Here is a 272,237-nt window from a genome sequence, read left to right as displayed (position 1 = left end):
TTTTTCAGTTCTTTGCGGTATATAACTACGAGTGGAATTGGTGTGTCACATGGAATCCAATGTTCAACTTATAGATGAACTGCCAAACTTTTTTCCATGAAAGGACACCATTTTACATTCCTACCAGCAATGTATGAAGATTTCAGTTTCTCCACATCCTCACCCAAACTTGTTATTTTCCCTTGTTTTGTTGTTGTCGTCATTGTTGTTTTTAAGTGTTCTGAGTGGTCTGAAGTCATATCTCAATGTGGTTGTGGTTTGCATTTTCCTAATGACATCGAGAATCTTTTCATGTACTTATTAGCCACTTGTATATTTTCTTTGGAGAAATGTCTATTCAAGAACTTGCTCAGTTTTAAGTTAAGCTGTTTGTCTTTCGTTTTGGAGTAGTAAGCAGTCTTTACATACTCTGGATACAAGTCTTTATAAGGTACAGGATTTGAAAATATTTTCTCCCCTTTTCTGGGTTCTCTTTTCACTCTTCAATAGTATCCTTTGATACACAAATGTTTCCAATTTTGATGAAGTCCAATGTATCTATTTCTTTTCTTTTGTTGCATGTGTTTTTAGTGTCAAATCTAAGAAGCCATTGCCAAATTCATGGTCATGAAGATGTATTCCTATGTTTTTTCTAAAAAGTTTTGTAGTTTTAGCTTGTATATTTAGGTCTTTGATCCATTTTGAGTTAATTTTTGTCTATGGTGTGAGGTAAAGGGTCCAACTTCATTCTTTTGCACGTGCTCATACAGTTGTCCCAAGAAATACAGAGCAATGTTTTGTTTATATATTTATTCATTGTTTTCTTATTCATTCATTCATGTTATTAAGTGAAGAATTTATGGTAACTTCATATCAGAAACATATTAAATAACAGTAATAATCTATACAATAGAAATAGAGCCTCAGGACCAAAAAAAAATGAACATGAACATTTTGATTTAGCCAGTATCAAATCAGATTTACACATTTGTAGTAACCAGTATCCCTGAAAATAAAATTTGACTTCAAACTTTTTGGCAGTCAAGGAGACAAGAAAAGGTGGTCTTTTTACTGTCAGTAGTTCACTTAAACTACATTTTAACCCATCTGCTTGTTAAAATAACATTCAGAGCCTGAAATATCTTTTGGCTATGGTTTTTTAGAAAAAAAGAATTAAGAGAGAAAGATGCATTTTTCCATTCATTCAAATTCCTTATAGGGAAAAAAAAATCAACCCAAGCTTCAAATACTGTTGCATTGCAAGGAAGATCATCTGCAGTACTAATTTTTTAAAATAAAGCTTACAGGGGCGCCTGGGTGGCTCAGTGGGTTAAAGCCTCTGCCTTGGACTCAGGTCATGATCCCAGGGTTCTGGGATCGAGCCCCACATCGGGCTCTCTGCTCAGCGGGGAGCCTGCTTCCTCCTCTCTCTCTCTGCCTGCCTCTCTGCCTACTTGTGATCTCTGTCTGAAAATTAATAAATAAATAAATAATCTTTAAAAAATAAATAAATAAAATAATATAAAATAAACCTTACACAGTGCCTTTTCCTCCCTCAGCAATGGATCCTCCCGTAAACCAAACCGTGAAATAGATGTGATTTGTCTGTCATTATCTCCTCCCAACCCAAAGGTCTGTCATTTTCCTAACTTAGCACTTCAGAGATATTTGTCTTGTAAATTGGTCTGATAAACTAATCCTTGTTAATGTTTTAACAGTCTGGATTTATCAATATGTTCTCTAGGAGAATTACACTCTGGGAACTTTTTGAAGCCTATCTTATCCAAAGTCAGGATTCTACCGGAAGTGATTCCAAGAACATCAGCAAATCTATGATCAGGATGTCTTGGAGCAAGCAGCTCTCAAAGAAATCTCACCACATAGACCCTTACTTAATTGCCTCTACAAAAGGTTTTCCCCATAATTATAAAAGTAAATGAGAATTCTCCTTTCTGAGAGCATATCACCTTTTTACAGGTCAAGAATGAGAAAGTATAGGGCCACCTGGGTGGCTCAGTGGGTTAAAGCCTTTGCCTTCAGCTCGGGTCATGATCCCAGGGTCCTGGGATTGAGCCCCGCGTTGGGCTCCCTGCTCAACGGGGAGCCTGCTTCTCCTTCTCCCTCTGCCTGCTACTCTCCCTGTTTGTGCTCTCTCTCTCTCTCTGTCAAATAAATAAATAAAATCTTTAAAAAAAAAAAGATACAGTAAGAATAAGAAAATATACTCATGCACATTTGGAACTATGTAACACAGTGTGTTTGGCCCATGGTAAGTACTCGGTAAATATTTGTTCATTTACCAAATGATTATATTTGAAGATATTCTGGTAGAAATATCTGCCGGTTATTTAAAAAGGAAAACCCCACAGATTTCAACATGCTATGGTCTGGCTCTCACACTGAAGGGATTTATTCTATACTTTCTCTATACCCAGTGTGGGACTTGAACTTATCAACCTGAGACCAAATTTGCATCCTCTTCCAAATCTCCTTTTTATTTTTTTTAAGATTTTATTTATTTGACAGACAGAGATCGCAAGTAGGCAGAGAGGCAGGCAGAGAGAGAGGAGGAAGCAGGCTCCCCACTGAGCAGAGAGCCCAATGTGGGGCTTGATCCCAGGACTCTGGGATCATGACCTGAGCTGAAGGCAAAGACTTTAACCCACTGAGCCACCCAGGCGGCCCCAAATTTGCATCCTCCTCCAACTGAGCCATCCAGATGCCCCATCTTTTTGAATAATTCTTTTTTTTTTTTAAAGATTTTTATTTTTTTATTTGACAGACAGAGATCATAAGTAGGCAGAGACGTAGGCAGAGAAGCAGGCAGAGAGAGAGGAAGGGAAGCAGGCTCCTTGCCAAGCAGAGAGCCCGATGCAGGACTCAATCCCAGGACGCTGGGATCATGACCTGAGCTGAAGGCAGAGGCTTTAAGCCACTGAGCCACCCAGGCGCCCCTTTTTGAATAGTTCTTAAAGAAATTATGGAATGGTTTATTGAACAGATCATTGTGATTAGTACTTCGTAAGTGTATCTCCTGATAGGATCAGTGTTTCAAGTCACCAGGGCAAAGAGGATTATTAGGTGAACTTGACTTCCCTAACAGACCTTTGTACATAATAGGCACTCAATAAACATTTAATTAAATGAAAAATTTTAAAAAGCATTGCAAGGGATGCAAACTTATGTATGACAAAGTTTAATTAAAGTATATGTAACCAGGGGCACCTGATGGCTCAGTAGGTTAAGCATCTGACTCTTGGTTTCAGCTCAGGTTATGATCTCAGGGTCACAGGATTGGGCCCAGGAGCCCCTTGTCTAGCTCCACACTCAGTGGGGAATCTGCTGGAGATTCTCTCCCTCCTCCCCCACCTAAAAATAAATAAATCTTAAAACAACAACAGTGTATGTAATCAGAGACTCCATTCTCCTAGTCTGCAAGACTAGGGTTTACTCAAGCCCTAGCTTCCCCATAGTGTGCATCCTGGGTCCCTGTAATCTAGGACTCTTGGAGAATCCAGATTAATCAGTACACAGACTTTCTTGTGCTATCATAAAGTAGAATACTGACAATAAAAAGGCAGCAGGCCTATGCAGAGCGCTGGGCTTTGTGCTGGCTTCTGCTGAGGCGCTGGTACCATGCCTGTTTATAAAAATCTCCTCCATTCTTATGCACTACTGCCTTATAGACAATAAACTGGCCCTGGACCCAGAATCGGGATCTATTTTGGTACCTGCCACTTCATGAACCCAAGGCTCTGGCTAATTGTTCTCTTTTCCTCTTTGGGAACCTGGCACATCACTTTCAAATTCAGCTCTAAACAGAAAGATACATTTTCTAGCCTGACTATACAGCCAAGCCTTCTTTATCCTCAGAGTTATGACCACCCCCTAAGTCTGTGGACCCCACAGAAGGGCAGATACAGATCCTTCTTTATATTAATGGGCACTCTTTCCCAGACTTTTCTTGGTTCCTGCCAATGGGATTCAAAGAATGGATAGTAACTACCATTTAGGCAGCAAAATAAGAGGGGATCTAGCTTGGATGTGGCCAGCTCCCATATTTTCTATTATTTTATGAACATTCGAGCTTCTGCCTTCTCTCTGTTTTGGATCCTTTGCTACCTATGGAGGGAGGAAAAGCTGGTATCAGCTTTGGGATCCTCCTTTCTCTTCACCCTTGTTTTCTGAAAACTCTAAAACATGGCTTATCTTTTATGGTTCTCCTTTGTGCAGTCCTCTATAAATACCCATCATGGGGTGCCTGGGTGGCTCAGTTGGTGAAGCATCTGCCTTTGGCTCAGGTCATGATCCCAGGGTCCTGGGATGGAGCCCCACTTTGGGCTCCCTGCTCAGTGGGGAGTCTGCTTTTCCCTCCCCCTGGTTCTTGCGCTGTCATGCTCTCTCTCTCTCAAATAAATAAACAAAATCTTTAAAAATAAATAAATAAATGTCTGATGATTCTTTATATTCTAAGAAAAAAAATTTTTTAAGTTTTAATACCTGCAACAACAGGAATGAATCTCAAAAGTGTTCTCTTCAGTGAAACAAGTCAGACTCACAAGGTTACATACTATATGATTCCATTGACGTGCATCCTGAAAAAGGCGAAACCAGAGTGTGGGAAAAGAGATCAGTGGATGCCACAGACTGGGGCTTGGGGGAGAGGGTGATTACAAAGGGCAGTGATTTGGGGAGATGGAAATGTTACTTACATATCTTGATTCTGGTGGATGTTAAATGACTCAAAACTCACAGAACTATGGCTCATGTAAAGTTTTGGTAAAGAGTGAGTTTTACTGTACATAAAAATCATGCTTTTTATAAAAATGGAAAAAACTATTTTGCCCAAATATTTTTAAGGGCCTCCAAATACTTTGCACAGCCATAAAGGTATTTTCTATCAAAGGGTCATCAGTACCTTTCAGGGCACCCCCACTGAAGCACTGTGTTGATATCTGTCTCTTTTGCAGGACTTCTGCAATTTGTCCTAACTTTTTTTTTTAAGATTTTTTATTTTATTTATTTATTCATATTTTATTTATTTTTATTTTTTACATTTTATATTGATATATTATATATATTTCTATTTTATTTATATATTTATGTAATATATATTTATTTATATTTATATATTTTATTTATTTATTTATATTTTATTTATTTGACAGAGATCACAAGGCAGAGAGGCAGGCAGAGAGAGAGGAGGAAGCAGCCTCCCCACTGAGCAGAGAGCCCTATGCAGGGCTCAATCCCAAGACCCTGGGATCATGATCTGAGCCAAAGGCAGAGGTTTTAACCTGACTGAGCCACCAGGCGCCCCTGTCCTAACTTCTAATATCTTCTATTATCTGCCTCTTTTATAGGCCTTCAACAATATGTCCTAATTAAAAATTTTGTTTCTTTTCTGGAGATGTAAAGGTCATTCCAGATCAGACCCTCAGATTCTGGGAAACATTATTTCTATCAGAGGCTGAATGGCTCCCGCCTGCCCCCACTACTGCAGTAGAACATGTTGGGCATGTCTTTGACTTGTTCAGGCAGGCTTGAGGTAATAAGGGTTTTCTTGTACACCAAGACTTGCCACAGTCCCTGCTTTAAGGAAGAGTGCTGGTATTTTTAGAACTTTGTAGAATCTGAGTTAGGAGTTCTGGAAACTACCTTCTATATCTACCTTACACAAAATTCTCTAGGGATAGGGATTACAAACAAAAAATTAATATCAGGGGCACCTGGGTGGCTCAGTGGATTAAAGCCTCTGCCTTCAGCTCAGGTCATGATCTCAGGGTCCTGGGATCGAGCCCCCACATGGGGCTCTCTGCTCAGCAGGGAGCCTACTTCCTCCTCTCTCTCTGCCTGCCTCTCTGCCTACTTGTGGTCTCTCTCTCTCTGTCAAATAAATAAATAAAATCTTAAAAAAAATTAATATCATCAGGTCTTCTCTCCTGCATTGTCTGCCAACTGATGAGGGAGCAAAAGGCAAGTTGAGGGCAAAGCACAAACTGTACCCCACAGTCCCTGCTTCCAGGTGGGAAATATGGGACATTCCTCAGGCACTCCTAGCTGCCCTGAAGCTAAGGGAAGGAAAAACAAAGGGTTAACTTATAGACAACACAGTCCTGCAGAACAGGGGCCTCTGGCAGTTTACAACTGTCAGTGATTTACAAGAAAAAAACATTCTTATCAATAGTCTAACTTTCAGAAGGAAACTCCCAACTATCTTAATGTATTGCCAGAGGGAAAAACAACCTTAACTTGACAATAACAAGGCCTCCAATATCTTATAGGTCCTCTTTACCGTGTGAAAGTTCTTTTGAAAACCTCCCTTTTTCCCTACCCTCAACTGCCAAGCATATCATCAGCCACTTTTCACCCCAGTCCAACAACTGTTTCTGCCCATGGGTTCTGTCCCTGTGCTTCAGTAAAACCACCTTTTCACCCCAAAGACGTGTTGAGAATTTTTTCTTGGCTGTCAACTCCGGACCTCACCTACAGTCAAAAAACCAAATCACTCTAACCTGCCTGGTTTGAAAGCGTAGTGCAGAATCCCGGTTCACCACAGACCACTAGTGTCTGTCCCCTACATTGGCAGAGACTTTTAAGTATCTACAACCACCCATGTGTTCTAGCCTGTCCGCAGCATCATAGCCACTGTCTAAAATACCAAATACTTCCCATTTGGGGAGTTTCCACAGTCCTTTTTTTTTTTTTTTTAAAGATTTTATTTATTTATTTGACAAAGAGAGATCACAAATAGACGGGGGGGGGGGGGGGGGGGCAGGCTCCCCGCTGAGCAGAGAGCCCCATGCATGCAAGGCTCTATCCCAGGACCTGAGACCATGACCTGAGCTGAAGGCAGAGGCTTAATCCACTGAGCCACCCAGGCGCCCTGAGTTTCCATAGTCCGTAAAAGAAGTATGTACAGGATGGAAATTTCATAAATATCCTAGGATAAGACCCATGGTAATGTAACTTATTCCCTTTGTGAATACATGATACAAATATTGTCCCATCTCTTTATCTCCCCGAGTAAATTGCATTAGTCTCAATCCCACGAATCGGGAAGTCTAGAATCTCCCCATACAGACTTCCTTCTCTCCCTGAATTTGCAATTGACTTAGGGCCTTAAACAGTTCAACAGTCTTACTTCCCCCAGCTCCCAAGTATATCATCAGCCATTCCTCCCAACCCCAGTGCAGCTGCTCTTTCTGCCCACAGGTCCTGTCCCCAGGCTTTAGTAACATCATTTTTTTTTTTTTTTTTTTTTTTTTTTTTGCACCAAAGATGTCTCAAGAACTCTTTCCCGACTGTCGGATCCGGACCTCACCAACATTCCAAAACCACATCAGGGCCATCGGGCTGAGATAGAAGGACACCATCAGCTCTCTGAGGTCCTCAGTTTGCTAGCCACAGATCTTGGGACTAACACGGTTTCAAAGTAGTGATGAGCGATGAGTGTAAACGATATCTTGAGAGATGTCGCAACATGCGTGCGACTAAGATGATGACACCACCTGTGACTTACAGCTCGCAGAACAGCTACTACTACTGTGATTTGTTGCCTTCATTCAAAACTGAGTGAAGTAAATGCTACATTTCAGTTGGGGGTTGGTGAAAACAAAGAAGTAATTTATCCCCCATACTGGTGAACACTGTTGGTAGTCTGCCTGATCCCCTCAGATCCTTTTTAGGGGCTCCAGGTGCTAATCCTACAGCTTCCATTACCTTTTTTTTTTTTTTCTTAATCAGCTCTCACCTGAGACTTACTTCAGAGGCCTACCCTCGGGCTACTGCAAACCTTTGATCAGGAAGTTGTAAGTGCATGGGTGTTTACTTGGCAAAGGGCAACCCGTAGCCAATGACTGACTGACTGGTGAGCATATATGAAAACCCAGCTTCCTACATTGGGATGAGGGTGGTGAGCTTGGGAATTTGCCTAAAATTGCATCCTATCATTATTCTGCTTTTCCCTCATTCCTGGTCGGTCCTTAGTAAACCACTAGCAAACGAAGCCTCATTTCAGGGTCTGCTTCCAGAAAACTTGACTTAATACACCATCCAAGTTATACAACCCTTTCTTCAAGAATCCCTGTTCTAGGAGAAGTGGTTGGAAAGAATTGGAGTGCTGGCATGCTTGAGGTTTAACTTTCTGCTCTTCAGCATGTTACTATCGAAGAGGGAGAAACACAGGCTACCACAGAGCTAGACTCAATTTAATCAGAGATTGGAGAGGATGAAGAAAACCCAGAGATCCGGAGCTTCAGAGGGCTGGAAAATCCTACTGCTTCTAGAATCCAAAATTAAGGAATTAGATAGTAAAAGCCTTGAGTGACAAAGGCTCAAGGTAAGATTACTAAGTAAACAAAATAACAGCTATGTGGCAATCAGATTAAGGATTTTCCCTTGTCTGCCAAGCCTTCAGGTAATGAACCATCTTTCAGGTGAAAGAGTAAATCATGGGGTAAAGAAGCAAAGAAATAAGACAGCCTTTAGAACCGGACCTTGATATAATTGTCAGATTTAGCCAATAAGGGATCCTTGGGCGGCTCAGTTCGTTACATGACTGCCTTCAGCTTGGGTTATGATCTCGGGGTCCTGGGATGGAATCCCACATTAGGCTCTTTGCTCAGCGAGAAGCCTGCTTCTCCCTCTGCCTGCCCTCTCTCTTCCTGACAATAAATAAAATCTTTTTTAAAAAATGTAGCCAATATGGGGCACCTGGGGTGGCCTCTACCTTCCACTCGGGTCATGATCTCAGGGTCCTGGGATTGAGCCCCACATCGGGCTCTCTGCTCAGCAGGGAGCCTGCTTCCTCCTCTCTCTCTGCCTGCCTCTCTGCCTCGTTGTGATCTCTGTCTGTCAAATAAATAAACAAAATCTTTTTAAAAATGTAGCCAATAAAAATACGGAATGCCCAATAATTTTTCTGGTTAATCCTACATCTAGAAAATAACTTCGGGAGTAGTTACTAGCACTTGAGTCTTTCTGAAAGCAAATAGGTCAGAAACATCCAAGGTTTTTTTTTTTGTTTTGTTTTAAAGATTTTATTTATTTATTTGTCAGAGAGAGAGAGAGAGCACACGAGCAAGCACAGGCAGACAGAGTGGCAGGCAGAGACAGAGAGAGAAGCAGGCTCCCCGCTGAGCATGGAGCCCGATGTGGGACTCGATCCCAGAACGCTGGGATCATGACCTGAGCCGAAGGCAGCCACTTAACCAACTGAGCCACCCAGGCGTCCCCCAAGTTTTTTTTTTTAAGATATCATTTATTTATTTGTCAGAGAGAGGGGGAGAGAGAGCACAAACAGGGCAAGAGGGAGAAGCAGGCTCTCCACTGAGCAAAGAGCCTGATGTGGGACTCCGTTCCGGGACCCTGGGATCATGACCTGATCCAAAGGCGGACGCTTCACTGATTGAACCACCCAGGCATTGCAGAAACATCCAAGTTTTTTTTTTTTTTTTTTTTTTTTTTTTTTTTTTTTTTTTTTGAGGGAGTGGCATTGGCAAAGAAACCAGGAACCTAGTCTATAATAACTTTGGCATATCCAGGGAACTTTCAAAAACAACCATCAGGGCACCTGGGTGGCTCAGTTGGTTGAGCGACTGCCTTCGGCTCAGGTCATGATCCCAGACTTCCAGGATCGATCAGGCCCCTAGCTCCTTGGGGAGACTGCTTCTCCCTCTGACCTTCTCCTCTCTCGTGCTCTCTCTCACTCATTCTCTCTCAAATAAATAAATAAAATCTTAAAAAAAAAAGCTATCAAGCTATAATGAGCACCAGGTGTTATATGGAAGTGTTGAATCACTATATTGTACCCCTGAAACTAACATTGCACTGTATCTTAACTAACTGGAATTTAAATAAAAACTTTTTTAAAAAAATGAATAAAATCAAGCCTCCAAATTTGCATGGGCAGGAAGCACACTATGAAAAGTCCTCAAAGTTGATATGCTCTGCAATGCCAGTTTCACGTGTGGCCATGAAGGATAATGAAAAAGGAAGAGCCTCTGAGAAGATGGAGCCAGGGGCTCCCGAGGAAAATGGTAGCAAGAACTCTTCCCAAAAGGCAGGACATGATCTAATGAAGGAGATTCTCCCATCCCAAGACACAGGTCTTCGCAAAGACTGCCCAGACATTTTTCAAAACTGCTAAGGACTAGCAACTGTGTCTATCTCCTGTTCTTCCTTTTCCTAACTGGGAGTTTTTGTTTGTTTCATTGTGGACAATATGTCCTTGTTCTACCATCGCATCTACAAGGGGGAGGGGGCAATTTAGAGAAAACATTTTCCTAATTCAAGAGTGATTAGATCATGAGGAGCTAGATCCAAACATAATGGGGAAGATGGTGTCTCCCAGAGATCCTTAGTTTCCAGCTTGGTGTGATGACTAAAAAAGACCAGATTGTTTCTCTTGGTGGAGAAAGAGGATTATACTCTATGCATAGTGAAAAGGATGAAATGGATATTTGATGACCAGAAAAGTGGACTATGGCAGAGATCTAATCTATATTCTCTTCTTCCTGGGCACATGGCTGGACAACATTTCCCAGTCTTCTTTGCAGTTAGGTGTGGCCATATGTCTCAGCAATATAGTGACTTCTAGGCCTGGTCCATAAAGACTTCCCAGGAGTGACCCTGAGAGGTCCGTGATCAAAGGAGCGAGACTGATACAAAGCAAAGGTCAAGCAAAGCTTTATTTCGCACCAAGCATCGAGAATCAAACCGACCGTTCAGGGCCGCCTCTTACAGAGAGGGTGACCGCCCCCAGCCTCACAGACTAACTTTTATAGAGCAAAGGCCATGTGGTTGAGCCTGGCCACACACAGGTGGCCAATGAGATTGCAACACACAGAGAAAGCTGCACAGTCATGCTAGGTCACACACGGGTGGCCAATTGAATTACAATTCACCCCATAGTAGACATTTGACCTAGCCTTTCACCTTGGTCAGAATTGGTGCCCAAAAGGCACCCAAAAGGCAGGGCCCACACTCCTTGGTAGCTGGGGAGACAGTATGCGTGCCCCACTGATTGGATGTCTCCACCTGGCCCGACTCATCCCAGCATCCGGGCTCTGTTGTCTCCACCTGACCTAACCCGCCCTCGTATTTGGGCTCTCTTATCAGGGACTGGTCGACCACATTTTACTGGTTTCCCAGACTTGCTTCTAAGTTTCTCTGGGCGGGGGGGTGGGGGGGTGGGGGGGGAGTGGGGGAGGAGTGGGGGGGGGTAGGGGGGGTGCGGGGCGGGCAGGGTCAATTTAAGTTTTACTGCATAAACAACAAAATGGCTGTTCAACTGAGATGGAACTGCTCTGGCTAAATAGGCCCTTACAACCCTTTATGTTTCTCCCCCTTCCAGATGACTAGAAGGTGATGATTCCTATAGCGACCTTGGGGACACACTGAAGATGGCAGAACCAACGTGAAGGAAGCTGGGCACTTGAATCACCATTCAGATGAGAGCTGCCCAAGACAGCCACCTAACCACAAACACACACTTTGGACTGTTGGGGTGAATGACAATTATATCAAACCACTGAGATTTTGAGGACTCATCTAAGTCAGTGGCTCTCAAAGGTGGCTACAGACCAGCAGCATCAGTATCACCTGGCACCTTGCTAGAAATCCAACTTTTCAAGAAAGGAAAGAAGGAAGGGAGGAAGGAATCCAAATTCTGTGTGTCCCCCCCTAGACTAGAGCTCTGGGGGTGGGGCCCAGCAAGCCTTTCAGGGTATCCTGATGCACAGTGAAGTTGGACAACCATTGATCTAGGGAAACAGCTAGCATTAGCTGAACTAATAAAACAGTTCAGTGGGGAGCTCCTAAAGTTGACCAGTCTACTGTTCCTATTGTTTCTCACTGATACAAGGTGATGGTATTGACCTCAGCTCTAACTCTCCTGGGAGAAGGTACTGGTAGACTCCTGACGCTGATCTCAGCACAGGCCTTGGTAGAACCTTGAAGGAGGATGAGCTTTTTCACTTAATGATAAGCTCATCTGAGGTTGTTTCTCTTGGTTTCTTTTGTTTTCATTTTTTGTTTTTTTAAAAGGTTTTATTTATTGGACAGGGAGAAAGAGAGAGAGAGATAAGGGAGGGGTGGTGGAGGGCAGGAGACAGAGCAGAAGCAGCAGGGAGCAGCAGAGGGAGAGGGAGGAAGCAGAGAGTCCGATCTAGGACTCAGTCCCAGGACCCTGGTGTTATGACCTGAGCTGAAGGCATATGCCCAACCAACTGAGCCAACCAGGCACCCCTGAGCTTATTTTGCAAAGGGGTTCTTTTGGTGCCTGGTCTTGTCAGATTCATCATCCCACAGGCCAGACACCACAGGAGCACTGGGTCAGGTCGTAGGTGGGATCACTGACTGTCTTGGTCTGTCTGGGACTTTCCTAGTTTGAGCACTGAAAGTCCCTCTTCTAGTCTCAGGCTGTCTGGGATGTTTGGTCACTTGAGTCAGTGTGGGCTGAAATGTTCATCACTTGTGACCCAGAGCCTTTTCTCTCACAAGTGTGATCCACTGCTCAACAGGTTAAGCAACATTTTATTTCCAAATACAGAAGTCCTCATCACACTGCCTTTCCCAGATAATTGACCTACTTGCCCTGCTTGCCTCCCAGTGTTGTTGCACATCCGCTTTTATGCATGTGTCACGAGGGGAGGAGGAGTCACTTTCAGGATTAATGGATAAAAGGGACCAAGGTAACTTTCTAGCAACTACTTCAGTAAAGGGAGAGAGGAGGACCAGGGACCCACGTTTTCCAGTTAAACATTTCCTACATATTTAAGGCTGGTAGAGGATATAATATATACCCCAACTTTATAATGCCAAGTAAATCGTTTCCTGTGGTATGAATAATATGCAGTCCAGGAAAAGGAAAAGAAAAGGATTTCTTTTTTCCTCAATTTCCTTAGGACTCATTCAGAACACTGGTTTTCAAAGGTGGGCCTGGGGTGCATCTCTAAAGTGGGGGGATTTTTTTATTTTTTGGAAGTACATACCTCCCCAATATATCCCAGGTTGGGAAGGGGTAGTGAGGTACATTTTGAAAAAACTTCTCAGGTGATCTTGAGCTGTCCTGCTTCTTTTGGAAATCATTTTTGAGCAGGGTTTCAAAGCCGTAGCAATACTGACATTTCCGACCCAATCATTCTTCTCTGCAGGGCCTGCCCTGTGTGTTTTGGGATGGTTAGCAGCGTCCCTGGTCTCTCTACCCCCAAGATGCCTACAGCACCATACCCCCAGCTTTGAGAACCAAAAATGTCTCCAGGCATTTGTGGGTAGTTGATGTAGTTCTGGAATACAGGTGGGGTTCAGTGGGGTAGACTCTGGGGCGGACCACCAAGAAAGAATTCTTGAGATGTCTTTGGTGCAAAAAGGTGGTGGAGAGGGGTGGCTGATTACATACTCTTAGGGTTGGGGGAGGTATGGGAATAGGGAGATTTCTAAAGAACTTTCATATGCTAAAGAGGACCTATAAGATACAGAGGCTTGCCATTGTCAGGTTAAGGTTGTTTTATCCACCCCCCCTCCCCCAGCAAGGCATTAACATTAAGATAGTTGTGAGATTCCTGGAAGAATGGCACATGTGTCCCACCCAAGTGTGGGGATGGAGGGGGGTTGCAGGAGATCAGCTTTGCTGGTCTTCAGCAAGTCCTGCTCCCTCATCAATAGGGTTGCCAGAAAAACTACAGTGTGTAGGATATATGCAATATGTGAGACATACTTATACTAAAAAAAAGTTCATTATTTATCTGAAACCCAAATTTAACTGGACATCCTGTATTTTTATTTGCTAAATCTGGGAACCCTACCTGAGAACAGTAGTGCTCCCCAGCTGTACAGATCATTACTTTATTTTTTTTTTTAACTTTTGTTTTTGTTTTAAGATTGACTTATTTGACACACAGAGAGGTAGAGAACACAAGGAGGGGAGCAGCAGAAGGAGAGGGAAAAGCCAGCTATCCACCAAGTAGGGAGCCAGACCTGGGGCTTGATCCCAGGACCTTGAGACCATGACCTGTGTGGAAGGCAGATGCTTAACCAACTGAGCCACCCAGGTGTCCCAAGATCACTACTTTAGAACAAGACTGGAAATGGTTATGAAAGCCATAGATAAAAATAAAACCAAGTACAATTTAATGTCACCTGCTAGAGAAACATTTTGATACATCTGTTAATAAAGACACATTTTCCGTATATACCTTAAATAAACAACGAGAGAGGGTGCATGGGTGGCTCAGTGGGTTAAAGCCCCTGCCTTCGGCTGGGTCATGATCCTGGGGTCCTGAGATAGAGCCCCCCTCTCCCCCCCCCATCAGGATCTCTGCTCAGTGGGGAGCCTGCTACTCCCCCCCCCCCCCCCCGCCTACTTGTGATCTCTATCTGTCCAATAAATAAATTTTTAAAAAATCTTTAAATAAACAACGAGAGAAAAACTGAATGACAGGGACTCAGAAATGTAAGTAGAACTCCTGAAACAACATACAGATTCTGTGAAAGCAGGATCTTTGTTTTCTTTACTGTGTATCCCAGCTGCCTTGAACAGTGCCTGGCACACAGTAATCAAACAATAAATATTTCTTGAATGAGTGAATGAAAGCATTGGCCATTTTAAGTGTGTAATGAAAATGTCCATATGACTGTTCACATCCTGTAAATAATGGATACAGACATCCTTTCTCCAGGAAAAAGATGATTCTGTGTCATGCTTAGATGTTCTAGAAATAAAAAGGACCATCACCTAAGTCAGAGATGTGTGCAGAAGGGATGGGGATAAGAATTAAAACCGATCCAGTCCTGAAGGCTACCTATCCTCTTTTTCTCTAAAACACAGATCGAGATCAAAGTAATGTTTTTACTTTGATCGTATAGAAAGTAAATTTAACTTTTACTTTGGGACTTTGGAATATTTTCATCAGCAAAGGGATGAATTCAGGCTGGTAAATGACAACTCAGCCAACTCTGCCTCATTCCAAGCCTCTTCCTTCCTACTTCCCTGGAGTACTTTCCCTTAGTGAGGTAGTACAGAGCACTGACTAGGACTTAGATCCTGCCTGCTTCAAGCTTATTAAAAAGCTGGGGCTGGTCCCAGAGCCAGCTTCAGATTTGGGGATCAAGTGTACTTTTTTTTTTTTAAAGATTTTATTTATTTATTTGAGAGAGAGAGCATACACAAGCAGGGTGGAGGGGCAGAGGGAGAAGGAGAAAGCAGGGTCCCTGCTGAAGAGGGAGCCCGATGCAGAGCTTGATCCCAGGACCCAGAGCTCCATCCCAGGACCCTGGAATCATGACCTGATCCAAAGGCTTAACTGATCCAAAGGCTGAACTGACTGAGCCACCCAGGCACCCCAATCAATTGTACTTTAAGTAAGAACCTTAACGCTCAGGCTTGTAGACAGTGACATGACATTTTACCAATTTTGGAAAGAAAATTTTAAAATGCATGTAAATTGATCGAATTCATCTAGTCCTTGAGGATTAAGTGACCTCCCACACTGTTTTATTCGTGCATTATGACTTTGTTATTCTGCATTATTAAAAAAAAAAATGATGCCATTTGAAGATGAGCTCTTTACTGTCCTGGCAAGCATCATTACCAGCTGGTCAAGTCCATGGACTCTCGAGTCAAAGAAGCTGTGTTCCAATCCCAGCTGTGTTACTTACTAGGCATATAAGCTTTGGGCAAGTAATTTCATCTCTCTGGGCCTCCATTTCTTTATCTGCAAAGTAGGGATGATAATAATAGTATGTACCCTATAGGGTTGTTACAAGGATTAAACAAATTAATATTTGTAAAATAGTTTGAATACTGCCTGGCACTCATAAACCCTGTGTAAATACTTACTACATTACAAAGCTAAAAATTCAAATCACTACCATAGATTACATACCCTTTTGTGGGCATTTTTAGAAGCAGAATAGAAAACCCTAAATCCCTAATAATTTAGATGTGTGAGAGCCTGGAGGAGGGGACTTCCACAGGAAGATCAGGCCAGGAGTCACCCTGGGACCCCAGGGCTTCTCTCACACCCTGTGATTCTGTTCCATGACCCTCCCACACTTGCAAAGGCATTTACAGCTAACAAACGTAAGCAAACATTGTTTATGCATAACAATTAAATAGAAGGAGATTGTTAATAAAAAACCATTCTTAAAAACATAATACTGGGGTGCCTGGTTGGCTCTGGCCTTTGAGCGGCTGCCTTGGGCTCAGGTCATGATCTCAGGGTCCTGCGATCGATCCGGTCCGCATTGGGCTCCCTGCCTGGCTGGGAGCCTGCTTCTCCTTCTCCATCTGCTGCTCCCCCCACTTGTGCTCTCTCTCTCTCTCTCTCTCTGACAAATAAATAAAATATTTTTTAAAAAAAACAACCTTACAACACTTCTGATTACTGACTATGGGCACATAATTAACATAAGAGAAATATATGTGGGATAGGAGTGTTTGGGTGGCTCAGTTGGTTGAGTGTCTGCCTTTGGTTCAGGTCATAATCCCGGGGTCCTGAGATCCATCCCCATGTTAGGCTCCCTGCTCAGCGGGAAGTCTGCTTTTCTGCCTTCTTCCTGCTCATGCTCTCTCTCACTATCTCTGTCTCTCTCAAATAAATAAATAAAATATTTTTTTTTAAAAAGCGTGTGCTTCCTCAGCCAACAGAAATGAAATAAACAAGTACTGACCCCGTGTGACCTGTGATTTCCTTGTCGGAGTCTCCTCCTTTCCCCAAGGACCATGGAAGTTACAGAGCAGATAGAACAGGAGAATTCCAGAACCCTGAGAGCAACCAAAAAAAGAAAAAGAGGAAGTGATATTTAAGGATATTTTTTCCCAAGAGAGACGATGTAGGGCAAAACAATCATCTGTCAGGTCTCCAGAGCCGGACAACCAATTCACATCCCTTCATGGTGGCCCAGTTGGCTGATCTTGGGCCAAGGGACCTGCTAGGTCTCCAGAGCAAGAAGTGAGACGTCAGTCGTCCTGCATTACTTCACATTTCCTCACATTTTCACTTTCCCTTCTTCTGCGGATGGCTGCCCTGGCTTCCTTTCTCTGAGGGAAAGCATGGCCACTTAATCATTCCCTCTGACCGCTTCCCAGAGATCCCAGGATAAAGTTAAGTGTTAAGGAGAAAAATAAAGCAGGCGTTCAGGGACACAGAGAATTTGATCTCTCTGGGCTTCACTTTCCTCATCTGCTGTGAGAATTCAGTGCCGTAATGGGCACAACCTCTTCGAACGTGCCTGGTGCAGGATAAGAACTGTATGAATTTTTAGCATTATTACAGATGTGGGAGACTCTCCTTTCCCCTGCCTGTGGAGGAGTTGGCCTCCTTGAGAACTCTGCCCACCCCCACCCCCCACCCCGGGGCCCCCGCATCAGGCTGGGCTTTGACGGGGTTTGGACTGGATTTCCTGTGAACAAGGAGTTGACTTTGCTTTAAGTGTGACCATGAGTCTGCCTGAAGGATTTTGTGCATCCCTACACTGGGCCTAATAGCCTCTTGTGGCTGCTGAAACCAAGCTTTGGCTGAGAATCTGTTCTGGCCTCTTCCATCTTCTAGAGGTTGCCTGAACTCTGGCTTGTAGCCCCTCATTTTTCCAACTTCTGCTTCCATCATCACATCTCTGGCTCTCCTGCCACTCTCTTACAAGAACTTTGTGTTGATTTGGGGCTGATTTGGATAGTCAAGGAAAATTTCCCCATCTCGGCACACTTAATTTAATCACACCAGCAAAATCTTCTTTACCTTGTAAGGTAACATAGTCACAGGTCCCAGAAACTATGGCCTCACTATCTTTGGGGAGAGGGGCATTATTTGCCTACCCTCCTGGGCGAGGAGTTTATTCCAACGGTGGGGAACGCATTTCTCTGAATCATACATGGAAATGCTGGCCATTTTCTCACTGCCGCTGTTCTTCCAAAGAGTAGAAGTGGGTAACCGACAGTGCCTTGGTTTTGAGAAAAAGAGGGAAAGAGAGGGAGGGTGAGAGATCGCAAGTTCTTTTTTCTTTCTTTTTCAGAAGTTCCCACCCTTTCTTGGTCCTTTCTCCTCTCCTCCTGAACCACTCCTGACAGACATCACCTCTATGGCTCCCTCTTTTTTTTTTTTTTAAGATTTATTTTTATTGTACTTATTCATTTGAGAGAGTGCACTCGTGCCTGTGTAAGGGGGGTGGGAAGGGTAGAGGGAGAGGGAGATGCAGACTCCCCACTGAGCTTGTAGCCCATGGGCTCTATGCCAGGACCCTGAGATCATAACCTGAGCAGAAGTCAGATGCTTAACTGACTAAGCCACCCAGGTGCCCCTTATGACTTTATTTTTAAGTAATCTCTACACCCATTGGGGGCTCGAACTCACGACCCCAAGATCAAGTGTCTCAAGCTCTTCCAGCTGAGCCAGCCAGGAGCCCTCCTCTGGGCCTTCTTACTTAAGCTTGTTTTGGTCTATTTCTCTATCCATTTAACTGAGGAGTCTCACAAGGGCACAATACCCAGCAATAAAGAAAAGGTCCTTTTCAAAAAGCACCGAAGTGGGGAAAACAAGTCGGTCACTACTTAACCTGGTTTTTTTGTTGTTGTTCTGTCACTTTATTATCCTCACACTCGCACTTTGTTACCCAGGTCAAGCATGCCAAATGTTTGGGGAACCGGATGAAGTGAGTTTATTTTTGTGCTGAGACATTTGTGAGACTCTCTGACCTGCACTGACGAGAGAAAATGGTTGTTTCTTCAAGAGGTGACTGCTCTGGGATAGTCCTCTGCAGCAACAAGCTACAGGTTTCCTCTATCCAAGGAGGACACCTAGAGGCTATTTGTGATGCGGAAGCCTGTCCTGAAACGCTCTCCAAATTGTTTTCCTCACAGATCCTGTCATAAATCATAGATCCAATAAACCCGGATAGAATAAACATTAATGTATAGCTAATCATATAGGGGAGGAAACAGACCTACTGAGATTATATTCACTTTCTAGGAACAGAAGAACATCACAAATACAGAAAAACTTTGTTCTTTTTAAGTGGGCTCCAAGCCCAACATGGAGCCCAATGCAGGGTTTGAATTTAAGACCCTGAGATCAAGACCTGAGCTGAGATCGAGTCAGAAGCTTAACCGACTGAGCCACTCAGGTGCCCCAAGAAGAACTTTTTAAATGTAATAGGTGGGTGAAATCAATTATGAAGGGGACATTGTGGGGACAGTTGGGGAGCTTAGAGTGTTCACTCTATTGTTGGTTGTTGTGATTGAGTTTGTGTTGATTTTCTTAGGTGTAGTTGGGGCATTGTGCTTGTATTGGAGAATGTTCTTAGGAGATTCAGGATAACATATTTAAGGCTAACATAGGAGGATGTGGGCAACCTACCTTCAGCTGTTTTGGCAAAAGGAAAATGTGTGTACAATATGGAGAGAGAGGAAGCAGGTATGGTAAGGTGTTAGTCGCTGGTGAATCTAGGTGGGGAGGGAGAGATTGTTCAAAATAAACAAATTGGAACGTGAAAGCATTGAACTAAGTAATTTACAATGTTAACTGAATTTTTTTTGTTCTGTTTTTTTTTGAAGTGTTAACTGAATTTTTTAAAAAAAGATTTTATTACAGAGAGAAAGAGAAAGTGCACACAAGGAGGGGGAGAGGTAGAGGAAGAGGCCAGCTCCCCGCTGAGCAGGGAGCCTGATGCTGGGCTCCATCCCAGGACCTTAAGATTATGACCTGAGCCAAAGTCAGACGCTTAACTGACTGAGCCACCCAGGCGCTCCTCAATGTGAACTGAATTTGTATCTCAATAATCTCAATAGTTGTGACATTTCCTGTGCTGTGATGTTCCTACACTGAAATTTCACTTTATCTCGTACATTCCCACCATATTGTAATCACTCTGTGATTATTGGCTGCCCTTTGTATTTCTCATAGGGCACACAGAAAACACAATTATTCACTGATGCTGGGTGAAAAAACATGATAGAAGGTTTCATAGCTCCCCGCTTGTGCCAGGATCTCACTGGCCTTATTTAGGGCCTGAAGGATGTTTCCTTGTGCCCTTTCCCCAACCCCCAGCTTCCCTGGCTGACTCATATTCATCCTCCAGTTTCCCATCCTAGGGGAGGCCTTCCTTGACCTGCCTCTGTGCTCTTAGATCATTTCCCCTGCCTTAACATGTACCACACGGTATTATAATGTCTGTTATCTCAACTGAGTACCCGTTAAATGATATGGTCTTCTCGAGAAGGGAATTTTGTTCACTTTTTTACAGCTGTAAACTTAGTCCTTAGTCCTTGACACTGTCTCTGGCACATAGTAAGAACTTAATAAATATTTAGTGAATGAATGCCCAGTATAGGGTGACCAACTTTTTAGAGAGCCAAACTGGAATATAAGCCATATCATACTTCCTCTTTCCCTCGGTATATGTGCGTGCGTGTGTGCGTGTGTGTGTAATTAAAAATTATACACATATGTGCTCTTCGATTGATAGAAAATATTAAAAATAGGTGTTTATTTTATATCAAAGGATTTTTGTCAAAATTGTGGTAAAACAATATCTTTTTTTTTTTTAAAGATTTTATTTATTTATTTGACAGAGTAGGCAGAGAGGCAGGCAGAGAGAGAGGAGGAAGCAGGCTCCCTGCTGAGCAGAGAGCCCGATGCGGGGCTGGATCCCAGGACCCTGAGATCATGACCCGAGCCAAAGGCAGAGGCTAACCCACTAAGCCACCCAGGCACCCCGGTAAAACAATTTCTTAGAAAGAAGTTATAATTTATAATACTAACTCTTTATCCTCAGGAAGAATTTTCTACTTATTAGTTAATCTTTATATTCTTTTCATTTTTAAATTTTTTTTTTTTTAAGGTTTTATTTATTTGTCAGAGAGAGAGCGCAAGCAGGGGGAGCAGCCGGCAGAAGTAGAAGCAGGCTTCCTGCTGAAAAGGGAGCCCAATGCAGGACTGGATTCCAGTGTCCTGAGATCATGACCTAAGCCAAGGTAGATGTATAACCCACTGAGCCACCCAGATATCCTTTTTCTTTTTTTTTTTTTTACTTAAAAAAAAAAATTTGGGCGGTGCCTGGGTGGCTCAGTGGGTTAAGCCTCTGCCTTAGGTTCGGGTCATGATCTCAGGGTCCTGGGCTCTTTGCTCAGCAGGGAGCCGGCTTCCCCGCCCTCCTCCACTTGTCATCTCTGTCTGTCAAATAGATAAATAAAACCTTTCAAAGAAAAAAAAAAATTTTTTTTAAGCAAGCACTATGCCCAATGTGGGGCTTAACTTCATCACCCCAAGGTCAAGAGAGTCACATGCTCTACCAAACTGATAAATTATAGTTTTCCACTTACTTCCCACTTAATATATTTCTGATCAACTTATTTCATATACATCCATACGTATGCATATGTATATATTTCTTTCTTTATCTGCAATTCTATTTCAAACTTATCATCACTCCTGTAAAAGCAAGCTGCTACTTTTGTGTACCCTTACTCGGATGTAAGCCATTTTAACTTGCGGCATCAATTCTAAAACTTTTTTTTTAATTTTTTTTTTTCAATTTTAAGATTTTATTTATTTGACAGAGAGAGAGAGAGAGACATAGAGAGAGCACAAGCAGGGGTAGTGGGAGAGGGAGAAGCAGGCCTCCCGCCAAGCAGAGAGCCCGATGCGGGGCTCGATCCCAGGACCCCGGGATCATGACCTGAGCCAGAGGCAGACGCCCAGCAACTGAGCCATTGAGCACCTCAGGGTTTCTAAATTTACAATCAGAGATGCAAATAATCAGTTTCCTGATATTTATGCCATTCCATTTTCCTGTGATATTACCCAGAAGAATGGTCTTCAAACTGACACACACAAACCTTCGGAGTAAGGGAGGGAAGCTTTATGAGTCTCTAGATCCCCAGCTCGTGTTGTTCTTTTTCCTAAAGCAGATGATCATGCATTTCTCTTTCTCATACTTTGACAGGTACTCTTTCGGGGGTGCCTGGGTGGCTCACTCGTTAAGTGTCTGCCTTTACTTCAGGTCAGGCTCACGTCCAGATCCCAGGGTCCTGGGATTGAGCCCCGAGTCCCCTCGGCAGGAAGCCTGCTTTTCCCTCTCCCACTCCGCTTGTTTTCACTCTCTTGCTGTGTCTCTCTCTGCCAAATAAATAAACTGTTGTGCCCGAGTTTTCGCGTCTGAGAGACCACCAAGGAGCCAAGCACCGATGCAACAATCACACGAGCGAGGGTTTATTTGACAAGCTTAAGCTTGGGTCCAAGTACACCCCACGCAGCGGAGTAAGGACTTAGACCCCGAGCTTACTTAAGGCAGGGGTATTTATGGGTTCCTGTTACTAAAGCAGGGTGGGGCTTCCTGGAACCAAAGCAGGGTGGGGGTCTCTGGAACCAAAGCAGGGTGGGGCTTACTAACGCAGGGTGGGGGAAAGTTCAGCCCTTGGGCTCAGGGGTCTGAGATGGCTGCTGGAGCTAAGATGGCTGTACTTATACTAAAGCTAAACCTGAGGTGGGATGATGGCCTTAATTTTCTCGGCCTCCACATAAACAAAATCTTTTTTTTTATTATTTTATTTATTTGTTTGACAGAGAGAGATCACAAGTAGGCAGACAGACAGGCAGAGAGGGAGGGGGGGATGCAGTCTCCCTGCTGAGCAGAGAGCCGAGGACCCTGAGATCATGACCTGAGCTGAAGACAGAGGCTTAACTCATGAGCCACCCAGGCATCCCAATAAACAAAATCTTTTTTTTTTAAAGATTTTATTTATTTATTTGACAGACAGAGATCTCAAGTAGGCAGAGAGGCAGGCAGAGAGAAAGGAAGGGAAGCAGGCTCCCTGCTCTGAGCAGAGAGCCCGATGTGAGGCTCGATCCCAGGATCCTGGGATCATGACCTGAGCCGAAGGCAGAGACTCTAACCCACTGAGCCACTCAGGCGCCCCCCAATAAACAAAATCTTAAAAAAAAAAAAGGGTACTTTTTGGTACTGATAGGATTGTAGTTAAACTTTCCAATGATATATATATATATATATATATATATATATATACATATATATATATATATATGCAAGTTATCTAACCTATCTCATTTTATAGTGCAAGAAACTGAGTCTCATGGAAACTAATACATAAAGATCTAACAGTTCCACATCACCTTGGCACTATATGCCAATTATGCATAATTTTTTCCCAGCTCTTTTGAGATACAATTAACAAATAAACATTATATATATTTAAGGCATACAACATGATGGGTTTTTAAAAAGATTTTATTTATTTAGAGAGAGCACGCATATGAGTGTGGATGAGTGGGGCGGGGCGGGGGGGCAGTGGCAGAAGGAGAGGGAGAGAGCAGACTCCGAGCTGAGCTCTAAGCCTGACTTGGGGCTCGATCTCACAACCCTGAGATCATGACCTGAGCCAAAGCCAAGAGTTGGCTGCTTAAACAACTGCGCCACGCAGGCGCCCTACAGCATGATGTTTTGACAAACATATACATTATAAAAGTTACCATAATCAAGGTAATTAACATGTTGGAAAAAATTTAAATGATTCTCATCTTATATCTGTAATTGTATCAGAAAAATAGAATGATAGGGTACCTGGGTGCCTCAGCGGGTTAACACCCGTTCTTGGTTTTTGGGCTCCGGTGATGATTTCTGGGTCAAAGATCATGCCCCACGATGGGTTCCACACTGGGTGTGGAACCCCACTTAAGATTCTCTCTCTTCCTCTCCTTCTGCCCCTAAACCCCTCCAAAAAAAGAAAAGAAAAGAAAATGAATTATTAACATTCAGCAATCCCTTTTTCTTTGCTGTCTAATGCATCAACTTTTTAGGATTATAGCGCTTATTTCCTTATCACTGTCTTCATTCTATATTTCAATATGAGATTTCTATATATTGATATATGTTATTATGTTAATTGTATTAATTAAGGAAATGATTAAATTTGAACTTGAAGAATTAAAGTCAGATTCCAAATCAGTTACAGTTTTACTAGTGAAATTGACAGTCTTATTTAACTTGGCTATCCTTTTCAAATGGTGACTTTTCTTGTCATTCTGAAGCAGTCCTATTCCCCAAAACAAGTTGTCTTTTTTTTTTTTTCTACTGTGTGATTTTTTGTTGTTGTTTTTGCAACTTACACATAACAGTGAACGACTCAGGGTGGTCAATTTATCTTTTTTTTTTTTAAAAGCCTCTTATACCCTGTTTACAAATCAACCATTTTGGAGAAACAGGATACAAATCTCTATTTTACTATAATCCCTTTCTCCACTCTCATCCTCAATGTATTTGCAAAGTAGAGGAGGCCATTCTTCTTGTCCCACATTTTGAAAATATGATGTTTTAGTGGGCCAACATCTTTTCTATGGCAGACAACAATGATAGTCATCTTGAAGGCATATGTTTCAAGGATATTACCTTTTTACATTTCTATAAAGTTAAATATCTCATTAAGTGCTTCTGCATGTTTGAAGGAAACTTAAGAGTCACCAGATACTTTTTTGTAAAAACTTCAGTAACACAGGTAAACAAATCACGTCTTTAAAAACAGGGCTGTGTACAAGGTATGCAATGCAGGATATTTAACAGGTGAACTTCTTTTCATTTTCTTCGGTAAGAAGTTTATAAACCAAATGGAATTTGCCAGCATGTACACTTACGCTGTCTGCTGAATGTACAGGTAGATGATTAAAGTGTCGTTTGCATTTAGACAAGATATAAGCAATCTTTTATTTTATGTATTATGCTGCTTCAATAAAATCTTCAGCCAAATCAGGAAGATCTTTTGAAACGCCTTTTTTAAAAATCCAAATGCCTAAGGGCTAGGGAGACTGTTTTGTTGTTTCTGTGCTTCAGGCATCCCTTGGTACACTGCAGAAAGCATGTTTGTTGGTAGGGCCTGTCAGAATCACTCTACATTCTAAGGAGCCAAATATCTGTCATCAAAAATTTTCCTTTTGTTTGCCAATAAGATATATTTTTGTAAAGATTTTATTTATTTATTTGAGAGAGAGAGAGAAGTAACAAGCAGAGGGGAGAAGGAAAAGCAGGCTCCTCCCTGAGCAGGGAGCCCAACCTGGGGCTATGATCCAGGACCCTAGGATCACAATGGAAGCTAAAGGCAGATGCTTAACCAATGGAGCCACCCAGACGCCCCAACAAGACAGTTAGTTGCTCTGAATTAAGAAATATAACTTTATCCAGTTTCATAAAACAATCAAGAAAAGATACAACAGCTATGTTCATCCCAAGTTAGTTTGGCGCACCCAAGCTAATTAAACAGCAACTATTTACATGAGTCGGTGTCTTTTAAGGAGATGAAAAACTTTTTTTTTTTTTAAAGATTTTATTTATTTATTTGACAGACAGAGATTACAAGTAGTCAGAGAGACAGGCAGAGAGAGAGAGGAAGGGAAGCAGGCTCCCTGTTGAGCAGAGAGCCCGATGCGGGACTCGATCCCAGGACCCTGGGATCATGACCTGAGCCGAAGGCAGAGGCTTTAACCCACTGAGCCACCCAGGTGCCCCGGAGATGAAAAACTTTTATTGTTATAGAAGTACTTGCCTTTCTTATCCTGAATTTGTGAGATTGTCAAAGTCAGTCCTTTCCCTTGCTTTTCGCCAGGTTCAATCCTCAAATTCTTTTCTGCAGATCGTGTGCAGTACACCCTGTTTTGATTATTTACCTCCTTAAGCCTATGATACGGGCTCTCCTACCCGCCTGTCATTAAAATACTGCAGTTGGGGAGCTTTCTTTTTCAGTGATGTATGGGTCTTGCTAGTGTAGGCACTATAATTATTTTTCATTACTCAATCCTTAGAAAGCATGGTCACAATATTCACAGTGTAAAAAATTAAATGCGCTCCATCTTGATACAAAGCACAGTAGTTAAAGCACAGGCAAAACCAAAACCAGACTGTTACACAAAGCATGTAAATTTTCCATTTAAATTACAGCACGAGGGGTCAGGCAACAATGGATGATCTGTTACTGTGGACGTGGCTAATCAAGATTGTCAACATCAGCCTCAGGGAAAAACAGCAACCAGGGACTATAGAAGGTGGATAATTTGTGTCCAAGTCATTAGGCACCAAATGCTCTCAGCCTCTATTTTTGTGGGCTGCCACATGGCTTTTGCACCTTTCCCTAGAAAGTGGGGAAAAACTGACACTTTTCATGTCTCCATGAGGGGTTTCCAAGTAAGTGGGATTTTCAGTGCTAGAACTGGGACAATCCCCAGCAAACTGGGAAGCCTGATTTGCTCTAGCATGAGCTGAATCCCTAGAATATCAGAGACATGGCGATGAGACTAGCGATGAGAAATTTTCAGAAATATGTCCCTCTGAGACTTAATCCCAGTCCTTGACCAAATGCTAATTAGTAGATAATTTGTCAGAATATGCACACATACACACACACATATCCGATAACCACTACAGACATGAGAGATAGAAATAGAAAAATATTTACCTTTAGCCCAGAAGGTTGACCTTATGGACTGCATAGCATGGTTTCAATAAAGGACAAACATGTGCTGGTTGCTACATTCTTTTTTTAAAATTTACTTTTTTTTAAAATTATTTTATTTATTTGACAGACAGAGATCACAAGTAGGCAGAGAGGCAGGCAGAGAGAGAGAGAGGAAGAAGCAGGCTCCCCACGGAGCAGAGAACCCGAATTTACTTTTTTTTTGAGTAGTCTCTACACGCAGGACGGGGCTTGAATTGATGCCCCCAAGATCAAGCATTTCATGCTCTTCCTACTGAGCCAGCCAGGCACCCCCCATTGCTACATTTTTTTTTTAAAGATTTTTTTTTAGAGATTTTATTTATTTATTTGACAGAGAGAGAGAGAGAGAGACCGCGAGAGAGGGAATTCAGGCAGGAGAAGCGGGAGAGGGAGAAGCAGGCTTCCTGCGGAGCAGGAAACCCGATTTGGGGCTGGATCCTAGGACGCTGGGATCATGACCGGAGCCCAAGGCAGATGCCCAATGACTAAGCCACCCAGGCACCCCTATTTATATATTTGTCAGAGGGAGAGAGAGAGAGAAGAACACAAGCAGGCGGCGGGACAGGCAGAGGGAGAAGCAGGCTCCCCACGGAGCAAGGAGCTGTATGATACAGGACTCGACCCCAAGACCCTGGGATAATGACCTGAGCCAAAGGCAGACAAATGATTAACTGACTGGGTCACCCAGGCATCCCTGGTTGCTACATTCTTTTTTTTTTTTTTTGGTTGCTACATTCTTAAAGGGTCTCATGACTGCCTGTATACTTCACTGATAGTTAATATCCAGCTGGATGATAAGCACCAGAGAAATCTTGAAGAAGTAGTTTTACGAGTAGAAACTCGAAGAGAGCCTCTATGATTTAACAATCCCTGCCTGTCCATTCTCTCTTGAGCACTAAGCAAATACCCACCAGCTTCATAAGGCAAAAGTGTAGCCTTTCTGCCCATGGGTTCTGTCCCTGTGCTACTTAAATAAACTTACCAAGTTGCACTGTATCAATGTCTCAAGAATTCTTTCTTGGCCTTTGAGCTCCACAACACGGCAACAGACAGATATCCAGTGTTCATTAAAAATAAGTCATTCTAAGGTATCTTTCTTTCTTTCTTTCTTTCTTTTTTATTTAATAAGATTACTAGATTAGTCAATGAGGGGAATATTAGAGACCTATATATCTTGTTTTGGGGGTAGGGAGGCATCTGGGACTGAGTTGCCAATTGGATGTGCCTTTATTCCTCAGTAGATTAGTGTGCATTTTCTATAAACATTTACTTATATAATCACAATTAATTAACACTCATATACTGGTAGCTTTTACTTCAAATCACATTCAAATTTTGCCCAGCATCCCTTATAATAAACAGATCTGACCAGGATCACGTGTTGTCTTTACATTGCAATGTCTCTTTAGTATTTAGACCTTTTATTCTGAAATAGTTACCCAGTCTTTTCTTTGACTTTCATGATACACTTTTGCAGATTTCAGGATATTTTGTAGAATGTCTCTCATTCGGGATTTCAATGGGTTGCAGTTTTGGGTTTCTTTCTTTCTTTTTAATTTATTTGACAGACAGAGATCACAAGTAGGCAGACAGGCAGGTAGAGAGAGAGGAGGAAGCAGGCTTGCTGCTGAGCAGAGAGCCCGATGTGGGGCTCAATTCCACGACCCTGGGATCATGACCCTAGCTAAAGGCAGAGGCTTTAACCCACTGAGCCACCCATGCACCCCTCAGTTGGGGGTTTCTAATGATTAGATTCTGATGACTCATTTTTGGTAGGAAGAGCCGTGTTCTCTTTGCAAGCTATTGACTGGAGCACGATGTTCAATAGTCCCACAATGTTGTTGTTTAGTTCAATTACTTGATTAAGGTGGTGTCTGTCAGTTTTCTCCATTGTAGAGTGTCTCTTCATTAATAAGTACCTATTAATACATATTTCGTGGGGAGGTAATTTGAAACATATGCATAACGTGACTTCAAGTTTTGAATTATTTATATATTGATTTATATCAGCATGGACTTAGGATCCCTTATTTTATTCATCGGTTTTCTCCCTTTCCATGTCTATAATATCCTTCTCTGATAGTGAGAAACCTGGATCCCATTATCCTGAATATATTTACTTTTTTCAAATTTGCTTATATCTTTTTTTTTTGAAGATTTTATTTATTTGAGAGAGAGAGAGGGAGAGCGCAAAGGAAGAGTGAGAGGGAGAACCAGACTCCCCACTAAGCAGGGAGCCCAATGTGGGACTTGTTCCCAGGCCCTGAGATCATGACCTGAGCCGAAGGCAGATGCTTAACCAACTGAGCACCCAGGTGTCCCATATTTTTTACTTTTTTCAGCAAATAGTATGCAACTTACTCCATCCTAAGAATTAAAATATAGAACGTAGATTAAAAAGTGAAAGTTGTCCTTTAACTCTGCTCCCAATTGTCAAAAGTGATGATTTGATTTATGTATATATTGTGAAACAATCACCGCAATAAGGTTAGTTAACACATCCGTAAACACACACACGCATCCATCACTTTACATGGTTCCTGCTCCTTATGTATGTGTGTGTGATTTTTTTTTAAAGATTCTATTTATTTATTTGACAGAGAGAGACTCAGCAAGAGGGAACAGAAGCAAGGGGAGTGTGAGAGGGAGAAGGAGGTTTCCTGCCATGCAGAGCCTGATACAGGGACTTGATTCTAGGACCCAGGGACCACAAACCTGAGCCAAAGGCAAGGGCTTAATGACTGAGCCACCCAGGCACCACAAGTGTGGTCCTTTAAAAAAAAAAAAAAAAAGCAACATTGGGGTGCCTGGGTGGCTCAGTAGGTTAAGCCTCTGCCTTCAACTCAGGTCATGGTCTCAGGGTCCTGGGATCGAGCCCCGCATCAGGCTCTCTGCTCAGCGGGGAGCCTGCTTCCCTTCCTCTCTCTCTAACTGCCTCTCTGCCTACTTGTGATCTCTCTCTCTGTCAAATAAACAAATAAAATCTTAAAAAAAAATGGGCAGAAGACCTGAATAAACATTTTTCCCAAAAAGCATATTGATAGCCAACAGACACATGAAAAGATGCTCAACATCACAGATCGTCAGGGAAATACAAATCAAAACCACCCAATGAGATATCACCACCCACCTGTCAGAATGGTTAGAATAAAAAAGACAAGAATTGAAAAATGTTGGCAGGGATGGGGAGAAAAAGGAACCTTCAGGGCACTTGGCCATCTCAGTCAGTAGAGCATGCAACTCTTGATCTTGGGGTCATGAATTCAAGCCCCCCATTGGGTATAGAGATTACTTAAAATAAATAAATAAAATATAAAAACTAAATTAAAAAGTTTAAAAAATTAAAAAAGCATAAATAAATAAACAAATAAATAGAAGACTTTCAAGATGGCGAGTTTTTATTAAACCAAGCTCAGGGTCCTTCTGAGTGCAGAGTCCTATGTGACTACAGGTCTGATGCCCCTGAAGATAGCCCTGGATGTTTTCATGGTTTTTCTATCTATAGAGATAGAAATGTATATCTATATTTATTTACAATTATGAAATGTGATATATAATTTAAAATATATAATATTCCCTACTTTTATTCATGAAAATATGAGAGATTAGCAACACACCAAAAGTAGTAGTACCTCTCGTGCTTAGATTTTGGCTTCTGAATACCATCCTTTACCGAAGGGAACCAGAGCTCCTTGGAAAAATAGTCTGAAACGGATTTGGAGCAGGAAAGAGTTGACTCTGGGGGTATGCCAGAGGGCAGAGCAATGCTCAGAGAATGATGAGACATGTCAACAGAGCACAAGGACTTGCTCACATGTGCTCTCATTTCCGAATCTGGGAAATTTGAGCATCGAAAAAAGCAACTGATTGAGCCCAGAGGGGAGTCTGCTTCTCTCTCTTCCTGCTCCCCCTGCTTGTGTTCTGTTCTCACTGTCTCTCTGTCAAATAAATTTTAAAAATCAACAAAATAACAAAAACTTAAATGCATGCATATATATGCACAAAGGAAAACCCAAAAGGAAAACCACCAAAAATATTTGTATCTGAATGGTGAGATTATAGAAAACATTGTCTTTCTTCTTTATAATTTTCCAAATCTCCTAAAATGAAAATTTATTACCCTGATAGATTTCCATTTAACTTTTCAAAAGAAATATAATTGAGGGGGCACCCGGCTGGCTCAGTTGGTAGAGCATGTGACTCTTGATCTCAGGGTTGTAAGTTCAAGCTCTATGTTGGGTATAGAGATTACTTAAAAAGAATATCTTAAAAAAAAAAAAGAAATATATTTGAAAAGTTATTTGTAGACAATATAGAAAATAGAGATTTCTAATGTTCTATTTTATTTAATAAATATTTAATGAACGCTTTGTGTACACTAGGCACTGCACAAGTTGCTGGCGCATGTGATTGGTGGTGAATGAGACTGACCCTCTCTTTGCCTTCATAAAGCTGAGAATCTAGTGAGGAGGACAGATAATAAACAAGTCATTACAATAATGTGGGATGTTGGTAGGGGATAAGGAGTTGCTACGAAAGCACACAGCGGTGTGAAGGTGAGGTAGTCTAACCTAGACTAGGGGTCCGGATGTCCTCCCAGGGGAAGACTGAGGCAACGAGCTAAGTAAAAATTAGCCAGGCAACCTGGAAAGGGAACTGCATTTTAGCAGAGGGAACACTGAGCAATAAATTCAGCTTGCTTCTTTTGCAGAAAGCAGAGTCTCAAGAGATATAGTTATGAAGCTGGAGAGGAAGCAAGGAGGCCCAGGAAGGCCTGGCAAGGCGTCCTGAGGGAAACATGTGAAAATCTCTTTGTAGCTCCTTTATTAGCACTTGGAGCTTTTCTAGATAGCTCAGTGGAAAATACAGCAGCCCTTGAAGCCAATAAACCAGCCACTTGCCCCCTAAAGGAAAGCACTTATAAAGAAAGGCATTTATATTTAGAGTAAAGGACTGTGGGATTTTCAGCCTTTTTTTTTTTTTTCACTTCAATTTTTGTTTTTAGGTCTTCTTTGATTGCTAAAACTTTCTCTTTAATTGTGAAGAAGGTTATTACTGATCACATCAAAACATTAACATGCTGGGAAAGGTCTGAATGACACTGCACAACTTATTTGCTTTACTGATACTGCTCTCCAATTTTCCATTTTTGTACAAGTAATTTGCATTAAATAAAAATGGTTATAGCACGGTGCCTGGGTGGCTTGGTGGGTAAAGCCTCTGCCTTCAGCTCAGGTCATGATCTCAGGGTCCTGGGCTCTCTGCTCAGCAGGAGGCCTGCTTCTCCCCCATCTCTCTCTGCCTGCCTCTCTGCCTACTTGTGATTTCTCTCTGTCAAACAAATAAAATCTTTTAAAAAATTTAGAAAAATGGTTATAGCAGAGCATTTGCATTGATTGTATTGGTGAGGATTATGGCAGAAAATTAGCTTAAGCTGGTTGAAGCAAAAAATAGATTATAAAGATAAATGCTTGTTTTTCTCCCTGCATGACAGTTCCCTCTTCTTCTCCACTCCAAGTAGAGGAAACATGGCTGCCAGAATATTTTGTTCTTTACAGCTCATGGTCCAGGTTCTCAAAGAGGGGCTGGTCTCTCAATTTCAATGTCAAATTTTGGGGGGGAAGGACTGTAATTGGTCAAGCTTGGGTCAGCTGACCACCCCTAGACCAATCTCCTGTGGCTGTTCTAGGAGCTTCACATATATTAACTCCTCATCCAACTCTTGAAGATAGATGTCATTATTAGCCTCATATTATAGGTAAAGAAACTGAAAGAGTTTTCAGAAGGAGGCAAAAACATAATAGCAAATGCTGTAGTTTGTCCAAACAAGATGGTAGCAGGTCTGGTTATCAACACAACGCCCCCTTCTTCTGGGAACTGTTCCCCAATACTGCGCCTGAAGAGGCTTTCATATTGTTCTGTGACTTGCTGGGGTGTTTGTTTCCTTTTTTTTTTTCCTCCAATATACCTTGGATCTTCCTAAGCCCTTACACATGTACCTATTTCAACATCCTTTAAACAAACAAACAAATAAACCAGGGCTTGGCATTACATTAACTATTTCCATATTGGAAATACGGTTAGTTAGTTAGTTAGTTGCTTTCAATTTTTCACTATTAAAAACAATATTGTGGGGGCGCCTGGGTGGCTCAGTGGGTTAAAGCCTCTGCCTTCAGCTCAGGTCATGATCCCAGGGTCCTGGGATCGAGCCCCGCTTCGGGCTCTCTGCTCAGTGGGGAGCCTGCTTCCTCCTCTCTCTCTCTGCCTGCCTCTCTGCCTACTGCCTACGGTGATCTCTGTCTGTCAAATAAATAAATAAAATCTTAAAAAAAAAAACCAAAAACAATATTGGGGGATGCCTGAGGGGCTCAGTTGGTTAAGTGTCTGCCTTCAGCTCAGGTCATGGTCCCAGGGTCTTGGGATCAAGTCCTGCATCTGGCTTCTTGCTCAGCAGGGAGCCTGCTTCTCCCTCTGCCTGCTGCTTCCCCTGCCTGGGCTCGCTCTGTCTCCTTCGCTCTCTCTGACAAATAAATAGATAAAATCTTTTAAACAAACAAACAAACAATACTGCAACTGTACTTGAACATGTATTTTTGTGTACCTATAAAAGTAATTTGTAGGAATTATTACATAAAAGAATGTATGAATTGATAAACTGTGTATATATACTGAGTGCATATAATAATAGATTCTGGTAAGTTGCTCACCAAAGATGTGTTACAGTTCAAACATGGGCCTATTGGTCATTCTTCACACTAACCTCAACAACTCTAAACAGATAGCTTCTAAAAACTAGGGTATGGAGGGGCACCTGGGTGGCTCAGTCGGTTAAGCATCTGCCTGTGGCCTAGGTCATGATCTCAGGGTCTTGAGGTCGAGTCCCACATTGGGCTCCCTGCTCAGCAGGGAGTCTGCTTCTTCCTCTCTCTCTGCCCTTCCCCTTGCTTCTACTCATTCTCTCTCTCTTTCTCTCTCAAATAAATAAAGTCTTAAAACAAGAAACAAACTAGGGTACAGATGATGGTGACTGTCGGCCCAGGGAACAACTTCTAATCCAGGATGTTGGTCAGGCTTCTTAAAGAAGGCGACTCCTTGGGGCGCCTGGGTGGCTCAGTGGATTAAGCCGCTGCCTTTGGCTCAGGTCATGATCTCAGGGTCCTGAGATCGAGCCCCACGTCGGGCTCTCTGCTCCGCAGGGAGCCTGCTTCCTCCTCTCTCTCTGCCTGCCTCTCTGCCTACTTATGATCTCTCTCTCTCACTGTCAAATAAATAAAATAAAAAAAAAAATCTTAAAAAAAAAAAAAAAGAAGGCGACTCCTAACCTGAGTTTAAAAAAAACCGAATAAGGGTTAGGCAGCAAAAGAAGTGTACACTGGGTTAAAATCTTAAAGGATGGAGGTGAACAATGATCTGGAACAACTAAAACTCTTTCACATTATTTGCAGGAGTACAGGTTGGTAAAAGCACTTTGGAATATCAGATAGTATCTAGTTCTAACTTAGTTCTAACTCTAAGTTCTAGGTAACTATCTAACAAAGTGCTTACCTGTGGTCATCAGAAAACATGTACTAGGATATTAATAACAGCAGTATTTATAAGAGTCCCAAATGAAAACTACCCAAATGTTCATCAGTAGTGGAATGGATAAATGAAATATAACATAGCTTCATATAGTGGAATATTATACAGCAATGAAAATAACTTACAAGTATATGGGGTGTCTGGCTGGCTCAGTGGGAAGAGCATGCAACTTTTGATCTTGGGGTCATGGGTTCAAGCTCCATGTTGGGCCTAGAGCTTTCTTAAAAACAAAACAAACAACAACAACAAAAACCTACAAGTATGAACAAAAATAGAAATGAATCACACACACATTATTTTGAGGAAAAGGTGTCAAACACAAGAGGTTACATATTGTATGTCACCATTATATAAAGCACAAAAACATGAAAAAATTAACATATGCTATTAAAGTCAGAACAGTTGTTACCTTTGTGGTGTGGGAGGGTATGAGAAAAGACTGGGAGAGGGCATGAGAGTACTTCTGGGGTGCTGTTAGTGTTATGCTTTTGGATTTGGATGTTGATGACAGGGATGTGTTTTGTTTATGAAACTCATCAAGCAGTACGCATGTGTACGCACTTTCCTATATAAAGATTATGCTTCAATAAAAAGATGGAAATAAGGGAATGGGAAATTGATTTCTGAGGCAGAGGTAACAGCATAAGCTCAGACACAGAGGCTGATGAGTTCATGTGGGAATAGCCCATAGAACGGACAGAGAAGGGGAGCATGGGAATACGAAAGGGGCAGAGGAACTATATGCATTAGTGGAAATAAGATTGGCCTCAGTCCCTTCCAATTCTGAGAATCTATGCTTATATGATTAGCCTACGTGCATAGAGTTAATTGTAAAAAAGGCTAAGACCCCATGGAAGATTGAAAACGTGGCTATAATATTCTGCTAATCCCATTAAGGCATGGGGTCTCTTTCCCCATTCTACTAAGTCTGGGCTGGTTTTGTGACTTACTTTGATTAATGGAATGTGGTGGAAAGGGTGTTTTGAGAGTCTTGGAGCCTAAGCCTCAAGAGATCTTGCAGCTTCCACTCTTGCTGTCTTAGAATCCTGAGACCAGCCACCATGCTGTGAGGAAGCTCTGGGTTAGGGGTTGAATATTTTCCCCAAAGTTTGTATGTTGAAGTCTTCACTCCCAGTACCTCCCAATGTGAATGTATTTGGAGATAGAGTCTGTAGGGAGGTAGTCAGGTTGAAATCAGGTCATTAGGATAGGCCCTAATCCAATAGGACTGAGGTCCTTAAAGGTGGGGGGGGGGATTTATTTATTTATTTATTTTTAAAGATTTTATTTATTTATCTGACAGAGAGGTAGAGAGAGAGCACAAGTAGGCAGAGCAGCAAGCAGAGGGAGAGGGAGAAGCAGGCTTCCTGCTAAGCAGGGAGCCCAATGCAGGACCCCATCTCAGGACTCTGGGATCATGAACTGAGCAGAAGATAGATGCTTAACCAAATAAGCCATCCAGGCACCCCCAAATGGGGGGAAATTTAGACAGAAAGAGCAGCAAATATGTGAAGATAGGCAGAGATGGGATGCTGCTTCTCCACACCAGAGATCACCAGCAAATTGCCAGGAGCTAGGAGACAGACAGAGAACAGATTCTTTCTCACAGCCTTCAGAATCAGCCCTGCTGACATTGTGGCCTCATACTTCCAGGCTGCCGAACTGTGAGAAAACGAATTTCTGTCGTGTAAGTCACTGTGGCTGTGTGTGTTGTTACGGCAGCCCTAGCAAACCAATACACCTCTGACTCCCTAAGGTTAGATTGTTTGTCTCAGTTTGCTAGTGTTGCCATAACAAAGTACTTCAGACTGGGCGAGTTAAACAACAGACATTAATTTTGTCAAAGTTCAGGAGACTGGAAATATGAGATGAAGATTTCGGTAGGGTTGGTTTCTTCCAAGACCTCTCCTTGGTGTGTAGATAGCATCTTCTCTCTCAGAGTCTTCATGTGATCTTCTCCAGTGTGAGCTGTCTCCCAACTTCCTCTTCTTATAAGAACACTGGTCATATCGGAATAGGGTTCACCCTTATGACCTCATTATTATCTTTTATTTAAAGATTTTTATTTATTTATTTGACAGAGAGAGAAAGAGATCACAAGTAGGCAGAGAGACAGGCAGAGAGAGGAGGAAGCAGGCTCCCCGCGGAGCAGAGAACCTGATTCGGGGCTCAATCCCAGGACCCTGGGATCATGACCTGAGCCGAAGGCAGAGGCTTAACCCACTGAGCCACCCAGGTGCCCCACAATGACCTTATTTTAACTTAATCACCTCTTTAAAGATCCTATCTTCATATAGAGTCAGAAGCTTCAACCTATGAATTTGGGGGAGGGCACAGTTCAGCCCATGAGAGGCCAGACGGAGGAGAACAGAGATGCTTGAACTGACAGCGGCACCAACTGCCACATATGTGAATGAGGCCATTGTGAACCTTCCAGCTCAGCTGACCCTTCCTCCAAATGCTGTCACATGAGTGAGCTGAGGTGCCCTCAGCAGAACTGTCCAGCCATCTGTAGAACTGCAAGGAGTAATAAATCACTGTCCTTTTAAGCCCTATGGTTGGGGATGGTTTGTTATGCAATTGAAACAACATGTATGTAGGGGCACCTGGGTGGCTCAGCTGGTTAAGTGTCTGCCTTCGTGTCAGGTCATGATCCCGGAGTCCTGGGATTGAGCCCTGTGTCAGGCTCCCTGCTTGGTGGGGAGCCTGCTTCTCCCTCTTGTGTTCTTTCTTGCTATCTCTGCTGCTATGTCTGTCTCTCTCTCAAATAAATAAAATCTTGAAAAAAATTAACAAAGTGTATGAGCAGTTGAGCGTCTGCCTTTGGCTCAGGTCATGATCTCAGGGTCTTGGGATCCAGGACCTGATGGAAACAATGTGTATAGTGACACGTAAGTTACAAACTAGGCCCAGTTCCACTACACTGCGTTTACTGATGGGCTACGTCAAATGGATTGTTTAGTCAGCTTGTCATTGTTACCACAGAAAAGGAGTGAGTACTAATTTATTAATTTACAATGAATAGATGTTATTACTGCAACTTGTAACATTTTATATAGCACTTTGCTAATTGTTTGAAAGAGTATCTTTAATAATTTATAAAGTTTTTTAATCAAAGAAATATTGAATCATAGACCCTTGGGGCTAAAAAAAACAAGAGGTCATTTAATTCAACTCCTTATCTTCAAAGAGAATGACTTACTCTGTCCCAGCCAGATAAGAATCCTCCTCCTCTTCATTGTCATCCAAAAAAACATTTAAAATATCGATCTATAAATGGAACTGTATTTGGCACTGTACAGGCCTTTAAAGATTTAATATAAGAACAATGCAGAGACAAACCACACATAAACAAATCTAAAGTACAGCATGCACAAACAGCTTAAAAGGAATGGATAAAAAAGATGTGATATACAACACACACACACACACACACACACACGGAAATATCATTCAACCATGAGAAAGATAAGATTCTGTCATTTGCAACAACATAAATTGACCTTGAGGGCATTGTGCTAAGTGAAATAAGTCAGACACACAAGGACAAATACTGTGTCACTTCAATGTGGAATCAAAAAAAGTCAAACTCGAGGTACTCACTGGCTCAGTCCTTGATTTAGGGGTTGTGAGTTCGAGCCCTGAGTTCGAGAGATTACTTAAAAATAAAAGCTTTGAAAAATAATGAAATAAAAATAAAAAAGCTAAACTCATAGAAACAGAAACTAGAATGGTTAGCAGGGGTGGGGTGGGGAATGGAGAGATGTTGGCCAAAGGATACAAACATCTAATTTGGGGATAAGCTCTGGGAATCTAATGTACAGCATGGTGATTATACCTAATAATACTGTATTATATACTTGGGAGTTGCTATAAGAGTAGATCTTAAATGTTCTCACCACAAAAACAGAATGGTTATTATATGATGTGGTGGAGGTGTTTGCTAAAGCAACAGTGGTAATCATTTTGCAAAATATGTGTATCAAATCACCATGTTGTACAACTTAAACCGCATGTTGTATGTCAATTACATTTCAATAAAGCTGGGGAGAAAAAGAAAAAGGCTACGTATAAAACGACATTTTTTTCTTCCAATTTATCTACCTAAATATTTTTAGCTCATGTAGATAATATAAACAGAGATAAACATAACTAAACAAGCATATACATGTATACAAGTAGTAAAAGAAAAGATTTGGGGCAACACGACAGTTCTCAAATATTTGAAGGGTGGTTGTGTAGAAGAAAGGTTAGATTTGTTTTGTTCAGCTACTGGGTAGTACTAGGACCAGGGTCAAACAGGTAGAAGTTTCAAGGAGGCAGGTGTCAGTTTATCTTTAGGATGAACTTTTTAGCAATTAGAACTCCTTAAGGGCGCCTGGGTTTCTCAGTTGGCTGAGTGTCTGCCTTCAGCTCAGGTCATGATCTCAGAGTTCTGGGACTAAGCCCAACGGACATCTGGCTCCCTGTTTCGCTGGGAGGCTTCTTCTCCACCCCTCTGCCTGCTCTCTCTTTTATTTTTATTTTTTATTTTATTTTATTTTTAAAGATTTTATTTATTTATTTGACAGACAGAGATCACAAGCTGGCAAAGAGGCAGGCAGAGAGAGAGGAAGGGAAGCAGGCTCCCCACTGAGCAGAGAGCCCGATGCGAGGCTCGATCCCAGGACCCTGAGATCATGACCTGAGGAGAAGGCAGAGGCTTTAACCCACTGAGTCACCCAGGTGCCCCTCTCTGTTTTATTTTTAAAGATTTTATGTATTTATTTGAGATAGAGAGAGAGAGCATGAGTAGGAGAAGCAGGCTCCTCTTTGAGGAGGGAACTAGATGCCCACTGGGCTCAATCCCTGGATTGAGCCAAAGACAGACACTCAACCGACTGAGCCACCCAGGTGCCCCTCTCTCTTAAAAAACAAAAACAAAAACATGAACAAAAGAACTCAAAATAAATGAGTTCCGTCACTGAAGTTATTGTCGAGGGAATTCCAGATTAGCCTAGGTGACCTCTAAGGTTCTTTCCAACCCTGTGATGCTGAGCCCCAGGTCAAAATTAAACATATTTACCAGCTTGGAAATGCAGGCTGGTATAGACAGGAATTAGGGGGCGCCTGGGTGGAGGGGTGGAGGTTTGAGGACCAAGAGATGACATACATTAAACAATTATAATCCAGGGTGTTCTGGAAAATAATTTTGGAACAGGTGAAAAATTTGGGCATTGCGCATAATGAAGGGCGGGGGAAACATTGTCCAAGTGATGAGAGGAAGAAATATTTTTGTCTTAGTGAGTGGCTTGGTACTAAAGGTCGGGAAGCTAGGAAGGAAAGGCTTATAATAGCAGAAGAATCCAGCAGAGATGACCTGAGTCTAAGTGAACACTATGTTCATACAGAGGTAGAGAAAGAAGTAGGTATGAAAGACAATGTAAGAATGTGACAATAGCCTGGAAATGCAGAGTTTGGTAAAGAAAGGGTTCAGTAAAGCATTGCTCACAAGTCCCTTGCTTCTGGAAATAGTGGTATTGCTCCTATTACAGGGAAGGTAAAGATGATAAGTATCTATGTCTTCAGTGTGCCTTGTTAATGTTGGTGATGGGTCTGTCTGCTCTTCCATGCCAGACCCGGGCTATCGGTTCATTGAGGTTGTCCCTGGGCTACTGTGTATCATCCCTGCTACTTTTTTTCATCTGGTTTCTGCCCCTGCCTGGAGCTCACAGTTGCCCCTCAGTTCAATTTGAGATGATACTACTTGGGATTGTTTAAATATTGTCCTCAGGTAAGTCATCTTGCTTTGGTTATATTGAGATGAAAGAATTTCCCATGCCTAATGAAATAGGTTTCTACCTAGTCTATAAAGTTCCCATTCTTAAAGGTTCATTCTTAAAGTTCCCAATTCATTTTGAAAATGAAAGAATGGAAAATATCTACAAGAGAATGCATATATCCTAATCTCCACTTACAGAATATTCGCTTTAGTCTAGAAAGGATCCTAAGAACCAATGGTAGAGGAACACTCATATGCAAAATAAGAATTATATAATATAGTCCATGTGTGCATAACCATGTAGGAATAATCATGGATTATAGTCCATGATATATATATCACATATATCATAATATATCTATGTATCATATATGTGATATAATTATCATGGATTATTAATATAGTCCATGTGTGCATAATCATGTAGGAATAATCATGGGTTATAGTCCATGATATATATATCACATATATCATACTATATCTATGTATCATATATGTGATATAATTATCATGGATTATTAATATAGTCCATGTGTGCATAACCATGTAGGAATGACTAGTAAAGTGATATTTGATTCTACATGTTTTAATTGGTTGATTGGTGTTTTTGTTGTTAGCTGGTGGCAAGTGGAGGGGGGGCTCACCTGAATAAATACTGTAGCATTTGTTCCATAATCTAAGTTGTACCACTTGAAAAAATTAGGCTTGGAAAATCTGATGTACTTCTGAAAACATTAATTTTTTTGAGCTAATACTTCTATGACACTTATTAAATGTCAAATACTGTTTTAAGAGCTTCATGTTAACCAATTTACTTATTTATTTATTTTTTTAAATGTTAACCAATTTAATTCTAACAACAGCCCTATAGGTATTATTGTTATAACCATAGCTTCATGGATAAAAGAACTGACACACAGAAGGTTAAATATTTGCCCAGGAGCAAATACCTAATAAGTATCAGAGCCTAGTTTTGAACTCGGTCTGGCTTCAGAGTCCCTGGCCTTAACTACTGTCCTAATACTGATCTATTACACACCATGTGTGAATTAGCAGAGAAGCCAGACTGTTATCTCAAATTAATATTCTTTCAGATAATAAAAACCAAAAAACAAACCAAGTTCTAGCTCTATGATAACCTCTATCCCTTGTAAACGATTTTCCCCTAGTAGTTGCAAACACTTGGGATTAAAAGGGAAAAAAAAATAGGGGCGCCTGGGTGGCTCAGTGGGTTAAAGCCTCTGCCTTCAGCTCAGGTCTCAGGGTCCTGGGATCGAGCCCTGCATCCTGCTCTCTGCTTAGCGGGGAGCCTGCTTCCTCTTCTCTCTCTTTGCCTACTTGTGATCTCTGTCTGTAAAATAAGTAAATAAAATCTTTAAAAAAAAACAAAAGGAAAAAATATTTTAATGGCAGGAAAACTTTGATCTAAATGGAAAATTCATATTCTATATAGTGCCAAAGCATAGTGTTTCTGTTCCCATTTTGGGGGGGGTGGATTTCAGATTTTCTGGTTACACCCTGGATAGCAATGGAATAATTCCATAGTGCTCCGACAGTAGTATCAATGTCAGTGAATGTTTCATCTAAGATCACCCTGGTTCTATGAAAGATGTGTAGAAAAGAGCTGCATCCACCTTTCCCCCTAAACCTACCCTCCCAGTGGGTGTTTTGTTGCTTCTTTGCAACGTCTCTCATCCTGTCCGCTTTAATTTTAAGCAATTTTCAGTGTGTTACCTGTAATAACTGATACTTATCAGGGAGATAAGGGAGTGAAAGGAATACTAAAAGGATAGCTATGAAGTTCCTTGAGAATTAAAAAAAACTGGGTCAACATTAAGATGCAGAATGCGCAAAGGGGCAATGATTAGTGAATATTTGTACATATATACGTGTGTGCGTGTATAAAAAACAGCTGTTGGCGTCACTCTCTTTAGGCAATATAAATTAATGATGAGTAAGATCTGACTCAGAAGCAGGGTCAAAGAGAGATCTTCTTTTTCCCCTTTGTCATCAAAAGAAGACCTGACCACGAGCACTGTATATAAATCACACCAGTGCGAAGATTAGCTTTACTGTCAAGCACTGTAAGTATAACAGACACACGTGTGGTTAGATGGTGAAGGAGGTCAAGAGAAATTCATGGTAATATAGTATGAGGAATGGGGCTGCAACTGCTTCTCCAATGAGACGGCCGAGTGCAGACGACGGAGGCGACTGCAATTTAACATCATGAAATAATTTCAAAAAATTACAATAAAATAATAATGTATCTTTTTACTACCTTCATGTAAATTTTGTGTAATCTTCGACTCTAGGCCTGCTGCAGACAATGGAGTTGGAAGGGATTCTCCCGGGCGTTTCAGGGATCCCCACCTGGATGGCAAGCAGCAAATGCCTTGTGCTTCCCTTTTTCAACCGTGCCTGCTCTTTAGCAGGGCTACCTGGGGGGCTCAGCGCAACCGACTCATTTGACAGGTGGAGGTGGGACAGGGAAGGCTTTAGACGGTCCAGCTCCAAAAGGCGGTAGGTAGCAATGTAGAGCCGGAGCTGGGAGGGGTTGGCTAGGACGAACTCAGACCTGGAAGGCCCAGGAGGCGCGAAGGCACACAGGGACCGAAAGACCTGAAGGAGCAGGGGACGTGCGGACGAGGTGGGCACTGGGGGGACCCGCCCCGCCAGGAGGCGGGGGCGGCGCGGGCGGGGTGGGGCCGGGGCGGGGCGGGGCCGCCGGGAAGCCCTCCCTCCGAGTAGCGGAGGTGACTGGTCGGGTGGGGGGCGGGAGACGCTCTGTCCCACGCTCTCCCAGCGCTCGGTGGTTTAAAGATGGCGGCGGCGGCAGCGGCGGCGTTGGGGGCGCGGAGCCGCGGGAGGAGCGAGAAGCGGAATCTGTGAGTCGCCGAGAGGCAGCGCGGCGGCTGCTTTGAGGAGTCCGCGTGCGGAACCGCCGACGGCCCTACCGCTCGGGGCCGCGGCCTGGGCTGGGAAGGAGAGGCCGGAGCAGCGCCGGGAGCCTGAGGCCGAAGCCGAGTAGGAATGTGACCTGGGGTCGGCGGGGGCGCGGGAGTACGCGAGCGCAGGGATGGGGCAGCAGGTGGGCCGCGTTGGGGAGGCTCCGGGGCTTCAGCAGCCGCAGCCTCGCGGGATCCGGGTCAGCAATGCAGCCAGGCCCTCCGGTCGCAGGCGGGACCTGGCGGGGCGCACCACAGAGGCCGGCTTCAATATCTTCACCCAGCATGGTGAGTATGTGTGGGAGCTGGCGTGAGGGCGTGGGGGAGGCCGGGGGTGGGGTTGGGGCGGGGTGGGAAGGAGACAGGCAGCTCTAAGGGGTCTAGGGGTGGCGGGGTGCTTGAGAGTGGGGGCGGAATCCGCTGCCATCTGGGCCAGTCGCGGGAGGCGAGTCACACCCCTCCCCCCTCCCGTCTCCAGCCTGGCTGGCAGCTCCTGGGGGCGGAGAAGGGAAGAGAAGTGGTCTGAGGGGCGGTGGATGGACTGTCCTCTACCCTGGGACAGACTGTGTGGCTCGGGGAAGACGGTGGGTAGTATCCCTTGGGGAGGCGAGGATGCTGGGAGGTGTGAGCTCAGTCCAGTAGGTGTTAGTGTAAATCGGTCGTTAGCGAAGGGAGCCGGTTGTGCCTTGAGGGATCTGGAAATAGGAAATGAATCTCAGGAGCTGGTGGCGTATAAAGTATATGCACGTATAAGTCAGACTGAACAGTGTCAGAATAGTGAGCAGTGATTTGAAATACTCTGATAAGGCAAAGATAAGGGTAGTATCTCAGCGCTTTTGGGATTTCCAGCCCCCAGCCCAGACTGGAAATGAAAGGCATTGCCCGACTGTCCTACGTTCTCTTTGGAGTAGGACACGATTCTGAGAACCCGGCAGGGGTTAGAGGTTGGTGGGCATGGTTAGGACTTTGGATATGCACAAGAGTTTTCTTCCTACAGTGTGTGCATATGTACATAAATCTTCTGTATAGTTTGGTACCTATTACTTTGGTCTCATTATCAAGGTATTTTTAGAATGGTTGTCTCCCAGCTCTTTTGATCATATCCTCTTATCAGTAAAAGAGCACATACTCCCAAGAATTTGTTATCGTTAATTATATATGTACTTGTTCTACTGTACCAGTATGTTATGTAACTTATAAATGCACTCAGAAACAGAATTTAGGAAGGGATGAGATGAAAACAGTAAGTATAATGAGAGTTTTATTTTTTAAAAATATTTTATTTATTTATTTGACAGACAGAGATCACAAGTAGGCAGAGAGGCAGGCAGAGAGAGAGGAAGGGATGCAGGCTCCCTGCTGAGCAGAGAGCCTGCTGTGGGGCTGGATCCCAGGACCCTGAGATCATGACCTGAGCTGAAGGCAGAGGCTTAACCCACTGAGCCACCCAGGTGCTCCTATAATGAGAATTCTAATATATTTTTTTCCTGCAGCCAAGTAGATCCTTTTGTGCTTCCTCTGAGCTGCACCCACACTACTTTTGGGAACACTTTTCTAGAAGAAGGAAGAGTGGGGAGGGGGAAAAACAAATTGACGTTCATGGGGTTGGGATGCCATATGACCTTAGGCTGAAGAGATAGATATGACTTGTTATATAAAGGACTGGATAGTTGAGGTTGGATGAGGGGTAGCAAACGAGTTTCACTAATAATGAAGAATAAAAGAGGGTGTCCAAATTGCACAGTGTACGGGAGAGGAGGAAGAAAAAAGTGTGAACTATTTGTTAGAAATGGGGGTTTTGGAGGAAGTAATGATAGATGGTAGTATGCAGAGAGCGATGGTCCCAAGGAACTGTGGCTGCCAGCTGAGTTGTATCAGAGAGCTCTGGGTTTGGACTTTGTGAATATGCTGAGTTGTTTCTAAATGGAGAAGATAACAAGTGATTTGGGGCCATTCAGGTGTTACATGTCTACTGTTAAAGATGTGAGTGAGCTTCTCTTCCATATATATGCACATTTTATGAAGGTTCTATATGTGAGTTAGTCTTTATTAAAATGACTTTCTAGAACAATAGAGGAATGGATGACACGCTTTCAAGGAAGATCATCCAAGTAGCCTAGCTTTATGGTAAGTGTTAGAATGCATTAAACTTGGCCCAGCAGGCAACAGTGATTTTCTTCCTCCAGCGTCTTATTGAAGACACACTTTTCAGAGAAGGAGGAATGTCATGAAGAACAGAATAGGAAGAGATTTTGAAGGGTGGAAGGATTTGGATCTATGGAGCAAGGAAAAGAGGGCAGGCTGGGCAGGAGAGACAACTTGAGTACAAACAGTGGGAATTAACATGATTTCTCGGAAATGAAGCAAGTTCTTCAGGAGTGAATCCTAGAGCAAAAACTGCAGGAATCAAGTTCTGGTCCTGGCTCCACTTGGCTGCGTGATTTAGTTACTTGACATCTTTGGGTTTCTTTATCTGCAAAATGTAGGACTGGATGATCCCTAAGGTACCTTCTGTCTCTAAGATCTTATGATTCTAATTGAAGTGATGGCAAGAAACCTTTGGATATGTTTGATTGGGCCCAGGTGATGGAAAATGTGGTAGAGGAGTTTGCATCAGTTTACAGTGATTGGCTAATTCATAGGATATATCAACAGACCCAGGTGTGTAATGCTGAAAGACTGGCCTTAAGTGGAGGCAAAGGAAATAGGAGTAAGTTTGAGGGATATTTCATTCAATAAACAAGTTTTTTTGACTACCTGTTATCTAACTGGGCTTTGGGAATGTTGCTGTCCCTTGTAGAACTTGAAGGACTTCATGATTCAGTATAGAGGATGAAAGAAGAGCGATCACTTAGGAGTATTTACTAAGGGCATGAACTCTAGGGCCATTCTGCCTGGATTTGAAACCTGCCTCACCTGTTTATTTGTGTGATTCTGGGCAAGTTATTTAACTTTTTATGCCTTGGACTCCATTGGTAAAATGGGGATAAGAGCACCATTAATAATAGTACCAAGACTAAATTAGTTAATATTCATAAGACACTTACTGCCTGACCCATAGTAAGAGCTAATATCTGTTAACTGCTGCGATTACTACCACTACTATTATAAAAATAGGGGTGAGTCAGAGACTATGAGGTTTTGAAATTGGCTTAAGTAATAATTATTCTATCAACAATTTTGGAAGTCAGAAGCAGATCGAAAGGATGGGACAGGGTAAGTTTGTTGCTGAAGTTTAGTATGAAAAGACTGTCATTAGCAGATAATATAGGAAATAAAGATGGAGTACTGTTTCTGGACAGAGGAGTGTTTATAAACTTCTTAAAAATTTTTCTGCTACTTAGTTTATTATTATTTTTTAAAGATTTTACCTTATTTGAGAGAGAAAGAGTGTGACAGAGAGAAAGAGCACCTGTGGGTGAGGAGCAGAGAGAGAAGCAGACTCCCCGCTGAGCATAGAGCCTGTTGAGGGGCTTGATCTTGGGGCTCCATGATCATGATCTAAGCTGAAAGCAGATGTCTAACCGGTTGAGCTGCCTAGGTGCTCCAAAGTGTTTTTAAACTTTTCTATAGATCAGTGTTTCAGCCTTGGCACTATGGATATTTTGGGATGGATGGTTCCTTGTTGCGGGGAGGGATATCCTATAGTTTGTAGGATCCTGTTTAGCAGCATCCTGGCCTCTACTCACTAGATGCCATTAGAACCTCTTTCTGGCAACCCTTGCCTCCAGTTGTGACAACCAGAATCGTTTCCAGACATTGCCCCCCACCTCACTCCAGGGGACATTTAGCAAAATTCCTCCTAGTTGGGAACTGCTGCTTAGGAAAATGTAGAAGGGTGCCTGGGTGACTCCGTTGGTTAAGCGTCTGTCTTGGGCTCAGGTCATGGGCTCAGTGGTCCTGGGAGTCCCACTCCCTGCTCAGTCCTCTGCCCTGTTCCTGTGATCTCTCTCTCTGTCTTGCTCACTCTCTCTCAAATAAATTAAAAACAACAACAACAACAAAACCTGGTAGATTCTGAATTGAATGACTAAATCAGTCAGATTCAAAAGCTTCTGAACCTGTCATTTGACATTTACATAAAAAATCTGAATCCTGGAAGTAGTGTACAAATAGTGGCCTTGAGTTTCAGAATAGAGATATTAGCACATAATTTCATATAGGAAATTATTAGGTCTGGCAGACTTTTGAGCTTACATGTGGATTTAGATATAGATCAAATATTGTTTGTAGTTAATCAGTAAAAATGTAAAGATGTTATTGAAGTGGCTTTGAGTCCGTGATTTTTCTTCTGTAGAAAGACATGGTATTTTTTTTATTGTTAATATATGGGAAAGTTACAATAATTTGCCTCTCCAGAAGTGATTTTTTTTTTTTTTTTTTTTAAAGATTTTATTTATTTGACAGAGAGAAATCACAAGAGAGGCAGGCAGAGAGAGAGGAAGGGAAGCAGGCTCTCCGCTGAGCAGAGAGCCCGATGCGGGACTCGATCCCAGGATCCTGAGATCATGACCTGAGCCGAAGGCAGCGGCTTAACCCACTGAGCCACCCAGGCGCCCTCCAGAAGTGATTTTTATGAAAATAATTGAGAAGGAATAAAAATAATAGGGCTGGCTTTGGTACGAAAGGAGTGAGTGCTGTATGACTTCTCTGAACTCAGCTATTGAACCTTTTTGTTGAGTTGCTGTTTTGTCACTAGTAATCTGGGGTTGAATACTTCTTTTTTTATAACTGACAGACCTTGCAACAGTTGAGTGATTTCACTTCGGTTTCTCTCATTTGCTGAAAGTACTATTAAAAATGAGCCTTAAATTGTGAAGTTTTGAATAATTCCCCTTAAATCAATTTCATCATTTTGAATGGACTGATTTACTTATTTGTTTATTTTGGATCTATACTTCATGTTTTAATCTTTGCAGAATGAAAGATGTAGGCACCCCAGGTTGAAAATGATACTGTAGAAAAGAATAGGAAGGCTGTTACAAGAGAATTTTAATTGTAGTTTTGGTGGCCCAGTACAGTGGTCACTAATTTATTTATTTATTTATTTTTTTACTTTAAGTAATTTCTACACCCAGTATGGGGCTTGAAATCAGGGCTCTAAGATCAAGAGTTGCATATTCTTCTGACTGAGCCGGCCAGGCACCCCAGTGTGATCACTGATTCTTCTTTTTCTTCCTTTTTTTCCCCCAAAGATTTTATTTATTTATTTATTTGAGAGAAAGAGAGAATGAGCGAGAGAGAACACAAGTTGGGGTGAGAGTTAGAGGGAAAAGTCTGCTTCTCCCTGCTGAACAGGGAGCCTGAAATGGCTCTCAGTCCCAGGATCCTGGGTTCATGACCTGAGCCAAAGGCAGATGCTTAACCAACTGAGCCATCCAGGTGCTTCATGGTCATTGATTCTTATGAGAAACTAAACTTTTAAAAAGAAATAAGCTGTTACATTTTTATTAACCTTGAAGTGTGCAGAAGTTACAAATATATAACTGTGTCTGTACTTAGAGCAAAGTGACAAAATAATACAGATTCTGTTCTCACAGCCCAATTGACAGTAAGGTCCTAGGTAAATTATGAAGTCTGAAGATCCTTCTTAAAGGTCTTTAGCATGGTTAAAAAGAAGGCAAAGCCAAACAAAACCATCCTGCAACCCCCTTTCACTGTTCTCTTTTCTCCTGTCCATTCTTTACCAAAATCAGGAATAATGATGATAATTATATTCGTGTACATATTTTTAGAGTTTACGAGGACATTTTATGTCCTTTATCTCAGTCGATCTTTAAAACTATTCTGTTTACTCTGAAATAGGTAGGGGCAGGTATAGATCTTCCTGTTTTATAGATGGTGAGGAGTTAAAGGAATTAAATTACTTCCTAAGGTCACATAACTGTTAAATTATGGACCTGAAACTCATGCCTTTGCCTCCAAATTTTGCTCTAGTGAAGAGATTTAGAGAACATGGTTTTTAGAAGTAGAATTGCATTTACATCTTGTCTTAACTAAAGAGTTACAGCTCCCAGCCTCATAAAATTATGTACTAAGTACTCGATAAGTAAGTGTTGTTATTTATCTTGAGTTGGTTGTAGAGATTGTGTCAGTTGTATGTGAACATGTTTTGTAAACTAAAACACTGCTGTTGTCATTTTGAGGGCATGCTAAAGCATAGCATTGTCTTACCACTTATATTTTAAGTCTCTGTTTTCTCTGAGTTTTTTTTTTTAAAAGATTTTATTTATTTATTTGACAGACAGAGATCACAAGCAGGCAGAGAGGCAGACAGAGAGAGAGGAGGAAGCAGGCTCCCTGCCAAGCAGAGAGCCCGACGGGGGGCTCGATCCCAGGATCCTGGGATCATGACCCGAGCCGAAGGCAGAGGCTTAACCCACTGAGCCACCCAGGTGCGCCTGAATTAGTGTTTTATTTTATTTTATGTTTTAAAAAGATTTTATTTATTTATTTGACAGACAGAAATCACAAGTAGGCAGAGAGAGAGGCAGAGAGAGAGGAGAAAGTCTCCCCGCTGGGCAGAGAGCCTGATATGGGGCTCGATTCCAGGACCCTGGGATCACGACTGGAGCCGAAGGCAGAGGTCCTAACCCACTGAGCCAGCCAGGCACCCCTGAATTAATGTTTTAAGTGTTATTCTCTTAGAATGATTTGTCTTAGGGGCTGGGTGTCAGTCAGAGGACACATAGTCCATGGTTCTTTTTCACTCACTCTTTTTATGGGAATTTTTTTTTTTTTTTTTTGGGAGAAGGTAAACCAGAAACATAAGCCAATGCAAATGTAATGTTTAGGTAGAGACCTCATTCTGAGCTGGCACATTTGTTTTCTGGTTAATATTTAATGACTTCATAATATAACTTCCTTCATCTGATATCCTTTGAGACCTTTTTGTGCTTCCCTGCATTATTTTTACCTCTCATTGTAAAATTTCTTTTTAAAAGCATGTTTTAGTAGGACTTTTATATTGATTTTGTGAGTCAGATGGGCTTTTTATCATATATTACACATAGGAGATTTCAGAATACTTGAGAATGTTAACCTTATCAGTGTTAACAGATTTCTTTTGGAATAGGTGAATTTGGAGTTTCACTGTAGATTCTTCACCAGATTATATAGAATAGTTCTCAAACTTTAGTGTGGGGAGTTTGTTAAATACAGACTGCTGGGTCCCATCCCCAGTGATTCTGATTCAGGTCTGAGGTAGGATTTAAGAATTTGCATTTCTGACAAATTTCCAGGTATTGCTGATGCTTCTTGTTGGGGGCAACACTTTGAGAACTAAGAGAACACTTTGAGTGATGTGAAATTAAGAATAGTAATGAATCAGGGTTATTCAAAGATTGTCATCTGTGTCAGAAAATCTAACGTATTGATTCTGTTCACTTAAAACTGGTTCAAAAGTCCATTTGTTCCAAATCGAGTGTATCTGCATGCAAGCATCCACCATCGTACACCATCTTTTGGTGGCACAGGGAGAGATGTCTTTTTGCTTTGGCCTCAGCTTTTTTTGATCTCTGAAAGTTCATATGTTTGGAGGTCTGTTGAGAAACTTACTTTTGAAAGAATCTAGAGTAGGGGCGCCTGGGTGGCTCAGTGGGTTAAGCCTCTGCCTTCGGATCATGCCTAGGATCATGATCCTAGGGTCCTGGGATCGAGCCCCGCATCGAGCTCTCTGCTCAGCAGGGAGCCTGCTTCCTCCTCTCTCTCTCTGCCTGCCTCTCTGCCTACTTGTGATCTCTGTCTGTCAAATAAATAGGTAAAATCTTTGAAGAAAAAAAAAAAAAAGAAAGAATCTAGAGTATTAGGGAGAAGGAAGGTAGGACACAGGGTTCTGTTGACAGATTTAGGGTGGGCCTCGGTTTTTAGAAGAAGTGGTGAAGAAAGAATTGCCACCCGTTGACTGCTGTGTGCTGGGCATAATGTTTTTTCATTTAAACCCGTAAACCCTGCTTGCCAGCTGAAAGAGATTAGAGCCCAGAGATACTGGGATACCTGTTTGTAACTATATTTTTGGTATATGTTGGGCCTTTTGGAGGATGTGTCCACATACATCTGTATCTGTGAGTTTTAGTTTTTTAAAATCTCTCTTGAGACCAGTGATGAGGTTTTCAGAATGGTAGGCCAGAGTTGGGTCTGTATATTCTGTGGCTATGAATTGAGACTCCAATATTACCATGTAACAAAGGGAGCAGTAAGTACCCATGATGCTATTTGGAATCTCACTGTACTGTGGAACTATGGTCCTAACTTCTAGGCTTAGTGTTACTGGTATTTCATACTTAAAACTGTATGTGTTTGTGTAGTATGTACATTTATATATTTATATATAAATTATATATATTTAAAGATTTTATGTATTTGGTGGAGAATGAGAGCACAAGCAGGTGAAATAGCAGGGAGAGGGAGAAGCACACTCCCTGCTGAGCAGAGAGCCTGACATGGGGCTTGATCCCAGCACCCTGGGATCATGACCTGAGTCGAAGGGAGATGCTTAACCAGCTGAACCACACAGGCACCCCTTAAAATTTTATGTTTTATATAATTTAACATGAGACTTATATTAATATAGTAATATATGTCATATTCTATATAATTTTATACTTTCTCCCTCTTACAGATTACAACTGTCTTCTCTTTGCTTTTTAGAAATTAAGATTTTTAAGATTTTACTTATTTATTAGAGAGAACAAATAGGGGGCAGAGGGAGAGGGAGAAGCAGACTCCCCACTGAGCAGGGAGCCAGATGTGGGGATCCGTTCCAGGACCCCAAGATCATGACCTGAGCCCATGGCAGATGCTTTACTGTCTGAGCCACCTGGGTGCCCCTGGTATTGCCTATTTTAATGCCTCTGAGAGAATTTTTCAGGTGTAATTTATTTATAATTTTTTTCTCCTTTAAGGATTTTATTTATTCATTTGACAGAGATCACAAGTAGGCAGAGAGGCAGGCAGAGAGAGAGGAGGGGAAGCAGGCTCCCTGCTGAGCAGAGAGCCCATGTGGGCTTGATCCCAAGACCCTGGGATCATGATCAGGTGAAATTTAGAACAGCTGTCCAAGAGACTGATGCTGCTTAAATAGATGTTGGTGAATATCCTTACTGGTTTGTGTATCTGCATGTGTGGAAGTGTGATACTGTATACAATAACCCTTGGTTGCTAATCCTGCCTTTTGAGTTGAGTGCATAATTTCAGTGTGTAAATTTATGATTATTACACTAGTTAGAAAAATTTCTCAGTATTGTTTTGCTTAAACTTTCTCTCAGGTAACATAGGTTGATACACATTAAATACAATACTGTGTCACATTTCATTTTGGTTGCTAAAACTTAGGAATCTGTTTAGCCCTCCCTGTGCCTCTTTGCTTCATGCTGTAAAGATGTGCTGAGTCTGTGGTGGTGGAATTGCTGACTTCTCCATGGTGAACTCTGCCAGTATGGGGTTTTGATCTAGCAGGACACAAAGATCCACAGGCCCAGGCAATTTATATTCCCTGGTTTGCTTTCTAAAGACAGGGGTTTCAGAAACCTTTCACTTGATGTGGTCAGGGTCAAAGAAAATGATCTGTGGCTTCATCTAATATATAGTATGTATGCGTACAGTCTGTTAGCCTGTTCCTCTCTCTATGCTAATTCCAGCAAATTAAAATAACAATACTGAGTTAGGACTAAAGATTGCCACTTAGCATTTTGTGGTTCTAGATAATTACTAAGAAAACATTTTCCTAAAACTAGCATACTAATAGGCACAGTTGGTATCACCCATCTGTTTGTTTGTTTGTTTCTTTTTTAAGATTTTATTCATTTGTCAGAGAGAGCACAAGCAGGGGGGGAGCGGCAGTCAGGGAGAAGTAGGCTCTCTGCTGAGCGAAGAGCCCCATGATGATGCGGGACTTGATCCCAGGACCCCAGGATCAATACCTGAGTGGAGGGCAGATCTTAACTGACTGAGCCACCTAGGAGTCCCTTTTTCTTTCTTTCTTTGTTTCTTTCAAGATTTTATTTATTCATCTGAGAGAGAGGAAGGAGCAGAGGGAAAGGGACAAGCAGACTGCATGCTGAGCACAGAGCCGACACAGGGCTTGATCTCATAACTCTGCGATCATGACCTGAGCTAAAACCAAGAGTTGAATGGTTAACCCACAGAGCCACCCAGGCACCCCTACTTACATGTTTCTTATAGGAAAGAAAGGTAGATACATGAAGGTTTTTGTTAAGTAGCTTTCTTTTTGTTTTGAGATTTTTTTTTTAATTGTATATAAACCTATAAAGAGGTATCTCAATATAAAAAGACCAAATTAATAGAGAGCATATAACCAAGACTAAAAGTCCTCTTTGATATTCCCACCATTCTCCTGTTCTGTTGTTAGATGTAAGTACTGTTCATGGTTTGATTTGTATTTTCCCAGAACTTTGTATATGTTTACATGTATTAAAGTGTACATACTTATAGTTCTCTGCCATTTCATAAATAGCATTGTACTGTATGAATTTTTTTCTCCCAGATTTGTTTTTTTGTATTTAATGTATCTGGAAGACCTTTCTATGCCAGTATGTGTCAATCTGCCATTCTTTTCAACAGCTTTATAGTGTTGCATGATTTAGATACATATAATAACCATTTTGTTTAGATATTAGCCATTTTTTTAAGTTGATGAATATTTGTTTGGAAGATTATCAAAGATCTCCTGTTTTTCTCTTCTGATATTTTTTCCCTTTACATTACCAACTTGAACTTATGTGAAATATTCATCCATCCATCCATCCATTCATTAATTCATTGATGGTTGGTTGGAACCAACTTAATATTTTTCCATTGTACTAATACTAACAAAATAGCTTATCAGTTCCCACTGCTTTGAAGAGCCATATTTCTCATATGTCAAAATCTCAAATGTACACACCTTTGAAAAATTATCTCCATGATTCCGTTCATCTTTCTCTTCCTACACATTGTTTTACCTATTATTTTAGTTACAATAATTTGATTATAAGCTTAAAGCATATGTGTTTATTTGGGTAGCTCCCCATCATGGTGTTCTTTTTCAAAATATATTTGGATATTATTATTATGACCTTCAAAGATCACTAGGATTTAGATTGTTAAGATTTAGGAATCTTGATGGGATTTGGATAATAATTCTATTAAATTATTGGTTAATTTGCAGGCAAATTGACACTGTTGCATCATTGTGTACTTAATTCAAAGAGTGTGGTATCCTTTTGCCTATAAGTAAAAAATGTCTTTAAGTAAAAAAAAGTTTTCAGTTACTGTTTTTGGATATTTCTTGTTAGGCTTATTTGTGGGCATTTTATAATTTTTGTTGTAATTTTAAGTGTCATTTTTTTGGGTACAAACTTAGAAGTAGGATTGCTGGCTCATATGGTAGTTCTATTTTTTAATTTTTTTTGAGGAACCTTCATACTATTTTCCATAGTGGCTCTACCAGTTTACATTCCCACCAACAATTCACAAGGGTGATAACACTGGTCATCTCATCTTTTTTGGTTATAGCTATTCTAACAGGTGAGATGATATCTCATTGTGGTTTTTGACTGACATTTTTCTGATTAGTGATTTTTCAGCACAAGGATATGAAACACATCCTTGTTGGCTCTTTGTGTGTCTTTGGAAAGATGTTCATTTCCTCTGCCTGTTAAAAAATTTTTTTTTAAGATTTTTTATATTTATTTGACAGAGATCACAAGTAGGCAGAGAGATGGGCAGAGAGAGAGGAAGCAGGCTTCCTGCTGAGCAGAGAGCCTGATGCAGAGCTTGATCCCAGGATCCTGGGATGGTTACCTGAGCCGCAGGTAGAGGCTTCAACCCACTGAGCCACCCAGGTGCCCCCCTCTGCTCATTTTTTAATAGAATTTTTGTGCTGTTGAGTTATGTAAAATTTTTTGTTTTAAAGCTCAAGAGCTTAATAGGTAGATCTTTGAGAAATCTGTCTTAAAGGATTATTTCTGAATCTTTACGTAATGTACCACGTATATCTTTGGATTTTGGTTGTCTTGCTAATTTAGGAAGTTTTTTTTTTATTACTAACATATAATGTATTATTTGCTTCAGGGGTACAGGTCTGTGATTCATTAGTTCAGAACACTCACCATAGCACTACCCTCCCCAATATCCATCGTCCAGCCACCCCCCCTAGCTAGTTTAGGACGTTTTGACTATTTTCCTGGTTTTCACATTATTTGCCTAATCTATTTCCTCTGCTATCCATATATTTATAGATTAGTAGTCATTGATCTTTTTTCTCTATCTCACCATTGGTTTCCATTATTATAAAATTTCACCAAAGTGATTTGATTTACTTATTTTCTGATTTAACAGTGTCGGACTATTGTGTACTGTAGTGAAGTCTTCTCTACCTTAGCAGTTTTCTTTGGGCGATATGTGTGAGTAGGACTCTTGGTTAAAAGTGATAGAGACCAATTCTAGATTATGTAATCTATAGAAAATTTATATGGGGACATTGGCTGCTCAAGTATAGGAATGCAGCTACGCTGGTCCAGAAACAGGAAGTGAAAGGCTGTTAGAAACTCAGGCAATATTTATTTGCTGACTTTTGTTTTTACTATTTACTCATTTGATTCTTCCCTCTTAGACATTCAATTCATACCACACTTTCCAATTCTTTAAAATTTCTTTGATCAAGGGGATGGTTTATAGTAAACTTTGATTTCTTAGTCTCATTTCTAAACTCCCTGGACAGTCACTGTGATTGGTGGTCAGTTCACCCATAATAGGGTTTCTCAGTCTCCATAATATTGACACTTGGGGCTGGATTTTGTTGTTGTGGTAGTGGGGACTATCATGTGCATTGTAGGATGTTTAGCAGCATCTCTGGCTCCTAATAACTAAATGTCAGTAGCACTCACCTTCTCATTATGATGACCAAAAATGTCTGTAGATATTGTCAGTGTCCTTGTGGGGGTAAAATCACCTCTGGTGGAAAACTTCTGACCTAGAATGTGTTTGGCTGCTGTGGGCATACCATGTATGAGAAGGACTTTTCAGGAGAGTCATTGTGAGCTAGGTACTCAAAACATTCGATAAGTATATTTGTTTTTGTTTTTGTTTTTTTGGTAGCAACTATAAATTTAGCACTTTTTAAGTACTTTTAGGTATCCCTTATAAGTGGCTCAGTCAATTAAGTGTCCAGCTCTTGATGTCAGCTCGGGTCTTGCTTTCAGGGTTGTGAGTTCAAGGCATGTGTTGGGCTCCAAGCTGGGCATAGAGCTTACTTAAAAAAAAAAAATTTTCCCCCCTAGGGGGCACCTGGTTGGCTCAGTCAGTAGAGCATGTGACTCTTGATCTCAGGGTCATGAGTTTGAGCCCCACCTTGGCTATAGAGATTTTTTTTTTATATTAACATATAATGTATTATTTGCCCCAGGGTATAGGTCCGTGAATCATCAGGATTACACATTTCACAGCACTCATCATAGCACGTACCCTCCCCAGTGTCCATAACCCAGCCACCCTATCCCTACCCTGCCCCTCCAGCAAGCCCGAGTTTGTTTTGTGAGATTAAGAATCTCTTAAAGGTTGGGGGGGGGAGTTGGAGCACCTGGGTGGCTCAGTGGGTTAAAGCCTCTGCCTTCAGCTCTGGTCATGATCCCAGCATCCTGGGATTGAGCCCCGCATGGGGCTCTGCTCAGCAGGGAGACTGCTTCCTCCTCTCTCTCTGCCTGCTTCTCTGCCTACTTGTGATCTCTGTGTGTCAAATAAATAAATAAACTCTTAAAAAAAAAAAAAAAAAGAATCTCTTACGGGGGCATCGGGTGGCTCAGTGGGTTAAAGCCTCTGCCTTCGGCTCAGGTCATGATCCCAGGGTCCTGGAATCAAGCCCCACATTGGACTCTCTGCTCAGCGGGGAGCCTGCTTCCTCCTCTCTCTCTCTGCCTGCCTCTCTGCCTACTTGTGATTTCTGTCTGTCAAATAAATAAAATCTAAAAAAATATATATTATACTTAAGAGATTACTAATATACCAAGAATGACTGTGTTTGCTCTCTGATCTTGATGTGAACAGATTTTTTACACTTGGAATTCTTGAAGCATTTGGGTTCCCTAGTTGAGTGCTTTCAGTTGTAAACATCAGTCAGAGTTGCAGCCATTTTTAAGCATGCTGTTAACAGCAAGGATTTTGGTGTTAGACTATGTGGGTTTAAAGCCTGGATTACATTTGTGACTTTGGTATCTTGACAAAGGTATGACAAATTTAGAACCCTGGGAGACCTTGGAAATAGTATTTCTGGACAAGTTACTTACTTTCTCTGTTTCTTCATCTGTAAAATAGTCATGCTAACAGTACCTACTTTACAGAGTTGTAGTGAAAATGATAATGTGTAAAATTCCCAGAGAGTGCATGATGAATGATAAAAGTGCTCAAAAAATCATAAAAAAGCAACAAAGCGATAGAAAAAATATACTTAAGTTTTATAAGTTCTAAATGATTTAAATAACAATTATGACCATGTTGAGGCCTTAATACAAGGTAGTATATTGTACTTAGACTTGTTCTGTGCCTCCGTTTAGTTACCAGATTTCAGTGCTTCTGGATATATAAGTAAGTGTAGTTTGTAGTTTATTCTGTTTTGATACAATTATCAGCATTCTAATTAGTTATCTCTAGCACTTAGGTAAATCATAATCTTTCTTCTCTACAAGGGGCACTTGGAAATCATCCTAAAGTACTTTCTCATTGATATAGGTAGAAGAGCTAGCTAGGGGCTCTAAGGTAAAAAGGCATGGCGAACCACTGGTGCTAACTCCAGAAGGTGGTAGAAGGGAGAGTTGTATGTGGGTGCCCTGGGGATCATGACACTCCGTAGATAGGAATCATCGTGCAGCTGGTCCTTATGGAAACTGGAGCCGGTAAGCAACTAGAAATTGAGACTGCGTGCTCCATCCTTCTCTTTCAGAGGCTGCAAGGTTTTGGCATCTTTTTTTGCTGTGTACATCTGTTCGGTTTTCCTTTTCTTCCAGCTGGCTTTCTCGGTTTTAGCTTGTATATGGAGTGTAATGGCTGTGAGCTTCTCTTTATCATGAAAACTCTCAATATATTCTTTTGGCATTAATCCTTGCTGCTAAATGGCTCAGTCTTACCCTTTAAAAATTTAAATAATTTCTCTGTTTATTGAATGGTCAGTATTTTTACATGGTTTAAAATTCATATGGTACGGAAATGTTCCTGCCACTTCCTTTCCCCTGGCCACTCAAATTTTGTCAATCCATTCATCAGCGTCTTGTGTATACTTCCAGAGATATATGTGTATGTGTATGCCTGTATATCTCCCCAATCCTTTTTTTTTTTTAAGAGCAGTGGAAACATGTATGCATTGTTTTGCACCTTGGCTTTTTCAACTTAATTTATCTTGGGGATTCTTTCGTGTTAGTAAATAAAGAATTTGCTTCTTTTTTTTTAATGCATGCATAGCATTTCATTATAGGGATGAATTATATAATTAGGTTGTTTTCAAACAGCGCTACAGTGAAAAGCCTTATTTTTTTTTCAAACATGTTAGTGTAGCTATAGGATAAATGCCTTGAATTGAACTTGATGACAAGAAAGGATATGGATATTTCATAATAACCACTTATCGAATAAACTGTCTTTTTTTTTTTTTTTAAAGATTTTATTTGTTTATTTGGCAGAGTGTGAGAGAGAGAGCACAAGCAAGGGGAGCAACAGGCAGAGGGAGAAGCAGACTCCCTGCAAAGCAGGGAACCTGATGTGAGGCTCAGTCCTAGGACCTTTGGATCATGACCTGAGCTGAAGACAGACATTTAACTGAGCCACCCAGGGACCCTGAATAAACTATCTTTTATTTACCTTTTTGTATACTAAAACCCTGTGCACATTTAATTCTATTTTTGGATTTTCTGTTCTGATGATTTGCCTGTCTAATTATGTGCCAGTACATGCTGTTTTAACTTTAGGTTTTTTTTTGTTTGTTTTTTTTTTAGATTTTATTTGAGAGAGAGTACATGGGTGAGCAGGGAGGGGCAAAAGGGGAATGAAAAGGAGAAAGAATCTGAAGCAGACATGAAGCCCCATGTGGGACTCAATCTCATGACCCTGAGATCATGATCTGAGCCGAAACCAAGGGTTGGATGTTCCAATTGACTGAGCCACTCCAGTGCCTCCTAACTGTGGTAGTTTCTATAAAGTGTGGGATAGCATGGTGATTAAGAATATGGACTTGTGGGGGCACCTGGGTGGCTCAGTGAGTTAAAGCCTCTGCTTTTGGCTCTGGTGGTGATCCTGGGGTCCTGGGATCGAGCCCCATATCAGGCTCTCTGCTCAGCGGGGAGCCTGCTTCCTCCTCCTCCTCTCTCTCTGTCTGCCTCTCTGCCTACTTGCGATCTCTGTCAAATAAATAAATAAAATCTTAAAAAAAAAAAAAAGAATATGGACTTGTGCTAAACTGCTTTTGCTTTAAAATCCTGTCTTTACCACTTCCTTAGCTGTGTGTCCTTTGCCAAGTTACTTAATATCCCTGTAGTTTTGTGTCCTTATTTGTAAATTGGAGATGATGATAATAGCTATTTGATTAGGTTGTTTTAATGTGTAAATGAGTTCATGTATGTAAAGTTCTTAGAACAGTGTTTGGCATATAGTTAGTATTATCGTTTTAACAGTTTATTATTGCTGCTAACTAGTAGGGCTGGTTCTTCATTGCTCTTCATTTTCAGAATATTCCTGGGTCGTCTTTCTTGTCTATTTTTTTTACATTAACTTTAGAATCAGTTGGTCTGTCTGGTTAGGGTAGACTAGGTTATGGGTTGGTAACAATAGCCCCCCCCCCATCTTAGTGGAATAACCCATCAGAAGTTTGTCACTCACACTACATGATCAGTGTGGATCATTGCATGTATGATGGTGGGAGGTAGGAGAGGGGCTGTGCCCATCTTTTGTAACCAGACACCCAGGCTGGAAAGTTGGCAGATGCCATTACATGGGGAAGAGGAATGAGGAATCAAGTACTAGTGGAAACTTTAAAAATTGGAAGAGACCTATATCACCTTTTTTTTTTTTTTTTAAAGTGTAGGCTCCTCACCCAGTGTGGAACCCAGTGCAGGGTTTGAACTCATGACCCTGAGATGAAGAGCAGACACTTATGACTGAACCACCCAGGTGCCCCCATCACTACTTCTTCTATTTCATTGGCCAGAGCAAATTGCATGGCCTTAAATCATGTCACAGGGATGGGGAAGGTGCAGTTTTGCCTGTGCCTTTGGGAAGGCAGCTAGAATATTTAGTGGAGAGCAGTGATGACTACCCTAGTTTGCTTTACTGTTTGCTAAATATTGAGTAACTGTTTGTGTTATATGCAACACACTAACCCGCAACCTTAAAAAACCCTAATTTCTAGGGGCGCCTGGGTGGCTCAGTGGATTAAGCCGCTGCCTTCGGCTCAGGTCATGATCTCAGGGTCCTGGGATCGAGTTCTGCATCGGGCTCTCTGCTCCGCAGGGAGCCTGCTTCCTCCTCTCTCTCTGCCTACTTGTGATCTCTCTCTCTGTCAAATAAATAAAATAAAATTAAAAAAAAAAAAAACAACAAAACCCAATTTCTATCTAGTAACTATGCTGAGTTCAAACCCTAGAATCTCTGAGTGATATTAGAATCAGAGGAGGTTTCTCTGGGTCCAAATAGCTGTGAATGAAACAGGTCAGTTAGCTGGTTTGTTAACCACAACAACAACATTTTATTAGTATTTTCTTAGGTTCCTTGGTGGGTGGCGGGAGTGGAGATGTAAAGGGAACTTCCATTTTTAACTCTGCATATATCTATATTATTTGAATTTCTTTTTCATGGTGAATATTTGTTGTGTAAAGAGAAATGTTAACACAACCTATCACAAAGGATCGTCTGATTTCCTATTCATACTAAATTAAGTAATGTATATGTTGCACAACGTGAACTGGAATGTAATATAAGGCTCTGACCCACTGTGCCTTTTTTTTTTTTTTAAGATTTTATTTATTTATTTGAAAGAGAGAGCATGAGAGGGGAGAAGGTCAGAGGGAGAAGCAGACTCCTGCCGAGCTGGGAGCGTTATGTGGGACTCCATACCGGGACTTCAGGATCACGACCTGAGCTGAAGGCAGTGACTTACCCAACTGAGCCACCCAGGCACCCCCACTGTGCTTTCTAGTATACCAAGATGCCTCTTTTATTATTTTTTTATTTTTTAAAGATTTTATTTACTTATTTGACAGACAGAGATCACAAGTAGGCAGACAGGCAGGCAGAGAGAGAGAGGAGGAAGCAGGCTCCCTGCTGAGCAGAGAGCCCGATGCGGGGCTCGATCCCAGGACCCTGGGATCATGATCCAAGCCGAAGGCAGAGGCTTTAACCCACTGACCAACCCAGGCGCCCCAAGATGCCTCTTTTAATGCATGGGCTTTTGTGTATAGCTTTCTAAAGACAATGTAGATGCTTTTGTTACTTAGAGTGAACATAGAAAACTGTTTACTTTGAAGAAGATGATTTTTGGGAAAATAATAGAAGTGAAGTGAAGAATGATTTAAAGAAAGTTACCTTGAGGACCTCAGTGAGAGGGCAGTCTGTACTAACAGGGAGGGTGATGGTGCATATTAACTGTTTTCTGGCTTGAAGATCTTTCCTGGAGCATTTAGTTTTATATTTGACTGAGTTTTAAGGGACAGTTTACAAAGCCAGCAGATGATCAAGTGTAGTATGTTTGTATTTTATATCGTTATTTATCCAAGTATAACATGTTTGTTTTTTTTTTGTTTTTTTTTTTTAAAGATTTTATTTGTTTATTTGACAGAGAGAGAGATCACAAGTAGGCAGAGAGGCAGGCAGAGAGAGAGGAGGAAGCAGGCTCCCTGCAGAGCAGAGAGCCCCATGCGGGGCTTGATCCCAGAACCCCGAGATCATGACCTGAGCCGAAGGCAGCGGCTTAATCCACTGAGCCACCCAGGCGCCCCCAAGTATAACATGTTTATTAAATACAAATTCCTTGTTGAGCACCTGGCTGCCTTAGTTGGTTAAGCGTTCAACTCTTGGTTTCTGCTCAGGTCATGTTGTGGGATTGAGTCCCGGGTGGGGGTCTGCACTCAGCTTGGAGTCTGCTTGAGATTCTTTACCTTTCCCTTCCCTTCTCCTTCCCCCCAACTGCACACTCTTTCTCTCTCTCTCAAATAAACTCTTTTAAAAAGATTATAAATTCCTTGCTTCATCTTTTAAATTAGAAGAAAGGGGTAAGAGCTAATTTACTACTCTTTATTTCTTTAAACAGAAAGGAAAATAACTTTTTCTTTTTTCTTTTTCTTTTTCTTTTTTTTTATTTGACAGACAGAGATCACAGGTAGGCAGAGAGGTAGGCAGAGAGATAGGAAGGGAAGCAGGCTCCCTGCTGAGCAGAGAGCCTGATGTGGGGCTTGGTCCCAGGACCCTGGGATCATGACCTGAGCTGAAGGCAGAGTCTTTAACCCACTGATCCACCCAGGCACCCCGGGAAATAACTTTTTCTTATTATAAAAGCATATATTTCGGGGCGCCTGGGTGGCTCAGTGGGTTAAGCCGCTGCCTTCGGCTCGGGTCATGATCTCAGGGTCCTGGGATCGAGCCCCGCGTTGGGCTCTCTGCTCAGCGGAGAGCCTGCTTCCCTTCCTCTCTCTCTGCCTGCCTCTCTTGTGATTTCTCTCTGGTCAAATAAATAAATAAAATCTTTAAAAAAAAAAAAATAAAAGCATATATTTCATTATGGGAAGAAAGGTACATTTAAAAAAAAAAAAGTAAAAAAGTAAAAGCAAATGAAACCTCAAAACCCACCTTCCTATTTAGAGACAACAATCTTAAAGTTTTGGTATGTATCCTTTGAAACCCTCTTTATGCATACAGTTGTTAACCAAAGTGCATACAAAACATGTAATTTTTTATTACTTTTTTCTTTTTTTAAAAAAATTTTTTATTGTGTTATGTTAGTCACCATACAGTACATCATTAGTTTTTGATGTAGTGTTCCATGATACATTGTTTGCATGTAACACCCAGTGCTCTATGCAATCCGTGCCCTTCTTAATACTCATCACCAGGCTCACCCATCCCCCCACCCCTGTCTCTTCTTAAACCTTCAGTTTGTTTCCCAGAGTCCATAGTCTCTCATGGTACTTTTTTCACTTTACACTTGATCCTTGGGGATTAAGGATCCCCCAGCGGTTAAAAATCCACGTACTTAACTCTACTAATAGCTTACTGTTGACTAGAAGCCTTACTAATGACATAAACTGTCAATTAATACATATTTTGTGTGTTACACATATTACATACTGTACACTTAAAATAGAGAAAATAAAATGTTAAGAAAACCATATTTATAATAGCCAAGGTATGGAAGCAACCTAAATGTCCATATAAGATGAATGGGTAAGGAAGATGTGGTATATGTACACAATGGACTATTATGCAGCCATTAAAAAGGACGATATCTTGCCATTTGTGATAATGTGGATGGACCTAGAAGGTTTTATGCTAAGTGAAATAAATCATACTGAGAAAGATAAATATGATTTCACTTAATGTGGACTCTAAAAACCAAAAGCAATGAATAAACAAAAAGCAGAATCAGACCTATAAATACAGAGAATAAACATATGGTTGCCAGAGTGTAGGGGAAATGGGAAGATGGGCAAAATGGGTGAATGTGTAGGCTCCCGTTATGGAATAAGTCACTGGAGTAAAAGGCATAGTGTAGAGAATGTAGTCAGTGATACTGTAATAGTGTTACATGGTGACAAGTGGTAGCTAATTGTGGTGAGCACAGCATAGTATATGGAGTTTTTAAATCACTGTTATATACCTGAAATAAATGTAACATTTTTGTCAGCTATCTTTTTAAAAAAATTTTATTTATTTATTTGACAGACAGAGATCACAGGTAGGCAGAGAGGCAGACAGAGGGAGAGGAGGAAGCAGGCTCCCCGCTGAGCGGGGAGCCTGATGTGGTGCTTGATCCTGGAGTCCCGGGATCAAGCACTACATCAGGCTCCCCGCTTGGGACTCCCGGGACTCCAGGATCATGACCTGAGCTGAAGGCAGACACCCAGTGACTGACCACCCAGGCACCCGGAAAATACATTTTATAGTAATTTACTGTATTTGTTGAAAAGAATCCATGTGTAAGTGCACCCAGGCAGTTCAGTCCCATGTCTTTCAAAAGTCAACTGTATATATTTTGAACCTTATAAATCTTAAAGGAGGAAGGGTTTTTGGGGGGCCTTTTTTTTTTTTTTTTAAAGACTTTTCTTTGGCAGAGAAAGAGAAAGAGATAGCAAGAAAGGCAATGCAGGCAGGGAGAGTGGGAGAGGGAGAAGCAGGCTTCCTGCCAAGCAGCAAGCCGCATGTGGGGCTTGATTCCAGGACCTGAGCCGAAGGCAGATGCTTAACAACTGAGGCACCCAGGCGCCCCTTGGGTCCTCTTTTTAGGACTTCTGTGTTTACTTCTCACACTATTTAATATCCATACTTTGCCTTGCAGTTTTTATTGTTGTTCCTGTTTCCTTAGTTAGATTAAGTTCCTTGGAGGTTTCTGTATTGTTCATTCTGCTGAGCTCATACTAAGTTAATTTAAGGACAGGATGTACATTAATGGAAGAGATTGTAGGGAAACAGTAGAAGACATTTCATCAATTATTTCAGGGTATAGATCAATCACTAAATCACTTACAGTCCAGCATTGCTCAGTTTGCTGATACAACCAAAAACTAAGTATAAATTTGTACACATATATTTAAAGTCCTTCCCTTTTTTAAAGCTAAAGTATTCCTATGATTATAATTTTTTATAATATGCTCCTTTGAACAGAACATACTTAGTCTGAGGAATTAACTCTTTTGAAAATAAAATGAGGATAGTAGGGTTATGTTTTATTTCTTATAAATGTCACGAGTTGTTTAATCTCTTTTAAGAGGAAAGTGTGGATTTACTGTCTAGTTTTTAGGTGGTGATTTATAAAAGAATATCACTCCCACAGTGTTAACAGCTAATTTGTAAATGTACATATTAACTGGTGATATGTAAAAATCTCCTGGAGTTGAGGTCTACTTAAAAAAATTTTTTTTTCAAGATTTTATTTATTCATTAGACAGAGCGAAAGATCACAAGTAGGCAGAGAGGCAGGCAGAGAGAAAGGGGGAAGCAGGTTCCCTGCTGAGCAGAGAGCCGGATGCGGGTCTGGATCCCAGGACCCTGAGATCATGACCTGAGCTGAAGGCAGAGGCTCAACCCACTGAGCCACCCAGGGGCCACCCCTCAAAAGAACTTTTTTTAAAGAGCGTTTATGGTTACTGATTCTGTTAAAGTATAGATGATCAGTAATATGTATTAAGTTGCATCAAATGGTGTATATATTCCAGTGGTTAAGATTAATTTTTTTACTGTTTTTAAAATTTAAAAGGATTTTTTTCTTCACAGGTATTCTCCTCAAGGATAGATACAGAAATTAATCATACCATGGCTTGTAAAAGAGTTTTAAAACTTGGGCATGAGTAGCTGATAAATTAGAAAAAAAAAATACAGATCTCAGAAAAATGACAAGAAATGGGGACCCATTTTGTATAGAAAAAAGACTGCTAAAAACAAAATGTGTGTGTTTGGTTTTGTTTTTTTTTTTTAAGATTTATTTGTCAGAGAGTATGTAGAAACAGGGGGAGCGGCCGGCAGAGCAGGCAGAGGAAGAAGCAGGCTCCCTGCCCGGCAGGGAGAACCTGATATGGGACTAGATTCCAAGACCCTGAGATCATGACCTGAGCCAAAGGCAGATGCTTAACCTACTGAGCCACCCAGGCATCCCACTAAATGTTATTTCTAAAGGGAACATCTCAGTTGTGCAGAAAAGAGTTAACATAGTGGACTTGAGACTGCTATCCTTAGAATGGTCTGCTTACAATAAGGCTGGCTCTTGGCTAATTTTGGGAACTTAGATTTTAAGAGAAATTCACAGTTCTGAACTGTGAAGAGTGGCTCACTGTGCCTAAACTGTACAGTGTGGTTTATGTGAAACACCTGCTTTCCATCTAGGAGTCTAGAATTTTGGTCCATGGTAGACAGAGGAAAAACCACAAAAATCTTGCTGAATCTCTAATGAACTTACCCTGTAGACAATATTTTACACATGTTATACTTAACATTTCTGGAGGAGTCAAGTGTATCCGGTATGACTCTCATGGGAAAAGACTCTTGGAAACTTGTGTTTGATTTCTTCTATACCATCTGCCTTTTCTTTTTTCTTTTTTCCTTCTTTAATTAATTAATTTATTTTTTCAGCGTAACAGTATTCATTGTTTTTGCACAACACCCAGTGCTCCATGCAATATGTGCCCTCCCTATTACCCACCACCTGGTTCCCCCAACCTCCTACCCCTGCCCCTTCAAAACCCTCAGGTTGTTTTTCAGAGTCCATAGTCTCTTATGGTTCGCCTCCCCTTCCAATTTCCCTCAACTTCCTTTTGCCTTTTCTTTTTGCTGCTTTTGCTTTGTTTCCTTTTGCTTTAATAATGAGTATGACAATCTGCTGAGTCCTCTGAGTCTTCCTAGTGAACTGCTGGGGATTGAATAGGACCCCCTTCCCTTGATACAACAGTAGATCAGATAACTTTGTAACTGGAGTCACTTTGCTCATATAAAGCCTCTGGACACAGAAGTCTCTAATGTAGGTAGATGACATTTTGGGGGGGCTTAAGGTGTGTCTGAACAGGGTAATAGAACAAATGATACTAAAAACAAGTTTGGGGTCTGTAAGAGGGAAAAAAGTTCTTAATTTGTGACTGAGAAACTTCTAAGGTTCTGTTTTTGTGAAACTGGATCTTGGTGTCAGGTTCTCTGTTAACTTTCTGTAATTTATAGAACTGTGTTCTGCAAGGAGAACTGAAAAAGACAAATGTGACTCTAGAAAGCATTATGATGTAGAAGTACAAGGTTTTGGAACTAGGCAGATTTTGGTTAGAAGTCTGGTTTAACTGCTTGAACTTACTTTATTTTGTTACAAAGTGAGGATAATACTTGCTGTATAGGGTGATTTGAGAAATAAGATAATGTATATAAAGCTGCCATTATGTCTTGCACAAAATGACTAAAAAATTGTTAGTATTCTTTTTCTGCTCATTCAAGATGTGGAGAGATTGAAGTTTAAGCAGGAGAAAGAGAAGCTGAAGTTTGTGGTTCTCTTTTAATTGGTTTAATGTGAGCTTGTGTAGCAAGGTTAGTGAGTAAAGAAGAGGAAGTTTTAGACATCTCGAAGTTTAGAGTTTAGAACATTAAATTTTAGATTAATCTATCCATTTTAAATTTATCTCTGAAATTGCCCAGTGGAACTTTTCCTGGTTTATTTTAAGAGCTATGAATATATATATATATCTACATATATATATATAGAGAGAGAGAGAGAGCGCGCTATGAATATTTTAAGAACCAAGAATTTCGGGTGATGAGCACAGGGTGTTGTATGGAACAGTAAAATTACTGTATTGTACACCTGGAACTAATATAACACTGTATGTTAACTAACTGGAATTAAAAACTTGGAAAAAAACTAAGAATATCCTAAGTACAAAATAAAGAAGGGGCTGAGAAATACAGAAACATTATGAATGTTTTCCATATCTTTATGGTGAGGTTGTCGTAAAATAGTTGACAGCTGTGTGTTAGTGTGTTTTAATAACTACTAAACACATATAACCTCTCTTTTCTTACCATGAATTCTTCCAGGTAATGGACAATTTGGATTAATTTATGGGCATATTACCTTATTAGAATTTTTAGAATCAGTGTTTATAAAGATAGTGGCTTTTTTTTTTTTTTTGACAGAGAGAGAGATCACAAGTAGGCAGAGAGGCAGGCAGAGGTGGGGGTTGGGGAGGGGAGCAGGCCCCCTGCTGAGCAGAGAGCGGGATTCGGGACTCAATCCCAGGAGCCTGAGACCATGACCTGAGCCGAAGGCAGAGGCTTAACCTACTGAGCCACCCAGGTGCTCCAAAGATAGTGGCATTTTAAAACAGAATTGTAGGGGCACCTGGGTGGCTCAGTGGGTTAAGCCTCTGCCTTCGGCTCAGGCCATGATCCCAGGGTCTTGGGATCAAGCCCAGCATCAGGCTCTTTGCTCAGCAGGGAGCCTGCTTCCCTTCCTCTTTCTCTGCCTGCCTCTCTGCCTACTTGTGATCTCTGTCAAATAAATAAAATCTTTAAAAAACAGAAAAATAAAAAAGCAAAAAACCCCCCAGAATTGTATAATTCTGGTACTGCATCTGTGTTTTTTTAAAATAACTTTTAGGGGGCATCTGGGTGGCTCAGTGGGTTAAGCCGCTGCCTTCGGCTCAGGTCATGATCTCAGGGTCCTGGGATTGAGCATTGGGCTCTCTGCTCAGCAGGGAGCCTGCTTCCCTTTCTCTCTCTGCCTGCCTCTCTGCCTACTTGTGATCTTTCTCTGTCAAATAAATAAATAAATAAAATCTTTAAAAAAAAATAAAATAACTTTTAGGGGTGCTTCATTGGCTCAGTTGGTGTAGCATGCAACTCTTGATCTTAGGGTTGTGAGTTCAAGCCCCACATTGGTGGGTGTGGAGCTTACTTAAAAAAAAAATTGAAAAATAAAATAACTTATTTTGAAAGTTTCAAGATAATAGAAGAGTTGCAAGAAAAACATTAAGAACCCTCATTTACTCTTTGCCCAGATTCCCCAGTTGTTAATACTTTGTCTCATTTGTTTTTATCATATTTCCTCTCTCTCCTTTTTCTCTTTCTCTTCTCATTCCTTAATGAGGAGTGTATATAAAATCACCTCTAGAATATTAAAAAAAATTGTTCCTACTGAACCAAACAGGTGTATTCTGAAGAAAAAACAACCTCCCTTGTGATTTGGATATGCACATCATGTGAAGAATTACAGATGATCCCTGACTTATGATGACTTGACTTATGATCTTCAACTTCTCCATGGTGCGAAAGTGATACCATTCAGTAGAGACCATACTGCAAATTTTGAAGTTGATATGCAGTATGATACTTTTTTGATGCTGGGCAGTGGCAGTGAGCTGAGCCACAGAGTTCTGTCAGTGATGTAATCAGGAGGGTAAACAGTTGATGGTACCCTTACAACCATTCTGTACCCATATAGCCTGTTTGTCACTTTGAGTACATTCATTATTCCATAAATTGTATGAGCTGCTCAACACTTCATTATAAAATAGGCCTTGTGTTGGATGATTTTTCCTAACTGTATGCTAATGTAAGTATTCTGAGCATGTTTAAGGTAGCCTAGGCTAAGCTCTGATGTTTGGTAGGTTAAGTGTATTAAGTGCATTTTCATCTTACAGTATTTCCACTTATGATGGTTCTGTTGGGATGTAACCCCATCGTAAGTTGAGGAAGGTCTGTAGTTCATTACAATATGGTGATGAGAGTTTCTTTTCTTTCTGTTGGGCCAGAGGAGCTCTCAGAGTCATGTAGGCTAAATTGCACAACTGTGAAGCTTGTCTGATTTAGTGTTCATCCTTTTCAGTATATTATGTTATTACCCTCTGGGTTCCATTATTGCTGTTGAGAATTTAGCTGTCAGTATAATTATCATTCTTGGAGACAGTGTTATTTCTATGCTGTGGTTTTACAAATCTTTTTGTCCTTAATATTCTGCATTTTCACTGCTAAGTAACTAGGTATAGATTTCTTACTGTTTATCCTACTAGTGGTTATTTGTACTTCCTAAAACTTCAATTCTGGAGAAGTCTCAGCAATTATATCTTCAAATATTGCCTCCTTCCCATTTTCTCTACTCTTTTCTTGAATATTGTTTAGACCTGTATTGGACTTTTTGTTTTGTCCTCATGTTGCTTAACTGCTGTCCCATGTTTTCATTTGTTGTATCACTGTGCTGCATTTTGTGTATGTCTTCAGAGTGGCCTTTAGCTGGTCTGATCGGCTGTTTAATCTATCCATTTAACTTCTCATTTTAGTTAATATATTTTGCAATTCTGCAAGTTCTATTTGTTTCTCCTTAAAATATCTGGCTTTTAAAAATGTGGTGAAATACACATAAAATTTTAAAATATACATAAAATTTACCATTTTAACCATTTAAAAATATACATTTGAGGGCATTATTATATTCACATGGTATAACCATCACCACCATCCATCCCCAAAACTCTTTCCATCTTACAAAACTGAAACTCTGTACCTTTTAAACAAGATAACTCCCTATTGCCCCTTCCTCTGGCCCTGGGCAGTCACAATGAATCTGGCTACACTAAGTACCATAAAGTGGAATTATACAATATTAGTCCCTTTGTAATTGGCTTATTTCATTTAACATGATGTCTTCAATGTTCATCCATATTGTAGCATGTTCAAAATTTCCTTTTTATGGCTGAATAATATTTCATTGTATGCGTGTACCACATTTTATTTATTCATCCATCAGTGGACCATTTGGGTTACTTCCATGTTTTGACTATTGTGAATAATGCTGCTGTGAACATAATGTATACAAGTGTCTCCTTGAGCCCTGCTTTGATTTCTTCGGGTTATATATCCAGAGTGGAATTGTTGGATTGCATAGTAATTGTATTTTAATCTTTTGAGGAGCTGCCATACTGTTTTATTGTCTTTTTCTTAAAGATTTTATTTATTTATTTTCCAGAAAGAGAGCACAAGAGCCAGAGAGAGCATAAGAGTACAAGCAAGGTAGAGAGAGAAGCAGGCTGTCCACTGAGCAGAGAGCTCGATGTGGGACTTGATCCCAGGACCCTGAGATCATGACGTGAGCAGAAGGCAGAGGCTTAACCCACTGAGCCACCCAGGCACCCCAATAAAGTGGTTTTAACAACAGAATAAAACTCTAAGGAATAATCTTAAATGACAGAAGCACATTTTATTTCTGACAGGTTTATTGGGGCCAGTACTATTTGTGTTTACACGCTGGCTGACGTTGTTAAAAGGTGGTCTACAGAGGTGTTACTAAATTGTCCCAACAGCCCTGTAAGACAATAGACTCTCTAAATAACCCTGTAATAAAACAAGCAGACATTACTTAAATAAATCAGTAAAAGTTGAGGTACATAATGTTATGAGAAGCAGTTATAGAATTGTCTCTAGTCAGGGAGGTTAATGTTGATTTAGTGGAGGTTTGAAGGATGGATAGCCATTAATTAGGTCCATGGGTGGGAGTGGGGAAGAGTGTCTTAGATAGGGGGAACAGAATGTGTAAAGATGGTGTGGATGGAAGGAGGAGGATAGCATTGTTTTCAGTGTGTTCAAGGATGATTGAAAGATTTTGTGTACTTTGTATTCTTTAGTAGGTTTTGCTTGCTTGCAAAAACATGAAATAGTCATTGTTTTGTATTTATTTGTGTATAGGTTGTTGATGCCTTAAAAATTATTTTTTGGTCGTTCTTCAAATTTCCACGTGTTTTCAGAAATTACATAGTATGTCAGAGAATCATTTTCAAACCCCTTTCATAATTTCTGAAATTCATTTCTGGTAACCTCTGGCTCTCTGGGAAACACTCTACTTGATATTCATAATTTCATTGTTGATCTTTAGATCAGTGAGATGGTACGAGTAATTTCCAAAATAATTTCCTTTGTTTTAAATTATTAGGAAATTATTATAGAAGATTGGAAAAATACATGCTTTGGGGATTAGTACTGTTAGTGAATTTGTTACTATCAGAGACTGAAAGTTCAACTTAATAAGCAAAAAAAACATGTTCCTTACCAGTCCACTAGGGGATACTCCAGGACTTAGAAAGAAAATCCAGTTGCCACTATACGAAATAGTTGTCACTATTTAAAATGATCTCCTGTTTGGGGTGCCTGGGTGGCTCAGTCGTTAAGCATCTGCCTTCAGCTCAGGTCATGATCCTGGGGTCTTAGGGTTGAGCCCCAGGTGGGGCTCCCTGCTCAGCGGGAAGTCTGCTGCTCCCTCTCCCACCCACCCAGCTCGTGTTCCCTGCGTCTCTTTCTGTCAAATAAAGAAATTAAAAAACAAATCTTTAAAATTACCTACTCTTTATAAAAATTACTACTTTCCTCTTTACTTATTTGGAAAAACAAGACTTTTCGGTCTGGTTTGGGCTATTAATTTAACAGTAATAGTCACCTGTGGAAGAATTTGCAGCATTTTTCCAACTTTTTAAAGGTATAATTGACAAATAGGAATTGTATACATTTGATTAGAACATCAAGTTATGGGCATCTGGGTAGCTCAGTTGGTTAAGTGTCTGCCTTCAGCTCAGGTGGTGGTCCCTGGATCCTGGATGGATGCTCAGCAGGAAGTCTGCTTGTCTATCTCACTCTTCCCCTCCCCCTGCTCAGTGCACCCACACATGCTCTCTCTCAAATAAATAAAATATCAAGTTGTATATTTATATTTTGATGTATGCTGACAATACAACATGATGTTAGATATACATATATATTGTGAAGTGAACACAGCTAATCATTTTCTTTTTTTATTTTTTGGTATGGTGAGAACTCTTAAGACCTACTCTCAGCAGATTTCAGGTATATGACACATTTTATTAAGCATAGTCACCATGCTAGACAACAGTTCTTCAGAATTTATTCATTTCACATAACTGAAACTTTGTACCCTTTGACCAGCATGTCCTCATTCCCTTCCTCTCCCCAGAACAACCATCATTTTACTCTTTGTTTCTGAGTTTGACTATTTTAGAGTCCACATATAAATGAGATAATGGAATTTGCTGCATTTTAAAATGTGGAAACTCAGTGTGATTCATTGGCCAGTTTTTCTGATGGTAGTCCCTTAAACTTAATTCTTTGAGCACTTTAGAAAAAAACTGGTTATTTTTATTTCTTAGTACAGGAAAGGTTTCTCATTTATTTTCAAATTGTGCTTTTCCTTGGAAAGGCAAAAAAGGTGATATTTGGTTTGAGTTTGTTAAAATTTTCTCCATTATATGATATATGATCTTTTAATCACTTAACTTAGAAATGAAATATGACCTTAGCTACACGTAACACAGGACCATTGGTGCTGCTATTAAAGGCATTCAACAGAATTTAGTATTATCTTGATTTCTCTCTGGTAATTTAAGTAGACACAGTGTAATTATTTAATACTCTCAAGAAAAATGTAAAAAATTGAGTTCTATTTTTATTTCTATTTTTTTTTAAAGATTTTATTTATTTGACAGTCAGAGATAACGAGTAGGCAGAGAGGCAGGCAGAGAGAGGAAGCAGGCTCCCTGCTGAGCAGAGAGCCTGATGCGGGGCTGGATCTCAGGACCCTGAGATCATGACCTGAGCCGAAGGCAGAGGCTTAACCTACTGAGCAACCCAGGCACCCTGAGTTCTGTTTTTAAAATAGCAAAGTTTACTGGCGCTTCACAGACCTGTACCCCTGGGGCTAGTAATACATTATATGTTAATAAAAAAAATAAAATAGCAAAGTTTCAAGAAATTTAGTCTCAAAAAATTTAGTCTCTTGAATTAGGAAAAGGTTATCAGACTTAATGTTTCAGAAAGTACTTCAGTTAACCAAAATTTTATTGTTTTTTCTAGATTGATTTTAAAAATTTTGTCTATTATAGGATTGTACGCATTTTCTGCATAGGATGTACGTGACTTCTCTGTGCACACAAATATCTTTAGGTTAAGTGACTTCAGTTTACCTGATTTCTACTATTTATAAACCCAACAAGTGGGTGAAATTATGTGTCATGATGACAGCATGATTTAGAAAATGGAAAAGCAGGCTGGGATAAGAACAAGTATATTTAGGGACACCTGGGTGGCTCAGTGGGTCAAGCATTTGTCTTTGGCTTGTGTCCTGATCCCAAAATCCTGGGATCAAGTCCCACATCAGGCTTCTTGCCCAGCAGGGAGCCTGCTTCTCCCTATACCTGCCACTTCCCTGCTTGTGCTCTCTCCCTCTCTCTCTGACAAATAAATAAAATCTTAAAAAAAAAAGAACAAGTATATTTATTCTCGCTCAGAAAATAAAGCAGTGAAGGAATTATTCAGTAAGTTTGTTTTGATTAGAGTTTGGGTGATACCTTTACAGGGTATTAGAGAAATAACAGCATTGGGTGGAAGCATTTTTTTTAAAAATTTTTAAGGATTTTTAATTTATTTATTTGACAGATGGAGGTCATAAGTAGGCAGAGAGGCAGGCAGAGACAGAGAGAGAGGGAAGATCCCAGGACCCTGAGATCATGACCTGAGCCGAAGGCAGAGGCTTCAACCCACTGAGTCACCCAGGCGCCCCAGGTGGAAGCATTTTATTTGACATTCTGATTCCATATTTTTTTGTTTTATCCCTAGCAAAATGGGGAAAGAGCTAGAGAATGTTGGGATAACACGACTTTTTGATTGTGCTTCTGGATAGATTGACTGGCATGACCTTGATGCTAGCTGTACATACCTGTGGTATAATGAGAGCCAGAATAGTCCTATGAGCCATTTTTCTTAATTAGTTTTGTAACTACTAAGTCTGATTAGTAAGTTCCCTCTTACATATAGTGACTGGTCAATACATTGAACTATGACTGGTTCATGTTTTGTTATATTTTGGCTATAGAGGAAAGGCAGAAGGTCCAGAGTATTACAGTTGTTCTTTTATTTTTATATGTTTTTGTTTGCAGTAAAATATGTGTGTGTGTGTGTGTGTGTGTGTTTAAAGGAAACTAAAGACCATTTATGGTGCTTTTGTTTAGGTCCAAACTTAATTTATTTAAATTATGGTTGAACTTAGTTTTATATGACAGATTCCAGTTGATTGTTAAACTTTTTTCTCTAATTTCAGTTTAGGGAGTAATTAATGGTTCCATCTTTCATATAACACTATGTAGACTGTTTCTTAATAATTTCAGGGGGAGAAGTTTTTTTTTTTTTAGTAATAATAGAGATTATTTAAATAATGGGGAAATAGGTGTATATAGTTTAAGTGATTAAATACAGAAAGATTATGCTTGTCATACTACCATGTAATACCTAATGTCTTAATATATGAGAGTTGGATAAGTATACAATACTATCTGAATTTGAAAATTAAGAAGTATAATAGTCTGTTACTGTATGGCTGGCAGAAATCAGTGTTTATTCTTTCCAAGTTGGTTTTATAATTCTCATCCTTTGTGATAAAATGCAAGTAGAAAGTACTTGGAAGGCTGTTAGATTTAATATTGGTCCTTGAAGGAGTTTATCACTATCTTCCTGGGTTTCCTCTTTTTTTTTTTTTTTTTTTTTTTTTTTTAAAGATTTTATTTATTTGAGAGAGAGACAGTGAGAGAGAGCATGAGCGAGGAGAAGGTCAGAGGCAGAAGCAGACTCCCCGTGGAGCTGGGAGCCCGATGCGGGACTCGATCCCAGGACTCCGGGATCATGACTTGAGCCGAAGGCAGTCATCCAACCAACTGAGCCACCCAGGAGTCCCCCTGGGTTTCCTCTTTTGTAAGTAACCTTCTTCATGTGTCCTTCCTGTCCTGTTGAGGGGAGCACTGTTTTCAAGAGAACTGGGAGGGACTTTCTGGTTAACTAGTAGATTAGCTGTGATGATAAGAGGAGTGACAGCAGCTGCTTCCACTTCTCCTTTTCCAATATTCTTCCCACCCAATCCCATTTCCAGAGCTAAGACTTTACCCTCCTGATACAGTAGAGCCTGTCCTGGAATAGTCTTTGTTATTGCTCTCTTCAATGACAAGGTTTCTGATAATACCATTGGCACACAACCCTATAATTAGTAAAGGTATTACCATCCTGTTTATCTTGTTTGTGAATGTGAATGTTTGTGAATTGTGAATGTAGCTAACATTCCTAGTGACTAGGTGATTGCTAGTTAATATAAAGGGAGCATTAAAGGAGCATAAAACTTCTTGTGCGCTGAGAAATTCCTGAAGAATCATATTAAAACATCCCAGAACAACATAAAGAATGCCATATTTTTGCAAGTAGTATTCCATATCTTTTTTTTTTCTTAAAGGTTTTATTTATTTGGCAGAGAGAGACACAGTGAAAGAGGGAACACAAGCAGGGGGAGTGGGATAGGGAGAAGCAGGCGTCCCGCCAAGCAGGGGCAGGGCTTGGACCCAGGACCCTGGGATCATGACCTGAGCGGAAGGCAGATGCTTACCCGACTGGGCCACCCAGGTGCCCCAGAGGTATATATTTAATTGCCCTGCATCTCTCTGCCTTCAGCTACCTGGTTCTCTTCCTTACAGGTAAGCAACATTCCTAGTTTAAATAACACCTTAAATATTATTTAAAGGACTTTTTAGAATGCTTGAATAATAATGACAGCATGACTTCCTGAGACAGGCATTTCTGATTTTCCTGTATTTAACCGTTACTGAGCACCTATCACGCACTTTCTTGGCACTGGAAGTATGTTAGTGAACAAATGAAACTCCCTGCCTTTGTGGTAAGTGGTAGTGGGTGGAGACAGGCACTAAACATTTATTAATTGTCTGTGGTGATGGGTGTTATGTCCGAGTTTTCGCGTCTGAGAGACCACCAAGGAGCCAAACACTGATGCAATCACACGAGGGTTTATTCGACAAGCTTAAGCTTGGGCCCAAGTATACCCCACACAGTGGAGTAGGGACTTGGACCCCGAGGTGACATGCTTAAGCTTGGGTCCAAGTATAATCGATGCAGTGGAGTAGGGACTTGGACCTCCAGCTTAGTTAAGGCAGAGGTATTTATGGGTTCCTGTTACTAAAGCAGAGTGGGGATTCCTGGAACCAAAGCAGGGTGGGGGTCTCTGGAACCAAAGCAGGGTGGGGGAAAGTTCAGCCCTTGGGCACAGGGGTCTGAGATGGCTGCTGGAGTTAAGATGTCTGTACTTACGCTAAAGCTAAACCTGAGGTGGGATGGCCTTAATTTTCTCGGCCTCCACATGAGGTCGAGGAGAAAAATGCAGTTGAGTAAGAGAGCAGACCCAAGGGGTGCTACTGTTGATGATAGGATGGTGAGAGAAAGCCTCTGGCTGAGAGGGTGATTTTTCAGAAGGAATGAGACTTAGGGCTTTCAGGAGATAAGTATTCCAGGGAGGGGACCATCAAGGACATTTTCTGGAGAACATTTTCAAGGCAGAGATACCCTTCTGGAGTGGTAGAGGAGGAGTGGCTAGAGAGGACTGACCTGATGGGAGAATGCTGAGAGATAATCTGTAGAAGGAGAAGGAAGGTAAAAGTTGCATGTGGGATGAGGGAGACTGCTGAGGGCCAGTTTATGGAAGGCTTGCATACCATCGTAAGGAATTAGGACTTTATTCTGGGTAGGATGGGAATCTTGGGCCATGGGAGTTATATTTAAAAGTTTCAGCCTGACTGCTTTGTGGAGAATAAATTCTTGGGGACAGGGATGAAGGCAGAGAGACACATGAGTCTAAAATAGCCATCAAATATGTAGCACTGTACTAGATACAGGGGGTTTTATCAAATTTAGTTAGGTATCATTTTTCTCTGGGATGTGACTTTCTGCCATTGAAGACAGGGTATGAAATAAAAGTGAATTCATAGTGTTTATATTTTCAAATAGTAACTTTAGAAATTATAGTTAAAACTCTGTAGTGATTTAAATTTGATTAGATCCCTTGTGTATCACTTGGATCTTGAAGAAATGTGGTAAGATTCCTAAAAGAATCTTTAATATCTTTTACAGTTACAGCATGACATAAATTTTTATTCCTTAGGCCTTCTAAAAAAGGCTGAGTGGTAGAGTTTTGAGAAATTAAATATTGGGTGCTATTTTTTCCTCTCTACTTTTACTAGGTAACATTGCAGATTTGAAACCGCTTTGGTTTTTCCAGCATGTATCAATATGCTGAGAAGTATTTAAAAGTCAAAATTCATAGACTTTAAGCAAGCAGGTTGCTAGTGATGAAAACAAATGGAATATAAAAATGTCAACATGTAAAATTTAAACTTCTGAATGATTGAGTAATATGTCTGAATTTGCTAGCAAACCTGCTGTGTCTGATAGTGTGGAAAGGAGTTGCATCATAGGAAATAAATCTGAAATTTGAGGATCTCAGAACTCTTAATATCTAACTGGGTCAACAGAGCCCCCCCCCTTTGGGGGGGGATAGGGACACTTTGAATAAAAAAATGGGGCTGCCTGGTGGCTCACTTGACCATTGATCTTGGCTCACGTTATGGCTCAGGGCATGATCATAGGGTCATGATCTCAGGGTCCTGACATTGAGCCCCACCTCCTCACTAGGTGTGGAGCCTGCTTGGGATTCTCTCTCTCCCTCTCCCTGACCGTCTCCCATCCCCTTGCATGTGTTCAGGTGTACTGGGTCTTTAAAAGAAAAATGAAATCATGGATAAGGGAGGCATTAAAAACCAGGCATGGTAAAGGTATAGGAAGTAGATAAGCAAAATGGTCACTGTGAAGCACACTGAAATGTAAATAGTGTTGGAAGGAGAAGAGGAATAGAAAATGAAAGTTAAAGGGAAAGCCTAGCATATTGAGAGTTTAGGAAAACTTTTAAATAAGGAATTGCTGGATCCAGTCAAGTTCAGAGAAAGTTAAAATGACTTAACATATACACTCCAAAAGAACTCTGAGAATGAATACCAAAGCTGTCTTGGACAACTTAGGCATACTACATCATTGTAGTTATGTTCTAAAAGGGCATCGATTATTTATTCTTGATTTCTGTTAATTTGATCGCTTCTCTAGAGTTCCTAAAATATGAAAACAAAATACATCCCCCAGTTTGGTTCATGGAATCAAAAGATTTTTGAGCTGAAAACAACCTTACAGCGATCTCTTCTCCTGCCCCTTATTTTTACAGGTTGGAGAAGTAGAAACACAGTGGTAAATTTTCATATCCAGTTATAATGGAGGAAAGATTAGAACTCAGGTCTTCTGACTTCTAGTTCAGTGCTCTTCCACAGTGTTTTGCCTTATGTTTGTTTCTGAGTTCCAGTTTTTTGACTATTTCAGTTATATATCAACAAAGACAGGAATTTTTTTGTTGTTGTTAAATTGCTACGAAGGTAACAGTTTTGTTACCAAAACAAGTAACAGTCTTCTTAGTGAAGGTCAACCTGTATTTTGTAGGAATACATCATCTAAACTTTCAGTCTTAATTGCTAGCTTTATGACTGTTTATTGCTTCCTTATATATTTTGATTTGAATTAGTATTTTTTTTTTTTTAAATTTGACAGACAGAGATCACAAGTAGGCAGAGAGGCAGGCAGAGAGAGAGAGAGGAGGAAGCAGGCTCCCTGCCAAGCAGAGAGCCCGATGCGGGGCTCGATCCCAGGACTCTGGGATCATGACCTGAGCCGAAGGCAGAGTTAAATTTATTTAGAAGAGTTAAGTATGCAAAGTATAAGTGGCAACTTACCTGTTAAAAGCTTCTAGAACCGTACCAATTTAATTTTTATTTTTTAAAGATTTTTTGTATTTGAGACAGAGCACAAGTGCACGTGGGTAAGGGGAAAGGCAGAGGGAAAAGCAGACTCCCCCACTGATTAGGGAGCCCATAATTGGCATAGTCCCAGGATCCTGGGATCAGGACCTGAGCAAAAGGCAGAAGCTAACCAACTGAGCCACCCAGGTGCCCCCGAACCTTACTAATTTTAGTACGAAGAACCAGTTTGGCTTTATAGGATATCTGATTTATGGAAAATTTTAGGGCAGTTGTTGCTATTCTTTGAGGTACAAATAACTGGAAATAGATTATTATGGTCTTGCTGGTAAAAATCTTTGGGACACTTGATTTTTAACATACAGCTAAGGAAGGTTTTAATACCATTTTAATTGGTTTAATAGTTCAAATTAAATAGAGAAAGTGTCTTTACAACTAACTTTTAAATTTTAAGTAACTTTATCCTTAAACTCTTTTTGACGTGATTATTTATAACAAGCCAAATTTTTACAGATTTGTAGAAACAAATTTTATTAACTCCCAATAAAATACTTAGTTTCCAAAGCTTTGAGGTAATGAGGCCTTTAAGAATAAAATTTTGATGGAGTAATTTTTTTGTAAAAGCATACTTAAGAGGACTGTAAATATATATCCTGTGTTTTGAAAGTTTTACCTCAATTCTGAATATAGTGTAGTTGTTAAAGAAATACATTTTGGATGTGTATTAAACCACTGAGTATTAACTGTATATTAAATCACTAAGTCAGTTTCCCCATTTGTAAAATGGGAGTAATAACAGTGTTATGTCACAGCATTGTAAAGGTTTAATGAGATAATGTGTGTTAAGAATGTAGACCTTTTCTTCTCCTAGAAAACACCAATCTGTGGATGATGCTGGTGCTGCAGAGGGGCCCAGAGACCCAGGGTGGGTGTGGGGGGCTGCAGTGGGAGGCCGAGGTAGCGGCATCCAGGTTGAGTCTTGGCTGTGGGTGGCGTGGGGCTGAGGCCTAGCCGAGGTCAAGGAGTGGTTCCGGGTCACCAGTCTGGGCCACCTGTTCAAGGACATGAAGATCAAGTCCCTGGAGATCTCTTCTTCCAGCCCATCAGGGAATCTGAGATCACTGACTCTTTCCTTGGGGCATCCCTCAAGGATGAGGTTTTGAAGATTATGCCTATGCAGAAACAGATGCCTATTGCCCTGCGGACCAGGTTCTAGGCATTTGTTGCCACCGAAGAGTACAGTGGACATGCTGGTCTGGACGTTAAGTGCTCCAGGGAGGTAGCCACTGCCATCCATGGGGCTATCATCCTGGCTAAACTCTTTGTTGTCCCTGTGCTGTGAAACTGTGAGGGGAACAAGATCAGCTAGCCTCACACTGTCCCTCACAAGGTGACCGACCACTGTGGTTCTGCTTGTGCACCTCATCCCTGCCTCCAAAGGTGCTGGCATTGTCTCAGCCCATGTGCCCAAGGAACTCCTGATGATGGCTAATACTGACAGCTCCTGCACCTTGGCCAGGGGCTGCACTGTCACTTTGGGCGACTTTGCCAAGGCCACTTTGGATGCCATTTCCAAGACCTACAGCTGTTTCACATCCCCCCCGCTCCCCATCCCAACCTCTGAAAGAGACTGTGTTCACCAGTCTCCCTATCGGGGATTTACCAGCCAGCTTGTAAAGACCCACGCTAAAGGGTGTAGAGGACTCAGGCTCCTGCTGTGGCCACCGCTATAGTTTTATGTAAGAAAAATAAAGAGAAAGCCTGGGAGGGGGAAAGAATGTAGCCTTTCTGAGTTCATATCCTAATTCTGCCACTTATTTAGTTGTATGCTCTTGTTAAAGTTACGTAGCCCTTCTTTTTTTTTTTTAATTTTTATTTTATTTTATTTTTTTAAGATTTTATTTATTTATTAGTCAGAGAGAGAGAGAGAGTGAGCACAGGCAGACAGAGTAGCAGGCAGAGTCAGAGGGCAAAGCAGGCTCCCCGCCGAGCAAGGAGCCCGACGTGGGACTCGATCCCAGGACGCTGGGATCATGACCTGAGCCGAAGGCAGCTGCTTAACCAACTGAACCACCCAGGCGTCCCTTACGTAGCCCTTCTTAGCTTCCTTTGTTCAGTCCTCTTTAGTCTTCCCTGACTAAAATCCCATGTTTGCAACGGAGTCATTTTTTTTTCTTTCAGCGAGTTTCCTGCTCAGAGATGTGGGGATCCAGAGGCCTGTTTTCATTTTGCTTTGTGTTTCTTTTTAGTTCTACCTGGCATTGTTTCTGCTTGTAGGGTTTTTGTGATAGGAGTAACAGCATTTTCATAGGTATTTTGTATGCTCATGGAAGTGATGTGGTAGAGAGAGGAAAAACGGAAGGAAAAAAGCTGATGATACAGAAGAGGAGGAGAATTGCTGGTGGTAGGGATTGGAGCTTGTACAGGAGGGAAGGGGTTAGATAGAGAAAAGATATAGTAGTTCATTTATCATAACAGAAAGGAAAGCAGAACACATGGGTGCAGATAGATGCTGGTACTGTGGGTGGGTGCGATGATAATTCCTGGAAATCCTCTTCTGACTGCTTTAATTTTCTAAGCAAGTCATCAGCTGAGAGTGGGAAAGGGCATGGGAGAAGATATTAGAAGTTTAAGAGGAGGAGAGAGCATGTAAGTGTTTAGAGAAGTGGGAGAGTGCTTGGGCTAGGGAAATAGATTATGATTACCAGACAGAACTCAGGGCTCAGTTGAGGTTAAAGGTCATGAGTTAAAAGAGGCCATTCAGCTTGTTTCTGTGCTTTCTTGCTCCAGTACTCTCCTGGAGTAGTAGGAGAACAGAGAATTGAATTTAAGCAGGATTGTGGTTTTGCAAAGTGAGTATGTCCAAGTGAGAGAGGAGTGAATGATCATAATGATGCATCATGGAATTTAAAATGGGTAAGGAGAGAAGAGAGGACTTCCAGCGGGGAGGGAGAATGAAAATCAGTAGATTTGAGGTTCTCCTGGGATCAGATGATGGCAGGAGCTCCTGTATGAGAAGGAATGAGCTAACAGGATAGAAGATGTATTCAAAAGTGGTTGCATGAAATTGAAACTGCTGAGAAGGGTGTGGATAAGGTAAGGTTACATTTAGTTCTTTGATCTTCAAGCAACTCTGTAATGTAACTAGTGTAAGCATCATTATTTGTGTTTTATAGATAAAAAACTGAAGCTCAGAGAGGTTGGACAGTTGCCCCAAGGTCACAAAGTTAGGACTTACACTCTGTTACTCTGATTCTCAATATGCACTCCTCTACTGTACTGTATCAATTTTCTGACAGCTAGTGGCTTATTACCTTCCCTTTGAAACTAAAGGGCAACCTCAAATCAAGAGTTAATAAATGTACGTGAACAAAATTATTTTGTTCAAAAGTCTTCAGAGACTAACTTTAGGGTAAGGGTGATGTTAAAGGATTTATTGCTTCTGATATTATCTAACTGACCTTACTGAACACACACACATATACACACGTCTTAGAGGTTTAAATATGACAGTTTTGTTTAAACCTCCTTTTGTAAGGAGACTTAAGGTGTGTAGAGGACAGGACAAGTAGGAGTGTACTATTCTTTCAGCAGCATGCCTGGACAGACAGCTGTGCTGTCAAATGTGTTTGCCCAAATCCATGTGCATTCTTTATGGAGGCAATTTGCACCATTGCAAGTCTCTTGGAAAGGATAGTTGGCTCTTAGATAACATCCGTTTGGGATATGATTGTCTTCTGTCCCCCAGTAAGAGAGTAATTATTCTTTTTCTTTGTGTTCTTATACATTTAGTTTTGTGTTTGGGGTAGATTTTGAAGAGTTCTTTAAATGTGAAGGAAGAATGAAAGAATTGTAATTAAATATAATATGAACTTACCATTTTTAATGTTTGTTAGAGTATGAAAATAGGTTGCCTAAATTTCAGGCTTTTTTTCTTTTTAAATATATTTTTAAAGATTTTATTTATTTATTTGACAGACAGAGAGATCTCAAGCAGGCAGAGAGGCAGGCAGAGGGAGAGGAAGGGGAAGCAAGGCTCCCCGCTGAACAGAGAGCCCGATGCGGGGCTGGATCCCAGGACCCTGAGATCATGACCTCAGCTGTAGACAGAGACCTTTAACCCACTGAGCCACCCAGGCGCCCCTTTTTTTCTTTTTTTAAAAGTTGTTTTAATTGTGGTAAAATACACACGACATCAAACTCCTCATCTTCTCAGATAATGTTTTAATATGCTTTAGATTATATATATTTTGTTCCTATAATACTCTGTTTAAAATAGGAATAGTTTTCTATGGATAATCCTTAAATTCACTTTGGTCAGAAGAACTCTTCTTTCTTATCTGTTAGCACTTTCTGTCTCCTGCCTGCTACTGGTACTTAAACCTTTTACCTCCCTAGAATGGAGTCTCATGACAGACAGGAGGGTAGGGAAATGGTAAACTTTAGCAGCTGATGCTCCCTCCTACAATATCTGTAAAATGGGGGATGTATCTGCTTGTTTCTTCCCTCTCCCTGGAGACTTTGCGCCAGCTCCTTGGAGAGAATGTATAAGAAAGCCTGAGTCAGAGTCTGAGTGGTACAACTTTGATCTTGTTACTTCCTTAAGAGCTTTCATTTCTGGGGCACCAGGGTGGCTCAGTTGTTAGGCATCTGCCTTCAGCTCGGGTCATTATCTCAGGGTCTTGGAATTGAGCCCCGCTTTGGCTCCTTGCTCACTGGGGAGCCTGCTTCTCCCTCTCCCACTCCTCCTGCTTGTATTCCGTCTCTCTCTCTCTCTCTCTTTGTCAAATAAAAAAAAAAAAGCTTTAAAAAAAAAAGCTTTCATTTCTTACCATCTTAAGGATGATGTCTAAACTCCTTTAGCGCCATCCAAGGCTCTCATGATCTGGTGCCTGCCTTGTCTTGTACATGCTCTCTAGGTTCCAGCCGCACTAAAATCCGTTTAGTTCCATCAGTATGGTCTGTGCCTGGCACATGGTCCAGAAATACTTCTGGAGAGAATGAATCTCTCTCTCTTTCTGTCTCTATCAATCTGTGTCTGTATCTTGAAGCTGTAGTTTTTTTACATGCTAACTTTTATTCCATGGCTAACTCTTTAAAGACTCAGGCCAAGAATCCTTTATCAAGAGGCCTTCTCTGCTTTTGTTTATGCTAGTAAGCACTCTCGTTCTATGATATCAAAACATTCAGGCCACATCTCTATATGATAGCTGATTGACTTCTTTGTTTCTCTCATAAGTGTATGACATGCTTGAAGGCCACTATTGCTTTTCTGTCTTACTCTATTTTAGAGAGAGCAAGTTAAGTGTGCAAGTCAGGGGGAGTGGGAGAAGGAGAGAATCTTAAGCAGACTCTGTGCTGAGCACAGAGCCTGAAGTGGGACTTGATCTCATGACCCTGAGATCATGACCTGAGCTGAAATCAGGAGTTGGGTGCTAATCTGACTGAGCCACCCAGATGCCCCTTTTCTTACTCTTGACATCAAAAGTTGTGTGATTTGTGTATTCCTTAGAATTAATGACTCAGTGGGTGACACATTATTTGTTTCTATGAGAAGGCTTTATTTTAGATGTTCTTCCTGTTTAGCTTCCAGAATCTTAGTTTTACCGTAAGTTTCACTTTCTCTGTTCCTAATTTTAGTGTGAAATCATTTAGGTGAAACAATAGTCAAGGAAACTGTAGGCATACTAAACATGTCTTGGGTTTTTTTTGGCATGAACCTAAGTACAAGAGAGATTTATTATGTAAAGAGCAATGTGTGAAACCCCCAATTTATTGAGATGTATTTAAATAATTTTTTAAAATTAAAATTAGCATGTGGCATTGAAGACATTTCTAGTAACTTTTTTTCCTGGTGTAGGCTCACTTTTCTGTGCTAGAGCTACCTGCCTACAGCAGATAAGATTTTATGGGACTTACTCTTTTTTTTTTTTTTTTAAAGATTTATTTATTTGACAGATAGAGATTACAAGTAGGCAGAGAGGCAGGCAGAGAGAGAGGAGGAAGCAGGCTCCCAGCCAAGCAGAGAGCCTGATGCGGGGCTCGAACCCTGGGATCATGACCTGAGCCGAAGGCAGAGGCTTTAACCCGCTGAGCCACCCAGGCGCCCCGGGACTTACTCTTTTAAAACATTTTTGTATTGTTTTAAAATATATATAACAAAATATTCTCCATTTTAATCATTTTTAAGTATACAATTGACTGGCATTAAGGACATTTACAATGTAATGCAACCATCATCACTATCTATTTGCAAACCTTTTCAAACAATCCAAACAAAATGTCTCTCCTCCCAGTCCCTGGGAACCTCGAATCTACTTTGTCTCTAAGAATTTGCCTATTCTATATATTTCACATAAATGTCTTTAGTTTATTTCACTAGCACAATTTTTAAGGTTCACTATGTAATGGCATGTACCAGAACTTTGTCCTTCTTTTTTAAATTTAAAGTTTTATTATTATTGTTGGGTCCATGGTCAAAGGAACGAGACTGATACAAAGCGAAGGTCAAGCAAAGCTTTATTTCGCACCAAGCATCAAGAATCAAACTGACGGGTCAGGGCATCAAGAATCAAACTGACGGGTCAGGGCGGTCTGTTACAAAGAGGCAATCTCTCTCTGCCTTACAGACTAGCTTTTAAGGGCAAAGGCCATGTGGTTGGGCCTGGCCACGCAGAGGTGGCCAGTGAGATTGTAACACACAGAGAAAGCTGCACAGTCATGCTAGGTCACACATGGGTAGCCAGTTGAATTACAATTCACCCCATAGTAGCTATTTGAACTAGCCTATCACCTTGGTCAGAATTGGCGTCCAAAAGGTGGGACCCACACTCCTTGGTAGCTAGGGAGACAGTATGCCCACTTTACTCATTGGATGTCTCCACCTGACCCCACGCATCCCTGCATTCCCGCCTTATCACCACCTGACTTGACCCACCCTTGTATTTGGGCTTTGTTACCAGGGACTGGTTTCCCAGACTTGCTTTTAAGTAAGTTGGGGGGGGGGGGGGTGCAGGGTCAGTTTAAGTTTTACTGCATAAACAACAAAATGGCTGTTCAACTGAGGTGGGGCCGCTTTGGCTAAATAGGCCCTTACAATTATTATTATTATTATTTTTAAAGATTTTATTCATTTACTTGACAGAGATCACAAGCAGGCAGAGAGGCAGGCAGAGAGAGAGGGGGAAGCAGGCTTCCTGCTGAGTGGAGAGCCCAATGCGGGGCTCGATCTCAGGACCCTGGAATCATGACCTGAGCCAAAGGCAGAGGCTTTAACCCACTGAGCCACCCATGAGCCCACAATTATTTTTTTTTTAAAGATTTTATTTATTTGACAAAGAGATCACAAGTAGGCAGAGAGGCAGGCAGAGAGAGAAGGGGAAACAGGCTCCCTGCTGAGCAGGGAGCCTGACCCCCAGCTCCTGAGCCAGAGGCAGACCCATAACTGACTGAGCTACCCAGGCACCCCTAAAGTTTTATTTTAAGTAATCTCTACATCCAGTGTGGGGCTCTAGCTCACAGCCCTGAGATCAAGCATCACATGCTTTTCTGACTGAGCCAGAACAGGCTCAGGCACCTTAGAACTTCATTCCTTTTTATGGCTGAATAATATTCTATTGTATGTATAGACAACAGTTTGTTCATTTCTCCGTGGACACTTGGGTTGTTTCCATCTTTTGACTATTGGGAATAGTGCTGCAGTGAACATGAGCATGCTAGCTTCTGTTTGAATCGCTGTTCTGGGTTCTTTTGAGTATATATCTGGGAGCGGAATTGTTGGGTCATTTGATAATTCTGTGTTTAGTTTTTGAGAAGTCTCCAAACTTTTCAACAAGGACTATACCATTTTACATTCTTACCTGTAGTGTCCTGGGATTCTTAAAAGGGAATTCTGCCTACGACATCTTCAGCTAGTTATGTATACTTTGGATGGATCTCTCTTAACCTATCTTTGTATTTCAGTTACCTCATTGTTAAAACTGGAGCTTGAATTAGATAATCATGTCTTCTATCTCTAAAATTCTATGATACTATAATGAATTGCCATGATTTGCAGTTCTTCTTCTTCTTTTTTTAAAAAGATTTTATTTATTTATTTTACAGAGAGAGACACAGTGAGAGAGGGAACAGAAGCAGGGGGAGTGGGAGAGGGAGAAGCAGACTTCCTGCCGAGTAGGGAGCCCCATGCAGGGCTCAATCCCAGGACCCTGGGATCATGACTTGAGCTGAAGGCAGATGCTTAATGACTGAGCCACAGAGGTGCCCCTGATTTGCAGTTCTTTAGTTCTTCTCTCCCCCCTTTTTAACGAGCAATTTGACTGTATAGTGGGAGTCAGCACCTTTATATGCCTGGTGATACAAGTGTATGCAAATCTCCAAATACATTTTAATTTTTATTCCATTATATATGAGCTTATATATTATGAGTTTATCAAAGACTTTTTAAGGTATGTCTACGTTGAAATATCATAAGCTTTTATTAATTTGCACTGTATGGATATAAAAACCATAACTTGCCTGAAAATTTGTTTTTTGCCAAATTTATGTTACAAAAAGTTTTGCTGTCCACTAGTCTATACTAGTGATATATATGAAAATATGTACTGTATTTATATATAATTTATATGTAATTATGTTATGATTTATATATGTAACTACATATATTATATATGTTACATAATATATTTAGAATAGTATAATAAAATAATTATAAGAAAGGTTATTTTTAACAGTGTAGAACAATTTGCATAAAGGTAATTATCTCTAGATGGTTAATGAAAACCTGAAATAAAGGCGAGAAAGGAATCAAGGATAACTGCAAATTCCAAACCTGAAAGAAAAGTAGCTCTCATAATAAAAAATGGAAATTTTGTCTGGTGTCTGGGTGGCTCAGTAGGTTAAAGCCTCTGCCTTCGGCTCAGGTCATGATCCCAGGGTGGTGGAATCAAGCCCCGCATCCGGCTTCCTGCTCAGCAGGGAGGGAGCCTGCTTCCTCCTCTCTCTCTCTCTGCCTGCCTCTCTGCCTACTTGTCATATGTCTGTCGAATAAATAAATAAAAACCCGGAAATTTTGAAATAGAAGTATATTTAGTTGACATATTAGCAAGAACTTAAGTCAGTATCAGCTTGGTAGTACAGTTGCTTTCAGTGGCATGTTGGAACTTGAACCTTCTGTTGCCAAATTGAATTCCATTCTGTGTAATTATATGATGATGATATGTAACTAAGTATATTTGCGTGGCACCTAAATTACATACCAAAATACATTATAGGTACAATGAGTCGGGAGGTTGGAAGTCTTGTGTATCTAGTATCTTGTGTTACAGGCATCCTTTTAGAAGGCCATGATGCCCCAGTAGGTCCTAATGGGTTATGGAAAGGAAGTTTTAGCAGAAAAATTTCCCTTGGCTATGATGCTTGAACTGGGAGAACACTGTGAATAGTCCTTCTTCCCTAAAAGCCACTTTTAAACTGGTTATGTAACCTGTTAATATGTAACAGTCTACCCCAACATTGCAGTGAACGGGCCACCTTGTTACATAAGTATTTTCAAAGTTGATTTTAAAGTAGTTAATTGTTTTCCAGATAGCCCCTGAAAGTAAGATTTGTGAAAGAGGTAACAGTTGTAGCTTATTCTCTCCACCCCCAATAAATTACATGAAGTAATTGCTATTAAATGAATGAATTGCTGTAAAATTTAAGGTTTCTCTTTATTTGGGTTTCAGTGATTGTGCGTTTAGTCCCAGGACAATCTAGTCCCAAGACTGGCAGTCTCCCTGAGGATAACTGTAGTTAGAAGGGGATGGTATGTCATGACTATTCTTGGAACTTGACTTGGCTGTTAACTGTCCTTCTCTGGCAAAAGCCAGAAGGGTTGGGTTGGATCTCAGGGCATCTTTGGAATAATCAACGTGCTTCGTGTAGCAGCCCCGCTTGCAATCAGGGCTCAGTCCTCTTATTGTGTTCTTTGTTTGTTTGATTGATTAGTTTTTAATCTCATTACCGTGATTTTAATCCTTTTCTTCTTGAACAGGAACCTCCTCGTTAGTCAGTCTCTTTCAACTGGGCTGGTGTGTGAAATTAGTTTATTCTTTCTGTTGGCATACTGACTCCTAAGCTTGGATCCTCAAAATCCATTTTACTACTAAAAAATGCTCACTTGCTTCTATTTTATTTTTCTTAGGATAGGAAAATGTATCAACACTAAAAATTAAAACCAGCTGCTATTAATAATAGCCTTATTATTTTTGTTTTTTTGAATAGCACTTCACTCTCCTAGATACTTGCCTTTATCTTCCACGTGTAATACTCTTAGAACTTTAAAAATTCTTTTACTCATATAATTAAAAGGAGTGATAATTGATTTTCATTAATTTGTTATAACTTCTTTTGATTGTAGAGACTTTGGTAGGAATTTGTCTAGCCTGTGATCTCCTGTATTAATTTGCTTCATCATTCCCTTTCATCAGCATTTATGTGTTACTGCCTAGGGCATGAGCTCACATTCCCATTTATTGGACTTACAAGATAGTGGCATGCCAGACAGTAGTAAAACTTCCTAGGATATCTGTCTGCTAGGAGACTAAAATTAAGAGCTAGATGTTTATTCCTTAAGGACATCCATTTAAGGAGAGAAGTTCCTCCCCTTCTTACCCCACTCCTCAAATAGCTAATTTATTTCTTTTAGGTGCTTCACACTTGTCTGTTCTAATGTTCTAAATACACCACCAAATATTTATTAAGCTTCTACTATTGTGAAACAGCCTGAGCAGGAGTCTGGTCTCTGTCAGCGCCGAGTGACTGGTGATAACTTTTCTTTTCTGAGTTGGACAGGGGACAGAAGGCCAATTCACCGGGTCCAGGGAATAGCTAGCCGAACATCTTTCAGCCTGGACTAACATCCTGTCCATCTTTATTTTCTGTCTCTGGCTTTGGTATCCCTAGCTTTCTTGCTGCTGTGGCCATGTGGGTTTTCTACTTTGCCAGTCTGCACCAAAAACAAAAACAAATAAAAAAATCCATCTCCTCTGCCTTTTCTCCTCTTTATTTTTCTGTTTTTTAAAGATTTTATTTATTTATTTAACAGAGATCACAAGCACAAGTAGGTAGAGAGGCAGGCAGAGAGAGGGGGTGGGAAGCAGGCTCCCCGCGGAACAGAGAGCCGGATGCCGGATGCCGGGCTTAATCCGAGGACCCTGAGAACACAACCCAAGCAGAAGGCAGAGGCTCAATCCACTGAACCACCCAGGTGCCCCTATTTTTTCTCCTCTTACTGAGATAACAAATACTCTAAGAAATTTCACAGGGAGTAACAAAAGGGAGTGAACAAAAAGACACTAAAGGGACTGCAGGGGATAGTCTCCCTTTTATATTTAAAAGACTTCTCTTTTTTGCTTAGAATCAGTAGAAAAGTTGAGAGGTATGAAATTGTAGAAGGTTTAAAGACTACACTGGCCTAAATGAAGTAATATTCATATATATATGTATATACACACATACTGAAAGTATTTCAGACTTATTTTCAAGTGTGTACATACAGATGTGGGAATTGCAGTGGGCAATATCAAAGAGGAATTCTAGTAACTAGAAAGGCTTTGCATTTCATGTCTATAAGGACCCTAGTAGGATAAGCTTCTTATTCCTAGTCTAAAGTGAGGACATAGGAGAAGGGACCATCATATGTTGCCAGGACATGCAGGGGAGGGTGATGGAACATTAAGAGGGAAACAAAGGAAGAGAAGGGGCAAAGGAGGGAGGCTGATGGGGCAAAGGAGGGAGGCTCTGTAGCTGCTTTTAGGGCATTATATGTAGGGCCACCATATAAAAAATGCAAATGTTTTTCTTTACATAAAATTTGATAGGAATACATCACAATAATAAGGGAAAACTGTAATAATAATGCTGTTTTGCCAGTTCATTTGAAATTTTTTTTTTTCTTGCAAATAACAATATCATGCTTCAGGGTTTTTTTTTTGACAGGGCACCAGGGTAATTTATATTTTTTAAAAAATTACTTATTTGTTTTACTATAGTCCCATAATCAGTTAGTGTTCAAATGTCATTGTTTTTTTAGCTTATGTGAATTACTACCCAGACAACACGTGTTTGTCACAGTGATATATTTAATAATTGATAGAATTATTTAATGATGTATCTAATACAATTCATAGGTATCTCAGATCTCTGATCTGTAGGTTCTCTGCCCATCATTCTTTCTTGTGCACTAAGGAAGGGACCGTTACTTTTAAAAAAACATTAAAACCTTTTGCGGGGCACCTGGGTGGCTGAGTTGGTTAAGTGTCTGCCTTTGGCTCAGGTCATCATCCCAGGACCCTGGGATTGAGCCCCTAGAGCCGGAATCATGTTCTCTGCCTAGTGGGGAGTCTTCTTCTCCCTCTGCCCCTCCCCCTGCTTGCATTCTCTTGTAAAAATAGATAAATAAATAAATCTTTAAAAAGCCACTAAAGAGGAGCGCCAGGGTGGCTCAGTGGGCTAAAGCCTCTGCCTTCAGCTCAGGTCATGATCCCAGGGTCCTGGGATGGAGGCTCTAATTAGGCTCTCTCCTCAGCAGGGAGCCTGCTTCCTGCTTCCTCCTTTCTCTCTGCCTACTTGTGATCTCTGTCTGTCAAATAAATAAATAAAATCTTTAAAACAAAACACAACAAAAATTGGGTGCCTGCGTGGCTCAGTGGGTTAAAGCCTCTGCCTTCGGCTCAGGTCATGATCCCAGAGTCCTGGGATCAAGCCCTGCATAGGGCTCTCTGCTTAGCAGGGAGCCTGCTCCCCCCTCTCTCAGCCTGCCTTCTCTGCCTACTTGTGATCTCTGTCTGTCAAATAAATAAATAAAATCTTTTTTTTTTTTAAAGATTTTATTTATTAGTCAGAGAGCGAGCGAGAGAGTGAGCACAGGCAGACAGAGTAGCAGGCAGAGTCAGAGGGCAAAGAAGGCTCCCCGCCGAGCAAGGAGCCCCATGTGGGACTCGATCCGAGGACGCTGGGATCATGACCTGAGCTAAAGGCAGCCGCTTAACCAACTGAGCCACCCAGGCGTCCCAAATAAATAAAATCTTAAAAAAAAAAAGCCATTAAAGTCTTTTGTAGCTTTAAAATTTGTTGTTTATTATTCTAATTATATCAGCTATTTCCTAGAACATGCTTCCAAAATATTTCTTTAATGGTTTTAGAAGAGTTCATATGGAAATTTTTTTTTTCTTTCTTTCTTTCTTTTTCTTTCTTTCTTTCTTTCTTTCTTCCCCCCTTCTTTTTTTTAAGATTTTATTTATTTATTTGAGAGAGAGAGAGAATGAGAAGGGAGAAGGTCAGAGGGAGAAACAGACTCCCCATGCAGCTGGGAATCTGATGCGGGACTCGATCCTGGGACTCCAGGATCAAGACCTGAGCCGAAGGCAGTCGCTTAACCAACTGAGCCCCCCAGGTGCCCAGAAATTTTTCTTAAAGTAAAACTTTCTTCTAAATATCCAGATGGGGTATATTATATCCATATTTTGTACTACAAATTTCCTCATAATATTTTGGGTGGGCATTTGTTTGACCCTGTTAATTTAGTACCTTCAGTGGAGATTTGCTTGTTAAAACAGAGCTAGCCCATATGTATTTCTAGCAGGGATAGAGCAAGCTTTAGGGCATGATTTGAGGAACACCAGCAGTGTCTCCCTGCCTACTTGTTAATGATTAAAATTATTTCTTTGGGGGAAATTTCTTTTATTTTTAACTGCCTAACCTATTAGGGTGTAAATACTACTGTAGTGGCTGGTTGTGTGGGGGAGTTGGGGGGGAACTCAGTACTGTTATACTTTGTAAATGGTTCTTATGAAATTATCTTTAAATTTTCATAGATTATTTTTCAATTCTAAGGTTCTAGAGCACAGTTGTTCTGGAGACCTTAGAGGAGTAAATACCTTTAGATCTTCATTAAGATAAGTGGAATCCGCTCTCTTCCTCCCATTACTACCGTCCAATCAAAGATAAATAGGAGTGCTTCAGTGGTTCAGTCTGTTGAGCATCTGATCTTTGGTTTCAGCTTAGGTCTTGATCTCAAGATCGTGAGATCAAGGCCCCCATTGGGGTCTGCTAAAAACAAATTTAAAAAAAACCCATAAAATAACTTCAGCTCTTTAGAAAAAGACTGACTTGGGGCAGTCTGTATGTGCATTCAGGTAGGAGTGTTTATCTCGAGGGGTTAAAGGCCTTGGAAAAGAGAAAGAGAGGTTAAAAAAGGAGTGTACCTGCCTGTCAAGGCCAACTTTACTGTCTTCTCTAGGATAAATTAAGGAGTTACTGTATCTTGAAGTAGAGCATACACCAACTTTTAATTCTAGTCTGCCATTTGAAAATGATTACATAGTATTTCTTTTGAGGTAAACTAATTTGTTTTCTCACTTTGTCATGAATTCTTTTAAGTTCTAACTCTGTGATCAGTTTTAGTAAGGAGAAAAGTATTTGTGGTTCCTGCTGAGATTTTTCTTTCCCTTGGAGAGAGAACATAGCAACCAATAAGGGACATTTGCAATCATTGGTCTTAGGTTTGATGATTTTTATTGTTCTTTTTTTAAAGAAATGAGAACATAAATTATGCAGGACTTTTCTGGACATATGAAAACATGAACATGAAAACCCATTCTTTGAAGTGTTATGGAATTCCTTATAGAATTGTTATTTCTGTTTCATTGTAGTTAGGTGTAGAATAATTAAGTACATGTTGTACTTTATTTCCTAAGTGTAAAATGAATTTATTCTAACCAAATCTCTCAGACATCAAGCTTCTTGAGTGTAGTGCAAAGTAAGTTCAGAATTTTTTGAGTGAATGGGCATTTCTGTTTGTATTAATACTAATAGAGATTATTAAGTTCCTACTTTCCATTTAATTCTTTGTTATTCTCAAGTACAACAGTGTTGGGGTTTATACTGTGTTTTTTTGTTTTTTAGAAAAAAGTGATTTTTTTATTGTTTGGCCTTAATGACTAAATCCATCTTTATTATCGGTCTTTCTTTCTTTTTTTTTTTTTTAAAGATTTTATTTATTTATTGACAGAGAGAAATCACAAGAGAGGCAGGCAGAGAGAGAGGAAGGGAAGCAGGCTCTCCGCTGAGCAGAGAGCCCGATGCGGGACTCGATCCCAGGACCCTGAGATCATGACCCGAGCCGAAGGCAGCGGCTTAACCCACTGAGCCACCCAGGCACCCCTCTTTCTTTCTTTCTTTCTTTCTTTTTTTTTTTGTAGAGTTAAAAATAAATCAGTGTTCTTAAATAATTCAATAAGAACCACTTTAGGTTATGTCCTATATTTGACCTTACTTGCTTATAGTTTTCATAATTGTTTGAAGTCCTTTGCTTTTAACTTTTTTGTTTAAAAGATTTTAATTATATTTAGAAAGAGAACGCATGCAGTGTGTGCATGTGCTTAGAGGGAGGGGTGGGGAGAGAGAATCTCAAGCAAACTATGCTGAGTAGGGATCCCAAGTCTCAGGGCTCAATCTCACAACTGTGGGATATTGACTTGAGCTGAAATCAAGAGTCCCATGCTTAACTGACTGAACCATGTAAGCGGTCCTGCCTGGCTTTGACTTTTGATGTCTCTCCTAGTGGTGGTATGCTTTGTAGTTTGAGAAAGACTGGTTAAAACCCTTTTGTGTGCAGAAAGGGTTTATTTCTTGTTTGTATTATACTTCCTTGATTTTCATTTGGAATTGCTCTTTAGAAGTGATATTTATCCGAGTCTCAACTTCCTGTAAAATTAAAGCAAGCAAAAATGGAAGAAAATTCTGATTCGGAGGTCTTTTAATATGGTCTGGTATAACGAAGCAGATCTATTTAAAAATACTAGTTTCCAGATGAAAATAGGCATCCTTTGTGAGTACTGTGGAGAAACTTTACATCTTGACTGCAGTGGGCTATGAGTCAGTAAATATATTAACCAACTCAAGGCTGACTTGGATATATTATTTTGCCCATTGAGTAGATTTTACTATTGCTTTTTGGATGTTTTGGGTGTTATTAATATTGCTAAAGGAACTTGAATTCTGCTAAAAATTTGAAGCTTCTGTAACTAGGCTAGTAAATCATGCTCGTTAGTGTCATATAGCAGTGTTCTTCAAACTTCTTTGTTCACATATTCCTAAAAGAACTTCAAACAGATCTAGGTGAGAAGAGGATGTGACAGGGACAGAGATATACTGTGAGGGAAAGCATGAGAGGGATGATTGTTCTGTATCTTATACAAATAGGTATTGATTATATGAAATCCACAGAACTGTACACTAAGAAAAAGAAAGTAGCTGTCTACTGTCTTGCACATGTTTTGGGTGATAACAAAACTTTCATCATAAGTTTAAGAAATTGCAAATTATGTAATTTTTGGTGTATTATAAAAAATGACATTTTAAAATAAGACATTTAAAAAATATATCTAGGAATCTAAATACTATAGTAGTTCATCATTACCATAATCCACTTTACAAAGTACATGAATAGGCTTTTTTTTAAAATATTTTATTTATTTATTTGACAGAGAGAGGGGTCACAAGTAGGCAGAGAGGCAGGCAGAGAGAGAGAGAAACAGGCTCCCCACTGAGCAGAGAGCCTCATGCGGGGCTCTATCCCAGGACCCTGAGACCATGACCCGAGCCGAAGGCAGAGACTTAAACCACTGAGCCACCCAGGCGCCCCTGAATAGGCTCTTTTTTAACAGCTGAAAGTTGTAAGTTATTCCTGTTTTTCTTTGGATTTGTATTTCTATTCTTCTTTCTTCAGAGAAGTTTATTCTGATGTATTTTGACTATCCAAATACCATATCATAATTCTCTGCACCTAAGATAGGTAAATAAATTGAAGTTAGATTTTTTCTTTTCAGTATCTCTGTTTAAAATTTTTATGATTGATTTAAGATTTTAACCTATTAGTACATAATCAAGACAATATAAGAATATGGTTTGATAATTAAAAGTAAAATTTTATTGGAGATGTATTATATCAGCCATTGGTGCAAAAATGCTATGTAATAAATAATCTGAATCTCAGTAGCTTAAAACACCGTTTCTTTTTTTTCCTTGTAAGTCTCTGTGTCATCTGGGATTTGGTTGATCCCAGCTTAGCTTGCCTAGTTTCAGCTAGATTTGGCTCCACACCCACAGGTCTGCTCTGCCTATCTCACTGGAGACTCATCTCCTAGAGATAGCGGGAGCAGAGGAAGGGTGAGAAACAAACACACATGAGGCCTGGTAAAGCCCCAGTTCAGAAGTGGACATTGCCCATACTCTTGGGCAGAGAAAGTCACATGACCAAGCCCAGCATCAGTGGTGAAGGGAAATACATTTTGCCCATTCCAGTGGTACATAAGTCTTTTGGCCAAAGATATGCATGTATAATTCTGTAACAGTGAGGAACTGAAAAATTGGGAACAATAGTCTTACTTATTATGTGCATTTTTTATTTTTTAATTTTTTTGGTTTTTTAAATACTTTATTTATTTATTTGACAGAGAAAGAGAGATCACAAGTAGGCAGAGGCAGGCAAGGGTGGGGAGAAGCAGGCTCCCGGTTGAGCAGAGAGCCCGATGTGGGGCTCGATCCCAGGACCCTGAGATCATGACCTGAGCTGAAGGCAGAGGCTTAACCCACTGAGCCACCCAGGTGCCCCCCTTTAAAGAGGTATTTTTTCCTGTGTCTGTGGATACCGTTTATTAGAATGAGACACTTGGGGGCGCCTGGGTGGCTTAGCGGGTTAAAGCCTCTGCCTTCAGCTCAGGTCATGATCCCGGGGTGCTGGGATCGAGCCCCGCATCGGGCTCTCTGCTTAGCTGGGAGCCTGCTTCCTCCTCTCTCTCTGCCTGCCTCTCTGCCTACTTGTGATCTCTATCTGTCAAATAAATAAATCTTTAAAAAAAAAAAAGAATGAGACACTTGATTGAGATCTGAAGCAGTAGGAGTTAAGCCAGGCAAAATGGCAGTGGAGATAATGGGAAGAAAATATTTGGGGCTGAGGGAATAATATTTATCAAAATAAGAGAAGAGTTTGGGAAACCAGAGAGTTGAGTATGTCCAAAGCATAGGGTGAGAGGCCAGGTGTTTATCAAAAAGAATGGGCAGAAGATTAAGGCTTTGGTCACTACAAAAGAGCCTTTTATGCCATGTGAGGGAGATTAGACTTTAACTTGAATGCAGTAAGGAAGTCATTGGAATGTTTTAAATAGAGTAGTGATGTGGTCAGACTTTCTTGTGCTCAGGGGAAAAAAAGAATCATTTTGACTGTTTATGCCATTAGAATGTTGTTAGGGAAGTCCAGAGTCTGAGAACCAGTGATTAGATCATTGCAGGAAGTTAGGTGAGGAATGAAGGTGGCCTAAACTAAGGGAGTAGAATTAGGGCTGTAAAGAGATGGTGTTAAGCCACAGAGAACTAATTCGAACTGTTTTCAGCCAGTGAGTATTTTTGGTCACATTTTCTCATTTATATATGATTTGAATATTAGAACAAGGGCATTTTTTCAATTGAAACATGTCATCAGTCTTTATTTTTTTTAATTATGTTTAGTTAGCCAACATATAGTACATTAGTTTTTGATGTAATGTTCAGTGATTAATTAGTTGCATATAACATTTAGTGCTCATCACAACATATGCCCTCCTTTTTTTTTTTTTTAAGATTTTATTTATTTATTTGACAGAGGTCACAAGTAGGCAGAGAGGCAGGTAGAGAGAGAGAGGAGGAAGCAGGCTCCCCACCAAGCAGAGAACCCGATGTGGGGCTTGATCCCAGGACCCTGAGATCACGACCTGAGCCAAAGGCAGAGGCTTTAACCCACTGAGCCACCCAGGCGCCCCAACATATGCCCTCCTTAATACCATCACCTGGTTACCCCATTCCTCCCACCCCCCTCCCTTCTGTAACCCTCAGTTTGGTTCCCAGAGTCCAGAATCTCTTATGGTTTGTCCCCCTCTCTTATTTTTCCCCAGTTTTCCCTCTTCCCCTATGGTCCTCTGCTCTATTCCTTATGTTGCACATATGAGTGAAACCATATGATAATTGTCTTTCTCTGCTTGACTTATTTCACTTAGCATAATCCCCTCCAGTCCCACCCATGTTGATGCAAATGGTGGGTATTCATCCTTTCTGAAGGCTGAGTAATATTCTATTGTATATATGGACCACATCTTTATCCATTCATCTGTTGAAGGGCATCTTGGCTCCTTCCACAGTTTGTCTGTTGTGGACATTGCTGCTAGGAACACTGGGGTGCATGTGCCTCTTTTCACTACATTTCATCAGTCTTTAATTTTATGAAACAGTGAATGTTAACGATGTATGTTTAAAATGCTTTGTAAGGGGCACCTGGGTGGCTCAGTGGGTTAAAGTCTCTGCCTTCAGTTCAGGTCATGATTCCAGGGTCCTGGGATTGAGTCCCGCATCAGGCTCTCTGCTCTGCAGGGAGTCTGCTAACCCCTCTCTCTCTGCCTGCTTCTCCGTCTACTTGTGATCTCTGTCTCTCTGCCAAATAAATAAATAAAATCTTTAAAAAAAAATAAAATGCTTTGTAAATAGTAACATTTACTACAATGCCAACTGTTAATATTATGCAGGATGTTCTTTGTTTGAATTTCTTGGGAAAAGAGTTAATAAATGAATATTATCTTAGTGAAATAGAGAAACAGTATTCTCTCTGACCTAGTGTATTGTGTGTTTTTTATTTCCTTGGTGTAAATATTTTCCCCTTCTTCCATAATCCAGAATATTCAAAGCATCTGTTTGAGAGAAAAACTCTTGAAATTCTTACTGCTCTTTAGTGGCTTCTAATTGCTAACAAAATAAATCTGAACAACTTGGTATGGCATTCAGGTTCTCCAAGATCTAGTCCTTGCTTATTTATCCTGCTTTAATTTTCTGAGCACTTCATTTCGTGCACACATACTCCTCCACCCACTCAAATCCTTGGGCCACACTTGTTTTTGTTTTTTTTCTTCTTTCCCAGTTTGTAGAATATACTATGCAGCTTATTATCACTAATCACACTTTACTTGGAATGTCTTCATCTTTATTCACTTTACCTGCTTCAGATGTTTGATACAGAAAACTTGTCTTTAAACCAGAGGTGATATGTGAGAACCAGATTTCATCTTTCCACTTACTGATATATTCCTGGTGCTTGTTAATAGTGCTTGGTTCAAAGTGGATATTCAGTAAATATTTCAGTAATCATCAGTGTATTAATTATTCAGAGTTAGGCATTACGTTATTTCCTGTGGATTGAGTTATTTTGTTTGTTTCTGTGTATACAGACACATTCATAAACATTCCATGCACAGAAAAGTGTGTGTGTGTGTATGTGTAAAAACAGTTGTTACATACTTCCATAGTTTCAAACAGCTGACTGCTTGGATTACAGAGGATTGTATTGTAGATCTTTAGGAATGATCTAGGTTTATTTGTGAGTCCCTCCCTAGAATGTCAGCTCTGAGCTTGCGTTGAAGTTACTATACCAGGTGCCAGCTACATTGACTTTGGGAATTCCACGAGGGAAAGAGGATTGGCACATTCCTTTCATCCCTTAGATATTTCATTATCTTTTGCCATAACAACATAGGCAATGATGTGTCCCTGCTAAGATGCAAAGATCTTGGAATGCCAAATTCCATAAATTTCATGTGTTTAGGAAGGATCTTTCCTCCAAACTTCTGTCACAATTCTTAACAAGAAGGGTATTTATATCTAAAAATAAGTATGGAAATTTTAAATTCTTAAGCCGCAAATTCTCATAGGTAGGTGTTGCTAAATTTTAGTGTTTTGTTCATCTGATATTTATGACATGGCTTTGATTTTTTTCATGTAACTGGTGTGAAATGTGCTTCAACTTATTTCTTTGCCTTTTTTCTCTACTTTTCAAATTATCGTACTGTAAGATTGACTTTTATGTCTGTACAGTTTTATGAATTTTAACCCCTATAGATTTGTTTAAACCCACAATCAGCAGCAGAGTAATTACATCATCCCTAAAAACTTTGTTGTGCATTCCCTCTGTAGTCTTGTCTTCTCCCTACCTCATCATTCTTGGCAACTGCTGATCTGTTCTCTGTCACTATAGTTTTGCCTTTTCCAGAATGTCACTTAAAAAAGAACCATGCAGCATTTAACTTCTTGAGACTGGCTTCTGTTAGAAACTCAGCATGGTATCTTTGAGACTTAACCAAGTTGCTCTGTGTGTCAGTAGTTCATTCCTTTTTTATTGCTGCTTATGTTCCCTTGTGTGGATGTACCACTCATCTGTTGAAGGACATTAGGTTGTTTGCAGTTTGGGGCAGTCATAAATAGCTCTGCCATAAACATTTCTGTACAGGTTTTTGTGAATAGAAATTTTCATTTCTCTATGGTGAAATACCCACCAGTGGGATTGCTGGGTCATGTGGTAAGTGTGTGTTTTACTTATGAGTAAAACTGCCCAACTGTTTTCCAGAGTGCCTGTATCGTTTTCTGTCCTCCCTAGCGAAGTGTGAGAGCCAGTTGGTCAGCATCCTTGTCAGTACTTGTTGTTGTCAGTGGTTTTTGTATTAGTTGTTCTCATGGGCATGTAGTGGTATTTCATGGTTTTAATTTGCATTTCCTTAGTGGCTGCTGCTGTTCAGTATCTTTTCATGTGCTCGTTTGCCCTTCATGTAACCTCTTTGGTAGAGTTTTGCCTGTTTTGTTGTTGTTGTTGTTATTTCGTATGTGTTTTCTTAGTGTCTTCACCCATTTTTATTTGGCCTTTGTTTATCCTCAGTAAATAATGTTTCCTTTAAAAAAAAAGATTTTATTTATTTATTTGACAGAGAGAGATCACAAGTAGGCAGAGAGGCAGGCAGAGAGAGAGGGGGAAGCAGGCTCCATGCCGAGCAGAGAGCCAGATGTGGGGCTCGATCCCAGGACTCTGGGATCATGACCTGAGCCAAAGGCAGAGGCTTAACCCACTGAGCCACCCAGGCACCCCAGTAAATAATGTTTCTTGTTCCCATCACTTTTCTTATTTTCTTATTAAAAGACAGTGTCACAGGACTTTGGAGACAGACCAACAGCTGAGTTTTAAATGTGGGTTACTCTGTAAATCACTTTGTGGTCTGGGACAAATTATTTACCTGACAGGATTATTATGAAAATTAGAAAATTTGGGGCGCCTGGGTGGTTCAGTTGTTAAATGTCTGCCTTCAGCTCAGGTCATGATCCCTGGGGTCAAGCCCCACATCGGGCTTCCTGCTCAGTGGAAAACCTGTTTCTTCCTCTCCCCTGCTTGTATTCCCTTTCTCGCTGTCTCTGTGTGTCAAATAATTAAATCTTTTTAAAAAATTAGAAAATTTTAATTGATAATACATGAAGTGCTTGGCACATAGCTGAATCTAAGCCTTTCTTTCCGCCATCTCAGAGTGTATTCCCTGGAATACTAGTCTTTTAAAATGCTCAGTGAAAAGAAATCTGAGATAGGTTACTTGATATAGCTGCTTTTTGGAGGGCTAGCTATCATGAACATGAGTATATTACTGGCTCTAATAAGTTAGACTTTTTTTTATTGTAGAACTACTTTTATTTAGCATTTTCCAATCTTATTCAACTGTGGAAATACTTGGCCTATGACATCTACTTAACCTGGTTGTATGGAACACACTTTGGGGAATACTGACTTAGCATGTTACCCCAAATAGTGTGGCACGTGGTAACATAAATACTCATTATTTATACACACATGCACATGATTCATTTAGTTTAAGTCTTGAAATAGCATTTAAAATATATTAACTCGTTGGGTACCTGGATGACTCAGTTGGGTAAGCATCCAACTCTTGGTTTTGGCTGAGGATGTGCTCTCAGGGTTGTAAGATCGAGCTCTATTGAGATTCTCTCTCTCCCTCTCTTTCTGCCCCTCCCCCTGCTCTCTTGCTCTCTCTAAAATAGATAAATCTTTAAAAATATATTAACTCTTGGGCACCTGGGTGGCTCAGTGGGTTAAGCTGCTGCCTTCGGCTCAGGTCATGATCTCAGGGTCCTGGGATCGAGTCCCGCATGGAGCCTGCTTCCCTCTCTCTCTCTCTGCCTGCCTCTCTGTCTAATTGTGATCTCTCTCTGTCAAATAAATAAATAAAATAAAAAAAAATTAACTCTTAATTTGGGATGAGTTATGTAGATTAACATAATCTTCTTTTTAAGATATTCTGTTTATGATTCCTTTTCTTCATTTCTTTTTTTTTTTTAAATTCTAGTATAATTAACACACGATGTTAGTTTCAGGTGAACAACATAGTGATTTCAACAGTTCTGTACATGACTCAGTGCTCATCACAATAAGTGTACCCTTCATCTTAATCCCCTTCATCTATTCATATGTGTCCTATCCCCTTTTTGAGAAAGTTCTGGGCAGTGGTTTGAAAGTTTGATTCGTAGACCCTTAGCCTCAATATCAGTTCTGGGTGAGATTGGAAAGCATATTCTTGGGTCCTACCCCAGGCCAACCAAGTCAGAAACTCAGAATGATGCCTTATAATCTGTGTTTTCCAACAAGTCTTTCAGGTGATTGCAGAACTCACTCTAGGGAATCATTCAGTTCAGGGTTTTGTTGTCAGTGCAACAAAATCTGAGAAGATTCAGGGCTCTCTGCTCAGCAGGGAGCCTGCTTCCCCCCTCCCTCTGCCTGACTCTCTGCCTACTTGTAATCTCTCTCTGTCAAATAAATAAATAAAATTTAAAAAAATCTGAGAAGATTCACATCATCAGGTGTGACTTGGATTACCTAGAATACTTTACTGTACTGTCTCTTAATGTTGAAAAACTTTGTAAAATGCATTAGAACACTAATAGAACAGATTGTCTCATTTTCTTGCCTTGGATAGTAGTTTTCCAATTGCAGGTTGTGAAATCAATTCAGTGGGAAGCCACCAGCAGTTGAGAAGATACAGAGGGAAGGGAAGGAGACCATGAGAGTGTCACCTGTGTGACAGAATGTTTTATGAGTTTATTTCACTTGCACATGTTGGTATGGAGTGTCACATTATCACATGTTTTCTTTACTGTGGCTGTGATTTGGGGGCATATAAGGGGAGGCAGATGTGTTGTAGAGGAGGGAGCCCTGGATTCAGAGTCTGAAAGCTTGTACACCACTCAGTTGTATTTTATCAAAGTTTTTATCAAAGCTTTGTATATCATAGGATTGTCCTAAAGATAAAATCAGGGGTTCTCAGCTTGCCTTCCAAGGACTTTAGATAACCTTTGGAGACATATTTGGTCTCCACGTGGTGATAGGGTGCTATTGATTTTAAGTGGGTACAGAGGCTAGGGATGCTGCTAAGCATTTCACAAAACAAAGAACTATCTGGCTCAAATGTCAGTAGGGTCGTGGTTGAGAAACCCTGGATTAAATGATTATTTAGAAAAATTATAAGTTGTCATAAGGTACATAATATTTTTTTAAAAGATTTTATATAATTATTTGACAGAGAGAGACAGAGCGAGAGAGGGAACACAAGTAGGGGGAATGGGAGAGGGAGAAGCAGGCTTCCCGCCCAGCAGGAGCTCAATGTGGGGGTCGATCCGAGGAATCAGGACCTGAGCCAAAGGCAAACCCTTAACAACTGAGCCACCCAGGTGCCCCCATAATATTTTTTTATTAAGAAATATTTAAGGGGTGCCTGGGTGGCTCAGTCAGTTGGGCGTCTGTGTTCGACTCAGATTGTGATTCTGGGGCCCTGGGATCCAGCCTCCGTTGGGCTCCCTGCTCAGTGAGGAGTCTGCTTCTCCCTCTTTCTCTGCCCCTTCCCCTGGCTGGTGCTTTCTCTCTCTCTCTCAAATAAATACAATCTTTTAAAAAAAAGTATTTAAGTACTTCGGTTTTTAATTTTAATTTTTTGAGAGAGAGCAAGTGCAGAGGTGGGGAGACGGAGAGAAAGAATCCACACCCTAAGTGGGGCATGGAGCCCCATGCTGCCCTGTGTCATGACCAGAGCTGAAATCAAGAGTCGGGTGCTTACCCAACTGAGCCACTGAAGTACCCTGTATCTAAGTATTTTAAAAAGACCTATGTCTCAGTATTATCTTTCAAAGATGAATTTTTATCATAAAATATAGCATATAGGGAAGATAAAGGAAATTGAAGCAAATCTGTATAATATGGTTAAGTTCTTTACCCGATAGGATTATTATGAGAATTTGATAATTAGATATGTACCAATTAGATACATACTAATATGATAATTACATATGTCTTGATACATTTTTCAAACCCTCATTTGGTTTAAGTAATATGTAGATATATAGGAGCAGTGCAGAAGGTAGAGTACTTGTATAAGAAATGATTTTGTATCAATACAAGCAACTTCAGAGAAGCTTGCATTTAAATACATTACACCAATCTAGATTATTTGAGAGATTAATATAATTCTATGCTATTCTGTGTTAGCCAAGTATAAAAAAGTGTAGCTATTTAACAGCTTTTAATCAGATTTTCAGGAAGGCTGCAAAGTAATGATAATCCCTTCCAAAACAACCAGAATCAGCAAATTTTGAAAGGATAAGCTCTGTTCACACTGTATTTTCTAGCTCTTTCTAAAACAGAGCAATCTCTTAAATTTATAGTCAGAAAATCAAGATATTAGCTGAGCCAGAAATTCCATTATAGACATCTGTTACTGATAATTTATGAAATAACTGTCAGCATAATAACAGTCTTTTCTAGGACTGCTGACCACTCATTCACCAGCAAGATGTGATAATCGTCATGTACCCTCTTGACTGTTTCACAATGTATTACCTTGTGAAAAATGAAGGGATTAGCGTAAACCCTCTCTGTGAACTAGAAAATTGTCCCTGGACATCAAGTCCTAAGGATTCCAGATTAAAGAGACTATCTGTACTTAGAGTGTGCATATTATCTACATTAAATCGAAACCAGCTTTCATCCAAGCATCCCATGCAGCCTGTTAGAAAAGACAGAAATTTTATTGTTAAGGTTTGAAGGTAATGCTCGGGGTCCATTTCTTCTATTTAGCCTTTTTCTCTTCATCAACTAAAAAATATTTTATACAGCTCTTCATATCAGACACTGTTTTATGGTCTTTACATACAAGTAACATTTAATTCTTATTTTTAGAGGAGTACGACTATTACACTCTTTTGGATGAAGAAACTGAGGCACAGATATGTTAATTTAATGAAGGTCATGTAGTTAGTAAGTGGTAGAACTAGGATTCAGACCCAGCGAATCTGGCTCTGCAGTTTATGTTATTATTGACTGTGTTCTGGCTGTTCTGCCTCTTCTGTAACAGCTGCCTTGCAGGGTGGTTGTAATTAAATCAAACTTCATGTACCTAACACTTCACATGTGTTACATACTCAATAACTGAGAGATGATATTATTATATATTTTGTTAAACACAACTAGGGGGAGTTCTGCAAAGCATTACTTTTAAACATCTCTTTAAAAAAAAAACAAAACCCAGAAATTATATATTTAAATCAAAAATTCATGCTTTAAAGATTATTTATTTATTTATTTATTTGACAGAGATCACAAGTAGGCAGAGAGGCAGGCAGAGAGAGAGAGAGGGAGAAGCAGGCTCCCTGCTGAGCAGAGAGCCTGATGCGGGGCTTGATCCCAGGACCCTGAGATGATGACCTGAGCCGAAGACAGAGGCTTAACCCACTGAGCCACCCAGGCGCCCCAAGAATTCATGCTTTAATTTAAAAAAAAAAAAAATATATATATATATATATATATATATTTATTTATTTATTTGAGAGAGAGAGAGAGAGAAAGTGTGAGAGGGGAGAGAGCAGAGGGAGAAGTAGAGTCCCTGTCGAGCAGGGGATCTGATGTGGGACTTGATCCCAGGATTCCAGGATCATGACCTGAGCCGAAGGATCCTCTAGGATCCTCAGATCAGGTTCTGAGCCACTCAGATGCCCTAAATTTTTTTTTTTTTTTAAATAAGGAGTTATGTTGAGATAGCCATATGCTTTTCCCCCTTTATTTTATTGACATGGGGTATTAACTTGATTGATTTTTGTGTATTCAGCCAACCTTGCATTCCTGGGATACATCCTACATGGTATGGTGAATAATCCTTTTAATATACTCCTAGATTTGGTTTGCTAGTAATTTATTGAGGATTTTTGCATCTTTTTTTTTTTTAAGATTTTATTTATTTATTTGACAGAGATCACAAGTAGGCAGGGAGACAGGCAGAGAGAGAGAGAGAGAGAGAGAGGAGGAAACAGGCTCCCTGCTGAACAGAGAGCCCAATGCGGGGCTCGATCCCAGGACCCTGGGATCTTGACCTGAGCTTTAACCCAGTGAGCCACCCAGGCGCGCCCCCCCCACCCCCTGCCTTTAAAAAGATTTTATTTATTTATTTGTCAGAGCGAGCATGCACAAGCAGGGAGAGTGGCAGGCAGAGGTAGAGAAGCAAGCTTCCTGCGGAGCAAGGAGCCCAATGTGGGACTCGATCCCAGGACCCTGGGATCATGACCTGAGCCAAAGGCAGTGGCTTAACCGACTGAGCTACCCAGGCATCCCTTGCATCTGTGTTTATAATGGATATTGGTCTGTATTTTTTTTTTTTTTTCTTGTGGTATCTTTGGCCTTATGTTTTCTTGAAGTCCTTCTCTACTCTCTTAGCCCCCATCATGGAAGAGCCCTTATTTTTCTCAGCCATCTCTAGCCGTAGGTCAGAGGTCAGTTTCACTACATAAGGCACAGACAGCCAAATAATTAGGCAATTATGGGGCCCTTTAAAACATTCTGGCTTTGGCAGCCCAGGGCAAGTGATCCCTGGCACAGGAGGATATTTAATAAGGCACATATGCTTTTGCAAGACTATTATGGTTCTGTTGTGCTTTGCTGATAATAGGATGCTGTATTTTTAGTTATTAATTGCCCGTGGTAATTTAAAGTTTCAAGGCTCATATGTGCTAGAGGCAGAATTTCAACTCTTACTCCAAAATTGTCTCTGTAGGTAGGGGCACCTGGGTGGCTCAGTCAGTTAAGCGTCAAACTGTTGATTTCGGCTCATAATCTCAGGATCGTGAGTTCAAGCTCTGCTTGAGATTCTCTCCCTCCCTGTTCCTTTATCCCTCCCTCCACTTGTGCACATACTCTCTAAATAAATAAATAAATACATCTTTGAAGAATCCACTAAATTATCTCCCTGCTTTATAGCACATGGCTATTCATCTGAGAAGGGGGAATAGTATTCTTCTATCAGTATTAAGATGAGAATTAGTGATAATATAGGTAAATTCCCTGGCTTATATAAGCAAATACTCAACAACTGTTAGATTTTAATTTTCTGTCTCTGGCTTCTATTCTCTACTAGATGGTATGGTGCTCAAAAGTCCAGACTTTGAGTGTTTAAGTGGCTCAGTCAGTAAAGCGTCTGACTTCAACTCAGGTCAGAATTCCCTGGAGTCCTGAGATGGAGCGCCATGTCAGGCTTCCTGCTCAGTGGGGAGCCTGCTTCTCCCTCTACCTGCTGCTCCCCCTGCTTATGCTTACGTGCTCTATCTCTCAAATAAATAAAATCTTAAAAAAAAGAAAGTCCAGACTTCAAGTTTTGTTCCTATAGGGTTGGTATAACATTGCTTCTCCCCACTCTCCCATATTCTTAATATTTTTTTCTTTCCCTTATCCCTTTTCCTCACAATCCTGCTCACCATTTAGGAAGAATTTTGACATCTGATTTACGTCTTTCTATGTCCTATAGATGTTGCTACTGAGCACAGTATTTTCCCTTCTATCATCAGGATAGAATCAGTGGAAATCTAGCAAAACTGAAAAGGAAAATTGAAATTAGTCATACCCTTGGGATAGTTTAAATATACAAAGTCAGTTCTTTCTTGACCTGGGCCTGGCTGTCTTGGTGAAGAAACTTAGCTGACTCCTCCTCTTAAAGATTCTGTATTTTTTTCTGTAGATACCTCTAAAGTATTCACTTTCTTTCTTTTTTAATTCTCTATGGCTCTCAGCTGATATTTGGACTACTGGTCTGGGAAGACATTCTTGGTAGTTGTAGGTGTGTTAATGCAGACTTTTCTGCTGTCCTGGGGTTTTTACCTTGTATCATAAATTAAGCCAGTGATAATGGTCAACTCTACTATGAGTTATTGTGCACAGTCACGTGAATACATAGTATTCACATCACACTTAGCATACCAGGGACTCACAGTTTGATGCTGACAGATGTCCAAATAAAAATAACTTTAATAGAGAGCTTTATTAACAAAGGTATATCATTAAAATTTTTCAATAATTTTGTAGTTTCAATGATAGTCTTGTTTTAAGTTGGAGATCAATACAGAGTTTTGCAATAGGGATTAAATCCTGGGCATTTTTTAATAGATCATTTGAACAAAAAGTATATATTAATATGAGTACTAAACCAAAAGAATTTTGTAATTTGAACTATTTTTTTTTTCTTCTTACCTCTAACACATGCTGTAGGGAGGATTCTGTTGCTTTGGACAGCTAGTCGCTGCTGAAATAAAGGTTATGAATAAGGTCTTTGTTTCTCTTAGTTAAGGTAATGGGAAATACCTGAGTTCAGCAGGAAGTAGCTTGTAGCCAGGACCCAAGTATGGGGAGTGTAGTATATGTACATAGACATGCCTTTTCAGAGACACTAGAAAACTAGCTCCATGGATCTGAAAAAGGAAAAACCAGCTTTTTTGACCCCCCCCCCCAGACTTGCATGAAAGGATTATGTTACTAAGTTATCTGCAGAGCAGTGGCAGGTGTCCTAAAAGAGAAGGTTAGAGAACCTTAACAGTAAGAGTTATTTCCTAATGAAAACCCACATATACATTACTTTTTGTGTGTGATGTGTGTGAGATGAGCCATATATTAAGGGAAGACTTTTGTTCAGCTCTTCCTTTCTTTGAGGACAAATCAAGAGAAAAGACACAGTCTGTTCCATTTTGGTCTAAATAAGATTGTTCAAACAAGAGATGAAAATTGTCCAGTTAATTAGAGAAGAGGTTGTATTTTTGCATGCATTCTGGATTTTGGCATGACCTATACAAATATTTAGAACTCTTCCCTGAGTAATCATGCATTAATTCTGGAAAAAATTGTGATTATTCTGCTGGGATTAAGTGGCAGAGATTTTCAGTTTTCTGTGATGGAATGGACTAGTTGATAAGCACGTGTTTATCATTCTGATTAGTCTCTCAGGTTTGATTATTAAATGTCATTCTTACATATGGACAGAGGAATCAGTCATTTACTTGGGGAGTTTGGCTGTTGTGAAATTCTTCTCCAGGAGGTTAAAGGACTTTTTTCAGTTTTGGTTTCCCGCTCTATTGAATGAGAGAGGCATCTTGGAATTGTGAAAGGAGCGTGGGCTTTGGAGCAGGACCAGAGCGAGGGTTTTGTATACTGGCTTCACCAGCTCTTGGAACTTGAATGAGTTACCTAACATTTCTGAGCATTTGTGTGTTGGTGATAATAATGCCTGTCTTTCAGAGCTGTAAGTAATGATATTATAAATTATAAAATATCAGTTAAAGTGTGTAAAGTGCCTTGTACGTATGTGCTCCATAAATGGTAGCTGTCATTGTATTCCTACTGTAGAGGGCTGGAATTGCTTTGGGTCATTTTTAGTTTGCATAAAAACTTCATGCTGGTAGAGATTTGTGAACATTAATTTAAAAATACTTGCAGGCCTACAGTGTTCAAGATACAGTGATTAATACAGAAGAAAATTAGTGATGATATTATTAAATGCAAACAGCTGTTTAAGGAGTCTGATCTGTGGCTAGGTGATTCTTTCCCAAATGCGTATATCCTCATATTATCTTAAGGCAACTATACCTCCCAAAAAACCCTACCTTCAGAAAGAGGGCAAATGATAATGTAAGAAGTAATGAGAAGTGGGTGCTGTTAGGTAGATGTTCTAAGAGTTGCTCTTATAACACAAGAATCCCTAAGTCCCATATTATATCACTTCCTTCATACAAGATCCTCTTTCAAGAATGATGCTTGCATGTGGAACTAAGCAAGGCAGGATAACACTTTGTTAGCAAGAGTTTTGGCTTTGGACCCCATTGAAGAAATACAATTAGGTAGGATTAAATTATAGATCTTACTTCTGGCTGCATGAAAAGACTATACCTTCTAAGAAGAAAAAAGAGGAAAACACAAGAGATGGGGAAAAATGTGGCTTACTCATTGTCTCGAATATGATAAATCACAAGTCCTCCATCTCCTTGATGGTTGAGTTGGAAGCCAAGCTTCTGATTCAACTTTGTGAGGAAATGAAGATCTGGGAAGGGAGAGGGGAGCCTTCAACTTCTCTTTCATGAAGACCAGTACATAATTAAGCATGCCATTTAAAAATAAAATTATAAGCTCATTAGACCAAATCTCTGAAACACTTTGAAAACTTGGCAGTTTCATTTTGACAGTCTGTAAGGACTATATACTTTTGGGCAGTTGGTATTTTGTCCATAAAATGGGTAAACTACTTCAGGAATGGATCACATCTTGTGTTTTATTTTAAATTTTGTTCATCTTTGAAAATTAAAATTGTTTATAAATGTATAAAAACTACCTAATGATGAAGTTTGCTTTGAAATTCCTTAAAACCATAACACTTCTACAGATCTTAGATCTTAGGGATCTGAATATCTAGAAATTTAAATGAGATAAATCAAATTTGCACATTTCCCAAACAAATCTGTGGACTAAATTCCTTCTATTGCCAAGTTCTAAACCTTAACCTACAGGAATTGGTAGGTTATTTTTTAGCCTTAAGGTTAGCCTTAGGGCTAAAATTGCTGTAAGAGTATATAGGGGAACATCTTTAGGAAGGAAATGAGGAATTATTATTAATAAGTAGTATTAAAATGTATGAACATGGTTGTCAGTAATTATTTCTGGGTATTGGGATCATGGCTGCTTTTAATTTTCTTCCATTACTGTGTCTTTTAGTTTCTAAAAAAATGAGCAAGTCTTGGTTCTCTAATTGAGAAAAAAATGTGTCAATAAGTGTTAATTGAATACATGTCCTAGGCAAATAGATATGGATAAGACATAATCCCTTCCCTTACATGGGGTAAGGCTGGAGTCATACATTGTAAATAATAGTACTTTGCATTTTTCTGTATTATGCAATATTTCCTCCCCACAAATAACTACTACTAATTAAAATCTGTGTGAATGTGATGAAGTGTAGAGTTACAAACTTTATTTTAGGGGAGAGGGAAAATACTTTTGAGAACATTGAACAGAAGGAATATGAATTATGTTAAATGAGTTCACTAGGTAACTGGTAAGGAAGATTATAGGAGAAGAGAATTAGCAACAAAGATTGAACAAATTGATATATTCAGAGAACTGTTGGGAGAGATGTATATGGATGAACATGAGATTGAGGATCTGGCTAAGTGCCAGACCATGGCTAATCTTTTCTCATATCATGGTGAGAAATTTGGAATTTAACTCTGTGCAGTAGAGAGCCCAAACCCTTAGAGATTTTTTTTTTTAAGATTTATTTATTTATTGGAGAAAGAGCACAGGCACAGGAGTGTGGATGAAGAGGGGCAGAGGGAGAGAGCGAGCGAGAGAGACACCCAAGCGGACTCTGCTTTGGAGCCTGAGATGAGGCTCGAACCTAGGACTCTCACCACCAACTGAGTTGAAACCAAGAGTCAGACGTTCAACTGACTGTGCCCCCCCCACCCCCAGCTTACCATTTTCTTCCTGTTTTATGTATCAAAATTGTACACTCAGATATTGTAAATAACTTACAATATTCAACCGAGTTGAAACCTCAGGTTTTGAATGGCAGAGCCTAGGGCTACTTACTACAGAGCCTGAGGTCTTGGATTACAAAAACAAAAAAACAAAAAAGAAAAAACTTAACACTAGGGATTGGTTTTTGTAATGAGAAGCCAGTTTTTGTTCCTAAAGCCTTGAGTTCACAAAAGGAAAGGTAAGGTGGTAAACACTAAGAGTGAAGCAGCATGACATGGAACTGGTGCTCTGCTTTCTTAGAATGGAGTCAGCTGCCGTGTTGGCAGGTTGAGGGGTGAGGGTTAGCAGCAGACAGGACTGTGGCACCTGCCATGCTAGAGATCATTTGGTTCTGACACTAGCTTTGTTTCTTCACTCAGTAATAATGGAATTGAACGTGTTTTGAGGTCTACCATTCCATCCCAAAATATTACTTGAAAAGACCCGTCTTAGAAAGTACCTTTCTGTGCATTGGATGCTGTAATGCTGTCTGTGTGATGCTGATAGGAAAAACGGATAAGTGATCTGTTGGGGATAGTTCATCTGGTGTGGCTGTCCGCTCTAAGAATAGATGCTGGTATAGAAATGACAGCTCCAAAAAGAAAGAAAAAAAAGATAAGAAATGACAGCTCCAATGGTGAACTGTTTGAAATTGAGGGCCTACGTAGGGAAGAATCAGATATTTTTCTTTGTCGTATCTAGAGGGAAGAGTGCCACTAGAAGTTATATATTTGTATATTTCCTGTTTATTGATTTTGATTTATTGCTTGTGCCTCTTAACAGCTTGAAAAATAGGAAACAAATAGCAAAAGAAATGAGAAAATGTTTTGTCATGAGGAATAACTGTGTATATATATGTATATATATATTTTTAAAGACAAGCAAAAGTAACTTGCTTAAATTCACAATTCACTTCCCATTTCTTTGGCTAACATATATACATATATATGCGTATATACATATATATGTGTATATATATATTTTATATATATATATAAACAAACACCTTGGTGAAATGAACATCTACACATTGTTATGAGTATAAAGTGGTACAATTTTTTGGAAATATGTATCATGAGTTGAAAAAATGAGAATTTTTTTTCATGAGAAATTTTCATGAAAATTTTTTTATCATGAGAAAATTTGTTTTTTTTTTTAAAAACATTCTTAGTTTATTAATCTTCTCATGAAAAATCTGCACAGTCACCACAGATAAAGCCACTGCAGCATCTTTACTCCTTCTGTTGTTCAATCTCCAGCTTACTGCTAGACACTTCATTTATTTTTGCCAGCGCCAACATTGGCTTTTGCAGTCCGCGGATTTTCTTCATTTTGTTCTTGCGTTTTTTTTTTTTGCTGTTTTCTAGAGGTCTTTTTCTTCTCATACAGACCATGTCTTGCAAGTCCTATGTTTGGGTTCATTTTTCTTTGCATAATCCAAGGAATCATAAATCATGCTAAAGACAGTTGTCCCGCCACCACGAAAATGGGTTCTGAATCCAAATACAAATATAACATCTGGTGTGGTCTTGTACATTTTGGCTAGTTTTTCCCGAATTTCTGTCTTAGGTACTGTTGCCTTTCCAGGATAAAGGACATCAATAACCATTTGTTTGTGCTGAAGTAGTCGGTTGGTCATGAACTTCCTGGTCTGGATAGTTACTGTGTCGTTCATGATGGCGGCCGAGCTTCAAGTCTAGAAAATTTGTTTTAATGAGGTCATGTTAATCAGAAAAACTGGGGGGTACAAAGTGCATATAGGTATTATTAGGTGAATTGTAACTTGGTACATGTAAGTGTTACTGGAAATGGTGGTACCTCTGTAAGAGGAAATATATATAACCATTAAAAAGACTTCTGACGATTTGTAAGAATATGGGGAAATTTTTGATGTATAGCTTATAAAAGCAATGAATACTCTTATGTACTTATTTATCAACATGTCAGCAATTAATGCTTTGGATTCTTTCCTCCTTCTGTGTACAGTTCCCCTTCCCAGCCTTTGATGTTTTCTCTTCCTTCCTTGCTGACTAGTCTTAGTCTCCTTTGCTGACACCTCTTCGGTTTGCTCTCTAAATGTGGGTGTTCTTGGAGTACCTGAATGGCTCAGTCCTTTGGCTCAGGTCATGAATCCAGCAGTGCATCAGGCTCCCTGCTCGGTGGAACGCCTGCTTCTCCCTCTCCCACTCCCCTTGCTTGTGTTGCCTCTCTCGCTATGTCTCTGTCAAAAAAATTAAAAAAAAAAATTAAACGTGGGTGTTCTTTAGGGCTTAGTACTGGATCCTGAACTTCAATTTTTTAAACTAACATAGTAAAATCAACTCTTCTGGGGCATGTAAAGTACTGTGAATTTTAGCCCATGCATAGATACGTGTAAGCACCACCACTCTCAGGAAACAGAATAGCCATATCATTTTCCCCAGATGTCCATTGTGCTCACTTTGTGGTTCTATCTTCCCTACTCCTGACCCCTGGCAACCACAGTGGTTTGTCTTTTGAAGAATGTATGCTTTTGATGCCAGCTTCTTTGGGAAGCTTGACACAATGCCTTTGAGATCCATTCAGGTTGTTGTGTGTATCAGTAGTTCATTCCTTTTTTATTGCTGAGTGGTTTTCCCTTGTATGGATGTACTGCAGTTCGTCCGTCCATTCAATAATTTCCAGTTTGGGATGGTTGGGAATAGAGCTGCCACAAGCATTTATCTACAGGGTTTTGTTTGAATGTAAGTTTTCATTTCTCCAGGACAAATACTTACGTGTGGTATTGCTGGATCATATACGTGATGTTTTACAAGAAATTGCCAGGTTGCTTTCTAGAGTGGCTGTGCCATTTGGCATTCCACCCAGCAACTTAGGAGTTCCAGTTGGCTTATATCTGTAGTATTACTAGTATTTTTAAGTTAGTCACTCTAACACATCTGTAGTGGTATCTCATTGTGGTTTTAATTTGCATTTTTAAATGATTGCTGATGTTGAACATCTTATTTGTCATCCTCTATTTTGTTGAAGAGAATTTTTATCCATTTTTTAATTGGTTTGTTTTCATACTGTTGAGTTTGAGAGTTCTTGATATATTCTGGATATATATCCTTTGTCAGAAAATATAACTTGAAAATATTTTCTCCTGTCTATAGCTTATCGTTTGATTCTCTTAGTGATATATTTCAGAGAACAAAAGTCTGAATTTGTTTTTTACCTTTTGTGCTTTAAGAAAAATAGCTTTATTGAGCTATGATTTACATTTCATAAAACTTAAGTATTAAAAGATATATAATTCAGTGATTTTTTGAAAAATGTACATAGTTTTGTAACTCTCACCACAGTCTAGTTTTAGGATATTTCCATCACCCAAAATGTTCCTTGTACTATTTTATAGTCAGTCAGCATTCCTGCTCTAGTCCCAGGTAATCACTAATTTGCTTTCTGTCTCTATATTAATGCTCTTTTGGGGTATTTCATATGAATGGAATCATGCAACATGTAGACTTTAAATCTGGCCCTTTTCCCCATAGCATAATGTTTTTAATGCTTTATGAAATATAGATCCACCCACTTAAAGTGTATGATTAAATGGTTTCAGTATATTCAGAGTTATTTAACAACCAGTACAATTTACTCTTATAATATTTTCATCACCCCCGGGGCGCCTGGGTGGCTCAGTGAGTGGCTCAGTGGGTTAAAGCCTTTACCTCGGGTTGTGATCCCAGGGTTCTGGGATCGAGCCCCACGTCGGGCTCTCTGCTTGGCGGGGAGCCTGCTTCCTCCTCTGTCTCTGCCTGCCTCTTTGCCTACTTGTGATCTCTGTCTGTCAAATAAATAAATCTTTAAAAAAAATATATTTTTATAACCCCCCAAAAAGAAACTCCATAGCCTTTAGCAATCATTCTGTATTCCTCCCCACATCCCAACCCTAGGCTACCACTAATCTACTTTCTGTCTTATGGATTTACCAATTCTAGACCTTTCATCTAAATGCAATCACACCAGCATGTATTCATTTTGACTGGCTTCTTTCACTTGACATGTTTTAATGGTTCATCTATGTTACAGCATGTATTAGTACTTCCCCTTTTTTGCTGAGCTGTTTTACTTATCCATTCATTAACTGATGGGACATTTCGGTTGTTTCTACTTTTTGGCTATTATTAATAATGCCATGAAGGTTCATATACAGGTTTTTCTGTGGACATACGTTTTCATCCTTTTATTTTTAACTTACTTCCATGGTTATATTTGAAGTGAGTTTCTTTTAGATAGCCTGTAGTTTTATCATATGTATCTATTATAACAAACCAGCTTATAATTATATTTAGATCATTTTCATTTAATGTTAACCATTGATATGTTTGGATTTCAGTCTACAATTTTTTTTTTCTGTTACTTCTTCTCTTTGCCCCTTTCTGGTTTCTCTTGGATTATTAACATGTCTTTTTAATATTCCATATCACTTACCTGTAGTTTCTGGCTGTATCTCTTTGGATACGTTTTCCTGTAGTTGCTATAGGGATTTCGGTATACATATTGAACTTTTCACACTACTTAAATTCAGTATTTTGCCACCTCAAGTGAAATATGGGAACCTTGCCATCATACAGATTTTTCTTTTCACTGTGTTATGTAGTTGTTATATATCTACATGCATTGAAAAGTCCCTACAGATGGTGTTACACTGTAGGCTGTAGATCTGTATCCTCCCCCTCCTCCTCCTCCTCCTTTCTCTCCCTCTCCCCTCCTTCTTCTTCTTCTTCTTCTTCTTTTTTTTTTTAAAGATTTTATTTATTTATTTGACAGAGAGAGAGATCACAAGTAGGCAGAGAGGCAGGCAGAGAGGAGGAAGCAGGCTCCCTGCGGAGCAGAGAGCCCGATGCGGGGCTCGATGTCAGGACCCTGAGATCATGACCTGAGCCGAAGGCAGCGGCTTAATCCACTGAGCCACCCAGGCGCCCCCTCCTTCTTCTTCTTATAAAGCTTTTATTTATTAGAGAGAGAGAGAGAGAGAGGGAAGGAGTAAAGAGAGAGGAGCAGAGGGAGAGAGAGAAGCAGACTTCTCCTGAGCAGGGAGCATGACATAGGCTTAATCCCTGGGATCATGACCTGAGCCAAAGGCAGACCCTTAACTGACTGAGCCACCCAAGCACCCCTCACCTTCTTTAAAGTAGTAAATTCACCCCCCTCCAATCCATTATCTTCATCTGTTACGGACTTTATTTCTTGCCTAGCACCTGATATTTCCTGCCTAGTGAAGTGCTTTGCACATAGTAGCCACTCAAGAAATAATTGTCTGAATGAATGAAACATGCAGATTAAAAGGGCCAAATGCAAAGGTATCAGTGTTATTTTAATGATACAACAAATGGAGCTGTAGAAGTGGGTGATGTGCTGTTGTCTTTTTATTTGCATATAGTTTCCAAATTTTCTATAATAAGCATGTGTTATAAACTGAAAACAAAGAATTTTAAAAATAAGAGCTTGTCTTTCTAATAGTTTTGTTGAGTTTAATCTTCTTAGGTTTCATTTATCATTTTTTGGTGATTAGTTTTGCATGTGTTATTTTTCATTTTATTTAAAATGTTTAAAAGTTATTAGTTTAGATAGTTAAAAACAGCATAGAATCACAAAAGTATTTTCTTTATATTATACTTTTGTAGTGTCTTAATTTTTCTAGTTTTCTGAGTTGTAGCTATTAATTATTAGTAATTTGAAGAGCAGATTTTCTGGCTAAATAGTAAATTATGTGGTATGGAATATAGGTGTGTATAGAATATGGATTATGGAGCTCCAGATACTATTTATTTATTTGATAGAGATCACAAATAGGCAGAGAGGAGGGGGAAGCAAGCTCCTCACCGAGCAGAGAGCCTGATGCAGGGCTCTATCCCAGGACCCTGAGATCATGACCCTAGCGGAAGGCAGAGGCGTAACCCACTGAGCCACTCCAGTGCCCCTTTCTGTTATATTTTTAAAGATTATCTAGGGAAGGAGAAATTCAACCTGGTATTTGAAACACTGAGTCATTAATTGAGGTAACTGTTAGTCATTTAACTCTTGCTTTTCCCATGATGTTAACAATACTGGCTTTATGAAAGGTTAATTTCATTGAAAGTATAAGCCTTGTTTTTTTAAGCTGTTAGTAATTCAGAGACAGTCTTTCTCTAAGGTTACATTGTAATTTTGTTTCAACTTTACAAAACACTGTTTCAGTCCTGGTATATTACATTTTACCCTGTTTCCTTTATGGACCTGAAACCTAGCACAGTGGCTAGTACATAGTAGGTGCTTATTAAATATTGATCAATGAGTGTTCTTAACTGTATAGTTAGAAACACTTAAAAAAAAAGATTTTATTCTTTTTTGAGAGAGAGTAAAGCAGGGGTGAGAGGCAGAGGAAGAAGGAGAAGCAGACTTTCCGCTGAGCAGGGAGACTGATGGGGGACCCTGTGGTCATGACCTGAGCCAAAGGCAGATGCTCAACTGACTGAGCCACCCAGGCACCCAGTTAGAAACATTCTTGTGTTATTTTTGTAGATAATACCACTAAATAATTTAGTGTACTATTTGCAGATTTTACTAGTTTAATTCTCAACAAGATACTCTCATCTCAGATTTTTACATTTTATTTAACTTTGTTCCTATGTATTAATAAAGATTTGCTTTTTCAAGTTTTAACATTCAGAAATTTTCAACACTGTCATGCCATGTTTTTATTTTTTTAAAAATTTATTTTTATTTTGTTTAAGTTTATTTATTTTATTTTGTTTAAGTTTATTTAAGTAATCTCTATACCCAGTGTGGGTTCAAACTCACCACCTGAAATCAAGATGCCTCTTTTGGGGCACCTGGATGGCATAGGCAGCTTGGTTTCAGCTGGGGTGGTGTTCTTGGGACCTTGTCTGTCAGTCAGGGTCATGAGATAAAAGCCCTGCCTCTAGCTCCACACTCTTTGAGTAGCATGGAGTCTGCTTGAGATTTCCTCTCCCTCTGCCCCTCCTGCTCATGCTCGCTCTTTCTCCAATGGATAAATAAATCTTAAAAAAAAAAAAAAAAAAACACATGCTTCTCCAACTGAGCCATCCAGGTGCCCCTAAAATTTTATTTTTAAAATTGAGATATAATTGACACACAGTGTTGCCTTAGTTTCAGTGATTGAACAAGTTTATATGCTATGCTGTGCTCCCCACAGTGTAGTTATCATCTGTCACCACACAGTGCTATCACAGTGCCATTGATTGTATTCCCTACACTGTAGCTTTCATCCCTGTGACTTACTTATTCCATAACTGGAAACCTGTGTCAGCCGCCCATCTCCCCAACCGCCCTCTCCTCTGACAGCCATCAGTTCTCTGTATTTATGGGTCCGTTTCTGCTTTTTGTTTTGTTTGTTTCCTTTTTTAGATTCCACATTTAAATGAAATCATATAATATTTGTCTTTCTCAGTCTGAAAATTTCACCAATTTCACTTAACATAATACCCTCTAGGTCTATCTGTGTTGCCTCAATCATGCTGTATTTTTTTTTTAAGATTTTTAAAATTTATTTGCCTGAGATCACAAGTTGGCAGAGCAGCAGGCGGGGGTGGGGGGTGGGGGGGGGAATGCAGGTCCCCCACTGAGCTGCAGGTCTTGATCCTAGGATCCTGAGATCATGACCTGAGCCGGAGGCAGAGGCTTATTAACCCACTGAGCCACCCAGGCACCCCTTTATGCCATATTTTTAACTGTATTAAGTTGTAGAGCCAAAATGTTAGTGAAGGCAGTTATTTCCTGGCTTCTGTGCTCGTGAATCAGATTGTAACTATTTCTTTGACTTTGGAGTTGTGGTTACTTGAACTAATTTAAGCTGCGCAAAAGATGAGTCTCCTTAGGGCGTTTTCTCTTTTAAAAGTATATTTGGTGTTTTATTGTAAACAGGTTTTCTCCAAGGAAACTTTTCTCTACACCTTACATCATCATCCATTTAGGAACAAAATCCCATCTATATATATTGATCCCTACATATTTTATCATTTGTTATTCTTATGTGTGTTGGTTTTAATTTTACTTATTTTTTTTTTCCTTCAAAACATTCCCAGAGGTTCTTCTGAATAACCCTGTTGTGACTCAGTCTTTGCTGATTACTAGACATTTTCCTTTAGGTTACTCTCCACCCACTTTGGGACTTGTAAATGCTTACCCTCCTATTGGTTCCCTGTGGCCACTGAGTACATGAGTAAATGCCACATGCATGTGGTATGGCTTGTCAGGGAGTGGAATTCTAAGACTTCCTCTACATAGAACAGTTTAACTTTTGTACTTCTAGTCAGAGGAATGGTCCTTGGAACAGTCCTGCTTTCACCCAATAGTTATGGCAGGGATCAGGACACGTCGTCGCTTTGCTGCCTGTGTAGTAGTGAGGCCTCAGACACTGCTGTACCCAACTTGACAGGTATGGTTCAGAGGTGATAGCTTGGGCGGGGTGTGGATATTCACAGCAATCAAGCGTGAATGGAGATTTCAGAAAAATTCTCTCTACTGTTACTGTCCTCATTGTTGGCCAGGGAAGTTTTATGTGCTTTGTTTCTGGTATTTCATAGGTAGGGTCTCAGTAAGTACTTACTGAAAGAAAGAATAGTGAATAATATGTAATATTTTGTGATGTTAAGATATGTCTTGCTTGATATGAAGAACTTAAGCTATATTGAGAGCTGTTGAATGATTTATCCAACTACCTTACATAGTTGTTAAAAAGAGATATTAAAATGTAGTAGCTTCTTAGAGAATAAGCAATCAGATAAAGTAGAATTCTGGCAAGATACAGATTTGTAAATGCTTGGGAATAAATGCCTCAAGTGAAAGATTTTTGTATTTAATTCTCCAGTTACTTACCTGATGAATTTCTAATTAAAATGATAAAAGTTATTGAATAACTAATTGGTGAAAGTGTTTTTAAATAAAATTAAACATTAAATTTAGGAATTGTCTCTGAATTTGAGTCTGAGTCTTATTCTGGATTTTAACTTCTTTAATCCTGATCATTTACTTTGTACAAACTGCTATTTCTATGTTTTTGCCTTATTTTTATTGTCTTCTGCAAGTCTATCAGAAAAAAGTAATAAAATTACCTTTACTTAACAGTCATATTTCTGCTAGCTGGGTCCTGTGTTGCATAGGCGAAAATCAAGTCTGTTTTCTCATCGTAAGTCCGTGATTACCTCGGTAATAGTGATTAATGAAAGATTAACCCGCTAAGGCACCTAATATATATAGTAGTCACTTCACATTGTTTAAAAAAAAAAAAACAAAAAACCAACCAAAAAAACCCAAAAACCCATTCCCAACCTTCATGCTTGGATTTGTGAGGGCACAGTACCTCTGAGTCATCCAGCTGTTGCTGTTTTAAGCCGATGAGAAAAGTGGCATAGCCTAGACCCACTGGGTAACACGGTGACATTTACTTGCCCTTCTTAAGGGTTTTTTGTTTGTTTGTTTGTTTGTTTTTGCCCTTATTCCTTAGCTTGTTCTCCTGCATTTAGTTCTTTAACTCTTCATGATTTAATACATGTTCATTCTTGGCCTTAGGAAAACGTTAGGATGTTTTTTGTCTTCAGAACATTTTCCCTTTTGTTTGATGCTAGCGGATAGGTTGGTGTTTAAGTGGATATCCTGTGCAGACGGATTGTACAGGAAATTGACCTTTAGTTCTATGAGAACAAAAGCATGAGTGGGAAGAAAGAAGGAAGGAAGGAAATAAGACCTTTGACTTGACCAGAAGATCATAGAAGCAGAGATGGGAAGAAGGGGAGTGGGAAATGAAAAGGATTGTTTTCCAAGTCATGGTTCTTTTAGTACTTTGGCTTCAAAAATTACTTTACTTTTATCCTGTATTTATTTTTATATATTTGATAAATGCACAGTATTGTTTGGCCTGTAATAATCTTTTTAAGTTTACATAAAATTGTGCTCACTGCCTTTTTTTTTTTTTTAAAGATTTCATTTATTTATTTGACAGAGATCACAAGTAGGCAGAGAGGCAGGCAGAGAGAGAGGAGGAAGCAGGCTCCCTGCTGAGCAGAAAGCCTGACATGGGGCTGGATCCCAGGACCCTGAGACCATGACCCAAGCCAAAGGCAGAGGCTTAACCCACTGAGCCACCCAGGTGCCCCTGCCTTTTTTCAAATAATGTGTTTTTAAAGCTGAATTTGCCCTTAACAAACCTTCTTTGAGCTGATGAGCTTGTCTCCAGTCCAGATGAATCACATGTCGTAGACATGTCCTTGCACGTCTACAGCCTGTCATCTGTGTCATCAGTGCACAATTCCTGCTCATCTAATTTAAATGCTTTCTCTTCTCTGAAACCTTTTCTGATCCAGAGTTTTGTTTTCTATCCTGTCCTCTCATAGCACTTACACATGATTCATTATTCAACAAATGTTTTTTGAGAGACTTTTACATACATGCACTATTCTGGGTGCTTGGAATTTACCAGTGAACAAAACAGGCAAAAATCCTTGTCTTCATAAAATTGATATTCTAGTTGGGGGGAGTTAGGTAATATACATGAATATAATAAGTAAATTATATCGTTTGTGGTAGTAAGAGCTATGGAGAGAAATAGGGAAGGAGACATGGGGGGAGGTGGGAGTGTTGTCAGGAATAGCCGCATTTTAAAATAGGATAGTCAGAGAATGCTGTACCAGGAGGGACACACTTGAGTGAAGTGTCACGTGAATGTCTAGGGGAAGGAATGTTTTAGAAGAAATAGCCAATACAAACGTCTTGAGGCAGGAGCGTGCCGCACTGCCTCTTTCAGGTAATAGCAGGGAGGCCAGTATCCAGAATGAGGTAAACCAGGGGAGGAGTATAGACAAATATGGGCAAGACAAGTTGTGAAGAGCCTTGCAGGCTCTCGCAAGCCTTCTGCTTTTTACTCTATGGTAGGGAACCATCAAAGAGTTTGAGCAGAGGAGTAACACGATCTGACTTATGCTTTAAAAACTGGCTGGTGTGTTGAGAATAGTCAGAGAACAAAGGTAGAAGTGTGGAAATTAAGAGTGTGGTGAAACCCAGGAGAGAGAGAATGGTGGTAACAGGGTAGTAGTGGTGAAGGGCGTGAGAAATGAATAGATTCTGGGTATGTTTTTGAAGGCAATGCCAATAAGGTTTCCTTATGGATTAGATGTAGTATGTGAGTGCAGGAAAGGAGTCCTGAGGGGCACCTGGGTGGCTCAGTCAGTTAAGTGACTGCTTTCGGCTCAGGTCATGATCCCAGGATCCTGGGATTGAGCCCCATGTCGAACTCTGCTCAGTGGAGCGCCTGCTTCTCCCTTTCCCTCTTTTGGCCACTCTGTCTACTTGTGATCTCTGTCAGATAAATAAATAAAATCTTAAAAAAAAAAAAAGTCCTGAGTGATTCTAAGGATTTTACTTTTGGTCCCTGCCCCCCAGCTGTATTGATATAATGGACATGTTGTGTAAGTTTAAGGTGTACAGTGTGTTGATTTGATACTTAGGTATTTCATAATGATTACCACCACAGCATTAGCTAATATCTGCATCACATCACATAATTACTTTTTTTTTGTCGTAAGAACAATTTAATATCTACTCTAGCAATTTTCAAGTAGATAATACAGTATTATTAACTATAATCACTGTGGTATATGTTAGATGCACAGAACTTACTCATCTTATAGCTAGCTTTTTAAAAATAAATTGTATATTTATTTTTCTTAAGAAATTCTTTTATTATGTTCAGTTAGCCAACATATAATACATCATTAGGTTTTTTAAATTTTTAAATTTTATTTATTTATTTGACACAGAGAGAGATCACAAGTAGGCAGAGAGGCAGGTAGAGAGAGAGGGGGAAGCAGGCTCCCTGCTGAGCAGAGAGCCCGATGTGGGGCTTGATCCCAGGACCCTGAGATCATGACCTGAGCTGAAGGCAGAGGCTTAACCCACTGAGCCACCCAGGTGCCCCCATTAGCTTTTTTTTTTTTTTTTAAGATTTTATTTGTCAGGGAGAGAGAGAGGCAGACAGAGGGAGAAACAGGCTCTCTGTGAGCAAGGAGCCCAGTGTGGGACTCGATCCCAGGACCTTGGGACCATGACCCCAGCCAAAGGCAGATGCTTATTAACCAACTGGCCACCCAGGCATCCCTTACAGCGAGAAGTTTGTATTTAAACTTCAAGGTTTTTGGCCTGAGCAGCTGAAAAGAGGAAGTTACCATTAAGTGAGAAATGGGGAATTGTGGGGGAGGAGCAGATTTGGGGACAGAACAGAGAGTGTTTTTTTTCTAAGTCCAAATAGTGTTATTCGTGATTTATATAATTTTTATATTCGGAAACTCAGAATGACGACGTATCGTAGATGTTCTCTAAAATTACTAGATTTGTAAACCTTAAGTGTTCATATATTGGGTTTCACAAAGTAAGGTATAATCGTATGGCGTTGCTGGTTTTGGTCTGCTAGGATTTAAGAGTTGGCTACAATATCTGCTTAATTATTGTTTCTAACTTTGTCAGTGATAGTACAGAAGTTCTTATTACCCTTGATTTTTGTTCCTTGGATAACCTCAAACAAGGGGGACTTCTATAGTAAAAGAAGAAAATGTTCTTGAACTGTTTGATAATCATTAAACAGGGTAATAATCACAAAACATTATAATGTTAACACCATCATTGGCAAGAAACATTTATTAGTGAGGATCATGTGATAGTATAGAATCTAATGTATATTACAAATACTCTCTATACTTTTTGGCAGGTTTTTTTCATTTTAATAAAAGATTGGCATTTTGTATTCTCATGGAAATTCTGCTAGAGTGGATATTTTCTCAAGTATAAGGGAAAACAGTACATGTGATTTGTTTGGAGGATGTTTCATAGAATATGGTGTTTTGTTTGGCAAACCTGACTGGTTATCTTAATACATAATGCAGCTGTTTCCATTCCTTGTAACTGCATTTAAACAAGGAGCATCTGATTCACATTAACTTCTCAGGGCATCTGGGCATACCTTCAGATTTGTTATAATTATCTTTTTTTTTTTTTTTAAGATTTTGTTTATTTGTCAAAGAGAGGGAACACAAGCACGGGGAGTGGGAGAGGGAGAAGAAGCAGGCTTTCTGCTGAGCAGGAAACCTGATGCAGGGCTTGATCCCAGTACCCTGGGATCATGACCTGAGCCAAAGGCAGGAGCTTAATGACTGAGCCACCCAGGCGCCCCAGTCATAATATTCTTAATGTGAAACAAAATTTAATTAGCTCTGAAACTGTAAAGATACATTCTGTTTAAGAAGAGGAAGGAATGTGATGAAGTGAACTCTAAAACTATTTGGAAGATTATGATCCATCCTACCGCAGGAATGTCTGTAGACTGTTATGAAGCCATTTTTAAAACAAGTTAATTGTTTAAAGATTAAAATACATCTCACTGAGTGTTACAAAATGAGGAGACATGAGCCAGTCAAAAGAAGGGTGGGTTGAGATCCCATTCCATGTAGCCAGGACTATGTGAGCAAAGGCACAAAAAAGCAGGAAGCATCATGGTGTGTGTTATTGGAGGGGGAAAAGGTAAGCTGGAGAAGTAGGTAGAGACCTGATCATAAAAGACCGTGAAGGCAATTAAATTTTAGCTTGATGGTGAACTGTTAAAGAATCTTAAGAAGAGTGACCTGGTCAAATTTTTGTTTTAAATAGATCACTTTGCCAGCTGTGTGGAGGATGGCTTTGAGGGAGACAAGACTGGAGGCGGTAGTCCAGGTGAGAGATGGCGGGGTCTGATCTGCGGTTGGCAGTAGAGATGGAGAGGAGGGTGTGGGTTTGAAAAGAAATGAAACCACAGATTCAAGGTTTTCCTTCTTCAGATATAGTAAAGTCAATTTTAAATTAAAAATGAGTGGAGGGAGGAGAGAGAGAGATGATAGTAAAGTGTTACATCACAGTAGGTGGTTGGAGAGGGGCAGAGAGCCGCTATAAGCACTTCCTGTGATCGAGGAGATCACTGCTGAAGGCCTGGTGTGTTTTTTGTGTAAATGACCTGAACTGCAAAGAGCAGGTGATCTTTATAGGGATCACCTGTTTGTGTAGTGTGACTAAATTTAGGAACCCATAAAGCCTCAAGGAAAAAAAACCAGGTCTTAGAAGGCTTCAAACATTACACATTGTAGATACTCAAATGGCTGTTGCTGGTGATATTTTCTAGAGCCGTCAATTAAGTTCTCAAAATATTTTAAAAAATGTACCACCTAGGAAAAGAAAATAAGGTAAAAACTTTTTAAAACAACAGTTGGAAGCTGTTACATTATAGACCGTGCATAGTAATACAAAGGTATTTCGTAGTGCCAAGAATACTTGTATTAAGCCAAAACATTTTTCTGTTGTTTAACGGATAATTTTAGTATTTTTGTTTTTTTCTGGAAGCACTGTTTCTATAATTTTTCTTTATGTAGACAGAAGATCCGGATTTATGCAATATGTACACATTTCTTAAAGTTTCTGTTACCTTTTCCACAATTTGTTTTGTGTGGAGAGAGTCAGTGAAGAAGGGTAGTTTGGGAGGATTTTTAAAACAGAATTTAAAACCACCACCACCACAAAGTAGCCTGTATGTTTTATAAAACAAATTGCCATGTTTTTGAGTGTGGGGTTTTTCCCCCCATTTTGAGAAACCCTGCTTTTTCTATTTATTTCTGATTTTGGTTTGAGTGCATATGAATCACAGCTGAATGCTCATTTGTGATCTCTGTCTTGTTGCATTTTCAACAAGTAGACTTCTCTCATGTTTAGGAGACAGTGCCATTTGCTCATTCTTCATGGCTCCATATTATACAGTTCTTTTCCACCCTGGAGCCATCGGTAGACACATGCCAGCAGCTAAAATACTGTGTATGTACTGAATTCAAATGAACTTAATTTAACTGTTGAACTTACTGTGAATTCCTTTCTCTTTTTATGTCTTTCAGAAGCCTTGCACCGCCCCTATGGTTGTGATGTTGAACCCCAGGCACTGAACGAAGCCATCAGGTGGAGCTCCAAGGAGAACTTACTTGGAGCCACTGAGAGCGACCCTAATCTCTTTGTTGCACTTTACGATTTCGTAGCCAGTGGTGATAACACACTCAGCATCACTAAAGGTGTGCTTCACTTTTCAGTTTTCATTAGTGGTTAAGAAATAAAGGGGTCTGTTCTAGATTCTGCCTCTGACCACAATTAGGTGATTTGGGCCCCAATATTTTAGGGTTCATTGTCTTGGTTTGGTTTTGTTTTTTAAAAAACCTGTGTAAGGGATAATGTCAGTGTGTCTCCTTTATCGGGCCTATTAAGGGTAAGAGGAGATAAAGAACTTTAGAAAAAGTGGTCTATACATAAACTTTTCTCACTCTCAGGATTCAGTACTCTCTGTAATAGGCCAGCATTCATCTTATGTGGCGGTAAGGTTCACTGTACATCCCTTCTGAGGGAGCCACGACTAACACGAGTCATTCTGCCAGAGCCGGCTGCTACTTAGAGTGCTGTCCCTGGGCTGACTGCCTGAGAACAGTTCGTTACCAGTCCTCATTAAGATTCAGAACTTGTTCCCAGTATGTAAACCAACTACATCACTAGCTATACTACTTATTATTTTGTTTAGCTGACGTTTTCCTTTTTGGGGGAGCAGGCCTTCGAGCAAGAAGAAGGTAGAGTCTAGTGATTCCGTATGCCAGTGCGGGTGTCATGTCACTTTGTGGACCTGCTTGAGTAGCCCTGGCGGAGACCACCTCTCATCCCTGTTCAAGTGCCTTACTGAAGGGGTCATAGGAAAGGTTTCTGTTGCAGTAATACTCTCGAGAGCAGTAGTTTATTTCAGTAGAAAATTCTTATAAAAGGGAGGATTAAGAATATGACCAAGTAAAATCATTCATTATTAGTGTTTCTGAACAATGTGGAACTTTTATGAGAAAGAGCGTCTGGCTGGCTCAGTTGGTAGAGTGTGTGACTCTTGATCTTGGGGTCATGAGTTTGAACCCAGTGGGTTGGGCCGCTGCCTTCAGCTCGGGTCATGATCTCCCGATCCTGGGATCGAGTCCCGCGTCGGGCTCTCTGCTCAGTGGAGAGCCTGCTTCCCTTCCTCTCTCTCTGCCTGCCTCTCTTGTGATTTCTCTCTGTCAAATAAATAAATAAAATCTTAAAAAAAAAAAAAAAAAAAAAAAAAAAAAAAAGAAATTACTTTAAAGAAAGAAAGAGGCATGGACCATTCTCATTGTGTCCTTGGATTGGAATGCTAATCTGCCTAAGCTTGTTCTTTTGAACCTATGAAAGCCTCCTACTGGAAAAAACATGTTTCAGGATAAATTTTTTTAAAGATTTTATTTGTTTTTCAGTGAGAGAGAGAGATCACAAGCAGGAGGAGCGATAGGCAGAGGGAGGAGCAGTCTCCCTGCTGAGCAAGGACCACCCCCCCAATGCGGGACTTGATCCCAGCACTTTGGGATCATGACCCGAACCGAACAAAGGCAGATGCTTAGCCAGCTGAGCCACCCAGGCATCCCAAGGATAATTTTTTTTTATTAAAGATTTTATTTATTTATTTGGCAGAGAGAGAGAGAGAGCAGGCGTGCACAAGCAGGGGGAGTGGCAGGCAGAGGGAGAAGCAGGTTCCCTGCTGAGCAAGAAGCCCAATATGGAACTTGATCCCAGGACCCTGGGATCAAGACCTGAACTGAAGGCAGACACTTAAGGACTGAGCTATCCAGGCGCTCCTCAGGATAATTTTTAACTTAAATGAAATTGTATTTTAGGTGATAATTTGTTAGACATATGCCTTTTACCCTTAAGGTTCAGAATGAGGTAATAAATGGGAGTGAATATACCAGATTAAGATAGGCCACCATTCAGGGAATGTTACCCTTTTATAAAATTTTTACGTGCATCTATTTTTTAAATCCAGAGCAGAAACCTGTAACTCAGACTGGGGTATAGACGTGTTCCAGAGTGGGTGGGAGGCACATACACACATACTTGTGCCAGGAGGTGTCAGAGGCGAAGAAAAAGTAAACATGTGTGATCTCCTAGTTGCAAGTTACTTGAAGGCTTTGGGGTAGTTTTGGGGGACGGGATGGTGATAGTATTTGTATGTGTGTGAGGTTTATGTATCAAGGGAAAATTTTACACAAAAGTTTTAGGATAAAACAAAGGATTTCAAAGAATTTTATACTGTGCAGTAGTCTCTTTGGGCTACAACACACTCTTTTACCTTTATTGATACTTCAGGGGAGAAGTTTGTGAAGCAGTGACTCAGAACATTCTTTCCTAGACACACTTTTCATGTCAGTGTTTTCCAGGATAGCTGTGTCACCAAGGAAATATCAGTCAAGACTGTCTGTTGCTGCCTCAGTTACCAGTTAAGGCAGCTGCTGGTGTGCAGCTCAAGGGCTGGGATTCTTGTTCTCGCATGGTGAACAGTGATTTGTCTTAAAACCCCTGAAATGAGGGCACCTGGGTGGCTCAGTCGGTTAAGCCTCTGCCTTCAGCTCAGGTCATGATCCCGGGGTCCTGGGATCGAACCGTACGTTGGGCGCCGGGCTCTCTGCTCGGCAGGGAGCCTGCTTCCTCCCTTCCTCTCTCTCTGCCTGCCTCTCTGCCTACTTGTGATCTCTCTCTCTGTCAAATAAATAAAATCTTAAAAAAAAACCAAAAACAGAAAAACCTGAAATGTCAGATTTTTCTCTCAGGTTCATATTGATATAAAGTGATGTCATGCTAAAGCTATCTTACTATTTTAAAGGACAAGAAAATGTATTTGAAAAATAACGATTCTTACTTTACTTCCTTCTTTAAAGATTGTTTTTTGCTTGAATTAAATAAGAGTTCTCCCAACATTCCTGTCAGTAGAGCCGATGTGTACATCCCTATTAGTCATACTCATCAATTTCCATGGTACTCACAACTTCCAGAGTAGGAAATTCTCCTAACTTCCAAAAGAGAGGAAAACAAAAACCTAGGATTTTTTGCTGTATCCTACTTATGATGACTTGCTATTACCAGAAACAACGACATACTTGATGTTTACGTTTTCTGGTTTTTGTGGTACAACAGGAAAGCTACACAGGAACAAGTTTTATTTAGCTTTTCTAGTAGCATTGAGTTTTTTGTTTTCCTGCAGATACGGCTGGGGAGTATTTCTCTGCGTACTGGTGCATTTCCACAGCCACAGGACACACACTCCTATCTGTCCCTCTATACATATGTATATTGTATGAGTACATACTCCTAGGTTTTTGTCATTAAATGTCTCACATCCAGGTGTCAGTGGTGAGGGAGTGATAAAGTTATCCTATGGTAAACATTTCTGTGGGTTGCTGGAAAAATTTGACGACTGCCAGAATAAATGATTCTGAGCTTTTCCTCAGTGGCCTATGTCTGACAGCTAGTGGGCCATATGATTTTAATTGGTTTGGTTTTCTTCTGCCGACACTGAGAAGTAGGTGTGAACTCTGTGGGAAGGTGTGCATCTCTCAGAGATAGGGGCCCAAGGCCTTTTCCACAATATCCCCCCCTCCCCCCCAAAAGAAGTTTAGGTTATTAGTTATTACTAATGATACCTATCACCTTTCCTATTTTGTCTGAGTTGCACGTTTAGGGGCAAAATGTATATTAGTGAGTTTAAAGTTCACACCTTTGGGGCGCCTGGGTGGCTCAGTGGGTTAAAGCCTCTGCCTTCGGATCAGGTCATGATCCCAGGGTCCTGAGATCCAGCCCCGCATCGGGCTCTCTGCTCAGCAGGGAGCCTGCTTCCTCCTCTCTCTCTCTCTCTCTGCCTACTTGTGATCTCTGTCTGTCAAATAAATAAATAAAATCTTTAAAAAAAAATAAATCACACCTTTAACAGAAATCAAGGGTATTGACGTCGATAGCAAGCAAAGGCATTCTGAGTAACTTGTCTTAGCTTCCAGCCTCAGTGTCAGCTTCCCTCCCCACACACTAATTTTGGGGGAATGAATAGGACTGACTCATATTCTTGGGAAATGGGAGGGAAGTTGGGAAACTATAACTGTTAAAACTTGAGTCCTGGAATGTGCTTTGGAAGTTCTACCTGCCCCCCCCCCCCCCCCCCAGCAGTTTTTGTTCTGAAAGCATTGCTCAAAGCCCTTTGGTCTGCTTCTGTTTTGTCTTGTTTTCTTATTTTTTTTTTGTTTTTTTACATAAATGGTTTTGTTGCCTCGGTGCCAACTGAAATTTAGCAGTAACAGTCAATCAATCAATGCCTTGATTGTTACTAACACTGAACCATATATAAGATATATTCCTTGACAAACTGTTATATGAGGAAAATAAACTGAATTATTTTTGAGGGGTGAGGCTGTGCCGTTTTCCATTTCTTTCTGTCTTTTTTTTTTTTTAACTGAAGTACAGTTGACACACAATATTACATTACTTTCAGGTATACAATATAGTAATTTACTCTAAACGTTATGCTGTGCTCACCACAAGTGTAGCTACCATCTGTCATCACACAGTGCTGTTATAACACCATCAGCTATATTCTCTGTGCTGCTGTACCTTTTATTCTGGTGATTTATTCATTCTCTAAAGGGCTTTAAGCCTGTATCTCCTACTCCTCTTAACCCGTTTTGCCCATTGCCCCTCCCTCTCCCCTCTGGCAGACATCAGTGTCTTCTCTGTATTTATGGGTCCATAACCTTTCTATCCTTGTATGCCACTGTACTATACCACACATGGGGTTGCCTGAAGATGTTTTTTTAGTTGGTGTAAATGCCAGCAGGTTATTTCTAACTATGCTGCTTCTGTTTAAGCTACACACTAAAGAGGTCAATCAGGATATGATGAACAGCCAAGTTTGTTTTCATTAATTAACGTTGGCATAGGTGTTCCTGATTGATTTTTCACTGAGTTTGACAGTAGACTGCTACTGCTTGAGATGAAGTCCTAACACCTTCTCTTCTCTTTTTTGATGACCTCATGGCTAGGTGAAAAGCTTCGAGTCCTTGGTTATAACCAAAATGGTGAATGGAGTGAAGTTCGCTCCAAGAATGGACAAGGTTGGGTGCCAAGCAACTACATCACCCCAGTGAACAGCTTGGAAAAACATTCCTGGTACCATGGACCCGTGTCACGCAGTGCAGCAGAGTATCTACTCAGCAGTCTAATCAATGGCAGCTTCCTGGTGCGAGAAAGTGAGAGCAGCCCCGGGCAGCTGTCGATCTCGCTCAGGTACGAGGGGCGTGTGTATCACTACAGGATCAATACGACCACAGATGGCAAGGTAAGAAGGGCCAGCAGTGCCTATAGGTGTGGACTGGTTGTTCTTTAGAAAAAATACTCAGAATGACTAAAGAATATAGTTTTTATGTCAGACATGAAACGAAATAATCACTGATGTGAATTTGGGTTATTTGGCATGTGAAAGCTTACTTTTTTCAAGAGAATATGGTAATGGGAATTAAAAACAGTATTACATTAATAGTTTAATGATGAGATAGAATTGAAGGTGAGTGAAGGGAACTGCTATATAAGTTAGTGGTTCTAATCATCATATACAGATACACACACACACGCGCACGCGTGTATCTAGTACATTGTACAGAATTGACAAATTAACCCTTTTTATTTTATTTTTTTAAAGATTTTTTTTTATTTATTTATTTGACAGAGAGAGATCACAAGTAGGCAGAGAAGCAGGCAGAGAGAGGGGAAGGAAGCAGGCTCCCTGCTGAGCAGAGAGCCCGATGCGGGGCTCGATCCCAGGACCCTGAGATCATGACCTGAGCCGAAGGCAGCAGCTTAACCACTGAGCCACCCAGGCGCCCCAACCCTTTTTATTTTTTTAAAGATTTATTTATTTGACAGCGATCACAAGTAGGCAGAGAGGCAGGCAGAGAGAGAGAGAGGGGAAGCAGGCTCCCCGCTGAGCAAAGAGCCCGATGCGGGATTTGATCCCAGGACCCTGAGATCATGACCTGAGCCGAAGGCAGAGGCTTTAAACCACTGAGCCACCCAGGTGCCCCAGAATTGGCAAATTAAACCTTGGATCTTTGAAACTTATAATAATCTCTACCAGAAAGTTCGCAGAGTAACAATGTGGGCTTCTGAGACTGGGATTGATGGATAGTATAGATAGATTAGTTGGACATTTAGCAATGTACCTATTAGAAAGACCAACCATTGTAGAATGGTAGTGTAAGAATGGAGCTGTTTTACTTTCTGAACTGTGAAGCACAGATTTATGTCTGTTCTGTTGAACAGTAAATTTACATTGAATCATTTGTTCTTTCCTTCTATGTGATCTGCATAGTAAGGGGAAAGCACACAGACTTGGCCAAGAGCAAGCAGACCTGGTTTGCTGGGTGACTCCACCATTTCTCTTTGTTAACTTTGTGACCTTCTTATAAGCCTCAGTTTCTCATCCCACTTTATTGGATTGTCATGAGGATTAAATGAAATAATTTCCTTAAAACATCATAGCTGGTACAAAGTAGGAAGTAATTATTCTCTTTCTCTTTTGCATCATCCTACAGACGTACTCTGTCCTGATGAAACCACATAGAATCACATTAAGTGATATGTAGGAGAGACCTAGCAGCTCCACTTCTGGTTACATACCCAACAGAAATGAGTGCATGTGTGTACAGAACACGTGTCCAGGATGTTCGTAGTCGCATTATTTGGAAGAGCCCCAAACTAGGAACACTTAATTGTCTAACAACAGAATGAATTAATAAATTGTGGTATATTCATAAAATAGAATCTCATACAGCAACAAAAAATGAGTGTGGTACTGCTGTGTACATTCTGAGGAAAATCTGTGGCCCACCTAGTTTCCTGCTTTTGTAAATAAATTTTTATTGGAACACAGCCACATCCGCTTGTTTATGTATTGGCTATGGCTGCCTTCTCATTCTTACAGCAGCTTTGAGTAGGTAGGACAGAGGCACCATGGCCACAAGCCTGAAATATTTACTCTCTGGCTCTCTGCAGAAAAGTGTGTTGACCCATGTCGTAGGTGAGTCTCACACGTATGTAAAGTTGAGTGAAAGAGGTTAGTCATTGTCGGGATGGGTGTGAGGGGAGTGGCAAGGGCTTCTGAGGATATGGGATTTCTTCATAATGAAGGCTGATGTAAGTGTTCTGGAGTTACATAGTAGTCATGGTTGGACAACTTGGGGAAAGCCACTGAATTGTATACTTGAAAATGGTGGGCATTATGGTATGTGAATTCTTTCACAATAAAGAAAAGTGAAATGGAAGAAAGCAGGCACAACAGTGCATGTAGTATGATTCCATTTGTGTAAGTTCAGAAGCAGGCAAAGCTATTGTAAGTTGTGAGAAGTCAGGAGAGTGATTACCTTTGAAGGAGTGAATAGCTTAGCTGGGAGGGTGCTGGTAGTGTTGTAATTCTTGGTGTGGGAGAGGTTTATGTGGGTGAGTTCACCTTATAAAAATCATCAATTCTGTATGTAATACGTATCTGTATACAACACAAGTCTCTTTTTCAGAAAACAATAAACAGGCTAGCTCCCTTGGGACATAGGGTTTAAAGACTGTTCATCTTTTATACTTTAATTACTTGCCACAAATTAACTACTGTTTTGCTAACAACCCTGAAATAAAATTGTGGCTCTTTTTTTAATGGCCTAGCCACTCAAAAGTACATCCTAATTAAGTAAAAATTGTAAGATCCTTAAATACTCCCTTTCTACCAAAAAAAAAAAAAAAAAAAAAAAAAAAAAAGGAAGCCAGTTGTTCTCAAGTTATGTTCTGTGCAAGATTCTTTGCAAGATTTCATGACCTTTCAGAGACCAGGTCTCTCCCCTTTCCTACTTAAATCAAAATTTCTGCCTCTGTCTTATGAATTTGGGTTTCATAGTCTTGTTGCTTCATCATATTCGAAGACCCGGTGATCTTGATGATACAGAAAGATAACTTGGAAATCCCGTACCCCCCCACTCTGCCTGGGAAGAGTGGTGTAAAGAGGATTAAACTGAAGTTGTGTTTTCCTTTCTTCTCATCGCTTAATTCTTTCATTTACCTCCGTAAAAGAGCCTCCGATCTTCATATCTTCAGACCAGTGAAATAATGGGCTTTGAAAAAGGTTTTCAGACCTCTTTTCAAGTTGCTAGCTGTTCTCCTGCCTTTCTCACCAGGTGTACGTCACTGCGGAGAGCCGCTTTAGCACCCTGGCAGAGCTCGTGCACCATCACTCCACGGTGGCCGATGGGCTGGTGACAACGTTACATTACCCAGCGCCCAAGTGTAATAAGCCCACAGTCTATGGTGTGTCCCCCATCCATGACAAATGGGAAATGGAACGAACGGATATTACCATGAAGCACAAGCTTGGGGGTGGTCAGTATGGAGAAGTTTATGTTGGCGTCTGGAAGAAATACAGCCTTACGGTTGCTGTGAAGACATTGAAGGTGGGTTGCTGAGAATTACAGTTTCCAGACCTTTTTTATTCCTTTTGTGCTGAATCACTTGGAAATATGAGTGCGCCCCTCTTTAACTTTGGAACACTTTCCACCCACTGGTGCCAAGCACATCAGCAAGTTGATGAGTAACCTCAGTGCCCTTGCTGACAGTGCAGGGGCTGATCGTTCACTGCGATGCAGTGAAACCCACATGTGGGGAAGGTTGGTCTCTGGAGGCTGTTGATGTAGGTCTTAGTGGAAGGTTAGGAGCGGACTAAAGAAGTTACAAAAGCCAAACAAGCTGTTTTGCTTCCTGAGAATGACCCCTGCTGGACGACATTGTTCATGCAGTGCTCATGAATTGTGGGTTCTCTATTGTCTTCTTGAGCTCTCTGCCTCGTGCTCCCCCATCTCTCTGAGATTAGATCACTTCTCCTGATAGTCACAGGAATCTTCTTTCTGATGCCACTGCCCTCTTTAAGCGTCCTAGTATCCAATTACAAAGTTGTCACTCACTCCATTCCCTGAAGATCTCCCATATGCCTCGTAGCTCTGGCGAATCATGTGTAAGGGCTGCTCCTCGGCTTCCTGAGTGTGATCGGTTTCAGTCAGCAAATATTTATTAAGCATATTTTGAGTGTGAGACAGTATACATGGCTTTTCACACATGTATTGCTCCTTAAGGAATTTGTCAGGAAGACAAATGTGTAAACAGCTAACTCTTCTGTCTCCTCTTTGGAAGGCTGAGGTACCTAGGGAAGTAAACTATCAGAGAACTGAGTTATCCATCCAGGTCTCCCAGGCCTCAGTTGTGATGGGATATGATGGCTGAATGTTCCTTGCCCTGCTAATTTTCACTCCAGTTTCAAATATTGGATAAATTTAGAGACACTCTTCTTTCCAAATTGGATGTCTCTGGAGCCTATTCTTAGGTTCTGATAAAATTTCTATAAGTAATTTTAGAATATTCAAAAGATACCTCCTTTTAAAGCTGTAGTTTTGGGATTATAAATTGACTCAAGTGATTAAAATAGGGGTTTGTCCCCTGTTCTGTTTTTTTTTTCTTTTTTTTTTTTTCTTATTTTTTCCCCTTTCCAGGAAGATACCATGGAGGTGGAAGAGTTCCTGAAGGAAGCTGCAGTGATGAAGGAAATCAAACATCCTAATCTTGTCCAGCTCTTAGGTGAGGAAGATTGCCTGAACCATAGGTCTCCTCACAGGTCCTTGTCTCCCAACCCCATTATTTCCAAATGCTGCTTTTGTATCACCATGGTGGAAGTTCTAGGTACAAATCTACTTCAGTAAGTGGTTGTCATTTTTAATCAGCAGGCTCTCTGTTTAAAAATTGCCCTGAAATGGGGTCCCTGGCTTGCTTATTCAGTAGAGCATCTGACTTTTAATCTTGGGGCCATGAGTTTGAGCCCCAAGTTCAATGTAGAGATCACATACATACATACATACATACATAAATTAATTTTTAAAAATTTTAATAAAAATTGCCCAGGAAAGTGGCCTGGGTTGATTATAATATATAAAACTGGCCAACTTATGGTAATTGCCTCAGAATCAAGGTTCAAGATTACTTAGGATGATACACACCAAACATTGTCAAAAATATTTTTACAAAATAGACAGACATGAAACAAAGAACTATTGAAGCAGATTCCAGAAAGATGGTGGGGAAGTAGGAGGAGGCACCGTTTCAACCTGTATCCTAAAGTGAGCTGATTACCTACCAAAGAACTCCGACCACCCATGAAATCAGCCTGAGATCAGAATTATACACGTCTGGATCTCTACAGGAGCAGAAGACGCCAGTGGCAGGAAAAGAAGCAGATTCCAAATTGTGGCCACCCACATTGGTTTATCTTCCTCAGCAGCAGGTGCTGTCCTGTGGCAGAACGGCTCCTCACCCATTCAGGTCACGAAGGAACTAGTGACTGAACTCTCAGCCCTTCTTAAAGGAGGACCAGTTAGTTTCTTTGTTCACCTTGAGCCACGCTGTCCCAAAGAAAGTAGTTTCTTTTTGATTCTTTATGGAGTCTGCCATGTATCAGTGAAATCCTTGGCTGTTGAAACAGTCTTTTTATAAAGCATGATACGGGCTGGGCTCACCTGGTCTTCAACATACACACAATTGCTGTTACTTTAAGATAAACATTGTTAGTGTGCAGGTGAGGATGGGAATCACAGCATATGAGGAACTAAGCTCATTTTGGTCTTCTTGACCTCTTATGAAATTAATGCTTTTCCCCAAGCAGGCAGATACTCAGGTGCCTGTGGATTTCCAAAGAATGACGCAATGAAAGCCAGGACTCCCTTATCAATCACTTTTATCTGAACTTTGCTGTGTTACTTTGGGAGAGTGCGGTGGTGAGAAGGGAAAAGATCACTGCTGAGCTAGACTTTAAAATGTGTCTGTTAATCTTGGCGGAAGTGGTTGGGAATTTTTGGAAATATCCTAATAAAACAAGCTCTGTTCTTCAACTATCAGGTGTGTGTACTTTGGAGCCACCATTTTACATCGTGACTGAGTACATGCCGTATGGCAACTTGCTGGATTATCTCCGAGAATGCAACCGAGAAGAGGTGACTGCGGTGGTCCTGCTGTACATGGCCACTCAGATCTCCTCTGCAATGGAGTATCTAGAGAAGAAGAATTTCATCCATAGGTATGTAAAGCCTGATTATGGCTGTGACTAACCATGAAGCTACCTTGCTTGATGTGCAAATAAAAGAATGTGAGAACCTTACTGGAAATTTCCAGATGACCCAGAAAAGCCGTTTTCTCTTTTACAGGACCCACCCACTATAATGTCATTTCTAGTTTATAAACCTACAGTATTTTGGTTAAAGTATTAATGGGCCTTTGCTAATTCTTAAAACAGAATGCTCTTTATTTTGCCCAGGACCATTTCCAAGAGCCTTTTGCTCTACCTGATGACTTAATTTTAAAAATAGCTTTCTGTCTTAGTAAAGAACTTAAAGTAAAGCCTTGTAGAAAAGCATCTTTTGCTCACCCCTGAAACCTCTCCCAGCGTACTGGTAAATAGGAACCCATGTTCTGAAGTCTGCTTTATTCTAGTATCAGATAACTGCCTCTTGGTGATGCCTCTACAAGTGATACATAATTAGCGGCTTTCTCCTGTGTTAGCAGCTGTCATCCGGTGCTGCTCTATCTGTCAGCATGGACTTACCAACTCTGCTTACAGTGCAGAGGACCAAGAAGAGACTGTTCATGGCCATTTTTCTCAACATCTGAATGGACTCACATTAGGGTTCTCTTTTCCACAGAGATCTCGCAGCCCGTAACTGCCTCGTAGGAGAAAACCATGTTGTGAAAGTGGCTGACTTTGGCTTAAGTAGATTGATGACGGGAGACACCTATACTGCGCATGCGGGAGCCAAATTTCCTATTAAGTGGACAGCACCAGAGAGTCTTGCCTACAATACCTTCTCAATTAAATCTGACGTCTGGGGTAAGGTTGGAAGGGACTTTTTCTGTGTCTGTCATTTTAGGCTTTTAATGTTCTTAATTCTTTAGAGCTTCTCATTTATGTCATCAGTAAACTGCCTTGGCCCCCATCTTTCATTCAACCAGGATTTATTAAGTACCTGTTATCTGCCAGGCATTGTGTTAGGCACTTAGCATAGAAGTGTAAAAAGGAAAGTGGGGGGGGGAGGGGAGTCCTCACTTTCAAAGAGCTCACAATCTAGATCTTGGATTGCATTGGAATTTTACTGATCTTCTCTCTGTAAAGTCCCTGTTTTCCATATTAAATTTATTGCTCATTTTCGAAGTATTGTGACACAGAGTAGCCTCTTCTCTTCAAGGAAGGCATGATGGAATTGCACCTAGAGTTTGTCCTTGTAACTAACTCATCTTGTTTCTGTTACCCTGGAGAGCAGTCTGATTTAGCAGAGGCTCTTGGACTGAACAAGTCTAGAAATTTGGGTTATAGGCCAAGCAGAAGTAGTTGAAAGATGCCGAGTCACTTTTTACAGAAATCTCAAACTCAGAAATAATGTGTGACAAAATCAAGTGAATTTTCTTTGCTAGTGTGATTTTTTTTTTTCCCCTCTGACTTTAAAAGAGTCCATTTTCTATTTTACTCCTTCAGTATTAGCTGATCTAAAAACTGGAACTCATTAAATAGATCATAGATTGTTCTAAGAGTAGTTCGTTTCTGTCCCAGACTTTTTATGGTCATAATTTATCCTCCCTCACTACGGTTAAATCTAAAAATTGGGAAATTAATGGGGCACCTGGGTAACTCAGTTGGTTGAGTGTCGGACTCTTAGTTTTGACTTGGTTTGTGATTTTGGTGTGTGGGTGATGTGGGATCAAGCCCTGCTTGCACTCAGTGGGGAGTCTGCTTGGGATTCTCTCTCCCTCACCTGTCCCTCCCTCCCTGCTCCTGTACTGTGTGCTCATGCGTGCTCTTTCTCTCAAATAAAAAAATTGGGAAATTTATAGAAAATGGTCTTGAGGTATATCTGAATCATTTTGCGGCAGATATCTTAGGACAAGTTCAGCTGTAAAAATTAGAATGCTATAAGAATTAAAACAGTTTACTAATGTTGTAACAGTGTGGATGTTAAACCAAAACTTGAAAGGGAAGTTTCCTAATAGTATAAAATAGATAACAAATCAGAAGAAACATTCAGCTTTTTTATACATCCCTTTTGCAGCTTTTGGGGTACTGTTGTGGGAAATTGCTACGTATGGAATGTCACCGTATCCAGGCATTGACCTGTCTCAGGTGTATGATCTACTGGAGAAAGGATATCGAATGGAACAACCTGAAGGATGCCCCCCTAAGGTTTATGAACTTATGAGAGCATGTGAGTGTTTTCTTTCATATTTTAATTTTGAAGATTTAAGTCAGTGATTCAGGATGATTAAAGAAGAAAGAAACCGTTTTCCTCTCAGTGTTAGATTGACTCCAACCTCCTGACATATAAAGGATTGGCCGGGCACTGAGTGGCTTAATCAGTTAAGCTTCTGCCTTTAGCTCAGGTCATGATCTCAGGGTCCTGGGGTCAAGCCTCTGTGCTTCTCCCTCTGCCTCTGTCCTTCCCCGCCACTCTCACTCATGCTTTCCCTCTCAAATAAATAAATAAAATCTTTAAAAAAAAAAAAAAAAAAAGAAAAGATTGGTCATTGATCAGCCAGTTGGCATATATGATAAACCATCAAGTTTAATTGGAATCCTGACACAGTCGTCCATGGCCCATATATTGACTAAATTTCCCCAACCCACTTGTATAATAAAGATAATGAGAAATTGGGTTTAGAGTTTGGGTAGGGGAAGGCTGCTTTCAAGCAGATAAAAATTATTGCTAAAGACTGGAGAATACTTGAAAGTAGCCTCTCATGAATAAACACAAGCATCTGACTTCTTACAGATGAGAAAGCTGGAAGGTGAGTAGGGAATTAAATTGCATTGTGTTTGGGGCACCTGGGTGGCTCAGTGGGTTAAGCCTCTGCCTTTGGCTCAGGTCATGATCTCAGGGTCCTGGGATTGAGCCCCACTTCGGTCTCTCTGCTCAGCAGGGAGCCTGCTTCCCTTCCTCTCTCTCTCTGCCTGCCTCTCTGTCTACTTGTGATCTCTCTATATATATCAAATAAATAAAATCTTTAAAAAAAATTGCATTGTGTTTAAGCATATGTTTTGTTATTTTCCTTACTGTCCTGTTTTTGTCAAAGTGAACTGTTAAGTTCCTCCTTTCTGATATCTTGTTATATTTCTGAACATGGACAGCTGATTGCAAGGTTAGAATGAGTTTGAAGATAGGTCTCATCACTTCCTTCGTTTTCCCAGTAGAACACAACTTCCCATTTCGTAAACCATTTCTCTACCCCTCTTTATCCCTATAGTAGAAAGAACAGAAGGTGGGGCTACATAGAAGGACCAGCCCTGGGAAGTGGGTTTATTACACCTGAGTCTGGAACTGAGAAGCAGCTGCCTTGCTCACTGTGAACCTGCTGTACCTCTGCCTCCGTAGCCTCCCTTGCAGGTGTGCCCCAGGGTTTTTAATTTCTGCAAGGAGCTTTCAGCACTTCTTCTTTTGTTCCACAGGCTGGAAGTGGAGCCCTGCCGACCGGCCCTCTTTTGCTGAAACACACCAGGCTTTCGAAACCATGTTCCATGACTCCAGCATTTCCGAAGGTGGGACTCTGGCAGGTTATTGGTGGTGGCCAGGTCTGGGTGGTGGTAGGGGTCATAATAACATTGCAAAAATGATAGACTCCTCTAGTTTGGGACTCCATTTTAGAGGACTGAATTAATTCTTGGCCTTTGTTATTCTTATTTTGCCCTCTGTTTTGCTATTTTTAAATGTGTCTCTATGTCTCAAGCTCATTTCTAACATTGAAATTGTATTTTAATTAGAAATTCAGTCTCGTCATAGAGAAGAAGTTGGGTAGTTCTTAAACCACCAACACTTAACCATGTATGGAAGGGAATTAAAAATGAGTAGGAAGAATATTCCACCTCCCTGAACCATACCTACAAAGACAGAATCAAATCATAAAAGCAATATCCAGAAATTGCATTTCTGGAAATAGATCTTAAGGAAATAATTAAGGGTATGAATAAAGATTTAGCTACAAGGATGTTACATCAACCTGTAGTTTTTAATATTAAAAAATGAACAATTTAAAAATCCAGTGGGCTAATAGATCTTAAGGAAATAATTAAGGGTATGAATAAAGATTTAGCTACAAGGATGTTACAGCAACCTGTAGTTTTTAATATTAAAAAATGAACAATTTAAAAATCCAGTGGGCTAATTGATACATTCATATAATTGAATATTTAAAATGATGTTCTTAGATATATTGACATGGAAAATAGTTTAAAAATGAGCATGTTAAGCTATGAACAGTGAGAACCCTTTTCATATCCAAAAAAACGAATGTATGGGCACATACAGGCAGCTTCCGACATCAGTATCACAGTGCCTCTAACAATTATGTGCCGAAGTCAGACAGCACTTGTTACAGAGACAGCCTATTCCTAGAGAGCTAAAAACAGAATTCTTAGTTATGTGTGCTGATTGCATTCTCCAGTATAGCTCCACATATTTTTCCAATTTCTTCTTTCCTTCCTAATTGAGCATAAGAGCTTATGACTTAAGTTCAGGTTTTAAAATATAGGAAGAGGAAATCAGGCAAGTTGAATTTTGTTTTCTTCCCTTAGCTATTTATCATTTCAGATAAGAAGAAAGGGAAAAGTAAAACCCTGAAGTTGAATGAAAAGTATTTTCTTCCTAGTTCTTTGCTAGCTGAAACTTGGGCACATCAGCCTTTGGGCCAAATTGAGCAGCTGCCCCTCACGACCCTCCTCTTTCCTCTTTGTGCTTTATTTCGTGTGGCGTTCAAGTGGTAGAAATCACAGACTCCATTTCTTTGATGCTTCTGTATCAACTTTTAACTTCTGTTGACTCCTTAGTTAAGTATTTCTGTTTCTCTTGAAAATGTTCTATCCTTTTAAAAAATCAACCGTTTTCAAAGGTAACTACAATTCAAAATTGCTAAACAAGAAATTTATGATAATTTAACCCACGTTTTATTAAGCATTTAATCTGTGGGAAGCACATTACTGAAGACACAGAGATAAGACACAGTTCCTACCTTAAAAGGATGTACTTAACTGGTTAGTTGTGAGTGGAAAAAACCCAACTCAAGCTTTCTAAATCAATAAAAGGAGGATTTATTTGCTCATAACCAAACCCTGGTTTGTTTCAAAGTCAGTAGAAGCCACAGACTCAAGTAGCTTTGGGACTTCCTCCTTCCACAGCCTCTCCCACCCAGTATCAGTTTGCTTTTGTCTCTGCATTGATGTCATCCTCAGCATCTTCCAAGAGGCATAGGGCACAGTTGCTAGCATCCTTGAGGTCATATTCTCAGAGTTTATGTCTCTCTGCCAGCTGCTGTATATAGCAGTGTAGGAAAAGAGTCTCGCTGGCATGGCTTGGGTTATGTGCCATGTACCTATTCTTGTGAGGGAGCCGATTTTTGAAAGTTACCCCAAAATTTAATTGCTCTCACTTGGTTCATTTTTATTCCAGAATGAATACCAAAGTATGTCTTTGCCCCAGTAGGAGCCACAAAACACATAGCCATATTCAAAAGGGTGAACACTTCTTCACGAGCCTCATTTGCTTCATTTGCATGAAATGAAATGTATCTACCCTCCTTCTTGGTATAAGGTGCAACCTAAAAATTAACTCCAGAAATCTGTCGCCTTTGTTCAGCCTCTGAGCAAGCACTCAGTAAACAAGGTTAGCCAAATGATTTGAAGCCTGTGAAACCGTGCTTACTTAACATTACTCCTCATCAGAGAAGTCCAAAATAGAACAGTGAGATGCCACTATATACCAATACCAGAATGGCTAAAATTAAAATTGAGATCCCAAAAAACAGGTAATATCAAACTCTGGCAAGCATGCAGAGTAACCAGAGCTTTTGTACAATGCGGCTGGGAGTAGACAGTTTGGCAGGACCCAGCGAAGCTGACTGTTGTGCGCCCTCCAGTCCTGCGCCTAGGGATGTACCCAGCAGACATATATGTATGATTCTGAAGCAAAAGACACGTAGCCGCGTGTTCCTAGTGGCCTAGTTACAGTAGCCCAAAACTGGAAGCATCCTAAATACTCATCAAAAGAGAAATGGATTCATTTTGGTTGAGTCACACATTTGAACGATACACCATGGGAGAAAGCCCCCACCACAGGCCACATCATGGATGAGGCTGTGCACAGTGTTGGGCCACAGAAGCCCGGCGTAGGAGAGTCCATACTCTGTGATTCCATTACATATTTGAGTGCTCTTTTCTCCAGTTTTTTTCTCAGTTGTGTATCTTTTCTGAGAAGAAAACCTTTTCTGTGTCATGAAATGGTTTTTTATCAGTCCCCTTGTCCTCACAGAGGTAGCTGAGGAGCTTGGGAGAGCCGCTTCCTCCTCATCTGTTGTTCCATACCTGCCCCGACTGCCTATACTTCCTTCCAAGACGCGGACGCTGAAGAAACAGGTGGAGAACAAGGAAAACATCGAAGGGGCACAGGACGCCACAGAAAATTCTGCTTCTAGTTCAGCACCAGGTACTGGTCGCTAGGCGAGTAGAAGGAAACTGTCTTCATTTCCAGAACCTTGGGGATGATTCTTTATCTCCACTGTGTTGCCCGTCTTCCCTGAGGAGAGAGCGGCTGGCATTGAAACAGCTCCTGCTCTTGGGCTCAGCACCGCAGCGCTGGCGTTAGTCCCGATCTCTCCATCTGCTTCCCAGCTAGGTCTCCTGCTCGCTTTCCTTAGCTCCCGAATCCCAGCCGCTTACCATCCTTACAGTTCTGGCAAAAACTGCCTGATAGATGAGGCCAGGGCGTGCTGTCATTTTTAGAGAAAAGACAGATGCCGAGGTGAAAATCAGTGGGTTGTTCCTTTGCATTTATAGCCCGTGTTGTATTTGGGACACTCATCGGTGTGAAATAGTATTATCGGTGATAGTGTATTTATTGGTTTTCTTTGAGTCCTGCTAATGCCTGACATTTAAGAGATCCTGAAAAAACTCTTACAATGTAACCTTAGTTACTCAAGTGTAACGGAGTCACTGTTTGTCTTTCACATTACTGACTGGCTGTTTCTCATCAGGGTTCCTTAGAGGTGCACAGGCCCCCACTGGGTCCCCAGCACTGCCTCGAAAACAAAGAGACAAGTCACCCAGCAGCCTCTTGGAAGATGCCAAAGAGACATGCTTCACCAGAGACAGGAAGGGAGGCTTCTTCAGCTCCTTCATGAAAAAGAGAAATGCTCCCACACCCCCCAAACGCAGCAGCTCCTTCCGAGAAATGGAGAATCAACCCCACAAGAAATATGAGCTCACGGGTAACTTCTCATCTGTTGCTTCTCTGCAGCATGCTGATGGGTTCTCTTTCACTCCTGCCCAGCAAGAGGCGAATCTGGTGCCACCCAAGTGCTATGGGGGGAGCTTTGCGCAGAGGAACCTCTGTAATGACGATGGCGGTGGGGGCGGGGGCAGTGGCACCGCTGGGGGCGGGTGGTCTGGCATCACAGGCTTCTTTACACCACGCTTAATCAAAAAGACACTGGGCTTACGAGCGGGGAAACCCACAGCCATTGATGACACTTCCAAGCCTTTTCCAAGGTCAAACTCTACATCTTCCATGTCCTCAGGGCTTCCAGAGCAGGATAGGATGGCAATGACCCTTCCCAGGAACTGCCAGAGGTCCAAACTCCAGCTGGAAAGGACAGTGTCCACCTCTTCTCAGCCAGAAGAGAATGTGGACAGGGCCAATGACATGCTTCCAAAAAAATCAGAGGAAGGTGCTGCTCCAAGCAGGGAGAGACCAAAAGCCAAACTTTTGCCCAGAGGAGCCACGGCTCTTCCTCTCAGAACCCCCTCTGGGGATCCAGCCATTACAGAGAAGGACTCTCCAGGGGCAGGGGTAGCTGGAGTGGCAGCCGCCCCAAAGAGCAAGGAGAGGAATGGTGGGGCACGACTCGGCATGGCTGGAGTCCCAGAGGACGGCGATCAGACGGGCTGGTCTTCTCCGGCCAAGGCTGCAGCAGCCCTCCCAACCACTCACAACCACAAAGTGCCAGTCCTTATCTCACCCACTCTGAAGCACACTCCTGCTGACGTGCAGCTCATTGGCACAGACTCTCAGGGCAATAAATTCAAACTCTTATCTGAGCATCAGGTCACATCCTCTGGAGACAAGGACCGACCCCGGCGGGTAAAACCAAAGTGTGCCCCACCCCCACCCCCAGTGATGAGACTACTGCAGCATCCGTCCCTGTGCTCAGACCCCACGGAAGAGCCGACCGCCCCGACTGCAGGACAGCCCACACTAGAAACACAGGAAGGAGGGAAAAAGGCCGCTCCAGGGGCAGTGCCTGGCGGTGGGAAAGCCGGGAGGCCAGTGATGCCTCCGCCTCAAGTGCCTCTGCCCACATCTTCCATCTCGCCAGCCAAAATGGCTAATGGCACAGCAGGTACGAAAGTGGCCCTGAGAAAAACCAAACAGGCGGCTGAGAAAATCTCAGCAGACAAAATCAGCAAAGAGGCCCTGCTGGAATGTGCTGACCTACTGTCCAGCGCCATCACAGAACCTGTGCCCAACAGCCAGCTGGTGGACACTGGCCACCAGCTCCTTGACTACTGCTCAGGCTATGTGGACTGCATCCCTCAAACGCGCAACAAATTTGCCTTCCGAGAGGCTGTGAGCAAACTGGAACTCAGCCTGCAGGAGCTGCAGGTGTCTTCGGCCGCTGCCGGGGTGCCCGGGGCCAACCCTGTCCTTAATAACTTATTGTCATGTGTGCAGGAGATCAGCGATGTGGTGCAGAGGTAGCCACTGTGAGCCTCGTGGGAAGATGCTCACAGTTCTGAGGGGAGAGGGGGAGGGGCTTGTTTTCCTGTGTTCTTGTTTTCAAAAAAATGAAAGACTGATACTTGAGTGTGTTTATGTGAAGTACCTCAGATCTCTGAGTTCTCACGTTTACAGGTTCATCTCAAAAATAACAAAAAGCAAAACACGTAGGACAGGGAAATGAGATGGGGACGGAGCAGTCGTGGACAGGATTGGAAGGTGCCCCGGAACATCAGGGAACATGTGTATGTCAGGCTGCGAAAGAACCCAGTCCAGGCTGCTCCTACCCAGAATGCCGCGCGGTGGTGTCGTGGGGCTGCTCTCGGCAAGGCTGCAGGCCCGCGCCTGCCCGGGACTGGCCGTGGCACTCACTCTGTGGCATTCGCTCTGCACCTCCCACAGGAGGGTTGACTTGCGGCTCCAGTAGGTACTATCGGTAATGTTGCGCCACCTCGCCAAGTGAATGGGGTGGGACAGAAGAAGGGAAAGCTGGGAATGTACCGAGGGACCTTTTCTTTGAGACTGCTGAGTGCAGCTGTTTCTGCAGAGCTCCCTGCAGTAGTAGGAACTGCAGATCAGATCTCTGGGTTGTGCTCCTGTCCTCTTCCCCGTGGTGTGCTAGTTGGTGCAGGAAGTAAAAGAATGCTAGGAAGTAGTCAGGGAGATTGAAACCTCCTCCTCACATCTTCTCCACTGATGAGCAGAAGTCCTTTCTCCCAGTCTCGTGATTTCCTAATGGACCAGGATTGGGTTTCTACTTGCTGGTGCCCATCTATAAGTCATAGGCATAGGCGGTCTCCTTAGTGGTTCCTCTCTGCTGTGTGCTGGGCAGGCTGTCTTTATCTCTGGCAGTATTCGGGGCATTAACCAATGGTGATTTTGAAAATAGTGGTCACATACATGTTCTCTTGGGAATCCTTTTCTGATATGGTGTCCCTGCATACCGACATACTGGCCAAGGAATTGAGCAGCTCTGTATTTTTTTAATCAGCGAAAATACCAGGGAGGGAGGTCTCTTCTTGGAATCCAACAGCCAGGTTCAGATGTCTGTGACAGAGTTTTCGAGAAGCTGACTTGGTCCCAATCGCCATTTCTCTATACCTTTCTCCTCCCTATCACCTTACACCCAGGCTAGGTAGAGGATAAGGAGAAACATTCTCTCACTCTCTGTGGATTTCAAGTGAATCACCCAAATTATTCTCCTATGCTTCTCTCCTTTCACATATCTCCCCCTTGTTGTTGTGCTTGTCTGTAAATATCCTATTGGGAACACTCTTTGATATTTATTTTGTCATTTCACCTCTCCTTGAAAAATGCGTAATTGAGGGGCAGGTCATTTCCAGGAAACACTGATTAAATCCTAGAAACCTAATGACTTAACCCCCAAATGTGTTTTGCCTTGAAAAATGGGCCTCTTCCTTTCCTATTCAGTTACTATTATGGAAGCTAATTAGGATCATATAGAACTGAATCTAATCAATTAGATATTACTAATATTCTTGATATCAGGTCTAATTTTAATTAACACTTCATTCTCTTTTTAAAGCTTTACAACCACCTCCCACACCTGCCCAAGGAGAACCTGATACGAGAGAATAAATACATTATTTTCCTCCCGAAGGAATATTAACTTAGGAAGATAGGAATTGAACACTGATGACCTGTAAGTTTTCTTCCTGGCTCTGTCATCGATCCATTGTCAAGCCACAGCCCCATCTCTTAATCTGTTAAATGAAGGTGACACTACATCTTCCTAAGGGCCATTTGCAAATATGTGTATAGCTATCCCTTTGAGAGCCGTTTCAGTGCAGCCTTGTTACGTTCAATGATTTGCATTCTCTTCTTTGCTCAGTAGCAGGTAATGGAAATGTTGAGTGCTGAGATGATGCTAACTGGGCTAGAATACTAAGGAGGAAAAACTATGTTTTGGACAGAGTTTGTCATCTTTGACCAAGGAGGAAATTCAGTTTTCATTAGACAGAAAACCCTGATTCTTACTGTGGCTGCTCCAAAGGAGGCCCAGGCCAGGAGCAGGGTAAGAAGGGAGGAGACAATCCCGGGCCTTCCTGGGAGGGTGTGGATGAGTCGTGGCCAGAGGTTACTGACAGGCAGCACAGGCAGCTAGCGATCCAGCAGAGCTTCCTGTGGTAGGTGGACAAGGAGAGTTCCTTTAACCTGGACATGGGCCCATGGTCCTCCCACCTTCCTCTCTGCCACTCCCCTTCAGCAGTCATTTCCGTGAACTTGAAATCGTTTTAGCCATTAGCCTTTTTAAAGGGTGGGACAGGGAAAGCTAAAACTTTAGAGTATTATGCTGCTTTTTAAGTTTATCTGTCATTGTGGGATGCAAGTTGATGGGTTAATTATAATTGTTTTTTCAGGGGACTTTTTTCTTTTTTTTTAAAGCAAGGGATCTTTCCTTGAGAGCTCTGAAAATAAGCCTTGGAGGAACACTACTGAGTGTTTGTAAGCTCCCTGGTTTTCTCATGGCAGAACAGTCTTGAGGACGGGGACAGTGTCTTACTCAGGGGCAGCACCTGGCTCTGTCTTGCCTGCAGTAGGTGCTCAATAAGTTCATGAAATGAATTTGCTTTTTCTCAGCATTGTCAAGAGCAGCATGAACGATTGTAGCACAGCCCATCCACGTGATGCTTGAACTGTGTGGGACTCCAGGGTCAAGTGAAAGAGGCACTGTCACCTTACTCTAAAAATACCGTTTAGATCGCTCCTTTTTCTAATAGAAAAGGATCAGATTTTTAAAATAACCTTATGTAAATTTAAAAGTTTGAATTCACAGCAGAGAAAACTGCTTCTCCAAACTAAAAACATAGTCTTCTTTAAAAGCAAAGCCAGGAGCACGAGGCCTTCTGCAAGTGTTGACAACTTCTAACGTGGTTGATACACGTGCATACCTTTGGGCTGGCACCGCTTACGTCCTTTCACCTACGGATAATAGGGTTTCAGTTTGGATTTCTTACCTTAAAATGCAGTGTTTTGTGTAGAATACATCTTGATTGTGCTTTACATGAAGTATTTTCTTAAAAGGCTTTGTGTAAAATTAAAGTGTGTATATTTTCCTACAGACTTCCATTGTGATTTTCAGAGATATAGCCTTAAAAAAGATTGGCCCTAAGAAATTCATTCAGTGTTTTTCCAAATGAACCCCTGTTCATTGATAGCATTAGAGACCCTTGCCAGTTGTATTTTGGGGTTTAAATTAGAATTTTCTTACAATGCAATTGAAAATTGGCTAGTAAAATAGTGCCCAGTTAACAAAACATGCTAACTTTGGTAAGGCGTAGCCCATGTTTATTTAACTAAAGTCATGGAGCTTTTGAGTTTTCAAGGATAGTGATTAAGAGTTGAGACTCCGAAGCCAGTCTAGAAGGCAAGTCATTTAACCTTCCTGAGCCTTAGTTTCCACATTGGAAAACAGGGATAATAATAGTAACTACCTCAGGGTTGTTGTAAGGATTCAATGAGATAATGTATGTAAGATACTCAGCTTGAGTGCCTGGCACATAACGAGCGCTCTGTAAGTGGGCGCTGCTCCTGCTGTTACTAACACTCAGTCTGGTGAGTCTTGGCCGGGGATGGGCAATGAAATCCCTGGCATTTAAAACGGTCTCATGCATTGGCTTACCCCAGATCAGAGCTTCCCAGTGGGGAGAGGTCTCAGCTGAGAATCCCTCCAGGTGTTTTAGATACCCAGCATTGTCTGAACACTGTCAGGACCCCAGCCCTTTCGTCACAGCTTCAGAAATTGGAAGAGAGCATGGTGAAGTTACTTGCCCACTGTCTCGGTTAGCTAGTGGCAGAGCCAAGGCCATATTGGGTTCAGGTCTCTGGACTTTCTGGTTGTGGGGTCTTTCCACCTTTTCTGCTGCCTTGTGAGATACTGCAAAAAAAAAAAAAAAAAAAAAAGTGGCTCAGATAGACAATCAGTCTGCACAGTGCTGCACACTTTCTGAAGCACATGCGCCTGGCACTCTCTGACCTTAAGGGGCTTGAATGTTGAGTCATGGCGACACCAGCGAAGCAGGCATTCAGTAGAGCTCCGTCTTTAGAAAAACGTGTGGGGTCGTTCTTTTGGATGGACCCTGGCAACACAGCAGCAGTCTGCACTTTGTAATAAAGAGATACCAACTTGAGTTTTTAAAAACCTAGTCCTACATTCCTTTTTCTTAAAACTTTATTCCATATCATTTTAATGACTATGAGGTAATGTATATGAAAGCACTTTGAGAAAAGTATCAAATGTAATTTAACTATAAGGTTGTATTATTACTGTCTGTATTTAGAAGATCAAACAGTCGGTTACATGCTGATTGACTTAATAGGCTTTTGCCTGTGGGAGACCGGAAAATGCAAATATATAAGTAATCACCCCATGACTTACCACATTTGTAAATAGGAAACTATTAAATGAATATGTGCAGGCATAGTAAGTGTTTTGCTAAAATTGTAGCTCAGCCGAATTACTTCAGAAAACTGCGGACCAACTTTCTGGTTTAAAGATTTTTTTTATTTATTTGAGATAGAGAACAGGGGGAGGGGTTGCGGGAGAAGCAGACTCCCTGCTGAGCAGGGAGCCCGATGAGGGACTGATCCTAGGACCCTGGGATCAGGACTGGAGCCGAAGGCAGCCGCTTAACTGACGGAACCACCCAGGTGCCCACAACTTTCCGGTTCAGTGGTAATCATTAGAAAGTAATAGTGTGCCCTCCGGAATACAGCAGCTCTTCCAGGGACCGTGACTCAGGAAGAATCGAGGCCCTCTTTTCCTGACCGTTTTTCCACAACTTGTTCAGACAGCATCCCGACGTGGTGGGCGCAGACTCGTACCTGTTGATGTTGACAGTGTCTTTTGAACTGATACCCAGTGTGGTTTTGTTGGGGGCTTTGGGAGGGGAAGAGAGGGATGGGATCAGATGGCTGTAGAACCAGTGCACTTTGGGAATTAGTTTTCTAGGATTTCCTGCCAGTTAGAAAGGAGCTTGACATTCATCCTCTGTGTGTGTGTTTCTGAAATGAATAGCCAAACAATTTGCCTATTAGATTATAAACTACCCCAGAGTAAATCGCATTGGTGGCCACTTTTGAGTCACAGCTACACTGCATTCTGACCTCTCGCTTCCAGTTTTTTGCTGTTAATGTCATTGTTACGATCAGGCTCTGCCTCTACAGGAGTTTGCATTGGGCCGACAGGGTTGTCTACATTTTTGTTCATCAGGATTTTTGGGTTTCATCATCTTGCTTGGCATTGACTTGTTCTTCCTGGATTTGGGTCCATCTCTGTGTCCTAAGCATTTGTTAATGACCAGTTTTCTTATGTAGGTGGATGCGTTTCTTCTTATGAATTAATAGACACCCCCCACCACCCCCCCCCAGCTGTCTACAGCTCTGTCTCAGCTCTGTCAAGCTAGTAGCTCAGGTTTTTATAAATGCTTTGGTTTGGGATGTGTGGGAGCAGGAAAGAGAGAGGGAAAGGCAGCCCCACAGATGCCTGTCCCTTCCGTGTGACAACCCAGGAAATTGCCACTGGCCATCTGGGGCTGGTTCTCAAGCTTGTCCCACTCTTAATAGTCAGGATAGTTAAATCTTTGGACAGAATTCCTCTTTTCCAACTACCAGAATTTAAAAATTCAAATGCAGGGCTTTTTTGGGCAAGCGGCCGGAGTAGCAGTGATTGTTGTTACCTGCCCTAGTACTGCCAGAACTTTGCGGCCGCTCCCTGCCCTCCTGTATTGCCAGGAAGTGTGGGTGGATTTCCAGGCTGTGCAATGGGCCACCTGTGCAGAGCATCTACCCAGGTGACTAAGACAGCATCCAAGTCTGTCTCACTTGAAGTTTACTTTGGACTTCTCACGTGAAGTCCAAAAAGAGTTTACCTGCTCTGGGGCTGCTGTTTCTTATGCCATACCAGAGGTGTAGGTTTTGTCTTGAGATAAGAAGTGTAAAGCGGTATTTCCTTCATTTCTGACTCTGTACCCTAGAGTCCAAGAGCAGGACATTAGGGAAGGCTCTACCCTATGATAGGGTTGGAAGACCACATGCTTCTCCCTGGGTGAGGAGGCCAAGGCAGGTCATCCTGATTCTAGGATGACTTGGAGTGGTAAAGGTCACTCTGAGGATTGTGCCTTCAAAGATGAGTTTAGTGCGTTTTGTGGAGGAGGGACGTGTAAGCTGGGTTGATGGTGTACAATTAGTGAGCTAGAACGGTTAGGTGGGTGGTGGTGGCTCAGTGCCACAGTCAGAGTCCTTGCTTGAGCTGTCGCCAGCCACCCCCCGCCACAGGATGCTGATGTGACAGACTGCACTTTTCTCCAGCCCACTTGGTGAGCTGGGGGAAGGCTGCTGTCCCTGCACCCTTCCCTCCCTCCAAGTGCACAGCTTTGCTCTTGTGTACAGTTATGAATCTGACACTGTTTACATCTGTTAGAGAACTTACGTCCTTTAACTTTCCTATTGTTGAGTGCACATACTGAGCACAGTAGCAAGGCCCTGGTAACGGCCCAGGGTCACAGATGGCGTGTGAACAGATCTAACCTGCAGACCATTGGAAGGAAAGTGTGTCTCCATTAAGTCGAAAGCCTAACCTCCACTTTGTCCTCAGACTACACCCCGTACGTGCCCTCTGTATGTGTTCTGTGAAAACCTTTGTTCATCATTTTACTCAGAGGAGCAAGTTTCTGGGTCCTGCATATCCCTCCAAGTTGCTGAGCTGTACACACAGGGCTTGAGGTCTGGGAGTGTTGTAGTCAGTTCCTCAGGACATGGTGGCGATGAGCTGTCCAACACCAGTGGCTTCAAGAAAGGAAATAGTCCGTATCGTTGAAGCTTGCTTATTGGGTTTTTTTCTGAGCCTCAGGGTAGGAGTTTCAAATGCTGTAATTAAGCAGCATAAACTTCAGTTGGAGAATGGGACTTCTTCTAGTTAATAAAAATTCCACATGTAAGGATAGTTTGCATCAGTCGTGACAGCGGTTACACAGGTATGCCAAATAAATTTCTTTTTGATTCAGAAGATCTTGCAGGATCCTGTAGGGCTTTAGGGTCCTCACTGTTGAATCCCAAATACTGTTCTGCACGATTCAGAAGCACCATACCATGTATTGAGAGTTAGCAAGAATGCCCGGAGACTGAGATTTTTCTGGTAGGCAAGGGCCAGGTAAGCCAGCTTGCCTCCATTTTTGACAAGCCATTTTTCACTGTGGCCACTGTTGGAATTCCGTTATGAGAGAAATTTTCTGTGATCTTAAGAAATCACCTTGGTTAGGGCGATTGTCATTGGGAGAAATTAGTATTCAGAAACTAGGAAAGACAATGAGGTACTCAGAGTTCTTTAGGACATCTGTTTGAAAACGCTCATCTCTCAGATCTGTGTCGAGGGTACGTGTTCTGTCCACATTCTGTACCTGCACCACTGTTGTGCTGAGAAATGAGGGGAGGCGGTGAAAGAGGAGTTACTCAGATCTTCCCCCGTGGTGAACAGAAACTGCCCTGGTTTGGTGTGTGGGCCACAAGCAGGCTGACTGAGCTGTGTATGCATCCTCAGAACCCCCGTCTCCTGGGTAGACCCCACACTTTTCCTTCTTACAATCTGATTCTGTAATGACTATCAGTGGAGAAACCCAGTTTTATGCTTGTCAAAAATAAGTTTGAACATTTTTATAGTGGTTGACAAAACTTTGTCCTAAAACCCATGATTCAGTCTTTAAAACTTGTTTAGCGTTTATACCAAAGGTCATACTCCGCAGGCGTATGCGTGGTGGGTGCATGGGGGTGAGGCCTGGAGGGCCTGGCACTGTGTGTACCGCTGAGGGACACAGTGAGACAATACGATGTCACTGAAAACACACCAGTCATGGGTCACACTACCAGTGCTGTCAGGTGTGTGTGCTTGTAATATATTTTCAAGTGTTTTGTTTTTCTAATTTAATTCTCACCCTGTTGTCTGACTGTGAACTGCTAACAGTGTTAAACTTGATGTAAATAAATGAGGCCCTTGAAAGGGGAATGCTGTCTGCCTGTTGTCTCACAAGGCTTGCCAACTTGTGTTTTATTTTAAATAAAGGTTGCAATATTTTATTGGCAAAGTGGCTTCTGATCGGAGTGTTTCTCCCACAGTTTTAACTGAGAGGGAATCTGTGCAGGATGTATCTTTCCCCACAGTTCAATAGAAGTCTGTAAGTAAAGAAGCTGGTTTTAGCGATGTCCCTCTGGCACGTGGTTTCGATTGTCCTCTGTGGGAGTGAATGCTCATTCTTCGATGGAGTACACCTTTTGGACATGGCCAAAGGCATCACTGGACCCAGCAGGTACATACGGTGGCAATGCGTGTACGTGCATGTGGGTGTCTAACATACGGTGACTGTGAAGGGGGACAATTCGCTCAGAGCCCATTCTGGGGACACTCCAAATAGGTTCTGAAAAAGTGTAAGTGTGTGTGTGTTTTTAGTTACTCTATCCAAGGGCCAATTGTATTATTAGAAAGATATTTTTTTTTTATTTTTTTAGAAAGGTATTTTTTTTAAAAGATTTTTCATTTATTCATTTGACAGATCACAAGAGGCAGAGCAGCAGGCAGAGGGGGAGGGAGAAGCAGGCTCCCCGTGGAGCAGGGAGTCTGACGCGGAGCTCAATTCCAGGACCCTGGGATCATGACCCAAGCTGAAGGTAGGCACTTACCCGACTGAACCTCCCAGGCACCTTGTTTCTGAAAAAGTTTTGAGCCAAAGTAGCATTAATAAAGCACGTATAGAATGTTGGAACATTCTACTCCTCCTTGACTTGGTCTTCAAGTTTTTTTAAAAACGTTCATTGCTTTTAGAAGTACCACTGTAATTAGGTCGGAGTAGGCTGTATTCATGGGGCGCACACGTAAGGTCTGGTAGGAAGGGCTGTTCAGCATCCCCTTGCACACCAGCTCGCGCTCCCCCTGCAATCCTTTCCTCCTGCCCAGTTTTGGTTTAGTTGGGAAATCCCGTTTTAGAGTTTCTGGAGGAGAACCTTGCATTTTGATTTTCTTCCTCTTTTGTATTATTTGTAACATCCCACACAGCCAAGGAAATCTGTTGTAGGAACAAGTCATGAAAGCGCGGGAGCTGGAGGCAGACTGCCTGGGTTGAGCCCCTCCAGCCCACTGACTAGCTCTGTGACTTCGTGCACTATCTTTTACCTCTCAGAGCCTCGATTTTCTCGTCACCAAAGTCAGCGTTAACGATGACATGAAGAAATGGCTATGAAGTGCTCAGCACAGGGCATGCGGGGCCCGTGGGAGGTCCTCAGGACAGCAGACTTCAGCTGGGGTTGTGCGGACCAGTGGGGCCGGGGGCCGGGGGGAGGCCCTGCCTTGGCTTGGAGTATGGTGCCAACTGACAGCAGTTTTATTAGATTGTCCTTTACTAGACACCAAAGCTCTGTGTCCTGAGCACTTTATAAAGATGGATTTGTTTGATCCTCACAGCAGCTCTGTGAGGGAAGTGCAGGGACAGAGGCAGAAAGCAAGGTTCAGCGGTGGTCTGTGGCCTTCTGTGGGCTCACAGCGCTAAGCGGCTGAGCACCAGGGGAGTGTGTGAGGCCACTGCGTCCTGCTGCCTGCCTCCGTCCCTCACGTGCAAGCAGGTCACACCCTCTGTTGACGCCGTCAGCTGTGCTAAGCCCGTGCTAGAGGATGGCAGCGGTGTGTGGCTCTGAGACTGAGAGAGAAAGTGTACCTTGTAAAGTGTCCACGTACGGGGCGCCTGGCTGGCCCAGTCAGTGGAACGTCTGCCTTCAGCTCGGGTCACGATCTCAGGCTCCTGGATTTGTCTTTGGATTGGGTCTTGGGCCGGCTCTCTGCTCAACAGGGAGCCTGCTTCTCCCTCTCTGTCTACCACCCCGTCTCCTGCATGCTGTCTTGCAAAAAAAATATTTAAAAAATCGTATTTACAGAGTGTGGAGCAGGGGTTGTAACAGGATCGGGGGGGCTGCATCTTCTTCCCAAAACAGTCTAGACTGAGACACCCATAGCCAGGGGCTAACACTGCCTCTCCCCCACACACCCAGCCCGTGTTATTGTGCAGTGAAGCCGAGCATTTGTCCCGTGGTTAGTGAGAAGTCCCTTCAGCTGTTTGCACACTGAGAAGGTAATGTGGCTCAGGCTGCTGGTACTCCCTGACTTTGAGACGGTGTGTAAATGAGTGCAGTCAAGTGCTCAATGGGAGAGAGCCTGAAGCTTTGTTTTTCCAGGGCTAAACGGAAGAGGGTTGGGGAGGGCTTTAAATAAGGGGATACTTGAGGTGATGACAAAAGTAAGAGAAAGACCTGTGTGCGATTCCAGAAAAGCAAAAGAACCAAGAGCAGGGAAAAGACACAACGCACATCCCCTGTGTCTAGAAACACAATGTTCGCATTTATACATGGCCATTCTAACCTCAAAAATGAAGACTTTTTACAGCCGGGAGCCTGGAGTGGCGTTTCCACGTACAGGAGCACGATACCGTGAGAGGCTCTTCAGTAAGAGGCTGAAGTAATAGCTTGGCCGCTGCGTGAGGCCATGGGAAGTGACCTGGCAGAGCGGGGGTCACCCTGTCCGTCAGCATCTGCCGCCCGCTCTTGGAGTTTGGGTGAGTGAGCATGATGACCAGATCTCAGTAAGAAAGCAGGCCGAGCGTTTTAGAAAAATACAAACTTTTAATCTTTACACAGGACACAGCCATGTCAAAGCCCCTTACTTAAATTTTTCTTTTAAATCTAAGAGAGCAAGTATTAACCTCCACTGACATCATATATATTATAAAAAATTATTCCTCTGTGTACTTTTCCTTCAGCCTGAGGCTCTCTGCTGATCTGCTCACAGACAGAAGCTGCTCAGCTTCCCTCTGGGAACAACTTGAAAGCTAAGCCTCAGCCTGCACACCTGAGGTGCAGCCCGGCAGCTGCTAAGCAGGACTTGATTCTCCCTTCCCTGTCAGGGAGGACCCGGTGAGCTCCAGCCTGACGCCCAAGTCCAGGCATCTGCAGACAAGAGTGGAGATGCAAGCGAGGCCTTGGGACTCAGTCTGGCCTGTGGCTTTCTCCAACCACCTGGCCCACGTTTTGGAATGTGGCTCTTTAAGGCACCAAGTGATAAAAAGTGTTGGCTCTGTTTCTGATTTAAGGCCTTCCTTTTCACACATGCTTTGTGTGTCCGGGATGGCTGGAGGCCAGCCTACCCCTCCTGCCCTTAGAGTCCCACACCGTGCCCTGACCCACCCCAGGGTCCCATTGGTGAAAGGCAGGCAGTTGCAGGAAGTCCTCCTCTGGCCCTCAAGGGAGGAAGTAGTTAATTCTCTGAGAAATAGATTTGCATCCCTGAGAAGAGAAGAGCTGCTCCTCCTTGGGGAGATACACCATCATCTTGGCAATTTGGTCCAGGGCTGCTTCTGTGTACGGGAGTCCCTGGCTCAGGAAGGCGTCGCGTGCGCACAGCCTCACGTGGCGGTACTCCAGTGGCAGGAAGGGGATGAAGAAGTCAATCAGGTTTTCCTTGACAAGACAGCTGTGGCCAAAGCCAGTGTCTGAAATGGAGACCAGAGTTACGTGGTGCCCACCCTGGGGCTGACCCCAGCTGGAGTTTTAAGGTGTCCGTCCCCAACCCTAAAGCTCATGTCAGGAACTACAGAGCCACGTCTCCTTTGAGGGAAAGCGTGCCCCGCTAACTCCAAATACTGCATTCAGGTTTATGGTTTTGTTTCACAGCAGAACGCAGGAGGCAGCTGGAGGCGCGAACCACTGAGCTCACAGACGCTCTTGCTCAAGGGCCGCTGCTTGGGTTTCCAGGGCTGGGGCAACTACTGTCAAAGCCTTCTCAGAAAAAGGAGTTTAGCTTTGTTAGACCGTCTCTTGTGTCTGGCTGGAGCTGACAGGTGTTGTGAGGTCTGTCCTCTGGGCCTTGTCCCACTCAGGAGCCCACATCCTAGCCCAGAGGCCACCCCACCCCCCAAGCCGTCCCCAGAGGCTGGGAGCCACTTACCCGTGGACTCTGCAATCTCGGCCTGGAGCTGGGGCGCCAGCTGGTCCAGCTTGATTTCTTCCCGGGTCCCTCCGGCCTGAAGCAGATTCAGGACAGCTGCATTGATGGTATTGCCTCCAAGGTTACTGAAAGAAACAAGAGCTTGTGAACACATTTTTTTTTTTTTTCCATTTTATTCTTTTTATATTTAGCTATACAGACCACTGAGGCTGTGCATTGGTGACTGGAAGAATGGAGGTCAAGGGGCTTCTCCTCTTCTAGGAGATCTTGTCACAACCCAAAGTCACACAGAAGACACTGTCTTCCTGCCTCACTCCCTTTTGACACACTCACAGCCCACTCGGGCAGGGCGCACAGCGATGGGATGATGTGGGGCTTTCCCTTGACCTCTGTAGGGAAGGGGAGGCTTGTGACTCCAGACTGAGTGGCAGGTGCTAAGGGAGGAGCACCTAAGGCCCAGGGCGATGACTTAAGAGGGAGGATGAGAAAAAAAAAAAAAAAAAAAGGAGGATGAGGCTTCTGAGTGCAAGCAGACCGGCCAGTGATCTCCAGACCAGGCAGCGTGTGTGTCCCAGCCTGGATGACCAGAGGGCTTGTTTCAGGGCCGGGAGCAGCAGAGCCCCGAAGGGAGGTGGAGGCTACCGTCTGCCGCACACACAGAAGTTAGCTTATAAACCGGAGAGAACCACTGAAGGGGTATGAACGGGGGAGTGTAGGGTGGTGGGTTACCTGATTTGCTTTACCTCCTAAGAAGGTCATTCTAGAGCCACAGAGGTTGGATTGAAGAGGCAGGGTATTGTTACAGAAAGCAAGGCGGGAGCTTTCTGCAGCAGTCCATGTTTAGAGGTAGAGAGAAGGACTGAAGAATTAGTTTAGGAGGCCCAAATGCCAGGCCCCTGTGACTGATGGATGAGAGAAGTGAGGGAAAGGAAGTCACCAAAACACACAAGCATCTGTCGGGAGCTGCTCGCTGTCCCCCAGCTGCTGACAAGTGGTGTGAATGCAGGAGAAGGGAATGGTAGGGACAGGCTAGGAAGGCCTAGCCAGGTCCTCTCTGCACACGCTGTAAGCGGCCACGATTCTGTCAGCGGAGGCAAGAACTGTCCCCTGCCGAGGGGTTGCCCCACCCTGCATTCCCCATGGGCAAGGGGAGGTGGACACGGGTTGGCTGGAGGGCAGGCAGCCAGGGAGAAGAGTGGGGGCGGGGGGCACTTATCCGTCCCTGGAGCAGGGACTGCTATGCTTGCTGCTCAGTAAACATTATTTAACGAATTGCTGTGTCTGCACATTTGTCTACACCGTTTCCATCTCTCTCCTCAATTTCTCTTGTTTTGTCCCACAGCCCATGTCTTCTTTCTCTTTGTCATGGACGGCTTTTATCTCAGACAGACACTGGGCCCCTCACTGTTCACCTGCCCTAGTCTTCAGCTCCTCAGGATTGTCCCTCTGGCCCCAGGATTGCTCTGTTTGAGAGCTGGGGCCTTCCTGGAGCACCTCTGTTCTCCACATCGTCCCAGGTCCGCGGCTGCTGAGGGGTCTGAAGGTCCCTGTGGAGCCCAGCCTGTCCCCTGGCTCTGGGCCAGGACAACAGGTCCTCCTCCCAGCCCTTAGTCCTAAAACTCCAAAGGGGACTTCAAAGGCTGCTCCAGAACTCTTAAACCCCAACCCTTCTTTCTTAAAGAAGAGATGTAAACACTCCGTTACTAATCTCTCAGCCTATGTCATTTGTAAAACAAGAAAATTGGACCAATTTCAGATTGCCCCCTTACGTCACCGTAGGTTCATTGGTCAACAAATACACATTTCTACAGGACCTTTGATTCCATGAACAATTTACATTCATATTCTTTTAATTGTTCCACGTCCTTCCTCCTCTTTCCCTGACAACAGCCGGAAGAGAACAGACATCAATCACCCTTTCACCGTACTGATTCACTGAGGACAGAGCTCTGATCTCCAGAGTTCCACGACCCTATTCCAGGAACACCTTCTAGAATGGTAGGGACAGGTGAAAGTCCTCTGTGTTAGTGGAGGCCCTCAAGCCTGGCGCCCAGGACTCCCCCACTCCGACTAATGCCGGCACGGGAGACTGCGACGCCCCTCGCACCTCAGTGCAAGCAACAGGTTAGGAGTTCTCTCAGGATTAAACTGCTGGCCTTGTTCTCACCAACGGTTTGAATCAGCCCTGCTTTCCTTTCAAACACAAAGCACTCAGCACATGGGTGAGGCCACCGAGGCATCAAATCCAGAGACTCAAATACAGTCTTCCCAGCCCATCCCTAGGATACAGACAGTCCCCAACTTAGGAATGTTCTACTTGACAAGGGTGCAAAAGCAGTAAGCATTCAGAAGAAATCTCACTTTGAATTTCCATCTTCTCCTGGACTAGCGATGCACACGGTACGATCCTGACTTGTGATGCCGGGCAGCAGCCACACAATCACAGGGGCTGGCAAGTGACACCTGCACAACCACGCTGTTTCTGTCCGTGGGGCTTTCAGCCAATTACATGAGACAGTCAACACTTGGTTAGAAGACAGGCTTTGTTTGTGTTGGAGGATTTTGCCCACCTGCAGGCTAATGTGTATGTTGTGAGCACCTTTAAAGTAGGCTAGGCTGAGCGTAATGTTTGGTAGGCTAGGTGTGTTAAATACATTTTCAACTTACAATGAGCTCATTGGGCCACAATCCCACTGCAAACTGAGGAAGGTCTGTACCTGGAAACCTTCAGGGTTTAAAAGTGCTGCTTTCTGGACACATGGGGGCAGGGGTGAGGCTGGTGTGGAGCTGCCCAGTCAGCCTGGCCAGCCTGAGGACTCTGGGTGGGGGGCACCCAGGCCTGTCAAACTCCACTGACTCTCCTAGGCCGGGTCCAGGCCTGCCCCGAAGCCACCAGAACTGGACACCATGTCCTCGTGGGCCCTGTCACAGGTGTGCGTCCTCCCCAGGGGGTCCCTCCTGGAGGGCTGGCACAGTCTCTCCATCCCTAGCAAGTGTGGGCCCCATGGGGCGGCTTCCCCCCCAGCAGCTCTCTCCCCAGGCCCAGCCACCACCCCAGCCTCATGTCTGTTCCCTGGTGACTGCCTGGCTTCAGACAGTGCACAGAGGCCAGGTCACCGGGGGAAAGGGTAGGGCTAGAGGGGACTAGGGCAATGCCCGCAGGTCAATGACCAAAATAGTACAAAGGCAAATGTTTGCTCCGAGAGGACAAGTTCACCTGGGTCGCATTAGGAAATGCTGGTCCTGGCAAGAGTTGAGGGCTTTCCAAGCTGAGAACTGAGCATGAAGAGCAGCAAGTTGGCATCACAGCTCAAGTCAGGGAAAGGTCAGATTCTCTCTCTGCTTTTCTTTTATAAATCACCTTTGGGGAGGGGGGTGCCTGGGGGGCTCAGTCAGTTAAACGTCTGCCTTTGGCTCAGATCATGGTCTTGGAGCTGGTGTTGGGCAACCTCTCAGTAGGAAGCCTGTTTCTCCCTTTGTCCCTGAGCATGCTCATGCTCTCTCTCACTCTCTCTCAAATATTTTTTTTAAAAAATAAATAAAATCCCCTTGGGCGCACCGCCCCCTGCCCCCAGCACTGCACCCTCCACAGTGCACAGTTGAGTCCCATAAGCCTTAAGCATAGAACAGGAAGGGCTTGCCGTCACCACACTGAAATCCCAACAGGCCTAGTTTCACTGGTTTCGTCTTGTGGGTCCACAGTGACACATGCTCTGCCTCCACACCTGGCACCTTGACACATTCCAGCTGGATGGAAATCCAGATTCCCTATTTCTCTACCTTCACAAGGTGCACACAAAACTGAATGAAAGCCCCTAGCTGGCATATACAGGCCTGTGGAGAAGGATAAGCACTTTGAGGGGGAGGGAGCAATGGGTAACCCTTCCACTCTGAGTGCAAGAACTTGCTTGTGAAGCATTTCAGGCTGAGCCAACAGGAACCCAAACTTGACCTCTAACAGATGTTGGTCAGGACTATCCCAGTTGGAGCCGCCACAAAGATAGGATTGGACAAGCTGATTTCTCAAGTCATTCTTTACAAAGCCACTTCCAGAGCATACAGGCAAACAAAACAGGTAACATATAATGGCTAAGGGAGGAGTCCTGCATGATCAGGGTGCATCTCAGCACAGGTGTGAAAGCGTGAGCTTTTCATTCAACACATCATACCCTAAACTTCGAGCCAGTGACTTCCTCTCATGATCAGAGAAGAAACAGACCTTCCAAGGCTGGACAAAGAACAGGCCATTTTGGACTTAGTGGGATGCCATCCTCCAACTGGGTCTACCTTGGGAATTTTCAAGGATAGTTTGTACTTAATTTTAAATAAATGTGATGACGGTGGAGGAGTAGGAGACCTAAATTTCTTCGGGTCCCAGGAAGCCAGCTAGATAGTTGCAAGCCATTCTGAACACCTACAAACTCAACAGGAGATGGAAGAGAAAAAGAGCAGCAATTCTAGGAAGAGAAAAGTAAACACTTTCTGGAAGGTAGGACATGCGGAGAAGTGAATCCAAGATGATACATGGGAAGGTAGACCACGGTGGCAAGGGGCCAGCTCCCGGCAAGCAGCAGAGCAGTGGAGCACAAAATCGGAACTTTTAGAAGTTGGCTCCATTGAAGGATGTTGCTCCAGAGGCTAAGCGGGGATGAAGCCCTCTTAGGGACAGTGTGGTCTCAGGACTTGTGGGGTCATTAAAACACCAGGGGTGTCCGAGTGTGACAGAGCTCCCAGGTATAGGAGCAGAGAAGCTGGCTGCCGAGATGGAGCCTAGGAGTGAGCTCTCAGCTCGGGGTTACCATCAAAATGATCCAAGGCACAGTCAACAAGTAGCAGATCTAGGGAGACTCACCTTCCTCCTCCAGGAGGAGCAGCACAGCAAGAATCTGCTATGGATGGGTCAACCAGGGAATTAAAGAAGAATTAAAAAAAAAAATCATGGAAACAAATGAAAATGAAAACACAGCTGTTCAAAATCTTTGGGATGCAGCAAAAGCAGTCCTAAGAGGAAAGTATATAGCAATACAAGCCTTTCTCAAGAAACAAATATACAACCTAACTCTACACCTAAGGAAGCTGTAGAAAGAACACCAAATAAAACCTAAACCCAACCGAAGAAGAGATATAATAAAGATCAGAGCAGAAGTCAATGAAATGGAAACCAAAAGAACAGTAGAACAGATCAATAAAAGTAGGAGCTGGTTCTTTGAAAGAATTAATAAGATTGATAAACCCCTGGCCAGACTTAACAAAAAGAAAAAAGAAAGGACCCAATTAATAAAATCATGAGTGAAAGAGGAGATATCACAACCAACAACAAGGAAATACAAATAATTATAAGAACATATTATGAGCAACTATACACCAGCAAATATGACAACCAGGAAGAAATGGATGCATTCCTAGAGATGTATAAACTATCAAAACTGAACCAGGAAGAAATAGAAAACCTGAACAGACCCATAACGGGCAAGGAAATTGAAGCAGTAATCAAAAATCTCCCAACAAGAGCCTTGGGCCAGAAGGCTTCCCAGGGGAATTCTACCAAACATTTAAAGAAGAATTCATACCTATTCTCCTGAAACTGTTACAAAAAATAGAAATGGAAGGAAAACTTCCAAACTCATTTTATGAGGTAGCATGACCTTGATCCCAAAGCCAGACAAAGACCTCATCAAAAAAGGGAATTACAGACCAATATCCCTGATGAACATGGATGCAAAAATTCTCACCAAATACTATCCGAGAAGATCCAACAGTACATTAAAAGGATTATTCACCATGACCAAGTGGGATTTATTCCTGGGTTGCAACGTTGGTTCAACATCCACAAATCAATCAATGTGATACAATACATTAATAAAAGAATGAACAAGAACCATATAATACTCTTAATAGATGCTGAAAAAGCATTTGACAAAGTACAGCATCCTTTCTTTTCTCATCTTTTTTTTTTTTTTAAGATTTTATTTATTTGACAGAGATCACAAGTAGGCAGAGAGCCAGGCAGAGAGAGAGAGGAAGGGAAGCAGGCTCCCTGCCGAGCAGGGAGCCCGACGCGGGGCTTGATCCCAGGACCCTGAGATCATGACCTGAGCCGAAGGCAGAGGCTTTAGCCCACTGAGCCACCCAGGCGCCACAGCATCCTTTCTTGATCAAAACTTTTCACAGTGTAGGGATAGAGGATACATATCTCAATATCATAAAAGCCATCTATGAAAAACCCACACAGTGAGTATCATTCTCAGTGGGGAAAAACTGAGAGCTTTCCCCCTGTGGTCAGAAACACGGCAGGGCTGTCCACTATTACCACTGTTATTCCACATAGTACTAGAAGTCCTAGCCTCAGCAATCAGACAACAAAAAGAAACAAAAAGCATCTGAATTGGCAAAGAAGTCAAACTCTCACTCTTCGCAGATGATATGATACTTTATGTGGAAAACCCAAAAGACTCCACTCTAAAACTGCTAGAACTCATACAGGAATTAAGTGTCAGGATATAAAACCAATGCACAGAAATCAGTTGCATTTCTATACACCACCACCAAGACAGTAGAGAAATTAAACAGCCGACCCCATTTACAGTTGCATCCAGAGCCATAAGCTACCTAGGAATAAATCTAACCAAAAAGGCAAAGAATCTGTACTCAGAAAACTAAAATACTCATGAAAGAAATTAAGGAAGACACAAAGAAATGGAAAAACATTCCATGCTCATGGATTAGAATAAGAAATATTGTGCAAATGTCTATGCTACCTAAAGTAATCTACATATTTAATGCAATCCCTATCAAAATGCCACCAATTTTTTTCAAAGAAATGGAGTAACTAATCCTAAAATTCGTATGGAACCAGAAAAGATCCTGAATAGCCAGAGGAATGTTGAAAAAGAAAAAGTTGGTGGCATCACAATTCCAGATTTCAATTACAAAGCCGTTATCATCAAGACAGTATCATACTGGCACAAAAACAGACACATAGATCAATGGAACAGAACAGAGAGCTCAGAAATGGACCCTCAACTCTATGGTCAACTAATCTTCGACAAAGCAGGAAAGAATGTCCAATGGAAAAAAGAGAGTCTCTTCAACAAATTGTGTTGTGAAGATTGGACAGACACATGCAGAAAAATGAAACTGGACCATTTCCTTACATCACACACAAAAATAGACTCAGAATGGATGGAAGACCTCAATTTGAGACAGGAATCCATCAAAATCAAAATCAGAATCCATCAAAATAAAAATCCTTGAGGAGAACACAGGCAGCAACCTCTTCGACCTCAGCTGCAGCAACTTCTTCCTCGAAACATCGCCAAAGGCAAGGGAAGCAAGGGCAAAAATGAACTACTGGGACTTCATCAAGATCAAAAGTTTTTGTACAGCAAAGGAAACAGTCAACCAAACCCAAAGACAACCAACAGAATGGGAGAAGATATTTGCAAATGACATGTCAGATAAAGGGCTAGTATCCAAAATCTATAAAGAACTTACCAAACTCAACACCCAAAGAACAAATAATACAATCAAGAAATGGGTAGGGGCCCGCAGGGGGCTCACTGGGTTAAGCCTCTGCCTTCAGCTCAGGTCATGATCTCAGGGTCCTGGGATTGACCCCCACATTGGGCTTTCTGCTCAGTGGGGAGCCTACTTCCCCCTCTCTCTCTGCCTGCCTCTCTGTCTACTTGTGATCTGTGTCAAATAAATAAATAAAATCCTAAAAAAAAAGAAATGGATAGAAGACATGAACAGACATTTCTGCAAAGACATCCAAATGGCTAACAGACCCACAGAAAAGCACTCCACATCACTCAGCATCAGGGAAATACAAATCAAAACCACAATGAGATACCACTTCACACCAGTCAGAATGGCTAAAATGAACAAGTCAGGAAACAACAGATGCTGGTGAGGACACGGAGAAAGGGGAACCCTCCTACACTGTTGGTGAGAATGCAAGTGGTACAGCCACTCTGGAAAACAGTATGGGGGTTCCTCAAAAAGTTGAAAATAGAACTACCCTACGACCCAGCAATTGCACTACTGGGTATTTACTCTAGAGATACAAATGTAGTGATCCAAAGGGGCACCTGTACCCCAATGTTTGTAGCAGCAATGTCCACAATTGCCAAACTATGGAAAGAGCCCAGATGTCCATTGACAGATGAATGGATAAAGAAGATGTTGTATACACATACACACACACAGGAATACTGCGCAGCCATCAAAAACTGAAATCTTGCTATTTGCAACGACATGGATAGAACTAGAGGGTATTATGCTAAGCGAAATAAGTCAATCAGAAAAGGACAATTATATGATCTCACTGATATGAGGAATCTGAGAAACAAGACAGAGGATCATAGGGGAAGGGAGGAAAAAATGAAACAAGACGAAACCAGACAGGGAGACAAACTATAAGAGATTCTTAATCTCAGGAAACAAACTGAGGGTTGCTGGAGAGTGGAGGGAGGAGGGATAGGTGGCTTGATGGCCATTGGGGAGGGTATGTTCTATAGTGAGGAAAAAAAATTTTTTTCAACAAATGTGTTGGTTTGAAACTTAATGCCCTTTTAAGAAGGGACTCACAGTATGAGAGTTATATTCCAAACTATATTACAAAACCACAATAATCAACACAGTACCGTACTGACATAAAAAGACACATAGATCAGTGGAACAAAATAGCCCATAAATAAACCCATGCACATACGGTCAATTAGTTTATGACAAAAGAGCCAAGACTAGACAATGGGGAAAGGACAGTCTCTTCAATAAATGGTGTTGGGAAAACTGAACAGCCACATATCGAATAATCAAACTGGACCACTACCTCACACCGTACACAAAAATTAACTCCAAATGGATTAGTCTTAAATGTGAGACCTGAAACCATAAAAGTCTTAGAAGAAAACAGGCAGTAAGCTGTCTGGCATCAGTCTTGGCAATGATTTCTTGGATATGATACCAAAAGCAAAAATAAGCAAGTGGGACTACATCCTAAAACGTTCTGCACAGCAAAGGAAACCAACGAAATGACAAGGCAACCTACCGAATGGGAGAAAATATTTGCAAATCATATATCTGATAAGGGTTAATATCCAAAAAATATAAAGAGCTCATACAACTCAATAACAAAAAATAATCTGATTAAAAATGGGTAGAGGATCCGAATAGACGTTTTTCCAAAGGAGGCATACAGATGGCCAACAGGTAGATGAAAAAGCACTGAACATCAGTGTCATCAGGGAAATGCAAATCAAAACCGCAATGAGATACCACCTCACATGAGTGAGAACAGCTACAACCAAAAGAATGGAAATACCAAATGTTACTGAGGATTTGGAGGAAAGGGAACCCTTGTGCCCTGGGGTGGCAACTTAACTTGGTGCAGCCACTGTGGGAAACACTATGGAGGTTCCTCAGAGAGCTAAAGGTAAAATTACCCTATGATCTAGCAGTTCCACTTCTGGGGATTTATCCAAAGATAATGAAGATACTCAAAAAGATAATATACATGTCTCCATGTTCTTTGCAGCATTGTTTACATTAGCCAAAATATGGAAACCACCTCAGTGCCCACTGATGGATGAGGAAAATGTGCTACACACACACACACACACACAAGTATTATTCATAAAATTCCATAAAACACGATGAAATCTTGCCATTTGCAACAACAACCCTGACAGCATCATGTGAGATGAAGTAAATCAGAGAAAGACAAATTCTGTACGATCCCACTCATATGTGGACTCTTGGCGACAAGAACAGCAGCGAACCAAGCTCACAGATACCGAGAACAGACGGCTGGTTGCCAGAGGCGGTGGCGGTGAGGAAGGAGTAGGCTCGGGCGCAGAGCACAGCGTGGCTACCGTGGTTCCCACCGCATCGCAGACCTGAAAGCTGCCGAGGGAGCAGGTCACAGTTCTCATCACAGGACAAAAGTTGTGTACTTATGTATGATGACGGTGTTAACCAGACTTACTGCAATCACTGCGCAATACATGTATATACAACGAGTGAATCATGGTGCACACCTGAAACTACGCTGTCAATTATAGGTCAATAAAAAAGACCCCAAATCCCCAAAATGCCCTTCTAGGAGGGGAGGCCTGGCGTGTGAGCTGTCTCTCCCCGAGGAGGCTACGTAGTCTAGGGAGTCCGAGGAGAGCCTCACCACCCTAAGACAGCCATGAGGGACGGGCGTGGGGAGGAGAGACGAGGGACAGCTGCTCTTCCTCACTACCCGTGCCGGTGGTGGTGGGTGAGGGATGGGAGGCAGAGTCTTTCCAGGTGCCTCAGCGGTGGAATCAGGGCAGGACCCGGGAGACTACAGTCCCCCCACCGTTGCTACCACCCAAGCGGCGAGGCTTGTGTTTCCTCTGCTGGAGTGTGTGTTGGTTTCCCTTGTGGACAAGAGTCTGCGGCCCAGGGGATCGTGGAAGCCTCTCCTCCCCCCATCAGCTGACTCCCCAGCTTGGCCCAAGTGGCACCTGGGCCAAGTCCTCCCTCCCCTCCTCCAGCCCTCCTGACTACTGTTCCTCAGACCTTACCTGAGAAAAAGAAAGATGGTTTTCGGGGACTCGACCCTGTGGTTCTTGGGGGCCTGGTGCACCAGGTGTGGCCCGAGGGCCTCTAGCAGTCCCGGATGTAGCTTTTCAGCCTCATCGAAGATGAACAGGGTCTGGTGGCAGCGCTCCTGTGTCTCCTTGATCTCACTTGTTAGCTTCTCCTGCACGGAACACAGGGAGCTGCCGGGAGCTGGGGAGCAGGGGGAGGCCCAAATTCATCCTCCAGCCCTAAGGCCGCGCTTTGGCGTCTGCAATGCATCACGGGCTCCCACCAGCTGCCAATCCACACTTCTGGGGGTGGGGCTAGGGTCCACACCTCTGATGAGCTTCCTAGGTGATTCTCATGCACGCTGAGCTTTGTGGAGAGGAAGAGGGCTGGCCTGGCCTTGGAAACAGGCCCCAGCCTGCAACCTGCTTCCTGTGTTCCAGGGTGAGGTCCCATCCCAGAAGAAAACAGTCAGTCTCCCTGGGGGTAGGAGTCAGGCTCTAATATCAGGGAGACAGGCACAGCAGGTTCTCCTGCCCAGAGAGGCGGCCAAGTCCCCTTTCTTGAACTCCCGGGAGCAGGTGCTCACTAGTACCCAGGCTAGACTAAGACCTCAGGGGAGAAACCTGAGTGGGACCTGTCTGGGACTCAGCCAACTGGCCCTTGGGGTACCCCACCCCTAGCCAGAGAGTCGAAAGCCCTCTGCGGGCTTCACCAGGAGAATAGGGCCAGTGTCCACACCAGGTGGGTCTGTCAGCAGAGCCCCCCTCCATCCACCTCTGGCCTCCCCGGATTCTGACCTCAGCCCCCGTCTCCCTAATGTGTGTGTGTGTGTGTGTAAGCAGAGAGTCACAGCAGTTCTGCCACAAAGCCGGTTTGTTCTTTCTGCGAAGCCGTTAGACTAGCACCAGCCACCAGACCTTGGGACACTTCACCTCTGCCCTCCAACACTGCACTGAAGCGGCAGCTGACTCAGCCATCTCCATCCTCGGAGCCTTACGTAATCTTCCCAGGTTAACACACTGCAAAAAGCAGAACTGAAAGCCAAAGACAGATGTCATGCAGCAATGACATGACATTTTATTCACCATCTGGCTTATCTGAAATACTACATGTCTAAATGGAAGAAACTCACAAGAGCAGAGCGGCAAGGACAATTTTTGTCCCACGACTTGTTGGCAATTTGGGGAAGACATGGAAAATCTTATATGATATGCCTCCTTAAAAAGGGGGGTACAGGATATGGGCGCCTGGGTGGCTCAGTCTGTGAAGCATCTGACTCTCGATTGCAGCTCAGGTCATGATCTCAGGGTTGTGAGATCGAGCCCTGTGATGGGCTCCATGCTGGGCGTGGAGCCTACTTCAGATTCTCCCTCCCAAAAAAGCAGGATCTGCAACTTTCTGTCCAACGTTAATCACAATGACATAAAACCCGAAGAAAGCACATGTGAACCGTGCTTGTGTCTGTGTGTGGAGATTCTGATAAAGTTTTTGCTTTTGTCTGTTCCATTTTTCCTGCAAAATTCCCACTACTTCAAGAACAGACAACCAACACTGGATCCTCTGTTTAAGCTCGGTGTGCGGCTGATAAGGAGACAGAGCTCAAGATACACGGTGTTTGAGTATCAATCTTTCCTCCACATGCTCAGGGCCTTATCTCTGTGGAATGGTGTCACCAGGGCCACCAACGCCCACAGCCAGGCTTCTCTGAGGCCACCTCCTGGCAGAGAAGGGCTGATTTCAGCCCTTCCATCCCATCCCAGAAGCCTGCTGCTCAGGTTGTCAGAGCCTCGTTCCCGTCCCCCCCGCCCAGGCCCCCAGCCCTGCCTGGCCTCACCTTGTACAGGTCCATGTACTTCGGGTGAGGAAAGTGTAGGGTGGCGATGAACGTCTTGACACAGTCGCTCCTCAGCCCATCCCGGTACAGGTTCTCTGCCAGCAGCCGCGCCACGAAGTTCTTGCCTGTGCCGGACCAGCCGTGGAATGACAGGGCCAGGGCCTTGCCTGGCTGGGGCAGCTCTAAGTAGCCCTTCACCGTGGTCAGGACCAGCTCCCGAGCCAGATGCTGGCCGTGCAATCGCACACTTAGGTCCGATTCCAGGCCTGGGAGGGGGAAAGAGGCAGCCATGGTGAGGTCGCACAGATGTGGCCCTCCCTAGGCTCAATGATGGCAGAGAGACTGAGCACCTCTGAACAGGGGGTGCTGAGGGGGTGCAGCGGGGATTATCTGGCCTCAGAATAAGAAACCACTGGACAGACCTTGCAGCCTAAAGGGATTCAAGGGCCAATTTCGAAGAGTTTGAGAAATCAAAATTGAATGTAGAAAGAGAAGGGAATCACCCTGAAGGTCCTGAAGACACCCCAGAACGTTTGACAGAGGGCGCCTGGGTGGCTCAGTCAGTTAAGCATCTGCCTTCAGCTCTGGTCATGATCTCAGGGTCGGACCAAGCCCCCAGGGGCTCCCTGCTCAAAGGGAAGTCTGCTTCGCCCTCTGCCCCTCTCCCCACTTGTGCGTGAACTTGAATGAGCACAAGAGCTCTTTCTAATACATAAATTAAAAATCTTAAAAAAAAAAAAAAAAGAATGGTTGGCAGAGTCCTGTCTGGAGGAGGAAGTCCATCCCCATGCCCAAGAGATTGCTCCCACCCAGAGATTTCGGGAACCCCTAAGTACTTTATGGAGACAACCTCACGTGAATAAATTTCAGTTCAGCAAACACTTATTGAGGGTGGCTAGTATGTTCAAAGTCCTCTGTGAGGCCTTCCTTCCTTCCAGCCACGAGATCACAGGGTGTGGAGAGGGGTTCTGGGAGTCATGGTGGAGACAGGGAGGCTATATTGTCAACTGTGGGCAGAATGATGAAGGGTGCCTTGCACCCTAGCTATTCCCCCTGGACTGCCTCTCCTCCCCAAAGATCCCCAGCCCCTCAGGGCCATGCAAGGTGCTACCTGTGAAGTTGTTGGAGATCCTGCAGTCCCCGCTGTCGCAGCAGGCCTGCAAGCTGCAGTACCACGAGGTCAGGATGTCCAGGTACTGCTGGCCCAACAGGGGAAGGCTCCAGCCTGGAAAAGAGGGAGCTGTGAGACGAGGACAGAGCCCAGGGCCATGGGGAAGGTAGAGACAGTCTCCCTGCAACCAAGCAGAGCAGTTCTTCTTGTCCTTGGTCCTCCCTCCAGAGCGGCTCCTCACTGCTCTTCCATGGGCCTGGCTTGTGCCAGGCCAGGGAATGAGCTGGAGGGGGCACCCCCAGCTTGGAGGAAGTCGATGGCCTTGTTATGGATACAGCTCCAGCAAAGGTTCGATTTGTTCAACACATAACGCCTTTGCCGGAAATGTAAGAAAGCCAGAGCTGCCCACAAGGAGTTCGTGCCGGTCTAGCAGGGAGACCAACAGCAGCTGGTGATGCTCATTCTGCCTCCTTGCTGAGAATTCCAAAGCCAAGTGATTACAGCAAAACCCCAAGGGCCTCTCAATTCTTTTGTCAAATGTCAATTTGAACGTCCCCAGCACTAGCAAACCCACAACGAAACAAAGCCCAAACACTGGGGCTTCGAAATCTTTTGATTTCAGTGAAAAAATGTTCACAGTACCATTGTAGGACTATCATTAGAATAGCATTAGGGACCTAGAATTTTCGACCCAGACTGCAAGAAGCCTCAGAGAGCATCTGGTCCATAACAGTAATGTGACAGATAACCCCCCGCGCAGAATTTGTCACTGACCAGTGGGAACCAGAACACAGGTGCGGGGCTCTCAGCAGCAGAACAGAGAAGGGACTGGGGTCGTGCGCAGCCTGGGACTCTGCTGAAAGCCCAGAAGAAGGCGGGAAAGAGCAGCTCGATGGTGGACTGGGAGACCCAAGGAAGTGTGAGCTGTCTGGAGGGGTCAAGGACGGGCACCGAGGGCAAGGCAGCCACCCCCACCGCGTCCCCTCGGAAGCCCCGGGGCCCGTCCCGGTGCATCCGGGGGAAGGAGATGGCCTTGTTATGGGTACAGGACGGGGATGCGGCCCGGTCCCCAGAGGCACCCCTGCCCGCCGCCTGGGCCGAGGCCGGGCGGGGACGAAGGGCGAGTAGCCAGGGCGCCTACCTGGTGGCCGCCGCCCGACGGCCGGCTCATTGGCGCCCGGCTTCCCGGGCCGGCGCACGTGCCCCCGCCGCCCTCAACCCCCAGGCCCCGAGGCGCAGCCGGAGGAGCCCGGGCGGCCGCTCTTACCCAGGAGCCCCGCGCCAGCCTCCTCGGCGCGCTCACAATCCTCGGGCCACACGCGGCAGCGCAGGAGCGCCCAGTACCGTCTGGAGAGGGCCGCGGCCGCCCTCAGCCGCTCGCGAAGGCCGCGGAGGGGCTCCTGGGCCCCGTCCGGCGGGCTCGCGTCGTCGCCGGGTTCCGGCGTGCCCGGGCGCGGCAGGAGCAGCAGCAGCAGCAGTAGCAGCGGCAGCGGCAGGCGGAGGCGGAGGCGGAGGCGCAGGCGAGGCATGGCTCTCCCGCGCCGCTCTCGGTGGTACCGGGGCGGCGGGCGGGCGCGGCCGGAGGGATGGGCGCCGCCGCGGGTACCGAGGCCCAGGCCGGCGGCCCGAGCGCACCGCCGGGCCGCCCGCAGGCACCGCCCACCGCCGGGGCTCGCTTCCGGCCGCGCGTTATTCTGGGGAGCCTGAGGAGGGGCGGCCACCCGGAGAGTCCCCTCGGCAGCCCCGGGACCCGGCGGGGGCCGGCCCGGTAAGGCCCCCGCCTAGGCCCTGCCGCGGCGGAGGATGAGCCCCGGGCCGGCTCGCAGCGTGTCGCCGGGAACCGGCGCCGGGGCGGCGGGGTGGATAGAGGCCCTGGGGAGGCGGGGAGCTCCTCCACCCCGGGAAGTGAAACCGCTGCAGGCAGCAGCGGATCTCCACAGCTGGGAGTCCGCCCACGGCGGGCGGAGGCCTGAGGGCTCCAGGCTGGAGATGCTGGGCTTCTGGAAACCCCCGTCAGGGACACTCCACTGAAGAACTTCGGCGACACTGTGTGCGCTCTCTTGGCTACGCTTGCAACTTTCAAGAGCTTGTGACCTCGAGCCGCTCCTCAGATAGCACTGGCAGGACTTGAGGGCGCCTTTCCTCCGGGACCCCCGTCTCCACAGCATGAGCCTGCCACCTGCTTGTCGGATTTCAGAAGACCTTAATGCATTTTTCAGAATCACCCGAGTGACGGAAGCCACTGGCCTCACGGGGCTCTCTTGTCCTTGGAACAAGGTGCTGTCTAGAGGTCGTGGGACTCATGAACGGCACAGGCTCGGTGGCTTTGAGGTTGGGTTCTGCAGGCAGTAAGGTGAACCCCGACGCCAGGCCTCACTATGTCGGTCTCTCAGATCACAGCGCACCGTGTGCTCTTTCCTCCACAGCTCCCCACACCTGCCCTGCCTCAGAACAGCTGCAGAAATCACCGAGCACCCGTTAGGATACCACCACAGTTACACTGCTGCACGCTGTAGGTTTCGGCCAGAGTGACGGCAACACTGAACCCAAACCTCCCACAGGGCAGCTTCCCCAGCCCTGCTCCACCTGCAGGCAAGCCCGGGAAACCTGGCAGGGACCCTTGACAAGGAACACACCTTTATGCTGATCCGGAAATTGAAAACACGAACTCAGTCAGTGAATGAGCCTGAATGCCAACCCAGTAGGGCCTCTACCACTTCCTGTGTGTGATCCTGGGTACTACTTGCCCTAGGCCTGATGCCCCACCTAGAAAACGGCATAATAAAACAGTCACTTGACTGGGGGCTATGAGCATTAGTGAGCTCATTCAGTTTACAAGTGAATTTATGGTGATAAAATCACTAATAGTAACAATGGTTTCTTTTAAAAACCCAAGTTTTAGGACTGTGAAAATAACACTCTCTACTGTTAACTTTCATGTAGGACTAACTGCTAATTTCTGAAGTGTTCTGATTTGAATTTAGCATTTAATGGCAAATAAAGTAGGCAGCTGGAAAGTTCTTGGACAAACATCTTGATTTCAAGAGGACATTTTTTTCCGAAGCGTAAAGGTAAACGTGTTCCCCCCCCCCCCACCTTTGTCAGTTCCACACAGAAACAGTGGATCCAAACACCAGTTTTTAGACAAACCTCAGGTTTCAATAAAACAACATTTCATTCTCAGGGCTTGGAGGCAGTTGGTTCCAAGTCTAGGGAGATGTCATGGACGATGGAGACATCTAGAGGCTGCTGTGAAAACTACAGGCCGCCATGATGCCTCAGCAGGCAAACCCCTCTCCAGGCTACTGAAGTGTGGTCCAGGAGCTCGTTAGAAAGTCAGAATCTTAGGCCTCAAACCCACTCAATCAAAATCTGCATTTTAACAAAGTCTAAGAGAAAAACGGGCACACAAACCTATACTGAAGTCATCAACATGGCACCAAGCTTTGCCACAAACCTCTTCTCAACCTGGCTGGAGGCAGACGGAACTTTCTCTGCCCTGAAAACAATCTCTGAGTAAAAATCAAGCCTTTATCTCCAATTACACTTGACATGTAAAAAGCAAATTCTGAAAACATAAAATCAATGTTTCACAGCTCATCTGTACACTGGTGGCTCCCTTGTTTAATGTTTATACTAAGGAGCAACTAAAACAACACATTGGACTCAGAGGGGCCTTTCAAGAGACAGGGCACGCCTGATGGAAACCTTTCCATGGTTTCCCACACCATGGAAACAGGGCGCAGGCCCAGGAGGCTGTGTACTTCAGAAATTGGCTTCTACATACAGGGCAGGCCTAGCTCACTTTCCCCTTCTTCCATGTGGGTTCTGCCTACCTCTCACCCTCCTGACCCCCCAGGATTCGCTCCTGCTCTGATTTCTACTGTAATTCATTGACACACTTGGTGCTTCACAGTTTCCTTCTGTTGGGACCATCCGTTCTCGAGGGGACTCCCAAAGCCCAAATGTCTACCGAAGACCAAACATGAACCCTCCCTACTCCCGGCTGCCTTTTCCGAGCTTTAATACCCGTCGTTCTGATACGCTTGAAAAGCAAACAAAGCCTGAATTGTATCTGAAAAAGGATCACTGAAGAACACGAGGCTGCAGCCTCCCACCAGTATTCAAGTGCACAGGACAGAAGGTGGCACCAACAAAAATGCGACAAACCAAGGAAAAACTCAAGAAGTCTGCTTCATTGTCTAGTTGGGGTTTATGATGTTGGATTTCTATTTCAAAAGTTAAAAAACTGTCTGTCCGAAGAATGATAATCAGGTCCCTGGTCTCCTCCACATCTGTACAGTACTGGGCTGAACTACTAAGTATACAAAAAAAAAAAAAAAAAAGAAAAGAAAAAAAAAAAGAACCTAAGACTTATCCGATGGAAACTTCTGGTAGAGTCACAACCTGGGATGGGTGTTTTGGAGGCTAGTGAGTACGTGCAAAGGTCTTACTCATCAGATATCATGAAACATTCCCTGTGGAGGTTTAAGCGGGCGCAGGAGTCCTTTTTTTCTGTCCCCTAACGAAACAGACAGGAAGCTGGAAAAGAGAACACTGAAAATAGCTTCAGATAAGTGAAAAAAAGGAGTAAGAGGAAAGATGATACATCGATACTTATTAAAATCTTTATTCACTTTTTTCTTCTTTTTCAGAATTGAAACCCATAGAACACATTAGAAACTTGGGTGCATATCTGTCCTGTTTGGTGTCTTACCAAGCCCAACCTCCTGCTGTGTGACAGCTCTGAGAGGCAATCCTTGGCAGATCAAAACCGAGGGTAGCGGTTCCTACACCTCCCTTTTGAGCAAACTAAATTAGCTTCCCAGTAAGTTACTCCCAGCTCCCCGTTACATTTTGTATCTGTAACACCTTAGTTCCTCAAAACCCTGTGGCAGTGGAGTACCCAGCCCCTGCCTTTTCAACCCAGGCTGGCTGCATGGAAGGGAGAGAAACTGGCCTTCCCCGGGACGATAGGTTTCACGAAGTCAGGTCTGTCTGGCTCCCGCGTGTGCCTGGCCACGGCCGGCTCTCCAGAGGTGCCCAGAAGTGCCGGCTGAATGGTCTCTATGTGACTTCAGGGCCATTCGCAGAGACTGAGGAGAGACCCACCCATTCACTAGCTTCAAGTTCTTCAGCAACATAAGTCAGTGTTTCCCTGTGTCAAAATAAATACGTTTTTTTTCTTGCTACAATACAGATACGACTATATACATACATATGCCTTTACTCATGTTTCCTGAAGCTCAAGCTCACAAGGTCACTCCTATAGGACAGCTCACTGACAGACGCGGTTTTTATGGCCACTGAGGTGTGGTCACTTACAGTCAAATAAGACAGGGACAGTTGCAAATGGACACTGAAGGAATATGGGGGATGGGAAGGGAAAGCCAAAGTCTTTTTTCTTCTTTTCTTTTTTTTTTTCTTTCAAGGAAAAGAAAAGATGAATTTCCTTGGAAGAACTTATTGTTCAGGAGACACTGAAAAACTGACATGTACAGGATTCATCCTTCCCCGAATAATATGCAATAGATGTACCGGAATTCTTCCATTTCCTCCTTAAAATTTCATTTGATATATTAGTCCTGAGTGCAACAGGGAGAAATGCCTTATTAATATATTATCGAACAATACTCTGAGCAAATCACAGATCGTGTCTATTAATTTGTTTTGCACAGAAAATTATTTACACCCAAACCCACAATAGAGCCTCATATTAAAGAACAATTTAGAATAAAACTTCTATACCCATATTTCCCCACTCAAACTCTGCAGTAAACGTATTTAAGAAGTGGGAGGAGGTAAGAAAATGGCATTCAGTTCTGATTTTCCTAGTTTGATAGTAATGTATCCACTTCTACTTTTAGATGTTGGCTAGGCACACCCAACCTAGGACTAACCAAGACCACTTCTAGTGACTTATCTGAGTACAACGGTGCTAAAGAAACCACAAAGAGGACACAGTGACAAAACTTAAAAAAAAAAAAAAAAAGATATCAACCTCTGTTTTTCCAACAGAATTTGGTTTTTGTGACTTTCAGGGCTATAAGCTTTTGGTTGGTTTTCTCTAAGATTAGCTTAATCCAATCCTGACTAGAACATAAATCTATGTTCCAAGAGTCCTGTGACACCACCCTCTTAGTGAACGACTTTAAACATAATAGATCCGAACACCTCTTAAGATCATGAATCTTAAGATCAGGTGCCAATCAGGAAACAGAATGAACTCATACATTTTCTGCCATGTTTTGAAAAAAGGATGGGATATTCCTTCCTGCTTGTTTCCTTAGCAACATCTGCTTTCAACATTATGAAGCAAGCTCCCAGTTGGAGAACAAGTCTTACTCAATCCGCTGCGCCACACAACAGGTACCATGCGTCTGCAAGGACACTGGACCGTCATTTGGTTGAACCAACATAAACCCAGGCGAGCCTGCTGCCTCCCACCGTCTCCCTCCAGCCAGCTCCTTGACACTCTGAGTGAGCACCATCCACGATATTCTCCAGCTCAGCTGTGAATTCTACTCGATGCACACAAAGTGGTCCTACAATTGAAATCTAAGGCCTCCTTCTGTTAACGCCATTTCAGTGTTTTGTACTAACACCTGGCTCCTTAAACTCAATACCTTCTTTTAGAACTCAACCCATTCTTGTGGATGTCTCACAACATACAAACAAAGTACAAAAGCGTCCTGATCTCACGCTGTTGTTAACAGTTACAGGCTGCCCAGCTGCCTTTCAATGCAAGAAAATGAGGACATAGATTCTAAGCTGTTTTTGAAAGGCTGGGTGCCCCACACTGGTCTCCAGAGGCTGGCACGGCATTTGCTCCCTCACACCGTTGAAACAGCAGCCTCTCTTTGCCTGACAGAAGCACAAGGCTGGACTGGCCCCTAGACCTGGCTCACAGGTCTGAGAGGCTCTGCAGGAACACAGACCAAGCTGAGCCTGGCCTTCTGCTGCTACCGGGACAGGGACACCAGCGCTCCACCACCAGTTCTGAATGCCCGATGAAATTAAATGAAGAAATTAGGGCTTGACATAAATCAAAATCTTAAGGCTCTTCCTGGTAACCTCCTTCATTTTGAGGCTCAGAGAGCTTCAACTCTTTGTTCCCAGTCATCGGCATGGCCCACGTCACAAGACTGGTCGGGCCGCCAGCAGAATGCGCGGTCGGCTGAGCGAGGGAGCTGGCTCTTCCCACAAGAAAGGCACAGACAGGACTGCCAATCTTTCGGGAACAGCAGCTTCAGCGACCGAATGCCTTAAAGGCTGAGGTGGAAATCATTTCAGATGAGAAATCGGGATGGCAGAGATCGTAGGCAACTTAACTCTCATCAAGGTGTTAGCTCAGTTTGCTTTGTTAATTCAGAAAGGATTTGCCTGCTTTGGGCAAAGGGAAAAAGAAAAGTCTCCATGAGAGCATCCTGCTTGGACAATTTGGGGGCTAATTGGGATACAACTGTGAGCACACAGATCCACTGAGGTTCAAGTCATGTTTGCTTCTCTACACTCGCGGAGCTCAAACACCGGGGGGCCTCCCCGCTTCCGGTGCCGTCTCTTCCTCCCTCCTCTAAGAGCTCACAGAAAGCACTACCAGCCAATCGCTTAAAAGCCCAAGCATCCTTCCTGCTTTTCCCACTAATTCGATCTTAAACATGTATCCCTGCCCACAGAGCATGCTATTGGGTCAAGAGGCCCGGTTTCCCCGGCTGCCACTCCGCAGGAGGCGGTCAAATTCCCAGCTGGATCGGTCCTGGTGGGAAAAGGACTCCAGAGATGGCCAAGGGTTTTCAGAAACTCCATCGGGGTGGAGAAAGGATTCTAAGAATGAACTCAAACCACACACTCCAGAACCAGGCCCAGCATTCCCCTCTCCACATGTCACCCCTCTGTCTGTCCTGTGGCATGCGAGTGAGGACCGACCAACCAGGAGGCCCGCCGCCGGGAAGTCGGGGGGTCGGCGGGAGCACTCCCATGGTCTGAAACCTGTTGTCTTTGCTTTCGTTTCTCCTACAGAAGTCACCAGAGGCATCCAAGGCCACCCTGCCCCCCGTCACCAGAGCTTGCTGCCGGCTGTCTCCGATCCCACTCATCCCGTTTGGAAGTGATTGTGCTGTTTCTCTAGCTTTGTAAAAAGGAGTCTCGCTTATTCTGTGGAGCGGATTACAAGTGGGAGAGAGGCATCCTGTCTTCCACCAGCACGGTGTCCGCCCCGAACTGGTCAGTGCACTGCTTCACCGTGGCCAGCACGCTCAGGAGCCGCTGCTCGGCGGCATCCAAGTGGGGCTCAGACAGCACGGGGGCGATGGGGTCGTGGGCCATGGCGGACTTTAAGGCAGACTTCAGCACGCCGTTCTTCAGGTAGTTCAGTCTGTTCCAGGTAGACACCCGAATGCTGGAAGAGAATTGTAAGGGAGATTACGTGAAACCTCTTACTGTCAAGAGGAGTTTAAAGCCTGCTCGGTGGGCAAAAGTCAAGAAATAATTATGTAAGACGTTTCAACTAAGAAAAAAAAATCTGTTTCCAAAGGACCTCTACATTACCACATTTTGAGATTTTTTTTCTAGGTAATTAATTAGAGGTATATCAAAGATTCATAAATGTTCATTCCAATGTGCAACTAAATTTGTAACAGGAAAAATGTGAAACAATCCAAATGTTCACCTACTGAGAAACAGTTAAAGGCACGGCTTATCCGTTCAAGGGAATAACACGCAGTCATTAAAAACAGTTCTGGGAAATTTAATGGCTTGAAAGATGTCCATGATATAATACTGGGTGGGGGGAAAAAGTTGGTGGGAAAAAAGTTTTACTCCAAATCTGTATCTACACACACACACACACACACACGTAGACAGACATACACACACAGTTAGAACGAAGTCACTATGATGTTAATAGGAGTTAGCTTTATATCTTAATAGGTAGTTTTAACTCTCTTCTTTCCACGCTTCTGAATGTAAAAAATTCCTAACAGCAATATTATAATTAAACTGTAATATCAATATTACAATCCTACCCACTTCCTGTGGGTAATGTGAGGATCACGAGGGAGGCACAGAAGTCCGACTCTGCAAGAGGCAGCCTGGTCTGCATCTACTTACAAAGGAAGAGCGACCTTTGGACAAAGCACGGAAGGGGCAGACAAGCACAGAGGCGGTACGATTTTGCTATTCTCAAGTCCATGGCAAGCGCCCCCAGGATCAGAGCCTCCCCTGTGTACCTAAGGCATCACTCGTCTGCCTCTCAGCCCCACACCCGTCCTCCAGAGATGTACGCCCTGCTGTGACGCGGAGAATTCCTAGAAGCATCTCTCCGGTCCAGCTTTCTCCCCGAAGCGGTCACTGGAGGGAAGTGCAGACACCTCGGGCTGCTGCACAGGTGGCTCGGTAGTTAGGGAGAGCGGGTCATCCAACGGCGCTCTGCCCCGGGCCACACTGCCAGAACGAGCAGGCCCTCTTGACATGGAAACCCGAGCCCCAAAGACAGGCCTTCACACGTGCCCTGCCTGTGGCTGAGGTGGTTTCTCGTGAGCTGTCCCTCCTTCTGTTGCCCTGACCCCAATGTAAGTCACTGCCTGAATGTGCATCCCAGAGGGCTGCTTCCTGCTCGTGCAGGGCCTGCAAACTAGCCAACTTCTCTGCTATCCCGTGAACTGAACTATTCTTCTCCATGGAGGTCCACACCCTAGCCTTGGCAACAAGGTTCCCTTCCAAGTTTGTCCTTCCTTGGGTACTCTCCCTCAGCCCTACATAGCTTCCTTTTATAGTTATGCTTGTATCAGAGCTTCTTTATATAAACTTTCCCATTTGTTTTTTTTGAATTTATTTTTAAAAAATTTTTATTAACATGTAATGTATTTTTTGTTTTAAGGGTACAGGTCTATGATTCATCAGTGGTCTCACACAATTCATGTACTCACCATAGCACATAGCCTCCCCAATGTCCGTTACCCAGCCACCCTGACCATCCCATCCTCTTCACTCCAGCAGCCCTCAGTTTGTTTCCTGAGATTACGAGTCTCTTATGGTTTGTCTCCCTCTCTGGTTTCATCTTGTTTCATTTTTGCCTCTCTTCCCCTATGATCCTCGGTCTTGTTTCTCAAATTCCACATATCAGTGAGATCATATAATTGTCTTTGATTGACTTATTTCACTTAGCATATACCCTCTAGTTCCATCCCTGACACTGTAAATGGCAAAATTTCATTTTTTGAAATGAAAATGGCTGCATAGTATTCCACTGTATGTATACACCACATCTTTTTTATCCATTCATCTGTTGATGGACATCTGGGCTCTCATAGTTTGGCTATGTTGGACACCGATGCTATAAACATTGGGTACAGGTGCCCCTTCAGATCACGACATTTGTATCTTTGGGATAGATACCCAGTAGTGCAATTGCTAGGCACAGGGTAGCTCTATTTTCAACTTTTTGAGGAACCTCTACACTGTTTTCCAGAGTGGCTGCACCAGCTTAAACTTTCCCATTTATCCTACTGTGTCTTTTCTAGCTTCTGACTGGATCAGACAGATAATACTATTATTACAAAAACATCTTCCTTCATAGACGTGGTATTACAAAAACATCTTCCTTCATAGACGTGGTTTTCGACTGGCCATACTACTGCTTCCTATTGATGAAAATAATTAAGGGGCTCTTGGGTCAACACTTCCTGCAGAATATTGTACTGCTGCTACTTAAAACAGAGGCCAGAGAAACAGCCTGGCTGCGTTAGGGGCAGTTGGACGGGATCTGAGAGTCTCAGGCAGTGAGCCGGTAGGACACGGTGCTCCTGCATTCCTTTTTCCATGTGGCTCAGCAGTGTGCAACCCAGCAGATTCTTAAGGCTCCCCTTCAAACTGACACCAGCCATAATGCTCTGAAAAGGAGCTCCTTATAGCCCACTCTTTATCTCATTTTGATTTACCTTCTAATTTCTTTGTTCTCGAACACAGACTTTAAAAAAAATACACGGCTAAATGCCTCCGAAAAAGTTACCTTTGGTTCACACTTTCAGACTGAGATCTGCAAACCACAGGTGGTCTGTGGTGGGGAGTGAGAGGACTTCAAACCCCAGGGTGAACACGGTATAGGGCCCAGGGTTGCAGACTGTACTAGAGTCCTGGTGGGGAGAGGACCATAACCTGATATTAAAACAAACACAAATATGTATTGAATAGACTGAAAATTTCTATTCATACAAAATTTGAAATGACTTTTGAGCTCCAGGGGTTCTGGGCTGGAAAAGCATGAGAAGCATTTGCTCAGGTCTTAGGAAGTTTTAAGGCCTGGGAAATGGATTCACTGTTACGTGAGCCTGGAAAGGAAGCTGACACAGGCCAAAGTATTTGCTATGAGGAACTTACATGCAACACTGATAGAGGGGGGCAAGAATGCTTCTCTCATCCAGCGACGGGTTCCCAAAGCTGAAAATTAAGATTAAAACTTAGTGAATTACTTAATGGCACCAGTTGCCTTCTTAGCATCAAAGCGCGAGCAAATTCTCTAAGACAACCCAAATGCGATCCTAGATAATTTCATGCTCCCATGGCTCAGATCACTTAAATTAAAAATAAACGGGGCATGACCAATCAGACACAGGATTCCTAACAGTCTGTACTGTGGCATCAAACAACAAATGTCCTCATGTACAAGCCTCCTATGTCCTACTGGCTATGGCACGGTGCTGAAGCAGAACCGCGGCACACAGTGTGGAGCCCACGGGCCACAGGGAGGACCCGAACCCCTGGAGGTTTTACAGGCACGGGGGGGGGGGGGGAGGCCATCCCCACAGTTCGCACTAACACACAAATGGTCGTCACTTGTAACAAGTTGTTCTATCTCGAAATCACCAATCAGAAAAGAGCAGGATTATCCTTTCCCTACAAGTAAGTATATGGCCAGATTCAAATGGGACAAGCAGCTCACGGAGGCTGAGAAAACAGTGATTCAGGGCACCTGTAAAAATGACTTCAGCAGTGGGGCGCCTGGGTGGCTCAGTGGGTTAAAGCCTCTGCCTTCAGCTCAGGTCATGATCCCAGGGTCCTGGGATCGAGCCCCACATCAGGCTCCATGCTCGGCAGGGAGCCTGCTTCCACCTCTCTCTCTGCCTGCCTCTCTGCCTACTCGTCATCTCTGTCTGTCAAATGAATAAATTAAAAAAAAAAAATGACTTCAGCAGTAATTTAGAGGTACATGAGAAGTGGTTCTGGAAAAACTCAATCTTATACTCCTCTCCTGGAAGCTCAGCCTTAGCTGGAAGGTCTGAGAGCTCTGAGCACAGCGCAGCCCTCAAATAATCAACAGCACACACAATCATTAAACAAACACACAAAGATCATTTGTATAAACAAGATAAATTTTCAGGAATGCATGTCGCACTGGCCTCCACCCGCTGTGTTGTGCGTGCCGGCCCCTGTGCTCTGCAGTTGGCAGAGCGGAGCACGGAGCACGAGGCCCCGGGACTTGGGGTAACATAGGGCACCACCAGCAAGCGCCTCTTGGGCGTTCTACGCTGAGGACCCTGGGTCTCAGGTGAGTCTCAGCACCAACGTGGGATTGACCCATGGTGACCAACGACCTAGAGCCCGGACAATTCTGGGCTCCAGGGAAGTGTTCCATTTAGCACTTATTAAATGTAACTATAGTACAATACTGAATCAGGCACTATGGAGAATGCAGGGGGCACAATAAAAATATAATACGCTCTTCAAAGAGCCCACGCCAAAAAAATTAAGGACCATCCATTCATTCAAAATAAATAAGACTGTCTTAATCAAGATAAAATAACTTGTTTTTATGTATCAAAAGGAATGGCTCTTCTTACGATCACAAAAAGTCTGGGCCTAGACTGCCATAAATATAGCAAAACATCCTATCAAACTGATATTTAAACTACATGAACCTTTGGACAGAATCAATTTAATAGGAATTAAATTTCATGTTCTATTAAATATGTATTTCTCAAGATTCTAGACACCACAGTCAAGGAGAGAATGACAGAGGTAGTGATACATCAAAGACCTCGGCATCCAGCTGTCGGTGTTGAGAGTCAGTCTTAGACTCCTGGGGAAAAAAAACCCCCACTTTTCCATTTTTTCAAGTCCTCAGAACCCTGAGGGCAGAGGGAGTACAAAACCTGAGCAGAATGGAAGGATGGGTGCCAAAAGCAAAGACCCTGGCCAGAAATGGGAAGGACACTCTTATCCACTGTGTCCTAGACATTTCCCGGGATGTCCTAGAAAACGTCCTTCTTGTATACATAGAAAGCCCTAACTGACGAGGATGGTCCTATGGTCCTACCTTTTGGCATTATCGAGAAGGATGAGCATACTGGCGCCTTCGTCATCTTGAAAACTCTCGTAGTGATGGCGGTCGGCATTGCCGATCAGGTAATCAAAGACAGCGGTGTCAATGATGTCCAAGAGGCGGGGGCCTGAGTCATAGGGGGACGTTTTCTTGACAGCATCACAGTAGCTCTCGTCGTATTCCCACCTAGAGGCAAGGAGCACCACCAGCATTACAGAGTGCCAGCACTGTACCTGGCTGTTTCGTTTTGAGAGGTAGAGAATGCAAGCGCGGGGCAGGGTCAGAGGGAAAGAGTGAATCTCCAGCGGACTCTGTGCTCAGCACGGAGCCCCGTGTGGGACTCGATCTCACGACGCTGAGATTACAACTGGAGCCAAAATCAAGAGTCAGACGCCTAGCCAAGGGAGCCACCCTGGTGCCCCTGTAGCTGGCTCTGTTTACAACACAGAGAAGAGACATCCTTGCCTGGCAGGTTTGCTCCCAGACCCGCCTCCTTGGACAGAACAAACTGGGGGCTCGTGGGGGCACTCACCTGGCCAGTTTGCCCTCGCGGTATGTCCTGCCCCATGGGTGTCGGTGTTTCTGCAGAGGCCACACATCTGGAAGCCAAAGCGTGACAGATCCCTCCATCGTGTCTCCATCAGCACAAGCTGGCTCTGTTTCTCGGCAGTAATAACACTTCCCATAGAAACAAGTGTTATTTCCTACGGGAGAGAAAGGAGCCAAACACACTTAAGGAAAAAAGGAAAGCTCCAAATTCTCCCCAACAATGTAGAAGGGAGCAGCTAAGTGAACAGGTCCTGCAAAAACAATGATCCTGAATGATAGTTAAACATTTATTTATTTTCTATACATGTCATAAAAAAGCACACAGTGAAAAAAAAAGTCAAAGGGCAGGAAAGGATGTATCTAAAAGTCTCCTTGCCCTTGGGGCCCTGCTACCCAGTCCCTCTCCCAGGAGTCAAGCGGCATCACCACTATCTTTCTGAACTCACTCTAAGGAAAGTCATGCCCTCTCCTCTTCTGTCAGGGCCGACACTTTGGCCAGAGCGCCCAGGGGAGGGAAGAGTGGGCCCATCCAGGGACAGGCTCTGGGCTGGGAGTGTGGGTACTGGGAGGGGGGTGCCAAGCAGATAAACAAATACACTAAGGATAATGGAAACCAGGTTTCTCACAGAGGGAGAAGGGAGATTAACACACAGAAAGGCAGAAAGCCAGAATAAATCTTGTGGTGTTGAATCAGAACTGGACTGCAGCTATTGGTTGGAACAGAGACACAGAAAAAGACAGATGTCTGTGTGTGTGTGTGTGTGTCTGTGTGTCTGTGTGTATACAGCTTTCCTCCCTCTGTCCCTCAAGAGAGCCTGGAAGCAATGACAACCAGGTAGTAAAGGTAGTAAACACCCAGCACTCACATATTAATTTCTAAATATCATTTTACTACTGTATTAAAGGGACCCAGGGCTCCTTGGAGAAACCAGTGACTCTAGGGCTGGGACAGAGAAAGGGTCTTACTGCTATGCCAGGGTAAGGAAGCACTCAGAGAATGATGGGAACATTCCAAAGGATCTACAAGACAGTGTGTAGGAGTTCCCGCTCATCAAATCTGGGACAGCGTGCGCATCCAAATAAATAATAGCAAATCATAACTCTGAGTCATTTAAGAGTCTAAGAGTTCATAGTGATATAAACAAACAAATAACTATGTAAATGTGGGTCACACGGGGAGAGTTCTACCCTTTAATAGACTGGTGACTATTAAGTCTAGAAGGAATGAAAAACTAGCAAGTAACTATTTGACAACTATCACAGTAGTAACTGATCCAGGCAAGAGTCATCGATGAATGCTAAAACTGGTGGGTAAAGGCTTGGTGCAGATGGAATATTTACATAGTTCTCGACTACATCATTCCAAAGTACCCCGTTAATAAAATACTACCTGGACACTGGAGAGACCTTACAGAGACCTCCCATCTTAAGCAAGGGAGACAAGTTAACATCACCAGTAACGGGCCACAGCAGCAAACCCCCACTGCGTGCCTCCTGACAGGACATGCCCAGAAGGGCACAAGAGCACTTCTCTGGTATTCCCGCCAGCATGTTTAAATCACAAGCAAACATCAGACACACTCAAATAAAGGCATACTCTATAAAGTAACCAACTTGTGCTCTTACGAAAGCCAAGGTCATGAAAAAATAAGGAGAGTGAGGAATTGTTCCAGATGGACAGAGACTAAAACGACATGCCTACGAATACAACGTGTGATCCTAGACTGAGTTCTGGACTTCTACAGGGCATTATAGGGACAAGTGGCAAAATCTGCACTCCAGGGCCCGTGGGTTCGATGTGGGGCTGCATCAGTGTGCGGTCGGTCTCTCGCTGCTGATGACTGGATGTGGGTGTGGAGGCATGGGTCCTGGTGGTTGGGGGTACTGACGTCTTCACACACCTGTGTGAGGAGCATTCATGTCGCACACGGTTCTCAAATGGTCCGAAAGTGTTAACAATTAAGGAATCTGGGGGACTCTGAACCATCTCTGCAACTTTTATATATCCAAAATTATCTCAAAATAAAAAGTTTAAAAAACAAAAAACAATAGAAAAAGCTTAAGTAATGCTTTTTTGGTGCTCCATCCCTATTAAATACAGCCATCAAATGAGCGGATTTCCTACCTGTAAACCCCTCACATACTCCTTAATGACTGTTCTGTTCTCACACACGTGTCCCTGAAGAGACGAGCAGCCCTCAAGCCTCTGAGTATTTCTAACCCCAGCACAGGACATACTCCACACCCAACCGCAAAGCTGACTCTGTCACTCTTCCATCTTAAAAATGTTCTAGGTCAAGAGCATTTAAACTAATGGAACAATATACCACATATATAATGTTCATAATTATAAAAATATAAACTGATACATTTAACTTGATCCCAGCAGATACAGGAACAGATCTTTTAAAGGGTAGGGAGCCTGACGTGGGGCTCGATCCCAGGACCTGAGATTAGGACGTGAGCTGAAGGAAGACACTTAACCGACTGAGTCACCCAGATGCCCCTGGATAAGATTTTTTTTTCAATTAATTTATTTTTATTATTATTTTTTTTTCTCCCTGTCATTTTTTTTAAGATGATTTTTAAGGTTACAAGGAACAGGAAAGAACTGCTAGCAAACTCTTAAATAGCAGAGAGAGGGGACTAATTTTACCAGGTATCAAAACATAGATCAACTCAGTAACAGATAAGAGAACAGAAAACCCAAAAACTAAAACACATAGAAACAAAAATTTATTCTAGTGGGAAAAATTCCCCCAACCAGCTGGAGCCATACTTCATCCCACATACTAGGATAAATTCTAAAATTATGTCAAAAACTTAAATGTGAAAAATAAAACTATAAAAGTAGTCAAAATAAAAAAGGTGGAATTCTTCCATAATCTTTGAGTGAGCAAAGCTATGATTCACAATCAGGACGTCTCTTAAGATGGATTACATTAAAAACAAACAAAAGTGTCTATAAGGCAAAAAGAGAAAAAATACCATTAGCAAAGTCAAAAGAAATTAAAGACCCTGGGAAAAATATTTCTGTCACAAAGGACTATTCTCCCCGTGTATGAGCTCCTACACCTTGAGAAGACCAGAGGCAGAGCTGAAAATGAACAAAGGATACACAAAGACAGGTAAAAGAAAAATACAAAGGGCTCTTAAATAAAAAGCTGCTACATGTGAAACAGACAAAAGCCAAAGTTTGGAAACACACCGTTGATGCCGCTGGCGGAACAGAGGCATTCTCCCATGTCACCACTGGCAACATGAACTGGTTGAACATTCATGGAAAAACCCATATGCCCTCCAACCCAGCGCTTTCGCTTCTGGATATCTTTGATCACGTCTGAAGTAACATATGTTCACATTAACTCTGGGCAACACTGGTTGTAAAAAAAGGATTGGCACTTGTATGTGTAATAAAGCTCTGGTTAAATGAATTACGGTAGAGCCATACGACGCAGCATTTTGCAGCTGGTGACACACAGAAGAATGAAGACGCTCTTTATGTGATAAAGATTTCCAAGATCTGTTGGGTAAAAGATTAGGTGAAAAAACAAGATGCAGAGTACGCAAATTGTGATATACGTTTCACAGAATGGCAGGTAAGTAAAAATATATGTTCCTATTTCATACCAAAAGGACAAAGAAATTACCAATAGAGATGACCACCGGGAGGAAGAAGGGAATGGAGGAGAAAGGAAAACTTTGCAATGAAATCTTTCTAATATTTTTTAAAAACTTTGAGTTAGGTGAATGTATTACTGATTCAAAAAACAGTTAGAAAACAAAGCAAAACCCTGCTTGGTGTAGGAAACCTGCTGCCCACATGACAAAATCCGAACTCCTGAGTCTGGTAAGACCCTTCATAAGTGAACGGAGTATGCGTGATGGTTGAGTGGGAAGCAGGGTTAGGTTTCTGGGGTTAAAATATGGACCTTCAATAGTCATTAGACATAAGACTTTGGGCATGTGATCCTAACTCTCTAAGCTTTCTCTGTAAAATAGCTATCAGTCCCCTACCACTGGGTTGTGAGGAGTGAGATAATCTGCAGTAATGCTCAGCACAAAGCCTGACACAGTGTCAGAGACCAATCAATGCCAGCTATTTATTATTAACAATCTCACTCCAATCTCTTTCCAGACTTCAATATCTAATTTGCCTAGGCTCTGAATCTTTTATCATTTCCTGGATTTTGTAACTTTTGTAACTGGCTTTCTGACCACCTTGGTCTCGGTGCTCTTCTTGGATGAACTACCACCTCTAATAACCACACCTAACCCTCCAGCCCAGACTTCTCTCCTAAGCTGTAGACTTTCTAAAGCCCCTAAATGACTCGTCACCATTCACTTCTGGATGCTCCTGTCACGGTAAGTCTCTGTACCCAATTTCACTGTGGAGAACTGCATTCTGCGACTCCAGCTGGGCACCCTACAATTCTACTCAATGCTGACACTGTCTGCCCAGAGTCAGAAACCGATCCCACTGGTTGAAGGCTCAGTCCCACGAGACTATGCCCCACTTCAGAGGCCAGCTGTAAGCCTGGGTTGTCACCTGCGCTTCTGACTGGCTTATAAACAGTCTTTTTTTTTTAAAAGATTTTATTTATTTATTTGACAGACAGAGATCACAAGCAGGCAGAGAGGCAGACAGAGAGAGAGGAGGAAGCAGGCTCCCTGCCAAGCAGAGAGCCCGATGCGGGGCTCGAACCCAGGATCCTGGGATCATGACCTGAGCTGAAGGCAGAGGCTTTAACCCACTGAGCCACCCAGGCGCCCCCTGACTGGCTTGTAAATCAGGGGTTTCCATGAGCCCCATCTTGGGGTTTGATTTGCTAGGGCAGAAGAATATACAATGGGGAAAGGACGGTCTCTTCGGTAAATGCTGTTGGGAACACTGGACAGTCATATGCAGAAGAACGAAAACTATCTTACACCACAGACAGACATTAATTCAAAATGGACTGAAGACCTGAATATCAGGCCTGAAACCATAAAACTCCTAGAACGCACAGGCAGTAAACTCCCCGACATCAGTCTGGGTGATGAGGTGATGATTTTTTGGATATGATACCAAGAACAAAAGCAACAAAAACGAAAATGAACAAGTATGACTTTATCAAACTAAAAAGCTTCTGCACAGCCAAAGAGACCATCGACAAAATGAGAAGGGGCAGTACCCAAAATATTAAAAAACAAACAAACCAAAAAAAAACCTCCTACAACTCAAAGGCAAAAAAACAATCTGATTAAAAAATGAGCAGAAGATCTGAATACACATCTTTCCAAAGATATACAAGTGCCACCAGGTGCATGAAAGATGTTCCACATCACTGGTCATCAGAGAAATCCAAATCAAAACCACAACAAGATACCATTAAACATACAGACAAAAAGTGCTGGTGAGGATGTAGAGAAAAGGGAAGTCTTGGGTACCACTGGTGGGAATGTGAATTGGCTTAGTAAGGTATGTACCATAGTATGGTAAACGCTATGGAGGTTCCTCAAAAACTAAAAAAAAAATGGAACTCCCATACTTAGTTCCTCAAAAACTAAAAAAAATGGAACTCCCATACGACCCAGCAGCTCTACTTCTAAGTATCCTAAAGAAAAAATAGAAAGAAAAAGAAAAGAAAACACTTTAACTTGAAAACCTATCTGCACCTCCACGTTCACCGCAGCATTATTTACGACAGCCAAGCCACGGAAACAACCTAAGTGTCCGCTGATGAGTGAATGAGGATGTGCCGTATATGCACAACGGAATATGACTCAGCCATAAAAAAAATGAAATGCTGCCATTTGCAACAACATGGATGGACTTTGAGGGCATTATGCTAAATGAAACAGGTCAGAAAAAGAAAAATACCATATATATTATATGCAGAATCTAAAAACAAAACCAAAACCAATCCAACACCAAGTTCTTAGATACAGAGAGCAGACTGGCAGCTGCCAGGGGTGGGTGAAATGGGTGAAGGGGTCAAAAGGCACAAACTTCCAGTTAGAAGATAAATCAGTCCGGAGATGTAAAGTACAGAAATGTGCCTATTAAAGTAATACCATAATGAAAGTTGCTACGTGAATAGATCATAAGATTCTAATCACAAGAAAAAAATCCCATAACTATGTATAATGACGGATGTTAACCCAACGTTGTGGTGATCATTTCACCATAAATAAAACTTCAAGTCATTCCGATGCACACCTGAGACTAATATAAGCAAATGTCAATGTCAATCACACTTCAGTTAAAAAAAAAAAAAATGGCCAGGGAGGCTTACAGGACTCAGGAAACCAGTTTACTCACTGGTTATTTGTGTATTACAGAGGACACATATCAAAAGCCCCGATGAAGACATACACAGGGCAAGGTCTCAGAACAATGAGCTTCTGTCCTCATGGAGTTTGGGGCCTGGCGGGCGGCACATGAAAGCATCCTGCTTCACCAACCTGGAAACTCCCAAACCCCATACTATTGGGAATTTTATGAAGGCTTTCTCTAGTAGGCGTGGTCTATTATTAGCTCTATTCTCAATCCCTCTCCCCTCCCTGGAAAATGGGGGGCGGGGAGCTGAGGATTCCAGGTTTCCAGTTACGGCTTGTCGTTCTGGTGACCAGCCCACACACAGCGCCTCATTAGAACGAGAGATACTCCCCGTGCTCTTATGGCTTAGGAATTTACCAGGGTTTTCTGAGCTCTCCGTCAGGCACCGGGGGCAGAGACCGGTATACATCTTTCTTGTTATTTCACACAAGAAAACAAAATGTCCAAAATTTGATTCATGATCTTCCTCCTCTTCATACATTCCTAAGACAGCTGACAGCTTTGTAATACACTGAGTCATCCAATTCAGGAACTGGGAGTCATTCTTAATTTTTTCCTTCTCTCTCAGTTGTCCCACTCAGCCCAAATGTTCACCAAATTCATTCCATTCTAATTGCTGAGTGTCCCTTAACGCTTCCTACCCGCCGTCCGTGCTCGAGCGATGACTCACCCTGTACACGCGCGGAGTACAGCGGCCACCACGCGCTCCCAGCTCTCACCTCACCCCCATCCCAGTGCAGCCCCCAGACACTGCCGTGGCTGGTTTTCCAAAATTCCAATCTGGTTTTCCCATGCTCCAGCTCTTTTTTTTTTTTTTTTAAAGATTTTATTTATTTATTTGACAGAGAGAGATCACAAGTAGACAGAGAGGCGGGCAGAGAGAGAGAGAGAGAGAGGGAAGCAGGCTCCCCGCCAAGCGGAGAGCCCGATGCGGGACTCGATCCCAGGACCCTGAGATCATGACCTGAGCCGAAGGCAGCGGCTTAACCCACTGAGCCACCCAGGCGCCCCCATGCTCCAGCTCTTTTAATGGCCGCCCAGTGTCTAAGGAAAAGGTCTCCACTTCTAAGCCTGGTGCACGAGGCCTGTTGGACACCGTCCTGACCACCAGCCTTCCTCTTTCACCAGCCCCATGCCTCCCTTCACTGCGGCTCAACTGCCCTGAGCTTGCCACAGGCTTCTCTTGCTTCTCGTCACCCGTGTACGCGCTCTCCTCCCCCTGAAGCAGACTTGACTCAGGAGCCTGTGCACTGGCTGGGAACAAAGTCACATTATTTTCATTAACAACTGCTTTACTTTAAAGATTTATTTAGTTGAGAAAGAGAGAGCACACGCAGGCACATGCACAAGCCAGGGGAGAGGGGCAGAGCAAGGAGAGAGAGGCTTAAGCTGATTCAGCACTAACGTGGGGCCTGACATGGGACTCAATCCTACAACCCTGAGATCATGACCTGAGCTGAAACCAAGATGCTTACCTGACTGAGCCACCCAGGCCCTTTATTTTCATTAACTTCTATGTGAAACTTAGCGTTCCTTCGATTATGGCAGTAGGAAGCAAACCATGGTGGTATTAGCATTACCTGTGACTCTTTCGCCAGAAGAAACCACAGACTTTCATATCATATCAACCGCTGTTGCAGATGTTGCAAAGTAACATTTGTGCTGTCTGAAATTATGCAGTTACTGGATCACTGCTACATCTGTTATTTAATGTGTTACATAATAACAAAGCACAAGCTTGTAGATTGCAAACTAGATTTCAATATTATTGATTTCATTTGTAAGTCTATGTATTCAAATGTGTGCCTTTAAAAAACACTGATCTTGGGGCGCCTGGGTGGCTCAGTGGGTTAAAGCCTCTGCCTTCGGCTCAGGTCATGATCCCAGAGTCCTGGGATCGAGCCCCACATCGGGCTCTCTACTCCGCAAGAGAGCCTGCTTCTCTCTCTCTCTCCGCCTGCCTCTCTGCCTACCTGTGATCTCTCTCTGTCAAATAAATAAATAAAATCTTTAAAAACAAAACAAAACAAAAAAACACTGTTTTTTTTTTGTTGTTGTTTTTTTAAAGATTTTATTTATTTGACAGAGATGGAGATCACAAGTAGGCAGAGAGGCAGGCAGGAAGAGAGAGGGAAGCAGGCTCCCTGCTGAGCAGAAAGCCCAATGCGGGGCTCAATCTCAGGACCCTGAGATCAGGACCTGAACTGAAGGCAGAGGCTTTAACCCACAGAGCCACCCAGGTGCCCCTAAAAAACACTATTCTAAGGAAAGATCCCCAAGCTTCTCCACCATGCCAAGAGTCTATAGTACAAAAAAAGTTGAAAGTTTCAACACCTAGGACGTTCTTACCCACTGTATCTCCCTGAGGGACTGCTACTCTCCCTTTAAGACCTGGATGAAACGCCACCTTCACTAAGGAACCATCACCCTGACCTGCACATCTCCCCTTTCCGTCCATGCCGCCACAGGCCCTTTGTACATGTCTGGCTTCCCCATCAAACAAAGCTCCTTGAGGGCAGGGAGGTGTCATTCATTTCTAGACAGTTCAGAGTCCACCACATAGAAGGGAAATTAAATTGTGTTGAAAGAATATTAGCAGATGAAATATAGACAGTCTGAAAATCGAGGTCTGAATCCTGGTTAAGAGTAGCTACATGACTCAGGAAAGTCCTCCAGCTCTTCTGAGCTGATTTATGTGGGTAAATCTCCCTTACTCACTGCACTCTTTTGTCAAGAGGATCAACATAAGGTAACTGTATGAAAGTGCTTTGTCAAGTTGCAAGGATTACGCAGAATTTGGTTGTTATATCAAGTTATCTAATATTTTAAAAAACTGATGGGGTACCTGGGTGGCTCAGTGGGTTAAAGCCTCTGCCTTCAGCTCAGGTCATGACCTCAGGGTCCTGGGATTGAGCCCCGCATTGGGCTCTCTGCTTGATGGGGAGCCTGCTTCCCCCCGCCCGCTGCCTGCCTCTCTGCCTACTTATGATCTCTGTCTGTCAAATAAATAAATAAAATCTTTAAAAAAAAAAACAAAACTGGGGGCGCCTGGGTGGCTCAGTGGGTTAAAGCCTTGGCCTTCAGCTCAGGTCATGATCCCAGGATCCTGGGTTCGAGCCCCGCATTGGGCTCTCTGCTTGGCGGGGAGCCTGCTTCCTCCTCTCTCTCTGTCTGCCTCTCTGCCTGCTTGTGATCTGTCAAATAAATAAAATCTTTATTAAAAAACAAAAAAACAAACAAACAAAAAAAAACTGTGCTAAGGTCAGCTCATTATTTAAAACCTATCTCCAGTGCAATCTTTCTATCTGCCTGAATGTTTGTATACCCCCAAATTCAGATGTTGAGCCTTTAATCCCAGTGTGGTGGTATCTAGAGGTGAGACTTTTGAGGGGAGCACTCATGTTGGGATTAGTGTCCTTCTAAGAAGTGATTCCTCTCTCATTCTCTCTCTGCAAGACACAGCAAGACAGTGGCTGACTATAGTAACCAGGACTATATAACCAGGAAGAGGGTCCTCACCAGAACCCAAGCATGCTGGCAACCTGACCCGATATCCCACCTCCAGAACTGTGAGGAATAAGTCTCTACTGTTTGAGCCACACCGTCCATGACCTTGTGACGGCAGGCCACACTCAAACACTGCCCTGTGCTGCAGGCTGTATCCAGAAGCTCATTCCCCAAAGGTACCAGTCCTGTGTACTTCCAGGTCTTTAGGCCCTCGTTCCCATGATGACTTCCTATTATTTTGCCTCATGCCCTTTCCTTTTGCTGCCGGGGTAGCTCCTACTGATTCTTCAATACTCAGTCCAGTTGCTAATAGCCTCCTCTACAAACTTTATCCTGGAGTCTCCATCCCCCACACTCGGCACCATGCAGGAGAGTTAACCTTCTATGAGTCTCCAGAGAGCAGGGGCTCTGGCCTACTCTTCTTGACCTCCTCTCATCCATCAGGAATTCATGTCTGCCAGAGCACAAAACTGGACCAGCAAAAGTGATTAGAAAACATATGAAACAAATCACCGACACTGCTTTGGGTTATTTGTAAGAACAGCTTAAGCCTTAGCCTTGTAGGTTTGAATTCTGAAAGATGACTCCATCACAAGTCCTTTAAATATCCAATTTCAGGGCCAACTGGGTGGCTCAGTGGGTTAAAGCCTCTGCCTTCGGCTCAGGTCATGATCCCAGGGTCCTGGGATAGAGCCCCACATCAGGCTTTCTGCTCAGCAGGGAGCCTGCTTCCTCCTCTCTCTGCCTGCCTCTCTGCCTACTTGTGATCTCTGTCTGCCAAATAAATAAATAAAATCTTAAAAAATATTCAATTTCACCTCATTTCAAATATAAATCCATTCATTCTAGCAAAGCAAGGTGAAATTCATCTGGCAATGTCTGTTTCAACGGTCATATCGTAACACGGAGCACTGTGTCACTGAGAATTTCACCACAATGAGGCTGAGACAAGAGACCATGGTACCTCTGACTTCTTCCCATTCTCACTGTGCCCATGAGCAGAACAGGAGTGAGAATGTTAGCTCAGATGCCTGATCTCAGAGTGAGAGAACAGAGCACAGAGGCCAGGGACCAGAGTCAAGTCCATGCACAGTGGGATACAGGCTGACCCTTGTGGGGTAGAAGGCAGTGGTCATCTTCCAGGCCCAAAGTCAACCTTCCAAGGGCATTTCTGACCCTCTTTCAGAGCTGCCTTATAGTTCCCTCAATTCTAAGGAGACAGTTCCCAAGAAAGTACATGTATATGAAAAAGCCACCAAGTCAAAGATACACATACAGTAATGGATTTAGGACAAAATCTGAGTCTGAGATTTACTTTAAGATCAAGCAGAAGGAGAGGCACCTGGGGGGGGGGACTCAGTCAGTTAAGTGCCTGCCTTTGGCTCAGGTCATGATCCCAAGGTCCTGGGATCGAGCCCTGCATCGGGCTCCCTGCTCATCGGGCAGCCCCCCCATTCAAGTTTGCGTTCTCTCTTAAATTAATAAAATATTAAAAAAAAAAAAAAAAAGATCAGGCAGAAGGAAACTTACACTATCAGTAAATGACTTCACTTCCTACCTTCACACAGCCAAGTACATGTTAGGGGAAACTCTGACTTTCTGGCCACCTACCTACCGTTAGATCCATATTCCCCAGTAACCTAAAAACAAGTGGCCCGATTTGTTTTTGTATTCCCTTGAGTTCTTCAATTCTTAAAAGTCACAAACCAGCTTGCTCAATGATGCCCCGCTTAACTTATTAACTACTCCCCTATTTAAATGTCCTCTATAATCTTACCTACGGTTAGGAAGGTGCTCAAGAGCTGCTCCGTGGCAACGGGCTTGATCTCTGTCCGTAGATTAACAAATCTGCCAACCACCAAGGGGGCGCGACGGAAACCCAGAATCCTGGTTTGGGAGGTTGAAGAACAGAAGAGAAAAATCTTTGGGGGGTGTATTTTATAAAGAAAAGATATTGCTAATTGGTAGGTATATATATGTATATTTCTATTTATACATGTTTTAAGTATTTTATTTTTTTTAAGTAATCTCTACCGCTAGTGTGGGGCCCGAACTCACAACCCTGAGATCACGAGTCCCATGCTCTACCGACTGAGCCATCAAGATGTATGTAATATATTTTAATATGCACTTCAGCAAAAGGGATGAGGCAAATCTAGCAAAATGAAAGCAACTGCTAAACTTGGGGAATGGGTATATGGATTCATTAAACTATTCTAATTCATTAGAAATTTTTCACAGTAAAACTTGTAAACAAATTTTAATAAAGCATTAAAAAAATGGGCTTAAACCCATACATCTGTTCAAAGCTTTGGATAAAACAGCACATTGGCAGAAAACTATACAGATTAATCTAAAAAGATAAACCCACAGAACAACTAAATACAGATATATTTGAAGTGCTCGCTTCGGCAGCACATATACAGATATATTTGAAGATGCTTCTCTCTAATGGTCTAAAAGATCAACCTTATGGTTGAACAAAATCATTTTTAAAAAAATGAAATTTCCGGCTAAAAAATACACTCACTGAAGAAAAGTTGGGAGGGGCAGGATTTGGAACATACAGAAAAGTTATGATGAAAAAAATAAAGATCATCCATAATTGCAAAGCCCAGAAATAACTACTGACATTTTGGTGTATGAGCATTTTTTCCCTTTACATATGTATGTAAACACACACACACACACACACACACACACACACACACTTGTGTATAGACACACAATTGAGATTATACAAATGCAGTTGAGTATCCTGCTTTTCACTCATTATGAGCCTTTCCTTATGTCGTGATAAAACCTTTCCAAACAGCTGCATAAAGGAATAATGCATTGTTCAGGGCTGCTGACGGTCTTAAAATCAATCTTCGAAAAGCCACAAAAGTGATCAACAGATGGGTCAAAATAACATAAAGATCGAGAAAGCCTCCTGTGGTCAGACAAGGTGGTTAAATCCTCATGTAATGGGGAAACACCAACCCAGAGCAGAAAAGGAGCAGGAGCCATGGCTGGTAAAGAGAGCGGGGAGGTCCTTTTTCTCCCCACTGACCACCGCCAGGCCAACCACTAACAGCCAGTCCAGTGCCGAGGGGCCATGTCACGGGGGCTTATGAGCCCGGCTGGGATGGCAGTTAACAAAAGGAGTAGGGGGCCTGGCTAGAGAAGAAGGTTCAGACTCTGAGGGAGGCTTCCCTTTGAAATGCAAGACCTCCCAGAGCACAGGTCATGAACTGAAACATTAGTAGATTTAATTAACGTCAAAGGGAGTGATTTCTGTACAAAGACTACATCGTTCTAAGTTAATGAATAGGCCTTGTGGTGTGAAAAGATACAGACATGTTAAATTTTGCTAATCATGACTGCGGAAAACCAAAAATCACTAACAATGAGGTACCCTTTACATATCTTAGATGAACACAAATTCGTGTGTTGGATGAAATACTGGTATATGAAATATTGGTATCGGTAGGGGAAAACGATCTTCACACGCTGCTGGTGTCTGTCAACTGGGACACCAGGTTGGGAATGAAGAAAACGAGGAAACAAATGAGCTCTTGGAAAGACTGATGCTAGCAGGCCTTTAAGTGAGGAGCAAGATTTACCCAATTCTCTACTGCTAGGTCTTAAAAAGAGGCAGCGAAAAATTCATGGTATTGTGAACATTTATTACATTTATTTAACCTTTTCCATTATCACTGGATATTTAGACTGCCACTAGTTTTTCACTACTGAAAATTTCACGCTACGGCTAAGATCCTGGATATATGTAACTCTGAATTCCATTAGTTCTCCAGGGTACTTCCTAGAAATTCATTCTTAAAAATATCTTAGATATTGGTGTAAAAAGGTAGTTACTCATCCAAAGGCCAAGAGCATTCAGGTTTCCGATATATAATGCCAGAGTTCGTAAAAAGAAAGATGGAACTGATTAATAATGCCACAAGCTGCATCCAAATCTCAAGGCATTCCTTCCAATATAGTATCTTTTTTTTTTTTTAAACCTGGCCATTCTCAGCAGAAGAAAATAATATCCCATTGTTTCAAATGGATTTGTTGTTGTTGTTGTTACTGGTGAGGATGAACCCCCCCTGCCATATTTATTAGCAACTGATAATTTCTATTCAGTCAACTGTGCCCTTAGATCATTTTCTATTAAAGTTTTAGCATATATACAGATTTGTATAAACATTTATATATTAAGGTTGTTAATGCTTGGATTACATTAGATTCAAGTATTTTCTCCTACTTTGCTTTCAAATTTCATTTGATGTTTCCTGACATTGGAGTTAATTTATTTAGCTGTGTCTGCCGGAATAGCTTTTTCTTTGCAATTTTTCAATTATTGCTTTTATGCCTAGAAAATCCTTCCTAATCCAGAAAAAGAAAAAAAAATCACCTTTATTTTCTTCTGGTTTCCTTTATGTATTCATTTAACAACTATTGTGAATAATTCTTTTAAAGTCTGTCAGTATGCCCGGACAAAGGAGCTGCTCAGAAGGGCAAGCGAGCTACCAGACACTCCAGTTACCAGGCTCTCGGCGAGCCCTGTGCTGAAAAAATACTAATGTTCCTAGTTAGCTTACATATTTTGAATTTATATCCATTTTGCTTTTGGAATTATTCTGGTTACTAAAGCCAAGCATCTCCTGCGTGAAGGATAATAAAATTCATTATACATGTCATGCTGTATGCTTCCAGGATAAGTGAGTATGACTTACTTAAAACAAAAATAAAGCAAAACAAAAAAACCAGTACTGTCAGGCCCAATTAATGATCAGTTCAGTTTAGGGACTTGAGTTCCAGCTCTGGTTTGCATCCTGCCATTTTCTTTACCAAGAATATCTTCACTCACTGTGCCAGAGAGCATACCAGAAGGAAATGATCTTAAAAAGTATACAGTGAAGATATTTACTCTGGTTTTCTGAGAACCACCCAGATTACGAAGGACTTGTCCAACTTTAATGGAATCCGTCAATCAACTACCTCGAGTAGGTACCAAGTCAAAGTTATTAGTGTTGCTCCCTTTGGAAGGAGTCTACAAGTCCTCTCCAAGACGTTTTTGAATGGAAACAAAGCAAAGTAACCCTCCGGGATGAAACATACCTGTCCAAATGAAAGGCTGCTACCTCTGCATTGTGTCTATCATAACCAGCATATGGCTCCCCTTCTACCACATAGTCTCGGTTATACCTGCAGAGTGAACGGGAAGCACAGATGGAGACGTGAATTACATCCGCACCACACGTGACAGCGCAACAGAATGTAGGCATGCCTGACTCCGCCCTACGGACGTCTTCCCTGCCAAAGCCGAGTACCGCTGTGGATTCGGCCGAATCTGGAAGAGGGGGTAAAGATGAAGTGGAGAAGGAACCTAGATTTCTCTATCTGCCTCAGCAATCACTCTCTGACTACACACGCAAGACGTTATTTCTACCCCTCTACAAGACTTTCCATGTAGTCTGAGTAAAACTCAAAGGTCATTTTCTGGAAGGCAAGGACTATCTCTGTATCTCTACCATGATGTTAAGCCTACAGTTGGTGCTTAATGAATGTTTGCTACCATTTTTTTAGACTCAACTGAAGAAATGAAGGGAATCCTATAATCAAAATGTCTGTGTTACCAGAACGGCTATGGCAAGGCTTGTAAGAGAAGTTTAAATTTCTTGGAAATAAACGGTCTTGATATGCCTCAGTGTTTGTTTGATGAGCAGGCAAAGGTGCATTTGAAAAAAGCTGTTTGACAAACAATTCTCTTTTTCTCTGTTTACATTTACGATGCTATGGTGGCAGGGACACCGGACGGGCACGGGAGCTCGGCATATAATTCTGTCATCACCTGTCTGGGTGACCTTGAACAAAACCGTTCTCTTCTCTGGGTCTTTGAGTCTTCTTCTATAACATACTAGGGGCTGGACTGGGGGGCAATTTCCAAGATCTCTTTCATCTTCAACTCCACTCTGAGGATTTTTCCATCACATGCATGACATCAACAAAAGATAATCAAAACTGGCATATTTCTTTCTACCAATCATAAAGAAAGATACGATCTAATGGTTAATTGGGAAGAAAGAAGACAGTAAAGCTGCCTATGAGCGCTACTGTTGGCCTGCATTTCCCTGAATCAAAAGACCCATTACGCTTTCCAGGCAAGTGTAAAATAGAAATGAACGGAGGCTGGAGGGAAGAGGAGCTGCTCCACTGGGGACCCATGGACCGGGGAAGTAGGCGACGGTGCTGTCAGAGGCTGTGAGCTTCGCTGTAAATGACCCTGGAGTCAAAAGTGAAACAAACCATGCCCACAAAACACATTATCAAGGCAAAGTGACAAACACTTCTGTCGGAAGACAGCTGGCGTCACCCCCTGGTTGGGAGGCCAGTTTCTTCTTAGCATGGTCGGTGCGCTCCAACGTCGTTTCTCGTTTCTAGTGTCAAAGCATTATTCAGCCTACCTAGGATTCCACTGGCTGCCTCCTGATAAAGCCTCAATTTTTAAATAGAACTGCAGCAAAAGCAGACACTATTGGAGCGCGTCTCTGGCAACACAGCTGCAGGCTGTCCACAGAGCTGGGAGACAGTGCTGGAACACCTTCTGTGCCGGGCTGCAGCGGAGCCACAGGGACATGTGTGCACTGCGCAGTCCGCTCCTTCCAGTGAAATGTTCAAGAGCTTTCCAATACCCCGAAAGGCGGCTCGGCTCGGGGTGAAATGTTAAACCCTACAGGAATCCAGGGACGTTGGGGGTGGCCTGGAGGGGGAGGGAGGGAAAGAAGAGGGAAGGAATAAGAATCAAAGAGCTGCGGCCTCCCTGGCTCCCTGTGGGCTGCGTGAACTGTGGCGAGTCCCAACTCTGTGTCTCACCGCTCAAAGGAGCAGCTTTGCCTGGCCGGACAAATCTCCAAGGTCCCTTCTAGCACATCCTAGGATCACTCCCTTACTTCTCCCCCTCTGAGGCCTAAACTGCTATCTTGCTGTCTTCCCACCATAACTAGTCTTGGCCCGTGAAAGCCCATCTACCTCCAGAACACCAACCACACTGAGGGAAAAAAAAAAAAAGCACTTCTCTAACATAACATGCAAATAAAAGCATCACTCACTGTCTGCCCCAAAATTCCACCCACCCTGCATGTCTCCCATCTCTGACAGGAGGACATGGCCATCGGGGCTCCAGAAGCCCAGAAACCATGAGCGGCTCGTAGAGAGGGGTGCACGTGCCGTCTCAGCAGCCGGGGCGCAGAGCCTCCTCTCAGCAGAGAGTGAGCCATCTTAAGTCACTGCCAGAGCAGCAAAATTCATATAGTAACCGCCAATAAATCACTCCTATCCTTCTGGCGAAGGACATCAGCATCTGACCAAGGACATTAATTTGTGCTTACACTGGAACTAAATAGCCTCGGAGGCCCCCAGGGTCAGAATAGCAATTGCTAGGTGTCTCGGGGCCAGAGTCAATTTCTACAAGCACTGAAATGTGGACCCGCCCCCCCCCCCCCGCCAGCCAGTGACGGTGCCAGGTGTATCCAGCACAGGTCACCAGGGGCCGTGACCAAGAGGGCGACCCTCCCACTGCAGCGGGGACAGTCCCCTGGGGCTGGGAGTGACATGGGGATGGGGGGAGCAGGGACCAGTGGGACAGGAATCGAGAGCAGGGTGTGGAACGGAGGACCAGACTGCGGGGTGGACCATGAGGCTGAGGAGGCTGGGTTCTGTCCAGTGAGCAACACGAGGTCCCTGCATGTTTTCAAGCTGGGAACTCAGGGCTCACATGGGCACATGGAGGGGGAACGAACGGGGTCCACAGGAAGGTGTGGGAGAGGAAGGTACAGGGACGGATGTGGTGGTGGAGAGACAGGAGATGAAGCTAGAGTGACCGGGTTGGTCTGTATGGTTCTCTGCTGCATCACTCTCCACCTCCTGGGCCTCCTGCCCTCCACCTCTACCTGGTCCGAAGACCCCACGCCACCTGCCAAGCGCCTGGACTAGGCCTGACAGGGCGCACTACCCGGAGTACCTGCCTTCTGACGCCTCCTGCTGGCCCAGCTGCCCCCCAAGCCCCCCGCAGAGACAGCGCTTATGCAGGGGACATCCTCTTCTTGAAACACGAAATGCCCACAACTCATCTCTGTACGTGAATTTCATTTCTGTTTCTCGTCTGCCTTCTTTCCATCACTCAAGACTAAACTAGCGACTTCTGATGATGGGTGCTGCATGTCCTCACACTTACGGGAAGGCAGACAAACCGAAGAGAATTACACGTGTGTGGCAGAACACTGGCCGCTCAGACTCCGATCCCAACGCCACTCACGGCAGGATGACCCTGTCCAGTTGGCTATTCTCCCTCAGCCTCAGTTTCTTACTCTAGACACCAGAGGTGTAACTGCCCACAGGTGTGATGGAGGCTGGAAGTAGGACAGAGACAAAGCACTTAGTGTGGTGCCTGGCAAACGGTGTGTGTCCAGTGGAAAATATATCGCAAGGCCCACATAACCACACTTTTTCCACATCACCTGCCAATCAGACTTTTCTAGTCACCAAAAGCATACTGTATATTTAACTTTCCTAATTTCCATATCTTCCGTACATCACACCTCCCAGTTCAAGGCAAATGCAGACTTCTTCCTTTTCTAGCATCCCAAAAGATTTGTTTTCTGGCTGCCTATTATCTACTGATGGTAGGGCTGTGAAGACAGCTAAGCTAACTACTTACATCACAGCTGAATTTTGTACATCTTCACCCCGTATTTCTTCTCCCACCCCAGCAACAGACCCAAAGGTATGTGCTATAATTCTCTCAAAAGTTCTAATAGGGAATGAAAAAAATGTTTAGTACACAGAAAATTTCAGACATTACCAACTTTGAGAAACTTCACTGGTAAATAATTCCTGGCAAAAGAATATGAATCAGGGGCGCCTGGGTGGCTCAGTGGGTTAAAGCCTCTGCCTTCAGCTCAGGTCATGATCCCGGGGTCCTGGGATCGAGCCCCGCATCGGGCTCTCTGCTTTGCAGGGAGCCTGCTTCCTCCTCTCTCTCTGCCTGCCTCTCTGCCTAGTTGTGATTTCTCTCTGTCAAATAAATAAAAAATTAAAAAAAAAAAAAAAAAGAATATGAATCACCATCATGTTAACCTACGTCAAATTCATATACTCACAGAAAACTATTTAAAAAATTGCCAAACAAATGATCTCTGTAGAGCCTTAGAGAAGTCCCCAAGGGATCACTGTCTAACAACATACAATTCAGCTCATTTTCTTGGATTGTGGACTGAGGTAACTAAAATGGTTCAGTTTTCTGCTCAAAACAGGTAGAACAACAATGAGGCATCACTACGCATCTATCAGAATGGCTAAAATCCAAAACACTGACAACACCAAATGCTGGTGAGGATGTGGAGTAATGGGAACTCCCATTCACTGTTGGTGGGAATGTGAAAACAGTACAGCTACTCTGGAAGACAGTTTGGCAATTTCTTTCAAAATTAAGTATACTCTCACCATATGATCCAGCAATCATGCTCCTTGGTATTTAACCAAATGAGCTGAAAACTTTCATCTACAAAAAATGTGCACCTGAATGTTTACAGCAGCTTTATTCATAATTGCCCAAATGTGGAAGCAACCAAGATGTCCTTCAGCAGATAAATGAATAAACAAAATATGGTACATCCAGACAATGGAATATTATTCAGTAATAAAAAGAAATGAGCCTCAATCCACACAAAGACATGGAGGAAACGTAAATATTATTGCTAAGTGAGAGGAGCCAATCCGAAGAGGCCACGAAGGTATGATTCCAATTATACAGCACTTTGGAGAAGGCTAAACTATGCAGACAGTAAAAGATCAGAGGTTGCCAGGGGTTTAGGGGAGGGACGGAGGGATGAGGAAGTGGAACACGGGGTATTTTTAGGGCAGGGAAGCTGCAGGATATCGTAATGGTAGATACTTGTCATTACATGTTTATCAAAATCCACAGAATGTACCACACAAAGCGTGACCCTTACTGCAAACAATGAACTTTAGTTAATAAACTAGCACTGGCCCATCAACTGTAACAAACATGCCACACTAACAGAAGATGTTAATAATAATGGGGACTCTGAGGGTAAATGGGGGGAACTCTATACTTTCCTCTTGACTTTTCTGTAAACCTAAAACTACTCCAAAAAATAAAGTTTATTAATTGGAACAAAACCTGTGTGAAAGAATCGCGGCTTCAGTACTTCAAAGGGACTTCAGTCACTGTCCGAACCCACTCCCGCTCTGGCGAGCTCCTGCTCTATCCCTGGCATGTGGTTACTTACCCAGCCTCCAACTGCACACTTTTGGTGACAAGTCACTTATTTCCTAACCAATTCCTTTCGTATCTCTCACAACTGGCACAAAGCCCAAGTGTGATACGACTAGAAAGCAAGGAGAGCTCTGTTCAGTCTTGTACGGAACCAAGACATGTTCCTGTAACTTTCCCCTACTCGAAGAATCATGGAACAGGAGGAGCTAGAAGAGACTTCAGAGATCTTGTGGTTTACTCCTCTCATTTTACTGAAGAGAATACCAAGAGAAGGAGAGGAACAGTCTTAGATAAATTACAAGCTATGTGAACCAACCAACTAGCCCAGAGGACTCCCAAGATGAAGACTTACCGCTTCGGCTTGAAGACGACTTTCTGTCCTCCTTCAAGTATCAGTAAGGCTTTCAGTTGTGTCCCTTTATAACCCACATCAGCTTTAATGATTTTCTTGGTGGCCATGGCATGCATGATTGCCCCCAGCTCTGGTGTCTCTTCTGGGTACACTTCCCGGGGAACCACCCACTGGGCCGCAATCTCCCAGGGGGACTGCAAGGTGTGGTCCAGCTTGGGCACCAGCTCCACCCTCAAGCCAGCCATCATTCTGTGGAAAGCCCTCTGGTCCTCTCGGTTTGCAGCTGATGTGTCCAGGTTGTCAATCAGGAAAACTTTGGTGAAGATAAAGATGACAAGAAGAATTGCTAACAGCACGACTCGCTGCTTTAGCTTCATGTTGACCTCTTTTCCCTCTCCCCTGACCCACTCTCTCTCACTTAGCAAGGAGAGCAGGTGGTGATGGTCAGCAAGGAGAGTCCACGCTTACGCACACTGGTCCATTTCTTCACTGGAGCGCCTCCCACAATGCCTGCAAGCCCAAGCACAGAGCAATGTTCAGAGATTCCGTCCCTTCCACCCCGAATCTTCTGCAAACCTCCAACATCTTACTCGCTCTTTTATCCTTGCTAATCCCATGCTTGAGAGGTTTAAACCAATAGTTTAAAACAAACCAGCGTGGGGAAGGACTTCATAGGTGAGAACCAGGTACAAGGAAAAATTTAAAGCAAATACTCCTGTTTTAATAGGGTGCAGAGTCAGCCAGGAGGCCCTGGACTGGCTACAAATTCCAGAACGGAACACCAACACAGTGAGGAGAACGAGCATGACAAAAGCAACGCGAAGAGACGCTTAATTCCTTCACTTTGATTTTTACCTTTCAAAATCCATACAGGACTTTTGGCCATCTAAAACCACCAGTATTTGGAAACTTTCCAGTTCTTATCTTCTCTAAATGTAAGTTTTATGACACGTTGTAAGTCAGGACCTTCTAAAAACGCCACGGAGGATCCAGAGGACAGCAGTAACTCCTCCGAATCCCAACCGCCAGCCACCCCGGGAGCGTCTTGCTCACATATTTAAATACAACACCCACATGCACAGCTCTACTTCATCAGTTTTCCACTAATTATTTTTCAGAATGAAAATCCCTGTAAAATAGGGATAATCAAATCTAGATAAATTAAGTAAAGGAAAAACCTAGCCCTATCCCCCTGGCTACTAGTAGAACATGACCAGGAAATGAAAGAAACCTGGTACTGTAGCAACACTAGGGAGTCTGGACTGGCGGGGCACATGACAAAGGGACCGATGGCCACAGAGTCAAGCAGCACCTGCTTCCGGTGTGGAGCGGGCCACACTCCGGTCAGATCTCAAGCTCACAGATTCCAAACACAAGATTTCTGCAAGGCTATTAGGAACACACGGTTCAGTCTCATTTGCGTGCTGCCAGGTGGCTTTCCGCTCCGCGCACGAGCCTGCTGTGCTGTGTGCCTACCGACGACGTAGCACGGGGCCGAGACAAAGGGGACGGCACGCTAAGCGGGAGCAGCTTCACTCTCCAATTCCTTTAACAACTCACACCATTAACTGAAGACACAACGCCCCTACGAACGACAGGGCAGACTCCCACCCCAAGTGGAGACTGCTCTTCTGGTAACAGCTGGAAACCCAGTGGACCAGGGCAACCATGTGTTCCAAGGGCAACACCTCGAGGCTGCAAGCGTGCTGCCGGTGCTGCCGGGCCCTTCATCCTTCCTCCACCCCTTTCCCCGTTTGCAGGAAGAGGCAGAAGGTCAGAGTCCAACTTGAATTCTAATGGTCTCCACCTGTTTGGTGTCATCCTCATCTCCCAGGGAGTACATAACACTTTTAGCTGAAGCCACAGTAATTCCAGTGCATCCAGAACATAACTGTGAGGGTAGCAAGTTTGGTGTGAAACTCAGCACAAGGGTTCTGTGCGATTATAGGGACGAACCGTGCTAGGAGAACGGATTTCAGAGGCTTTTGCTCATCCCAGCCCGATCTCAACCACACAGCTCCTCCAAAGATCTGTTTGACCAGACAGGCCATGGCCGCGGTGCCAGTGGTTCTTTTCTCAGCCCCTCCAGCTGCAGAGAGTGACAGGCCTGGGACAATTCTGCGGCCGAGGGGTAAGCAGGGTGAGCGGCCTTCCTCCTCCTGTAAAGCATTCTTCAGAACTGAACTCTGGTTAATCCAGACTTTAGCATTAATTCCTCCCTTGTGCTACAGAAACATATCACACCTAAACACTGACCATAAACGCTAGGGAGATTGAGGGTTTTTTTGTTTTGTTTTGTTTTGTTTCACTAATGTAATAGGAAGTTCCAGCAACTCCAAAATTCAAACAAAACAAACTGTCTGATTCCACAGTCTTTTAAGTTCCGAAACCTCACCACCTTCTGACTAGGTCCCCGAGGAACACATTCCTCAATTCAGGGCTGCAAACAATGAGCCCGCTCAACTAGGACAGGAGTTCATACGATGTGACCTGAAGAGTCGAGCTGCTGCATTATCTTACTGTTCACCTCCGCAGGTTAGGAGTGAGCACAGGTTGCAAGAGGTGAAAGTTTTCTTTTGTGACTAGTCACCACATCCTGGGAGAACAAGGAAGACAGCCACTTGGCATCGTTCTCTACAACTGCCCTTCATTCCCACAGCCACCAACTTCATTTGGTGCCCCTTCTACTGAGTCACTAAAAGAACTGCCTTCTGGACCTCCAGGTTCTCCAGCACGGACCAGATAACGCGCCACACTCACTGTTCTGATCGCATACGACTTCTGATTTCTACAGACTCCTCAGCAAGACAGGAAAAGCCCTACCCTAAATGGCTTTGCTTCCCCAGGCATCCGTCTTCTCAGCTCCAACCAAACCGACCGCGACTGTGCTCTGCCCTCCCCGCCTCATGTGGGGCTGAGCTCTGCCCCTGACAGTCTTCATCCTGGAACATCCTCAAAATTCCTCTTGCTCCTACCCTTTTTTCCCCATCGTCTCCTGTTTAAAGCCTAATCTATTTTTTGAGGGCCATCCCCAAAGCCATTTCTGTACCCTCTCCACACCCTTCAGTAACCTTTCTCCTTCAGACTGGCGCTTAACTACATTCTGCCTTGTCCAAGTATCTTCTTGTATGAAGTTTTCAACTGCCCTCTCCGAAACCTGGCTCCTTGGTGATCTCAACTGTCTTCACGATCCCTACAGTACCCAGCAGAGAACTGAACAAACCACTACAAGTATTTTGGGACTCGTGTTTACTTCCTCCAATATGCAGGGTCACGAGTGTGTAGCATCCTCATGCTGGCTCTCCTTTATCAGCTGTCTTCTTTCTTTTGGCAGTCTACTTCTCTACCGATGCTCTGACTACTCGGTTTAGTGCAGAGTATAGTCTCCTTTTCTGAAGAAATACTGCCAGTTCAGAAAAGAGGCTTTCTTTTAGCTGGAAAGCTGCTATTCCTTCAACCCACAGGGCAAGCACAAAGATTTTTAAGAAATCAGCATTGTAGAGATTATAGGAGAATTTCTAGCAAAAAGTCTCTCCTATTCCCGAAAAATGTATGAGATGCATGATAAGGAATCATACCAGTGATGGTATACTTCTTACTCCCTATCACGATCCCCTTCACTCCTGTATGCCCGAGAAGGGAGGACACCCAGGATGGGGTTTCCACTCTGCGTTACCGTCTTGTGTTGTCGGAAACAGCAGCATACATGTTATGCACGCTGCAAACTGGGTTTCTAAGAAGATACCCCATTACAGACACTAAGGAAATTAAAGCAGGACCACTGAGTATATTCCAAATTCTTCAGGAAAACTTCACTTGCATTCCCAGAGGACTCTGCCTGCTCTTTTTCATGCCTTCACCTCCTCCCATAAATGTTTCCAACAGTGTAACACCGTCCAGTTTATATGACGGTCGTTTATTTTAATGGTCCTGTTATGTGGAACACAGCCTTCCTCAAAGAACAAACAGACTCAAGGTGATAAGACAAGTCAAAGAATGTTAAGCTCAAAAAAAAGGCAATGCAGATGACAGTTTTCGTACTAAAAGCTGGCAGAGGCTCTCACGTTGGAGTTCTTTATGAAGAATTTTCCTCCCGAGCCCTGGTTTCACCCGCAGCTCCATCAGCTCAATGAGGCTTGCTATGGCGGCTCATTCTTCACACTCACACTCTCTCTCTCAGACACACACACACCATCCTACACATCTGACAGTTGTTTTATGAGGACAAACTTAGGACTATTACGTTGCTTGGGGAGAAGAGATACAGATTCCACAGAGCAAAAGTGAGATCTTAGTATGAAGTCCTCCATTCAGTCCTGGTGGAACAGCTACAGAAACACGTCGGTGCACAGGTTAAGTCCCTGTGTGACAAAATATGACGTCTGTGTCTGTGTCACTGTGTGACAAAGTACGACGTCTGTGTCTGCATCACTGTGTGACAAAGTACGATGTCTGTGGCTGCCGAGGAACACGAGGACACCCGGCCCCTTACTTACTACCTTACTAGGGACTCCCACAAGCCACCAGTGATGTTCCGGGTCTCGCTGGCAGCAGTACTCCCTTGACTCTCCCTCTGATCAACCGACATCCTCACACAATTTCTCCTCAAGTCATGGAGAAGAAATCCCCACCTTTCCGCAGAGTGTAACTGAAAGTGAAAGCTTCAGGACTAACCCTTTCTTGTGCTTTCAGTTCAATGGTCAAATCAAGTTCTTTCCACATAAATGGAATGTGGATGTCTGTGACTGTAAAGTACCACGAGGAAATACTCCATGCAGAAGGCTATTAACAGAGGAGATTTCGGGCACAGCAGGTAGAATTTATTATGTAACTGGTATATAATCACATTTACTCACATAACCTCCGTGCCCTTGACCTTGCATAGGAGTCACAAGGACCCTTTTACAAACTTCTTCTTTAGTAACAATTGGTTTCAGCAACGCTCTGATGGTCTGGTGAGTATAAGGAGAGGTAATACCCGATTTACTTAAGAGTTTTTGGTTGATTATCTACATAGACAGATACCAACAATTCCTCCCATCAAGAGGTAGAATCTAGGGGTGCCTGGGTGGCTCAGTCAGTTGAGTGTCTGCCTTTGGCTCAGGTCATGATCCCAGGGTCCTAGGATTAAGTCCCACATCAGGTTCCCTGCTCAGTGGAGAGTCTGCTTCTCCCTCTCTGTCTGCCCCTCTCCCCACTCACGTGCTCACTCTCTCTCTCTCAAATGAAGTAGTTAAAATCTTAAGGAAAAAAGAAAAAAGTAGAATCTGTTTTTCCTCCCCTGGAACCTGGGCTGGCTCTGTAACTGACTTTGGCCAACAGAATGCAGTGGAAGCAACTGTGTGCCAAGTCTGGGCCTACTCCTTAAAAGACCTGGCAGCTTCCTGCTGGGACCCAGCCACTACGTAAAGCAGCTTGGGCTAGACTACTGAATGATGAGGGACCCAGACAGAGAGAGAGGCCTAGCCAACCCCATCTGAGGTGCCAGATACAGAAGAGAAGCCATCCCAGTTCCACCCGCGGTCCCAGCTGAATGAGGTCATACATGTGATCCTATAAACCATGTGGGCAGAAGAACCAACAGGCTGAGCCCAACTGACCCACATGATGGTAAGAAAAAACAAATCACTATTTGAAGTCACTAAATTTTGGAGTGGCTTGTAAAATCCAACATTGTCATGTCTAGTCTGTCCTTATTAACTATTTTGGAGACAATAAAAATATTGAGGGGAAAGACACAAGGAAATAAATCATGTCACTAAAAACAATTCTCTCAGGAAGAAGGGAAACGTTAAAGTAACCATTAAATATAAATAAACACTGGATTATAAATTGTTAGGTTATATTTGTAAATGAATATTAATGCCTTCTACAGAGTGATAAGCTCATTATGAAAATTATATATCATTTCTCCTTTTTTTGTCTTCACTGCAGATGCTTAGGAAGATACATAATTAAGGTCTCTTTAAGGTAGCACAAGGAAAAAATATACTCACCTGGATCATTTACTAAAATCCATTTACATACTTCAGAACAACCAAGGCTAACCTGGCACCCTCACACAAATACACATGCCCGGTTTATAAAACCTACCATTCACCCTTTAGCCAAAGCATAAATAGTAGCAAATATCACAACCTTTCAGTACAAAAAAAGTTAGAAACATATACTTTCACCCTGGGCTGAGTCTGTTATAATGCCCTTTTGTTTTTTAATTGGAAGTGACATCAGAACATTACACTACATTATTATTAACTGTTCCCTAGAAATAAATGCAGTTTCTCCTGATGGTTACTGGCAATTCTAAGTAAAATCAGAGCATTCAGAATCTTCCCACTTAGCACCGTATGCTTCTTCTACATAGGAAGTCAAAGCACCAATACCAAAGGGCATCAAGTGTTTAGCACCTGAATAAATCCTGAGTATGCCCAGAAAACCAGCTCATTCCTGCACTGCCGCCCACTGCCTCCACAAGAGCACATTCTTTTTTTCATCTTCAAATAGGAGTCTTCAACTAAAACAAAAATACCATATTAATCAGTAGCTACATATAGTTTTCCTCTCTGTGCTAATTCTTTGCTAGCTTCTTAAAGGGGCGCCTGGGTGGCTCAGTGGATTAAAGACTCTGCCTTCAGCTCGGGTTGTGGTCCTGGGGTCCTGGGATGAAGCCCTGAGTCGGGCTCTCTGCTTGGTGGGGAGCCTGCTTCCCTTCCTCTCTCTCTCTCTCTGCCTGCCTATGCCTACTTGTGATCTCTGTCTGTCAAATAAATAAAATCTTTAAAAAGAAAAAAAAAAGAAATAGCTTCTTAAAGACAAATACCATACGATTCACTCATATGTGGAATTTAAGAAACAAAAGAACAAAGGGAGGGTCGGGCTCTCTGCACTGAAGGGAGCCTGCTTCCCTCTCACTCTCTCTGCCTGCCTCTCTGCCTACTTGTGATCTCTCTCTGTCTGTCAAAATTAATAAATAAAATCTTTAAAAAAAAATAAAATAAAATAAAAAAAAACAACAACAAAAACAACAAAACCACACTCTTAACTATAAAAAACTGGTGGTTACCAGAGGGGAGGTGGACGGGAGGATGGGTGAAGGGGATTAAGAGCACACTTATCAAGATGAGGAATGAGCAATGTACAGAATTGTTGAATCACTATGCTGTACACTTGAGACTAATATAACACTGTACGTTAACTACACTGGAATCAAAATAAAATAAAAAGAAGAAATAGGTTAATTCACCTGCTTATTCCAAATATAAACTCTTCCAGGGCAGAAGCGTTAAGAGGGGTGCTCTGGATTCAGAATGCCTACTTTATCACCTACGATGGGACTTGGGAAAGTGACTTAATGTGTAACCTTTCTGATCCTCAGTTCTTTCATATGAAAAGTAAAATAAGAACACTATTATCTAACTCACAGAGTTGCTAAACATGAATGACACTACCATATACACTGTGCTAAAATTAGTGCCTGGACAACCCACAGTGATCCCTTGTTCGTCATTATTACCAGGTCACAAACCCAAAGAGGACAACGATCCGAAAGGAGAAAGAATGACAAAGAAAATAATCCTCCCTAGTCATGCTGTCTTTTGGAGTGCAGAGTGAGGGGATAAATTCCCAAGTCACATTACAGAAAGTTTCCATGGTCTTCTCTTCCTGAACCAATCCTTTCCTCAACTGGAAGACTAGCTAAGACTGCAGGCCAGGAGGTATCTTCAAAATGGGTACCGTGTGAAGCAGAACACTGGGAGGCTATGGCACTAATTGGACCAACCTATTTCTCTTCTCTACAAAGTTCAAGTCTACCGCAGTCAATGATTAAAAGCATTAGGTTCTTCTATTCCATGAAAAAGGCTGAAATGCCTTCTTCAGTTTGGAAAATTAGCTCTCTGTCTTAAAGATGACAGCACTGCGTGTCCTAAAGCTCTCTCTTTAAAGATTTGAGAGAGAAAGCATGTGTGTGCACAGGAGTGGGGGAGGGGCAGAAGGAGAGGGAGAATCTTCAAGCAGACTCCCCACTCATCAGAGAGCCTCCACGGGGCTCACTCCCACGACCGTGAAATCATGACCTGTGCCAAAACCAAGAGTTGGATGCTTAACTGACTGAGCCCCCCAGGCATCCCTGTCCTAAAGTTCTTAAGGTATGCCTTAAGAGTAACTTAAAGCTATAGGTATAGAAAATTGAATTCCCACATAGTCCAAATTACCCCCAAGTGTTACATGTTCCTCATTGTTTTCACTTCCACTTAAACATTTATTCATATCTGTAAACTCACAATGCCCTACATGAAATCCTCTAACCGTTTCTTGTGAAGGAAGCCAACTAAATGATCACTAGGCATTAACGAGGCATTAAGGTAGCCTTTCTTCCTGGGTGTGAGAGCAAAAACGATAGTGTTTGCTTCCTCTGAAAAAATTCAATTCCTGCAACCTGTCCCCTTTAAAGATTTATTTATTTGTTTATCTGAGAGCGAGAAAGAGAGCACGCATGAGAAGGGAGAGGTCAGAGGGAGAAACAGACTCCCCACAGAGCTGGGAGCCGGATGTGGGACTGAATACAGCGACTCTGGGATCATGACCTGAGCCAAAGGCAGTTGTTTAACCAATGGAGCCACCCAGGCACCCCAACCTGTCCCATTTAAACCTTGATTTAGGGCAACTTCTAACCCTATTCCTTGAAAAATGAAAAGGAAAAAATCTTTAGCTCATACTGCTAGCGAGGTTTGTTCTAAAAAACTAACAGAGGCCATGGTCACTGATCTAGAAACCCTGTGGGAATGCCTAAGAATTTGCATTCTGTTTCAAATGGGCCAGGTAAAAGGAACCTTCCCATGTTCTAGGTATTTCACTGCTCAATCATCACTTTATAATCCCCAGCATAGAATATAATTCCCATATAGTGCAGAAATATGGAATTTCAAAAAACGTAACATTTTCCTTCAGATTTTCCTGCTTTCCATCTTTACTTTTCAGTTCACTAGAGTTTTTGGAAAGGTGTATTAGCTTTATGCAACAGTAACACCTGACATTATTAACCTCACGTTCCAGGTGTCTCGAGCTGACGGGCCACAGGTCACTCTCGAAATGGCAACAGCAGGACCCCTACGCAGGTCTGGGCTGAATTGAGACTGAGTGGCTCCAGGCATGATCCCTTTGTTAAAATATGAATGTAAATACACACACACACACACACAGTTTTGGGCATGCCTGTCTCCTCTACTCTTCCGTGACTTCCTCAAGGACAGGGGATACATCTTACTCTCTTCGTAGCTGCACAGAAGCCGGCACAGTGCAAGGTGCAGGAGAGGGGCTCGATACATGCTACTGAAGAAAAGGAGGGAAGAGCAAGGGAGAAAAAGCTTTAAGGTCAGAAAAGTTTCTTCGGCTCCTTGGTCTAAAGATGGTCTCTTTACAAAGAGAAACGAAGTCCTGTAATGAATTCAGAAATACAGTACAGCAAAAACAGATGTAGAAATACCAAACACATATACCAACGTTATCCATCCAATTTTAAACTGCTGTCTCTGTACATGCCGCTTCCACCCTTCAAAGCAGCGACTACTGCCAACCTTGCTCCTGCCGCTGACTGGGACTGGGAGTGAAGACGATCTGCAAATGCTAAGAAGAAGATTGGAGATGGTCCAAGACGCTGCCCAAGAATGACACAAGACGGGGCTGGAACCGAATCTTCAATCTGGCCACGCTTTCTGAAATGAAAACTGACACTTAGTACTTCTATATAATTTTCTCTGTTCTACAGAAGACCCACAGGAACACAAATGTACCCAGAGCACAAGGTCGCTATCTAAACCAAGGATAAGAAACGAGGAACCAATAAGAAAAAGCTCTAAGGCAGCCAAAGCTGTGGTCACCAAGCGCATCCGTGGACGGGGAAGGGCGGCAGACCCTCGCCTAGCGCACCTGGCTGTTCTACGTTTGAGCGGGGAGCAGTCATCTGGGCAGCTACTCCACCGAAGATCAGAAGCTGCCAGTTTAAAAGAGGGCAGCAGGGACACTAACAACAGCAGAAGTCCGGCTTTCCCACCTCTGAAAGGAGAGCCCGACTACTAAAAGCAGATTCAAGAATTCAAAACGCAGAGGAGGCACACAGCCTGCATGTTCCGGTTGCTTCAAAGCCTTGCTCGATTACGGTCACTAATAGGAAACTAGCAGCCCCACCGCAAGTCAATGAGAGAAAGCTGAAACCCTACTGTTTGAGAAGCAAACAAACCACGGAATACATTGTGAAATTTTTTTCCACAATAAGTACAGCCAAAACAAGAATGTCCACATGTAACACCTTACTCCCTAAAAACAGAAGAGGGATGGCACCGCCACAACAGAGGGTGGAAAGTATTTGAGGACGTGGTAGGACAGGCCGGCCCTGTACGTGCCGTGTTACACACTCACCATTTCATATTCCTTGACCTCCTTTTATCATGTACCCATGATACATGATACACCCTCCCCTCTGCAGGGCTGTTTCCTTGTCAGAAGGTACAAACCTCCAAACACACACCAAAGCTCTTTTCTGCAGCAGGCTCCATGTCTTATCTCCTCCTGGGATGACAGTTGCACCCCCAAGACTCATCAAGCCTGGAGCAAGGCCTTTCTTTCCTCTTTTGCTTTTAAATAGGCAAGACAAAATCACAAGTGAGATCTCTGCATCATGTTCTCTCCGAGATGGCTCAAGCAGTCATAGTGATATTTTAAGTTGGTCAGTTGCAAAGTAAGGTCTCCTGGACCCTAGGTTTGTGGGAGTGAATTCATTAGTCCTTGGTGGGGGTCACAGAGGCGGCTCAAGTACGGAAAAGAGGGAGAGAGATTATACAGGTATGGAATGAGGAGCTGCTGGAGAAGCACTTGGGGAGGGACAGCTCTCCCTTCCCAACCCACCACAGAAGGGCTGAAAAGATGCGCTATCAGGGTCAATGATAATGGCGTGGCCATTACCAAGAACTCCAGTTCTTTTCTTAAGGCAAAAATATTGACTACCAAGTCAACTGCTCCATTAGTCTAGCCAGAAAAGGCTCCAGGAGCCAAGTCTGTGAAGCTGTGCCTGACCAGGGCACCACGAGCTGCCCCCAGAAGGCCAGAATATCAAAGAGTCACAGAATCAAAGCGCAAGACAGCTCCAGTATGGAACACCCTTGACAGATGCCCACCCTTTTTTTTTTAAGGAATATTTAGCTATTTTATTCTATTACATTATATGTTTTATATGTTTCTATTTTTAAGATTGTTTTCAGTTCAAAGGGGCTCAGTTACAATAGCACATAGCTCTAACTCTTAAAGATTTTATAGTAAATGGAAAACACCGGATCATATCTGCTTTTGCATGAAACTGAATCTGATTATTAATATTTGGTAAGCCTTCAACTCTACCCTTTAAGCAATATACAGATACCCAGCTCAACGGCAACTTTCAACAGTAATCTGCAACACGTTTTCCTGTCCTTTTTTTCTTAACAAAGAGAGGAACTAGCCAATTTATGTACTAGAGTATTTCCCCTTCCTTCATACTGTGTTCCATTCATTCGTTCAACCACCAACCATTTCCTGCACACCTACTATGCACTCCGCATTTCAGGTGCAGAGAGAAAAGTAGGCCAATTATCATCACTGTTACAACATACTATAGTGCCTGGTCGTTAAGTACACTTTCTACCTCAACCTACAAAACCACATGGCACTTAGTCCCAGGGTGACCTGACATCAGCTTCAGAAGACTGTCTCCTTTTTATTGCTTGCAACTGCGGCCACAGGATAGAGGGAGCGGCCTCTGTCTCTATGATGAGACAGCACCAATGACGAGACAACCACTGTGGCTGCTATTTTAAAACGTTATCAATTCAAGACCTGAAGTGTCTGGCTTCAGGGCTCACACCGCGGAAATGATGGTCACACAAAGCGTAGGAAGCAGAAGTCTGCCCTGCAAGTAAACAAACAAACTTCATTTAGAAATTCACAATTCAGAAAAGACAGAAAGCAGAAGCTTTCAGGCTCTGTGAGAGCGCTGGAGACCACAAATGGAAATGAAGGGAATGGACTGAAAGTCAAAGTTATCAACGCAACATAAAATAATTCTAGGACGTACCAGAATAGACGGTACAGACAGTGATTTGTTTGTTTGTTCCCTAATTCAAAGTATCCAGAAAGACAAGCAGGGCAAGTGTTTTCAAGTTTTCACTCTTTAACCAAATCTTAGTTAACTGCCTACTGGCTTCAGAGAAACAGCAGAACAAATTCACACCGCATTTTCACCATGGAGCTGTGGGCTCCAAGATTTGACCATCTTTTGTCCAATCCATTCTATCACCACACTTTCTTGTGAGTGAGGCTGAGAATCCCAATTACTTGCTTGTGCCTTTTCCTTTGGTAAGCACTTTCAAATGCAGAATCCACCCCTGTTGACTGATTCCACTGCAGGGTTCGAGGGACGGAAGTTCAACGACTTCATAAGCGTCAGAAAAGTTATTAACTTCAAACAGAACGTTAATTTTAAATCTACCTTGGCTCTGAGTCTAGGGGAATAATTTAGTACCCTCAACACCTGTACCACAGTTTCCCAAAGCCACGTCTTGATGATCAATAATATACGTGGAAGGTCTCTAAGGCTTTGCTCAAAAGTCCTGCATAAACTCAAGGAAAACACTGAGGTCTCTACCTCAATTTTAAAAATTAACCCCAATGAAATTTATGTATTAATTTATAACACCAGGAAAATGGGAATAGTTAGCAAACATCAATCTTAATCACCAGAGTACAAATGTATAAAGTCCTACAGTTTACAAGGTAGAAGATCCCACATTTCTATTCCCTCTTTTCAAGGTGAGAAATCCAATCTCCAGAGGGAAACTGGCTGTGTGGGGAGGGGAGGACCCTGATACCTGGTTCTAGCTAACCACAAGTCGCGGTACCAAGCATCTCTAATTTTCCCAAATTATAAACTCCTCACCCATTCGAGCGATGACAGAGCCATTTAAAGGACTAAAATTCCATAACGACCAGTCATGCCCTGTCCTCTCTACTTTCCCTCCAACGTCCTTCCACCCCTTGTCTTCCCACCAGAAGACCTGCGGACAACAGAAGCCTGATTAGGAGGAAACTAATCAGATCCCACAATCAAGGGCGCAGCTTGACAAGTGCTCACATTCATCATTAATGGCAACGTTTCGGCTCGCTTTTAATCGCGGGGCTATCACACCCGGAAATGAAATCTCAAGCGCAACCCACTTTGGACTACAGTATCATTTCCTTAAGTTGTGCCCAACTGCGAGTACGGGGTCCACGACCCCGAGAGACCGTGGACCCCGGGCACGGTTACCCTGCCTTCCGCCTCGGGCCTGGTGGTCACTTGCGCTTCTCGGCCACGAGGTGGGCCCGCCAGCGCGCGATCCTCCCTGGGCCGCCGCAACGGGCGCTCGGAGGGACTCGAGGGCGGCACCGGGGCCAGTCGCCTCTGGAGACGCCGCCTGGGCGCCAGGGGCGCTCACTAGAAGGACCCCGGGCGGCCCCAGGTAAGGCCGCACCTCAGGCTGGCCGAGGAGGCGCCCTTCCAGCCGCGCCCGCCCGCAGGAGCCCGCCAGGGGGCCAGCGAGGCCGGGCGCGCGGCTCCGGCCAGTCTTCGAGGCGGTAGCCGGGCCGGATCCCGGACCCGCCCGCGGCCGCTCGGGGACCGCTCGGGGCATCGGCGCCCGGTCCCTCCGGGAGGCGCCCCGCCCCCAGGCGGCCCCCGCCCGGCGCGCGCCACGCACCGCGCCCCGCCCGCCGGCCGGCCCACACTTTCCCGCCCGCCGCGCCGGGGGCGGGGGTCGCGCGCCCTCCCCGCCCCCACGCCGCTCACCTGCTGGGCCCTAGGCTCGCTCCATGGCCGCCCGCGCGGTGCGGTGCGGTGCGGCGCGGCCGCCCCCGCCGCCTCCGGGGAGGGGCAGCCCCACGCCGCGCTCACCGCCCCCAGCCGCCGCCGCCACTGCGGCTCCCGCCCACCCCCGGCCGGGCCATTCCCCGGCCACTCTCCCCGCGCAGAGCCGGAGGTCCCACACCCACCCCCCCCGCCGCCTCCGCAGCGCCCGACTGTTGGTACCGTCCTAGCGTAACGCCTTCCCTGCGACCAATCCCAGGGCTCACTCTGCGAGGCCCCGCCCCCTCCCTCCGGTGGGCGGGCCTACCCGCCTCGCTCTGGACGGCCCCCCTTAACCCTTACCGTCCCGGGCAGGCCCCGTTTAACTCCCTGGGTGCCGGCTCCCGTCTCTCTTCCTCCTCTTCCCTGCCTCCCTCCACGCTTGCAGAAACTGACCTCGAACTTCTGTCTTGTTTTCGCTTTTCCTTTCCTGACTTTCGTAAGCAGCTAGGAGACCAGGCAGCGGTACTGGAGAGTTGGGGTTCTTTAGGTCCAATTCTACTCGTTAAAAGCAATTTTCTTACTCCTTCTGCCCATTTAATTTGCCTCGACTGATGCTTCTGCCTTTCAAAGTGTATCCCCCTTACCCAAAAGAGGCCAACCTTCCTACAGCGCGCACAAGTCGCTCTTCCTTGGGACCAGAGCAAACTCCCGCTACAGTTAGTAGCATTTCGCAAAACTGTGATTAGTTTGCTGTACTCTTAGTTTTTTAATGTCTGTCTCTTGCATTGGACTGTAAGCCCCGGGAGGGCAGGGCAGTCGTGCTCCAGTCTCCAATGCCCCACACCCAGTAGACGCCCTGTAAACGGTTTGCATGAAAGTCTCCCTTCCCTGAAGTTGCTTCCTTTCTCCCAACTGCTGTATAATGCACCATATATTAAGCTTGGACTTAGTGTATGCCTGAAATATAACGCACGTTGCTTTGTGGGATAAGATGGGGGGGGAGGTGAGACTGAGCTGACACTTTGTTCAGACTGCGTAGTTCATTTAAGCAGTGGGGTGTAGTGGGTAGAACGCCTCCTTAGTGGTGGCGTGATATTGGGTGTGCCACCCAACCGCTGAGAGTATCGGTTTCCTTATCTGCAAAATGGGAATTAATCATAGTCCCTGTTTTACAGGGTTGTTGTGAGGTCCGAATTAGGAAACGCGTGGGGAAAGTACTTTCGCCCTATTGTATAATACATGAGTTATTTTGCACATGTGTTTACTGAGCACCTACCATCGGAAGAGCCTAGAGAAATAACTGGACTTGACCCCATTCCCAGATGGTCTGGTTAGGGAGGCAGCCCTCTGCAGAAAACGGTCCCTACAAGTAGCCCACTGTCAAACACAGGAGTTGTATCAGCTTTTTACTGGATGTAGTTGAAAGGGCTTGGGGGTCATTTTCAGACCGTGCATACATAATTCTTAGAGAAATGAGCAGGGTAGCTATGAGAGTCTACCTAGCTTCTCTGCATAGGAGCGTTGGTCTGACTGCCATCAGTTTATCTCCCTGAAGCTTGTTCGGGACATCAGATTGTAAACCAACAAGGCAAGGCCACAGTTCTCTAAGATCCTTTATCTGAAAGGAGGACTCTCCTCTTTTCTTGCCTGGAACTCTGACAGGAGTAGTTGACTGTCCAACTGTCACTGCTCAGGAGAAGGCCAGCATAGTCTGCAGCATCAGCTTTCTGGTGACCCCTTCTGGCACTAGGGACATTGAGAGAGGTGGGTTCACAGCCTCTCTGGGCAATCCATTCCAGGGCTTAATTTCACATCCATCAGATCCTTCCTTCCGCCCCACAGGCTGCAGAAGAGTCACACTGTCTCCTCTTCTGTCTTTATAGATGGCAAGCCGGGGATTCAGGACCTTCCTGCTTTCAGACAGCAAAATTTCTGTCCCCCCAGTTTTCTCTTCACTGGGCCACGTGATTCAGGCTCTCTGTGAACGTGTACGCAGCACCAACACAGTCCTGACCCTCCACATGTTCTTTTCTGCCCCCTCTTCCTGGAATGCGCCTTGTTTCCCAACCAATCGACAGTCAGTATTCTAGATACTGTGGGGGATGCAGTCCTTTAAGAAGGGGATGTTGCGGGGCGCCTGGGTGGCTCAGTGGGTTAAAGCCTCTGCCTTTGGCTCAGGTCATGATCTCAGGGTCCTGGGATCGAGCCCCGTGTCGGGCTCTCTGCTTGGTGGGGGCCCTGCTTCCTCCTCTCTCTCAGCCTGTCTCTCTGCCTCCTTGTGATCTCTGTCAAATAAATAAATAAAATCTTAAAAAAAAAAAAGAAGAAGGGGATGTTGCCTTCGAAGAGTTTACATGAAGCAGCTGCAAGGGATACAGGGGACTTAAATTTTGCAGCACGGATGCTGTGATCACTGAAAGAAGCAGGAACATAATGTGGGCTGGTGTCACCAGCGAGGGAGGATTAAGGTGAGCAAAATACAGGTGGGAGAAGAGAGGGACAATATGAACCAAAGTTAGGTCATGCCTCGTGAACTTAAAGACAGACATACTTATCTGATGATAGAGACTGGGGGAATTTTCTTCCTTCCTTCCGCCCTTCAGTGAAGTACCCAGTGCCAGATACTGAGCTGGGTCCCATCCATGGAGAGGCCAAAGAAAGCCTGGTTCTCATCCTTGGCAAGCTGACAGTTTAGTCTTGGGAAATAGAACAGAAGGTCAGGCAGAACCCCCTTTAGGAAGGCCTGAGACTTTGCCGAAGCTTCTGGGATGCTTCTTTCAGAACTCGTGATGTAGTTCTAGCTCTCTTTGTCTGATCTCCCCACTTTGCCTCTCTCTTCCCTCTCCACAAACTGCAAGGCTCTTAAAGATACAAACTGACTTTATTTCATCTTTATTTCCATTTGTGGAGTACTTTCCCCTCCCTGATGTGTCGAGGTGCCCTGAGTTGAAATCGGAGCCGGAACTTGGCGGGACCCCCTCCAGCCAAGGGCGGTGCACATACAGTTCTCAGTAGAAGAATCTTGGTTAGTGGCCCAGGGCAGAATCCTCCAGGGCCTTGTCCACGGCCTGCAGAACTCAGTAGCGACTCCTGCTTGGCATGTCCAGGCCCAGTGCCCCTTTCCAGGCCCATATTCTGCTAATTTCTTAACTTCCACCCTAAAGGACTCACTTGCTCTGGAAACATCCCCTTTTCTGCACCCACGGTTGTGATCATACAGATCTTCCTCTGGTCTCCACCTGCCCCCACCCCCATGGCCTCTTGTGGAAATGTTATACATCTTTCAAATACCATTTGCTCATGAAGCCTTTCCTGACTTTTGCAACTATCCGTGCACTCCTGGCCTTCTAAGACTCAATCCTTCATGCCTCTTTTGGAGTATGGTTTGTTGGTATCTTTGGGGATGTCTCTGACCCCTTCCACTGGATTGTAAACCCTTTAGGGCCACGAACAGTGTTTTATTCCCATCTGTATCTTTCTTAACACTAACAGGGGCCGTGGCCCATGGTGAACACGCAACCCTTGGAAAAGAAGTTTTAGAACAGGTCCTTGTAGACAGGGGCCATCAGAAGCAAGGGAGGTTTCTTTCTTGTCCTCTTCATCATTGTGTTTTCCTTAACCTGTTTCAGAATTTCCAGGTCTCTGCCCATTTGTCAAGCCCCAGGACTCAAATAACAGTCCAGCAATCCCAAGGTATAAGGGGAGTAGTGTCTGAAGGTGCCTGTATACAGCAGCACCGATAGAACACACACACACACACACACACACCTTTTAAGAGAATACCCCCACAACAGTGGGTCCTACTGAAACTAATTAATACTACATCAAGAAAGTCCAAGGGAGCTGGAGGCCAGTTCTTGCCAGCCCAGGGTGCTAGGAGCCGGGGAGAGGGAGACGGGAATGGAAGGATTACTGAGTGAAGGAACACAGGTGTCTCTTTCAGGAGCAGGAGCAGGAGTTTGTCTTCTGCCTCCCGGCAGGATTGTTCTCTACATGGGGCTCTCTGTGACCGCTGCTTTTGCATTTCTTTCCCAGCTGGGCAAACTCCTATCTCTCTCCCTTTGCCACCGGTTCCACAGAGCTACTCCTAGCCCACCCCTTGCTTGCAGCACCGGGACTGCCCACTCAACCCTTCACGGGGCATGTCTGTCATCTGAGCGAGTCTCTCAAGCCCCGGAGACCCTCCTACCCCAGCCTCTCTGCCAAGGAATCGTCCAGGAGGCATATATCTGAAAGTGGTGCCAATCCTTCAGTTATTTCTCTCCATCCTAGTATTTTTTTTAAAAGCGGCCTTACTGAGATATAACTTACATACCATAAAACTCACCTGTTTAAATTGGACAGTCTGATGGTTTTTCGTATAAGTATGGAGTTGAGCAATTATCACCAGAGTCTAGAACGTGTCCCTCACCCCAAAAAGTAATTTGGGCTATTTTCTCTTCTTCTGAAAATACATGTTTGTTTAGCGTTGTTGTTGTTGTTTTTAATTTGCTTATTAGAGCCAAGAAGAAAAATACCTCAAGGGGACAGTGAAACTCTTAGAATGACGAAGAATGCAAAGGAATCCTAGCTCCCAAGCTGTTTCACTTCGCTGCTGTCACCTGGCTGTAATCATTTAATAAACCACTCCAAGATGTACACTTTGTTGTGATAAATGCTCCTGGGTGAGCATCTGGGGCCACGTCTTGGACCACAACTTGGAACTTTCTCCAGTCTGTTGTGCCTTTCTCCCATGCCAGTGGGCTCTTCAGTGGATTTGGCAGAGACAATATTGCCGACTCCAGATTGCTAATTCCCACCAGGCAGTCATTTTGTAATATGCTCGGCATAGTAGCACACACACATGGGTATTTAATACACGTCTTTTTTTCTTTTTGCTGTGATGGAAGCCGTTTAATTTTTATTAGCTCAATTTAATGCATGAAGTAATTACATTAATTACTGCATGAGGTAATTACAGCCACCTGGAGGTTCTGGGTTCCTCAAATTCAGCTCCCCTCACCCACAAGTAATGTGCAAGGAATTAAGCTGAGGGCTCTTTGAGCCTCTCCCGTGACTGATCCTGGGATACGCTAAAGCTGCAGTCTTCAGTCTGGATCCCTATGGCTGCCCTCCCCCAAAGATTTGAGTTTAATTGTCTTAGGGGGAGGGCCTAGCCAGGTTTTTTGTTTTTTGTTTTTTTTACAAAGCTCCCAGCTTATTCTCATTTGCAACCCAGGCTGAGGACCGCTGTTCTACCAGACACTAAGGCAAGATCATGTTGAACCGTGTGAAATTGCCGTCTTCGGAGGGCAAAACTGGTTGAATATTGGCAGTTTCAAAGGATTCAATCTAATATTCAGGCAATTGGTTTATATTTTTGAGTGAGAGGAAAGATTGGTCTTTTGGAAGGTATTCCATAGGAAACCAGTCATTTCTCCCCAAAACCCTGCTCTGCAGTGTGTGAGGGTGAGAAAGATGGGACCGGAGGCCAATGACCTAGGCGGTCAAGAGGCCTCAGCTCCGTGGACCAGACCCCCCTGCGTCTCTCCTTCCAGTGCAGTTTAAACATTCAGCAGCCAGTGGCTGCCGTGCAGGAAGGGAAATGGGAGGAGCAGGCCACAGGTGAGACAAGAAGTTTTGAGGGAATATGACAAAAAGAGTCTGGTCCCTCTTTCGTAGGCAGGTACATTGATGAATGCATAAATCTTAAATATAGGGCAGCCCAAATAAATCACATGGATGGAGGAAGCCTGGCACTCAGGCCTGCAGCTTGTGACCCTGTCCTAGAAGATGGCTGTTCATCGCACAGAGAGGTGACTCAGAACAGGGGAGGACAAGGTATTTGACGCAGTAGGACTCTGAGCCCAGGGAGAAAGGATCCAACACCTCACGGCCATCCCTGTTGTAGAGTTATAGATCATTCTTACAGCTGAAGAAAATTCTGGTGGGAGAATGTGTTACAATTTATCCACTTTTACTCTTGTTGGAGATGTGGGTAGTTCCCAGATTTTGGCTGCTACAAACGGCGTTGCCGTAAGCCTTCTTTCTGCCACGAAGAATGTTTGGGTTTACTTGGGAGTGGAGGGGCTAGGTTCATGTTTAGCATTGTAGAAAGTGCCAGTTTCCCAAAAAGTGGAACCAATTTACACCCCTCTCAGCAGCGTACAAAGGGCAGTAGCCCCACATTCTTGCCCCCGAGTGCTCTCCAAACCACGGCATTAACCGGACCCGGAACGGTGTACTGCCGACCTGAGTGTTCAAGCAATGGCTGGTTTCTGTTATATGCAGCCCAGAGCTTCCTGGCTAAGGCACTCTACAAGGGCAAGTCAGGGGGCTTGCCCTGAAAGGCATCTTCTCTTGAAAGGCCAACCATTGGGGCATCTGGGTGGCTCAGTGGGTTAAATCCTCTCCCTTCGGCTCAGGTCATGATCCCAGGGTCTATGGGATCGAGCCCTGCATCGGGCTCTCTGCTCAGCAGGGAGCCTGCTTCCCCCTCTCTCTCTGCCTGCCTTTCTGCCTACTTGTGATCTCTGCCTGTGAAATAAATAAATAAAATCTTTAAAAACAAAAATAAAGCCCAACCATTTTCTGACATGTGTCTCACGAATCCGGAGCCGGGGATTCGTGTCTCCTTAGGGAGTGGCACACAGGTTCCTTCCTTGTCATTACCCCTGCCAGCTCTCGTCTAGGTCTTCCTCATTTCTGTCCTGGGCAATTGCTTGCTCTGCCCTGGGTGTTCTCCTCTGGGGCTCTCCCACTCCAGTCTATCCCTCATACACTCGCAGTAATAACTGCCATATACACGTCTCAGTTGAACTTCTGAAGTCTTCTCCATAATCCCAAAACAACCGAAATTCTTTCTTTGACAATCACTTGTCTGCGCAAGAGTATACTGAACGGCTTCTTTACCAACAGCCATGTTGGTATCACCCAGTACAGTAACTATCCTTGACTGAGAACTCATTTTGTTTGCCAAGTCCTGTGCTAAGAGCAGCACCTCTGTTGCCTCATTTTGTCCTCACAACAATCTCGAGATCTTTGCGCCAATTATCAACGTGTGGCCTCTCAGCTCCAAGCCACAGCCTTCATTGCCTGCCCTGGGAAAAGCAGCTTGGACCTTGTGAATACTTTTCTTTCGCGGATGCCACCATGTTGAGTTTTGTCAGTAGAGGGCGCTGGTGAGGCACTGTCTCCTTCCGACAGCCAGACTCTGCAACAGCCCTGGGGCCTGCTGCTTCACCCCGTACCCCTCCCGGTGCCTGCATGAGTGGCTTTCCTGAGCATCGGAGAGGGTGGGTTTCGAGCAAGTTTAGAGATTTCTAGCAAGTCCTCCATTGCAGCACCACCATGGTCTGTCCGCTGCTGCCCAGGGAGCCCCAGCTATGCCCTCTGCAGCAGTCTGGATCCCAGCCCCGGGAGGGGAGGGGCTGTCCTGGAGCTCTGGCTCCGCGGGACAGGGTGGCGGCTGCCCCTTGTAGCTGCTTCTCTCCTATTCTGTAGAGTTCTGCTCGCTTCTTACAAGCCAGTCCCTCCTTACTCCAACCCGCTGCTGCAGTGGATAATTCTTCGCCTTCAACTTTCTCTGTTCAAATTACTAAGTTTCTACTCCCTGGTTAGACCCTGATGGATATAGCCCTCTTCTGACTGTGCTTCTGGTTTTGTTTGTTTGTTTGGTTTGGTTTGGTTTTGGGAGTTAATGATATATATTTTTTCATTTGTTGAGCTTTCCCTATTATTTTAATCCAAATATGTCAGCCAGTAAACTGTATCTCCTCTCTGTAAACACAAGCATATTCGTTATTCTCATTTTCGCCTTAAGAAACCTTTTCTTGGAGTTCTTGAGTGCATTCCCACACCACCTTTTTGCCCCTTTCCCCTGGTCTGCCTTCCACATCATGTTGGGCATCTCCCTGCTGTGTGGGCACTCATGCACACGCTTCCAGATTTTATCTTTTTTGTCTATTTCTTCATCCCTGTCTTTACAGAGGTATGTTTTTCAAAATACCCTTTGGGGCTTTCCTTACACGCCCACGTTTATGCTTCTTTGGCCTTGTTTTAAAACAAAGTTTCATTTACTTGTTATCCTTTGTATAGAATCTATGTTTATTAATCTCATTGCTAAGGTTCTGATAAAGAGCTTATTATATCTAGAGAAAAATCCTTATATTGTTAATTTAGTAGGGTTTGGGGAAGAACCAAAAAAAGCACACACATGGGTTTTTTTTGTGCCGTCTTTACCCAGAATTCCTTGTATATATATATTTTTGAAGTCAACTTAAAAAAAATTTTTTTTAAGATTTTATTTATTTATTTGGCAGAGATCACAAGTAGGCAGAGAGGCAGGCAAAGAGAGGGGGTGGAAGCAGGCTCACTGCTGAGCAGAGAGCCCGATTTGGGGCTTGATCCCAGGACCCTGGCAGAGGCTTAAACCCACTGAGCCACCCAGGTGCCCCAACTTTTAAAAATTTTTAACTTGACAGTATATCACGACCTGCTTCCCACATTATTACATATTCTTTTACTACAACATTTCCTTAAATTATTGCAATATTTTAAACACCATTTTTTAAAAAGATTTTATTTATCTATCCGACACAGAGAGAGATCACAAGTAGGCAGAGAGGCAGGCAGAGAGAGAGGAGGAAGCAGGCACCCCGCGGAGCAGAGAGCCCGATGTGGGGCTGGATCCCAGGACCCTGAGATCATGACCTGAGCTGAAGGCAGTGGCTTAATCCACTGAGCCACCCAGGCGCCCCAAATTATTGCAATATTTTAAAAGGACTTTGGCATTCCCTGCAGAGGATAGTACTAGGTTTCCCTTTGTTAGATATTTAGGCTGTTTGCCTTGTTCTGAGACATTTTTATGAGGGTCGTGGAGCATAACAGAGATGGAGATGCTCACCCAGGACCCTGACAGATAACATAGAGGCAGCTTGTCACGCACATAGCACAGTTACACACCCCGGGGCTCCACAGAATCCATAAACAACTAGAATTTTCTTTAATGGCCCATCCACCTACCAAGGGTAGAACATCCTGAATGCCTTCTTAGTTAGCTGCCTGTACCCGAGAAAAGGCAGAGTTCCTTATTTTCAACTTGTTTTCAGTTTTTCCTTCTCCCCTTACTACTCTATTTCTCATTTAACTCCTAATTTTGCCTTCAATATAGGAAATAAATCTATTACTGTCTTCCCTGCACACAAGTAAACAGTGTGCTAATAATTTAATGTCTTTGAGTTAGTCGTTGACACTATCACGTGCAATGTTTCTGTGCTCGTTCTCCTAGCTAAATCACTGTGCTTATCCAGGATGGTCTTCCACGGATGAATCGGGCCCTTCCAACTTCTGGTGGGCTCCCGGCCGCCCGCCATCTTGGCCCATGGGACTTGAGCACATCATGTGGGGGGGAGCAGCTCTCAGCATCTCCAGGTATAAAATGCACCAAATAATGACATAATTATGCAGAAATAAATATAGACTACTCAGTTAAAAGCTTCAGTTATGGAGAAACTTCCAAGGAAAATGAAAATAAGTTTGTCCCTTCCAGTCTTTACCCTCCTCCATACACAAACACAGACCAGCAATTCAAAGTAAATGCAAGGTTTTCAACGTCCAACAATCTGGCGTAGTGAAGAAAAAAGTCAGAAGTAAAACATTTTATACAGTGCCTCTCCTTGTCCTTTCTAAAACCCAAAAGAGGCTCAAGCAACAACATTCTCCTTCTGAGTTGAAACCAACGGGGGCTGAGGCTGCTCTGGGACAGTGCCCCTTTCATGAAGTAGGAGCGAAGACAGGGCTTATTCATATGTAGAACTTGCTGGGCAGTTAGACCACACCCTTGTGGGCTGTTGCTCGCACCCCTGTCTGAAGCTGGGCCTTGATAGGATTGCTGACCTCCAGAGGGCAACGTGGGGTTTGCTTGTGAAGTAACCTTCCTCTCTGGAAGCTTCCACTGAGGTGGAAGCTTTAATGCCGGCTGGCTCTCATCTGTGGCTCATGAGAGTCAGCCTTTCAACCCACATTTCCTGAGCTGCTGCCATATGCTGGGCCTGGGAATGACAGAGGGCACCAGTTTGGTGGGGAGACAGACCTCGACCCCCAGACTCACAGGATGGTCTGTTCATGCTGCCTGCTCCTTGAACAAACATCTACCCACAAGCTATTTCTGTGAGCGGCCCACTCTCCACACAGCCGAGGGGCTTGGGGGAGCCCCTGGGGTTGGAAGCTGGTAGCCAGGGAACTGGATGGAACAGTGTCTTCTTAGATCAGACACTAATAAATAGAGCAAAGATTTCCAAAGATGCTTTCATGTGCCTCAGACTGAAAAAAATGTTAGTTTTCCATATTACACAGGTCACCACATTTAAGAATATTCCCCTTATTATTATGCGGGGAAGTGAAGGAGGCATCGGTGGGATTGTAGGAGGCAGTCAGAGCCCACCCCCTACAAGCCACCCCTGGGCTACTGGTCTCCAGGCCCTGCATTAGAAACGGAGTGCCATCTGACACTGTGTGCCCACCCCCTCCGTCCCCTGCCCCATGCCCCTGGAGGAGGTTACCTTGTCCTGGGGAGTCACTATGCAAATAAAAAACGCAGCGCTGGGTAACGAGTGCTGCTCATGAATCCATTTGCTGGATCATTTTTTCATCATCGTTTACTGAGTCCTCACTGTGTGGCGGCCCCCCGGGGCTGGGTCCTGAGGGTACAAGACCCTAGACATTGGGTTGCCTGATATAAGACAGGGCAGCCAGTTACATTTGAATTTCAGATGAACAAATCACATGTGTTTAGTGTAAGTATGTCCCATGCAGTAATTTGATTTGCTAAGTCTGGCAGCCCTCCCAAGGAGAGACCATAAAGAAGGCAAAGTGCTCAGGAGCACAGAGTGGGGGAAGGGCTTCTTTGGGGGCCCTGCTTCTGCCCAGGAGGCATCTCCCGGTGAGGCCTCCATGATCATCCTCGTGCCCTCTAGCCCCGCACCTCAGTTATTCTGAAACTACAGTGCGCGTGTCTGTATCATCACCCAGGGGCAGGGTCCTTATCCAGCCTGGTCACTGGCCTAAAGCCCAGTAAGGGGGTGTGTGGCCACTACTTGTTGAATCAAGGAAATGTTCCTGGGAGACGGAAGGTGGGCACGGCGGTCAGGGGAGGCCTCGTAGGGGGAGGTGGCATTATGGTGGGGTCTGACAGAAGGGCAAGCGCTGAGGGGGTGACAGGACATGCCCTCAGGGGAATGGCAGGAAGGCTGGATGACCAACGCTAACCACCCCGCAGTTCTCTCCGTGTGGAGAAGTAACAACAGCTCATGGCCTGGCCCCACGGCAGCTCATGGCCCTCCCCATGGCAGACTGGGAGGGGGCCTGCCTTGTGAGTAAGGTGGATCTAGTGGGTGATACATTTTCCTCTGTGTCTCCAAAAGGACTCCGTGTTCGCCATGATCTCAGAGAAGAAATTCCCCGAGGGAGTCATGGCGGCAGCTTAGCTGTTTCTGGGGGATCAGGTCTGAGGATCACAAAGCAAACACATGGGGATGGACGGGAAGCTAATGGCATTTCGAAGGACAGTGGTAATTCCTAAGCCGCATGAATGGTATAGGAAAGGAAGTTAAACTCGTGAATGTCTGTCTGTTCTGAGTCAGGCCCTGTCCTAGTCCCTGAAGGCCCCTGTCGTCTTGTTCTTTGAGCTGGGAGTGAAGGCCAGGGTCCATGAGGAGAGGTCAGAGTTTTGTCATGGGCTTTTCCTGTTTGTTTTTGGCTTTTCCTAACATGTTTTCTTTGTGAATAATCAAAGTCATTTTTATGGGGATGTACAGTCTGTGCATTTTTATCCACATACAGATTCTCATAACTGCTACCTCAGACAGGATACAGATCATTTCCAATACCCTAGAGATTTCTCTCATTGCTGCCCCTTTTGTAGTCAGAACTTTCCCCTGTCCTTAAACTCTGACAACTAACTAAACTCTGACAACTACTGACTGATCTGTTCTCTGTTTCTACATTTTTGTCTCTCCAGAAAGTTCCGTGAATGGAATCATGTAGTATGGAATCCTTGAGGCTGGGTTTTCCCTCAGCCTGACACTGGAGAGTCACCCATGTTGCTGTGTGCTCAGTAGCCCGTTCCTCTGCTTTGCTGAAAAGTATTTTGTTGTAGGGATCTAACGGTTTGCCTGCTCATCTCTGAGAGATGTTCTGTTGTCCCCAATATTTGGCCATTGTGAATAATGCTGCTATAAAGATTCACATATAGGGCTTGATGTGAAATAAATTCTCATTTCTCTAGGATAAATTCCAGAAAGCGAGATGTTGGGCCCCATGAGAAGTGATGGCTTAACTCATTAAGGACGTGACTGTGTTCCAGAATGGTTGTACCATTTTGCATTGAGTTCAGATGTTCCTTCAGAGTTTAGATGACCCTTCCTTCATTTATCCCTTCTTTCCTACTCATCTTCCTTTCTTCGTTTGCCTTTTCTTTCTTTTACATTTTCACTGGAGTAGAACTTATGTGCTATCTTCAGTATAAAACTAGATAAAGGGTTACACACATGTAACTACCACCTGGGTGATCATAGGGAACATTTCCAGCACCTCCTCCCTGTAAATGCCCCCCAGTCCCACAAAGGAATTGCTCTCCTGACTTTCACCCCCCAGATGAGTGCGACTTGTGTGAGAACTGCATTTACACGGATCATACAGTGTGTACGCTGGTATCTGCCTTCTCTTCGCTGAACATTGTGTGGAATTCGCCTGGGTCCACGTGTGGGGCAGTGTCTCAAGCCTGTTTATATTGCTGAGTAATGTTGCATTGTAGGACTATGCCTCAACACCTTTATACACTCTCCTGTGTCGGACACTTGGGTCAGATCCAGGTTTTGGCTGGTAGGAATAAAGCTGCTCTGAATATTCTTGTCTATACATTTCGGTGTTTCTGGTGGACACAAGCACTCATTTCCGATGGGTAAATACCCGGGAGTAGAATGACTGGGTGTGTGTAGTATTGGTAGAAAATGCCAAACTGTCTTCCGAAGGGTGGACCTGTTTGCGGTCTCAGCAGGAATGTGGAAGAATGGTCTGACGCTGGGCATTGTTAGGTCTTCACTGCAGACTTTGCGGGGCAGGGATAGCAGGATCTCACTGTGGTTTTATTCTCATTATCCTGATGCGCGGTGATGCTGAGCATCTCGACATGTTTATCCCCTTTCATGAGGTGGCTGGTTAGATCTTTTGTCTACATGAAAAATTAAGTTACCTGTGGACACCAGGGTGGCTCAGTCGTTAAGCGTCTGCCTTCGGTACAGGTCATGATCCCAGGGGCTGGGATCGAGCCCTGCATTGGTCTTCCTGTTCAGTGGGGAGTCTGCTTCTCCCCCTCCCTCTGCTCTTCTTGCTCTCTCTCTCTCTCTCGTTCTATCTCTCTCTCTCTTTTTTTTTAAAGATTTTATTTATTTGACAGAGATCGCAAGTAGGCAGAGAGGCAGACAGAGAGAGAGGAAGGGAAGCAGGCTCCCTGCTGAGCAGAGAGCCCGATGCGGGGCTTGATCCGCCCGATGCGGGGCAGGACCCTGGGATCATGACCTGAGCCAAAGGCAGAGGTTTTAACCCACTGAGCCACTCAGGCGCCCCTCTCTTGTTCTATCTCAAATAAATAAAATCTTGAAAAAATAAAAATTAAGTTATTTCTGTTGGCTTTTCTCTGCAGGAGAATGGTAGCTGTATGAAGTATGTCAACTTGGCTAGTGATCTCCTCAGAGAGAAAATGGACATTGGTCCAGGGGCAAATGGTGCTTTTTGGGGTGTGAGTGGGAAGAAGAGGGGGGAGCGGTCCTCTCTGAAAACTTGCACGGACTGGGAGGTTCTGTATAGTTGACCTACCCACCTCAAAGATCCTCAGAGTCCCTTTCCCGCAAGGATTTGGTAAATCCTGGAAGATTAGGATTTGGGGAGGGACTGGCCTTTTCTCCTGGATCACAGTGCTGACTGCTCTTCACAACCAGCCAGGCTCTTTATTGAGGAAGGACCTCTCTGGTGGGCAGAATGAGACAGGTTGCTATCCAGTGACATAATTGCTTCTCTAATGCAATGAGACACCCCTGAGCGAGTTGTAACATCCAGGGCCTCTAGCCCTGAGTCCAAGGGGGCTTACGGGAGAGCCAGAAGACTTCACTTGCTTATGCTCTTGGGCCTGTGACCCTATCTGACTATGTAAGTTATATGTACATCATCTGTCTTTTTAGGAGTATAGTCTAATCATGAAAACTTCTTTTTATTGAAATGAAGTATGTTTCCAGAAGTTTAAAAATCATAAGCTTACAGATTTAAAAAAAATGAGCACAAAGTGAACACACCCAGGTAACAACCACTCAGGTCATTTCCAGCATCCCAGGGGCTGGGTCTCCCTGTTTCTACTTGGTCTTCCTCAAAAGTAACCACTATCCTGGCTTTTAACAGCATAGATGAATTTTGCCCGTTTTTGAACTTTGTATGCAGGGATAGGTAAGTGGAATCATGCAGTTGTGTTTCTCTTCTTTCTGACCTTTTCACTCAACATGACATTGACTGAGTCATCCACGTGATTGCATGCGGTTATAGACCCTTTCTTCTTGCTGTAGAGCCTCCAGAGGGACTATGCCACAGAGCCGTTATCCTCCTGTAGCCGGACATGGGGGTTGTTTCCAGTTAGTTCTTACAGAAAGTGCTACTCTGAACCTTTTTGAGCACGTCACGTGAGGCACATACTTCATGCACTCCATGTGGCTCTAGACCGAGGTGTGGAATTGCTGGCTCATAAAGTGTACCAGTGCTCACCAACACCATTCCTAGTGAAGACTGCCCGAGAGGTGTTAACATGGCGGTCCTCATTTCCACTCCGATCAGCAGCAGTTCATGAGGGCTCCTATTGCTCCTCTTGCTATGGTCAGTTTCCAATCTTTAGCCATTCTGGTGGGAATCATGGTTTTTAAACATTGCAGTTGTGACAACTAGTAGGGGGAGGGTGTCAGAACACCAGCCCAGTTCCATCAACACAGGGTTCCTGAAGGTGGGGGTGGGGCTCAGGGGAAGGTGGCTGGAGCTATTTCAGAAGCCACGCCCATGGTCCTCATCTTCTTGGGTCTCTTCTCTCCGCCATGCAAAAGTTGTGGCATGGTCACCCCCACCTGAATTAGGTAATATCTAGCAATTCCACCTAGCAATGGGCGCTGGCCTTGAAATTGTAATTTAACTTATAAATTTAGCACAACTACAAGGAACATAGCTAAAGAAGTTGAATTGAGGACTTGGCGGGCTCTCTTGAACCTTTTCAAGTCAGGTTGGCCTTTTCTGAAGGCAATACATAATTCATATTTAAAGTGTCCCAGCCCAGTGATTTGGACGTGGTAAATGCTCAGTGTTGGTTTCCAGTAGTACAAATAGCAACTTAAATTACTCTAGAAGGGATACGATAGTCGCTTCAAGTAGCTAACACAAGCCCTACACATGTCACTAAGCAGACTAGTTTCAATGACCTGTTCATCAGCCAGTTACCTGAGAGTCCTGTTTTCTTCCCAGCTTTAGGAAGAAGGATTAGCCAAGACCATGGAGAAGGAGATGGTGCTGAAGTTGAGTTCGAGGTGTAAGTCAAGGAATGTGTGTGCCTCTGTGCTTCTGCACACCCCCCCCCAAACCCCAGTGGTTTAGGATGGAAGGGAATCAGGCCATCTGTACCCTCTCACTTCCCTCTGACCCCAAAGCCTTTCTTTTGCCATTTCTGCATTGCGCATTGTCTCTTGATGAGATCATTTTCCTTTCCTGCCCCTGGGAAGTATAGCAGAAAGGCAAGTACATGAGTGCTGCCTCCAGATTGCTTGGGTTCAAATCCCAGCTCTGCCAAATGTGAGCCATGGCTGTGGTGGTCATTGTCATAGTGGTTCATGTGGATCAGGCTTTACCTATTTAAATGTGGCTGGTGAGGGGGGTGAGTCAAGGATTGCCTTTCAGGGATGCACCTCTCAGCACATCCCGTTCAGAAAGCCTGGGTCGTGTTCATTTGCTCAGCAATAACATAGCATTCCCCCCACTGGAATATTAACCGCATGAGGGCGGGAATGTATCTGTCTTGTTTACTGCTATATTCCCAATGCTTGCTAGAGCAGTGCTTAGGCTGTGTTGGGGGCTCAATACGTAGTTGCTGAATGAAGGAACATTGTTCAAAGGGCATGAGTCGCACTGCTCCTAAATTTGAAGTCCATAACCCGGATGCAGAGTGAAGGAATGTGGCTGGGAGTTAGATGAGCGAGCAGCAGAGAGGTCCAGAGAAGCACGAAGAACAGGGGCAAATCAGGACGAGCAGGGGCACGAAGAGAGAATGGAGCAGCTGGGGAGGCTGGAACCAGGCCCACATCTGAGAGCCCCGCCCAGACAGGTGGGGTCTCCAAGGTGAAGACCACTTCTCCTTCTAGCCTCCGGGCCTCCCCTCACCCTAGACCTGCGCAACCCCAACTGCGCGGCCTCTCTCTGCTCTGCCTACCTAAAATCAGGCCCTAAGCCAGATAGAGTCTAGATGGGATGAAACTTCCTCTTAATGGAAAGACGTCGGTCTGTTTCTTTAAGGTTTGGATCTAGCAGGCCCAAGGACAAATGCAAAAACCCCACTGGCAGTGAGAATTCACACAGGCCCCAGACGTGAGCGGGGCTGACTTCTCACAGAAAACCATCAAGTGAAGATTATTCTCATTCCTGATGTGTCAACGTCCCTGAAGTTTGGGAGACCAAGGCAGTTGTTCGTCGCTATGCAAACACAGTAGCCAAGATAATAACAACAGCGAGGAGTAGGAGTTGGAGAAGCTTTCCAGCTTGGAGGTGGAGCTAAAGTCAACATCATGCCAAGCGCGTTGAGGTCACTGGCGAATTTTTCACGTTGACTCAGCACCTCCTTTGAGGTCGACATCGTGCCAGGGCTTGTCGTACAGAAATGGCTAAGACGTTGGGACCGTCCTCAAAACTGCATGGTTTTGTGGAAGCCAGCCCGCTTCTGAACACGAGACCCTTAGGGGTCTAAGTCTTGCCACTCCGGGACAAAGAGGTGCTGTCAGAGGGCTCCGTTGACTTCCTTCTTTTTGTATGACTTATGTAATACAGACATTCTTCAAGTGAATTCCAATTGACACACAACGTACATTAGTTTCAGGTGTACAATGCAGAGATCGGGCAAGTCTATACGTGATGTCATGCTCTCGGCAAGTGTCGCTGCCATCTGTCCCCACACAACACTGTCGCAACACCACCGACCATCTTCCCTCTGCTGCACCATTCGTCCCTGTGACTTACGTATTCCGGAACGGGAAGCCTGTGCTTCCCAGTCCTCTTCGCCCAGGTTGCCCATCCCCCACCCCACACCTCTGGCAACCATCAGTTTGTCTCTGTGTTTATGGGTCTGTTTCTGGTTTTTATTTATTTGTTCACTTGCTTTGTTTTTTAGATTCTACATGTAAGTGAAATCATATGGTGTTTGTCATTCTGACTTAACATAATACCTTCTAGTTACATCTATGTTGTCGCGAATGGCGAGATCTCATCTTTTTTATGACTGAGTAATATTCCTGTGTGTGTGTGTGTGTCTACAACATCTTTGTCCATTCATCTTTCAGTGGACAGTTAGGCTGTTTCTGTATCTTGGCTATTGTAAATAACGCTGCAATAAACATAGGGGCATGTGTATCTTTTTGAGTGAATGTTCTTCATTTTCCTTGGGTAAATAACAGTGGTGGAGTTACTAGGTCATATGGTATTTCTATTTTTAATTTTTTAGGATCTTGCATACTTTTCCCCAGAGTGGCTGTACAATTTACATTCCCACCAACAATGCACAAGTCTTTCCTTTTCTCCACATCTTCATCAACAATGGTTATTTCTTACCTTTTTTTGATTTTAGTCATTCTGCAGGTGTGAGGTGATATCTCATTGTGGTTTTGATTTGCATTTCCCTGATGATGAGTGATGTGGAGCATCTTGTCCTACGTGTGTTGGCCTACTGGATGTCTTCTTTTCTGGTGTCTTACGGTCTGCTTCAGAAGTTTGGAGCTTGCCATGAAGCCTCCTAATTCCCCTGAGCTCTGTCTTCCTAACTCTTGGACTCACCCACCTTTTGTGAGTCTGTGTGTAGCTCCAGCCTCTGATCCTGCCTCGTAGGGTGATGAGTCATGAAACTGGGCAAACTCCTGAGTTTTGCCCTCACCCACAGTAAGGGGATCATCTGGTAAATGGTCTCCATGTATGAACTTGCTGTGTTTCCTTCAAGCTCGCTCTTCCCACTGTGTTTCTTGGGCTTTTGAATGGCATCACTATTCACCCTGTTGTTCAAGCCAGAAACCACGAGGATTAAAGCAGCCTGGGTCTGAGCAGGTGGGTATAAGAAATGGAGTGGAGGAGAATGGTTCATCAGCTATGGCGCCATCCGGGTCCTACGAAGATAGGTCTTTAACCTCCGGCCCTAACTTACTCCTTTCATTCAACTGGAATGTGGCCCAGAGTCTCACCATCCCCGCCATTGTCCCATTCCTTTTTCTTTCTTTTTAGGTTCCCCTGCACAAAACATCCCTCCTCCTTCCAAAACCTCCCCCACTTCTGCCTTTTTCTTTTGGCCTAAACACAAGCTTCTGTTAAAAACAAGATAGCAGGGGTGCCTGGGTGGCTCAGTGGGTTAAGCCTCTGCCTTTGGCTCAGGTCATGATCTCAGGGTCCTGGGATCCAGCCCCGCATCGGGCTCTCAACTTGGCGGGGAGCCTGCTTCCTCCTCTCTCTCTCTCTACCTGCCTCTCTGCCTACTTGTGATCTCTCTCTGTCAACTAAATAAATAAATCTTTAAAAAATATTAAAAATAAACCAAGACAACAGGTGGAGTTGCTTATGCCAAGCCCAAGGTCACCAAACTGAGACTTGACTACGGTTTCAGCTCTCCCAGAAATGGAACCTTAACTCAACCAGGACTCGCCTGATCAGCGCTACTTGGGTAATCTGCCCGATGGGCCCCTGCCACCCAGATAACCAACCCACTTTTCGGTCCATGTCACTTCCTTATTCCTGCTCCCTCCTGCCTTTAACAGCCTTTCCTGTTGTATCGCTCCTTGGAGTTCCTTTCCATCTGCTGGGTTAGATGCTGCCTGACTCACGAACCATTGAATAATGCCAAGAAGATCTTCAAAAGTTACTCAGTTGAAAAAAAAAATTAATACTTCTGTTCATATAAACTCATACAAGTAAGTCCTTTGGAGAAAAGGTACGTCCAACACGCAGACACGCTGACATTGAACTCGTATCTGGGATCGAACGGATGAATCTGTGCCATTCATGTTCCAGCAGCTCTGAAACACATGCCCACGCTGAAGGGTCCGGTGTCCACATTTGCCTTCTTCGTCACCATTTAGATCGATTCTCTCAAGTGCTGTTGTGCCTTTCCTGGCCTTCACAGAGGATTCCGGGAGCAGAGGCAGCGTGGCTGAAAGTAGGCAGAACAAGTTGCATTGTTTTGTTGCTACATGTATTTTTAAGGATTTGCTTCTTTGCTGCCAATGAATCCAAACTGGCAGGATTTTCATTCATTGAACAAAATGACATTGAGAATTGACTCTGTGCCAGTTCGTGTGCTAGAGGCCATTGTACAAAAGTGAACAAAACACAGCCAGGCTCAGCCCTTGAACACACCCCATGCAGTGAGGTAGGCACTGGGCTGGGGATGGGGGAGGCACGTGGCAGAGACTCCTGCCCCAGGCTTTGTTGGTTTTTGTTTTTGTTTTTTTTTTTTAAACCTTTTCTTTTGGAAACTTCCAAGCACATGCAAATATTGAGAGAACAGTATAATGATTCCTCACATATCCGTTCATCTCCTGGTTTCAACAACTATCAATATTCTGTCATTCTTATTTCATTTCCTGCCTCTACTCTTTTTTTCTTGAGTATTTAAAAACCCATCCCAGATACCCTATCATTCACTTATTTCAGATTTCTGTTTGTTGCTTGAAAGAATGAGGCATGCCCTACCCAGTCTCAGAGGGGGCTGGAAAGCTTCCCAGAGGAGGCGGCATCTAAACTGAGGCCTGGAGAAGGAAGAGGAGTAGCAGCCAGGCCAGCGTGACAGTGGGGGGGAGATGGGGCAAGGGGGAAAGGTTTGAGACCAAAAAACAGTTCATGCAGAGGTCAAAGGCGAGAGGTCAAAGGTTAGGGGGAGAGGGTATGTTTAGCCCCTGTCACTCACCTATGGTCTGTTAACGAACGGATGCGGCATGACCTGGGCACCTGTTAGAAATTTAGGAGCCGGAGCCCCAGCTCAGGCCTAGGAATCAGAATCTGATTTTAATCAAAATCTCCAGGTGACTGGTTTGCACATCTAGGTCTGAGAGGCCCTGGGTTATAGGGAAGCCTGAGGGCTCCTGCAGCAGGAGAGAAGGATGGAGAGCTGTGGCCGGGGGGGGGGGGGGGGGGGGGGGCAAGGTGAGGAGTGAAGACAAATGCTCCGGGAGGGGCTGCAGAATGTTCTGAGCAGGGACTGGTGTGATCACTTGTGCCATTTAGACAGCAACCCTGCGGCTATGGGGAGAGTGGGGTTTTTTTTTAAGTTTTAATTTTAATTCCAGTTAGTTAGCATATAATCTTCTCTGAGTTTCAGGTGTACAATACAGTGATTCGGACTTTCATACTCACCACGACAAGGGTCCTCCTTCATCCCCATCACCGGGTCCCCCCGCCCCCCCCCCCCCCCCGTGACCATCAGTTTGTTCTCTACAGTTAAGAGTCTGTTTCTTGGGGCACCTGGGTGGCTCAGTGGATTAAGCTGCTGCCTTCGGCTCAGGTCATGATCTCAGGGTCCTGGGATCGAGCCCCGCATCGGGCTCTCTGCTCCGCAGGGAGCCTGCTTCCTCCTCTCTCTCTGCCTGCCTCTCTGCCTACTTGTGATCTCTCTCTCTCTGTCAAATAAATAAAATAAAATTTAAAAAAAAAAAAAGAGTCTGTTTCTTGGTTTGTCTGTTTCTTTTTCTTCCCTTTGCTTGTTTGTTTTGTTTCTTTTAAAAAAATTATTTGAGAGTGAGAGCATGAGTGAGCATGGAGGGGGAGGGGCAGAGAGAGAGAGAGGGACAAGGAGACATGGAGTGTGGATCCTGACACGGGACGCGATGGCACGATCCTGAGACCATTACCTGAGCTGAAATCAAGAGTTGGACGCTTAACCAACTGAGCTACCTGGGTGCCCCTGTTTTATTTCTTAAATTCCACATATAAGTGCAATCATACGGTGTTTGTCTTTCTCTAACAGATTTATTTGGCTTAGCGTTATACTTTCTAGTTCCGTCCATGTCATTGCAGAGGGCGACATCTCATTCTTTTTTTACGGCTGGAGGAAGTGGAGTGGTGGTTGGGGGCAGGGGATAGAAGCCCTAGACACTACCTAGTTAGGCTTTTGTTCCCTTAGAAGCTACAGGGTGCCAGTGGGGGCTGGGCATGAACCCAGGAACCCAATAGCCTTGCCTGTGCTGCATTTTTATAGTGTTGTTCAAACCCTGGCGTGGCCGCTTCGCCTTGAGACATAGTATTTAAATTTTCTGAGCCTCTCCCCTGGCTGTCCCAAGCATGGCACCTTCTTTTTAGGGGCCTTTGATCGCAGTGTCAATGAAGAATGAATATCTAGAAATAGAACCTGATTTCAATCTATTAGGAATGCAAATGGAATCAAAAATGCTACAGCTGCCGGGTCCCACACCCATGTGTCCCCCTCCGCAGACTGCAGCACTCAGGCCCTTGGCCACCTGGAGCCTTCATGGAGAGGTCACTTGCAGGCCAGCCGTCGTGTGTTTGAACATGCCTGCCTCTGCTCAGGCCCGTTCTCTCGTGCTTTGGGGCCTGACGATGAGTGAGATACAGAACTCTGCTCCCCTCCCCCTGTCAAAATGTTCCCTGTTCTTTGGGCTCATGCCTGCCCCCTCCGTGGCACACCGTCTCTCCCCTAAGAGGAGTCAGTGGAGCGACAGCCCAACACAGCACAAAGCTGAGTGCCTCATGGGGACATGTCACCAGAGGAGGACAGTTAGTAGGTCCTGAGGAAGCCAGATCCTTCCTTGGGGGTCCTGTGCTGTGAGTAGGGACAGAGTTGGGTTGATCACCGAGGCCATGAAGGGGTCCTCGCTGAGGTCAAAGAGCCAGAGGACCACGTTGGTGCCAACTCTCCCCACGGGTTCCCCTGTGGTGCTGCACCTCCACAAGTGGCCACACGGGGTCACTGTGCTTTCATGCTTGGGTTGGCGCAGCCGGGCTGGGCCGTGGCCTCCCTACAGTCTGTTCTGCAGAATTCTGGCTAAAGGAGAAAACTTCGCTGAGCCTGGAAGCAACATGGGCCCTGAGGGGAGAGGGGCCCCAAGGTCTGGGTGAGGAGGAAGAGCAGCAGATTAGTTCCACAGTCACGTCGTTTCACTGAGAGGCAGCAGGGGGCCCTGCCCAGATGCCCTGCACACGTTGGCCCCGTGCTCTCTGATTCAGCAACAGTGAGCGCTCATCGGGAGGGGTGTGGGGTGGGCAGGAAGATCTACCAGAGCAGGGAGATGGCTGAGTTATATGACTTTGGAAAGACGAGGGGGTCACACACCACTCAGGAACATGGTTCCCGTCCTCTGCAGAGCACCCTGCTGGTCCTGGGTTTCAGGACTACAGACGCAGGAGGCTCACCCTACACCAGGCAGGTGGCTAGCCATCCTGCTGGGCAGGGCTTTGCTGGGGGGCAGCCCCCGGAGAGCGAAGCCAGCACGTCTAGGGCTCCCAAGGAACTCTGAGGGCCAGGACTGGCTGGTATAAACCCCTGAACCCCAAACCTAGGCAGGCCCAGAGCTAGGCTTTATGTGACCCGAAGCTTATGCCATCTGAGGATCTTTTCAAGAAAAATAATATAACACTACACTGCAACTGTTAAATTGGCCTAAAAGCAAATATTTAGTTAGAATGAGAAAACAGATCACATCAAATTATAAATTTTTATAAGGGGGCAAGTAGTGCAGATATCACAAAATCCAGAAAAATCTCATTTCTATTAATTGCCTGACGGACTTCTAGAATATTCTTCCAGGTGTGCCTGGCTGCACGCTCTTTGATCACCACTTCATTTGCCAATGATCTGGTGACATCATTTTCTACATGGAGAATAGAAAGATAGTCCAGCTCTTCCTCTAGTGTGGTTGGTCAAAATTTGGTGTAATATTGCTACAGGTTTGTGCTTACAAACTCAGGACATTGGTACATTCTGTTTTGCCAATCCCAGCAAGGAGGAAAAAGATGTGACATGTTTATAATTGTATATGCCGCATTATGAAGTCTGGTCCTGAAGGAGAACCTCCCGGCAGAAGACAACTTGGACAAAGCATCAACGAGCACAAACCCTGCTTCTACATTTATGATGACTGAAAGAATTCCCCACAAACTCGCTTCTGACCCTGCATGTTCTGAGCCTCGTTTCTCTTACTCTTCCCACCTGCTTCGGGTGCCAGGGGCCCCAGGTCACATTCCTGCTGCCATGTGACCATGAGCCAGTACAGCAGACAGTAGGAATATTCTGGAAACCACTCTTACCTCAGGGGAAGATGCTAGAAATCACTGAACTGTACTAGGAAGTGACGAAAATCATATATATAAATACACTCTTAACTCAGTTTCCCCTTAGCTGGACACTTAATAATGTCACAGCCACTCTAAACCCCACCCAACATGAAAGGAAGCTTGAGCAAAGAACGTCAGAGTGGGAAGACACTGGAGTCTTTTTTTTTTTTTTTAATTTTTTTTCTTAAGATTCATGTATTTATTTATTTGACAGACAGAGATCACAAGCAGGCAGAGAGGCAAGCAGAGAGAGAGGAAGGGAAGCAGGCTCCTGGCTGAGCAGAGAGCCCGATGCAGGGCTCGATCCCAGGACCCTGGGATCATGACCTGAGCCAGAGGCTTAACCCACTGAGCCACCCAGGCGCCCCATGGACACTGGAGTCTTAATTGGTTGTGGTTTATACACACTTTTCTAAATTGTAAGCAGTTGCTAAGGGTCTCTCCCAGGAACTTGGAAGAGCTCCTTGCAAGTGAAGCTTAAGCTTCATTAGCTAAACTCACCCTTGTCTGGAACCCATCAATCTTTCCTCCTTGTCTCCTTTTTTCTCTCCACACAACTTGTGTTGTTTCTGGTGGAGGAATTCATTTCCTTCCAGGTGGAAGGCAGAGCTGGTCTCACTACCCCGCCTCTCTGGGGCCTTGTCCTTCCTTCCACTAACCATACAACCCTTCTTCTTTTTTTTTTTTTTTAATTTTATTTTTTTATTTTTTTTAAGATTTTATTTATTTATTTGACAGAGAGAAATCACAAGTAGACAGAGAGGCAGGCAGGCAGAGAGAGAGAGAGGGAAGCAGGCTCACTGCCGAGCAGAGAGCCCGATGCGGGACTCGATCCCAGGACCCTGAGATCATGACCCGAGCCGAAGGCAGCGGCTTAACCCACTGAGCCACCCAGGCGCGCCCCTTTATTTATTTTTTTGATAGAGATCACAAGTAGGCAGAGAGGCAGGCAGAGAGAGAGAGAGGAAGGGAAGCAGGCTCCCTGCTGAGCAGAAAGCCCTATGTGGGGCTCGATCCCAGGACCCTGGGATCATGACCTGAGCCGAAGGCAGAGGCTTAACCCACTGAGCCACCCAGGTGCCCCCCATACAACCCTTCTAAGCTTTCCACTGAGTTGATAGCTAGAGACCACAGACATAGGGAATCAAGCAGATTCTTCGAACGTGCCCCTGAGAAACAAAGTCACACACAAGTGTTACAGTGCACCCCCAGCTGTGATCAGAGGCCTGAAGTCAGTAACCATATTTCTAAGCAAAACAGATTTAGAATCTCTTGGGGCTTTTATCCCTAGAGTTAGGATTGAAGCTCTGGGTAGACAAGTAGGATAGAGGCCAGGGCAACTGGTGGCCAAGGCTGGGGTCATGGCCACCTCCCCACTTGGCTCCACCAGACCCCATCCTGAGCTGTTCCCTGGATGACACCAGGCTTCCCGAGGGCAGAGGCTGCGTCTCCTGCTCCTAGCATGGTTCTTGGTACATAGTTGGTGCTCAATGAATGCTGAATTTGAGGAGCGAAATGGGGCTGCAGGATCTGACTGCTCCCACGTGGCCCCAGAGGCAATAAGAAAGACTGCATTGGGTGTGAGTGGCCATGGGTCTGTGAAGGCCAGGGGACTGCCCATACCTGGCAACAACGAGGTAAGCAGGCCAAGTCCTCTGCGTCCCCTCCTTTGGTGCATGCTCTCATTTATGATGCTATTTTATTTAACTAGGTTCTTCCTTTAGAAATCAGGCAAAGACCAACTTATGGCCTGGCTTTTTTTTTTTTTTTTTTTTTAATGCAGGGATTTCTTCTGAGAGTTTCTTGGGAAATTCGCATGTTTTTCCAAACCATGAGTCCTGAGAAAAATCAGCTGGGAAAACAGGAAAAATACTATAATTCTCCTGTGAGAACTGAAGCTTAACAATCAACATAGAGACATGACAAGTTTGAAGGATTCCATTGACGTCAAGTGAAACCAGGAGTGGAAAGTGCTAACAACGCCAAGTTGAAGGTTAAGGTTGATGTTTTGGAGGACGGGAACAAGAACACATGGGAGAGATGTGCTCATCATATCATCGGTCTTGCTTGTAGCTGTTTTAGTATTGTGTTGTGTGTGTGTGTGTGTCCCTGTTCTGGTGCTGAGTTGTATTGCCAACAAAATAAATATTAATAGGCTTATACACTTAGTATACCTTTTACAAATCTTATGAGTGGTGTTCCAAGAAAAAAACCAACAAGATTTGAAAGCAAAAATAGATCCCTAAATTGGCAGATTTAACACACAATTATGTGTAGCGTTATTAGCTTTGTTAAAAGATCTGACCATTGGGGCCCCTGGGTGGCTCAGTGGGTTAAGCCTCTGCCTTCAGTTCAGGTCATGATCTCGGGGTCCTCGGATCAAGTCCCACTTCGGGCTCTTTGCTCAGCAAGGAGCCTGCTTCCCCCTCTCTTTCTGCCTGCCTCTCTGCCTACTTGTGATCTCTCTCTCTGTTAAATAAATAAATGAAATCTTAAAAAAAAAAAAGATCTGACCGTTGCATGTCCAGATTCTCCCCAATGACGTGCGCTGGGGCTTCCTAGGGTTTGAATATTGGCCTTAGGCAGTGGTGTTTCATGAGTACCACGAACCTTAGCGATTCTTAGGTGTTAAACAAAAATGTGAAGATATACACACGAGTAAAGAGTATGAAGAATGTTGGAGGTGTTTTAAGAATAACTTAGGTTTTGGGGAATTTCCAAGAATTCCCAGGGATTCCAATTTCTTATTCCTGTGTTTTGACGTTAACCATCTGTTCAAAAATTTGGGAATGCTATTCCAGCCTCAGCGAGGATCCAATTTCAAGCTAGGGGACTGAGAGAGAGTCACGGTTTGGGGGCCAGGACACTGGTGGGGGGACTGTTAGGTTTAGGTCAATGTCTCTTTGGTCCATATCGCTCCAAGGGGAGATCTCAGCCCTGTTTGTGTTTGGCTTGGTGGATGGCATGGAATCGGGGATTGGAAGGCATCTGAGGGGCTCTCCAGCGACCTCACACTGGCGGAACACCCATGACGGGCAACGACTCGCCCTTGTCTCCTTACCCGACCCCCGTGTTCCCCACTGCTCCCAGCCGTGTGGAGGGCTGTGCTCATCTTCTCCCTGAGGGAAATAATGTTTCTTATGTCCTGCCCAGGTCAGAGTTTTGGAAGTCTGTTCAGGAATCTGTAACTTGGCTTCCTATGTGGAAAGAGCTCTGGGTCTGATCCCAAAACCCAGATTTGAGTCCCGCATCTGTCAGTGATGAGCTTTATCACTCTGGTCTCTAACTGGTCTGTTTATAGGAGTAGTCCCCCAGGCTCCGCGGCTGGGGTGAGGCCCTGAAACCAACCAACCAACCAACCTGGTCAGATAACTAGATAGGCAAGTGACTGGGTAGTCGAGAAGGCATTTGGGAAGGGGGCTGGCGCCTACGAGGCACAATCTCTTGAGGTCACAAAAGAAAAATGAAAACTTTCAGTTAAACCAAATGGATGGGAAACGTCTGTACATCTCTCTTCTATCCCCATGGAAGAGGTTTTCTTTTTTTTTTTTTAAACATTTATTTGACAGAGACAGATCACAAGTAGATAGAGAGGTAGGCAGAGAGAGAGAGAGGGAAGCAGGCTCCCTGCTGAGCAGAGAGCCCTATGTGGGACTCGATCCCAGGACCCCGAGATCATGACCCGAGCCGAAGGCAGCGGCTTAACCCACTGAGCCACCCAGGCGCCCCATGGAAGAGGTTTTCTTAAGAAACACAAACCATGGGGCACCTGGGTGGCTCAGTGGGTTAAGCCGCTGCCTTCAGCTCAGGTCATGATCTCAGGGTCCTGGGATCGAGTCCCGCATCGGGCTCTCTGCTCGGCAGGGGGCCTGCTTCCCTCTCTCTCTCTCTGCCTGCCTCTCTGCCTACTTGGGATCTCTCTCTCTGTCAAATTAATAAATAAAATATAAAAAAAAAAAAGATTCTCTCCTGCCCCTCCCCCCACTCATGCATGGGCATGTCTCTCTCTCTCTCTCTCAAAATAAATAAATCTTAAAAAAAAAGAAACACAAACCATGTATACTCCCAAGGACAAAGATAAGAGATGTCAACAGCTGCTTGGTAGACTGAATAATTGGAACTGGTCATTCAGGGACAATGAGGCTGCCATGGGCTTCGGCTTCCTCAGGGGGTCAGGGAAGAGGTGGCAGAGAGAACACAGGGACCCTAAAAACCCATCTTTCTTTCTTCCCCTCACCCTGGTAGGAGACAGGAAGCTCACTCAGCAGAGACAAACCAGCCAGACCCAGATTCCAGGCCACCAGGCCCAGCAGATGGGGGAGAAAGGCACGCACTGAGGTCAGGACAATGGAGTGTGAGTCCCCAGCCTGTGCCCTGGGGCCCCGGAGACTCTTCTCCACTCTGATCTGAGCAAGGCTGGCTGCTACCTTCCAGGTGGGCAGTTGGAGGATTCTTCTCTGGAAAAAACTGACCAGCCTGAGAGAAGAGACCTACAGCGACTGAAGTTTGGGTCCTCCCCTCAAAAAACCCAAGTCTCAAACTGGTCACTCTGTAGAGAAGCTCTGCGTGCAGTCCCCACGTCCTGTCCTTGTGCTCATAAATGCCCTGTACAAGCACCCACAGACAGCCCAGGGTCATCAAGGTGGGAGAAAATTGTGGGTGGGCCAAACAAACACAGGCTTTGCCTTGAGTTCAACTTGTAGGGAAAATGCTGAGAAACACTATATTTAAAAACAACCCCCCTTGTACTGCAGAAAAGAACAAGTAGGATTATTCTTATCTGCTAGAAGTCTGTGCTGAGTGTTGAAAGCCTTGTTTTTTATGGAGAAAAAAAAGGGCTTACATCAACTTTGAATTGTGAAAATTAGTAAAAGGGAACCTCATTTATAATGAAGGCGGGAGGCCACAGAGGGGACTCTCGCACCTACAACTCATCAATCGCGGCCCCAGTGAAAAGAGAGGCACCTTATAAATTGATATTTACTTATGCTGTTACTTTACTACCCTAGCAGGAGGAAGGTTTTTCTCCTCCCCTGGCAACAGCCCAGCCAATGAGAGACTCACAACCCAGCCAATGAGAGGCCAGTATCCTTGGAACTTGGGATGGATTTTTCCTTTACAGCAGCCGTCCCACCTTCCCTCTTTCCTCTATACAAGAGCTTTCTTCTTTGTTCTCTGTACTTGCCTATGGTTTGGCTATAGCTTGCTTGTCCCAAATTACAACTCTCTGCCATTCCTGAATAGACCCATTTTTGCTGTTAAAATAACAGGCTTTTTTTTTTTTTAAGTTTTTATTTATTTGAGAGAGAGAGAGGATGGGAGACAGAGAGAGACCATAAGATGGGGGAGGGTCAGAGGGTGAAGCAGACTCCCTGCTGAGCAGGGAGCCTGACGCAGGACTCCATACTCGGATTCCAGGATCATGACCTAAGCCGAAGGCACTCACTTAACCAACTGAGCACCCAAAATAATGGACAGCTTTAAGATTAACAGCACCTGGTGATCAGAAGTGGGATCCAGAGAAGATCCCCCCAACAACTCCAAGGCTGGTGAACAAACGGGTACTTGCACCCATTCGACCAGTTGAGGTCAGTGTCTCTTGCCAACTCTGGAGTCTGAAGGTAAGTTTTCTCTAGACTTTTAAGCTCCACTTTCTTTGTGTTTTGAGCTCTCTAGGTTTTATTCAGAAATTGGTCTCAGGTCTTGTCCTTTCTGAGAGTACGTGTTTGGCCTTTGGTCTGATTCCTTTTGAAGCCAGGCTGTTCCTACTGAAACTGTAATGTTTAGGAACTTTTTCTTTTAACTCTAGAGGAAAATCTCTAAGAAATGGGATACCAGCCATCAAAAGGCTTTGAGAGTGTCACCCCTTCTGGGTTCCTGCTTGGTTTCATGGATCAAAACTGTGGTCCCGGGGCGCCTGGGTGGCTCAGTAGGTTAAAGCCTCTGCCTTTCGCTCAGGTCATGATCCCAGGGTCCTGGGATCCAGCCCCGCATCGGGCTCTCTGCTTGGCAGGGAGCCTGCTTCCTCCTCTCTCTCTCTCTCTCTGCCTGCCTCTCTGCCTACTTGTGATCTCTGTCTGTCAAATGTATAAATAAAATCTTAAAAAAAAAGATATCAATTGAATTTAACAGGTTTAAAAAAAAAAAAACAACTGTGGTCCCACCTCAAGCACATTTCTAACTAAATGGACCAACTTAACCGAGAGTAATTTAGAATTTCAGTAGCCATTATGGGGAACTTTTGATCTCCCCAAATTTGTTTTACTCCAAACTAAATTTGAAAGCCACAGTTCCAAAAAAAGCAAGAACAAAAAATTTAATGGGATGTTTATTTTAATTGGTACCTCGAGGCTTCCAAACATTTTCAGGATTCCAAGTTTGCTTTTTTGCGAAATACTATTTCTAACATGACTGAGGCAAATGAACAATGAAATAAGTCGAAATGCCTTCTGAGGCCTCTGCCACCCCCCACCCCCCCCGCTGTTGGTGTGCACCTGTGCAGCTGCCTGGGGCTCAGGCCCCCCTCCAGGCTCCATTTTCCTCTATTCCCTCTGCACCTTCCCCAGCCCCTCAGTACTACCTGCTCCCTCATTCTCATTTTTTTCACCCAATTTTCCCTTTCTTCTGAACTTCCCCCCTTTCCTTCTTTTTTCTGAACCCATGAAAACCTGCCTCTTTATAGTTAAGTTTTCAAGGTGCTTGGATGGCTTGGCTGGTTAAGGCCCTGACTCTTCATCCAAGCTCAGGTCTTAATCTCAGGGTCCTGAGTTCAAGCCCCACCTTGGGCTCCAGGCTGGATGTGGAGCCTACTTAAAAACATTTAATTAATTGGGGCACCTGGGTGGCTCAGTGGGTTAAAGCCTCTGCCTTCGGCTCAGGTCATGATCCCAGGGTCCTGGGATCGAGCCCCACATTGGGCTCTCTGCTCTGTGGGGAGCCTGCTTCCTCCTCTCTCTCTGCCTGCCTCTCTGCCTACTTGTGATTTCTCTCTGTCAAATAAATAAAATATTTAAAAAAAAAAAACAAAAAAAAAAAAAACATTTAATTAATTAATTATCAGGATCCAAATAAACTGCAAATTTCTTTTTTTTTTAAATTTTTTAAAGATTTTACTTATTTATTTGACAGACAGAGATCACAAGCAGGCAGAGAGGCAGGCAGAGAGAGAGGAAGGGAAGCAGGTTCCCCGCTGAGCAGAGAGCCCAATGCGGGGCTCGATCCCAGGACCCTGGGATCATGACCTGAGCCGAAGGTAGAGGCTTTAACCCACTGAGCCACCCAGGCATCCCTAAACTGCAAATTTCTTATGCTCTCTAGATTAAGGATGAATTTTGAGCCACAGTTCCCCGAAGTAACTGAGGAACCCATACGTTTGCTGAAGAGTTTCACTTAGTCAAACTTAACAACCTGGTTTCTCAGGTTTATATCAATTAATCCACGGGACTGTTGGTGAAGGGCAGGCCACACACTGAATAGCCTGATGGGAACATCCTGAAAGTGGTGTAGAGAAACAGAGCTCTAACTTTTGGCAAGATGCTAGAACACTTGCTGGAAATCTCTACCAAGCAGTTGCAGTAACTTTTCCTAAGCCTGTTGATGGGAACAGAACTTAGGCTTGCACACAAAGGCCTAACGAACCTGTTCATGACTAATATTAACGACTCCAAATTGTATCCAGAGAAAATTATGGTTTTCCCTTAGATATTGAATTCACCTGGATAACATTTAACTCTGTTTATTAAGTGACTGGACTGAGATCTTTCCCTTTTAGTTAAAAAGAAACCCTGATGGACTAAGAAACTCCGTTCACTCCACATTTAACTAATTAGGCAAGCCAGCTCTTTTGCACCCTAGATGAGTCACCTAAAAGAAAGACTGCTAAAATTCTCAACTTTCAACTTGGCAAATAAAGGTCCCTAAACAAAACCCAAGTTTCTGCTATTATTGCAAAGAGCCAGGACGTTGGGAAAAATATCATTATAAATTTAAGCGTTCAAGCACCTTCAACCCTCTGGCCAACCTTGCCAATGTTCTCCTAATCCCCACTGATGGGGCTCTGAGGCACTCCAGGGACTCCTCCCAATCTTCCGTCTTAATTGGCTCAGAGAAACCATTCTCCAGACTGGGAATGACTCTCTCTCCCCCCTCACGGACACCAGAGCTACACTCTCCCTGCTGAGCCCTACTGCTCTCAGGTAGTCCCTAAGTGCTGAAGTATGAAACCGGTTCAGGAAGCCGGTCCACCAAGCCTCAACAGACCCCTGTCTCTGAGCCTGTCTCCTCTTGTCTAGGCCCCTGGAGAGGTGCACACCCTTTTCCCCTTGGTACCTCCACCCCTCTTCATTTATTGGGCTGAGATTTCTTAGAAAAGTGGCATGCGGGAATTTTCCTTCCAAAAGGGAGAATGATTCTAGAATGTGACCGCAGTCAGAAGAGCCAGCAGGTGGATTAGATGACGCTCTGTCTCTGCCGGCACCATGGCCGGTCCTGAGGACGCTATTGTTTGCTCCTGTTGCACCAGCGTCCACTCTTTGTACAAGCAGAATCCCCAAGTGATGTTGGCAGAATCCACAGGTTACTGCTCATCAAGATTCAGATAGATCCTCCAAAACCTCTCCCCGGAACTAATCAATACCCTTAGATACAGAAGCCCTTCCAGGCGCCAAGCCCATAGTAGAGCAATACAAGGCTCAGGGCCTCACGAACCCCCCAGGAGTCCCTGTAATATCTCTGTTCCACCGGTGAGAAAACCCAATGGCCAAGGATGGAGGCTTGTCCAGGACTTCCAAGCAATAAACAATGCTGTCACCGCGGTGCGTCCTGCTCCTCCTAACCCCCACGTGCTACTGACATCCCTTGCCATTGAAAGAAAACGGTTCACTGCAACTGATAAACGCACTGCGTTTTTAGTGTCTCAGCAGGTAAGGATGGTGGGTCTCTTCTTCCCTTGACTTGCAGAAACAGAAACACACCTGGACGGTCATGCCCCAGGATCACCCAGAGTCTTTCTCGTTTTTCACAAACCTTAAAAGCTGAAATGGGTGATGGCAAGTTTTCTGTAAGTTCTGCTTTGTTAGAATACATAGGTGACTTGCTTCTCTACCCTTCTCAAACCTCTCTACAGGTGACAGCATCCACCTGTTAAAACTTTTGGCCCAAAAGGGACATAGAGTCTCCAAAGAAAAACTGCGGTTTGCTCAAATGCAACTTCCTCTAATCTGGGACCTGATCTGGGACCAAGGACTACATTTGGATTCAGATGAAACCCCTCACTACTGCTTAATGCTGACAGATCAGCGTTTGACCCTGTGGCAATTTACAGGAAGCTCCTCTAACTAATGTAGATTTTGTGTGTGTGTGTGTTTTTTTTTAAAGATTTATGTATTGATCTGAGAGAGAGCATGAGTGGGAGCTGGGGCAGAGAAGAGGGAGAGAAATCCTAAAGCAGATTCCCCACTGAGCACAGAGCCCAACTTGGAGCTCGATCTCACAACCTTGAGATCATGACCGGAGCTGAAATCAAGAGTCAGCTGCCCAACCAACGAGGCCACCCAGGCGCCCCTACTGATGGTACAAAAAAGGTAATTATTGCTGCTACTGTAAGTTCTTTTAAAGTCATCGAGATAGCACCTTAACTGGTAGCCACATCAGTTCAACAGGCCGAGTTCTGTGCCCTTACTAAGCTCGTACCTTAGCCAAAGGTAAAACCCAAACCACAAACATTTATACTGGTAGTCAGTATGCCTTTCGGGTAGCTCATGACTTTGAAATATTTAGAAACAACAAGGTATCTTTACCCTCCAATGGGGATACAATTTAAAATGGCTCCTCTCTTCAAAATTTATGAGCTGCCATACTTTTGCAGGCAGCTCTTACTTAAGGTTCCTGGGCATCCTGGACTTGACTCGCTGGAGGCCAAAGGAAACCACCTTCCCGATAACTTCTGCAAAAAACCCCACTGCTCTCAAGGGTACCAATAGCTAAACCTCTCATGTTCCGAAAGGATGTTCTCCTGAAAGATAACGTGGGAAAATTGAACAGAGACACCCAACAACTGGCCCCATTAAAGGAAAGACAATATTGGAAATCTAATAATTTTTGGTTTAATAAAAAGACAGAACTCTGGTTTAGACCCGATAACAACCTGCCCTACCAGGAATTCCAAGATCCGACAACTTACCACTGTATATGCCATAAACCACTGCAAAATGGTAAGTGTTCATGAACCAGCATGGGTGGGCAAGTAATAATAAGCTACAGAATTGCCTCCTTGTTTGTCCTGCTTGTCCAAAGTATAATTCAGGGAAACCTGTTCACATAGATGGATTTCCCACAGCGGCCCCATCTCACAAATGTACATATATTATAGTCACGGTTTGTCTGTTTTCTCACTGGACCAAAACTTTCTGTAGATAGGCCGAAGTTTCTTCTATGGCTGAAATTCCATTAGAAAAGATTATCTCCACCTGGAGACCCCTCTTGAACTTCAGGTTGATTGGAAAGCGTACCTGACCTACTTGACCAAGTCTGTGTTGTCTGGCTGACTTTACAATGTTTTCATCGTGCAGGTCATCCTCAATCCTTAGGGTGAGTTGAATGCACCAAGGGCAGCATCAAGACATCATCGGCAAAATTTGTAGAGACCCGCCAAGTACCTTGGTCAAAAGCATTGTCCTTAATGCTTCTGAATCTCAGTTCCACCTCCTTTGGAACTTCTGGACTATCACGCTTTGAAATAGTCACAGGACATCCAATGCTCTTGGCCTCTGCCTCCTTTGATCCACAGTTAATAAAAGGAGATATACTAAATATTGCAAAGGCCTAATTGCTTCTATCAGAAATAACCATGCTTTGGTAGGGCGGTCATCTCACAGCACACTCCTGGGAGAAAAAAACCCCCGGCATCACAGTTTGCAACCCGGAGACACTTTCTATTGCAAAAGACACTCCCAGCATGCCTGGATGGCTCAGTTGGTTAAGCATTTGCCTTTGGCTCAGGTTATGATACTGGGGTCCTGGGATCGAGCCCCACATTGGGTTTCCTGCTCAGCAAGGAGCCTGCTTCTCCTTCCCTCTCTTTCTGTCAAATAAATAAATGCAACTTAAAAAAAAAAAAAAAAAAGACACCTCCAGAAAGACTCAACCTTGCTGGAAAGGCCCTTGTCAAGGACTATAAACCAACCCTTGGGCTGCCAAGAGCCAGGGAGGAGACTCTTGGACTCATCTAAAGTCAGCCCCAAACCAGATGGACCTGCACACCCATCTGGGGACCTGAAAGATTTCCAGGGCTTGAAAGAGGCGACATGCGACAAGACAACTTTCCCCAGATGTCCGACCAAGGCCTGTGTGACTTCCTCTCACTCTTTGCTTCTTTGATGCCTTTTATGAAAAGAAAATGACCTTGTCCATATTTCCCAATACCGTGTGAAAGGGGGGGAAACTCTTACTTGGATTATGGCCTTTTGAAATCAGCATCATCTGGATCCTGTACACTTTTTGGAAGGGTTAGAAGGTTCAGAATTCACAAAAGCCTTTCCTTCATCTGAACTCTGAACTGACTTTGGATTCTTGTCCACGTTCATGGTTTCTGAATTTGCAACCTGAGAGGCAGTATTATTGCTAACACATTTGTTCTCGACAGTTCTTTTGACGTGACAGTACTGTTTCAGAACATCTTCGAAGTTTTGTTGTTTTGCAAAAATGTCCTCATCTGCTGCTTCGTGTTTATAACAGCACCGTATCTTCCGAAATGCACCTGATCCCATCTCTCAGCATGCTCCTGCCGTAGTCACTCTTCTACTTCACAGCCTCTCTAAACGGAGATTTCTAGGAGGTGTGTGTGACTCTGGGTTTGTCCCCATATGGAGAACTTTCTTCCCAGAAGTCGACAAACATGCCAGGAAATATGTCAGTTGGTTCCTTTAGACCTAGGTTCCTAGCTTAGAACCATCATTCAATTTGGAATTGTCGTGGGATTTCTTCTGTCTTATATAATCATTTAAAACTTGCATTTAACTGTCAAACTTTTATTCTATCTATCCATGTATTTATAAGATTTTGTTTATTTTTTTTTGACAGAGAAAGGAGAAAGTACAAGCAGGGGAAGAAGCAGGCAGAGGGAAAAGCAGGCTCCTGCTAAGCAGGGAGCCTGATGACATGGGGCTCGATCCCAGGACCCTAGGATCATGACCCAAGCCGAAGGAAGATGCTTTCAACTGAGCCATCCAGGCGTGCTCTGGTCAAACTTTTATAAAAATGATGTACCCAATAAGGAGATGATCTCCAGTGCTTACCATCTTGATAAATATGGACTATAGGTGGAAAGTACCTGAGAGTGCTCCCTCCTAACCTTCTTTGTTACTCAAACATGGCCTTAAGTGATTTCCAGCTGCCATGTACTTGCCCACCCCTGTGGGCCATGACAACCAGGAAAGGTCCTTCCTGGCACTGAGGGACAAAGCCACTAAATATGGAAAACCCTACTCTCGATCAGTGATGTTTTCAAAGAAACTCATATTTCCCCTTTTGATCAAAATCTTTCTTTTGAGGATTAATTAAAGGGAAACTCATTTAATGGGGTGCCTGAGTGGCTCAGTTGAATGAGCACCTGACTCTTGATTTCAGCTCAGGTCATAATCTCAGGGTCCTGGGATTGAACCCCGCGTTGGGCTTTTCTGGGTGTGCAGCCTGCCTGAGATTCTCTGTCTCTCCTTCTGCCCCATCCCTGCTCCCTCACTATACCTCTCGCTCTCTCAAATAAATATATAAAATCTTTGAACCAGTAAAATAAAATAAAATGAAGTCAGGAGGCCAGAAGGGGGAGCTCTCACACCCTACCACTTGTCATCAATTACAGACCCAACAGGAAGAGAGGTGCCTTAAGATACTACTTGACTGCCCCAGCAGGAGTAAGAAAGGCTTTCCTCCACCCTAGCAACAATCCAGCCAATGAGAAGCCAGTACAGTTCAAACTCCCAAGTTACACCAATGGGCCTTTTGTTTACAACAGCCCTCTCAACTTCACTCTTTCCTCCAAGAAAGAGCATTTGTCTCCTTTGTTCTCCGGACTTGCTTATGTCTTAACTGTAGCTTGCTTGTCCTGAATTGCAATTTTTTGCTGTCCCCGAATAGACCCATTTTTGCTGTTAAGATAACTGACAATTTTAAGGTTGACAGAATCATTAGTATTATTCACATAGCCATAGATTTATGATTAATGTAATTATCTAAAGTTTCACAATTCTGGTGACTGATTAAAGATTAGGAAGTGTTTTCTTGCATTTCTTACATTAAAAACAAGTTTGAATGCAACTACATTTTCTGATCTTTTTATTTCTTGGATGTCAGGAGCTTTTAAGAACAGAAAATACAGCAAAATGCAATCTGATTTGGGATCGTAAACTTTATACTAGTGACTTTATCTAGCAAAGCATTTTGTTGAAAAGAAATCTGATTTTTTTTTCCTCAAGAGGGGAGCTTCCATATTTTTATTATATTTTATTTCTAGAGGGAGACTTATTTGTTTGTTTGTTTTTTTTTGCTTATGTATTTTTCATCTATACCAGATAACCCCCAACATTAAATACTGAGCCAAAACAAGCCCCCCTCAAAAAATCAGGTAACAAAGATAATGTGCAGAAGAAAAAAAAAACAATTTTAATTATTTTTAGGAAGATCAAAATCCATAAAAAAGGAGATGCTATATATATATATATATATATATATATATATATATATATATATATAAAGGAACACCCAGAGGACAAGAAATAGCTCTTGGAAATTTAAAATACAATGGTCAAAATAAATAGGAGGGATTGAGCATAAATTCATGAAAATCTCTCAGAAAGTAGAACAAAAAGAGAGATGGAAAATAAGAAGGTCAAATATACTAAAGAAGTGTCAGTGGGAGAGACCAGAGAAAATTGAGAGGATACTATCAATAAATCAACACAAGAAACATTTTCAGCACTGAGGCCATAAATTACCAGTTTGAAAGATACCACAGTGTATCAGAAAGAAGAATGAAAGTAGACCTACACCAAGGCACTTAATCTTGGATTGTCAAAATTTCAAGAATAAGGAGACAATATTATCGGTGTGTGCAGCTGAGGAATAAAGTCACATATGAAGATTGGTAATGACAATGGGATGAGATTTCTCACCAGCACCACCAGGAACTCGGAGACAGGGAATCATCCCTCCAAAATAATGGGAGAAATGACTTCCAATCTCAAAGGCATTTTCACAGGCATGCATGACTTCAAAATGATTTCCCTTTCCTGCACCCTCTTCCTAGGAGTTACTGGAGCAGGAGTTCCCCCCCAAAATGGGGGAGTGACCAGAGAGGGAAAGATGGGGGTGTAAGGGACCCAGGAGAGAGGGGACAAGAAGGAAGTCCCAGATAAGGGCTCTGAGCTCTCCCAGGCCCAGATAAGAGTCGGAGGCTGACGACTGGGGGACAGATGTCTCGGAGGAAAAACAAAAATGGCCCGTTACTGGGATCACACACACAGAGAGGCGGTTCTGGAGAAAAATTAGTGACAGGTACATAGAGAACAGAAGCCACGACACAAGGCAGTTCTTAATGTGGGAGTGGGGCGGAGGTGAGGAAGCTGCCCAGGGAAGGACGTGTCATCTGGTGTCTCTCTGGGAACAGCGTTTACCTTGTCATGAGGCAAATATCGAACATTGTGTTTTAAATACCGCCGCTGTGCATCTTACTGTAAGGTGGGAGAGTGGAATGTACGTGTGTGTGCGTGTGTGCAAGGGAGACTAGTCCTTATCTTTCATGGTGACAAATGGTCTTATAAATATGGAGGTAAATTTGAAAAACACAGCTCAAGGAAATAAAGGTGGTTGCCCCTAGGGTTGGGGCTCAGAGGAGGACAGGAGCCTTGAAGTACTGTTTCGCTTTGAAAAACACATACCCTGGATTATGATGCTAAGCCCCAAAAGGGCAGGTCCCCAAAACTCTGCCTGCCATCATGTGATACTTCTCCCCAGCTGGCCCTCTGCCCTGGGAAGCCGGCTCCCCGCGCATCTAAGGAAGGGCTCAGAGTCCTGCAAAGCCCACCAGGGTTACCTAAAGCAGCAGCAGTCCTCACGCTGGCTTGGAAGAGAGGACGGCGGCTAACAGCGCCCCAGAGGGTCAAGCTCTGCCCTTCTCCCCCACCTTCCTTCCAGGCTGCTGGCTTCCTGCCAAGATACGCGCTTTACTAAATCAAAGCTGCAAACCCTAAATCTCCTGCCCCACCCCCACACCAGATCCAGCCAAACTGACTTTGCAGGAGGATTAATTAAGCTGGAGGAACCTACAGAGGAGGAAAACATCCACTCCCCCCCCACCCCCCAAGCCACAAGGCATCTTCAATGGCTCTTGTCCTCCAGAGAGAGCAGAAGGGAACGGCTGCCCAGGGAGATCCGCAGGCGGGAAACTCATTTCAGATGTGGGAGCCCCGGAGTCAGAGGGGGCACTGGAGACCTGCACATGTCGGGACTTTGGGGGTGCTCGTGTGTTGCCTGGAAACCAGAGACCAAATAGGAAACAGGAAGCCCCAGGAGAGAGGCTGAAATATTTCAGCATCATTTCCAGAGGCAAAGGCTCCTTGCCAGGGCCTGTGAGCCGCTCTGGTCCTTATTTCTCCTCAGCCTCAGATCATCTGAGCCCTCTCATTCCCCTGCAGTGCACCCCACCTCTCTCTCACCTCTTGGGGTAGAGGTCGCTTCTTAAAGGTGTTGGAGTCTGTGTTCACACACACACGCACACGCACACACACATGCACAGAGCTGCAAAGCCATTTTCTGGTGCAGATTTCTGATGAAGCTGACGGTTTAACAGAAATACCACCTCACACCTCCGAGTTTCCTGCAGCTGCGGCGGCCCCTGGCACCAGGCACTGACTTAGTGCTTCCATGTGAGTGACCCAGGGTGAGTCTGGGTCTGTCTGAGCCCATCCTACGATCTGGAGCTGGAGCTGAGCACGGCCAAGCCGGGCGAGTTCCTGGGACGGGAGCCCAGAGCTCAAAGCACGAGTGGCTCCAGCTGCACATCCCGGCTGTGTCCTTTTCTGCTGAGGACGCAGGCCTGGCCAACGGGGTCCCCTTCATGGGGCCCAGCACTCTGTGTCTCTGTCACTGAGAACTTTCTTGCGGGGAACCTGTGTGCCACTCCCTCCCAACTTCTCACCTGAAGACCCTCTCCGGGGTGGGGGGGGGTGCTCCATGTTTGGGGGCTCTCCTCCCTCCACACCCTGAATCTCAGACGGCAATTCCCATTTGATGGTAGCATCTGTGAACCTAAAAGTTTGGGGCAAGCTTGTGCTGTGAAGTTCAGGATCAGATCGACCTTGCTTTCCAGCAGGATGACCTAGATTTCGGGCAACGTAGCCTCTCTGAGCCTCGGTTTCTTCATCTATAAAAACATGGGCTCCTCTCCTCTCGGTGGTGGTGTGTGGATCGGGGGCAGGGGTACAGAATATCTGGGCCTCGAGTGGACGTTTCTCCAGAGGATATGTGCACACAGTCTACGTGCACGTGAGAGCTGCTCCGCGCTGTCAGTCACGAGGCCGGCGAGCGTGAAAGCCTCAGCCACACGGCAGTCTGTGCCCACGAGGACGGCCATAGTGAGAACAGGAAGCTGAAAAATAACCAGTGTTGCCGAGCCTGGGGAGAAACCGGAGCCCTCACTCATTGCTGGTGGGAACATGAAACAGTCCAGCTGCTGTGGGAGATGGGGAGCAGCTTCTCAAAAGCTGGGGGGCGCCTGGGTGGCTCAGTCGGTTCAGTGGCTGCCTTTGGCTCAGGTCATGATCTCAGGGTCGTGGGATGGAGTCCGGCTCCCTGCTCAGCGGGGACCCTGCTTCTCCCTCTGCCTCTGCCCTTCCCCCTGCCCCGCATGCTCTCTTTCTCTCAAATAAGTAAAATCTTTTTTTAAAAAAAGATGATGTATTTATTTATTTGACACAGAGAGAGAGAGAGACAGCGAGAGAGGGAACACAAGCTGGGGGAGTGGGAGAAGGAGAAGCAGACTTCTGAGTCTCTGATACTGAGGCCTGGGCCCCACACCCAGAGATTCTGATTTCCCTGGTATGAGCAGTGGCCTGCAGGTCGAGATTTCTGGAAGCTCCCCCCAAGTGATCCCAGCAACCCAGGACCTTCCCCTGCATCTCCACCCGGCCGGTCACCTCTTCCTTCTGGCTCTCGGGCTTGCTGAGGGCCCCAGGGCAGCTAGGTAGGATTGGCTCCGGCTGCTCTGGTTGTGCTTCGTTGTAACTCGTGTCAGCAGGGCCGGACTCTGTACTTGAGCGTGTGAATGCAGACGAGAGTGAGAAGCCAGATCGATGTATGTGAATGTGTGAGGAAATCTCCCGTGAACTCGGGAGTGGGGAGGCGGAGTGGAACCGAGCACAGAGTGTTCAGGGCTCCCAGAGGTGCCAAAAATAGAAGCTTCCAGGCTTTCATATGACTCAGGCCCAGGCCTGGCCCAGCAACATTTCACCCAGAGGCTCTTGGTTAAAAAGAGCTACAGGCCCGGCCTGGATTCAAGCGGAGGAGCACCCCACCAGGCTGTGAATGCTGGGAGGTACGGGTCATTGGGGGCCATCTGGGGACACAAGCTACCATACGAAGCCTTTCCAGAACCGGGGTTCATTACCCCCTCCATTCTCCTCTACTCATGTCTCTGACTACCTGGTCGGCCTCTCCTTTTTTGGTCCTCATCTTGAGGAGTGACACAACCATTCAGGCCCTTAACACTGACCTCAGACACTTCCTGACATTTTCTTCTTTTTTCCTGCTCCTCCCCATTACGCTGTCACCACAAAGTCCCATGTATTCCATGTCCTGAATATCTCCACTCTTCCCTAACACCCCCCGACCCCGTCACGGCCTTCCTCTAGGCTGCCGCCATCTCTCGAGTGGGCTACCGTGAGCATCCCTCCAACTGACTAGTCTCCTGGCCTGGCCCTCTCCCGCACCCCCCCCTTCCTCCCAGAGTAAGCAACAACGTGGGGGCCTGTCCTCCCCATCTGAAGTCTTCCCCCCGACCCTGAGTCTTCCCAGGGCATGGCTCCTGCGTGGGGAGTGTGGGGCACACCAGCTGCTTTCCCTGACCACCGACCCAAAGTGCCTCCCAGGTGCTCTCTGCGAGGGGGCTCAGTTTTACTTTCTCCACAGCACTTCTCCTTACGCACTATTGTCTTATCTTTTGGTCCCCTCAGCCATGATTCCTCTTCTTGTTTCCGGTTCCTGTTGTGTAGTGCTCACACTTACAGTTCTTTACACTCTTCTCTCTCCTTAGATTGAACTTATGGAATTATTACTGATACTCGACTTTTTTTTTAAGATCTTAAAAAAAATGGCAATTTCATGGGGTCTGACCCAATAGATCATGAGCTACTTGTAGGTGAGTAGCTTTGTGTCTTGGTGTCCTCGGCATCTGGTATGAGGTTTTAACTGTCGGTCACACGCACTAGCTTTAGGAAAGAATTTCAGAAAGTTGGGGGGAAGGGCAGATGTGACGCCAGAGACATGAAAAAGAAATATGCCAGAGGGACAGGAGGCTCTAGATAAGAAGGCTCTGAGACCATAACCAGGGGTAACCTCAGTGAAGAAGGGGACGTGTTGAAATACAAGCAGGTTCTCCTTACAAAATACTGAACGTAAAGAAGCTTGCGTCAGGCCCGGAGCGAGGGTCAGAGAGACAAGGACAAACTCGAAAACACTTCCTGAGTAGCATCAGGAAAGCCAAAGCTTTGCAAGAAACAAGTGTTTTTAAAGTTATTTATTTATTTTTTGACAGAGAGAGAGAGCATGAACAGAGGGGAGGAGCAGAGGGAGAGGGAGAAGCAGGCTCCCCACTGAGCAGGGAATCCAACTCGGGACTCGATCCAGGACCCCAGGGTCACAACATAAGCCAAAGGCAGACGTTTAACCGACTGAGCCACCAGATGTCCCAAACAGGTGTTTGTTTAGTTTTTTTTGTTCCTTGTTGCTGTGGTTGTTTGTGTATTTGTTTTCTGCTGCTGCTCTGACAAATCACCCCAGACACAGTGGCCTGAAACCGCCCAAACTCATAATTGGACAATCCTGGAGGTCAGAAGGCTGACGCCGGTCTCACTGGACTAAAATCAAAGTGTCACAGGTCTGCACTCCTTCTGGAAGCCCTAGGGGAGAATCGGTTTCCTTGCCCTCACCGTGGCTTCTAGACGTGGCCTGCATTCCTTGCCTGGTGGCGCCTTCCCGCATCTCCAAGGCCAGGGATGTTCAGCCACGTCTGCCTCCCGCTCCCGTCTTCCTGTGATGACCTCGGGGGCCCCCAGGCTCATCTCCCTGTTGTAAGAGCTGCTGACCAAGCAACCTTAATTCCACCCGCCACCTGAAGTTCCACGACCCCCTCTAGCGTCTCAGCCGTGCAGCCTAACCGATTCCGAGGACGAGGGTGTGCTCATCTCCGGGGCACCGTTCTGGTTTTACGGGGAAGTGTGCGAGTCTTTGGCGGGAAAGGGCTAATAAGGAAGATGGATGAGAAAGGGGCAGAGCGGGGCGCCTGGGTGGCTCAGTGGATTAAGCCGCTGCCTTCGGCTCAGGTCATGATCTCAGGGTTCTGGGATCAGGTCCCGCATCGGGCTCTCTGCTCTGCAGGGAGCCTGCTTCCTCCTCTCTCTCTGCCTGCCTCTCTGCCTACTTGTGATCTCTCTGTCTGTCAAATAAATAAATAAAATCTTTAAAAAAAAAAAAAAAAAAAAAGAAAGGGGCAGAGGCGTGGCGTGGGGAAGGTGGTAGGCGGAGGGGCTGTCAGAGCCCACACAGAGGCTGGAAGGCCCACGGAGGGAGCACGGGCGAGGTGTAGAGGGAGCTGCCGTTCCACCCAGCGGGGAGGTGACGGAGCAGACGAGAATCCTGGCTCAGGAATTCGAATGTGCAAGAAAGGCCACATTTCGCTAACTTCTTCAAATTGATATCAGCCTGACTCCAAATCCCCATCCTGCCAGTATGGCAGGAAACTCAACATGAATTATTACCAAGCTTCTCCTCTCCCCAGAATCCAGAGGCCGCCCCTCCGAACAGTTACCCCCCCACGACCCCTGCGATCCCGTGTGCCTGGCGATGTTCTGAGTACTTGCAGGTACCAACCAACTCATGACGGGCCCGAGACAAGACGAGTACTACTAACATCCCCATTTGACCTGTGAAGAGGCGGAGACCCAGAGAGGTTCAGGAACTCGCCTAAGGCCACACAGCTCCAGGCCATTATGGTTGTGGTGGACATCCTCCTTGCTCTTCAAGGGAGGAGTAGCTCCTTGCAGGTCCTGGCTGGCTCAGTGCCACACAGGGGGTAACCACTGCTAAGACGGGGCGCCTGGCTCCTGTGCCCGACTCCGCACCGGGGATCCCACGCAGTCAGCCACCCAGCCGCCGGACCACTTGCTCAGCCCTGCCCAGACCTGCTCCCTCCGCTACCCGGATGAATGATTCTTTTTTTTTCCCTCAGAGAATCAGTTGCCATTAAAAATATTTATCATCTTCTCTTCAGTCAATGCTGGGAAAAGACAGCCAAGTGAACACTTCTATTTTGGGCCTTGTTGTACAAAACTCCCCTGTGGGGAGGGAATGCACACAGATCCAGCTACTCTCACCCATCTGGGGACTCGGATGTTTAAAGATGAAAATGCCCCCATTAAGACTTCAAGAAAGTATCCCGTCAAACAAGGAAGGGAGTGCCCAGCATCCTTTACCTCCCAGAACATGGCGAGAACCTGAGAGGAATCTCCACGCCCCCACTTGGGCCTCTTTGAGTCGTCTCCTGGGAAGTCAGAGGGTGCCAGGAGACGAGCAGATTTTTGAACCGGTTTTTTAAAAATGGAAAAAGAGGTAGATTCCAAAACCGACAGATCTGAACATTGGCAAAACCTTCTGAAAAGATTATTAAACACATAATTTGTAAGCCATTAGCAGAGGAAATGGTCTTGTTTCCTTTAATAATGGGGTTCTCCAGACCGGAGGATCGCTGGGATGTCACGCTCTGGGTTGAAACAGGAACCTAAACTGAGACCCCCACGGAGACCTCTCAAGGTCAGGATACAGAACTGCCATCTGGACGATAATCTGGTTGGGTGGTGTTATGGGCTGAAGGCTCGTGTCTCTCCCAAGTTCACGTGTTGAAGCCCTAACCCTCAATGTCATGGCATTTGAAGGTGGAGCCTTTGGGACATAATCAGGCTCCGATGAGGTCCTGCGGATGGGACCTCATGATGGGTTGAGTGCCCTTGTAAGAGAAGGCAGAGACCTCAGAGCTCTCTGCCATGTGAGGACACACAGCAAGAAGGCAGCTGGCCGGGAGCCGGGCTCTCGCCAGAACCCAACGGTGCCGGCACCCTGACCTTGCACATCCAGTCTCTAGAACCATGAGAAAATAAATCTCTGGTGCTTTAGCTTCCCAATCTGTGCTATTTAGTTATGGAAGCCCAGCAGACGAACACAGATGGGTTTGTAGCTGGCTCAGGGAAAGTTCTTGAAAAGTGATTAATGAAATTCTATCAGCGTCGGGGGGTGGTGGCGGGGATCGGGGCAGACCTAAATTGACATATACAGGGTGCACGTGCCCTGGACCTAAGCCATCGCACATCTGAATCAATTGCACGGCGACAGATAAAGCAGCTGATGCACGTGAAGCCAGCCCCGGGCTGGGGGTGGGCAGAGGGCTAGCTTACCGGTCAGATAACCAAACCCCAGCACAGAGCCTGCTTCCACGAGGAACTCAACGTGCAGAACCCCCGCCTCCCTTTGTGCCATGCTCTTGTGTCTTGTGTCCCGGAACTCTTTCTTCTACCTACAATGGCCCTCTGCCTTCGTCTTGTCAAGGAACACACACTCCTTTCTTTACATCGCATTTCCATGTCATCTCTTCGTGGACCTGTGCTCCCGGAAAGCTGAGCCCTCCCAGGTCTGTGCCCTTTTCTTTGTAATTTGTGATTTCACGTATATCTTCCTACACGCAGTCCCGGCTACGATCTCCCAGACTCCCGAAGGGCCGTGACGGCCTTGCTCGTTTCTGTCTGGACGCCTAGCATAATGCCTCGTGTGTTGTAGGTACTTGATAAGCATTTGCAGAGGGAAGGGTGGTGGGAAGGAGGGAAGGAAGGAAGAGAAGGAGAGAGGAATCAAGTTGACTGTTGCTCTGCTCTTGCCATAGGAAGGGGTTTTGATGATCTATTGCTACACCCCGAACCACTCCCGCACTGAGGGGCTGAAAACAGTAACTATTTTGTTTGCCCCCGCTCTGCGGGTCAGGAACTCAGCTAGGGCTCCACTGGATGGCTCTTCTCCTCCACGTGTGCTGGCGGAAGCCACGCACTTGGCTGTATCTGATGGGGGGCTTGGAAGTTCAAGAAGACTTCAGTCATACGGCCGGCATTCCCACGCTCCGCCATGTGGCCTGTCGCCCTCCGTGAGACTTGAACTTGCTCAGAGAGTGGTGGCCAGCTAATGTTGGACTTCCAACATGGCGGCAGGTTTTCAAGAGGGGGAGCCCCAATGGCGAAGGCTCACAGAAGCAGTGGATCTTGGGAGGCCCAGGCTCAGAAGTTAGGCAGGGTCATGTCTGTCACATTTTATTGGTTTAAGGAGGTCATAGGGCCAGGCCAGATTCCTAGGGAGGCCTCAATGGGAGGAGTAGCAGAAAGGGGTGTGCAGTGCTCCCAGCGGCCATATGATGTAGCCAAACAACCATACGCTTTGGTGTGGGGACCTGGGTTCGAATCCCACCTCTCTCATGTGTAGGTCTCATGTGACTTAGCCTCTCTGGGCTGGTCCCTCTCTCTGTGACGTGACTGAGGATAATGAAGGGGGGGCCTCTTTCACAGGGTTATCGTGGGTTTCAAATGAGCTCATGCATTTGAAAGTGCTCTACACGGACCCAGTTGTTACCAGTGGCAAAGCCAGAAGTGGTAACCAGGCCAGAGAGACAGCCCACAGCTCTTCCCAGCGGCCCACGCAACCCTGGGGGAGACTCAGCGACCACAGAATCCCCAAGGGCCAGTGAGTGCTGGCCACCCGTCTGCTGAGGAGCCCTGTCTCACCCTGAATAAATGCAGGTCATCCTCCTGCCGCTGTGTGACCAAGTAGTCTGCTCTTGTGCCTCTGTTGCTGGGGGTGCGGGGGTGGGGCTGTCAGGGAGTGGGGTTTGGGGGAGCAGGGGTTTGGGGGAGCAGGGGGCTTGCCTAATTTAAATCCAGGTGGGAAATAAGCACGAGAAGATTTTTTTTTTCAAAACACTTTAAACTAACAATGCTCTCTGCCCTGAACTGCCCCACCCGTGCATGTGAGAAGCGCAGAAGGAACTCTGACCCCACCTGCCCAGGACTGTGGGCCTTGGGCTGAGCAAGAATCCGTCCTGCCAGGAGGTAACAAGCAGATGCGTCCCGGTCATGTGCATTCTTGTCACCGAGGCTGGCCGAGCTGCTGTTTCTCTCCTGACTGGTCTCCCGGCTTCCCCATAGTCTAAACGCCACACAGCCGCCCAGTATCCTCTTAAATCCCTGTTTCTTCACTTGTCCATTTCTCTTTTTTAAAAAAAAGTTTCAAATTCCAGTATAATTAACGCAGTATGTTATATTAGTTTCAGGCGTCCAAGAGAGTGATTCAACAACCCTACAGATGAATGGATGAAGATGTCATGTGATATATACTGGAATATTACTCAATCATAAAGAATGAGATCATACCATTTGCCACAACACGGGTGGATCTAGAATATATTAGGCTAACTGAAATAAATCCGAGAAAAACAAATACCATATGATTTCACTCACATGTGGAATTTAAGAAACTCACAACTGAACAAAGGAAAAAAAGGAGACCGAAAACCACTCTTATCTGACCTGTTTAATTTTTAGTCGCACCTCTCCTGCGGTTCCTCACCCCGCTGCCCTCCCCTCGCACACCCCATCCTGGCCCTGCGGACTTCTGCTCTCCCTGAAACACGCCAGGCTCTGAGCCTTGCACGGGCTTTTCCCCACATCTAGAACACTCTTCTCCAGTGTCTGGGTGGCTCGCCCCCTCCCCTCCTTTAAGTCTTCGCTCAGAGTTCACCTTCTAACGAGGCCCACCCCACCATCCTGTTTACAATTGCAGCCAGCACCTTACTAGGCTGCTTGTCTTTCTCCCTTCACTAAGCTCCCTGGGGGCAGGGGTTTGGTCTGTTTTCTTTGCTACTAGACCTCAAGCCTCCGGGGCAGCTGCTGGACCACAGGCCACCTTAGCGGTCTCTGCTGCCGCTTCCGGTCTGCCCCTTTTGCTGCTTCCGGTCTGCCCCTTCTGACATGTGTGCAGCTACACTCCCCAGCTCCTGGGATGGCCATGTCATTCGTTTGGGTTCCTGAGAGTAAGAGGGACATGTGCTCCTTCCAGAAGGGACGTTTCAGAGATGGCATGTGACTGGTCACAATTCCCCGGTCATTCTGGTGCAGTGATCGATGGTGCCTCCCCAGGCGGTGGTGGTGGCTTTGTTTGCTCTTGTCCCTTGGTCCGAACTGGGCCAACTGCAGAGTTCCTGCAGCCGGAGGGTTCAGTAGCCCTGTCCTGAGTCACTAGGATTTTGGGAAACTTGTTCTTGCAGACGGATACAGTAGGCCCCCCATAGATACCGAATAAATTAATGAGTTGTCAATGAATCCCTTTGTCGTGTCCTTTAAAGTCCTGAATTAAAAAACCCCACTCGATATATATCGTATATAATGATAGTTATGATTTTCCTGAGTGCCAACACCTAGAAGTTTGCAAGGCACCGATCTCAGTATTTCACATGTGCTTACCCATCTAATCCTCAAAAATTGATTAGGAAGTTAAGTGCTATTGTTATTCCCATTTGTCAGAGGAGGAAACTGCAGGACAGAGAGATGGAGGCCAGACCCGCTGGTCTCTGCCGGACTTCTAGTCACATGGCAGAGCTCAGCCACATTCGTTGGGGATGAACCCAGGCCACCAGCCCCACCCCGGGCCGCACTCAGAGCGTGCCAGCTGGCAATGGGAAGACGTGCAGTCATCATTTCCCTACATACACGCAGTCTCTGGATATGGAGCAAGGCAGGAATGTGTGCTCCGAAATGGGGCGGGGGGCAGGCAATCAGCTTGCTGACCTGCTGAGCTGGGTGATGGGTCACCTGGATGATTCCATGTCTGGTTAACATCTCAGGAGGTTTTAAGTGGTTTGGCTGCCAGTAAAATTCTCCAATTGTGCTTTGCGCGGAGGAAAAAAAACACCCAATCATCCAAAAAAAAAAAAAAAAAAAAAAAAAGAATCCAAACCCTATGCCTGCCCTTTAATTTTTAAATATATATGTATGTATTTTCTGGGAAAATTCAATCCATATGTTTCTTAACCTTTCATATGCTGAACCGTTTCCTAGGGAATATTTGACTTGCAAAACCCTCAGAGCCTTCCCCCACCTTCCTCTCCATGTCTCTGGCACCCCCGGCACTCCAGAAACAGGAATTCACATTTCAGCAAAAGTGAACCTAGGGGGGAAACAGGAAGCCTATACTCTGGTAAGGCCATATGGCTCTGGACTGCTGAGATGCCCACGGCGCCCTCCCCCCGGGGCTGTCGCCTCCCCGCCTCACACTGCGTCACACAGCCTGCCCTCCGCTGCTCCGCGTGTATCCCGCTCCCTGAGCTCTACTTTGGAAACAGTGGAGGCAGCTGGAGGCAGCTCAAAGCCTCTTTACACACTTGGAGTTGGGACAACCAGACAGTACAAAGACATACGTGAAACCAGACAAGGGTCCAGATTTTTGTGGGGGAGCCTGGAGCCTGGGCCTCCAGAGTCTCAAGATAGATAACTCTACCTATTCCTGACGGTGGCTCTTCCCGCGGGAGCCGCTACGGACCGGCCAGTGGGAAGGGAGCACGTACAGTGCAGTGGGCCTGAAATGCAGGCTCTACGGGGGCGTCAGGCCAAGCGCTGCGTGGTGCGAGCGATAATAATTATTAATGCCTGACCTTCGTGTAACACTTCATAGTTTAAAAAATGCTGTCAGCAGTTTGATGTAGCCAGTTTTTTGGAGCCAAAATGCTTGGATTCTGATTCTTGGTCCTGGCTGTGCAACTCTGGGTAAAATCACCTAACCTCTCTGAGCCTGGACTTACTTATTCGTGAAATGAGGACAAGAACAACTCCCACCTCCCAGGCTCGTTGGAAGTCTGTGAGACAATGCCAGCAAATGCACTTTTAAGCTGTGAAGCTCTAACAGCTAGAGGTGGCTGTTGGGGAGTGGACACCTCATCCCACGTGCTGCTCAGGTCTGGGTGCTCATGAGCCTGCCCCTGCTCTGAGGACGACACATGAATGTGCAGTTTTCCATATATTTTTTTTCTTACCTTCCCATCTTGGGTGCTCTGGGTGGCCAGCAACACGTGTGGGTCCCAGGATTCTGGACGCTGGGGAATGTTCTTGGACCGACCATGGAGCCTCTTAGGGGAGAACTTGCCCTCAGGGCAGGAAGGGTCAAGGGCAGGCCTTGGAGAGGCTGTCTGAAGGAGAGGAGTGGGTTCAAGTACCTCTGGAAGTTCTAGCGGGAAGTCAGTAGACGCAAGCGCTGGAGGGATTCCCCTAAGTGCTGTCGGCCGGGGACGAGGCCCGCACGAGGAGGTAGCGGCGCGGAGACAACTCAGCGCCCATCCCAGGGGCCCTTCTTGGGCTCTGGGGAACACTGGGCAGGGGAAACCTTTCCAGGGACTGGGAGGAGGGCACGGCAGGAGTGGGGTGGGCGCTGCAGGGCTGTCCCGCACACACTGAGACACCCCCGGGGGGCCTCTTGAAGCAGGGGTCCCACGATGGCAGGTGGACATAGAGAACAGCGCCGTTCAGTCTCGTGACCGTGATGCTCCTTGACTCAACTGAGACTCACGTGCATGAGAAGCGGAGGCAGGAGAGGGCCTGAGCTCCTTCGTGGGGCCCAAGAGGCCTGAGTGGGCCCCTGCCTGTCCTCGGGGCCCCTGCTTGTTCCTGTGACGGCCCTGCCCCCACCCCTCCGCGGACAGCCCCTGGCTGCACGGCCCCCTGCCTGCACGGTCTCCTTCCGCGCCTGTGCCCGGCTGTCACCTACACCCCCTCCCGCTTTCCCTCTGGGCCCAGCAGAGTGTTGGATAAACGTTGGTGGAAAACAAGTATGAAGAAATGAAGAAGTGGAGAACTGAGGGCCCACCCGGGAGCCCCCAGTATTCAAACCGAGCCCTAAACCCGTCTCCAGCATGAGCTGCATTGCCTTCTCCTGCCCTGGTCTGTCCCAGGGGTCTGCGGGCGCTGCCGGGGGGGAGGGGGCCCCAGGCACACGGCCCCACGGAGCCGGCATCAGGGCGCACACTCACCTTGCCTGGGGCGGGGAGGGCACAGGCACCCAGTACGGGTCTCTGCCTCGGGGGCCGTCCTTGGGGGCAGGCCACAGCTTCGCAAGCTGTGGCTGGGCATGGGCATGGCTGGTCTCTGACACTCCAGGCTCTCTCTTGAGGCAACTGTGTCTGAGCACGAATGAAAGGCAAGCCTCCTGTGGCCTCCAGGTGAGGTGTGTTTCTGCTGCCCATTAGGATCACCTGGGGCACGCTGAGCGTGCCCCCATCCAGCCTTCCCGCCACAGCAGCGCTGGGCTGGGACCCAGGTGTCAGTTTCCTTTAAAATGCCCTAGGTGACTCCAGGGTACAGCCAGGTTTGAAAAAAGGGGATGTGGGGAGCTTTAAAGAAATCCCCACGCCCTAGCCTCATCCTGAACCCATGAAACTAGGCTCTCTGGTGCCTGGGCTTCCAACTGTGGTTGTGTTAGGTCTCCAGGTGATCCTAGTTTGTATCGGGGTGAGGTCTGAGCAAGCTCGAAGCCCCCATTTTGCCCACGAGTCACCTGCAGCCCAGAGAGGTCAAATGACCTCCCTGAGGACATGGCATACACAGTGGGAGCAGGAAACGAATCCAGCTCCAGGGCCCTGAACCCCAGGCCAGGGCTCGTCCTGTCACACATGGTGGGCAGAGGGCACATAAGGACACTCCCTCCAGCCAGGAATGTCACAACTGGAGGGTTTGGGTTGGCTGATTTAGTCAAGAGAGGTCGTCAGATTCCCCCTTGACTTTGATCAGAGAACTTGCACAGGGCAACCACACCCCTCCCCTGACTTTTTTTTTTTTTAAAGACTTTATTTATTTATTTGACAGACAGAGATCACAAAAAGGCAGAGAGGCAGGCAGAGAGAGAGGAGGAAGCAGGCTCCCCGCCGAG

At 43.9% G+C, this 272,237-nt stretch overlaps 3 protein-coding genes and 1 pseudogene across 13 annotated transcripts; 2 read left to right on the top strand and 2 right to left on the bottom strand.

The window, feature by feature from the left end:
• The first annotated feature begins 42,647 nt into the window (after window positions 1–42,647).
• ABL2 (ABL proto-oncogene 2, non-receptor tyrosine kinase) lies at window positions 42,648–154,856 on the top strand. Of its 7 annotated transcripts, none has more exons than XM_045982125.1 (13): window positions 42,648–43,051; window positions 125,588–125,650; window positions 126,853–127,023; window positions 131,857–132,152; window positions 135,031–135,303; window positions 136,393–136,477; window positions 137,789–137,966; window positions 138,589–138,773; window positions 139,987–140,139; window positions 141,378–141,467; window positions 144,229–144,402; window positions 144,950–145,183; window positions 145,493–154,854. In XM_045982125.1, the coding sequence occupies exons 1-13, from the start codon at window positions 42,895–42,897 to the stop codon at window positions 146,671–146,673; spliced, it is 3,240 nt and encodes a 1,079-aa protein (XP_045838081.1). In that variant the 5' UTR covers window positions 42,648–42,894; the 3' UTR covers window positions 146,674–154,854. The 7 variants fall into 7 exon arrangements, with proteins under 7 accessions (XP_045838081.1, XP_045838078.1, XP_045838083.1 ...); XM_045982126.1 differs by lacking the exon at window positions 42,648–43,051 and adding an exon at window positions 120,208–120,332 and having other exon boundaries at window positions 145,493–154,855; XM_045982122.1 differs by having other exon boundaries at window positions 144,950–154,856.
• LOC123928190 lies at window positions 78,124–80,938 on the top strand (annotated as a pseudogene).
• Window positions 154,857–156,374: 1,518 nt separating the features above from the next.
• TOR3A (torsin family 3 member A) lies at window positions 156,375–173,961 on the bottom strand. Of its 2 annotated transcripts, XM_045982130.1 has the most exons (6): window positions 173,465–173,954; window positions 172,198–172,311; window positions 171,087–171,352; window positions 169,246–169,424; window positions 158,690–158,814; window positions 156,375–158,234 (listed from the first exon to the last, which is right to left on the bottom strand). In XM_045982130.1, the coding sequence occupies exons 1-6, from the start codon at window positions 173,724–173,726 to the stop codon at window positions 157,984–157,986; spliced, it is 1,197 nt and encodes a 398-aa protein (XP_045838086.1). In that variant the 5' UTR covers window positions 173,727–173,954; the 3' UTR covers window positions 156,375–157,983. The 2 variants fall into 2 exon arrangements, with proteins under 2 accessions (XP_045838086.1, XP_045838087.1); XM_045982131.1 differs by lacking the exons at window positions 156,375–158,234; window positions 158,690–158,814 and adding an exon at window positions 168,140–168,595 and having other exon boundaries at window positions 173,465–173,961.
• Window positions 173,962–175,285: 1,324 nt separating this feature from the next.
• FAM20B (FAM20B glycosaminoglycan xylosylkinase) lies at window positions 175,286–220,532 on the bottom strand. Of its 4 annotated transcripts, XM_045982751.1 has the most exons (9): window positions 220,383–220,523; window positions 216,106–216,243; window positions 206,531–207,040; window positions 201,000–201,086; window positions 197,671–197,780; window positions 186,048–186,219; window positions 185,510–185,701; window positions 183,574–183,633; window positions 175,286–180,595 (listed from the first exon to the last, which is right to left on the bottom strand). In XM_045982751.1, exons 3-9 carry the CDS (start codon window positions 206,905–206,907, stop codon window positions 180,364–180,366), a joined length of 1,230 nt encoding a protein of 409 aa, XP_045838707.1. In that variant the 5' UTR covers window positions 206,908–207,040; window positions 216,106–216,243; window positions 220,383–220,523; the 3' UTR covers window positions 175,286–180,363. The 4 variants fall into 4 exon arrangements, with proteins under 4 accessions (XP_045838707.1, XP_045838706.1, XP_045838708.1 ...); XM_045982750.1 differs by lacking the exon at window positions 216,106–216,243 and having other exon boundaries at window positions 220,383–220,532; XM_045982752.1 differs by lacking the exons at window positions 216,106–216,243; window positions 220,383–220,523 and adding an exon at window positions 220,069–220,228.
• Between the last annotated feature and the right edge of the window lie 51,705 nt (window positions 220,533–272,237).

The sequence above is a fragment of the Meles meles genome, chromosome 17, assembly GCF_922984935.1.
Source record: "Meles meles chromosome 17, mMelMel3.1 paternal haplotype, whole genome shotgun sequence".
In the NCBI taxonomy this organism is placed as follows: domain Eukaryota; kingdom Metazoa; phylum Chordata; class Mammalia; order Carnivora; family Mustelidae; genus Meles; species Meles meles.
Note: the sequence above shows the minus strand (reverse complement) of the source record. Positions and strands in the feature narration are given on the sequence as shown.

Excerpts from the sequence above, each read along its gene's own strand:
- FAM20B (XM_045982750.1), bottom strand. The coding sequence starts at position 206,907 with ATGAAGCTAAAGCAGCGAGTCGTGCTGTTAGCAATTCTTCTTGTCATC. Across the intron at positions 197,781-200,999 it reads GCAGCCTTTCATTTGGACAG|GATTCTGGGTTTCCGTCGCG; the intron begins GTATGTTTCATC and ends CTCCCAAACCAG. Across the intron at positions 186,220-197,670 it reads GAGCACCTTCCTAACCGTAG|GAAATAACACTTGTTTCTAT; the intron begins GTAAGATTATAG and ends TCTCTCCCGTAG.
- TOR3A (XM_045982130.1), bottom strand. The coding sequence starts at position 173,726 with ATGCCTCGCCTGCGCCTCCGCCTCCGCCTCCGCCTGCCGCTGCCGCTG. Across the intron at positions 171,353-172,197 it reads GATCTCCAACAACTTCACAG|GCCTGGAATCGGACCTAAGT; the intron begins GTAGCACCTTGC and ends TCCCCCTCCCAG. Across the intron at positions 158,235-158,689 it reads CGAGATTGCAGAGTCCACGG|ACACTGGCTTTGGCCACAGC; the intron begins GTAAGTGGCTCC and ends TCTCCATTTCAG.
- ABL2 (XM_045982122.1), top strand. The coding sequence starts at position 42,895 with ATGGGGCAGCAGGTGGGCCGCGTTGGGGAGGCTCCGGGGCTTCAGCAG. Across the intron at positions 136,478-137,788 it reads TAATCTTGTCCAGCTCTTAG|GTGTGTGTACTTTGGAGCCA; the intron begins GTGAGGAAGATT and ends TTCAACTATCAG. Across the intron at positions 144,403-144,949 it reads TGCTTCTAGTTCAGCACCAG|GGTTCCTTAGAGGTGCACAG; the intron begins GTACTGGTCGCT and ends GTTTCTCATCAG.